Below are 264,100 nucleotides of genomic sequence, written 5' to 3'. Positions count from 1 at the left end.
AGTCTATGCATGGTTTTGAGTATATACAGGTCTCCAGCCCAGCACTTGGCCAAGAAGATGGACGTGTATTGCTGAATGAATACAGTTGCGAGGGAAGATAGGACAGGTTCGGGAATGTATTTGAAATGGGGGCTCTCCTGGAGCTGTCCCGACAGGAGGTCATCATACATAGGCACCTTCCTCACCTGCCAGGCCCTTTACTCCTGAAGACCTTCCCACAGAGCCCCTCAGCCAGGACCCACCTGATCCCAGGGCTCTCCCACGTCACATCTCAGCAGCTGCTCTCACTTCTTTTCTCATTTTGGCCCCTTTGACTGTCCTAATGTGTGGCTCTGCACTCTCAGTCTCAGGGGACACCTCGGATTCCCTCAGGGATCCAAAGTCAGAATATTAGATCCTATGGACCTGAAGTTTCACGATGGGACTGAATTTAGGAATCAGTCACCACATGGAGAAACACCGCTCTGCATGACTGTCATAATGGGGGAGGGGGTTTCCCTTGAATAATCTATGTTAAAATCCATGGCATAAAAGAAGCATGTTTTCCTTGCAATGAGCATCCCTACTAAATTGAGCCATTTCTCTCATGAGGTTCTATAAGGCCTGACGCACAGCATGAGGAACAGAGGGAAGTGATACTGTGCTATAATGCGATATATAATGGTGTGATACTTCTAAACATTGTTATTAGCCAGTTGGGCTAGAATTATTTTTAAAAGAACATTGTTTGAATATGACCCTTTAAATTAGTCGTGTTTCCATGAAATTCAGAAGATGGTGGTGAATTCATCCATTTCCTTCTCGGCATTCATTGAGATGCTCCTGTTTTTTCTCCTCACACTCTTAATGGAATGGAGTACAGTCATGCATTTTTCTAGGGTGAAGCCATCGTGCATTCCAGGAATCTTTCCCACTTGTTCATGGTGGGCAATTCTTCTTACACAGATGGATATGAGTGGCTAGTATATAGGTACATTTCTGCCCTTTCTGCCTCAGCTCAGCCTTCCTGAGCCCTGGTAGGGTGGCCGGTGATGGCCAGGACACAACACTGAACCACAGAGGTTTCTGCCTTCTCATTAGCCATGATCATTGTTCTTACTAACCCCTGATGCTTGATTTACACAGTCATGACTGTCAGACAGACTTGCACTCACCCGTTCCCCACCTCGTGTCTCACTCTCCACTCGTTCCTTCTGGGAGTCATTCACTTCTTCCTTCATTCCACCCGTCCTCACTCTCAGTGACAGCCTGACAGCGGCAAACTGTCTGAGTCTCTTGGATCTGAACACAATGTTATTTTGCTTTTACTCCTCAGTCATGGCTGAGAAGGAAAAATATATGGACATTCCTGTGATGTGTCCCTTCACATCTGAGATGTCTTTCTGAAGTCATGAAGTCAGTGGCAGCCTGGCCTCGCACAAAGGTGGCTCACTTGGACCACTGGGCCCTGGCTGGGCTGAGAAGCATCCGTGCAGATGGGGCACTGCCCTTGGAGGGGCATCAGCAGGGCCCTCGCGGGTCAGGGGGCAGGGGAGGGGAAAAAGTGGCAAGAGCCTCTCCTGTGGTTTCCATGGGGAGCAACAGGGAGGCAGGACTAGCAGGTGGGAGGAATCGGCATCTCTGGGTGGAGGGGCTGCCCCTACTTGTCTGTCCCGGCCCTGGGTGTGCTCACTGGCATCTTCTACTGTCTCTAGGAACTGACTAGCCCTGGGAGGGGCAGCCCCTCCAGGGTCAGTGGACCCAGAAGTCAAAGTGCCAGAAAACACACAATAAAAAACGGCTAGCACTCATGTCCAAACCACAGGCCTCCTCCGTTTCCGCATCCATGGAGTGTGGGATTGGTCTCAGTGGCACTCCAAGGCCCAGCCCTGCACTCTCAGAGTCCAGCCAGCTCCCAGGACCTCCCCAGATTCTGGTCCTAACCGTCTGGGGTCAGCAAGGCAGCCATGCCAATACCCAGCCCTGCAGCTCAGGCATTTCAAGGCCAGCGGGTCACCTGGGGCCTCTGTGGCACATGAGAGCAGGCCGTGGTGGGGCTGCTGGCTCAGCCTCCAGGACGGACTTCACAAAATGGCCAGGGGGCTCTGGGCTGGAATAATGCAGGCTTGTTTGCCAAGGGGAAGGACGGGGGTAACCGAGTCAGAGCACAGACTGCCAGTGCCTGGAGAACCATGCTGAGGCCCAGCGCCGACGGGGTCGGCAACTGGGAGGGCGCATCCTGCCGGGATCCTGTGAGATGGTGGCTGGTGATTAATGCTGAAGCTCACACTGCCCAGAAGGCTTCTGGAAATAAACATGCTCTCATAAACACAGGAACATCCTGAGAAGACAGTCAAACGAGGCTGCGAGACAAACGCGGGGCACGCGGCCCACCGCCCATCAGAAAGCACCCCTCACACCCACTCCCCTTGTCACCACGGCTGCCTGGCCTGTCAGTGGTGACAGCGAGTGGCCTGCTTTCCTGACCGCTTGGCCAGTGGCCAAAAGTCAGGGCTGAGGTTGGCACTTGTTCACCAGTGCTGTCCAGGGGACAGCAGGTGCCACAGAAGGATCTGCGGGGCCTCCTTGTGTCTGGCCAGAGGGACAAGATCTGCAGAGGGGTGTGGGGGTGCTGATCCTGCACCCAGGAAGTACACTGGCTAACTGGCCATCCTTTCCTGGAATCCCTGAGAACCAGCAAGATGGGGACCTTGACATTGGGGGCCGGACTGAGCCACCCCATGTCTCTTCTGAGTCTTGTCTTTCTGCCTGTCCTCCTGACAAGGTGGCGCTCTGAGCATTTTCATCTGGAGACAGGAAGACAGAGGCTCACAGGGGCAAAGTGACCTGCCCAAGGCCACACAGCCACAGCCAGGAGGGGCTCAGACTCCATGTCCAGCCCCTTCCCACTGGGACATGGCCTGTAGCTGCAGAAGGCCCCAGCTGCAGCCCACAGAGGGTTCTCGGGAGTCATTCTGACTCCAGAACCAGGGAGAGCAGGAGAGCCCCAGGCCCCACATCTGCAACTGATAGCTACTGATAAAAAAAAAAAAAAAAAAAAAAAAAAATAGGCATATCCAGAGCGGCCCAGGGCCAGAGTATCGTTCTTGAAGGCAGAAGGTGAGTCAGCTGGCCTCCTTCTTGCCAGGGTGGGTGGGATCCTGGTCCTCAGCCCCTGACACAGCACTGGTGGATTTGGGGGACCCCGCAGCCCTTAAAACAAGCTCCTGGACCCCCTTGCCAGTCACTTGGCATACCTTCTCCCTTCTGGCTGCCAGGATTTCTTCAATATTCCTCTTCCCATCCAGGTCCGAGAACCACCCCAGGTTGTCGAGGGTGGTGTGGTGGGTCTGGCAGCCAGGACAGGTCACAATGACCACACCCTGGTGATAGGCAAGCTTGGAGATATGCTTGGAGTACCTAGTCCCACAGCCAATGCAGGTGAAGACTAGCTGGTAGTGCGCGGGCGCAGGGTCCCTTGTCGGAGCTGGAGGGACGCCAGCCCCAGCCCCAGCCCCAGGCCCGCCTTCTCCCTGCAGCCTCCAGGCAGGCACCGAGCCCCCAGTAGCCACCTCAGGCCAAGCCTCCAGTAGTCGCGCGCCTCTCAACAGTCTCGGCAGGCGGCTCAGCGCTGTCCACAGCAGCCCGCCCGCAGGCCCCACCCGCCACGATCTGCGCAGCGGAGACCGACCCCCGCCCCTGCTCTCCCCGCGCGGCAGAGGCCGCCTCCGGACCAGACTGTCCAGCCGCAGCCGAAATCGCCCCCCGCCCCATGCCCCGGCTCGACGGCGCGGCAGAGAACGACCCCTGACCCGGCTCTCCCCGCCACACCTCTCCCCGCCTGGCTGAGGCCGCCCCGGCCCCGGCTCTCCCCGCCCCAGATCTCCCCGCCCAGCCGAGGCCGCCCCCCGCCCCAGCTCACCCCGCACAGCCGTGACCGCCCCAACCGGGCTCTCTGCTCCTGGCCCAGCCCTTCCCCTGCCCCTGCTCCGCAGATTTCTCCCCTCCTCTTCTGGCCCTCCCCGCAGGGCCCATACCGCCCCTCCCACCCGACCCAAGCTCGAGCTCGGCCCAGGCCACGCCTTCGACCCCTTGGAAGCAGGCTTCCCTAGGCTGTTGCTTTAAAGATGGTTTTGAAGGAAAAAAAAGGAAAAACAGAAAAGAACATAAATACAAAACAGAAACACTCATACAAATAGAAAACAAACTTGTGGTTGCCAACGGGGAGGGGCGTGGGACGGGACAGACTGGGAGTTGGAAATGTGCACACACTGACAGGCAGATGCAGAATAGATGAACAACGTTATACTGTATAGCACAGGGAAATACATACAAGATCTTGTGGTAGCTCACAGCCAAAGGCATTGTTCCAATGAATAGGTGTATGTTCATGTATCACTGAAAAATTGTGCTCTCCACGGGAAATTGACAAAATTATAAAGAAAGATTCATTAATTGCCCAAATACCTGTCTATATAAATCAACCTTTTGAAATAAAATACCAAAAAGTGGAGGGGGAAATAAAAGCTGCGGATTATTTCCATAGCATCCCGGTGTGTTTGACGACGTGGAATGACCCTATTTGTTCCTTCAGCGAGCATTCGTTGAACGCCTCCTATGCGCCTGATACTGTGCCTGGTGCCCAAGAAATCTTCCCTGTCCTGAAAAAGCGTACAGTCGGACATGGAAATGAGCAGCTACAGCAGCGTATGAGCAGTTCTGTCATACTCACCCGGGCCCCGCTAGTTCAGACATGATCACAATTTGGGGAAGGACTGAGATAAGGACTGCATTCGTGGTAGTCTAGAAAGCATGTCGTCTAAGCAAGCTGAAAGACAGAGCATTAAGCATTCCTCCACCTAAAAGTACAAATGGCTTCAAGGGCCCTAAGAGCATCCATTGACATGCTACAGCAGTGAAGGCAGAATCCACTTTAAGGAGCAGAGAACACACAAAACACTCACCTTACAAGGGCAAACCTCTGACTGCCCCGTTGCCATCCCACTTGAGGGAGTGGGACCTATAGGAAGGAAAAGTGACCTGAAAGTAAAAAGGTAAGTGGTAATATGATAAGGCTGAGAAAGGGCCAAATGAGCAGCCGTGGCAATGACACAGTGGCTTCAGTGAATCAGTGTCATGTGAGCTGCCTGAACATGTAAACCGCAATATCTCAGTGGCTTAATACAATCCCGGGCTTTTCTTCACTTGCGTAACGTCCAAAATGGGTTTATCTTCCTTGGTGGGTAGCTCTTCTCCTAGCCAGAGTTCGGGTTCCAGGTTCTTTTTATCCGCTGAATCGATCATCTTCGACATATGGCTTCTCAGCTCTCAAGGACGTGAAGGAGTACGTATGGGAGATCTTTATGGGCTGCGCTGAAGTTCACATGCCACCGTTAGACCTCAACACCTGACCAAGCCCGACTGCGAGGGAGGCCGGGAAATGGAGTCCAGCTGCATCTGTGCCCACGAACAGGAGGCAGTGACCTTGGTAAGCAGCTAGGCCAGAGCGCCACACGGAGCTAGAGGTAGAGGCCAGCTCCCTGTGGGTGGGCACCCTCTCTCGGCCTCACCTTGCTATCTCTGATGCCGAGTTGAGAATCGTGGGCCCCCTGGTCATGAGGTCCCTACTGTCATTTGCTCCATGCCATGCTGCCCGTGGCCTTGCTCTCTCTCACGTCCCCAGTGTATTCCATCAGAGCACTTATTACTTCCTGATTACATCCTTCCTTGTCATTCAGTTTACTCGCTGGCCTTCCTCCTACCTGGACGGAACCTCCATGAAGGCAAGGAAGCAGCCAACGAGATGGTCACGCCACTCTAGTGATGTCAGCCACCATCTGCCCATCTGTCCCTGGGTCACTGCATATCCAGCTGGAGAAGTTCAGCGTGCCAGACTGTGTAATCAGAGAAGTGGACAGTTTTCCTGCTCCCAGGACTGTGCTACTGAGTGTGCACAGTGGACACAGGCTGTCTATAATCCCAGTTCCAGCCCTGCTACCTGCATGGCCTTGACTCATGAGCTCTAAACTTCCAGCAAGGGCCTCAGACTTTCTCATTCGGTTTGCTTTAGAAAACTGAAACCCTCAGACCTCAGGATGCTCTTGCCCATTTCTCCTGTGTGGGGACAGTTTCCTACGGGCGACACAGAGTGTGACCACTGGTTTACACACACACACACACACACACACACACACACACACACAAAGACACACACAAAGACACCCGTGTAAAATGACATTGAATAAGAATTATCACGTCACATCATAAGAGGAACAGCCGTGGAGGAGGAAGTCAGAGGAAGATAACTTGGGTCGCAGGCAACACCTCCAGGTGACATCACTCTCCACTTTTTTAGGCCTTATTCCACTTGCACCTGAGGACGTCCCTAGAAGTACTTGCTAGAATCATTCCCACTGTGCAGCTGGGGAGACACACCGGCCTGGACACACACCAGGACTTCCCCAGGATGGAGAACAGGTAAGAATGAGGAGTGGAGTCTGGAAGCCAGGGCGTCTCCTCAAAGCTGCATGCAGACCCTCCCCGGCAGCTCTAGAGACGGCGGGGCTGCTATAACTGTGCAAGATGCGGGTTTGCGTGGAGGAGGGCGTGAGCAGGCAAGCGGCCCAGAGGGCAGTGTGTGGAGGTGTTGTCTGAGGAGGGGGTTCCAGGAAGTGGACCCCAGGAAGTGACATCACATCCTTCACAGACCCCAACCGAATTGGAACCTGGTTACCAGGCACCCACATTCTAACGACAGCTCCAGAGCCAGCGCACTTGGCTGGAGACAGTTGAAGACACAGGATGTTCTCCTCTTGTTTCCCGGTCTCCCGGGGCTTCTCCGCCAGGAAGCCCTGGACTGCGAGGTTCTTCGGTGGCTGTAGGCGTCTGTGGAACCCTCCACCCAGGCGCCTGTGGCCTATTTTGAGGAGGTCACCTAAGGTAACGCAGGGTGGCCTGGAGAAGGCCAGTCTGGGACCGGCCTCCGTTGGGGGCCCTCCCTGGGCAGGCCCACTTTCCCTCATCTCCATGTCGCTGAAGAGGGACTTGAGAGGAGGTGTCCCCTCTGGGCAGGAATGGCTTGTTGAACACTTGGTAACCTGGTGGTCCTGTCATGGCCGCACCCAAGGACAGGGCTGAGAAGGGGGAAAGAGGACTCCTGAGGGGCATCTTCTCTGTGTCAATGGGAATACAAGGCTCCCACTTTGTCAGCTTTTCTGCCCCTGAAGGAGGTCTGTGCAGACAGTGGTGGATGTGTGTCACGACTGGAGATGACTTATGGGTCGGAGAACCAGACAGGGCTCTGAGGCTCCTGCCTGGCCTCTGGGCACTGTATTTACAGGACTCAACACACGGGACGGGACAGGACCTGGTCCATGGAGATCCCCGCTCCACCTCCCTGCAGGAGGCGCAGGTGCCCCACGACAGCAGCAGAGCCCAGGACGCGCTGAGGGTGAGTGCGAGCGAGGAGACTCCACACCCAGGAAGCCCCGGGCCCCACTGCTGCCCCGCTTCTCCCCTGGGCTGCCTCTTAAGGGAGCTGCTGGCAAAGGGTTCTGATGCCCCGTCTCCACCATCTGCCGTCACAACCCAGGCCCTGCCTTGGCCAGATGCAAAGTCAGTGCCCAAATATGAGTCCGAATCTCAGAAAGAGACTCGGACAGAACTTCAGTATATGTAAAGTCACGGGTGTTTCTGCATTTTTCTTCATGTTGTCCTGTTTCTTCTCCATCCCAACGTGTCCACATTAACCTGAAGATCCTGAGCCCTCCCACCCCAGGCTCAGCCGCTGTGTTCTCATCCCTAGAATGGGATGTTGTGACCCGCAGGCACGGGGATGAAGTGGTGCGTGCAGGGAGGGGCCGGCACTGCGGTGCTGACACAGGGATCTGAGACACTGATGCATTTCACCATCGCCCTTCGCCCCTGGTACTGGTGGTGCTGAGAATCTTGGATCTGCTCAGGGCTCCCCTGTTCCACCTCAGGCACAAGAGCTTGAGGCTTGAGGATTCGGTCTAACCTCCAGCCCCAAGTGCCTGGGGGTCCCCGGTGCTGCCTCTGACTCACGTCTCTCCTCTTTCCACCCCAGGGGGGAGCTGGACCATCAGGGAGCAGGGATGAGGCCTACAGGGCGTGGAGCCTCCAGCGACACAGGCTGGAGAAGCTGGTGGCAAAGCTGGTGCCTGCCGTCCTGGGCGGCCACCCCTCCTATGTGAACACATTTCTGGGCAGTTATCGAACATTTGCCACCGCCCAGCAGGTGCTGGACCATCTGTTCCGAAGGTGAGCACTCTGTCTTCATGGGACATTGGGGACCTGGCCACCTACCAGCAGTGCCATGAGGCATTGTTCCTCTACCTCTTTAAGCCTCAGTTTCCCCTCTGCACACTGGGGTCAAGAGAGGATCAGGCCCTAGGAGGGTAGGAACAGAGGGAGACCTTCATGGAAGGTGCTCTCCGGGGACCTGGCTCACGGAAAGGGCAGCTGGCAGGGCTGTGGTTGTGCGAATTTGTCGTTGTCCTCCTGCCCAAGAGCTAGCGTCTGCCTCCTGTGTCACTGGGACTTTGGCCTTGGGTGGAACTGTTTTCCCATTTCAAAGGGGATCTGTGACGCCATTAGCTGTCCCTGTCCTGGGAGAGTGAGAGCAGGGATCCCTGGGAGGGACAAGTGGGGTCCCAGGCCCACTCAGATGTGCGCTGTGGGGCCGGGTGGGCTCACTCACTCATTCCCCCAATGTATAGGAAGGGCCCCCAGGGACAGGGGCTTTTCTAGGAACAACCATCATTTAATGCATCGAGCAGACATCAGCCCTGCCCTCCAGGGCTTCCATTCTCTCGGGTGTCACACTGTCACACTAGACAGCACATCCAGCTCGTGTGCTCGGGACAGTCCATGTGATGCCTTCCTGCTCTCCTCTAGATACGGATGCATCCTCCCTTTTACTGAGGAGGACGGGGGACCCCTGCACCAGCTGAAACAGTGAGTCTCTTGGATTGAAGCGGGAAGGACTCCTTCCCCAAACAGTGTGTGAAGCTCTGGGCTCTCTGGTTGGGCAGAGGTGGGCGGAATCCTGGATCCCACATATCCTGCGAGTCTGGCTTGAGAGCAGAAGTCCTAGGGCTTCCCCTGGCAAAGAGGAGACGAGACCCAGAGAGCTGTGGGTGGGACTGTGGCACTGTGAGGGGCATCTGGGAGGTCAGAGGACAGAGTCAAAACTGAAGAAAACCCACAACCATCCCCTATCCATCCCATCCCTGCCCTCATGCACTTTGGGAGGCACAGAACACAAGGGGTGGAGAGCATCCTGCCCACCATCAAGTGGAGCCTCAATGATGGGGACTCAGCTGCTGCTCAGGGGACCCAGTGAGCCTCAGGGGACAGCTGAGCCCATCCTGATGATGCTGAGTGGCAGGGGCAGAAGGAGACCCAGGCGGGGTCCCTGGAGGATTCTGCAGCCAGCAGGTGCAGGAGCTAAAGTCTGAGGAGTGTGCAGGCCCGTGGGCAGCCTGGAAGGCCGACACAGCCTGTCTGTTCCCTCCTGGCTCAGGCACTCATAGAGCAGCTCCCGTGTCCCTTAGAGGGCAGTGCCCAGAGCGCACAGCCTGCCTGTCCTCTCAGAGGTGCCATCCAGTGGGGAGGGGCAGGGAGAGGGACATAGCAGTGTGACAGGTGTCCCTGAAGCGGTGGACAGGTGGTCACACCATTGAGCCAGGGCTGTCCCTTCAGAAGGCTGGTAGCAGCGCGTCCTCTGTGTCCAAGCCCGCCTCTGCCCACACTGCCAGCTGAGATGGGACATGGAGCAGAGCCGGCCTCTGGATGGGCAGGAGCCAAAGGCAAAAAGGCCCAGGTCCCCGCAGAGCTACCCTGGGAGCCCAACGTGGTAGGAAAGGCCAAGCCTCTGACTCTGGTGTCCCCCTGACTAACCCCAGGGCCATGGCCTCCATCCTGGGCACCTGGCTGCTCCAATTCCCAGACGATTTCCACCAGCCTCCAGAATTCCCATGCCTTAAGACCATTGTCACTTACATAGAGCTCAGCATGGCTGGCTCAGACCTGGAGCAGCAGGCCCACCTCCTCCTGACACAGCTGGAGCAACTGGAGCTCCCAGAGGCAGACAGTGATGGTGAGGAGGATGCAGGGTGGGGGATCTGTTGGGTGGGCGGGGGGAAGGCACTGGACCACACAGAGCAGAGTCTGGGAAGACTCCCTGGAGGTGGAATCATGGAGTGAGATTTGATTGAGTAGCAGTGAGGGCTCCCCTGGCTTTGGGAGACACGTGGGAAAGCAGTCCTATTGATAAGAGTTTCCCTTCTTGGAGCTACAGCACCAGCTCCAGAACCCGCTGGGGAAACCCCTCTGCATGGAGAGCCAGCTCCAGCTCTCCTGCCTGCGACAGCGCCAGAGCCAGAGTCAGACACAGAGCCAGAGCAGAGGGACGTGCTGTAAGTATCAGTCAGGCTCTGCTGCCTCCCGTCGCCTTCAGGGCCGGGACGCCCACTGTTCTTGAGGTGTCTGTGATTTACAATTCCGGATGATTCTTAGAGGTGATAACATATTCCTTGCGGCCTGTTGTGTCTGTGTTTTATTCTTAATATAAACATCAAAGTGCCCTACATGCCTCTGTTTGGATAGACTCACTCCTCTGCACCAGACACACAGGGCGGGGATGTGGACAAGTGACCCCAGCACGTTCCCACTCTCTCCCTGCAGGTCCTGTGAGGCAGCGGCCTCCTCTCTCTTGTCTGCTGTGGACCCAGGGCCCAGCTCAGGGCCTCCATCAACACTCCCTGAGACCCCACCCTTGGTAAGTGGCCGGTCATGTCATGATCAAGACAAGGACTTAGAAGGCAACCCCAAATTTTGATCTTAGAGGATTGGTTTTTGTCCAGCAGTAAGACTGATGTTGTGTTTGTGTGAATGTTGCCTGTTTGTCCGACATCCATGGAGCCAGCAGCTCACATGCCATTCCCCATACGGCCACCAGAGGGAGGGGTGTCACTGCTTCTGAGAAACACTGTTCCATTCCAAAGTGCTCCTTCCCAATTTAGCCCTCCTCAGAACATGTTTTAGAGAGTGAGGATTTCTTTAAGCTATAGAGGTTTGGTTTTTTTCTTCAATCTCGTTTCAGGTCTAAGCTCAAACAGAAGTTGGCCACTGAGTGGAAGTTGTCCCTTGGGATACACAGACATGTGTTATTCTGTGTCCAGCCCCCATCTGCGTCCACCTCTGTCCCTTCCTCTCTCCCTACAGCCGTCTGTGTTTGTAAATATCTATTTAAATAAAAGACTTTGACAATCAGTGCAATGTAGTAGAGATATTTTAATTCATGTTGCCTTGTGTGCGTGTGATGTAGATTTGGGTAGAAAGAGGTCTGCTCACAGGACACTGGGGTTGTCCCTGAATCCCTAGGAGACAATTAAAGTGGGGCAGCAGGTCTCAGTGGGAGTCACTCACCGGGGAAGATCTCCTGCTCAGCACAGCCAAGGTGGGTCCTCATGGACTTCTATCCCCAGAGCACTGAGTCTGCTTTCGCCTGGGGCGCTTTGCTACAATCCTGTGTATCCTAAAGTGTCAGAAGAAAGAACAGTGATGATAAGAACTGTGGGAGAGGGACAGGTTTTGATTTCAATTACCTGCTCCTCTACCTACAACGGCTTTCCTTGGATTGTATTATAACGAACGCTCAGCCACGTGGGAGCAGAGTCTATGCATGGTTTTGAGTATATTACAGGTCTCCAGCCCAGCACTTGGCCAAGAAGATGGACGTGTATTGCTGAATGAATACAGTTGCGAGGGAAGATAGGACAGGTTCGGGAATGTATTTGAAATGGGGGCTCTCCTGGAGCTGTCCCGACAGGAGGTCATCATACATAGGCACCTTCCTCACCTGCCAGGCCCTTTACTCCTGAAGACCTTCCCACAGAGCCCCTCAGCCAGGACCCACCTGATCCCAGGGCTCTCCCACGTCACATCTCAGCAGCTGCTCTCACTTCTTTTCTCATTTTGGCCCCTTTGACTGTCCTAATGTGTGGCTCTGCACTCTCAGTCTCAGGGGACACCTCGGATTCCCTCAGGGATCCAAAGTCAGAATATTAGATCCTATGGACCTGAAGTTTCACGATGGGACTGAATTTAGGAATCAGTCACCACATGGAGAAACACCGCTCTGCATGACTGTCATAATGGGGGAGGGGGTTTCCCTTGAATAATCTATGTTAAAATCCATGGCATAAAAGAAGCATGTTTTCCTTGCAATGAGCATCCCTACTAAATTGAGCCATTTCTCTCATGAGGTTCTATAAGGCCTGACGCACAGCATGAGGAACAGAGGGAAGTGATACTGTGCTATAATGCGATATATAATGGTGTGATACTTCTAAACATTGTTATTAGCCAGTTGGGCTAGAATTATTTTTAAAAGAACATTGTTTGAATATGACCCTTTAAATTAGTCGTGTTTCCATGAAATTCAGAAGATGGTGGTGAATTCATCCATTTCCTTCTCGGCATTCATTGAGATGCTCCTGTTTTTTCTCCTCACACTCTTAATGGAATGGAGTACAGTCATGCATTTTTCTAGGGTGAAGCCATCGTGCATTCCAGGAATCTTTCCCACTTGTTCATGGTGGGCAATTCTTCTTACACAGATGGATATGAGTGGCTAGTATATAGGTACATTTCTGCCCTTTCTGCCTCAGCTCAGCCTTCCTGAGCCCTGGTAGGGTGGCCGGTGATGGCCAGGACACAACACTGAACCACAGAGGTTTCTGCCTTCTCATTAGCCATGATCATTGTTCTTACTAACCCCTGATGCTTGATTTACACAGTCATGACTGTCAGACAGACTTGCACTCACCCGTTCCCCACCTCGTGTCTCACTCTCCACTCGTTCCTTCTGGGAGTCATTCACTTCTTCCTTCATTCCACCCGTCCTCACTCTCAGTGACAGCCTGACAGCGGCAAACTGTCTGAGTCTCTTGGATCTGAACACAATGTTATTTTGCTTTTACTCCTCAGTCATGGCTGAGAAGGAAAAATATATGGACATTCCTGTGATGTGTCCCTTCACATCTGAGATGTCTTTCTGAAGTCATGAAGTCAGTGGCAGCCTGGCCTCGCACAAAGGTGGCTCACTTGGACCACTGGGCCCTGGCTGGGCTGAGAAGCATCCGTGCAGATGGGGCACTGCCCTTGGAGGGGCATCAGCAGGGCCCTCGCGGGTCAGGGGGCAGGGGAGGGGAAAAAGTGGCAAGAGCCTCTCCTGTGGTTTCCATGGGGAGCAACAGGGAGGCAGGACTAGCAGGTGGGAGGAATCGGCATCTCTGGGTGGAGGGGCTGCCCCTACTTGTCTGTCCCGGCCCTGGGTGTGCTCACTGGCATCTTCTACTGTCTCTAGGAACTGACTAGCCCTGGGAGGGGCAGCCCCTCCAGGGTCAGTGGACCCAGAAGTCAAAGTGCCAGAAAACACACAATAAAAAACGGCTAGCACTCATGTCCAAACCACAGGCCTCCTCCGTTTCCGCATCCATGGAGTGTGGGATTGGTCTCAGTGGCACTCCAAGGCCCAGCCCTGCACTCTCAGAGTCCAGCCAGCTCCCAGGACCTCCCCAGATTCTGGTCCTAACCGTCTGGGGTCAGCAAGGCAGCCATGCCAATACCCAGCCCTGCAGCTCAGGCATTTCAAGGCCAGCGGGTCACCTGGGGCCTCTGTGGCACATGAGAGCAGGCCGTGGTGGGGCTGCTGGCTCAGCCTCCAGGACGGACTTCACAAAATGGCCAGGGGGCTCTGGGCTGGAATAATGCAGGCTTGTTTGCCAAGGGGAAGGACGGGGGTAACCGAGTCAGAGCACAGACTGCCAGTGCCTGGAGAACCATGCTGAGGCCCAGCGCCGACGGGGTCGGCAACTGGGAGGGCGCATCCTGCCGGGATCCTGTGAGATGGTGGCTGGTGATTAATGCTGAAGCTCACACTGCCCAGAAGGCTTCTGGAAATAAACATGCTCTCATAAACACAGGAACATCCTGAGAAGACAGTCAAACGAGGCTGCGAGACAAACGCGGGGCACGCGGCCCACCGCCCATCAGAAAGCACCCCTCACACCCACTCCCCTTGTCACCACGGCTGCCTGGCCTGTCAGTGGTGACAGCGAGTGGCCTGCTTTCCTGACCGCTTGGCCAGTGGCCAAAAGTCAGGGCTGAGGTTGGCACTTGTTCACCAGTGCTGTCCAGGGGACAGCAGGTGCCACAGAAGGATCTGCGGGGCCTCCTTGTGTCTGGCCAGAGGGACAAGATCTGCAGAGGGGTGTGGGGGTGCTGATCCTGCACCCAGGAAGTACACTGGCTAACTGGCCATCCTTTCCTGGAATCCCTGAGAACCAGCAAGATGGGGACCTTGACATTGGGGGCCGGACTGAGCCACCCCATGTCTCTTCTGAGTCTTGTCTTTCTGCCTGTCCTCCTGACAAGGTGGCGCTCTGAGCATTTTCATCTGGAGACAGGAAGACAGAGGCTCACAGGGGCAAAGTGACCTGCCCAAGGCCACACAGCCACAGCCAGGAGGGGCTCAGACTCCATGTCCAGCCCCTTCCCACTGGGACATGGCCTGTAGCTGCAGAAGGCCCCAGCTGCAGCCCACAGAGGGTTCTCGGGAGTCATTCTGACTCCAGAACCAGGGAGAGCAGGAGAGCCCCAGGCCCCACATCTGCAACTGATAGCTACTGATAAAAAAAAAAAAAAAAAAAAAAAATAGGCATATCCAGAGCGGCCCAGGGCCAGAGTATCGTTCTTGAAGGCAGAAGGTGAGTCAGCTGGCCTCCTTCTTGCCAGGGTGGGTGGGATCCTGGTCCTCAGCCCCTGACACAGCACTGGTGGATTTGGGGGACCCCGCAGCCCTTAAAACAAGCTCCTGGACCCCCTTGCCAGTCACTTGGCATACCTTCTCCCTTCTGGCTGCCAGGATTTCTTCAATATTCCTCTTCCCATCCAGGTCCGAGAACCACCCCAGGTTGTCGAGGGTGGTGTGGTGGGTCTGGCAGCCAGGACAGGTCACAATGACCACACCCTGGTGATAGGCAAGCTTGGAGATATGCTTGGAGTACCTAGTCCCACAGCCAATGCAGGTGAAGACTAGCTGGTAGTGCGCGGGCGCGGGTCCCTTGTCGGAGCTGGAGGGACGCCAGCCCCAGCCCCAGCCCCAGGCCCGCCTTCTCCCTGCAGCCTCCAGGCAGGCACCGAGCCCCCAGTAGCCACCTCAGGCCAAGCCTCCAGTAGTCGCGCGCCTCTCAACAGTCTCGGCAGGCGGCTCAGCGCTGTCCACAGCAGCCCGCCCGCAGGCCCCACCCGCCACGATCTGCGCAGCGGAGACCGACCCCCGCCCCTGCTCTCCCCGCGCGGCAGAGGCCGCCTCCGGACCAGACTGTCCAGCCGCAGCCGAAATCGCCCCCCGCCCCATGCCCCGGCTCGACGGCGCGGCCGAGAACGACCCCAGACCCGGCTCTCCCCGCGCCCCGGCTCTCCCCGCGCGGCAGAGGCCGCCTATGGACCACACTGTGCAGACGCAGCCGAGATCGCCCCTCGCCCCACAAGCCCCGGCTTTCCCGGCACGGCCGAGAATGACCCCCGCCCAGGCTCTCCCCGCCCCAGCTCTCACCGCCCGGCCGAGGACGCCCCCCCACCCCGGCTGTCCCGCCGCAGCCGAGATCACCCCCCGCCCCATGCCCCGGCTCGACGGCGCGGCAGAGAACGACCCCTGACCCGGCTCTCCCCGCCACACCTCTCCCCGCCTGGCTGAGGCCGCCCCGGCCCCGGCTCTCCCCGCCCCAGATCTCCCCGCCCAGCCGAGGCCGCCCCCGCCCCAGCTCACCCCGCACAGCCGTGACCGCCCCAACCGGGCTCTCTGCTCCTGGCCCAGCCCTTCCCCTGCCCCTGCTCCGCAGATTTCTCCCCTCCTCTTCTGGCCCTCCCCGCAGGGCCCATACCGCCCCTCCCACCCGACCCAAGCTCCGAGCTCGGCCCAGGCCACGCCTTCGACCCCTTGGAAGCAGGCTTCCCTAGGCTGTTGCTTTAAAGATGGTTTTGAAGGAAAAAAAAGGAAAAACAGAAAAGAACATAAATACAAAACAGAAACAGACTCATACAAATAGAAAACAAACTTGTGGTTGCCAACGGGGAGGGGCGTGGGACGGGACAGACTGGGAGTTGGAAATGTGCACACACTGACAGGCAGATGCAGAATAGATGAACAACGTTATACTGTATAGCACAGGGAAATACATACAAGATCTTGTGGTAGCTCACAGCCAAAGGCATTGTTCCAATGAATAGGTGTATGTTCATGTATCACTGAAAAATTGTGCTCTCCACGGGAAATTGACAAAATTATAAAGAAAGATTCATTAATTGCCCAAATACCTGTCTATATAAATCAACCTTTTGAAATAAAATACCAAAAAGTGGAGGGGGAAATAAAAGCTGCGGATTATTTCCATAGCATCCCGGTGTGTTTGACGACGTGGAATGACCCTATTTGTTCCTTCAGCGAGCATTCGTTGAACGCCTCCTATGCGCCTGATACTGTGCCTGGTGCCCAAGAAATCTTCCCTGTCCTGAAAAAGCGTACAGTCGGACATGGAAATGAGCAGCTACAGCAGCGTATGAGCAGTTCTGTCATACTCACCCGGGCCCCGCTAGTTCAGACATGATCACAATTTGGGGAAGGACTGAGATAAGGACTGCATTCGTGGTAGTCTAGAAAGCATGTCGTCTAAGCAAGCTGAAAGACAGAGCATTAAGCATTCCTCCACCTAAAAGTACAAATGGCTTCAAGGGCCCTAAGAGCATCCATTGACATGCTACAGCAGTGAAGGCAGAATCCACTTTAAGGAGCAGAGAACACACAAAACACTCACCTTACAAGGGCAAACCTCTGACTGCCCCGTTGCCATCCCACTTGAGGGAGTGGGACCTATAGGAAGGAAAAGTGACCTGAAAGTAAAAAGGTAAGTGGTAATATGATAAGGCTGAGAAAGGGCCAAATGAGCAGCCGTGGCAATGACACAGTGGCTTCAGTGAATCAGTGTCATGTGAGCTGCCTGAACATGTAAACCGCAATATCTCAGTGGCTTAATACAATCCCGGGCTTTTCTTCACTTGCGTAACGTCCAAAATGGGTTTATCTTCCTTGGTGGGTAGCTCTTCTCCTAGCCAGAGTTCGGGTTCCAGGTTCTTTTTATCCGCTGAATCGATCATCTTCGACATATGGCTTCTCAGCTCTCAAGGACGTGAAGGAGTACGTATGGGAGATCTTTATGGGCTGCGCTGAAGTTCACATGCCACCGTTAGACCTCAACACCTGACCAAGCCCGACTGCGAGGGAGGCCGGGAAATGGAGTCCAGCTGCATCTGTGCCCACGAACAGGAGGCAGTGACCTTGGTAAGCAGCTAGGCCAGAGCGCCACACGGAGCTAGAGGTAGAGGCCAGCTCCCTGTGGGTGGGCACCCTCTCTCGGCCTCACCTTGCTATCTCTGATGCCGAGTTGAGAATCGTGGGCCCCCTGGTCATGAGGTCCCTACTGTCATTTGCTCCATGCCATGCTGCCCGTGGCCTTGCTCTCTCTCACGTCCCCAGTGTATTCCATCAGAGCACTTATTACTTCCTGATTACATCCTTCCTTGTCATTCAGTTTACTCGCTGGCCTTCCTCCTACCTGGACGGAACCTCCATGAAGGCAAGGAAGCAGCCAACGAGATGGTCACGCCACTCTAGTGATGTCAGCCACCATCTGCCCATCTGTCCCTGGGTCACTGCATATCCAGCTGGAGAAGTTCAGCGTGCCAGACTGTGTAATCAGAGAAGTGGACAGTTTTCCTGCTCCCAGGACTGTGCTACTGAGTGTGCACAGTGGACACAGGCTGTCTATAATCCCAGTTCCAGCCCTGCTACCTGCATGGCCTTGACTCATGAGCTCTAAACTTCCAGCAAGGGCCTCAGACTTTCTCATTCGGTTTGCTTTAGAAAACTGAAACCCTCAGACCTCAGGATGCTCTTGCCCATTTCTCCTGTGTGGGGACAGTTTCCTACGGGCGACACAGAGTGTGACCACTGGTTTACACACACACACACACACACACACACACACACACACACAAAGACACACACAAAGACACCCGTGTAAAATGACATTGAATAAGAATTATCACGTCACATCATAAGAGGAACAGCCGTGGAGGAGGAAGTCAGAGGAAGATAACTTGGGTCGCAGGCAACACCTCCAGGTGACATCACTCTCCACTTTTTTAGGCCTTATTCCACTTGCACCTGAGGACGTCCCTAGAAGTACTTGCTAGAATCATTCCCACTGTGCAGCTGGGGAGACACACCGGCCTGGACACACACCAGGACTTCCCCAGGATGGAGAACAGGTAAGAATGAGGAGTGGAGTCTGGAAGCCAGGGCGTCTCCTCAAAGCTGCATGCAGACCCTCCCCGGCAGCTCTAGAGACGGCGGGGCTGCTATAACTGTGCAAGATGCGGGTTTGCGTGGAGGAGGGCGTGAGCAGGCAAGCGGCCCAGAGGGCAGTGTGTGGAGGTGTTGTCTGAGGAGGGGGTTCCAGGAAGTGGACCCCAGGAAGTGACATCACATCCTTCACAGTCCCCAACCGAAATGGAACCTGGTTACCAGGCACCCACATTCTAACGACAGCTCCAGAGCCAGCGCACTTGGCTGGAGACAGTTGAAGACACAGGATGTTCTCCTCTTGTTTCCCGGTCTCCCGGGGCTTCTCCGCCAGGAAGCCCTGGACTGCGAGGTTCTTCGGTGGCTGTAGGCGTCTGTGGAACCCTCCACCCAGGCGCCTGTGGCCTATTTTGAGGAGGTCACCTAAGGTAACGCAGGGTGGCCTGGAGAAGGCCAGTCTGGGACCGGCCTCCGTTGGGGGCCCTCCCTGGGCAGGCCCACTTTCCCTCATCTCCATGTCGCTGAAGAGGGACTTGAGAGGAGGTGTCCCCTCTGGGCAGGAATGGCTTGTTGAACACTTGGTAACCTGGTGGTCCTGTCATGGCCGCACCCAAGGACAGGGCTGAGAAGGGGGAAAGAGGACTCCTGAGGGGCATCTTCTCTGTGTCAATGGGAATACAAGGCTCCCACTTTGTCAGCTTTTCTGCCCCTGAAGGAGGTCTGTGCAGACAGTGGTGGATGTGTGTCACGACTGGAGATGACTTATGGGTCGGAGAACCAGACAGGGCTCTGAGGCTCCTGCCTGGCCTCTGGGCACTGTATTTACAGGACTCAACACACGGGACGGGACAGGACCTGGTCCATGGAGATCCCCGCTCCACCTCCCTGCAGGAGGCGCAGGTGCCCCACGACAGCAGCAGAGCCCAGGACGCGCTGAGGGTGAGTGCGAGCGAGGAGACTCCACACCCAGGAAGCCCCGGGCCCCACTGCTGCCCCGCTTCTCCCCTGGGCTGCCTCTTAAGGGAGCTGCTGGCAAAGGGTTCTGATGCCCCGTCTCCACCATCTGCCGTCACAACCCAGGCCCTGCCTTGGCCAGATGCAAAGTCAGTGCCCAAATATGAGTCCGAATCTCAGAAAGAGACTCGGACAGAACTTCAGTATATGTAAAGTCACGGGTGTTTCTGCATTTTTCTTCATGTTGTCCTGTTTCTTCTCCATCCCAACGTGTCCACATTAACCTGAAGATCCTGAGCCCTCCCACCCCAGGCTCAGCCGCTGTGTTCTCATCCCTAGAATGGGATGTTGTGACCCGCAGGCACGGGGATGAAGTGGTGCGTGCAGGGAGGGGCCGGCACTGCGGTGCTGACACAGGGATCTGAGACACTGATGCATTTCACCATCGCCCTTCGCCCCTGGTACTGGTGGTGCTGAGAATCTTGGATCTGCTCAGGGCTCCCCTGTTCCACCTCAGGCACAAGAGCTTGAGGCTTGAGGATTCGGTCTAACCTCCAGCCCCAAGTGCCTGGGGGTCCCCGGTGCTGCCTCTGACTCACGTCTCTCCTCTTTCCACCCCAGGGGGGAGCTGGACCATCAGGGAGCAGGGATGAGGCCTACAGGGCGTGGAGCCTCCAGCGACACAGGCTGGAGAAGCTGGTGGCAAAGCTGGTGCCTGCCGTCCTGGGCGGCCACCCCTCCTATGTGAACACATTTCTGGGCAGTTATCGAACATTTGCCACCGCCCAGCAGGTGCTGGACCATCTGTTCCGAAGGTGAGCACTCTGTCTTCATGGGACATTGGGGACCTGGCCACCTACCAGCAGTGCCATGAGGCATTGTTCCTCTACCTCTTTAAGCCTCAGTTTCCCCTCTGCACACTGGGGTCAAGAGAGGATCAGGCCCTAGGAGGGTAGGAACAGAGGGAGACCTTCATGGAAGGTGCTCTCCGGGGACCTGGCTCACGGAAAGGGCAGCTGGCAGGGCTGTGGTTGTGCGAATTTGTCGTTGTCCTCCTGCCCAAGAGCTAGCGTCTGCCTCCTGTGTCACTGGGACTTTGGCCTTGGGTGGAACTGTTTTCCCATTTCAAAGGGGATCTGTGACGCCATTAGCTGTCCCTGTCCTGGGAGAGTGAGAGCAGGGATCCCTGGGAGGGACAAGTGGGGTCCCAGGCCCACTCAGATGTGCGCTGTGGGGCCGGGTGGGCTCACTCACTCATTCCCCCAATGTATAGGAAGGGCCCCCAGGGACAGGGGCTTTTCTAGGAACAACCATCATTTAATGCATCGAGCAGACATCAGCCCTGCCCTCCAGGGCTTCCATTCTCTCGGGTGTCACACTGTCACACTAGACAGCACATCCAGCTCGTGTGCTCGGGACAGTCCATGTGATGCCTTCCTGCTCTCCTCTAGATACGGATGCATCCTCCCTTTTACTGAGGAGGACGGGGGACCCCTGCACCAGCTGAAACAGTGAGTCTCTTGGATTGAAGCGGGAAGGACTCCTTCCCCAAACAGTGTGTGAAGCTCTGGGCTCTCTGGTTGGGCAGAGGTGGGCGGAATCCTGGATCCCACATATCCTGCGAGTCTGGCTTGAGAGCAGAAGTCCTAGGGCTTCCCCTGGCAAAGAGGAGACGAGACCCAGAGAGCTGTGGGTGGGACTGTGGCACTGTGAGGGGCATCTGGGAGGTCAGAGGACAGAGTCAAAACTGAAGAAAACCCACAACCATCCCCTATCCATCCCATCCCTGCCCTCATGCACTTTGGGAGGCACAGAACACAAGGGGTGGAGAGCATCCTGCCCACCATCAAGTGGAGCCTCAATGATGGGGACTCAGCTGCTGCTCAGGGGACCCAGTGAGCCTCAGGGGACAGCTGAGCCCATCCTGATGATGCTGAGTGGCAGGGGCAGAAGGAGACCCAGGCGGGGTCCCTGGAGGATTCTGCAGCCAGCAGGTGCAGGAGCTAAAGTCTGAGGAGTGTGCAGGCCCGTGGGCAGCCTGGAAGGCCGACACAGCCTGTCTGTTCCCTCCTGGCTCAGGCACTCATAGAGCAGCTCCCGTGTCCCTTAGAGGGCAGTGCCCAGAGCGCACAGCCTGCCTGTCCTCTCAGAGGTGCCATCCAGTGGGGAGGGGCAGGGAGAGGGACATAGCAGTGTGACAGGTGTCCCTGAAGCGGTGGACAGGTGGTCACACCATTGAGCCAGGGCTGTCCCTTCAGAAGGCTGGTAGCAGCGCGTCCTCTGTGTCCAAGCCCGCCTCTGCCCACACTGCCAGCTGAGATGGGACATGGAGCAGAGCCGGCCTCTGGATGGGCAGGAGCCAAAGGCAAAAAGGCCCAGGTCCCCGCAGAGCTACCCTGGGAGCCCAACGTGGTAGGAAAGGCCAAGCCTCTGACTCTGGTGTCCCCCTGACTAACCCCAGGGCCATGGCCTCCATCCTGGGCACCTGGCTGCTCCAATTCCCAGACGATTTCCACCAGCCTCCAGAATTCCCATGCCTTAAGACCATTGTCACTTACATAGAGCTCAGCATGGCTGGCTCAGACCTGGAGCAGCAGGCCCACCTCCTCCTGACACAGCTGGAGCAACTGGAGCTCCCAGAGGCAGACAGTGATGGTGAGGAGGATGCAGGGTGGGGGATCTGTTGGGTGGGCGGGGGGAAGGCACTGGACCACACAGAGCAGAGTCTGGGAAGACTCCCTGGGGGTGGAATCATGGAGTGAGATTTGATTGAGTAGCAGTGAGGGCTCCCCTGGCTTTGGGAGACACGTGGGAAAGCAGTCCTATTGATAAGAGTTTCCCTTCTTGGAGCTACAGCACCAGCTCCAGAACCCGCTGGGGAAACCCCTCTGCATGGAGAGCCAGCTCCAGCTCTCCTGCCTGCGACAGCGCCAGAGCCAGAGTCAGACACAGAGCCAGAGCAGAGGGACGTGCTGTAAGTATCAGTCAGGCTCTGCTGCCTCCCGTCGCCTTCAGGGCCGGGACGCCCACTGTTCTTGAGGTGTCTGTGATTTACAATTCCGGATGATTCTTAGAGGTGATAACATATTCCTTGCGGCCTGTTGTGTCTGTGTTTTATTCTTAATATAAACATCAAAGTGCCCTACATGCCTCTGTTTGGATAGACTCACTCCTCTGCACCAGACACACAGGGCGGGGATGTGGACAAGTGACCCCAGCACGTTCCCACTCTCTCCCTGCAGGTCCTGTGAGGCAGCGGCCTCCTCTCTCTTGTCTGCTGTGGACCCAGGGCCCAGCTCAGGGCCTCCATCAACACTCCCTGAGACCCCACCCTTGGTAAGTGGCCGGTCATGTCATGATCAAGACAAGGACTTAGAAGGCAACCCCAAATTTTGATCTTAGAGGATTGGTTTTTGTCCAGCAGTAAGACTGATGTTGTGTTTGTGTGAATGTTGCCTGTTTGTCCGACATCCATGGAGCCAGCAGCTCACATGCCATTCCCCATACGGCCACCAGAGGGAGGGGTGTCACTGCTTCTGAGAAACACTGTTCCATTCCAAAGTGCTCCTTCCCAATTTAGCCCTCCTCAGAACATGTTTTAGAGAGTGAGGATTTCTTTAAGCTATAGAGGTTTGGTTTTTTTCTTCAATCTCGTTTCAGGTCTAAGCTCAAACAGAAGTTGGCCACTGAGTGGAAGTTGTCCCTTGGGATACACAGACATGTGTTATTCTGTGTCCAGCCCCCATCTGCGTCCACCTCTGTCCCTTCCTCTCTCCCTACAGCCGTCTGTGTTTGTAAATATCTATTTAAATAAAAGACTTTGACAATCAGTGCAATGTAGTAGAGATATTTTAATTCATGTTGCCTTGTGTGCGTGTGATGTAGATTTGGGTAGAAAGAGGTCTGCTCACAGGACACTGGGGTTGTCCCTGAATCCCTAGGAGACAATTAAAGTGGGGCAGCAGGTCTCAGTGGGAGTCACTCACCGGGGAAGATCTCCTGCTCAGCACAGCCAAGGTGGGTCCTCATGGACTTCTATCCCCAGAGCACTGAGTCTGCTTTCGCCTGGGGCGCTTTGCTACAATCCTGTGTATCCTAAAGTGTCAGAAGAAAGAACAGTGATGATAAGAACTGTGGGAGAGGGACAGGTTTTGATTTCAATTACCTGCTCCTCTACCTACAACGGCTTTCCTTGGATTGTATTATAACGAACGCTCAGCCACGTGGGAGCAGAGTCTATGCATGGTTTTGAGTATATTACAGGTCTCCAGCCCAGCACTTGGCCAAGAAGATGGACGTGTATTGCTGAATGAATACAGTTGCGAGGGAAGATAGGACAGGTTCGGGAATGTATTTGAAATGGGGGCTCTCCTGGAGCTGTCCCGACAGGAGGTCATCATACATAGGCACCTTCCTCACCTGCCAGGCCCTTTACTCCTGAAGACCTTCCCACAGAGCCCCTCAGCCAGGACCCACCTGATCCCAGGGCTCTCCCACGTCACATCTCAGCAGCTGCTCTCACTTCTTTTCTCATTTTGGCCCCTTTGACTGTCCTAATGTGTGGCTCTGCACTCTCAGGTCTCAGGGGACACCTCGGATTCCCTCAGGGATCCAAAGTCAGAATATTAGATCCTATGGACCTGAAGTTTCACGATGGGACTGAATTTAGGAATCAGTCACCACATGGAGAAACACCGCTCTGCATGACTGTCATAATGGGGGAGGGGGTTTCCCTTGAATAATCTATGTTAAAATCCATGGCATAAAAGAAGCATGTTTTCCTTGCAATGAGCATCCCTACTAAATTGAGCCATTTCTCTCATGAGGTTCTATAAGGCCTGACGCACAGCATGAGGAACAGAGGGAAGTGATACTGTGCTATAATGCGATATATAATGGTGTGATACTTCTAAACATTGTTATTAGCCAGTTGGGCTAGAATTATTTTTAAAAGAACATTGTTTGAATATGACCCTTTAAATTAGTCGTGTTTCCATGAAATTCAGAAGATGGTGGTGAATTCATCCATTTCCTTCTCGGCATTCATTGAGATGCTCCTGTTTTTTCTCCTCACACTCTTAATGGAATGGAGTACAGTCATGCATTTTTCTAGGGTGAAGCCATCGTGCATTCCAGGAATCTTTCCCACTTGTTCATGGTGGGCAATTCTTCTTACACAGATGGATATGAGTGGCTAGTATATAGGTACATTTCTGCCCTTTCTGCCTCAGCTCAGCCTTCCTGAGCCCTGGTAGGGTGGCCGGTGATGGCCAGGACACAACACTGAACCACAGAGGTTTCTGCCTTCTCATTAGCCATGATCATTGTTCTTACTAACCCCTGATGCTTGATTTACACAGTCATGACTGTCAGACAGACTTGCACTCACCCGTTCCCCACCTCGTGTCTCACTCTCCACTCGTTCCTTCTGGGAGTCATTCACTTCTTCCTTCATTCCACCCGTCCTCACTCTCAGTGACAGCCTGACAGCGGCAAACTGTCTGAGTCTCTTGGATCTGAACACAATGTTATTTTGCTTTTACTCCTCAGTCATGGCTTAGAAGGAAAAATATATGGACATTCCTCTGATGTGTCCCTTGGCATCTGAAGATGGCGTTCTGTTATATGTTCTGTCCTGACTTGTTGCTGCTGCCTGGACTTCTGTTTGCTCTCTGTGTCCTCAGCCTTTCCTCCTCTGTGAGAAGGTCTTCAATTATCTTCCCAGTACAGCACAATGCTTCAGTCATACGACATACTTATGTATACTCATTTTATATTCTTTTTCACTGTAAGTTTCTACAAGTTATGGAATATAGTTCCCAGTGCTCTAAAGTGTTAACTTGTTTATTTTACATATAGTAGTTAGTACCTGCAAATCTCAAACTCTCTATTTAACCCTTCCCACCCTCTTTTCCCCTCATACCCATGTTTCTTTTCTATGTCTTTTTCTGTTTTGTAAACATTTTTTTTTTTAGATTAAACATTTAAATTACATCAAACTGTATTTTTTCTTCTCTTTCTGGTTTACTTCACTTAGAATGATAATCTCTACGTCCATCCATGTTGCTTCAAATGGCACTATTTTATTCTTTTATTCCAAGGTAGTATTCCATTGTATAAATATATCATAACTTCTTTATTCTGCATCTGCCAATGGACATTTAGGTTATTTCCGTGTCTTAGCTATTTTAATTATTGCTGCTATGAATATTGAAGTGCAAGTATCTTTTGGAATTAAGATTCTTTCTAGATAGGTACCCAGGAGTGGGATTCCTGGATCATATGGTAAGTCTATTTTTATTCTTTTGGGGAATCTCCATACTGTTTTCCATAATGGCTGCACCAAACTACGTTCCCACCAGCAGTGCAGGAGGGTTCCCTTTTCTCCACACCCTTGTCATTATTTATTGTTTGTGGACTTTTGAGATGGTCTTTCTGACTGGTTTGAGGTGGCACCTCACTGCATTTTTTTTTTATTGCATTTGTCTGATGATTAGCAATACTGAGCATTTTTCATGTGTCTATTGGCCATTGTATGTGTTCATTGCAGAATTGCTTGTCTTGGTCTCCTTCCCATTTTTGGAGTGGGTTATTTGTTTTGTTAAGTTGTGTGCACTATTTATATATTCTGGGAGTTAAACCTTTGTCATCTGCATCATTTGTGAATATATTCTCCCATTGCATAAGTTATCATTTTGTTTGGCTTATGGGTCCCTTTGCTGTGCAAAAGCTTGTAAGTTTAATAGGTCCCATTGGTTAAATTTTGCTTTTATTTCTATTACCTAGTAGACTGCCCTAGGAGAACCTTCCTAAGATTTATGTCAGATAATTGGCCTCTGTTTTCTTCTAAGAGTTTTATCTTGTCTTGTTTTATGTTTAAGTCTTTAAGCCATTTTGAGTTTATTTTTATGCATGGTGTGAGGGAGTGTTCTAACTTCATTGATTTACATGCAGCTGCCCCATTTTCCCAACACCATTTGCCGAAGAGAGTGTCTTTACTCCCTTGTATGTTCTTGCCTCCTTTGTCAAAAATTAATTGACCGAAAGTCTGTGGGTTTATTTCTGGGCTCTCCATTCTGTTCCATTGATCTGTATGTCTGTTTTTGTGCCAATACCAGGCTATTTTGATGTCTGTAGCTCTGTAGTATTGTCTGAAGTCTGGGAGGGTTATTCGTCCAGCTTCATTCTATTTCTTTAGTATTGCTTTGGCAATTCTAGGTCTTTCTGATTCCATATAAATTTTAGGATTATTTGTTCTACTTCTGTGAAAAATGTCCTGGGTTATTTGATAGGGATCACATTAAATCTGTAGATCGCTTTGGGGAGTATAGCCATTTTCACAGTATTAATTCTTCCAGTCCAAGAACATGGGGATATCTTTCCATTTCCTTAAGGTATCTTTAATTTCCTTAGTGAATGTTTTGTAGTTCTCTAAGTCTTTCACTTCCATGGCTAGATTTATTCCTAAGTATTCTAATTTTTTGTATGCAATTTCACATTATCTTCATTAATTTATGGTTCCAATAGGAATTTTAAGGTCTTTAAAAGAAGTTCCTCTAAATTGGTTATACTTTTATCAAATTATTCTGTATCATGAAGGTCTTGGTGTTTGGGACTCTCCCCAGTCATAGTATCTGCTGACCCTTGTTCATGATAGATCAGAGCATGTTTTGGTGATAATGGATCCTTGCTGGTTTAGGGTTTTTTTTTTTTTTTTTTTTTGGTTTTTTTTGTTTTTTGTTTTTTGGGTTTTTTTGGGGTTTTTTTGTTTTTGTTTTTGTTTTTTTTGTTTGTTTTTTTTTTTTTTTTTTTTTGCTTAAGGGCATTGCTACCTATTGCCATTTTGTTAAGTGTTATCTTGGTTTTTAATCAGAAAATGATGCAGAATTTTCTCAAGTGCATTTTTGGACCCTATGGAGATGAATACACAGTGTTCATAAGTATCATTTCCTTCATGTTAAAAGGCTTCAGTTACCACTTCAGTTACAACAAAATGTCCCCAACTCCGCACCTCCACTCCTTCCTCTGTGTACTTATACCCATGGCACTTGTAATCCAGCACTGGCTGCCTGAGTCACAGGCTGTCTTCCTCCATGTGAGCTGCTATAACAAGTACCTTACACTGGGTGGCATATGAACAACAGAAATTTAGTTCTGCCAGTTTTAGATCCTGATATCCAGGATCAAACTGAGTGCAGATTCCGTGTCAGGTGAGGGCGCATGTTCTGGTTCACAGGAGGCCATCTTTTGCTCTGTTCTCACCTGGCAGAAGGGGTAAGGGGGCACTCTCAGGCCTCTGTCACAAGGGCATTCATCCCATTCATGAGGGTCCTGCCTTCTGACCTAATCAGTTCCCAGAGTCCCCCCTCCTAATACCATCACCTTAGAGTTTCGGATGCCAGCATATGAACTTGGGAGGAAATAAACATTCAGTCTTCATAGGGGGAGGCCGGAAAAAAACAAAACATTCAGTCCTCAGCACAGGCTTAGTAATTCTTCCCCTCAGAGGAGTCTCTCTCTTCTCACCCAGAGTCCAGACAGCAAAGCTTCCTCAGTGAGTAAAATGTTTTCTAGCCAACCTTTTATTAGGGACATAATCCACCCACAGACCTGGGTTTATGTGCCTTTGTGTCTGCATCCCTGATCCTGACTTCTCTCCCATCAAAAGGGGAGGAAATCAGACAGAAGCTCACCTGGCTCCATGGACCAATGGCAGGACCCCCTCCCTCACAGCTGACACACTGGATCACAAACTGGAACTCTGTTCTCCCTTCCTCTTCACTCTGAGGCCTCTCCCTTTCTCTCTCCTGAGCTTGGCCAGGCCATCCCACATCTGGGTGTTTGTAGCACAAGGGTGTTTGGACTCTCTAATCTACATCTTGCATGGACCAGGAGCTGTCACATCTTTAGCAGTTGAAATCTACTTTGTTAACAATGAGAAAACACATAGGCATTGAGCAAACAATAGTCTTTTGTGAGGTTTTTTAGTGTATTTTTTTCTAATGCTTTCTGTACTTGAAAAATAATTCTACTTCTCCCATTATTTTCTTTTAAAGATAAAATAAATTTAAGAATTCTAGGAAGATGGCCATGGTCATGAAAGCAGTTTTTGTCTTCCAGAACCTCCACATAAACACAGAGCATAAGATATTAAAACCAAAACCCATTTACCACAAGTCTAGATTACAAGGTATCCCCCCATTAATGCAAAATCCATGTGGGTGAATAACAGCCATGACACCCACCCAATATCTCAAAAGTCTGGGCAAAGTAGACTCAGTAACAGTGCAAGTAAATGCCTGAGGGTCCTGCGCATGCTCAGTACAGTAGCAGATGGAGCCACTTCCCCTACGTCCAAGGAGAGCCCCATGCATGCGCGGTGCTGAGGCCCATTAAGGACCCACAGCAGTGCCTTGAGGTCATTTGATGCAGAAGTCAGGCAAGGACTTGCCGCTGTGTCAAGAAGGAACTTGGTTCACACCACCAGTGATTGAGGCAGAGCTCTAAGGTAAGGTATGAAAGTCCTTGAATTCTCAAACTGAGGACCCTGGGCTACGTTAGGACTGAACCCCACAGTGGATGTCAACTATAAGGAGTGTGTGGAAAAAAACTAGGCAGGATGGGAACCTATAAGAGCAAAGACAGAGAAGCTTCAACTCAGGGCTAGAGCCAGGGGAGGCAAGAGGGCACTGGGCATGGGCACAAAATAGGGGACAACAAACCACTCAGAAATCAAGATAAATGGGGTTTTAATGCAATAATTAGTCTAAAAGGCAGAATCAGTGCCAAAAAGTCCTTCATGAGCAAAATGTCAAACTTTGAAATGAAGATGGGATCATGAAAAGGCTTGTATTGAGCTATATTGGAGCCAGAGACAAAAGTTAAACTCAGTAATACTACCCTTGTCTTCATCACTGAGTGTCAGGAAAGTGCTCCTGGCGCCCTCAGAGTACTCTGCTCAGAACCAGTTTCACAATCAAAGTAACTAGAGACATTGCAGGAAGGATTAGTGTGAGCAGTAAATATACGGGTATTTGTAGAAATAAGATAGTATGAGGTAAAAAGAAGAGATTACCCTATGTGAATGATGCTGTTTCCGGTCCTTGGATCGTTGAATCAATAGAAATTGATAACAAGGTGGAGGAGGCATTCAGGCAAGGCTTTACTGGGACTCATGCTCCAGCACTAGGGAGCGAGAATAAGGATCAGGTACCCTTGCTGCTCTCAGAGTGGGGTGGGTTGGTTCCTTGAATGGGGGAGGGGGACGGCTGACTGGTGGGAGGGGCCAGAGGGCTGGCTTTCGTGCTTGTCGTTGACATAAAAGAACAAAGATGCTTCTCCATGTGTAAAGGTGAGGATGTGCCAGAGGAGCGTAGTGCAAAAACAAAGGTGTATTGGAGCAGATATGCCCATGACAGTGGGTATTTCATTGGGAGAAACCTTGTCTCAGCAGCTCTCTACGCTGAACTCTGAAGAATCTGCCTGCTCTATTAGCGGGTGCAGGAGGTGGAAAACAATGTTGCATGTTCGGTGGGGTTTTATTCACAGGTGGAGGCAGAGGCAGATCTTTCATTACTTCCAAGTAGTCCCAGAGTTAAATCCCAGCCCACACAGTGAAATGTAGTTGTTTATTCTGTCTTTGTCAGTGGTCAGGGGTGCCAAGAAGCTTCCTTGAGGTATGAAAAATTCTGGGCTATAGAAACAGCACTTTTGTCAGCCAGGGACACTGGGAACATGGGATGCATATTCACTCCATTCTGGAACCACGGGTTCTCGAAATGACTTTTCCTTTCCTCTCCTTTCCCCTCAATGCAGAGAAAGCTCTCCATTTCTTGGAAGAGATTAACCGCAAGAGGAGGAAGCCCTGCCCCACCCTGAGGTGACTCTTGTGTGCGTGATTCAGGGGCAGTGGTGACTTGAAGGACCTACTACTGGAACAGAGACAGAGGCACCTTCAGGCAGCCCTGGGGACAGTGCCACCCTAGGGTGAGCAGTTTGGTTGCATGAGCATCACTTCAGGGAACTTGGCTCATGGCAGGTGAGTGAGTCACAAATCCACAGTGCTGACTTTCAGCTTAGTATTGACATGCTACACCCAAACACCATTATAAGAGAAGTGATTTACTGAGGGGCCTGAAGAGCAGAAGGAGAAAGTTCTTGGAGCCTTGATGTAAGAATGAGTGTGCTAAGTTTGGAAAATATCCTCTCCAGTGGGCCAGTCCTGTGAACTACCGTTCACTCCCCATCCTCCTCACATGCCAGCCTGGAGCCATGGAACAGTGCTGTAAATCCTGGATTTATAGTTTATACCATGTTGAGGAATCCCCAGTGTCTCTGGACTCCATTCTCTTCCATAAAATGAACGTGCTAGGTAAATCATCTCTAAGGCCCATGCCATTTCATAGGTCAGAAACTCACCAAAGATATTAACTGAAGGACAGAAAAAATTCGGATAAATTTAACTCTCTTAACGTTGAGATATCCCAACAATGGATTTGTTCCTACCTTAAAATATTGTGTTACAAAATTTGGAAACAGCATGGCCTTTGGATTTGGAGAGGTCTAACAATGTCTCAGCTCTGCATTTCCCAGTTGTGTGACCCACTTGAATTTGTCTCTTCAGGAGAAGGGGTGGGGCAACCTGTTCATTGTTATTGTGGAGAAAAATAGAAATACTAAATTTCAGTGACCAGCATAGTATGAAGTTAGTAAAGTCGTCAACAAATGATGATGATGATGACTTGAACCACAGAATTTGTTCATAATTTAAAAGGAATATGCAAAAGGAATGTTACTATTACTGTTATGTTTATTTATGAACTGATAAAATATTTTATAAATATACAAATGTCAATAACCCTGTCTACTTATCACAGTATACTTAAGAGTATACTAATGACCTGAATGTTACAATTAGACTTTGTGCAATACTTAAGCAGCATTGTGGCGGCGCTCGGCTGGGGTGTCCTGGCCCACAATGAATGGCCGCCGCAGCTGCCGCTACTGCTGATGCAGAGGCCACAGTGGCCGCAGAGGCGGAGGCCCCCGCATAGGGGGGACGCACCCCAGGCCCAGGCCCGGCCCCAGCCGCCACTGCAGAGCCCACTGGGAGCCCCTGGAGCAGCAGCCACAGCTCAGCCGCCACCGCCATGGCCCAGACCGTGCAGATGGAGATCCTGAACTTTTGCATCAGCATCCTGAAGTGCCTCAAGGAACAGCAGCTGCAGGGCCTGTACTGTGACGTGTTGGTGATGGTCAAGGGCCATGTCTTCAAGGCCCACCTGGCCATGCTGGCTGCCAGCAGCTCCTACTTCCGGGATGTGTTCAACAGCAGCCGGAGTGCTGTGGTGGAGCTGCTGGTGGCCGTGCAGCCCCAGTCCTTCCAGGAGATCCTCAGCTTCTGTTACACGGGCCGGCTGAGCATGAACATTGGTGACCAGTTCCTGCTCATGTATACAGCCGGCTTCCTGCAGATCCAGGAGATCATGAAGAAAGGCACAGAGTTCTTCCAGCTGTGACTCCCAGGGCCTGCACGCCGAGGAGGCCCCTGTGTCTGAGCCCCAGAGCCCTGTGGCACAGACATTGAGCTGGCCGGCCTGCGGCACCCCGCTGACCCTTGTGTCGCGTGTCAAGACAGAGCAGCAGCAGTTGGACTCTGTGCAGTGCACACCTGTGGCCAAGCGGCTGTGGGACAGCGGTCAGAAGGAGGCTGGGGGTGGCAGTGGTGGCAACGGCAGCCGAAGATGGCCAAGGTTGCCTTCTTCAGCACACAATCGAGCAGTCGGGGAGCTCTTGCTCCCCTTCTCCTAACCCCGAGTTCTCCACGCCAGACCTGGCCACCAACCAGCAGTCCCAGCAGGCCCCGGTGTGGGGGGGGCCGCACAGCCCACAGTGGTGGCTGCAGGGCCCTGGGGCTGGGCAACTGACTTGGGGGGGCTGTGGCAGTAGCAGCAGGGGGAGTGGTGAGTGGGCCCAGCACATTGGAGCAGACCAGCCCAGGCACCTCCAGCCCTGGCTCCTACCACAACGAGGAGGATGAGGCGGCGGTGGGCAAGGAGGGCACAGACCAGCAGTACTGGCAGATCTGCAACATGTACACCATGTACAGCATGATAAACGTCGGCCAGACTGCCAAGAAGGTGGAGGCCCTCCCTGAGCAGGTGGCCCGAGTCCTGGAATCATATCCATGTGCGGCAAGACCTGGCATCTCTTCCGGCTGAGCTCAACCAGATTGTCAACCGCTACCACCCCAAGATCTACAATGAGGGTGACCCCTCCGAAAAGCTGGAGCTTGTGACAGGCACCAAAGTGTACACCACGAGGGCACAGCTCACAAACTGCCATGTCAGTGCAGGCATGCAGCACAAGGTCCTGCTGTGACACCTCCTGGCCTCCTTCTTTGACCAGAACACCCTGGCCAACAGCTGTAGCACGGGCATCAGCTTTTCCAGTAACAACCCCAGCTGCAAACCGGATAGTCGCGTCCTCCACGCCGTCAAGTACTACTGCCAGAACTTTGCTCCCAACTTCAACGAGAGCGAGATGAACACCATCGTGGCCAACATGTGCACCAACACCCGCCGCGTTGTGCATAAGAGCTGCATCCCCAAGGTCAAGCTGCTCATGGCCGAGGGTGACGCCTACACCACCTTCATCAGCTACACGGGCAAGATAGAGCCGGACATTAAGGGTGTGGAGCACGGCTTCGAGACAGCCAGCCACGATGGCGAGGCTGGCCCCTCAGCAGAGGAGGCCCTCCAGTAACCCCCACCAGACCCTCCCGCGGGGTCATCACACTCCCCCGTCTTGTCATACCCTCCCACCATCTTGGTCACGAGCTACTGTCTGCCCTTCCCCAGGACCCGCAGGGGATGCTGCATGATCCCGGCCCCTCTGCCTCCCCTGTCCCACCCCCTGACCCCAATCCAATCAGGGATCAGGCTGGAAGAGGATGGCAGGTGGTGGAGGTCTGCGTTGCCTTCTCCAGCACACACTTGTGCAGTGGGGGAGCTCTTGCTCCCCATCTAACCCTTAGCAGTTGTCTCCCTACTCACCAGGCCGGGGACAGGGAGGGGCTGGCCTGGGGGTCTTGGGAGGCCCCCTTTCTCAGGCCCTGGGCCACCTAGCAGGAGCATCCCTCAGCCTCCGCCCCCCACCACAGCCCCTTGGGACTTGCGGGGGCCCAGGATTCTCAGGACCCCTACCACCACCACCTCCCAGTGCTTCCACGTTTCCAAAAGCGCCTTTCTGCCTCCCTCACCTGTCCCTGTGCCTGGGGGCTGGGGTAGGCGAGGCTGTGAGGGCTGCCCATTTTACAGCTGAGGAAACTGAGGCTCAGAATTTCCATGACTGACCTAAGATGGTGGGTGGTGGCAGGCCCAGCGCCCGTCTCTTCCTCCACCCTGTGCTTAGCCAGAGGGGCAGGTCCTGAGTGAGGGGGCCCTTGAGGGCAGACGGAGGGTCTCTGAGGATAGATTTCCAGGGCTTGCAGAAGCATGTGGGTGTGCCTGTGTGTGTGTGCATGCGTGCTTGTGTATAAGTTTTGCTTTTAAACAAATGAACATATAAGAGGCAGTAGGACCAGGGGTGGAACCCAGGGGAGCAGGCGGGGGGGGGGCTGCTGCTTTTCCCTCCCTTCCCCACTCCCACTCCGCCCCCATGGCAGGGCTCCCAGCCCCCACCCCTGTGCATACTTTAAAACTTTTTTTAGCTAATGAAATGTTGAAGTACAAGACTCCTCTTATTTTTCAAACCAACGGGACCATACCTGATGTTCCTTTCAGTCCCTGGGGTCTTGGAAAACAAGATGGGGTAGGGGGCCGGGGACAGGCTGAATGTGCGCATGCATATGGAGTGTGGGCTTGAGTTTCCAAGGTGGGGTCCCAACCCCCACTCTGCCTGGGCTCCTGTGGGTCTGGCCAGCTCCCCCTCACCCCTGATGCCTCCCCGATAGAGCTACATTGGAAGGGCATCCCTGGTTTTGGTCAGTTGGCTGAGCCCAGTTCCTGGCAGGGCCAAGCCCACTTCCATTGCTAGTGATTGTTTGCAGAAATTTTTTCTTTTACCATTCTTATCTTCCTAGCCTCTCCCAGCTCCATGAGTGGTGGGGTTTTTGGGCTGTTTTTTTGAGTTCTATTTGTGAACTCGAAGGATTGTTTTTTACCTCCCCGCCTCCTGCCCCACCCCCAACACAGGGTGTCATGTCTTAGAAATTTCACGTTTGAAATTTGAAAAAATTTGAAAAAAAAATTTCAAATTTTTGTCTCTAGCCCTTGTCTTCTGTCTCCTCCCTAGTCTGACCAGCCCATTGCTCCCAGTAGCCTCTCTCTTTCCAGAGATATGAAGGAAAAGTTGGACTGAGCAAACAAGCTAACTCACAAATCTAAGTGTAACAAGTGTCAGATTACTGATCTGAGTTCTGCTGGGCTAACTCGTAAATCGAAGTTAATTAGTGTTGGTTTGCTGATTCCCTGTCCATGTTTTTTTGCTAGCCAGCTGGATTTTCAAAGAGACCTATCTGGCCTTGAAATATTGGTTTGCTGCCTCCCTGCCTCTACTTTTGTGATAATGATGCTGCTAAACCTATTCCATGCCTATTGGCCGAAAACCCCAAGCTTGTACTTAACCCTATAAAACCTCATGCACACGTCTTGGAGGTGCTCAAGAGCTTCGGAGCAGAAGCCCCTCTGAGCCCGCCCGCGTAATAGATCTGAGTACTCCAACCCTACGAGTGGTGCTTGTTTCTTGGCTGGCCTGTCATTTCAGTAACAGAGGCAGGGGGATTATGGGCCAGCTGGACCCTTGGAATCTGACTTGGAGACCTCCCCTCTTACCAAGGAGCCCTTGCCAACCTGCAGGGAGGGGGTCCTTCCTGACATCTACTTGTTGCAGGGGTGGCGAGTGTCACTCTGCTTTCCTGGCCCTGGCACCTAGCCCTCAGCCGGCCCGAGTGTGTGGGCAGAGTGGACACTCCCAGCTAAAGCACAAGCACCTTAGTCACACCTCCCCCTGCCCCTCATCCTGGCCTTGACACCTCCACCCCAGCATCGATCCCAAACCACAATATCCTGGTCACTTGGCAAGCTGCTGGGCCAACCGAGGCCCAGGGGTGGGCTGGGGCACCAGCCAGACCCCAAAAGGAAGCAGGAGTCCCCAGGCATTCCCCTCCTTCCAGGCCTTAGCGGGGGCCAGCTCTCTGGGACTGGGGTCTTCTCCTTCCCCACACCCCCTTGTCCTGGGCAGGCCCCTGCCCAGCCCCTCCCTGCCTTGTCCCCGGGTGGGGCTTGCCCCTATTCCTTCTCCAAGCTCCTGCAGCACTGGGTTGGGTTGGAGCCCTCTCATTTCAGGAACCCCAGGAGGTGCCCTGGCTCCCAGGACTGTGTGTAGAGGGGTCTGGCGGGGTAAGGGGTGGAGGGAGGAGCTGGGTGGGGTGCAGGGGAGAAAACTCACCAGGAGAGCCAAAGACAGGGTTGTGCCTTACCCCAGGAGCCACCCTTGTGCCCCTCCCACCCTGCCCTCCCTGTTCCAGGGCCTCCTGCTGCTTTTCCTTCTCCCTTCCCCGCCCTGCCCAACCCTGAGCCACATGGACCCCCCACCCCGGGCAGCCAGGAAGGAGCACTAGTAGAAGATCACTGACCAACGCAAAAACGACTGTGGGGGGGCCCCTCTGCCTCCCCCGGCCACCCATTCACCCGCACCCCTCATGCAGGACAGATGGCCCACCCTGACCACATGGAGTGCCAATGCCCTCCCTGCCCTGGGCTGAGCCCCACTCCCCGGGCCCGTAAGTGAGATTGCACATTAACTACTGTAAGAGGAGCTGCACTGGGAAATGTGAACTATGAGAATGTCAGTGATACTGATGAGGAGAATAAACTAAACACCTTTGTAACAACAAAAAAAAGCAGCAGCAGCAGCAGCAGCATTGTGTCCCATGCCAAGAGACTTACATTGTTGTGGAAAAATGTGTTACAGCTCGATGTTATTTTTATCTTTTTATCCTTAATGTCAGGACCATGAGGATCTTACATTGTCCCTGTCCATTTCTGTAGACCCAGACCCACGGAGGCAAGGTTTGGGGGATTGTTAGCCAAGAATCAGTATGTGGGAATTGGTCATGGTGCCCTGGGGGCGTGGTGATTATCCAGTGTATGGCCCATCAGCTGACAGGTCTAGTGTACCTTCCGGGGGCCATCCTACTCCAAAGGTGGGCCACTCTGACTCACACAACGTGTGCAATTTTTGTGGAGTCAATTTTAGTTTCCTGAGAAACCCTTTTAGAAAATTTTAATCATTCAGTCCAGAACTGTCGGCTTTGATTTTGAGGATCCCATTACTACTAGTTGACAGATTTTATGGTCTATAGGTGTGGGTCTGCTTCTGGCACTAAGGACTGTGACCCCAGAATCTTTGTCCCATTCCTCAAAACAGTGTTCCCAAAAAGCTGGCTGCCTCACTGGGCCTAACATCTATCTGCTTGGCTGCAAGTGCTGCCAATGAGTTGGGGTTTCCACATTAGGCAGGCAACCCTGAGATTCCCTCCGGCCTGGATGAGCTCTAGGGGTCCCTGTATAGTCTTTTTATAGCCTGAACTGACAAAATATGAGGCCAGGATGGCTCCCTTGTGGCAGAATAAATGAACCAAAATAAGGGGGGCCTCAAAAGAGTTTCAGCCAGTCCTGGGTTGGCGCCCTGACTCAGGTCTTGTGGTCTTAATTTTAGACAGAGTAATGTATTGATGCTGATTAATCTCGACAGGATATTCTGGGGGACTGGTGACAAGTTTGTGTCAACCTCTTTAACAGTCTCATCTTGGTCCCTAAGGGCACAGGGGTCGTTTACTCATAGGCTGTTCTGTGTCGCTTTCCCTCCCTGTATAGCCACCCTGTGCCAGCGTCGCAAACAAGACAAAGGGAGGGTTTTCGCTGCGTCCGCCTGGCCGCTCCCCTCATGGGGACGAAGGTGCCTCAGCTTCGGCCGGTCAGTATAAACCGCTGACTCCAATCGATACCCCGAGGGGCTGATACTGCCATGAGCCGTATGAGGTCACCACGGAACTGCAGGTTGGGACTCACTCTAACTCCATAGCAAAATGCAGTGGAGCTACAAACTCGAGCCTGATCGCATGCTTTTCAGGCCACACACACACACAGATTATTTGCACATTCCCGATCACCGGGGCGTCCCTTATCTAACCTAATCTAACCAGATCTCCCCATCGGAATAGAGTCAGGAGGGGAGCATAACCAGATCTCCCCACCCAGACGGGGAGCATAACCTGATCCCCCCGTCCGGACTACTGTCAGGCGGGGAGCCTGGAGGAGGTGACCAATCTCCTCTTCTGTCCACTTGGACAGAACCTGGTTACCCTAACTTAACTATGGACGCTTCCCAGGACTCCTACCTTATTCAGCCGTGTTGCTGGGTGAGTTCGTCCACCCCTCCACTGAGTCCGGTTGGGGCACAGCCGCCCGGAGGACTGAATCACCTCCGCGAAGAAGGACCCGGAATACTGTCGGGTGGTGTGCCTCCTCGTTCGCTTTCGGAGCTCCTGATCTCCAGGTGGTTGCTCCGCCGTCCCAGCAGCTCAAGGGGCTGGCATGGTTGGAATCTCACTGGGGCCCCTCCAGAAATGTTGCAGAAAAATGTGTTACAGCTTGGTGTTACAGCTCAGTTGTGATGGCAACCTGGATCCAGGCAAGACCAAGCAGCCCTCGGAGAGTTGGAGAACTCGGGTTTATTACACCAGGAGTTAACACTTCAAGCTCTGGACCCTGTCTGTAGGTTTACACAGGCCTTTTATAGGCTGCCAGTTTTACACTTTGCATCATATGCAAATAAACTACAACAAAAGTTGACCAACAAGGAACAAGCTTTGTAGAAATAAACCACTCACGAGTGAGCTCCATGCAAATGAAGTACTACAAATGGACCAATCAGAAGTTAGGGAAGTGGACCAAACAGAAGTGAGTATAATAACCAATCAGGAGTGAGAGTAATAACCAATCAGGAGTAAAGAAAATAGCCAATCAAAAGTGAGCTCAGAGAACGAATAAAATTCTAGGTGTAAGTTAGCCGCTTTAGAGGCAAAAAGTGAGATAGACCCTCTGGGCCAGGGAACCAAACAGTGCTAAGAAGAAAGCAGCGGCCCTGCCTAGGGGTCCTGCTGGTCTTTTTATGGGGCTTCCCACTTCAACATGCTTTTTCCTACTTAATTCTCATAAAAATACGAACAGGTAGATTCTGTCATCTTCCTTTTACATGGAAGTTCACATAAGAATTAACTATTCAAAGATAACCCAGCTCTCTGGGGTTAGAACTCAGTATTGAACTAGTACTCCGTATTGAACTCGGGTCCTTCTAATTTAAGAACAAACTCATTGGATTACATTGCTAACTTCCAGCTGTTTTTCAGGTAATCAGATAGCTTAATTTTGCACTCCCTAAAACCTTCGTGCTTGCTCTAATATTTAGCTTAAGATCCACAGATGCTGCTGCTGTGGAAAGATATTCATGGAAATGGGGAATGGGACAACTGTCCAAGAATTCACTTTGGAGGGACTTCCTGCTGTCCAGCATCTGGGGAAAGTCCTTTTCCTGGTGCATCTGCTGGCATACCTGGCGTCCATTGCAGGGAATGGACGTAGTCATCATCATCTATGCTGATGATCATAGTCATCATCATCTATGCTGAATCCAGACTCCAGACACCTATGTACTGTTTCCTCAGCACTTTCTCCTTCATTGAGTCTTGTTTCACAAGTGCTGTTATTCTGAAGTTCCTGGCCATCTTTGTCTTAGGCAAGCAAAAGATTTCCTTCCCTGCCTATTTCATACAAGCCTTTGTCTTTTTATTTCTGGGAGCAGCAGGTTTCCTTCTCATAGCAGTGATGTCTCTGGATCAGTACTTGGCCATTTGCAAGCCTCTGCATTACCTGACCATCATGAACCTGAGGACTTGCTTCCTCCTGGTCACTGTCTGCTTTGCTTTGGGCTTCACTCTCATCACTGGTCCAGTGAAGGTTTCCCAATTACCCTTCTGTGACCTTGGCCCCCTGACCCATCTCTCCTGTTCTGACACCAGATCTGTTAAAATGTATTTCTCCTTCCTCACTTCATTTGTCATTCTGCTATCCCTCATTATAACCATCACTGCAACATAGTAATCACAGTCATTTGACTCCCATCAGCCAAGGAGCGACAGAAAGCTTTCTCTACCTGCTCCTCTCACTTCATTGTTCTCTCTCTCATCTTTGGTAGCTGTGTCTTTATATACACGAAACCAAAACAAGTGAACAGGCTGGACTCTTAACAGGAAGGGTGCCCTTGTGAACAGTGGTGACCCCGCTGCTGAACCCTGTCATCTACACTTTGCAGAACAAGCAGGTCCACAAGGCTCTGAAGGAGATGATATTCAGAATGAAAATATCAAGATAAAAAAAAAATCACATGGCCATAGAGTGGAAGGCTTCAGTACACTATGCGTTTTCATTCCAGCCAATGTAACAGTCCACAGTGTTCCTGATGGGAGTCTGTGGCAGACCTCACATGACCTATTTACATATCCCCAGCAAAATGGAAATGTTTTCTCAAAGCCACATTTTACCCTGTTATGCATAACTATATTCTCAGTAGATATTCCACATACTGATGACAATTGATTTTATTACTCAATTTTTGTGCTTCTGATAATAAATCATGTGCTTGAAATTTCAAAAATTTAGTAATTTATGCTCTTTATTTCACTTCTGTCTGGTCATAAACATGGTTCAACAGAATTAACAACTATTTACCAGAGGCATTTAAGGAATTAAAATGATGGAAGATTATATAGCATGCCATGGTTATGAAGGAGATGGAAATGGTGCCAGTGCTTAGATTCACAGTGCCTCCATGCCTGGCCTAAGGAAATAATGTCACAGCACTCTTTGCATTGGGATATATGTGGATTACATTAGTGTTCTTGGCTTGCTGCTTATTAACAAAGTCCCTTGTCACAACCATGGACAGTACTGGAAGCTGGGGTCCATGACAGGCTGGAATATACTTTGATGGTTAAAAGCTCAGGCTCTGAATTCATAGCTGCCTTTCAGATCCTACCATCCACACCCACTCATTGCGTGACTTGGCCACGTTACCTAGCCTCTTACAGCATTGCTGGAAAACTAGAGACAATTTGTGGCAGCACTGAGTCCCAGCCCTGACATACAGAAGCTGTCGTGTTAGCTGGAGGCAGTGGCAGAAGTGGCATAGCAACACAAATGCTTCCAAAATGTGACGGTAGCCATCTCCAGTTGGCTGCAGCTTAGTGGTTCTCATCCAGGGATGATTCTGTTCCCTCCTCACTTTGTCCCCTCAAGGAGATTTGGCAAAGTCTGAAGACATTCTTGGTTGTCACAGCTGGGGTCGGTCCTACTGGCCTCTGGTTAATAGAGGCCAAGGATGTTGCTAAATATTCTACAATGTAGAAGTCAACCCCTACTACAGTGATGCAGCCCAAATGTCAACAGTGTTGAGGTTGACAAACCCTGCTGTAGCTGCACCCAAGGATCTATTCCTAAACTGAAGAGTGAAAGCCAATACAGAACAGAAGCATGCAAGTGCCATACTGTCTGGGGCCAAAGGACAGGAATGTCACGAAGTCTGCAGTTCATGAAGCAGCCTCCACAGAGAGGGAGCTGGATGTACCAGAAGCCCGTATCTTATCTCCATCAGTCAATCCCTTCTTCCTGTGGTTGCTGGTGCTGGCAGACCAGTCTGGTTTATTCCACTTGCACGAGCTCTGCTTGAGTCAAGGGGAACAAGACAGTGAGGACTTACAGGTGGAGAATCATTCAAGGGAATGATGCGCGTTCCTTGACTGATACATGTTATCAAAGACACAAAGCAGAGATATGGGAGAAGTGAAAGTTCTACCAGCTCTCTCTGTGGTTCTTCAAAGAATTGATAATGTCAAGTCATAGTCAGTCAGTCATAGAAAGTGCTGCCTGTGGGGTCACGAGTTTGCCTGCATCAAATCACAAGGACTGTTATGAGATAACATTATGGGGAAGCATGAGCTGCTTCTCTGTCTCAGCCAAGGGAGGCAAGTTGGTGTCAGTTTACACACACACATACACACACACACACACACACACACACACACACACACACAACACACACACACACACACACACACACAAAAGCCACAGAAAGAACAAAGTCTCAGTTGCCAGGTTAGTTGAAGGAAAAGAATGCATTTGGGCAGAGAAGGAAAACTCCAAGACAACACTCAGTGGGGGGTGGGGGGCGGTGCTCTATCTGGACCAAGAGGACTACAGAGAGGACCAGCTGGATAGGACGCAGATGGGTGAGATGAACAGAGCAGAGCCCAAAATAGGGGGCTTAACAGGAAAGAGAAGTGATCTGAGAACTTAAATGGACCTGTGTGACTTTGAAGAGCAAGGGAAAAAAATGTAGAGCCTAAAATAAGATAGGCTTTGGGAGCTGGGAGAGATAATCTAGGACTAAGGAAAGGTCCTAGATTGATGGTCCATCTCTGTCAGGAAGCCCCCTTATTTGGCCTCCCCTGAGTAGGGATGGTATCACCCAGGAGCCTGAGGCTTCCTGAGCTAAATAGGATCTGCCTTACATCAGGAACCACTGAATGGTTTCTTATTTTCCCATCCCAGCTGCTTCTCCTCACTAGCTAACTTTTAGAAATTCAAATCCACAGCTGCCCCAGCAGCCCCTTTCTGTGTGGTTGCATGTCAGTTATCACCCACTTACCCTTTCCAGCTCACCACCACGAACATCACTCTGAGCCAGGCAGGGCTGAGGAGCACCGACACCCAAGCTTCCCTGGCTGCTCCTGTCCTCAATGATCACCCACTCACTCAGTACCGCTGTGTTTAGTTCTCTCACTTTATCTTGGCAGCATCGCTAGGTTGATTTATTGTCTTCATACTTGGAAGGAAACTGGGTTCAAATGGGTTGACTGCTCTGAAAGAGTCTGAATATGAACCCATGTCTTCTTCCCCCCCAGGGCAGGGCTCTTCCACACCACACACAACTCTGTGCATCCACAACACCATCACACCACACCCTGCAATGCAGCCCTCTTCATGCCTTTTCTTTTTTGTTCACCATCATGGATACTAGTGTCTTCCGAACTGGATTATCCATTTTCTAAGGATATAAATCAAGTCTTGTATCTACCTTTTGTCAAATGAGTAGTGCTCTCTAACACTCAATACTCCTCTAAGTATTACTTTATTTTTTCAATTCATTACAAAATGTAAAAATATACATATATAAACTACAAGAAAGCAAGATAGATGGTTAACACAATATAAGATCTTCATGGCATGTTGAAAACCTATTAGTAATCATATTAAGTCATTAGTGGTGGTTTTTAAAGCCCTTTTCAGTGCAAAGCCTTTGAGATCACTAAGGCCTTCAACTTGTTACTTGACTGTGAGAATTCTGTTAGAAGAGATTAGACTTGGTCCATACCAACCTATGTGCCAATGCCACAGTCAGCCTATGGCTGGTTCATCAAATTCTGAATCTCATGCTCAAAATCATTGTGCTTCTTATGAAAGACAATGATAATACTGGATGAAGAACCATGGACAGACAACTCATCCCTTCTAAATCAGTATCAAATCAACATCACTTGATTTAATTTTACTCTCAGTTTCCATCTACAATAGCAAACAATGTTTTTATTCAATCCCAAAGATTCAGTTAACCACTTGCAACTTGCCTCTGTCATCTTTAATGGATCATGATTAAGAGAATTTTTCAGTCTAGATAGACACGGAGGATTTGTCCACTCAGTTGTACCCTGAAACAATGAGAGGGCAGCGTTGCTGCCCTCCTGCAGTGCTGTGTAACTTTTAGAGCTAAATCACTGCAGTTGTCCCCAGATCAATGAGGTAGGTCAGATCTTCATGATTTGAAAAAATAAAGGAAGGGTGAGAAATCTCATAGCCCAGGTATCACGTTTTAAAGTTGAAATTTCTACATTCAAAACAAAGGGATTGCATATGTCATATTCATCAAACTGTGTGCCTTACATATGTGCAGTACTTTATATCCCAATTATGTCTCAATAAAGCTCTTAAAACAAACATGATCCTAATAATACATTTTACCTTGAGGATTAGTGGGATGAAAAGAAAAATAAAAGTTTTCATTAGAATCAGGAAGTATTTTTGAAGTCTGATTGGCTCCATAGGAAACATGAGGCAGGATGGCAGGAGTGGATCGTTTCTTAGGGGACCAGTTATCACCTTAAAGAAGTTCTTCAGTCTGGCAATCGTCTGAGTGTTGTAAGGTCCACCCGTACTGCCTACCTCTTTCCAAGCCCACATACCTAAATCCTGGGTGTGATTTCAAGATTTACCATCTGAAAGTTGTACAGCTAAAAGTAAAAGGAAACAGAAAAACACTGCCATCCAGCTGTAAGTCAAAAACACAAGGAATCTTCTCTTCTTCTGGAGAGCTTTGTTTTCCTGCCACCTTAGCACTGACATTACTTCGGGGCCAGACTTTGAGACCCCATCTCTTGGAGGCTCATATCCAACCACAATCCACACATCAGCCAGCCTCAGCAATCAGAGAACAGGATGGATATCTATTACCTGCCACCCTCTGAAAATTCCCTGAACACAACTAGCACTTAACACATAATTGTTGGTTGCGTGACTGATGAGTTAGAGAGTTAAGTGTTGTTTGTTATTCAAAGGCACTTCAAAGAATTCTAATTTTATAAGCAGTATAGTATACTTGGAGCAAGCGCTAAACTAAATAATTCACAAATGGCTTTGAGCTCTATGTTATTTAAGTAGCTGTGACAATTTGTATAAATCTCATAATCTCTCTGAATATCAATTTTTAATTTATTGAATGGGAGTAATAATATCTACCTTGAAGAAGTCTCTTTGGACTTGAAGAGATGAGATATATATGAATCCATTTTAGATACCTTGTCAAGTGTTATTACAGATGGGTCCTCAATAGACACAGTTACACAGGAAAATTCTGCCTTGGCAGCATTCAGTCCAAGTAGGTTATCTTTTTTTCAACAAAATAAAAGATACATAAGCAAAGAATGCCTTTCTTGTGATATTACTGATATGTTACCATGTAAGAATAAATGTATGTAAAACGCTAACCTGCTATAATGAAGAGAATCAAATATGTCGCTGGCTTAATCTTTTCTCATTCACTCAGCAATCTGAAGGGAAGCATGAGTGGTGGGGTAGTTTCCAGATTGATGGGGTAGCCTTGCTCCATTGAGTATTAAGGGACCCAGGTTTCTCCCAAGTCAGTAATTCTTGGTCCCCTAAGCTGTTACTCTCTTCACCACCATGAAAGTTGCCATAAACTCTAAATTTCAGCTTGCAGTAAGGGAAGAGACAGGAAGTCCAGGGAAAGAAATTTATTTTAAGCAAGCAAGGAAGATGTTGCACAGAACTTCTGGCTCACACTCTCCCGGCAAAAATTCAGTAAGATTACCTCATCTGCAAGGGAAGCTGGGAAATGTAGTCAAGATGGGAAGTCATACATACAGGAAAAAGGGAGAATAAATTTCTGTAAAAAATGAACAATTGCCACAGATATGCAAGAAGAAACTAAACATAGTACAAATGAAACAGACTGGTGGTCAGGTTGAATTCTACATTATTCCCTAAAGAGATTCAAAAAAGGGAAAGAGGAGTGATTATTACAGTTATACAGGAAGCAGGGGGAAGGTGAAGGCGACGGGGCAGAAGTAGAGAGGCAAAGGGTCAACTTTGGAAGTCAAAAGATTAAAGTCAGAAAATGAATGCAAGAGTTCGAACATCCTTATGCAGTAACCGGAAGGAGTCCCAGAGATGGGAGTTTGAAGTATTAAGCATAACCCCAAAAAGTTGCCATGTGACAGAGAATGAGTGCCAAGCGGAAGTGTGGCATGTCTGACTGACAGAGAGCAGGATCTGTGAGACTAAGGCTTAGCAGAGAAGGGAGGTCTCCTGACCAAGGAGATGCGTGGAAACACATGCAAACTTAAGGATCTGCAATACAGCAGGGGGAGCCTTGCCTGGACAATACCACTGCCTAACCTCAGAGAGGACCAGCTATCAAAATAATACAATTATTGATTTTTGGTTGATTCCTTATTGCTCAGCTGAAGTCCTTCCTCTTCTACTTTTCCTTCACACGCAACTACTGGCCTTGTCTCATAACTTCCTTTTTTTTTTTTTTTTTTTCATTGAGTTATAGTCAGTTTACAATGTGTCAATTTCTGGTGTATAAGTTTTTCAGTCACACATGAATATACACATATTTGCCCTCATACTCTTCACCATGAGCCACTACAAGATCTTGACTATATTACCCTGTGTTATACAGTATAAACTTATTCATCTATTCCATATATACCTGTCAGTATCTACAAATATCACTCCCAGCCTGCCCCTACCCACCCTACTCCCCCCTGGCAACCACAAGTTTGTATTCTGTGTCTGTGAGTCTGTTTGTTTCATATTTAAGTTCACTTGTCTTTTTTTTTTTTTTTTAGATTCCACATATAAGTGATATCTATGATTTTTTTTTCTTTCCATCCTATACAAGATTCCTCCCAACATCCATCTCTCTACATTTTTATCGTAAGTCTTTGTTGAATCCTTTCCTCTGTGAAACCAGAAGACTCAAGAAAGGCTCATTTTTCCCTAGAACAAAATACTGAACATTGTTATTTAAGGTATCCACAGAATCTAAAAATAATTTCCACAGCAATCATGATTTGCATACCAGACATGCAAAGACGTAGGGACATACATACCTAGTGAGAAAATGAATCAAAACCAGCTCATAAATGACAAAATAGTAGTAGACAAAAATAGTAGACAAGGCCATTAAAACACTAAATTCCGTATGTCCAAAAAGCTAGAGAAAAGCATGCTATATGGTAACAAAGAGGATGTAAAAAGACTTAAATTGAATTTCTAGAGATTTAAACCACAATGCCTGAAGTTAATACACTAAATACAATTAATAGCATATTAGGTCTTGCAGGGAAAAAAAAAGATTAGTGAACTTAAAATAACAGTAGAATCTACCCACATTAAGCACAAATGGAAAAAAAGTAAAAACATAAGGTTAGTGCATCAGTGAGTTGGAAAACATCTTCAAATAACCTAATATATATGTGATTAAACCCCGTAAGTAGATAAGGAGTAGGACAGAACATAAAAGTATTTGAATTAACGGCTAAACTCCATCCAAATTTAATGAAAAATATTGTCCAGACCTAGGAAGTTAAACCCAAAACACAATAAACAATGAGAAAATCACACCAAGACACACCAAAACATGCTTACAACTAGTGATAGAAAATTTTTAAAACAGCCAGAGTAAAAAAGACACATTACATATAGAGGCAAAGATAAGAAATACAGAACACCTTCTATAGAATTAATGCAAGAAAACAGTGGAAAAACACCTTTAAAGTACTGAAAGGAAAAAAATTGTCAGTGTAGAATTTTATATCCAGTAAAAACATCTTTCAAAGATAAAGGTGAAAAATATTTCAGAATAAAGTAAGAGGAATATACCAGCAAATACAAACAGTAAGAAATGTCAAAGAAAATCTTCAGAGAGAGGGAGAATTACCTCAGGTGGTAATTTAGATTCACTGAAAGGAATAAAGATTCCCAGAATTGGTGACTCTAAGAATAAAAATAACATTTTATTTCTTATTTACATCTCTTTAAAAGATACTAAACTAGTCAAAGAAAAATAATAATTTTGTGGGGTTTATAACCTATTGAAAGTAAAATGAATGATGACGACAAAGGCTACTTGGGAAGAAATGAAATAATGTTACTGTAAGGTTCTTATACATTATACATTAGTATCATACTGTCACTTGAGGTATTATGTGATAAATTGCAAAAGAAAGCATAAAATGAGGATAGTGGGCAAAAATTGAGACAAAGCAAATAGAAAATTGTGAGTTTAAATCCAATCATGTAAACCGACTATACTTCAATAAAATATAAATTTTTTTAAAAAATTAAAAGACCATGTGAAAACAGAGATTGAAACCTTGAATCTATACACCAAAGAACAGGGATTGCCAACAGCCACTGGACACTAGGAAGGGGGAAAGAATCCTTCCACAGAGCCTTTGGAGGGACCTTGGCACTGCGGACACCTTGACTCTGATTTTAGACTTTTAGTCTCCAGAACCATGAGGATAAACTTCTGTGGCCTTTAAATAAGTAAATAAAAAAATCCAATCAAAGATAAAAGCTAGAGCACTCTCAAGAACAGTGGATGCTTTGTTGAAAGGCAATTGGGAGTATATTCATGGGTCAAAATAAAGATACAGGTTCACAGGGAAGAACCACAGAGTAAGACAGCTGGGGGGAAGCCTTCTGGGGTGAGACTATGTATCAAACATTGACCTCAGAAGCTGTTCCATCCAGGGAGCCACAATGTTACTAAAATCATCTGTAGAGGCATTTACACCCCAGGGCATTGTTGGAAACAATACAGCCATCAGCTTGCCATTAGTGGAGTTCCACAGTTGGGAATGATAAGGGAAAGAGTGGAAGAGAGACCTTCCAGAGTTGCTGTGGGCATACCCAGTGCTGTGCTTCGGTAAGACTTAACATTGTGGGGAGAAAACAGACATCACTAAAATGATCCAACCAGTCACTATGTTGTGGAAAAATGAGTTACAGCTCCTGTTACAGCTCAGTTGTGACAGCAACCTGGATCCAGGCGAGACCAAGCAGCACTTAAGAGAGTTGAAGAACTCAGGTTTATTACGTCAGCAGGCCCAGAGGAGTTAACACTTCAAGCTCTGGACGCCGTCTGTAGGTTTACACAGGCTTTTTATAGGCTGCCAGTTTTACACTTTGTAACATCATATGCAAATAAAGTGCAACAGAAGTTGACCAACCAGGAACAAGCTTTGTAGAAACAGACCAATCAGGAGTGAGCTCCATGCAAATGAAGTACTACAAATGGACCAATCAAGTTAGGAAAGTAGACCAATCAGAAGCGAGAGTAACAACCAATCAGGAGTGAAGGAAATAACCAATCAGAAGTGAGCTCAGGGAACCAATAGAATTCTAGGTGTAAGTTACAGCCTCTGGGCCAGGGAACCAACGAGTTAAGAGAGCAGCAGCCCTGCCTAGGGGTCCTGCCAGTCTTTTTATGGGGCTTCTCACCTCATTCCCCCTTTTGATGCTCTCTTTAACATCTGTAGTGAGCATCAACCTTAGAGTGGTGTCCCTTACTCATCATCAGGTTCTTCCTGGTCCAGGGGCGTGTACTCAGTAACTAGTAGCTGTAGTCTCAGTGACTATTCGTGAGCTAATGAAACAGGTAATGAGATTAACGATGCAGGGACCAAACAGAAGCGCTAGAAAGATCATAAGGAGGGGGCCTGCTAAGGGGAGGAGCCAGGAAGCCCAACTCCGGACGTTATTCCATTGTGCCCAGGAGTTTGCTAACTCCCTGGTTTCTGCGTTCAGCTCGATCTTGTAGTTTTTGGACCATATTTCTGACAATTTCTAATTGATTTACATAGAAACAGCATTTTTCATTTAGGAAGAGACAGAGTCCCCCACTTTTGGCAGTGAGCAAGTCTAAACCCCTCCTGTTCTGTAGGACTACTGCTGCGAGGGAGTCCAGCTGGTTTTGTAGAGTCATTAAGGACTCAGCCGCTGGTTTTAAACCTTCAATGACATCAGCAGATAACTGCTGGTAACAGTAGGATGATGAGACTATTCCTGCTATGTCCCTTTTCCTTCCTGTATAGCCACCCTGTGCCGGTGTCACAAACAAGACAAAGGGAGGGCTTTCGCTGCATCTGCCTGGCCGCTCCCCTCGCGGGGATGAAGGTGCCTCTTAACTTTGGCAGGTCAGTATAAACCGCTGACTCCGATCAACACCCCGAGGCTGATACTGCCATGAGCCTTATGAGGTCACCACGGAACCGCAGGTTGGGACTCACTCTAACTCCATAGCAGAATGCCGTGGAGCTACAAACTCGAACCTGATCGCATGCTTTTCAGGCCACACACACACACACACACACACACACAGATTATTTGCACATTCCCTCCCTGTCACTGAGGTGTTCCTTATCTAACCAGATCTCCCCGTCGGACTACCGTCAGGCGGGGAGCATAACCAGATCTCCTCACCCAGGCAGGGAGGAGAGCATAACCTGATCCCCCTCGTCCGGACTACTGTCAGGCGGGGAGCCTGAAAGAGATGAGCAGTCTCTTCTGTTCGCTTGGACAGAACCTGCTTACCCTAACTATGGACGCTTACCTGGGGCTTCTACCTTATTCGGCCGTGTTGCTTGGCGAGTTGGTCCATCCCTCCACTGAGTCAGGTTGGGGCACAGCCGCCCAGAGGACTAAATCACCTCCACAAAGGACCTGGAATGCTGTCAGGTGGCACGCCCCCTCATTCATTTTCGGAGCTCCTGATCTCCAGGTAGTTACTATGCCGTCCCAGCAGCTCAAGGAGCCGGTGTGGTTGGAATCTTGCTAAACCCTCCAGGAACGTTGCGGAAAAGTATGCTACAGCTCAGTGTTACAGCTTAGTTGTGACAGCCACCTCGATGCAGGCGAGAGACCAAGCAGCACTCAAGAGTTGGAGAACTCAGATTTAATTGCACCAGCAGACCCAGAAAAGTTATCACATCAAGCTCTGGACTCCGTCTGTAGGTTTACACAGGCCTTTTATAGGCTGTCAGTTTTACACTTTGCAACATCATATGCAAATAAAGTACAACAGAAGTTGACCAACCAGGAACAAGCTTTGTAGAAATAGATCAATCAGGAGTGAGCTCCATGGAAATGAAGTACTACAAATGGACCAATCAGAAGTTAGGGAAGTGGACCAATCAGGAGTGAAAGAAATAACCAATCAGGAGTGAAAGAAATAACCAATCAGAAGTGAGCTCAGGGAACCAATAGAATTCTAGGTGTAAGTTAGCCACTTTAGAGGCAAAAAGTGAGATAGAGCCTCTGGGCCAGGGAACCAAACAGTGCTAAGAAGAGAGCAGGAGCACTGCCGAGGGGTCCTACCAGTCTTTTTATGGGGCTTCCCACCTCAACTAAACAAACAAACAAGCAAAGAATAATAACCCTGGGGCAAGAGGCGCAGTATTCAGAGCTGATAGGCTGTATTACCTAAAATGTTTGGTTTTCAACAAAAAATTACAGATCACACAAAGAAACAGGAAAGTAACGAAAAAGTTAAAAAGGAAATTAGAAAATACCTTGAGACAAATAAAAATAAAAACACAATTTTCCAAAGTCTTGGGGATGCAGCAAAAGCAATTCTAAGAGTAAAGTTTGTAGCGAGACAGGCTTAACTCAGAAATCAAGAAAAATCTCAAATAAACAATCTAACCTAACCATCTAAAGAAATCAGAAAAAGAATAGCAAAGCCCAAAGTCAGTAGAAGGAAGGAAAAAATAAAGATCAGAGAGGAAAAAATGAAAATACAATAAAAAAATAGAAAAGATCAGTGAAACAAGCGCTGATTTTTTTGGAAAAGATACAATTGACAAACCCTCAGCCAGGCACATGAAGAAGAAAAGAGAGGAACCAAATTAAGAAATAAAAGAGGAGAAATAACAACAAATACCACAGAAATACTTTAAAAATCATAAACACCATCCATCAGTGGATGAATGGAGAGACAAAACGTGGTGGGACCGTACAGCGTACTATTAGACAAAATAAGAATGACGTACTGTAATATAGGAGGGCAAATCTGACTCTATGTTGGATCTGTTTCTTTAGTTTTAACCACTGTGCCCTGCTTTCTAGGCTCAGTCTTGCTAGCTCTGCTCCTTTTGTGAAACAATGTTGCCTTTAGCCTGAAATAGACAGGAGAGCCTATTCTCAGGGCTCTGACCTTCAAAGATGTTAGCACTCCTGCACTTACACGGAGATGGCAAGTTGCAAAATAGAGAGAAACCTTTGTTTTCTTAGAAGTTTACAGGGACACCATGGCCTGGCCCATGTGGACGGCTGCAAGAACAAATGCCTGCAGCAAGAAGTTTGCAACAACCAACCACACCCCCTACCTTTTTATTTATTTATTTATTTTATAAAAAGAGCTTGTATTCTGACTGCAGCAGGATGGTTCTCCAAGACATTAGTCTGCCATCCTCTTGATTTGCAAGCTTTCTGAATAAAGTTGCTATTCCTTGCCCCAACACCTCATCTCCCAATTTATTGGCCTGTCTTGCAGCAAGCAGAATGAGTTTGGACTCAGCAACAGTACCATACATGCTACAACATAGATGAACCTTACTAAGTGAAAGAAGTCAGTCACAGAAGACCACATATTATAGGATCCCATTCATATGAAAGTCCAGATTAGGGAGAGCAATAGAGACAGAAAGTAAATAGTGGTTGTTTAGGGCTGAGGGGGTGTGAGGAAGAGAGGGTGATGGAGATATAGGAGAATAATATCTAAAAATACAAAGTTGTTTTATATAATCATGAAAATGTTCTATAATTGACTGTGGTGATTGTTACACACATCTGTGAATATACTACAAACCAGTGAATTGTGTATTTCACATGGGTGAATTGTATGGGGTATGGATTATACCTCAATAAAGCTATCAAAAACATTGAAATGCAACCATATCAATAGCCATCTTAACTATAATGGGTCTAAACATACTATTAAAAGGCAGAGGCTGACTAAATGGGAGAAAGTGAGGACTCAACTGCAAGCTGCCTGCCATAAATGCACTTTAAATACAAAGACAAGTCTAGGTTAAAAGTAAAAGGGGAGAAGAAGATTTATCATGCTGAACTGATCAAAAGAAATCTGGAGTGGCTGTATTGATAGCAAAGCAGCTTTCAGGGCAGAGAATATTGCCAAGGGATAAGATGGTCATTTCACAATATTAAAGCAGTCAGTTAATGAAGAGGCTATAACAATTCCACGTGCTTATGTACATACTGACTAAAAGAGCTTCAAAATACATGAAGCAAAAATTAATAGAACAGCAAAAAAAGAAATAGACAAATCCAAATTATACTCAAGGATTTCAACAACCTTCTTTCAGCAATTGATAAACATATAGACAAAGAGTGAACATCACTGTGACCCAGCTTAATTGGCAAGTTCATAACACTATAAGCAAAAACAGCAAACTACACCTTGTTTTAAAGTGCACATAATGTTTACCAAGACAGTTCATAGTCTAGGCTTCAAAACAAGTCTCAGTTATTTTACAGTCAAGTAATACAAGTAGATTACCTGAGCAAAATGGAATTAAATTAGAAATTGATAATAGATACCTGGAAGATACTCGAATATTTGGAAGTGAAATAACAAATTTTAAAATAACACATGAACAAAATACAGAAAGAACCAAAAAGGAAATTAGGAAGTATTTTTAACTGAATGAATATGAAATAAACTATATCAAATTGTGAAATGCAAATTCAACCAATACTTAAAGAAACATTTATAGCACTAACTGCACATATTATAAAAGAAGAAATGTCACAAATCATTTATCTTAGTATCTTAGTTTCTTAGAACTAACCAAAGGAGCAAATTAAACCCAAAGTAGCAGAAGAAAGGAAATATTCAAGATCAGAGCAAATATCAATAAAATCAAAAACAAAAATAGAGAAAAATCTCTTCAACAAAAAGATTTAATTTGAAAAATCAGTAAAATCAATAATCCTGTAGCCAATTTAATTAGAAAAAATAAGAGAGAAGACACAAATTACTGACATCAGGAATGAAAGAGGATTATCATTATAAAATCTAGAGATTAATAGGATAACAAAGAGATAGTGGGAAAATTTAATCCAATAAATTCAACAACTTAGATGAAAAGAACAAGCTCCTTGAAAGATACAAACTTCCAAAGCTCACTCAAGAAAAAAATAGATAAGCTAAATATCCAATACATATTAAATTGAATTTGGAGATCAAAAACTGCCACAGAAATCCCTAGACCCAGAAGTCTCCACGGGTAAATTCTACCAAACACTTAAGGAAAAAAATAATACCAATTCAATACAGGCTCTTCTAGAAAACTGAAGATGAGAAAATATTTCTTAACTCATGAGACCAGCATTATCCTATAACAAAAATCAGATGAAATCATTACAAGAAAAAAAATTATAGACCCTTATCTTTTATGACCACAGACACAAAAATTCTAAGTAAAACTTATATCGGTCAAAACATAACAACATATAATCAATCTCATTTGCCATATAACCAAATTAAAAAAGAAAAACCCACATGGTCATCTCAATAGATGCAGAAAAAAATTGACAAAATCCAACATACAACATCCATTTATGATGAAAACCCTCAGCAAACCAAGGCTAGAGGAAACATCCTCATTCAGATCAAGGACTTCTTTGAAAATCCGGTATCACATTTTATAGTGAAAGGCTGAATGTTTTCCTCTGAAGACCAGGAAAAAGACAAGGAATGTATGTGCTTTCACAGACAACTTGATGGTGTATGCAAACAACCCTATGGATTCTAAGACAAAATAAACCCCAAAACAAAAGAATAACCATGCAAATTTAATATATATGAAAAGCTGTTCAATCTCTCTAATTAAAGACATAGAATATAAAGCAAGAACATATTTTTCACTTAGCAAAGATGAATACCAAAATAGTATGGGTGTACTTGTGAAAACATTTTCCTGCTTGGCAATTAGACAATATCTATCAAAACCTCTTGTCACAGTAATTTCAGTGCTAAACATTTGTCTTATTTTACTATGTTTATTCTGTCCTGTAGCCATAAAGTCCACAGTTGCTTAGTGATGGTTCTGTATTTAAATAGACATGATGCTTACTATTGGTATTTTTTTAAAACCACAGCTTCTTCATTCTGAGTCCTTTATTTTGATTCATTTCTTAAATGACTGCAATTTGCTGTTGGATAGGGGTTTTATGGTTAAAAATAAATTTTAATAATTGCATTGCAGTATACTTTCCATGTAACAAACTGCATATATTTAAAGTGTACAATATGAAAAGTTTGTGCATACATGAAACCATCACCACTATACACACACACACACATATATATTCCAGGTATATGTATACACACACACACACACACACACACACACACACACACACACACACGAAATACTACTCAACCATAAAAAAGAATGAAATTTTGTCATTTGCAGCAACATGGATGGACTTGGACGGCATTACGCCAAGTGAAATAAATCAGACAGAGGAAGGCAAAATACTGTATGATATCATTTATATGTGGAATCTAAAAAATACAACAAACTAGTGAACATAACAAAAAACAAGCAGACTCACAGATAGAACAAACTGGTGGTTACCGGTGATGAGGGGAGGGGCAATATAGAGGTGGGGGAGTTGGAGGTACAAACTATTGGGTGTAAGATAGGCTTAAGGATGTATTATACAACATGGGGACCATAGCCAATTTTTTATAACTAAGTGGAACATAACTTTTAAAGCTGTACAAAAAAAATTTTTTAAAGAAGTAAAATTGTTATTTCCTTTTCTCCCTCCCCACAAGTCACCACAAATCCTTGTTGTGGGGACCATACGTGTGAAAGTGAACAGGACTGGTAAGATCTTACAGTGCTCAGTCTCTGGTGGGAGACACAGACGATAACTAAGGAAGGACATAAGACAGAGAGGTGTTCACAAGGTGGGAAGGGCGACTGAACAGTCAGTGGCCCTTGCAGACAGGGGTTAGGGAAGGACTTTTTGAGGAGAGGCAGTGATGCTCAGACTTCTTGGAGTGAATTATTTCTCTTATATTTGTTCAATCAAGGCTCGTAGAGATAATCCTTTGTGATTATCTAATCTCGGGATGAAAGATATCAGACGTATTTCAGCCTGAGTGTGAGAATTGTTCTCACTTTTGAAAAACAAAATATACTAATCACAAATGCAGACTATTTGAACTTGTTCTTCATGGATCAGAAAGTATCTCTGTATTTGTCAAGAAGTTCCAAAGGAAAGAATGTTCATTAGCTTTGTCCTTCTAAGTAACATAGAGTAGTTGCATTGAGCCACACAGGTGGTAAACCTACCTGGGTCTGGGTCCCAGGGGACCATAAGCCAAGGTAATGTAGTGTGGGGTGCCCCACCCTACTTCTTATGTAACAGCCTTGAGGGAGGAGAGAGGGACCAATCAGCAAACGTCTGGTCTTGTTCTGAAAAGCACAAAGGTGGAGAAATTGGGGAAGAGGAAGCACTCACCCACAAGTGTCTGAGCCCCGATCACAGACTGAGGAAACTGCAGTAGACATTTCATCATTATCCTTTCAACAGGATCCTTACAAAGACATTCAGGTTTCTTAAGACTTGGTCTTTTTTATTTGTTTTTTATTGAAGTACAGTCAATTACAATGTGTCAATCTCTGGTGTATATTTATACAATGGAATACTACTCTGCCATAAAAAAGAATAAAATAATGCCATTTGCAGCAACATGGACGGACCTAGAGATCATCATTCTAAGTGAAGTAAGCCAGAAAGAGACAGAAAAATACCTTATGATATCACTCATATGTGGAATCTAAAAGAAAAAAAAAAGGACACCATGAACTCATCTACAAAACAGAAAAAGACTTAGTCTTATCCTCTTATTCTTCCTGGGATAGAACAAATGGCAACTAAACAAACAATGGAGCTGGGAGGAGCTGGTAATATCCACCCTGAGGGGAAGTCCATGAGGATTAGGAAGTCATCTGTCTGAGGCCAGGGGTGGGGAGGTGGGGGTCTCTAAATCCCCAATGAATGAGCTTTTTTTTTTTTTTTTAAGTGCTTGGTGGTAGGCAGTGCTTAATTCTGTTTAATGGGCCAGGAAACACTGAAATGAGCTATAAACTTCTGGAGCCAGACAAAAGAAAAGTGTGGTCCTACAAAACACCCTCCAGAGGAAAAGGACTACTTAGCCGGATCTATTCCCAGTCACTGCCGACGGCTAGCCGGGGCACCAGGACCGTGTTGCCCTATGGGAGGGGTACACTGGTCCTGGTGCAGTTAGAAGCAGGGTGGCTGCAGGGCTTCCTGTGAACCTGTGGCAAGTTCCATTCCTTGATTCAGGGCATCATGTGACCAGCCAGAGGGGAAGTTAGAGCTGTTCTCTTGAGCTTAGGCTCATGCTGCCTGTCTGCTTTGCCAACCACGAAAACCATACTTTCCTTGCAAGTTTCAGGCTCTCCAATAACTCGACCTACCTAGAAACTACAGCTTCTCTGTGCCAGGCATTGTGCTGGAGACCAATACATAAATAAGATCTAGCCCCTTCCCTCAAATCCTTCATAATATGTTGGGGGAGATGAAGACAGAAGCAAATACTGATGAAACAGTGGGGCAACATGCCAAAACATGGCATGAGCAAAAGCTGTGTGGGCTCAAAAGAGGTGCAACTAACTCTGCCTGGGGAAGTCAAGGAGGGCTCCATGGAAGAAGCAACATTTGTGTAGATTCTGGGAGGAGGACATTGGGAGACAGAGGAGAGCAGTACTCTGTACCAAAGGAAGGAAATACGCCAGGATTTCAACGGGATGAGAAGAAGCAGAATGTTCAGAAAGATTACAATAGATGAAGCATGGCATGATGGTCAGTTTTATGTGTGTCAACCGAAAAAAAAAGCACAACCTAAAGGTTGACAGTTATGTTTTACTCAGCAGACTTTCTAAGGACTTCAAGCCCAGGAGAGAGCCTCTTGGATAGCTGTAAGGGAAAAGCCAGGATATACAGGAGTTTTATAACAAAAACCAGGTAGTGGGAACATCAAAAGATTACTAAAATTAGAAAACCAGACATCTCAATTTAATGCATTTAGTGCTTTTCTATATATGGAAAGATGCAAACGTCTGGGCTCATTGAAATCATGCTTTGATATGTGCCTCAGCTGCCTGGGCCCAGTATTCTGTGCTTTCCCATCCTAAGTCCCCTCAGGGGGCACCGCTGGGGATGGCTGCAGTGGCTGATGGCTCTATGGCAGGCATCCTTGTTCCATCCCGACTTCCCTCAGGGCTCACTGTAGGATGGCTGCAATGTGGTGGCTTGATGGCTGCAACATTCTTTGTTTACTAATATGGCAGGCAATATTTTCCATTGACATGTGTCAATGTGACCAGGCTACAGCACTCAAGTTATTCAATCAAACACTGATCTAGGTGTCTCTGTGAAGATGTTTGAAGATGTGATTAATATCAACAATTAGTGGACTCTGTGTAAAAGAAATTATCCTCGATTGTCTATGTGGACCTGATACAGTCAGTTGAAAAGCTTTCAGAACAGAAATGAGTTTTCCCTAAGGAAAAAGAGATTCCTCCTGTGGACGTGTTGCTGAAAGATCGGCCCCCATGCCTGAGGAGCCGAATAACTCAGAGACAAGGTCTTAGAAGAAAATAGGCAGCTTTATTATTTTGCCGGGCAAAGGGGACTCACAGCAGGCTAGTGCTTTAAAAACTGTGAACCCGCCTTAGGGTTGGGGCATAGTGATTATATAGTGGACAAATTGGGGCATAAAAGGGGATATTAACTAACAAAAGTCTCTGGTAAATCTTCCTCCGAAATCTTGGCGTGTCTCTCCGGTGTCATGAGGCTGTCTGGTGGTCCAGGGGGGTCATCCGCCCATGACCTTCTCTATCTGATCAGATTCATCAGGTGCCAGGAGGAACTTCAGAGGGTCTGGTCATTCTCCTGAGATTATTGTCCCATGACTCCCTTTCTGGGGGAAGGACTCAAAATCCAAACATGATTGTAAATTTCAATTATCAGAGTAAGGTAAAACAGACAGGGAAATCACTAGCTCTAACTCTAACAATGGGCCTGGGGCTGGGAGCAGTGTCCGGTCAGTCCAGTTTGCTGACCACTCTAAAAGCAAACAGTAGGCATAAGGCTAAGAGTTAGCCTAAGCGTGGCCATTTTATTCAGCAGCAGCATCTGCACCTGCCTGAGAGTTTCCAGCCCACCCATCCTGATAGCCTGACCCACAGCCTTCAGACCTGCTCACCCAGCTCTCATAATCACATAAGCCAGTCTTTGCAGTAAGTCCCTTCATATGAACACACATCCTTCTGATTCAGTTTCTCTGAAGGAATTCCCTCAGACACACATGGAAAAGGTAAAGGAGTGAGTGGATGAGGGCAGGTAGGGCAAGACTGTGAAGGGTGAGTGCCCGAAGTGAGTGCTTTATCCCAAAAGCAAATGATTCTCAAAAAGTGCTCCCACCTGCATCGTTGGCTTGAGGATGGGGACAAGGGGAGGGAACAAGAGAAAAGCCAATCCATCAGCACTTCCACCCCTACCTTACTTCACTTTATGTTCAGCTGGAGTACCTCCACTATATTAAGGAAAACTTTTTTAATGTTTTAAGCACAAAATATGTACTGTAGCATTATTTATGAGGGAAAGCAACCCAAATGCCCAATAACAGTGGACTAATAAAGGAAATGGTGGTATAGCCACAAAAATAGATATTACACTGTCGATGAAATATTTAAAACATGAAATTACATGGGAAAATATATAATATTAAGGAAAATGGAAATATGAGAGGAAATTGCACATACAATGTGTTCTTAGTGATGTAAAAAGTCTAATGTAATTAGTAAATATTTACTAATTGCTTTCTTTGCATGTTGACTCATTTGTATATCAAACTTTATTTTCCATATTTTCTACAATGATAGTTCGCTCCTTTCATTGAAAAAGTATGTGGAGTTTTTTTTTTTTAAATAGCCATTTTATTCTTAGATTTGAAGGGCAGTTCCACAGGCATCCTTCACACCTTCTCCAGATTTCCTGGAGCGCGTATTTTGCCTGGCAGGGGTTGGATCCCACTTTTGCACCATCTTCATCCACCCGATCTCAACTGTGCCCAGGGTCTTTCATGTCCAATTTGATTCCCAGAGAATCCTTCTTTTGATCAATAAAGCCGGTCCCACTGAAATCTGCCCTCATCGCCCACCTGTGGAGAATGGCAGGTACTCACTCTCTGCCCAGAGTGGTGGTCCTGCCCGGCACAGGAGGAAGCAGGATTCCTCACCAGGTGGAGCCTGCCTTTGACCTGTCTCTTTGCCCATCCCCCAAAGTGAGTGTACCAGACAGGTGACTCCATATACCCACTGCCTCAAATGGAATGAACTTATTTTTCTATTTAGTTCAACCCATCACTGAATGTCTACCACAATCAGACCCAGCTGGGTTTAGAGGAGGGCAAGGATTGGCATGAGGGTGTGGGGGAGGGGGAGGCGAATGTGGAAGACTTTTGAGATCAGGTCACAGAAGTTAGGAAGCTCGCCTCTAGTGTGCAAAGCCTTCTACAACCATCTCTTCCAGGCCTCTGCCCACCACCAGTTAGAAAGCCGACCAGTAACTCCACCAGGCCACCAGTTCCCCAGGTACTGGATCTAACTCTAAGTGGAACATCCTTGCTGTGGAGTCCACATCCTAGGAGTGGATTTCCCTAGGACTTCCAGCCATTGGTCCACTTCCATGAGCCATCTCCTAGTCTCCTTTCCCATCACAAGCCCAGCCTACCTAGCCCCAAGTTTCTTCAACCCCTCACCTCCTGAAGCACACCAACCTCTTCCAGACAACCCCCTCCCTGGGTGCCAGATTTGGCTTTTCTTGTCCAGGCCTCTCTCTGCTGGCTGCCCTGCCTCCCACTACACACTGACGTTCTCAAGGCCTGAGCGTGGCTGGCACTTTAGCGCCCAGCTGCACCTGGCTCTGAGTAATAATCAGCAAAACCTGAAATCAATGCTGACGGGAGGGAGGCTGTGCATTTCAGAGTATCAGCTCAGGTGCGGCTAGGTCCAAAAGCTTTCCTGACTCCCTGGGTGGGCTCCTCTTGCCACTGTAGACTCCCAGCGCACCCCTGCTCTATGTAGTCACAGCATGGATAATTGCCCAGCCGTGTGGCCTCCCACTCACACTGGGAACTTGGTGAGAGCAGGGATTCTGGTTTTCTAGGGGTCCCTGGAGCTCAATCCTACTGCCTTACAGGAACTTAGCGCTGAGGGAGGCCAAGGCAGGAAGGAGGGGTGAAGAGTCAAAACAGTGATTGAGAAACTGAGTGAATGAAATGGATGGCGGGAGGGAAGAGGGGATAGAAGCTGCGCTGGCCCCAGTTCCCTGATTGCTAAAACAGACACCAAGCCCTCGAGGTGAGATGCAGGAGTGAGTGACCCCTTCGGTGTCCGAGGCAGTCGGGAACTGTCAGAGCAGCAGGAGGGCGGGACGGGGCGGGGACAGAGGAGCAGGGGCCGGGGGAGGGGGGAGGGAGGAAGCGGCGGCGCAAGGGGCGGGAGAGGTGCGGACTTGCGCGCCGAGGCTCCCTGTGCTTGCTAAGCGCACGACCCGGGCCCCCGCTGCCCTCCATCATGCCCTCCTACACCGTCACCGTGGCCACCGGCAGCCAGTGGTTCGCGGGCACCGACGACTACATCTACCTCAGCCTCGTGGGCTCCGCGGGCTGCAGCGAGAAGCACCTGCTGGACAAGCCCTTCTACAACGACTTCGAGCGCGGCGCGGTGAGGGCGCGCGGCCCCGGCGGGCTGGGGCTGCCGGGACGCGGTGGGGGCGCGCTGCGGACCTGTCTGGGAGGCGGGGGTGGGGGGGCTTCCAGGGTGAGGTCTGTAGGGCGCCGTGCTTCTCCCCTGGGAGCAGGAGAAGGTGCAGGCTTTGCTGTCGGTTTCACCGATCGGTACCTGGAGGCTCTGAGCGGCTCCTTAACTGGGAAAGTGCTGTGACCAGCGTTACTTATGTCCGACTTTGCAGGGCTCCTACCGCAGGTCCTGGGGGTCATGGGGAGTGATCGTGCTCACGGATCCTGCGGGTCCTTGCCCTGCTGTGAAGCACCAGGGATGGCACCTCGGAGCAGTCGCGGGCTGCGAGGAGAAAGAGCAGGTTTGGGGATCCAGAGATTTGCGTTCCATCTTGGCCTGACCACTAGCTCACTTTTGCCCCTCTCTGGGCCTCAGTTTACCCAAATGTAAAATGGAAAGGATTGGCTTCAGATTGCTCTGTGAGCCCCAGCCGTGGCCCTAAGTGGCACCAGTTGATGTCTCCACACCTGCGCAGCTCACAGTCTCAGGATAGGTCCCCAGAAGAATGCAGAGGGCAGGAACTAGAGACCCCAGGCCAGGAGAAGCCTTTTGCAAACCTGGAGGTTGTCACTGCCTCCCAGCAGCGTGTACCCCAGGGAGCACTTCCATCCAGGCTCTGAGGGCTCAGAGGAGGAAGTGGGAGGAGGGCTTCCCTCCTCACTAGAGACCCTGGAGGGAGGGGAGTTCGTGAAGCAAAGGGAGCCCATGCTGACTGCACGTCTAGTTGGTGGTGCCCGGCACTGTGTGAGGTCGCGCACAGGTGGATTCATTCAGAAGTGGGCTCCTGATGGTGACCTGGACAAAAGTCCCAGCTTGTGAGCATGGCAGGTTACAGTACTCATCGAGCGTTTAGTATGACGTGCCCAGACCACTGGGCTTATTAAATGCTCATTGTTGAAGTGCTCATTAAATGACTATTGTGATAGTCCCAACAGAAAAAAATCTGTTCCCTTCTGCTACCTTCAGCTTCTGAACTGGACCAGAAAGATTTAGACTTCACAAAGCTGTCTTTTCACCACTTCATTGATTATTACGTTGAACCATAATGAATTGCTCAGAGTTGACTATTTTTGACAAGCAAAACTGGCAATTTTATGTGGTTCAACCAAATACTTCTTTAGATAAAATTCATGAAGCGTGTTTTAGGTCTGCAGAACCTAAAGTTAGCAAATAATGACTCCTTTTCCAGATTCCAAACCCAAAATGGGCTTGATTCCTACTCAGGAGCCTCAGAACCTTGCTCTCAGCCAACCTGACAGTCAAGTTCAGCATATTAACCTGGCTTGAGCACACGTCTAGAAGAGTTAGGTGTTGAGTATAAGAACAACCTCTAATTGTTTGGTTTCCCCAACCGGGGAACTGGCCCTGAGGATGGCCATGTAGGAGGGCCAATGAATCATCCATTTGGGGTGATGCCCTCGGCCATTTCTGGAGCACCATCATTTATTTCCATTATTTCATGGATTCCCCCAACACTTCTGGGAGAAAGACAGGGTACTAACTGGTTCGTCTTTATAATCAAGTCTTCAGTGGGCTCCATTCTACCCCACACCGCACACATCTGTCTGCTTACACTGTGCAGCAACCCGGGTGTGGCTTCCTGGAGGGGAGACAGCAGTGTGACCATAACAGGGCCATTGGAAGAAAGGTGAAAGCACCCATCTGTTCGTTATTCCCCACCCTGCCTAGAGAATTCATTCAAATGACATTATGGTTAAACACCTTAGTGAGAGTCCCAGAGGCAAATTTCAGGAGAGATTTGCATGTCACATTTCCATTGGGGTGAGAGGGGCAGGTCAGGAGGGGCTGCTGCACTGTGAGCCAATTGACTGGCTCTGAAAGTCTCTTTGAAAAAAAAAAAATAGCTTTTGAGAAAGTTCCTGTTGATGCAAAGTTACTCCACACTTCGTCTTGCATAGCCAAGAGCTGCTTCCTCATTCTCCCGCCAATATCTCTTTAAGGACAGTCGGTCCTTTTTGGGTAAAGGTGAAGAAGAAATCTTAGAGGAAGTACTTGCAGAGAAGACAAGGCTATGCCATTTTACCTGAAAAGTGTGACAATCATTTCAGATAGTAACAGTAACAACAATAAAGACTATTTCTAGGCAGCCAATTCAGTCATTTCCAGCTCAACAGGTCAACTTCGCACTCCCCTTGTGCAAAATTCAGTCCAATAATGGATGGGACTGATTTCTTTTCTCAGTAAATAGAGCCGCAGATCCCTGGTTATTCTCAACAGAGTTCTGCAGAGTGATTCATGACAGGGCTGGGAATCTGCGTCCTTCACACGTGAGATTCTCCTGTCAGTGGTCACGCCTTCATTGGCTGCCCCCATCTGCTGGGAAAGCCCAGGCTGTGGGACCATGTAGCCCAGATACTACCCCAGGTTTAGGCAAATTTAGCAAATTGATTTGTTGCTTCGACTCTCTCGATTTAAAGTAATTCGGGTCAGATGGGATGACTTTCACAGATCGGAGGACTTCTGGGGGAATTTTACCTGACCCTTTTCATTTCACGGTAGCACTTCTCGGAAAGCAAAGGGCAATAGAGTGATGTTTGGTGTATCGTCTTTGAATGTCCTCAGTAAGTGTGAACAAGTCTTACGATTATACATACTTCCTAAGTATTTTCAATGGATAGTCTTATAATATAGTCATAAGGAATATATTCTAGAATACCAGCTTTTCAGAAATAAGAATATATTTCTGAAGAATATTTCCTTCTGATCCGCAATCTCTCTCTATCCTTGCCTTCTCTCTCTGCCCCATTTCTTCTCTACATCCTGCCCCCTCTTCCTCCCTCTTGTCCTTCCTCTGCTCTCTGGCCCTCACAATTCCCCTGAGTCCCTCACTTCTCCCTTCTGCTCTATCTCCTGGATAGCCCCAGCTCCCCCATTCTCTGCTCCCTCAGTCTCCCTAACCACTGGCCCTTTTCTCCCTCTGTCTGCCCTGGTCTCTCCTTTGTCTACCCCTCAGTCATCTCCCTCTCTCTCTCTCCTCCTCAGCCACCTCCTCTCCCCTTCCACTCCTCCCCAGCCTCTCAGCCCCTTCCGAGATGGGCAGTCCAGGTGGGGCCACTTTGTGACTGTCCTCTGTCCTTGCTCCAGCAGGGATCTGGGGCAGAGACAAATGAAACCTTTCTTTAAGTGCTGACATAAAGAGCAAATGAAAACTGGCCAACACTTTGCTGAAATATTCAAAAGCCTTCGAGCCATGTATCCAATACAGTGTTGACAGCAACAGGTGAAATCAGCAAACTGGCCCTTCCCTGAAAGGAGGCTGGTGAATATCTTGTTCCCTGGCTCCACATCTCTCTCCAGCATCTGACCACTCACCACCTCTGCCACAAGTGACTCCATGCTCCAGCCTCCTCCTCCTCCAGTTCCCCACCTCCTGGCTCTCTTGTTCTCTACATCTGAAATGCCATGCACATCTCTTTTCCTCTGTATTCAACTCACCTCTGAAATCTCACCAACTTCCAAGAGCTGCCTCGAATGCTGTCTCGTAGGAAGCTTTTCCATGTCCCCCACCCCACCCCCACGTTGCCTTTTCATACTCCATGGAAGGATTGAACCAGAGCTGGATGCCAGGTCACCTGGCTCCCAGTCCAAGGCTTTTCTCCTAATGTGGCCACAGAGAACAGTGGAGCAACCCAGGCTGGGCCATCGCACAGGTGTGGTTTCTAATTACGGGGCCACCAGTGACTTACTAGCATGGTAGCTGCCTGACCTCTCTGAGCCTCAGTTTCCATCTGTAAAATGGGATAATCAGCCCCTCGGCCATGCACACATACTGTATCTACTGAGGGCCTGTTACATACCATTCGCTGATGATACTGTCCACTGGGCAGAATGGACATGTGATGTCAGTGTGTCAGAGCAAAGAGTCAACAGACACGAGGCCTGGGGAGAGGAGGAAGGAAAGTAGTCACATCCTATAGCTCCTTGTAACTTTCTAAGACCTGACTTTACTGTTTGGCACTCGGGGCCCTGGAGGCCCTTTCTCTGTCCTCTGTGACTCTCCAACAGTGGTCCCCTTGGATGCCAGAGCCATGGTCACCAGACTTTGTCCCTAAGACTTCCTGAGTTAGGTGGGACTGAACTCCTCGGGTCCTGGTTCACCTCCAGTAGCTTTGGGCCTGAAGTCAGGGCCAGCCAGAGACAAGCCAGACTAGCCAGCCTGTCCCTCCCCCTGCCAGAGACCCTGTCAGATGGCATACTGAATCCCCATAAGACTACCCAGTGATTTCCTTCCGGGTGAAACTCTAGGGCCCTCTGCCAGGTACCAGGAGGGGGGGTGGGGAACCTGGAGGGTCCCATTCTCCTGTGACTGTCCCACAAGGGTGCTGAAGGGTGACCCTGCTCAAAGCTGCTCCCTGCCTTCCTTGTAAGCCACCACCCACAGCTGGACATCTGGCCCTCCCTCTGAGAATTGCCCAGTCCTGGGGAGGCTCCCTTAGCTCTATCTCCTTCCTGTTTGTGGTCCAAGGTGCTGGGCTCATCCTTCCCCTGAGAACATCCACCTCAGATGCCCGTGGCACCTGTTACCTGAGAATAGCCGTCCTCTCCTCCTTCACCTCAACCTTCCTGGCATCAAACCTGCCTCCCTCCCCCACCAACCTACATCAACCCCTCCGAGCCACAGAAAAGCCACTTCCCCTAGAGCGGTGGCCCCAGGCGCCGGGCCGGCCCAGGGCTCACCACACGCTGACTTCCCTTTGCACAGCTTGCACTGCCAGCAACAAGGATGCCTCCCATTCTCACTCAGTCTGGAGTGGGGGTGGGCCCTGCAGACATCCAGTCTTGGGCCACCCAGTCCCCACCCTGCTTCTCCACATGGATGTTCGGCCTCTTGTTCCATCAAAACCTTCCTGCCTGGCCCACTGATGCCTCAGCTCTGGGGGAACCCCCACATCCCCCAGAAGCCATTCAATAAGAGCTGTGTCCTTCCATTCCTCTCCCTCCTTCCAGCAAATCAGGTCACCCAGCCCCTCTCTGGGACTCCTCTCCCAACTTTGTACTGGGGGCCTGCTGCGTTCTCCCCAGGGATCGGTACCCTGTGGTACAGACAGGCCTCCCTGCCTGAGGTCCCACCAATCCTGGGGGCCCCTGCCCTCCCGCAAGACACACTGTGGGCCAGGAGGGTTCTTTCGCCTGCCGGACGGGGCATCTGGCAGGACAGATGTGCTTCCACACCTGTCAGGGCCCCAGCACACAGGCTGCCCCTGGGTTCTCAGAAGCTGTTTCTACGTGAGGACCCAGGCCCCGACCACAGGGCACTGGAGGGGGAAGCTTCCGCTTTCTAACCACAGATGTCTGGCATCTGCAGCAACCAGGACACGTCCCTAAGTTGCTATCTGTGCTCAGAGCCAAGGGGTTTGCTGAAACAGTCCAACTTTCCACTTCTCTGTGACGTCCTCCCTGGGGTGTCCTGGCAGCTTGGGGGGAGATGGGTGGAAATGGGGACCCACGGGGTCATGTGCAGATGAACACCCCTCCACTTTTTCTATCACAGCGGAAACTAAGTTTGGCCACCAAGGAAGAAGTTCAAGGATGGGTGAAATCTAGCTTCCAAAGTGGCCTTAGAGGGCATCAAATCCGAGGATTCCCAAACCGGTTGGTCTTTGGAACACCCAATGCAACGCTTGAGCCCTGGTCCTTCCTTTCTGGCTGGCGTCGAGAGCTGCACATGCGCAGATCACCCAGCAGCCGTCGAGGGGCCGCCCAGCCCCGCCTCCGGGGGTCTAGCAGCAGGGCCAGCCTCAACTCAGCACTGCGAGGCGGGAACTGCTCACCTGATTTTCTCAGCATCACTGTGGCTCAGTGAACTGCAGAGGCCCCAGGACACACTTGAATCGGTGCAACTTCACTTGTAGCTGAGCCTTCCCATTGCCTGTCACTCAGGTACTTGCCCCACTGAGAATGAGAGAGATGGAAAGGCCTGGGCTGGAATTCCAGCTCTGCCGGTTAGCAGGGAAGTGGGACTCACGGAGCCTCGCTGTCTTTAGCTGTCTTTATCTGAGACAGGGCCTAAGTCCCCGCCCTTCCCAAAGTTGTGGGATGTACAGCAATGTCAGCAGGCCCTCTGCAAGCTGGCAAGGGCTGTCCCTGTGTGCAAGGGCCAGTTTGCCCCTCCAGCTCTGTCGGGTAGCAAGACCAGCAGGTTTGCTGCCCTCATGAGTGGGGGCAGCTGCGAAGGCCCTCACCGAGCACCAAGCATGTTTTTTTTTTTTTTCAAAAATGCAGTGTATAATTTATTCCTTGGTACCAATAAATTCTCATATTACAAAGGCAATTTAGTGGAAGAATGTTCCTTTTGATATTTGTTATCTGAGATAATGCAAACAGAACTATACATTTAAAAAAATTTTCATTTAGATAGCCAAAAAAAAAAAAGACAACAAAAAAAATTTTCCTTTCTTACAGGTGGACCTGATTGTTTTCTTTATAAAGGCCTCCAAAGCCAAAAACAGCTTAAAACCTCATTAAAATGAATTAAAAATTGTTTTACTAAACTACTGGTTTCCGGCATCATTCCCTGTTTTCTGTTGTTTTGTTCTGTTGTTCTTCTTTGTCTGTTTCTTCTCTTGCTCTTTTTCCTGGTCCAGCTGCACCATTTTCATCATGTTCATCATCACTGTCAAACTGAGTTTTCTTGCCCTGAAACTGTGGTTTTCCCTTAGCAGACCCAGTCTGGACAGTTTGATTTCCCTTTTCCTTTTCTTTTAAAAGAGGAGTCTCCCCCTCCTGCAGCCTGGCCAGGTGCAGACAGCAGAATGTCCCTCTCCGAGCAGCACCATCCATTACTCAGTCGACTTACCCCTCCATAGGGGCAGAGCTGGGGAATCACCCAGGACCCAGCACAGAGCCGTGCCAAGGGCAGGCATCTGGCAGGTGTCTCAGCCAAATGAGCTGAGGGGTGACACAAAGGCTCAGGAGCCCCCAGACAGTCTGATTTGCCTTTTTTTCCTCCCAGGTTGATTCTTATGATGTGACGGTGGACGAAGAACTGGGCGACATCCAGCTGATCAAAATTGAGAAGCGCAAGTACTGGCTCCACGATGACTGGTACCTGAAGTACATCACGCTGAAGACGCCCTGCGGGGATTACATCGAGTTCCCCTGCTACCGCTGGATCTCGGGGGAAGGCGAGATCGTCCTGAGAGATGGACGAGGTGAGTGCTTCAGGCCCATTCCACTCCCTAGGCTTCCCAGGAGCCAAGAGGGCTTACAGGTCCTCCTTCCCCAAAGAACTGTGTTCGTGGAAGTAATGATGCCGGCCGCCGTGGTTGAGCACCTGCTCTGTGCCTCGATGCACCTGCAGGAGGTGTGACCTTCCTCCGGAGAATAACAAGCCCGGGGGCTCAGGGTGGAGTGACCGGCCCCAGGCTACACATCTGGCCATGGCCCCTCTGTGTGCTGCAGTCCTTCAGGGGAAGACTGCTACCCCCTTTCTCTCAGAGGGTGACTGGGGTTCCTAGTAGCAGGTACCCCTGGGATGAGCTCCTGGAAGGGCAGTTCTCCAGCTGAGCTCCCATCTCTCCTCTCTGAGGTCACAGTAGGGCTTGGGCTCCAGGGACCCTAGGCAGGCGGGAGAGGGAAGCGTGCCCAAGTGCCAGCTCAGAAGCGCCCTGGACAGACCTGGAGTTCACAGTCCCCAGTCATTAAATGTGATGTCCCACTTTTTGCTGAAAGAGAACAGAACCTAAAATCTGCCCTCTTAAGAGCAAGACCCTTAAATGGGCAGACCCTATCCTGGCACTTCCTCAGAAGGCCATTCTTCGTAAGAGACACGCAGCTGGCCTGGTGCAGAGGAGGAAATGGACAAGCAGATGGCAGGGGTCAGCTGAGGCCACTCTCCCTCTGAATGACCCCCACCCCCACCCCCACCTTGCACACCAGCCTCTTAGTGTGCATGAGCCGAATGCATGCCTCAGCACAATCCTACCTGACCTTAGTCATGGCCTTTCAGTTCTCTCACACTTGAAACCTGGAATGACAAATCTTAAGATGCTGTGTATCCACCAGAATAACGAGGAAAGTAATACCTGCTGGCACCAGTGGCCCCGTGTAAATTCCTAGGTAACAGGGCATCTCCCATCACTAGTTCATTGGCTCTTCCCAGAACTTCAGAAGAGCAGATAAAACAAGTATGATTATTACCCCTATTTTTTTAGCCAAGAAAACCAAAACCAAAAGGAAAAAACTCTTCTCTGCCTGGTGTTCTTAAACGATCAGGCCACATCCCACTGTCTCTGATATGGAATTTAACTTAAGAAACACAATTCAAAGAATATTTCCAAACTAAATGATTGGGGCTGAAAGGATTTTTATCCCTTGTCCTTCTGGCAGGGAAAAGATGACCAAATGCACCATTGTCTTGCGGTGGCCAGAATGTAAAAGGTGGCAGGCAGGGTATTTCTCTTTTTGTGAAAACACAAGCTCCACATCTTCCTCCTGCCCAGCTCCCAGCCAGGGTCTCTGTTGTGCAGTCCTTCTTCCCCCAGACCCCAAATCTCTCCCTGCCGAAAGCATGCAGCACATTCAAATTGGGATATTCAGAAGATGTAGGTCAGTGTGCAGGGCCGTGAGCATGGCTGGTCCTGGTGGGGTCGGGGCAGAGAAAGAATGCCAGATTAATCCAGAAGGGGAGTGTCCTGGAGCCAGAGCTCCCTCGGGAGGGGCTGTGGCCCGCTGTAGAGATGCAGACAGCCTGGGGGGACACTGCAGAGAGGCCAGGAATAAATATAAATGTCCTTTCCTCACTCTCCGATGCCCTCCACTTGCTAGGCAGGGTTCCTAGTGGCTGAACCCAATGTGAATTGCCTGACGATCAGGGACTTTTAGGAACAGGACAAGGTGAAGGGTGGATCTGGAGGGGCACATGGAAGCCATCCAGCACATTCCACTTGTCGGCTGCTGTGTAACAATCTCAGTGGCTTTAAACAGCCATTTTGTTTTGCTCGTGTTCTTAGGGGTCTGGATTTGGGGAAAGGCTCAGCTGGGCGGTTCCTCTGGGAGCCACGGGGCATCGGCTGAGGGGGAAAGGGCTAGAGTTTTCCCTTCTAAGATGATTCTTCTCTCACGTGGGTAGCACCTCAGGGCTCTGTGGTCTCTGTCAGTCCACATAGTGTGTCGTTTTTAAGGCCTCCCCAGGGAGCCTGGGCTTCTCACAGCTTGGTGGTCCCAGGGGAGCTGCACTTCTTATGTGACGGCTGACTTCCAAGAGGAAGTATTCTGAGAGACAGGAAATGGAAGCTGCCACTTCTTCACGCCTGGCCTGGAAGCTGGCACAGTGTGACTTTCTACCATATTCTGTTGGTCCAAGCAGTCACAGAGCCCACCAGACCCAAGGAGGACAGAGACCACCTCTCAGTGGAAGGATGGCAGGGAATTTGTGGCCATCTTTAGTCCCCCACGTGGACACAATAACCAATCCTCAGACAACCTGGAAATGAGGGGGCCCAGCCCACAGGCAATTTACTCACTCACCACATGGTAACCTCTGAAATCTACTATTTCACCACTGCACTGGGGATGACCATAAAAGTCAGAGGGCCGTCACCCTGATCCCAGGGACCCCAGGCATCTATATAAAGGAACAGCCTCATCAAGGCACTCATATCAGTCTTTTGGAATCTGCCTCCCTGAACCCTGCTGCAGTCAGTCACCTGCCACATTCCAGAAGTTCTATTAGTCACCAGGGTGGAATGTTCCAGCACCATCAGGAAGCTGTCTGCCTTTTGGAACTTGGCAAGTTACAGTTCTACGTGTTCTGAACTATTCATTCAATTCCTCAGGGCAGGGCGCCTGAGAAGTAGGCGGGTTCTTTGAGGTGGGTTAGAGGTGATGAACGTGCCTCCTCCAACCAATGAGATTTCTTGTTACAGTTAAGACTCACCTTGCCTTCAGTGGCCTCAAGCTTCCCCTGCTGGTTGGCTTTCCATCCCCATGGGAGAATGCAGCCGTGTCCCATTAATCTTCCTCTTTGGGTCCCAGTTCCAAGCCTGGGACTGGAGCTGCCTCAGCCAGAGTACAGTGGGGCAGAGAGCCCTAAGTGTGGCTCAGAACCGTTGGGTGCTGGTCTGCGATGAAGTGAGTACAGAGACTGAGCACAGGTTTACAAACTTCTAGTAACTTGCCAGAATACCTCTATGATGGGTACATCTGATGGTCAAAGCAGGGCTTGTATTTTGAAGGACTTTGGCTTGTTTTTTAATTTCATTTCCCTAGTAGTTCACTTCTATTGTATTTTACAAACATGTCAGCCTGTAAAGGAATGAAGATATTAAAAAACCTGGCCCTTCAGGACAGAGAAGTGGAGAAGCACATTTATCGGCCCTCTTTGCAGGAGATGCTCTGGAATCCTGCTAATCAGGGCTCTGTTGACTGTGTTCACTGGCTTTACCTTCAATAATAACATAAAGGGTAATCATGGGTAATCATGATCTGACCTCTCCTGCTCTAAAGGTCCTGAGAAGTGTCACCCTGCCCTTAGCTACCTGCCCCACTCCTGGAATGAGAGATGAGATACCTTTGAAGTCTAGCTTGGAGGGAGGAAGAGAAGGGTCAGGTCCATGAGGAGTATAAGGACCACAGTGATAAACATTATTCCCATTTATTAGGCACTTACTGATTCCAAGCTCTGTGTGGATTTAGTGAGAGATTTACTGCAATCTCTCACTAAATCCCCACCATGGCCCTAGAAAGAGGCATCTTTATCTCCATTTTACATGGGAGGAAGTTTAGGTAACCTACACCAGATCACACAGCTTGAATGAAACAGACCAAGTCCAAACCCAGGAAAGTCTCTTCCTAAGCCCACACTCTAGGACAAGACAGGCTGTTTTAGAATTGAGCTTCATCCTCAAGCCTCTGTGTCGGGACCACAGGAAACTGGACAGTTCCAGCATCTTGAGTCTTGCATCACACGTTTCTCCAGGAAGCAACCAACTGGACTTAGACACACGAGAGTCATGAGCCCCCACTGCTCTCTCGGGCAGCATGAAAACCCACAGTCAGCTGCCAGTTCTGCTCTGCATGAGAATTGCAGGAGTGAACTACTCTGTAGAGGTTTAAAGAAATCCGCCAAAGACCATGACACGCCTTTCCTCTGAGCTGAAAGGCAGCTCTGCACCAGGGTCCCCAGGATTCTTAGCAGAGACAGTGCCCTTGGGGCAGAGTGGAAGGTTAGAGCCTGAAGGTAGAAATCCACAGGGCAGGGCCAGAGATGGGCACACCCTGTGCCTGTCAGGAAGAGGCGGAGGAGAATTGTTGGCCTGCCCCCGGAAAGCGGGATGAGAACCGAGCCTGGCTTATGTCTCTGGATGTGATTCTCAGAGCCCCGAGATGCAGAGCTCCCCCTCCCGCACCCTGGCTTGCTAAGTGAGCAGGCAGGACAAGGAGGAATTGCATTCGGCTTTTATAAAGGGAGTTGGCTAAGAGCATGGGATTTGCATCTTGTGATGAAAATCCACTCATTAGTGCTCGCAGCACATATTACTAAAATTGGAACGATATAGAGATTAGTATGGCCCCAGCGCAAGGATGACATGCAGATTCATGAAGAGTTCATGGTTTGTTTTTTTCTTTTAACTACAATTTAAAAAAAATCCATTAATTAGGTGTGTGACCTTGGGCAAAGTTCAAGGGCTAATCTCTTCCACCTCCCTAAGCTCCCATTTCCTTGCCATAAAATGGGGGAATGTTCTGAGGCTTTGAAGATACATGCAAAGCACTTGGAACAGGCAGGGTGTCGGAGGGACACCTGAATGCTGAATGCTGTGACTGGACTTCTGTAGGCTCTTCTCACACACGTCCTTTCCTCACAGCAAAGCTGGCCTGCGATGACCAAATTCACATCCTCAAGCAGCACAGACGTAAAGAACTGGAAACACGGCAAAAACTGTACCGGTGAGTTATGACATCAGTCCAGTTGGCCATGGGGCCATGGTTTCTTCTGTCTCAGGGGCCTAACCCTGCCCCCATGTTATGACCCATCACCACCAATAAGGGATGACCAAGGCACTAAGTCTGTCCGGTGCTCCTCAGTCCCCAAGCTCTACCTTGACACCACCCCAGGCAGAAATGGTGAAGGAGTTATAAAAAACTTGAGATCAACCATATTGGCATTTCAGAGGAATGGGGCAGCGAAAGCTTGAATTTATCTAGATGTTCCCCCATTTCCCCTTATAGGGATTACCCTTCACTTCTTATGTCTTTTATAATAATTCAATTGTAAATATGATACATACTCTACAACAGAACTGACCCATCTTTAGCTAACAGACTAAGAAAAAAGAGAGGTCTCAAATTGTTAAAATTAGAAATTAGAGGGAACCTCAGTACCAACTTCACAGAAATTAAAATGCGTAAAATGGAATCATATGAACGACTGTATACCAACCAGTTAGATAACTTACATGAAATGGACAAATTCCTTAGAAAGACAGAAACTGCCAAAACTGACTGAAGAAGAAATCATCTGAGTAGACCAATCACAAGCAAAGAGGTTGAATACTAATCGTAAATTAATTTTAAAACTTAAAAGCAGTTTTAAGGTAGTTTTAGAACTTTCTACAAAGAAAAGCCCAAGCCCACATGGCTTCACTGGTAAATTCTACTAAACACTTAAAAAATGAATACCAATCCTGCATAAACTCTTCCAAAAAATAGAAGAGGAGAGAACATGTCTCAATTCATTGTATGAGATGAGTATTATACCAAAACCAAAGACGTTGTAAGAAAACTATACATCAGTGTCTGTTAAGAATATAAATACAAGTATTTTCAACAAAATACTAGCAAACAAAATCCAGCAGCACATAAAAGGCATTATACAATATGACTAGGTGGAATTTATCCCAAGTATGCGAGGTTGGTTTAATATCCAAAAATCAATTAAGGTAATATGCTATATCAACAAACAAATAAAAACCACATGATCATCTCAGCGGACACATGAGAGAGCACTTGACAGAACCCTACCCCCTTTCATGGTAAAAAAACAAAACAAAACACTCAAAAAATAAGAATTGAAAGGGACATCCTCAACCTGATAAAGGACATCTACAAAAAAACTCACAGTTAACATCATACTTAATGGGAAAAGACTGCATGCTTTCCTCCTAAAATCCAGGCATAAGATAAGTATGTTGGCTTTTACCACTTCTACTCAACATTGTACTGGAGGTTCTAGCCAGGGCAATTAGGCAAGAGGGGAAAAAAGACATCCGTATTAGAGAATAAGTAAAACCATTGCTATTCACAGATGACATGATCTTGTATATAGAAAATCCTAAGGAATTTACCAAAAAACTTTGGAAATCATGAACCAGCAAGGTTGCAGCATACAAGATCAATATACAAAATTCACTTGTTTTTCTATATGCTAGCAATCAGTAATCTGAAAATTAAAATAAGAAAACAATTCCAATCACATCAAAGGGAGTAAAATATTTATAAATAAATTTAACAAAATAAGTTTAAGACTTAACCAAAGGAAACTATAAAATATTATTGAAAGTAAAGAAAATCTAGATAAGATGAAAGACATTTCATGTTCATGAACCAAAGGACTTAATATTGTTTAAATGGCATTACTCCCCAAAGTGATGTACAAATTCAGCACAAACTTTATCAAAATCTTAGCTGACTTTTTTGCAGAAATTGACAAGCTGATTGTAAAATTCATATGGAAATGCAAGGAATCCAGAATAGTCAAACAGTCTTGAAAAAAAAAAAAAACAAAGTTGGGTGATTTCACAACTTCTTAAAATCCAAAGTACTACCCCACTGTAGAAATCAAAACAATGTAGTGTTAGCATAAGGATAGATGTATAGACCAATGAGATAGAATTGAGAGTCCAGAAATAAGCCCTTACACTTATGGTCAATTAATTTTCAACAGAGGCAGCAAGACAATTAATTCAGTGGGGAAAAATGTCTTTTCAATAAATGGTATTGGGACAACTGAATAGCCACATGCAAAAGAATGAAGTTGAACCCTTACCTCACACCACATACATAAATTAACTTAAAATGGATCAAATATCTAAATGTAAAAGCTAAAACTATCAAACCTTGAAGAAAAACATGGGTAAACTTTCATGACCCTGAATTTGGGAAAGGATTTTTAGATGTGACCACAAAAGAAAAATAGATAAATGGACAGCATCAAATTGTAAAACTTCTGTGCTTCAAAGATACCATCAAGAAAGTAAAACAACCCACAGAACGGGGTAAATCATATTTGTAAATCATATATCTGATAAGGGACTGGAATCTAGAATATGTAAAGAACTCCTGAAACTCAAAAATAAAAGATAAGTAATCCCATTTAAAAATAAGCAAGGACCTGATAAGGCATCTTTCATCTACTCTGGCCCCTGGAGACATTTGAGATTGAGATTCCTTCCAAGAGAAGGGAACAGAAGGAATCTGCGTAACAGTCAGCTTGGGCTGTGGGGGCAGAGAGGGAGTTTTCGGGGAGTGATGACTGTTACACTTCCCACGTATCCCTCTACAGTTCAGATTCTTACGAGGAATATGAAATATGCCAGGTTTTTTTTCAATCCAGTAAAGCAAGAGAAGGGGAATAATGGGGAAGCAGACATGCTTGTAATCCATCCGTTTTCACTTAATATATTTGGGATTATACTGTATATACAACTTGACAGCCTCCTATTTTCCCCCTTAGACGTATAGCAGAATTGTGTCCCCATATTTTTACAAACAGTATTCCAGTTTTTATGCAATTTTATATAATTTATATAATTTCATTGTATGAATGCAATTGTATGAATACATTCATACAATGTTTACTTAAACATCAGCCTGACTGGACATTTGGGAGGCTTCTAATTTTTTATTCTTATAAACAATGTGAAAACCTTTTTGCAGATTTTTTTATGCATTATTAAGTATTTCCTCAGGATAGATGCCCAGAAATGAAATTACTAAACCAAATAGCATAAGTTATTTATATATATTGACAAATTTCTCTTCAAAAATCTTTAACCAGTCTTCATGATACATGCATGCGCTGGATACCCATTTCGCTAGTACTTGCCATAGACCGGTAGTAGCTTTTATTTTTTTAACTTTTCTGATTTGTAAAAGCATGTCTCATCTCCTAGTTCCTTATCTTTCCCCTCCCCACTCTCAGGGTCCTACTGCTGCCCAGTGGTTGAGAAATCCCCACTGAGACCACTGATTGCAGCCCAGCCTCAAAATTATCTTTAGCTCTGTCCCCCTTTTCTTCCAAAATTTGTATTTCTATAAAACAGAATGAAAAATGGGAAACAGAGCCACACACCTGTGGACACTTGATATATTACGAAGGTGCTGACAGTGAGCAGTGCGGGGCTATTGCACACCAGTACAGAAGTGGGGTGGGGGAGGTGGAGAAGGAAAAAAAAAAGAAGCAATTGGACTCTACCTCATGTCACTGAGAAAACTCATTTTTGGATTGAATAGACTTAAGTGTCTATTCAAAAGGCAAAACCTTATAGAAGATTCTTCATCATGACCTCAAGGAAAAAAAATAGATTTTTCAAACAAGACTCAGAGCACACTAATCATAAAGGAAAAGAGTGAGCTCACCTGTCTCGAAATGAGGAACTTCTCTTTGCTACGAGGCACCACAGAGAGAGTGAGAAGACAGCTCACAGAGTGACGGACAGGAATTATTATTCATGATATATCAAGGACCCCTACAAAAACAAAATCTATGAGGATTGTCAATTCAGTAGGAAAATGGGCACTGCGGTCACCACACAAAATACAAGTAGCAAGTGTATAAAAAGCTGCTTAGCTTCCTTCAGTTTATGTATTTATTTTACTGGCAGTACTGGGGATTGAACCCAGGACCTTGTGCTTGCTAAGCACGTGCTCTACCCCTGAGTTGTGCCCTCCTCCATCAGCCTCATTCATATGAGCTGCTGCTGCTATGCCCCCTCTCCCCCGACACACACCCTAGATGGGCTAAACTGAAACAACATCACAATACCCGAGTGTTATCTATTCTAGTACCTGTGTATAGCACAGGGAAATATATGCAAGATCTTGTGGTAGCTCATGGTGAAAAAGAATGTGACAATGCATATATGTATGCTCATGTATAACTGAAACATTGTGCTCTATATGGGAAATTGACACAGCATTGTAAACTGACTATTACTCAACAAAATAAAATTTAAAAAAATTAAAACAATACCCAAGTGTTAAAGACGGTGTGGAGGGGTGGGAAGGCTCAGGCACTGCTGACAACCTCTGTAGAACACAATTTTGCAACATCTGGTGAAACTGAAGTTACCTTCTAATCAATGGCCCAGAAATTCTCCTCCTGGATCCAAATCCATGTGCCTGTGCACCTGGATACATGTCCAGAGATATTCACGACGGTGTGATTTTATGAGAGCCCAAAAATGGAAGCCACCCAACATCCATCAACAGTAGACCAGATAAATAAATTGTCATAAATCTCCCCTGCAAGGAAGAGCAACGAACTGCTGGGACCCAGGGCAACGCGGATGAACCTCACAAATCCGGTGCTGAAGAACAGAAGTCAGACCCGGGTCTGGCCAGTCCATAAAGTTTGGAATTATATCGTTTAGGCAAACTTGTGTAGCAGTGGGATAATAAACAAAAGAAGGGAAAGTAAGTATCACAAAGGTGAGATAATCAGGGAGGCTGAGTGGGCAAGGGGACTGAGGGTACTGGTGATGTTCTGATTTTTCATCTGGATGCTGATTGTACAGATGTTTTGTGCACTTCTCTGCATATGTGAGTGTGTGCATATATACATATATTGCATACATACATTTACATAGCCTATTTCACAATAAAAATTTTTAGTGAAACTTTTATGTTTTTAGTGGCAGGTATGGGAGATTAATCTGATGCTACTGGGTAATGTTAAGGATCTATGAATTTGCAATTTGTTGTAGAATATTTGTGGGTAAGCTCTCAGCTCAGGCACCATATGATGTGTTTGGAGACTGTAGTACCTGGGTCAGTGCACAAGGTGTTGTTCAAGAGTCCTAAAGGGTTGGTGCTTATATGTCCCCTCCTTGACTTTCCTCCCTACTTCAACCACCCGTGGCAAAGCCCCTCCACTGAGTACCCTGTGTGCTTCTGGCCTTGTGAAAAGAAGGAGTCCTAGACTATGGTGATGTTAGACAGCTACCAGAGAATCAGGCTAGTTTGTGTTCTCCTAAGAGAGTGGACAGCAAGTCTTAATAGTTCCACACTAATTCAGACTAAGATGTGAATGGCTGATAAATTAAAATCAGTCTTAGAGGCATTTTGTCTTAACCCAGTATTTTCCAAAGTGTGTCCTGGAGCATTGGTCTCAAAACTTTCTCCCCAGAAAAAGGGTCCCATGGTAAAACAAGTTTGTGAAACTGTTTATCACATCCCCTTCCTAGAGGCAGGTTCACAATGCATATAAGCAGTAAGGATTCTGAAGTTCTGGGGTAATGGACCCCAGGTAATTTTTTTAACCGAGTGTTTCCCAAGAGAATTTGATATACGATTCTTAAAGTCCTGCAGAATGAGTGCTCTGTGCAGCACACTTTGGGAAACACCCTTTTCCCAGGGAGACGTGGATTCAGTGGTGTGTTTGTTCTACACGGATGGGGCTTTTGGCAGGGTCTAGGGAGATAGGGCAGAGGGTTTTCTGGTGAGATAGTCTGTCCCTTTCTTAGATCTAAGCGTCATTTTTTCCTTCCTCCTTGTACTCATCTGCCCTTTTCAGACCTCCTCCTCTGCTTCCATGCAGGAAACACTAACTTTGCACCGTCTGCATATTCTTAGAGTTCCTCTTTCACAGGAATGCTCAGGCTTCCAGATTAGAGTTTGGATGTAAATTAAGGACTAAGAATAGTCTCCAGTATGTCAGACGTGGGCAAGTCCAGCTGGCCCTCGTCACTCAACCAGCCAGGCAAGGAGATGGAGAAGCCAACACAGGTCATAACCCAGTACCCGTGTTCCCTCACTGTGACTGCGTATACCTGTGCAGTACACACAGACACACACATGCATGCACAGAATGGATAGTCTGGTGGGGTTAATCTACATCATTTAATCTAATCATTCTTTGGCTTACTGTTTTTTTCACTCATCATTCTGTTTTGAAGAGCATCCAGTTGACACAGATAGATGCCGTCCTTTCATTTCAGCTTCTGTATATTGTGTGCATAAACCACCGTGTTCACAGGCTCCCCTGCTGGTGGATGTGTGGGCGGGGCTTTAATTTTTGTCTGTTACATGTGGCACTGCCACAAGCTTCCTCCTACATCTGGTCTCCTGGTGCTCTTGTGAAATACCAGTGACTCTAGGGAACATCCCTAGAAGTAGACACACAATGTTACAGACCACGCGTTGTTTTCTACATAGTGCTAACTGTTTTCCAAAGGAGTCTGCCAATGTCAGCCCTAGAAGCTGTTCCTGAGTTGTTATTTCTCTGCAGCATCATTGACCCACCTTGCACCTCGAAACATATTCTTTCTTGCCAGTCTAATGTGTGTGAAGTAGCCTCTCATGGTTCCCCTCTTTCTTCAGATGCCACGTATTTCTTGCTTTAACATGATAGTACCAGAACTTATTCAACTGTCTTCCTGTTAATAGACATCTAGCTTGTTTTCCATTTGTGTATTTGGTTTTGGTATTAAAAACAGTGCTGCAAGAAAGAACCTTGTACAAACATCTTGATGTACTGGTGCTTTTAAAAAAATTTTTTTTTAATTTTTAAAATCTCTTTGATTCTTGTTTTCTTTGTGGGAGGTGAGGTAATTAGGTTTGTTTGTTTGTTTATTTAAATAGAGGGGCTGGGGAGTGAACCCGGGACCTCGTACATGCTAAGCAGGCACTCTACCACTGAGCTGTACCCTCCCCCTAACTGATGTACTGGTGCTTTCACTCCTGTCAGATTCATTTCCAGAACTCATATTGCTGGGTCAAATCAGCATTTTTTATTTTAAGAAATACTGACAAAATTCCCTTCCCAAAGCTGTATAGCAATTTTTGATCCCACCAATGGCCATACGAAAATATACTTTTGTCCATATCTTCACCAATACCTGAAGACATCGATCTTTTAAATTTTTGACAATCCAGAAATCCTTAAGTGAGACCCTGTGGCTGTCTTAATCTGCATGCCCCTGACCTCTGCTGAGGTAAGCCTCTCTGCATTGCCTCGTCTTTGAATTGCCTATTTACATGCTTTATTTTTCTGTAGACTTATTAATCTAAAGGAACTCTTTATATATTAGGGTAATATCCCTATAATATATTTATAGTGTATATCATTTGTCTTCATCACTTTTGTCACAGATTTTAGGTCTTTATTTCCTTTACTGAATGTTTTCTTCTTCCTTTATAACTTTTGGGTTTCCAGCTTTGCTTAAGAAGGCCCTCTTCACCCCAGTGTTACATAAATACTCATATTTTTGTCTAATATTTGTATAATTTTTAAATTTTAGGCCTTTAATTCATTTGCCATGTATTTTTTAAATTTTCATTTACTTATTTATTTAATTGAAGTATAGTCAGTTACAATGTGTCAGTTTCTGGTATACAGCATAATGCCCCAGTCATGCATATATACATATATTCATTTTCATATTCTTTTTCATTAAAGGTTGTTACAAGATATTGAATATAGTTTCCTGTGCTATACAGAAGGAATTTGTTTTATATCTATTTTCATGCATAGTGGCTAACATTTGCAAATCTCAAAACACCCAATTTATCCCTTCCCACCCTCTTCCCCCGCCCTGTAACCATAAGATTGTTTACTATGTCTGTGAATCTGTTTCTGTTTTGTAGATGAGTTCATTAGTGTCCTCTTTTTTTTTTTTTTTTCTTTTTTACATTCCACATTTGAGTGATACATCCCTGGTATCGTTTATTACATAGTACATTTCTTCCCACTGCTTTAGGATGACACTCAGGGCACACAGAGCTGGTGCTGGGCGGCAGCCACGTGCGTGGGCCCTGAAGCTGGTGCCTGGGCTCAGCTCCCGTGTACTTCCACTTACTCCAAGTCCTGTGAAAGTTGTTTCATCTCTCTGTGCCTCAATTCCCTCATCTGTAAAATGGGGGAAATAATAGTACTATCTCATGGGGCTTCTTGAGAGAATGAAACAGTTTAAACCATGAAAACGCATAGCCTAGTATTTGACAGAAAGGACGCACTGGATAAAAAATTAGCTAGTTTTATATTATATTCACATGTTTTCTTGGGTCTGTTTTTCTACTCCATGGCCCAGTGCCTTCTTTTGGTTATCAGAACTTTCGAGTAAATGCTAATAGTTTCGTTATCTCGCTGTTCTTTTTCAAGTTTTTCATGATGAGAATTGCTATGAGTTACATGTAAATGTGTCCTGTACTAACTGGCATCTTAGAGATATTCCATCTTTCCACCAATTTAGATCTTATGTGATGTCTTTCAGTAAGATTTTTAGTTTTCTTCATGAAGTTCTTTCACCTTTCCAGTGACTTTATACCAAGAGAAACTATAGCTTTTACCATTCTTAAGTGGGATTTTTTTTCCATTTGGAAATAAGTATTGCTGGAATAAAGATAAATTCTTGTTTTTTAATATTTACTTTGTATTGATACCTTAATAAACTATTTGTTGGCTCCAATTATTTTGAGTGAGTGTTTTTAGTTACCTAGTTATTAAATCATATTATGTAAATGATGATGCTTTTGTCTTTTAGGTTACATTATTTACATCCCTGCTAATTTTTTCTTATTCCTCAAACAAGTAACAGTAACAAGGATGAGCATCCTCTCTGGGTCTTGACTTGAGAAAATGCCCTTGATATTTTTGTTTGTTTAATGTATTTGCTGTTGTTTTCTGATGACCACTGTTCACAATATTTAGAAACTTCTTCGTTCATTCTAATGTCATTTTTGTTTTCCTGAACTTGCTAAGTTCCTCAGAAAGCATATGTGGATAATACAATGCCTGAATCCGTACTTGTCTGTGCACCGCCCCCAAAATATTTCTCTTGCCTTCACTTATTCCTTGACTTGATACAAGATGCTTAAATGATGATCTAAAAAAAGAAAAAAAGTCTGTAAACGCTCTTTATCCCTGTGTTCAGTAGGACAAATGAGAAACCTAATAATGGTTTGGTTATTTTTCTTTTCCCGGAAGCTTGTGAGTTTCTGTGAGACTCTCCCCGCCCTTCTCTCTTTCCGTTCCCCCTGCTTCCCTCCCACCCCCACATTCTCCTCTTCGACATTTTATAATTTAACCAGTACAGATCTAGGAGTGCCTTTTTTCTTTTCTTTTTTCCTGCCTAGGATTTAGTCAGAACCTTGAGGTCCCTTCAGCCTAAGGAAGTTTTTTTCTATTTCTTTAATTTTGTTTTCGCGTCTCCCAGGGTTTCATCCGTAGCTTCCATTTCTTTGTGTGTTCGTGTTACATTTTCTTCCATTTTCCCCAGGGCAGTGTCTGGCACATAGCAGGTGCTCAGTAATTAGTTATGAAATGAATAAATTTTGTTCCAAGAGACCAGTCAGATCTCACAGTAACTGTTATGCTCTTTTTCCGTTTTTCTCTGGAATTTTCAGTTCAGAAATCATGTTTTGTGTTTGCAAAGTCTTTTTACATTCCAATTGCATCTCCCTAAGACTTCTCTCTCTCTCTCTTTTTTCTTTTTTTTTAAGAAATTAAATGCCTTTTCTGCTTCCTTCCTGCTACCTGACTGTTCAAATTGGTCTTCCCCAAGGGAGTGTGATTTTTTTCTTTGTTTATTTATCAGTGGGTGTGAAGACCTCTGGCCCCTGTGTAGGTCAGCCTGTCTGGTCTCTCAGGCAACAGTGCCTGCAGGGGAAAGGACATAGGTGTGTGGTTTCAGGTGCCAGTGATAAGCCAGCTGGCAAACTATACTGTCCCCACGCGCTGAGAGGCCACCATCTCCTGAGCACCCGAGGCCAGCCACTTAACGCTCATAGGTGCTACCACCCTCAGGAGGCTGGGGGATTGGCAGGAAGGTGGAAGAAAGGTGCTCCAAGTAAACTCTCCGCTTAAGAAAATGTGCACGCGTTCGCTGGCACAGCTTTCCTCCCTGGGCTCAGGTTTACACACTGAAAAAAATCCAGCTCCGTTCAGCTCTTAAAATTCATTACAGCCCCTGGGCTTCCCAGTGGCAAGGAGAAAATGGTTAGTAATATTTAAATTGATTGAGGGAGGGGTATAGCTCAGTGGTGGAGTGCATGCTTGGCATGCACGAGGTCCTGAGTTCAATCCCCAGTGCCCCAGTGCCTCTGTTAAGGGGGAAAAAAGTACAAAAGAAAAAGATTAAAAAAATTGATTTGACTAATGATAGTTAACTGACAGTTAATACTAGTGGGGCTCGCAGATGACTGCCTTGATTTTAGACATCTGTTGGAGATACCTGGAATTGTTTTCTAAAACAAAGGGAAAACAATCAATAAATAGTTGATATTTGTGCGTCCATCCACATTTTTATCCTTGTTAATGTTCCAGCATTGATGTTAATACAATCAACAAAAATAGAACATTTTCTTAGTGTGTAGGAAAAAAGAGCATCGTAACTAAACCAACAGTGAGGAATGTAAGATGCTATACAATAGAAAACGCTTTTCAGAATGCGTTTGCTCTAAAGGTGATCATATCCAGGTCCTGTTCACCTTTAATGATCCTAAGGAAAGGCTTACTGGGCCAACAGGACACCTCGAAAAACAGTGGGAATTCTTGTGACGGGAAAAGCGCAAGATGGTATTAAAGGTCCTCAAGACTTTTTAATGATCTCAACTCTTCGTGTTTCACTTCCCTCCCATAAGAGATGAAAAAGGACAGAGAACTACGAATACAAATGGAAAAGCTGAAATCCCTGAATGTAAATTTTCATTTTTAAACAAATATAAGATCATTCTCCCTGCCCTAAAGAAACAAACAGGGTTTTGGTTTGGTTGGGTTTGGCAGTAAATAAAAAAAGTGAAAACAAACAAACAAAGCCGTAAATGCCCAGCGAAGCAGGATAAGTTTCCAGGACTCCAGGCTCTAAACATTTTGGCCAGAGAGTGCACTGGCCTGTCTTTGATGGGAGCTATCTTGATTGTAACAACTTCTAAACCGGCAATTGGCAGCGGTCTGTGCCTGGAGTTCCCCGCCCAACTGCCCTGGGGCCTTGCGCGCCCTGTGGGAGCGCATGCGCACTGTACACACCCACCCCACCCCCCACCCCCACCCCCAGTCCACTACACACAATGCAAGGGTGCTGACAGCTGGTGGGAGGTTGCATGTCCCGGTCAGGTGTGGTGGGGCAGCCTCAACCACTTCTATCTCCAGTAATTGGCAAGGCAGATCTGTGCTGGGGAGACATTGCCCTTGCACGACACCTCAAATAAATGGGGTCTTGTGATGCTGTCTGCTCGCACCGGCGCATGCCTACCGTTCACCATCCCCCTGCCAGAAGCCCGGCCTCAAGTTAAGGGGTCTCGGTCTGCCCGCTGCAATGCTCAGGGCACAGCAAAGTGGGGTGCCCCCAGGCTTTGGGAGGCATCCCAGTACCTTGCTGGACACACACTCGGTTACAACGCGGTGACCACACGGGCAACTTTCAGCCTGAGGGGCCAACTCCAGGGCCACGCATTTCACCCAGTTTTCTTCTTTTTCATACTCAGATGGATGGAATGGAACCCTGGTTTCCCGCTGAGTATCGACGCCAAATGCCACAGGGATTTACCCCGAGATATCCAGTTCGATAGTGAGAAAGGAGTGGACTTCGTTCTGAACTACTCCAAAGCGTAAGTGCGAGTGAACTCAGCGCCTGGGGCCGGAGGTGGGACCCTCACTCCTCTCCTCGGGGAGCCTGGGGCTCGGAGGACTAGCTCCACTGGGCAACTCTTCCCAAATCGTTTGTATCTTGGCCGCAGCATGGATCCTAAATGCGCAGCCGCAGGGGAACCTGCATCTAAACAATGTTACAGTCTGGAGGACTCCACGTACCAAACACAGCTATGTTCTCAGCCCAGAGTGGAGGTGTTTACAGGGGATACCCCACCTCCACCCACGGCTCATCCTCCCTCCGGCCAATTCAAGGGAAGGCAGTGTCCAGGCTGTCGCCTAGCTGGCAGGGTGCTGCAGTAGTCATGGCAACAGGCCTGTGCTGGTCGCTCACACTCGTCCCTGTCCATCTGTCACGACAATCTCGGGAGGCAGGCACGGTTTCTGTCCCTATCGGCAGTGGAGGATTCTGGGAAAAAAGGAAGTCAAATACCTTGTCCAGCATCCCCTGCTGAGAAATGGCAGAGACCCGAGCTCTGTACTTCTAATTGGCGGTTAAATTACTGCATGGTTTTCAAAGATGCCCTGGGTGCTTGTTACCAACGTGGAGCCCAGCCACGCCCTGGGGCTGGTGGAGGAGCCTTTGAATCTGTACACTGAACGCTTTAGGGAATTCTCACAATCATGCAAATCTGGCAAACCCTAAATCTGTGGTTCTGCCACATGACCAAGCGTAGACTGCCCCAAGGAGCTTCAGTACCTCGGCGTGTCAGGCCCCCACCCATGGCCAGAGTGAGAGCCCTCCAGGGTGGGCCCTGGCCTTGTGTGGGCGTCACCAGGAGGGAGACAGGTAGATAAGCACTAACCCAGCCAGTTTTTATGGCAGCGTTTGCTCAGGTGCAGAGCTGCTCCCCTCAAGAAGGCAGGGAATCCCTTCACATCGGAAAAACCAGATGCCATTGTCTCCCTGCATTTGCGTCTCAGTGGGAGGCGGGCAGTGGTAAGGCCTGATGCTTATCCAGCTTCTGCTAAGGGCCATTCTGTAAGTGTGGGTGCTTTCTGCAGAGAACCTTCCCAGCAAGGGAAGTAGGGACTGTTCTGGATCATTTCCAGGTGACTAAATTTGGGCGCCTCAGGGTCGAGGTCAAGGAATTTGCCTCAAGTCAGTTAGGCAGAAATGGGCAAAACCAGGATTTGAATCTAGGTCTCTTTGGGTCCAACGCGGGGGATTTTTTTTTCCCCCTATTACAACTGGGATCGCCTGGAGAGAACAATTAAAACCAAACCACTGGATGAGTGATGCAGCAGTACCCAACCTCTGGTCCCTGGAAACATCAGGGCGATTCAGTGTCTCACTTCCCACGCAGGGGTGGGTGTTAACTGAGTCAAAGGCTTGTGGCTTTAGTAGAGCAGAGCCCAGACCAGGATGGAACAAGAAGGCCCTGGTGAAAGGGGCAGTTTGGAGAGAAGACGATAAGGATAGAGAGACAATGAGGAGGAGGTGTTATCTCAGAGGAGACAATAAGACTGCTTTGGGGAGTGATGCCACCTCTGCTTGCTTATGATGGAGGGATGGATGGATGGATGGAGGGATGGGTGGAGAGATGAACGGGTGGATGGAGGGATGGGTGGAGAGATGAACAGGTGGATGGAGGGATGGGTGGAGAGATGAACGGGTGGATGGAGGGATGGGTGGAGAGATGAACGGGTGGTTGGAGGGAGGGATGGAGAGATGAATGGGTGGATGGAGGGATGGGTGGAGAGATGAATGGGTAGATGGAGGGATGGGTGGAGAGATGAATGGATGGATGGATGGACAATGGTGGAGGGATGGGGGTGGGAGGGTGAAGAGATGGTGGAGTGATAACTAGGCTGTGCCTTTCTCATGTCTGCTTCGTGTTTCTTAAGGTCATTGTCATCTTCATATCTCAGGCATCTAGCACAGCAGCCACCACAGAATAGGTGCCCAGTAAACTGTCAGAATGAATAGGGTGCGACCCAACTGGCCTTTCAGGGGCCTCTTTGTTGCCACCTCTCAGGCCCTCTACACACACACACACAAACACACACACACATACACACACACAATTACCTGTTACTTCTCATATATCACCATCATGGCTCACAGCATCCGAGAGCAGTGGTTCTCAATCCTAACTCTACATTTAACGTTAAGATTCCACGCTGCCTCACCCTAGCCAGGCTATTAAGCCACCGTCTGCAGCACAGGCGTGTGTATATTTTAAAAGCTCCCTGGGGGATTCCAATGTCCAACCAGGGTTGAAACCACCGGTGAGATGCCTCCCTTGGCCTCATCCTCCACCCAGGTGCCCGTGGGGTCATGGCCATCCCCTGGGGTCTCAGGTTGCAGATCCTCCTCTCCCAGCTCCGCCATCTCTCCTTGGGACATCCAGGAACATTTTTCTGCCTGCTTCCCCGCGTTCCATCTCACGGCAACTGGAAGGTAATTCTCAAGTGCATGTCTAGTTGGTTGGAGGCTTCTTCCACAAGGCAAATACAATTGTTTGACTCTCCTACCTAAAATCCTTCAGCGATGACCCCAACTACAGGCGGCCGAGTCCAGCTCCCCAGCCTTCCCTCGGGTCCCTGATGCACAGAGACCATGCAGCCGTGTGCATCCAGAACTGGTTTGCAGGTCTTCCTCGTGCCCCCTTGTCTTGGCGTCTCTGTTTCCTCTGCCTCAAATGCCCTTTCTCCCCTTCTTTTCCTAGCCCAGTCCAACCCATGATTTTTCAGGACTTGGGTGAGGTGCTCCTTCTCCCAGAAGCTCCTAGAAGCCCCTGGGTCTGAGTAAGGCCTCCTCCAGGGCTCCCCAGTACTGCGCCACACAAGCCACCATTTCTCCAGTGACACCATAGCCCATCTTTCTCCCCATCTTCCACATCACTTGGCCCCCTGAGCTGCAGACTGTTTGGCAGGAACCGAGCAAAGGAATCCTGAGATGGGCCCTCAGCCCCTCCTGGCAAAGCCCAGCTTGGGTGGTCGGCTGAGCACCAGCTCTGTTGGCACGGGGATCCGAGGACCATGAGGTCCTAAGAAGCAAAGAAGAGATGCAGCCTTTGCATTTGAGGGGGGATGCAGCTTAAGTCAAAGGGACTGGAGCTCAGGAAAGCTGCTCAGAGGGACCCCACCCCCACCTCCCCGCCGGGAGATGAGGGGTGCACAGGAGAGGGCTCTGGGCTAGTGGTGGGTGATCTTAGGGAAGCTGTCTAACTTCTCTGAGCCCTCATGTCTTCATCTGAAAAATGAGACCATACCCCCTACTCAGGTTGTTGTGAGAATATTAAGGGACCACATATGTCAGCCCTGCACAGAGAAGATTCTCCCTAAGGACAGCATTAGTCTTCATCTATTTCTGGTGATGGGGTCAAGCCAGCCGGGAAACTGTCAGAATGAATAGGGTGTGACCCAGCTGGCCACTCAGGGGCGCCTTTGCTTGCTTGCACTTGCTCCTTCATAGGAGTGCAGGCTTACAGAAGGATCCTCACTCTGTCTGGGGTTATCTCTGTATTGGGTCCAGGAAGGCTTCCCAGCAGAAGGGCAACTGACCTTGCAACTGGCCAGACAGACACAAGTAGGGACCTGGAAAAGTGGGGTAAGGATGCTCTGATGGAGAGAGCATCACACACAAAGGTTGGGTGTGGCTGGACCTGCTCGCAGAACCAAGTAGGTTGTGAAATTTTCTGGTGGCATCAGAGGAAGAGCAACTGATTGGTTTACTCATCACTCACCATCTGCAGCCTGGAGCTCTGATGGCAGGAGGTGGCTGGGCTGGTCGGGGAACGTCCTCTTTAAAGGGAATTGAGAAAGTGCTTCCTTCCCAGTAGAGCAGAACAATGCAGAAGTGGGGTGAACTGGGAGAGGTGGCCAGGGTCGGGCTAGACCAGAGTACTCGGGCCCTCACCCACCGCGCGTTTCTCCATCAGATGCGATCGGGTCAGGGCAGCTCTTTGAGGAGGCTTCCTTCTTGCTGGGGTCTGGATTTGCAGTGTTTAGTGAAAAGCGGGGAGAGAGAGGTCAGCCGCATTGCAGAGGCTTGACCTGGCCATTTTTGGGGGTCAGAGGAGAGTGCCCAGGGGTGAGGAAGAGGCTGAACAAAGACAGGGAACGGGATAGGAGGAAGGACTTTGTGACGTGGTGTGGATGGCCCTGGGATCTGGTTGGAATTCGGGTCAAAATAGGGAGAGGCTGAGCGGAGAACCCAGGACATCCTTGCTGTTGTACATCTGGCTTGTAGGGAAACGGGGGTGGCTGTTAACATGGAAAGCTGCACCAGAAGGGGTGGGGGTGGCGGAGATGAGTCCAGTTTGGGGGCACATTGAAGTTGAGAGCCCGATGCAGCCTCTGGTGGCAAAGCGGGAGAGGGACATGCAGGCTCAGGGCTAAGTAGAGGGGCCTCAGGGACCATTGAGAGCCATGCAAGGGACAGGGGAGAGGGAGTCGAGGTTCAGACAGAGGCTTTGTTGGGGGGCTCAGGGAGAGTTGTGTGGTCTGAAGGCAGTAGCACCTCCATGCTCCGCTCCCAGCCCCCCAGACTGGCCACCCACTGCTTGTTTGAGGTCAGACGAAATGACGTACATGGCGGCTCCTAGAAAAAGCTGGCAGTGAACACAAGGGAAGAGCAGGACCCTGAGATGTAGAGCAGGAGGCTGAAGAGAAAAGATGGGCTGATGATGGATGGGGCGGAGTTCCTGTGGAGGAAGAGGGAGGTGGGTGGGACCCTCGGAGGCTGGGAGGGAGCAAGAGATGGGAGATGAAGGCACAGAGAGGAGGGAGCCCGGGGGGAGCTCATTCTCATGACTTTGGAGGCCCAAACCATGAGTTTTGTGTGGGAAGAAGCCCCCATGTCCTCTTGCTGCCACCCCAGCTCAGTAACAGGTTGGCTCCACGTCACCAAAGCACTCGTAGAAGACAGGATTCTCCCCTCTTGACTTTACAAATGCTGTCCAAGCCCTCGGATCTTCTTGGAAATTTTTAAACTCATTTCCTCCTTATTTAAACTGATGCCTGTAATGTCTGTATTTCAATGCTATTTATCTCTATTGAATTCTGCTCTAAAATCAGAGGTGGGTCCCATGGGAAGATAAAATTTCCTGGGGAAAATGTAGAGGTAAATCATTCCCACCTAAAAGTTAGGCAAACCTGGACATTTTTTAAAAATTATATTTGCTAAAGTAGCAGTTTTTTGTTCAAAAGGGGTCATAAAATACAGACGTAAGTTAACAAATCTTAAAGTAGTATTTCCTTTAAAGGGGGTTTCTTTTATTGCCAAATTCATTTGGAAAACATTGCAGCCTCTCCAGCAGTGGTCCTCAGATTATAGCTTGCATCAGAATCCCCTAGATGGCCTGTTAAAATCCAGACTTGTGAACCCACTCCCAGAGTTTCTGATTCAGGGTTGGGGGTCTGAAGTGGCGCCTGAGAATCTGCATTTCTAATAAGGTCCTGGGGGTGTGGGGGTGCTGGTGCCGTCAGTCCGTGGATCACACTCGGAGTAGCCAGGTGATACTTTGCTTTCCTGGGGAAAAAAAATCTACTAATCTATTAAAATTCTAGCAACAGGTATCCACTCATCTCTGAGTACCCTTTGGAAGCAAAAGGTCGCCCTAGGTAGAGCCTGGTCACCTGCGGTTGTTTCAAACTCTGGCTGCACCATCTTGGGAGAGTTATTTAAATTTTCTGACCCAGATTCTTCCTAAAAAATGAGGCTGTTGCTGCCTCACTGCTAGAATTGTTATGAGACTTAAATGAACTAACGTAGGCAGTGCACACCGTGGGTGAGTACCCTCTAGTAACTAACTCCGTGCTGGGTGCTTGAGAGGACTTTCTTCTCATTCCTGAGCCCGAGGAAGGAGACCGGCCAGGGAGATGCCTTCTCAGGCTCAGTCACAGCCTGTTTGTTGGCTCTTTGGGGTGTCCTACCCGCCCCCACCCACCCCCACCCCAGGAATCGGCCCAGAGGAGGCTACCTGCTGCTCATCCTTTGACAAATGCTTATTGAACTCCCAGGAGGTGGGAGCCCAAGATGAATCAAAAGTGGTCCCTTGGTCCCAGCTCCAAGAATTTCACGCCTAGGGGGTACTGAGCTATGGACACTTCATTACATTAGCATTTGGTAGCTATTCCTTGGGAAAGGAGCACTGGGAAAACTTGAGGCAGGGAGGAAGCTCTGAGAAGACAGCATCAGAAAAAAAGCTTTCTAAGAGAGAAGCCCAACTTGGGTCTTGAAGGATGCATAGGAGTTCACCATGCTGAGTGGAGGGGATGGCATTCAGGGCAGTGAGAATGCTGTGATACACAAGGACCAGAGTGGGGACCCAGTGTAGGGAAGTGGGGCTGAGGCTGCCAATGCAGGGAACTGGGAAAGGATCCTAGCCTTTTTTCGGGAGGGGTGGAGGTGCAGGACCATGGGGTTTGAAGCAGGGACAAGGCCCAAGGGGCTTGGCATTTTAGGGTCAAGGAGAAAGGGGTTGTTTGTCAGATGCTTCAGAGAGATCAGGGGAATTTAGAGCTGACCCTTTGGATGCAGCCACTAGGATGTCACCAGTGCCCTAGGTGAGAGCACTTAAGGGGGGCAGAGAGGAGAGGAACTAAAGAGGAACCAGTAGGTAAAGATTCTTTGGTGAATTGAGTGTGAAGGAAGAAAGAGAAGTGAATTAGACAGAAGGACCCCGGGAAGGAGAGGACAAAGTGCTGTGGGGCAGCCTAGATTATGAACTTGTCCACTGGTGCCCCCAGAACACCACGGCCCAAGGCCGCAGACGTCAGTAGGAACAGTAAGTGATCATCGTGTTACTATTCACTGGTATCTGTTGAACTCATCTAATGTGCTGATGCTTTATATATCATGTCAGTCCTGTGAGGCAGGGGCAATCATTGTAGCCCATTTTGTGGATGAAGAAACTGAGGCACAGAAGGTTAGGGATTTGCCTAAGCCCATGAGGCTGGGAAGAGATGGGGCTGGGATCTGAGGCCAGGCCCTTACTACTCTGTGCTGACCTGCATCTGTCTCAGCTGCCCTCTGGCCTTCGCCTGGGCCTGCGTGTGGACTCCCAGATCCATCCAGGATTCTTGGGTCCAGACCCCAGAATAGGAGCTGGGGTCTCTGACACCTCTGGTCCAGCCCCCTAGTGGTCTGATGGGGAAACGACTCCCACTCGGCACCCAACATCCTTTATGCACGGAAGCTCCCTGATAGGGAAAGCCCAGATCCAGGGCCTGGCCTGCGCCCTCCAGGTGCCACTCTGCCCTTAGCTACACCCAGGCTGCCTGTGGGATGCTGAAACTCAGGGCTGAGGCCACCAGAGGCTTTCGCCCTTGAACTCCGCCCCCGGGCAGCTCAGTTTCCGCGCCACTTCTGGGTAACTCTGGTGAGTTCCTCCAAGCCGCGTGCTCTGCCTGGACCGAGGCAGCCCCTGCTCAGTAAGCTTTGCCCCCACCCCAGAGAGCACAACCGTGACATGGGAAATGGAGAAGCTGTTAGAAGAAGGGAGGGGGCCAGGGAAGCAGAGGAAGTGGGAGCTCCTGCTTCTGCCAGCACAGGACCCAGCCGGGGCCTAGCCCAGGCCGGCAGCTCAGTGTGGGCTCCTGCTTGGCTGTGTCTACCTGGCTCTGTTTTTACCTGGCCATGCCTTTACCTGGCCGTGTCGTTTCCTGGCTGTGTGACCTCAAACGAGCCAGGCGCCTTCTCTGGCCGCAGGTTCCTCTCTGGGTGATAACAGATCTTTGAAAGTCCCTAGTGTTCCGCTCATATCTCTAAGTATGTAGCAATGTTTTGCCTCTAGATGACTTGCAAATATTTTCCTCCTAATACCACTTCTTCCTGGATCTGTGGTTTCCTCTGAGGACAGCCACACTCCACCCCGCTTCCAGTGCCAGACCTCTGTTTTGAGGTCAGAGAGACCCATCTGGGGAGATGTTGACCCACGTGGGGCTGTGACTCACTCCTAGTTCCCCACAAGATGCCCCGGGGTCCAGGACCTCTTTACTGGGCATCATTCAGTGCCGGGCCATCCTCAGGGCCGTGACGATTGTACAGGCCTGGGAAGTCTTCTCCTCTCCCAGGAGTAAGTCCTTTTCCATCCCCAGACACTAGAGGTCACAGTGAGGTTTACTCCTCCGCCTTAACAAGGGTTTCTGTCCCAGGACACTCGGCCAACAAGGGAAGTGGAGGGGTGGTAGAGGAGGGCTGGGATGCTGGGTGGATGGTTAGCAGGGGGCATCCTGGGCCACAGCCTGCGAGCAGTAGTGAAGCCGCGAGAAGCATGTGTATCAAGCAAGCATGTGTGTAAAAGCTCTTCCTTCCCCTGAGGGGCTGGGATAAAAGTGATGACGGTAACGCCACAGCCAGGACGACACTGAGCACCTACTGTGTGCGGCCCCTACAGCCCAGGCTGTGCTCCGGCACCTTCCAGGCTTTACAGCATCTCAATAACCTGCTGGCAGCTGGTTCCTCCAATGCACAAGACGTCCCCTGCCTTGTGGCCCCAGCAACCTCCCTTCCAGCAGTGTGGGCTCCCAGGGGTCCGAGCGCAGCCAGTACAAAGGAGAGAAGCATGTGCTAAACTGAGGCAAGACTGGAAGAGGGGTCTTCGGGCAGACGTGTCATTTTCTGCCTCAGGTGACTTTCCCGTCTCCTGCTGTCTGCTAAGTTCCTGCCTGGGGTCACTCGGACTTCCTGCCCTCATGCGTGCTCACAAGTGGCTCCCTTGGGATGCTGGACAGAGCCCCCCTGTCCCCATCAGCCAGGTTGACTCCAGACAAAACACCCTAACCTTAGTCCTTTGATTCTGCTGAGCCAGGGAAGGTGTGAGGGGGCTTTGGGGCTCCCAAACATTCCCGTGACAATGCTCAGACCTCTGCCAGCCTGCTGTCCCAGGAGTGACTGCAAGGAGGGCGCGGGGCCCTCAATATTAGGGCTGCTTCCTCGGGAAGCACCCTTGGAAGGTGGGTGGGCAGCGGGGGCAGCCCACTGGAGGAGCCAGGCCCCAACCACCCTTCTCAGTCATTGGCGATGCTGCCTGAGTCTTCCAGTGTGCGGAGGCCTGGGCCTCGCGGAGCCCTGCAGACCCGCCTTTGCCCTCCTGGTGCTCGGGTAGCGGACAGGGATTCACGTAAATGTGTTTGTATTTAATCTGCCATCAGCACTGCAGAGAAGATATCCCAGGGCCCGGCCTGGTCAGGGGAAGGGGTGGCTTCATGAGATGGAAGGGGGAGTGGGGCTCACTAGCAAGCCCTCCAGAGGCACTCACCCCGTATGCTCAGGTGGAGAAGAAAGAGGGGCACAGGGGGTCCCTGATGGAGGGACGCACAAGTCAGGACATACAAGAGACAGAGGCGGTGGGAGGCCTGAACCCTGGAGGAGTGGGCAGTAGCCATGATGTGGGGAGGAACCAGTAGACCTCTCGCCACTCAGCTGTGTGTGTGCCAGAGAGGGAAGCTGAGGCAGAGGCCGTCCTGGGAAGCACTGGCTGGGATTCCCACACCTCTGTCCTGTGCCTTGCTTGGGTTATGGAGGGAAGCCTGGCAAGCCTCCCCCTCTTCTCCACCTTTTCCAGACCCACCACACTCGCCTCCTCCTGGAAGCCCCCGGGGTTGCTCAGGCCACTCAGATCTCACACCTTATTGCCCTTTGCCCACGTTTTGAATTTACCAAGTTCCTGTCGTGGGTTATTTTGCTTTCCTGTGTAATGAGTGGCACCTGTGTCCTCCTCAGCCCCATGCACAGAGCCAGGGTCAGGCAGAAAGTAAATGAGGGTCAGACGCCAGTGAACGGCTCATCCCCCCAAATCCAGCAGACCCCAGAGGGCAGCTGCCTAGGAGAGACAGCGCTCTATCCCTGGAAGCTTGCACCGAGTGGCGGCAGCAAAAGTTTGAAGACTGAATGAGTGAATGAATGAATGAATGAATGAAGGCATGGACCAGAGCAGGCCTGAATGGGAGCAGAGCACTGCAGACTGCTGTCGAGGGCAGGCGGCTGGTCCCAGTCTTTGGGGAGGTGCAGGAGGAAGAGCATGGGTGTAGGGGCCAGTTTCCATCCTGGTTCCACAAGGCCAGTCAGCTGCCCCCTTGGAGCTGTCCTGGGTCCAGTCTCTGCTGCCCTGGGGGTGTCTAGATGCCCCATGAGAGAGGGGCATGAAGGGGCTTGGCAGGGGGAGGCGAGGCCAGAGCGGGTGCCTGAGGGACTGGCGTGTCTCGGTCCATAGGATGGAGAACCTGTTCATCAACCGCTTCATGCACATGTTCCAGTCCTCCTGGAACGACTTCGCCGACTTTGAGAAGATCTTCGTCAAGATCAGCAACACTATTTCCGGTGAGTGTGCCTGTGGGGGCTCTCGTGGTGCTGGGGACGGGAAAGGGCTGCCCACCTGCTCCAGCGCAGGGCCTCCCCGTCCCTCAGGCCGGCCCCGCCAGCACCCGCGCCGCGCGCTCCACTGGCCGTCACCCTCAAAGCCGGAGGTTTCCCTTCATTGGCCGTTCAAGGCTGAGCACCCTCAGCCTCATTTCACCATTGAAAGTCTCAAAGGTATCAGAACTTTTTCTTTACAAATTAGACATTTATGATGCTTCTGAACAGAGGAAAGGCAAAAGTTAGCTTGTTTTTTGAGCATTTGCATGAAAGCAACAATGGGTTCCTTTGGACTAGGATATGTTTGGTAGGGCAGGGATGTCGTAATTGCCACGGATGGCACGGGAAGGACCAAACAGCAACAGAAAGTTGAAGAGACAGTAAGGAAACAAGCATGGGAGTCTTCGCAAACTCCTCGCCCCTCACCCTGGGCCCCTGCTTCCTGAGCACAAGGACCTGGGTTCTTTTCTTTCTTTATTTTTCTATAGGCACAGAGTTGTACAGCAGATCTCTAGAACTTACTCCTCCTGCTTAACCAAAACTTCATGCTCATGGATTAGTAACTCTTTATTCTCCCTCCCCCCAGCTTCTAGCAACCACCATCCTCTGCTGCTCTTTGATTCTATAAGTTTGACTAATTTAGATTCCACATCTAAGTGGATTCATGGAGTATTTGTCCGTTCTGTGACTGGCTTATTTCACTTACAGTCAGGTCCCCCAACTTCATCCATGTTGTCACTTACTGCATAACGGCCCTCTTTTTCAAGGTTGTATAGTATTCCATCATATGTATGCACCACATTGCCTTTCTTCATCCCTCTATAGATGAGCATTAGGTAGTTTCCACATCTTGGCTGTTACGAATTGTTCTGCAGTGAACACAGGAGTGCAGATATCTCTTCAAGACCCTGATTTCAATTCTTTGGGATAAATATCCAAGAGGATTGCTGGATCATGTGGTAGGTTCTATTTTTAACTTTTTGAGAAACCTACACACGGTTTTGCCTAGTGGCTGCACATCCTGCATTCCCACCAACAAAGCACAAGGGGTCCAACTTCCCCACAGCCTCACCAGTATTTGTTGTCTTTTTTTTTTTTTAAATAATAATAATAGCATCCTGACAGGTGTGAGGTGGCATCTCATTGTGGTTCTGATTTGCATTTCCCTGTTGATGAGTGATGATGAGGATTTTTTCACCTACCTGCTGGCCATTTGTATGTCTTTCAGAGATGTGTCTGTTCAAATCCTTTGCTCATCATTTAGTTGGGTTATTAGTGTTTTTGTTATTGAGTTGTAGGAGTTCCTTATATGTTTTGGAGATTAACCCTTTATCAGGTATTTATTTTGCAAATATTTTCTCCTATTCACTAGGTTGCCTTCTCACTCTGTTGATTGTTTCCTTTGCTGTCCAGAAACTTTTACTAGTTTGATGCAATGCCATCTGTTTCTCCTACTTGAGAAGTAATTGTATTTTTGTTTTTATACTTGAGAAAGGGGTACCCTGGGAACCTTCTGAGCTACTAAGGGCCAGCTCAGGGAGGATGGGGTGGTGACCTAGTGGTCAAGCAGTTGGGCGTGGTGGGCCATCCAGTGAGCACCTGGAAGAGGGACCCACAAGGACTCTGGCCCTTGGCCGGTGTCAGGAGGTCCTCCACGCGGCTCGAACCCCAATGAGCTGCTGTCCTGCCCCCCACAGAGCGGGTCATGAACCACTGGCAGGAAGACGTCATGTTTGGCTACCAGTTCCTGAATGGCTGCAACCCCGTGTTGATCCAGCGCTGCAGGAAGCTGCCTGAGAAGCTACCGGTGACCACGGAGATGGTGGAGTGCAGCCTGGAACGGCAGCTCACCCTGGAGCAGGAGGTCGAGGTAGGACCTGGTTGGCTGGAGACGGTGGCCCGGGCGGGAGGCCCAGCTCCGATGGCCGCGTCACACTCTGTCTGGCAGAAGCCACCTCCTGCTGGCTGGTGCTTGCCAGCCCCCCAGGCAGCTATCTCCAGGCTCAGCTGTCTGGCTGGTGGCACGATCGGCTGCCCTCTCCTATTCTGTGAGTCATCTTTTCACTCTGTTGCTTGTTTCCTTTGCTCTGCAGGAACTTTTTAGTTTGATGTAGTCCCATTTGTTTATTTTTACCGTTGTTGTCCTGAGCTTTTGGTGTCATATTCAGGGTGAACTGAGCAAGCAAGACAGGGGGAATGGAAACAGCAGAAGGTCACGAAGACCCCTGGGGGCAGGTGGCTGGGGGGCCCAGTCATCCTGGCTCTAGTGGGATGGGGACGACTGACAGAGGACTAAGAGACATTCCCCAGGGCCTCTGGCCCCCCATCGTGGAAGGTGCCTGACATCTTCCCACCGGAGGAGGTGGTGTGAACCCTTTCTGTCTCAAGACAAGGTTAGTTCTAGAACTGACCCTGCCCATGAGGGCAGGAGAAGGCTGGGGAGTGGCTGAGGGTAGATACAGGTGACTGACACTTCTAGTTAGAAAGTCCAAAGTTCCATCAGTTTTCTCCCTTTTTTTTTTTTTTGTTCTGATGTAAGACTTGCTTTTTCTCCAATTTCTTAATCTTTGCTGGGTGGGTAACCATTGATGGTCGTTTGTGGAAAGCACCTCTCACAATGCCTGGCCCACAACAGGCCCCTAGTTAGAGGGAGCTCTTTTAATTATGCTATTGATATTGAAAATAACCTGAGCATCATGGAGAAATATCACACTCAATTCCTCCACCGATATGGGACAAGACAGTTTCCGTAAATGCTCAGGGAAAGGAAGAGGCCACTTCACCGAGGGCAGCAGCGCTCTCCTCTGTAGAGTTAATTGCTGGATGTAGTAACACGGATTCAGTGCTACTGGTTTCAGGCTTCAAATCAGAGATTCATAGAACCTTAAAGGCCAAGGAATCCTAGAAGTGGAAGGGACTGAGCAACTGTGCAGCCAGCCATCCTGACAGGGGAGCGGCTTCCACTCAGGACTCCTTGTCACCACAAGTTGTCATCTTTCCATTGAGTGATGGTCTTGATGGTTTTGGTGGTGAAGCAATAATGCAGGAGCCACCACTGACTGGAGTGGTACATACACACGACCCCATCCTTTACGCGTACATCACTCCTCCTACAGAACAGCTCTTAATTCCCACGGTCATTCATGCTACCTCTCTTTGGCAGCGTCTTAATGATTTTGTGGCCTATGAAAACTGCTTTTTAAAATAAAATCTTTACCCAGGCAATTATTTTTCTGCACCATAAATAGAGAAATCCTACCCCTATTGTTGGTTTTGATTCATTGTCACAACTCTTCAAGAGTGTTTTAGTTCTTAGACTTTATATTAGGAGTTTGTGGTTTCAAGTCACAATCATCAGCTCAGTCTAAGAAATGCATTGGTTGAGGCAACAGCAAGAAGCCAAGGGAACTAGCTCAGGCATAGCTGGGCCCAAGGTTCAGATAACCCACTGGCATCGTTCCTCCGTGTCTCAGTTCTCTGCCTCTATTGGATGTTTTCTTAGGAGGGTGTCTTTTATGTGGACATAGAGATGACCGCTGACAGCTTCAGACCTACCTCTCACCATCTGAGCAAACACTGCCCACTCCCAGAAGGAAAGTCTGTGTTCCCCAAAAATTGCAGCAAACGTCATGGGCCCAGCTCGAGCTGTGAGATAATTCCCTGAACCGATCACCATGGCCAGGAGAATAGAGCATGCTGACCAGGAGAGGGCAGGGACACCAGACAAGCAAGACCACCAACATCTTCTACGGAATCCTGGAATATCAGAACTGAGAGATGGGGCTGGCCCTCTCACTTTCCAGAAGGATAAAACTGAGGTCCATAGACAGGAGGTAGCCTGGAATAACAGAGAAATACCCCATAGGCAGGAGCAAGGCCCAGGCCTGGGTTCCCAGAGCATCCCTTGGGCCTGTCATTCATCACATTAACTAATCTAGGTCCTCTCAAGATACGATGGGCAGCCATCCCTTCTGCACAATGGTCACTGATGGTTACTTCTGCTTCCAAAGTCCAGTTGTCCAGCCCATCACGGAAGCGCAACCAGCCCTGTGACCCACCAGCCCGGAGCCTCTGTCTTGTCACGGTGTCCAAAGAGGGCCCTGTCACCCGCTTTCCTGGGACCAACCTCTCCCCATTCTCCCTCTGTGCTGCGTGCATCTCAGGCAGAATGCTCAGAGTTCATCCCTGGGGTCAGGACAACGCCAGGGTCCTCCGCATCTGAAAAGGAGGAAGATGGTGGCCAGGATTTCAGTTTCTCTTTTGTCTTTGGGCCTCTCAAAATCTCGTGAAGCGCATGTGCATTGGCCACAGCACGCCCTCTGTTGGCGGAATCATGGACACGCGACTCACTGGAGCACATGTTGACCGGTTTCTAGTATATTGTAGACCCTGGCCCTCTTCCCCAGCCAGACCTCAACCCCTGCCTCCATTATTCGCTTTAGAATAAAAAGGCTTTAGAAGAAGAGCCGCCTGTCCTCTCCTGAACTCTTCCGGCTCCGGCCTGAGCCGGCCCCCGCCCTGCAAAAGGAGCCCTCGCAGCACTGAGGTCAGGCTCCCTCTGGGACACTCAGGTGTCATCTGCGAAGGACCGCTTTCTGCCTTCCTCAAATCCCAGGCGCAGCCACTTGGTACTGAAGTATAACAACTATGGAAAAGGGCCCGAATCAGGAGTGGCAGCAAGCTCAATGAATTTGCACCAGGTGCCCCTTCTGCGCCACCAGCTTCAGACCAGGACACAGAACGCCCCACCCCCTAGACACCTCCAGTCCCTGCAGACTCCCCCTGCCCTTGTAAACCTCCTCACCTCTGAAGACCCACCTCCTAAAACCTCCCCTCCGCCCTGAAGACCCCCTTGCAACCCTGTGGACGCCTGCCCCGCAGACCCCTCTGCAGAACCTCCCACCCCTCCAGACCTGCCCCCTTTCCGTCTCTCCTCCCAAGGGTGACCCTTGTCCTGACTGACACTGGAGTTCTCCCAGCTTTGAACTCTGTGTAAAGGGAGTCCTGCAGCGTCACTGTTTGGTATTTGAGTTCTCTTATCTATTTCATCCAAACTCTGTCTGCTTCCTTCTTAAACTGTCACTCTGGGTGGCTTTTCAGCATCTTTCATAAGGGTCAGGCAGGCTTCAGGTACCACAGATACAGAAGTGGCCACTGCCATTCCTTCATCGTACCTAAAACCCACCACAACCTGGGAAAACCCTTGATATAAATCTGTTTGAGTTGGAGAACAAAGGACTGTAAGTTCTTTTTTTTTAATTATTATTGAAATAGTCAGTTGCAATGTGTCAGTTTCTGGTGTACAGCACAGTGTTTCAGTCATACACATACGTACACATACTCATTTTCACATTCTTTTTCTATATAGGTTACTATAAGATATTGAATATAGTTCCCTGTGCTATACAGAAGAAAATTTTTAATCTTTTGTATATAGTTGTTAATATTTGCAAACCTTAAACTCCCAATTTTTCCCTTCCCACCTCCTTCCCCACAGTCACCATAAGAACTATAAGTTCTGAATGCCGCTGAGTTGCCAGGTCTCCAGAGTCCACCTCTCCCTCCTTCTGGGCTGGATTCTTGGGTCCATCTCTGGCTGAAACTGACTGGACATACTTCTTGCCTCCTGTAGCAAGGGAACATTTTCATCGTGGATTTTGAGCTTCTGGATGGCATCGATGCGAACAAAACAGACCCGTGCACTCTGCAGTTCCTGGCCGCACCCATCTGCTTGCTGTACAAGAATCTGGCCAACAAGATCGTCCCCATTGCCATCCAGGTAGGCTGCCTGGCCCTGTTTTCTTCCAGGAGGAGGAGGCAGCTCTGCCTCGAGTCTCCTAAGGAGGGTGCTGGAGACTGTGAGGGTGCCGCCATGTGAACAAGAAAAGCAAGGCTTCCTGCCAGCTGGTGGGAGGGCTGACCACAGTGGGCAGAAAGAGCTCCACTCCCTGGGACACACAGGAGAACTTCCTGGCTCTGCGGAGGACCTCCCCTGGGATAGCCTGCTGGGCTCCCCACCCCAGCATCCTGACCAGCCCCAAATCAAAACAGCAGCAGGGGCCAGTCAGGTGTGGCTGTGAGATGAGCTGGAGGCTGGGAGTCAGGAACTGTGCCAGTCCTGGGGTGCTATCTTCAAGTGCCCCCAGGTTCTTGTTTCTACCAAGGACAGTGGAAGAGGTGGGAGCAGTCTAGGGGAGAGGCAGGCTAGGACAGCTCCATTGCTTTCTCAAGGCACCAGGCCACTGCGACACCGTGGGAGCTGCTGTGCGGACACCCCAGCCAGGGCCAGGGGTAGGTCCATGAAGCAGGAGGCTGCACAGAGGCCCCCAAGGGGAAGGCAGACAAGCACACAGCAAGCAGTGCTCGGAGTCAGCCATCACCCAGGCATTGGGTCCTGTGGGCGTAGTAGCAGCTGACTTTGCCAGGCGTTCACCACATCCCAAGGGTTTGCCCGCACAGTCCACAATCCCTTACCCTCTATTCTGAGATCTAAAATATTCTAAAACTGTTAGGTTTTTCCAAAATTTGCAGCAAATTCATTGGCAGCAAAGCTTGTTCTAAACCAGTACGAGAGACTGTTTAAGAGGCTTTCTCCCACTCAATGTGAAATGCATGCATTTCGCTGCAGAAATGCTAATATGTTTGAATGTAAAATATTGTATTGCCCAGACCCAGGGCAGGGGAGAGAGGTGTCACATAATGAAGTGTGCACACTGCTAAAATCCTAAAAATTCTGGATTCTGAAACATTTGGCCATCAGGGTTTCAGACCAGGACCTGCCTTTATTCATGTAATCATCGCTACAAGTCTCTGAGGTAGGTGGGGACCAGATCACGGAGTTTGGGGGCTTTATTTTCTGGCGTTAAGAGGTCACCGAGTGTTTTTAAAGACAGGGATGGACATGACATGATTTGCATGGCCCCAGTGTAGAGTTGAAAATGGAGGGAAAGACAAGCCAGTGTCTACTAAGGGGGCACCTGGCGGCAGGTCAGGCCTTGAGGAACAGTGACCTGGGACAGTGCTTCACGAGGGCCCTAGAGCCCGTCAGCTGGAGGAGCTGACTGAGGGAGAGAAGGGAATTTAGGAGCTCTAAGACAGGGCCTGGGGAACAGCAGAATTTCAGGGATGAGCAGAGGAAGGGAAAGTGTGGGAGACCAGAAGGCTGCAGCAGAGAAGCGTGGGACCAGGAGGGAGGAATGGGGATGGGGAGCAGATGGGAGACCACACAGCACATGCCTCATACACATCGTCGCTCACCCCTGTGATGCCATTTTATTTATTTCCCCTAATAACACCGTGAGTGAACACTGTCCCCTTGGGACGGATGGTGAACGGAGCTCAGAAAGGCTAAGTTGTCCAGGGTCCCACAGGTAGCAAGTGTTCTGGCCCCTGGGTCTATGCTGCTAACCAGCCCTTTTTGAAGGTGAAGGGCCATGAGGATGCTCAGCTGGTCCCAAATCTTCTCTGAAAGCCAAGGGCACCATGTATCTGGCATAAGGGGTGCGTCTGGCAACAGGCGATATGTTATAGCTTCTCTGGCAGCTGGGATGGGAAGTATGAACCCTGGGCCACTGCCCTCCTCCCTGATCCTCTCGTGAGTCAGAAGTTACTGTTGAAGAGATTTGGATTCTCCCGGAGGTGCCTGAGAAGCCAGGCTCTCCTACGGCTACAGTCTGGAGCGAAATACTGCAATGCATTCTCTTTCTCCAATGTATCAGCTCAGCCAGGTCCCAGGAGATGAGAACCCCATTTTTCTCCCTTCGGATGCCAAGTATGACTGGCTTCTGGCCAAAATCTGGGTGCGTTCCAGCGACTTCCACATCCATCAGACCATCACCCACCTTCTGTGCACACATCTGGTGTCTGAGGTTTTTGGCATCGCCATGTACCGCCAGCTGCCTGCTGTGCACCCTATTTTCAAGGTACTGCAAGCTACTACCTCACCTAGAGAGAGAGGGTATTGGATATGGGGGTGGGGGACAGGAGGGAGTGAGGGAGGAGGGGCACTGACACCCCTACAGGTCTGTGTCTGGGAGGGGCCAGAAGAGACCCTTGAGAAATGCCGCACAGGAAGGAAGCAGCTCCGAGGACACAAGTGTGGGCCTGACCAGGGATCAGGCTAGCCTAGTGGGAGGGGGCAGGGTCCAAGGAGGCAAATGAGTTCAGTGTGACCCTGTCTGATCCCACGTGGCAGCCCCCACTATCACAGTCCCTCTCTCTTTGCAAATCCTGGCCGCACTGACTGCGGGGCTGACGGCAGGCTCGGTATACCTCTGTGTCCCTCCGTTTCTCCATGTGTGAAAGAGAGATTGAATTAGCACACCTGCCGTGGAGGATTACTGTCAGGGTTATGAGAGTTAAATTCAGAGGGCTTCAGACAGTGCCAGGCCGCTCTATGTAAGCGTTGACTGTTGGCATTTTTTTCATTATCATTATGTTGAGTATCAGAGCTGCATCCTCCAGCAGCTGCTGAGCAATGAAGGTCACCACGGCAACCTTCACTCCCTCCCCAGGCCCTGGCATCGCGCCTCCCCAAGGGACCGAGGTGCAGGTGCCAAGGGTCCCTGGGGGCACCCGAGGAGGTGCAGACCTGGTCAGGAGGCCCTGGCTGGGCCTTCTCTGAGGTCTTCTCTGCCCCTTCCCCTAGCTCCTGGTGGCCCACGTGCGGTTCACCATCGCCATCAACACCAAGGCCCGGGAGCAGCTCATCTGCGAGTATGGCCTCTTTGACAAGGTGGGTGCCCCCTACCCGCCTCGGTGCCAGGAAGAGCCCGGCTTGGCAGGCACCCACTTCTCAGAACCTCCACGACCTCCACCTTGACCTGAAGTCCAGATTTCCCCTGGGGAGACCAGCCCTCTAGGGACCACGGGGGCGAAGGCCTGCGCAGGGTGGGAGGCCGAGAGCACTCAGAGTGAAGGCTCCCTGGTTCCCTGGCCGGGGTCTGCCCCTTCTGCCCAGCCACTGAACGAGCTCTCCTCCTCCCAGTACTCCCAGTTCTTCCTCTGCACCAGGGTCTCCCTGTCATCTCCTCCTGCCCCTCCCCTCTCCATCCTCTGACATGTGGGTGTAGACCCTGCCTCCTGGCACCCGCTCCGCACCTCTGACACACTGGGGACCTGCATCCCCCACCCACTGCTGCCCATCACTCTGAGCACAGCCTCCCACCCTCTGCCATTCCAGGCCGTCAGCACTCCTGGCCCACTCTCCCCCTCAGCAGGGCCTCGGGTCCCCCTCACGTTCTCTCAGGCTCACCTGCTGGAGCCTTAATGAGCCTGGACCCTCCCTGCAGCCCTCACCCCAGCCTTCCTCCCTTTCCCACCTCCTACTAGTGAGCCGGCCAGGCGATCACTAGGGTTGAGTCCCTAGGTGGAAAATGACAAAACCCAACTCAAACCAGCTGCAGCTGGAAAGGAGCTGTAGCATCTCCTAAACCTAGATGTTTTAGGGTGAGGGAGCCTCAGCTGGGAGCCTGTTCCCATGGGCAGCGCTGGCCTGTGGCCTCCACCTCAGCACCAGCACTAGACCCAGAGCCCCTAAGTGACCCCTGCCCACGGTGTGCCTCCTGGGGACAGCGCAGGGGCCAGGGACCTGAGTAATGTACAAGCCCACTCTTTAAACTGTGTGGGTCTCATTGTCCCAGATGGACTCTGCAAGTTGGCACATCCCAGTGGGAGGAGGGACAGGATGCCATCATGGTGAGCTCCAAGCTCATGTGCCCACACAGGGACCATCTTCCATCCAAACAGGAAGTACCAGGGAGCAACTCTGTTGGTCCTCCTTGGGTCAGACCCCCACTGTGGACCAATGTCTGGCATCCTGCCCCCAAGTCCTCTGAAGGTTCTGTGCCCTGAGTGCTCAGCCACCGTGTGTGTGTGTGTGTGTGTGTGTGTGTGTGTGTCTGTGCGCGCGCAAGCACACGTGCACCTGCTCACAAAGCACATATGTGTGCATCTCTGCAGCCGGGAGGGGGACCAGGACTCCTCCTTGGGCATCTCTCCAGCCCTCACCTAAGCACACGACTGGCCCTCAGAGAGTCGTGTGGGTCCTGGGGACTGGTATCTGCGCCTTGTGCCCAAAGGTCAGGTCACTGAGAGCAGTGCTCGGGCTCCAGGCAGCCTGTGCTCAGAACTAGGGCAGGTCCAAGGGCTGCTCTGGCCCGGGCCCCACCCTGCCAGCTCTCCCCACTGCCCTCCCTCCTGCAGCTGCCCCCGTCTCTGCACACACCCCTGCACTTCAGCCCCTCACAGCAGATCCAGCAGAGGCTCCTCCCTGTAACCGCCTCCTTGGCTGGGCTGCACTTGGCTTTCTCCAAGTTCAGTGTCCCTCCCACGCCACCTCACGGAACACAGGTTTGCCCCTTGCGTGCTGGCCCGCCCACTGCCTTTCCATACTTCTTCATGCTGAGCTTCAGGCCTGGAAGCCTGGAGAGGGGGAGGCGGCCTCGGCTCACTGCATTCTCTCCCCTCCCGCTCCAGGCCAACGCCACAGGGGGCGGTGGGCACGTGCAGATGGTGCAGAAGGCCATGCAGAACCTGACCTACAGCTCCCTTGTGCTTCCCTGAGGCCATCAAGGCCCGGGGCATGGACAGCACGGAAGACATTCCCTACTACTTCTACCGGGACGACGGGCTCCTGGTGTGGGAGGCCATCAAGACGTGAGTGCAGGGCTGTGGGACCCGCCCTGCTCAGGAGCGGAGGTCCGGCAGGAGGAGCAGGCGTGGGCACTGATGGACCCAGCCGGGTGCCCAGACAGCTGATCCAGTGGGCGGGGCCTGGCTCTGTGGTCAGGGGACTGATGGGGGAATGGGTGGGGCGGCAGGGTGTGTGACCTGAGCCTGGACATCAAGGAGTGGGTGACAGGGTCACCTACTCCTTGCTGGGCCTCTCCTCCTGAGCCAGGTTCACGGCCGAGGTGGTGGACATCTACTATGAGAGCGACCAGGTGGTGGAGGAGGACCTGGAGCTGCAGGACTTCGTGAATGACGTTTATGTGTACGGCATGCGGGGCAGGAAGGCCTCAGGTAGGGCTGCCCCCAGCCCTCCTCCCATCCCGCTCTTCTGCTCTTCCCTGCTCCTCTGATTTTCTTTGGGTAAAGCTGGCCTTTGGCCCCCACCTTCAGTACCCGCTGCTGGAGCCAGAGCCCCCTGGGGACCCATGCCCACCAGTGTGTCTCATGGGGACACCTCAGGGATTTTCTGTGGCTCCTGAGAGCCCAGGTTAGAAACAACAGGAACACGGGGCCCAGCAGCTGCCCCCTCCCAGAGTGCCTTGCCCAGGCCTGAGCCCTCGAGTACTGTGGGGGCACCCAGGGACCGGGTCCAGGTTGCAGGGTGGCTGTCTGCTAGTGGGGTGCCCTTCCCTGGGGTCAGGCTTCAGCCAGTCCATGGCTCTGCCTCAGGCTTCCCCAAGTCCATCAAGACCAAGAAGAAGCTGTCCGAGTACCTGACGGTGGTGATCTTCACAGCCTCAGCCCAGCACGCAGCAGTGAACTTTGGCCAGGTGGGCGAGGGCAGGGCCTGGCCGCCTCACCTAGACTGCTTCTGGGGGTGCTCCAGGCGGGCCGCCCCTGGTCCTAGTCTTCCAGACAGATGGCAGGGGCGGAAACCTGGGGAAGCCTCAGGGCCAGGAATCGGGTGTTCCCGGTGCTGATATGGCAGCTAAGCTCAGGGCACCAGCCTTGGAGAGGGGCTGCCCTGGCCCCACTGGAGTGGGAGGAGGGGCCCCAGGGGAGGAGGAGGGGTATGGGGTGAGGCACCCACGTGATTCGGTGGCCATCCCTGCAGTACGACTGGTGCTCCTGGATCCCCAACGCCCCGCCAACCATGCGGGCCCCACCACCCACCACCAAGGGCGTGGTCACCATCGAGCAGATCGTGGATACACTGCCGGACCGCGGCCGCTCCTGCTGGCATCTGGGAGCAGTGTGGGCGCTTAGCCAGTTTCAGGACAATGAGGTGAGGCCGGAAGCCTTTTCGCCCCCTTTGGTGGGACAGTCACTCTGGTTCAACATCAGGGTTTTGTGGTTTAGAGCTCAGGCTGGACCCCTGCTGACCAGGAATTTGACTTTCAAGGCTGGAGGGGCCCAGGAGTCCTCAGGCCCGAGCCTGGATGAAGCTCAGGGTGGCCTTGGCAGGAGAGCAGTGGGACAGTGCTCCACCGTGATGTTCACAGTTCAAGGGCACACCCAGCACCCCCACCACTGACAAAGCTCTCTCATGTCGGTTGTCCCTGACACCCCAGAGGAGAGGGCTAAGGGTTTCCCAGGTCTCCTTCCAGACTCTCCCATGCAAGTACACCTTGTTGAACCTAATCCCAAAGCTGGCTCTTGGTAGACACAACCCCTTGGCTCAGTGCTGCCCAGAACGACCAGAATGACCTGTGGTTCAGCCAGCCCTGGACTTGCGGGCATTCTGATGGATCTCAGTTGCTCTGGGGCCTTTGTTAGTGTGCTGGTCCCTCACTAACATCTTTGTATATGTGTCTTTGCTCCTGTGTACAATAGGACCAAGGAATACATTCCTTATGGAGGAATTTCTTGGTCAAAGAATGTTGAGGCTGAACTGCCCTCCACAGACTAAATCAAAATCCCATCAATAGCTCAGGATGTTTCTCCCACCCTTTCCAGCCCAATTTTTAACAATCTCATAGTTTTGTTATTTTTTAAGATATACCTAGTTTTGTTTGTTTGGGGGGGGGCTGCTTTGTTTGTTGTTTTTATTGCATTGCTCTTTATTGTTTTGGGATTTTTGGGGGGAGGGGCAGAAGTAACTTGGTTTATTTACATTTATTTTTGATGGAGGTACTGGGGATTGAACCCTCGTGCATGCTAAGCATGAGCTCTACCACTGCGCTATAACCTCCCGCCAAGATACACCTAGTTTTATTTTGCAGACATCTGTGTGAGTGTGCAAATGAGCATACCCCACCCCCAACAGATCCTGGCTGTAGCCGTCCTAGGCTGGAGGGAAGGCGGGAGTGCTGGGGAGGACAGGGCGGAGCAGGGCTCCACAGCCACATGCCCACCAGGACCACCAACAGCCCCCACATTCACCTGCACTGTTACCCATCCCATAGTCCCTCTGCAGTGGGGCAGTTTTTTTTTCCCATTTACCTGCAAGGCCCCAGCCCAGCAGCATCCTCAGGGTGCCCTCAGCAGGTGGCAGAGGGTGGAGATGGAGAGATAAAGGATGGTCTCTGGGGGTGGGACAAGGTCTGTCAGTTTACGTCGCCTCATCCTGGGTTCACCTCTGTCTGTGTCTGGGTCCTCAGCTGTTTCTGGGCATGTACCCAGAGGAGCATTTCATCGAGAAGCCAGTGAAGGAGGCCATGGCCCGATTCCGTAAGAACCTGGACGCCATCGTCAGTGTGATCGCTGAGCGCAACAAGAAGAAGAAGCTTCCGTATTACTACTTGTCCCCGGACCGGATTCCCAACAGCGTGGCCATCTGAGTAGCTGGCTGAGCCCATCTCACGCAGGGACGGCCAGCTGCTTGCGGCTGCGCTCAGCACCCAGACTCCAGCCCGCCTGGGCGGCCGCACGGCAGGCCTTCGGATACCTGGGCAATTCGGCCCAGGCCCCAGGCGGACTGGCTTCAAACCAAAGGCTCTCCAGGTTGGACCACGACATTGCTAAGCTTCAGTGCATTTTCCCGTTTGTTCCTCAGTCTTTCCATACTTCAATCAAAGTGTGTAAATGCTGCGGGGACCTTTCCTACACAGAGCAGGACCGTAGCTTCCTGCCCTGCACCCAGCTCCGGGCTCCCACAGCACACACCAAACAGCACAGCGGCGTGACTGGTCGGAAGTGGTTCCTGTTGGAAACATGGGATGATTATCTTTTTGTTCTATTTATGCTTAGTCCAATTTCTTGCATACAGTAGGTGCCCAAATAAATTCTTGTTGGATGAATTAAGAATGAACTGTCATAAAAATAAAGCAGTTCCACCCACTTACATTCCAATCACCCTAAACAGCTCACATCCCTGCTCTGCACAGAAAGGCCATAACCCTTGTGATTGCATCTAGAAGAAAGCCTCCCACCACTCCTAGTCTGGATAAAAGGTGCTTTTCCCCCCTTTTTGGCCCAGAAAGCTCCTGCTCTTTCTTCAAAACACATCCCAAATGTCACCCCCTCTGGGGAGACATCCTTGATTACTCGGAGCTTGTCTCTCCCCCAGGGCTTTGTCCAAACCTCTCTTGCCCTCCCGTGTGGGCTCTGCCCTGGAACTGGAGCCCCTGGAGGACAGGGAACCCACCTCACTCACTCCTGTGCCCTGGTGGTGGCCTCAGGCTGGCATAAGGCACCAGCCCCGCTGCTCCCGCATTTTCCTCCTGGCCGGGTACCTCGCCGACAGATTCCAGTAATTGTCGTGGGAGCTGGGGGCTGTTTTCTCCACTGACAAAGGACCCAACATGACTTTTTTAAAAATGCATTTTCTTTCCTCAGGCCCAAGAAAGCAGAGCCAGCCCTGAGCTTGGGGCTGGTGATCCACTGTGTCCTGAAACACATTCCCAACCCACCAGCTCCAGCCCTTGGCTGCAGCATTGGGCTGGCAGGGTCTGCAGGGTTTCAGGGGGGTGTATACTGATGGGGGAGGCTGGCAGGTCCATACCCATGTAAAAGTCTCCTACCAGGGCCAGCATGGGATGGGCGAGGTGAGTATGCACTCCTGGAACCACAAGTCCCTCTGAGGAAACTTGACCATTGGGATGGGTACCAGTGTGACTGAGGTCCAAGTCTTACTGCCCCAGACTTGCGAATGGCCTTGGTGACATATGGTCATGGTAGATGCACTTACTCAGCTCCCTGTCCCTGCGAGGGACGACATACCAACCTTTTTAGATGCCACCAGGCCATGTGAGTGAGGAGGAGGAAGCAGGAATGAAAAGAAGCAGGCAGGGGAGATGACACGGGTCTGATGCCTGTGGAAAGACTGGGCAGAAAGAGCTTCAGGCTGCAGTGCACCTTCAAGAAAGTCTCACTCCAGCTGATGCAGAGTCCTTAAACAAAAGCTTCCCAGTTACAGAAATCTTGCAACAGGCAGGGATGACAAAAATGGTCCTTGGCATGAACATCACAGCAAATCCAAAGCTGGAGTCAGTGATGTCCTGTGCAGCCGGATATCCAAGTAGCACAGATCTATTGCTGCCACAGGAGAGAGAAAGCACCAATTTTCGACATAAACTCTGGGCCAATGTCAGGCTGAGCCCTAAGCCACACAAGCTCAGGGCCAGCTTGAAACAGCTCAATTGAGGATAAAGCAAACTGAAATTTGATCTTTCAGACAGTTTTTGGTTTACGTTTAACCAAGTTAACTGCTTGCTTTAAAAAAAAAAATCAACACTATTCAGAGGAATACAACTCAGAATCTGCAAGTAACATTCACAACAGCCAGGACATAATTCAAAATTACTCAATGTACAAAACATTAGGAAAATGGGACTTAGTCTCAAGGGAAAAGACAACCAACTAATCACAAGATGACCCAGATGCTGGAATTAGTAGACAATGATTTTAAAGAAGATTTTATACCTGTGCTTAATGAGTTAAAGGAAGGATGCTACCAATTGATAAAAGGAAGGGAAACCTCAGCAGGGAACTATACGTGGAAGGAGGAGGAGGAAGGCCAGCAGCAGCACAAATCACCACCACCACTACCACCACCAAGTGAGAATTCTAGAACCAAAAAATATCTTTGAAAAAGAAAGGAATGGGCCGAATAGTGGAACAGAGATGACAGAGCGAAGAGATACTGAACTTGAAGACAGATCAATAGAAATGAAGTTCCTTTTTATATGAACAGAGCCTCAGAGACCTATGAGACGATACCAAAAGGTTTAGTATACATGTAATTTGAGCCCCAGGAGGAGAGGGGGGCTAAAAGAGAATGGGGCAGAACAAATATTTGAAAAAATGAAGGCCAGAAACTCCCCAAATTTTGGTGAAAGACATAAATTTATAGCTTCAAGAAGCTCAGTCAAATCCAGGCAGAATAAATACAAATAAAGCTATATTTCTAAGTCAAACTCCTCAAAACCAAAGCTAACGAGTTTAAGGATAGGGGTGGTGGGTATGCCAAGACAGCAGAGTAGAAAGACACTCTTAGCTCACCCTCTTCCATGAATACACCAAGAGAGACATTCATGGACCCACCCATTCGCTCAGAACACCTGCTGAACTTTGACAGAACATTGCCTACTTCAAAAGACAAGATTCCTCACAAAATCTGGTAGGAGGAAAAAGGAAGAAAAAGGAAATTAGCACAGGACCTGTCCTATGGGGAGGGAGCGGCAAAGGAGTAATAGCGCTTTTACCCTGGGATGCCCCCCTCCAACGGAGAGGTCAGTGGGGTTGGAGGGGGAACCTCCGAGGCTTGGAGAAGTCCACAGCAGCCACTTGGACAACAGAACTGAGAGAAATTGGCACAAAGGGTTCTTGCAATCCTAGCCCTAGACACAAGCCAGCGGGGGTGGCCAGGACTGGCTAGCCTGGCCAGGTGGAGGGCTGGGGCTGACTGCAGGGGCAGCTTCAGGGGGCTGGAGTGTGCTGTGCACTGTGGCCGGGAGTGTCTACAGAACAGAGTAGTCTGGGTCCCCTATAAATAAAGCAACAGTGCTGGTGCGCAGTTGAGGGGAGGGGTGTGATGCAGCTGGGCTGTAACCTCTGCCTCCGCAGGCCCACGGCACCATTGCTGGCATGTTCTCATGTAAAGAGAGGTGGAGCTCAGTTATAGCCAAAATATTCACAGGTACAGGGCTCCCAGGCACAGGTGGGGCTGAGACCTGAATCTGTGCCCAGGGGATCTGCAACTTCATAGGCAGGACTGAGATTTATTTACAGCCCGAGGCAGAGGGGACTGATTTACTCTGTGGGTGCCTTTGTGGACCCTCACCTCTAAGACAAACAAGCAAGGAGCAGAGTTCTCACACACGGTGGGGCGAGTTGCAGGAGCAGCATTTTCAGAGGACCTGCATACCTCACAAGGCATGGTGCCGGGGATGGTGCTTACCTGGTAGCGCATCGTGGATCCAGGTGTGTCACTGCATGATCAGGACCCTAGTGCCTGATGTCAGCAGATCTGCACTGGTACCTCTGAGGACACAGGACCTGGGGGACACCAGAGCAGGAGTACTGACATTCCCACAGCTGAAGCAAGAACAAGGGCAGTGTCAACAAAGAGTACTTGAAGCACTCTAACCCTGGCTACCACAGACCACTGGCTCAGAAATGGGTCCGGAAGCCTCCACTCCAGAAAAAGGGGAATAGACCTGGCCCCTGGCAGTGCTGTGACAACCACAGAACAAAAAGGAGGCCGCACTCAACAACCAGGGCAGGCCCTGATCACCACAACACCAGCCACACCCTCAAAGGGGTAACAGCCAACACACACAGAAAAAAGATGAGGCAACCATCCATACTAAGAAACAGACCTTGCAATAAAATTACTAGAGGCACACAGGAACACTTCCTCTTTAAATAATTAAAAAAAAAAAACCAGACCTTCAAGACCACAGTAGATGACTGATAATCCTTAATCCATAGAGCCAGAGAGATATAAGTAAAATGAAGAAGCAGAGGAACCACTCCCAATTAAAAGAACAAGAGAAGTCCCCTGAAAGAACAATCAATGAAATAGACCTCGCCAGTCTACTAGATCATGAGTTCAAAAAGGGGATGATAAAAGCACTGAAGGAAATAAGAGAGACTATGAATAAAAATGCAGAATACTATAAAAAGGAAATAGGAACTACGAAGAGGAGCCAATTAAAAACAGAAAACTCAATGGCTGAGATAAGAGCCAAACTAAAGGCAGTCAAAAGCAGACTAGATAATGCAGAGGAACAAATAAGTCACTTAGAAGACAGGATAACAGAAATCACCCAATCAGAACAATAGACAGAAAAGCAGGTGAAAACTAATGAGAGCAATATAAGGGACCTATGGGATAATATAAAGTATGCCAATCTATGCATAATTGGGGTCCTAGAAGGAGAAGAAAGAGCAAAGGAGATTGAAAAGGCATTTGAAGAAATCATGACTGAAAACTTCCCAAACCTAAAGAAGGAATCAGATATCCAAGTACAGAAAGCACAGAGGGTCTCAAACAAGAAGAACCCAAATAGACCTACACCAAGACATATAATTAAGATGACCAAAGTTAAAGATAAATAAATGATTCTAAAGGCAGCAAGAGAAAAACAAAGAGTTAGTTATAAGTGAACTCCCATAAGACTTTCAGCTGATTTCTCAACACAAACATTGGAGGCCAGAAGGGAGTGGCAAGATGTATTGAAAGACATAAATGAGAAAAAACTGCAACCTAGGATACTCTATCCAGCAATCTATCCTTTAGAATAGAAGGAGAGAGAAAGAATTTCACAGACAAGCAAAAACTAAAAGAATTCAGCAATACTAAACTAAACCTACGCTAACAGAAATATTGAAAGGTATACTCTAAATAGAAAAGAAGCAGGACACTCTAGAAAGGAGAAAATCATAATTGGATAATGCAATAATGAGATAAAGATAAGTTGCAATAGAATAAATATGAAGATGTAAAATAGGACATCAAAATCATTAAAGGTGAGAGAGGGGAGCAAGAAAATACAGATTATTTTTCCTTTTTCATTCTTTTTAGGATGTGTTTGAGCTTATACGACTATCAGTTTAAAGACAACAGATATAGTAATGGGTTAATATAATTAAAAATAGGGTAACTACAAATCAAAAGCATACAAAAATCACAAAAAGAAACAAAGCTAATACAAAAGAAAATTATCAAACCACAAAAAGAAAAAGGAACAAAGAGGAAATACCAAATCAACTGGAAAACTAAGCTCAATATGGCAATAAACACACATCTATCAATAATTACCATAAATATCAATGGACTAAATGCTCCAATCAAAAGAGACAGCGTGGCAGATTGGATAATAAAACAAGAACCTACAATATGCTGCATATGAGAGACCCATTTTAGGGTGAAGGATACACATAGATTGGAAGTGAGAAGATGGAAAAAGATATTTCATGCAAATAGAAATGACAAGAAAGTGGGAGCAGCAATCTCATATCAGACAAAATAGACTTTAAGATAAAGGCCATAAAGAAAGATAAAGAAGAACACAGTATACTGATTAAAGGAGCAATATAAGATGAAGATATTACACTCACTAACATATATACATCCCTTATAGGAGTACCTAAACATATAAAGCAAATACTAATAGGTATAAAGGGAGAAATTGATGGGAACACAATCATAGTTGGAGATTTTAACACCCCATTAACATCATCGGGCAGATCTTCCAGACAGAAAATCAGTAAGGCCATAGAGATACTAAATGACACAATAAAACAGTTCAACTTGGTTGATATTTTTAGGACATTACATCCCCCCAAAACAGAATATACATTCTTTTCAAGTGCACATGGAACATTCTCCAGGATAGATCATATACTCAGGCATAAAAGATCATATACTCAGGCATAAACAAATTTAAGATGACAGAAATTATTTTAAGTATCTTTTCTGACTACAATGCCATGAAATGAGAAATCAACCACAGAAAACAAATGAGAAAAAAATGACAGCATGGAGACTAAACAACATGCTACTAAAAGACCAATGTGTCAACAATGAAATCAAAAAAGAAATTAAAAAATACTTTGAGACAAAGGACAATGAAAACACAACTACACAAAATCTACAGGTGCAGCAAAAGCAGTCCTAAGAGGGATGTTCACAGTGATACAGGCCCTCCTCAAATATTAAGAAAAATCTCCAATAAACAACCTAAACCTACCAGCTAAAAGAATTAGAAAAAGAAGAACAAATAAAACCTAAAGTCAGCATAAGGAAGGAAATAATAAAGGTCAGGGAGAAAATAAATGAAATAGAGATTTTAAAAAAGTCAATCAAACCAAGAACTGTTTTTTTTAAAGAGTAAACAAAATTGACAAACTTCTGTCTAGGCTCACCAAGAAGAAAAGAGAGAAAACACAAAGAAAATAAGAAAGGAAAAATAGAGAAATTACAACCAATGCCACAGAAATATTAAAAAAAAATGAGACTACTATGAACAACTGTATGGAAATAATTTGGACAACCTAGAAGAAATGGACACATTTCTGGAAACATACACCAAGACTGAATCAAGAAGAAATAGATCACTTGAATAGACCAATCACTAAAAGTGAAATAGAATCAGCAATAAAAAAATCTCCCTACAAACAAAAGTCCAGGATCAGATGGCATCACTGGGGAATTCTATCAAACATATAAAGAAAAACTTATACCAATCCTTCTCACACTATTCCAAAGATTGAAGAGGAGGAGATACTCTCAAACTAATTCTATGACGCCACCATCACCCTGATACCAAAACCAGACAAAGACACTACCAAAAATGAAAATTACAGGCCAATATCATTGAATGAACATAGATGCAAAAATCCTCAAAATACTAACAAACAGAATCCAACAACACATAAAAAAGACAGTACACTATGATCAAGTTGGTTCATCCCAGGGACACAAGGATGGTTTCGACATACGCAAATTGATCAATGTCATACACCACATCCAGAAAAGAAAGGACAAAAATCGCGTGATCCTCTCAATACATGCAGAAAAAGCATTTGATTAATTAAAATTAAACACCTTTTTATAATAAAAAAAACTCTTACCAAAGTTAGTATAGAAAGAACATATCTCAACATAATAAAAGCTATTTATGACATATCCACAGCCAGCATAATACTCAACAGGGAAAAACTAAAAGCCTTCCCAGGAAAAATCTGGAAAAAGGCAAGGATGCCCACTCTTACCACTTCTATTCAACATAGTCTTGGAAGTCCTAGCCACAGCAATCAGGCAAGAAAGAAATTGAAAGGATTCAAATTGGAAACAGAGAGGTAAAATTTCACTATATGTGGATGACATGATACTATATATAGAAAACTCCACACAAAAACTACTAGAGCTGATAAAAGAATTCAGGTAGCAGGACACAAGATTAACAGATAGAAATCAGTTGCATTTCTTTAAACTAACAATGAAATATCAGAAAAAAAAAAGTAAAGCAACAATCTCTTTTAAAATCACATCTAAAACAATAAAATACTTAGGGATAAATCTGAGCAAGGAGGTGAAAGACTTATATATGGAAAACTACAAAACACTGATTAAGGAAATTAAAGATGAGTTAAAGAAATGGAAAGATATCCAATGCTCTTGGATTGGAGAATCAGTATTGTTAAAATGGCCATACTGCCCAAGGCAATCTACAGATTTAATGTGATCCCTATCAAATTACCTATAGTAGTTTTCTCAGAACTAGAACAAATAATCCTAAAATTTATATGGAATCAAAAAGACCCAGAATTGCCAAAGCAATACTGAAGAAAAGAACAAAGCTAGAGGAATAACCCTCCCAGTCTTCAGACAATACTACAGAGAGCTCACAGTCATCAAAGCAGTATGATATTGGTAGAAAAACAGACATATGGATCCATGGGACAGAATAGAGAGCCCAGAAATAAACCCACAGACATTTAGTCAATTAATCTTTGACAAAGGAGGTAAGAATATACAATGGAGAATTAGTCTCTTCAAAAAGTGGTGTTGGGAAAACTGGACAGCAGCACATAAATCAATGAAGTTAGAACACTCCCTTACACCATGCACAAAAATTAACTCAAAATGGCTTAAAGACTTAAACATAAGACAAGACACGATAAATCTCCTAGAAGAAAATAAAGGCAAAACATTCTCTGACATAAATCTTAGCAATGTTCTCCTAGGGCAGTCTACCCAGGCAATGGAAATAAAAGCAAAAATTAACATATGAGACCTAATTAAACTCACATCCTTTTGCAAAGCAAAGGAAACCATAAACAAAAAGACAACCTACAGAATGGGAGAAAATATTTGCAAATGATGAAACTGACAAAGATTTAATTTCCAGAATATATAAACAGCTCTTACAACTTAGTAACAACAACAAAACCCAATTCAAAAATGGGCAGAAGACCTAAATGACCAATTCTCCAATGAAGACTTAAAAATGACCAATAGGCACATGAAAAATGCTCAGTATTGCTAATTATTAGAGAAATGCAAATCAAAACTACAGTGAGGTATCACCTCACACCATTCAGAATGGACATCATTAAAATGCCCACAAACAATAAATGCTGGAGAGGGGTGTGGAGAAAGGGGAACCCTCCTACATTGTTGGTGAGAATGTAGTTTGGTGCAGCCATTATGGAAAACGGTATGGAGATTCCTCAAAAAAACTAAAAATAGACTTACCGTATGATCCAGCAATCCTACTTCTGGGCATATATCTGCAGGGAATTCTAATTCAAAAAGATATCCGCACCCTAATATTTATAGCAGCACTATATACAATAGCCAAGACATAGAAGCAACCTAAATGTCCACTGACAGATGACTGGATAAAGAAGTTGTGGTATATTTATACAATGGAATGCTACTCAGCCATAAAAAAGAATAAAATAATGCCATTTGCAGCAATATGGATGGACCTGGTGGTTGTCATTCTAAGTGAAGTAAGCCAGAAAGAGAAAGAAAAATGCCGTATTTTATCACTCATATGTGGAATCTAAAAAAAAAAAAAAAAAAAAGAAAGAAAGAATAAAGAGGACACTAATGAACTCATCTACAGAACAGGAACAGACTCGCAGACATAGTAAATAATCTTATGGTTACCAAGGGAAAGGGGGTAGGAAGGGATAAATTTGGGAGTTTGAGATTTGCAAATGTTAACCACTATATATAAAAATAGATAAAAAACAAATTTATTCTGTATATCACAAGGAACTATATTCAGTATCTCATAATACCCTTTAATAAAAAAGGATATGAAAATGAATATATGCATATATATTCATGACTGGGATATTATGCTTTACACCAGAAAGTGACATTGTAACTGACTATACTTCAATAAAAAAAAAAGATGCTTATACTTAAAAAAAAGAGTTTAAGGAGAAAATCTGAAAGCCATGACACACACATACAATGGAATGATTTGAATTACATACGAGTTTTCATCACAAACTGTACATGCCAAAAGACAATGGAACTACATTTTAAAATATTGAAAGAAAACAAGTACCAACACAATTCTGTTACCTGCAACAATATCCTTCAAGTATGAAAACAAAATTAGGAAAATTTTAGGTAAAACGAGACTAAGAAAATCCATCACCAACAGATCTATAGTACAAGAACTGCTAAAGGAAATTCTTCAAGCTGAAGAGAAAGACACTAGATGGAAAGTCAGGTCCCCAGGAAAGATGGAAGAGTATCAGAAACAGTAAATATTTGGTAAGAGATAAATTAAATTTAAATTAATTCCATTAAAATATATATGACTATTTAAAGCAAATATTGTAACATCATCATGTGGCATTTGTAACACATGTAAGCATAATATATATGAAGGTAGCATAAAACACAATGGGTATTAAATGGACTTTTTCAGTCACATGGTTCTTACCTCTTACCTCAAGTGGTACAATATTAATTTAAGTAATTTGTGAAAAATTAAGTACATAGATCATAATCTCTAGAGCAACTACTAAAAATAAAGAAGTATATAGCTAAAACCCAATAGATGACATAAAATGGGATTCTAAAAATATATAAATAACTGAAAAGAAAGCATGAAAAGAGGACAAGAGAAACAAAAAATAGATGGGACAAATAGAAAACAAACAATATACAGGTAGACACAGAATCAACCATATTGATAATTACATTAAATATTACTGAACTAAAAACTCCAATTAAAAGGGAGAGATATCAGAATAGATTTTAAAAAATCAATACCCAACAATATGTTATATACAAGATACAACTTTAAATACACAGCAGGGTCAGCAAATTTTTTCTGTAAAATATTTTAGATCTGGGATGCTACATACAATCTGTTGCATTTTTTAAAAGAATCTTTTAAAATGTAAAACACATTTCTAGCTCAAAGTTCTTACAAAAATAGTCCATGGGCTGGATTTGGCCAGTAGGATGTGTACTGGCCACTGATATAAAGAAATAGAGGATTTGTGAATGGCAAATAAACACATGACCAATGCACATAAAAAGATGCTCAACATCATTAGTCATTAGGAAAATGCAAATTAAAACTACAATGAAAAAAACAGACATCTCTGGGAATGGCTGAAATTCTTGTATTTTATGTTGGTGACTGACAACACCAAATGCTGGCAAGGATTTGAAGTAACTGGAACCCTCACATGTTGTTGGTGGGGATGTAAAATGGTACACCTGCTTTGGAAAAATGTCTGTTTAGTTTCTTAAAAAACTAAACGTATCCCTACTCTATCTGAACCAGTATTTCATTCCTTGGCACCTACCCAAAAGAAATGAAAACATACGTCCACAGAAACATTTGTACAAAAATGTTCTTAGCAGTTCTGGTCATAATGGCTAAACACTGGAAACAGCCTTATCCAGCAATAAGAAAATGGATGAAGACACTGGTATATTCGTACAATGGAATATTACTCAACAATTAAACAATGAGCTAACGGATACAATTAGCATAGATGAAACTCAAAAACACTGTGCTGACTGAAAGACTCCTTATACAAAAGAGTGTATACTGTATGTATGGCTCCCTTAAAATTAAGTTCTAGGACAAGCTAAAACCAAAAAAATCAGAGCAATGTCTGCTTTGGGGAGTATGGAGACAAGCATGGATTGGAAAGAGGCATCAGACTTACAGAATTATGATACTCTACAGTTCTGAAAGGGGTTTGGATTACACTGATGGATACACTTGCCAAAACTCATCACATGGTATACTTAAGATTGATGTGTTTCACGCTGTGTACATTTTACCTAAGAACAAAAAGAACCATAAACAAATACTGAATTCCAGGTTAACACTATGCAGATTGAAGTGGCTGAGGTAAAGTATTCGGCTACAATGTACTCTGAAATTCATGAATAAAAAAATAAGTTGATGGACAGAGTGATGAATAGATGGAGATACATGGTAAAGCAGATGTAGCAACATGGTAATTATAGAATCCAGGGTGTATGTATTCTCCCTATACAGTTAAACTTTTATATTTAAAATTTTCATAATAAAATGTTAAAAAAGCTCATAAACTGCACTTATTTGCCATTTATATAAAACTAGAGAGTTAATGTTTTTACATCATAAAAAGTACCAATGATTCCATCTAAAGATACTAAAAAAAAAAGAGTCCTACAGAAATGGCCAAGACATGGAAATTCACAGAATTCACAGAAATGGGAAGTAAACAAAAGGTTTGATCTCATTTATCTAATAAAAGCACAGTAAAACATCAGTAAGATAAAAGAGAAGGATTCATCCAAGCCTCTGACGCCACGTGGGCTGTGCACAACTCTAGGGGCACCATTTACAGATGGAGGGTTGGCAAACTTTTTCTATAAAGGGCCGTAAATAAAGACGGTAGTCTTTGCAGGCCATACGAGTGGTCCCAGCTTTTCACCTTTGCCATGGTAGCAGGAAACAAGCTGAACACATGTCAGTGAACCGGCAGGGCTGCACGCCCATGAGTGTATTGACAAGACAAAAGACCAGCCCTGACCTGGTGTATTCAGAGTGCCCCCTAGTGGCGGCTCTACTCGTCACTTTGTGGCTGGTGTCAAAAGGCACTTTGAAAGGCCTTGGCGTGGCACTGTCCCAAGCCTACCTGCAAAAAGACCCTACTTGGTGTCCTTTCAGCCAAGCTCATTAAGTTCACCGGGTCCTCAAAGCAAAGAGGCTCCTCTTAGCGCCCCAACTTCACACTCCTACAGAAGAAGTTTCCTCTGTCAGCTCCGCGCCCCTCACCACTCCCCCAATCCACAATTGGACTCAGGTGAGCCCTGGGGCCTCCTGGCTTTCCTCCCACACCTTCCTCCCCTCCCTCCCAAAGCACACACCTTAGCAGATTCAGCTGCTCTGTCGTCACCTCCTCGTCCTCTAGGAGCCTCCACAGCTCCACTCAGTTCCGGGGACCTCTCCTTCCAAGGCAGGCAAGGACACTTGGCAGCGCACCCTCCTGCTCAGGCTCCCCAGCCTCCCAGCAGCCTCCTGCGGTGCCTGAACCGGTGGACGGGTAGACGCATTCTCCTGGCTCCCCCAGTACGTTGGGCCATCTCAACCACCTCCTTTCGCCTCGTGCATGCAGCTAAAGCCAGGGACCCACCATCAGCACTCACAGCCTTGTGAGTGGTTTGCAGTCCTGAAACTGGATCAAGAGCCCTGCCATCACTCAGGGAAGCCCCGCTGGGAGCCGGGAGCCGCAGCCAGGCTCAGCTCTCGCCAGCCATCCTGCCAGCCCTTCCTGGGTCCCTCACTCAGCTGGGCTGTGTTTCAAGAAATGTTTCCACAGATGAGGCTAGTTAAGCAGTGGGCTGCTGCAACGGCCATGCTGCCTGCAGCCGCCCGAACTGGAGTCTGGCTTCTCTCAGGGCAGAGAGCCCAAGTAGAGCCTGGATGTTTCAAACAAGCACACCTGTGGGAACGACTTCAGTTTTCACACCCTCCAGAACCCACGCCTCCCCACTGGCCGCCATGGTCTGGGGATCCATCCTCCGTTACAGGGACAGGCCGGGGCTACAGGCTCTTCTCCCCTGAGGAGCAAGCCAGAGAAACCCGGAAAGGGGATCAGACTGCTGGAGGGCCTGCCAACGTTCCCAGCCTCCTTCCAGGAAAACAACTTTCTTGGCAAAACTCCTTTTTAAAGAAATGCTTTATTGCTGCAGTTAGACACTCCCGTGTACAGATAGCACAAACCACCCCCGAAACAGAATTATTCAAGCAGTAATACTGAGAAACAGTGAACATACACGAAAGGATACAAAACTAGACACTCAGATAACCAGAAATTTTCTAAGTTAAGAAAAACTTCAAGTGTGAAGTGCCTTTTAGAAACTACACCACACATGCCAGTGTAAATTTGGTCTTTATTAACAATCAATGTTCTATAAACATTGCATCTAAATAGGTGATGAGTCACACAATTTAATTACTTCCAGAATAAAGACAAACACTTTTATGTCCCTACCTTTCGGTCTTTGCTTGGGCTAGAGATGTAAGCTGCATATTTCACATCAGATCCAAGAGGGAAAGTATCTTCAAAGTGTATCTGCATTAAGCCAAACCCACAGCATCATGGATCTTTACCCTGCCGTGCCCAGTCCTTCTCCGGCTCTGCAGCGACCGCCAGGCAGCTGAAGCAGCTCCAGCCGATGCAGGCATGACCTCAGGCTCCAAACCGGCCCAGTGCCTGGGGCCCGTATGTCTGTGGCCAGGCAGGGCACATCTGCAGGTTTGGGAACTGGACCCGTGAGATGGAAAAGAGTGACTGAGGCCAAAAAGGAAGAGACATTAGGGGGCCTGGAGTAGGAAGAGACATTTTACAGTTTTCAGGAAAATCTTAAAAATAAACTCAGGCACAAAAGATCTTGAGTGGAACTGCCATTTGGGGGAGAGCAGAGACCAAATCAGCAATGGCTGGTGACACCAGAGGCTGCCTTCCTCTCCCTCTTGCCTGGCCTACAAATACCAGCCCTCCTGGCTCAGAGGCCTGCAAGCTCATCTCATTTCTATACGGTTCAGCAAAATGCCATCTTCGCACTAAAGCCAGGAGCAAAATGAGAAAATGCGGAACAACTAACCCCCCAAAAGAACCTAGAGGGCAAGCTGACCTAGACTGAAGGAATGCCTGGAAGCTCCCACTAGGTGGCAGCACAGCCCAGCCCAGCCCGGGCTTGACACTTGGTCCCTGTAGGGGTAGAGGTTAGCACTGGAACCACGGGGTCAGAGGTGCTCATCAGAAACTGTGAGAAAAGAGAGGCAAGGGGGTAGCTGTGTGCCATCCCAGGAGAGAAAAGGAGGACACGGGACAGACTGTCCACAGGCAGAGGCTTTTAGGAGCTCGGCTGGAGGTGAAGAGATGGTGTTAGGCGCTTCCTGAAAAGAAGTGAGAAGGCTTCACGGAGAATGTGGTTGGGCATGGAAGCAATGCGACAGTCACGGTGATAAAGGCACCTCGGCTTCAGGGGGCGCCAGCCACAACGAGGGGGAGGGCTGCCAGGGGCTATCCCCGCCTGAGCACACTTTCCTCTTTACAGAAGTCTCAGTGCTTTTCAAGTTCAGCATAAGGGGTTCCACCAGGGGGAAGAGGTCTCCCCTTGACCACTCCCCCACCGTTAGAGGGTGGCAGGGACAAGGGGCCTTGCCCTGGCAGTTCCTAAGGGGCACAGGCAGGGCTGACCAGGGATTCAGCTCTCCTGAGTGGGCAGTCTGTAGCTCCTCGGTGTCCCCAGGCTGAGAAGGGGTGTGGGTAATTGCACTTTGGGGCACAGGGAGCACAGGCACGAACTGGATGTGGCCTGGGAGACAGAGGGCGGGCTGACCTACTTCCAAGGGTCGACTGTGGTTGGACCTGCCCGGCCAGAGTCAACCACAGGAGGACAAAGCCTGCTACGAGAGCCATGCCCCAGCGCCTAGAGAGTCTTTAGCCTCCTCCCAGCTTTCACAACAAATGATGGGGCCTCCACTCTGAAAGGCAAAGGAATCATCTTGTGTCTGCTTCATGTCCTAACAGGATGGATGAAACACCTAAAGTTCAGAGGACGGAGGGCAGGGCCCCCAGGCATCTCACCCCAGGCATCTGCAGAGCTGCCAGGAGAGGAAGTACCCAGGCATAGTCATGTTACACTGTAAACCCTCCGGCTTATTTTCCTTCAGTTGACTCTTATTTGCCTGGCATGTTGGTTTTTAAAAACAGAATTTTAAGTTGACTTTTTAAAGGGACAAAGGCCATTTGATGGTAGTGATTTTTGGTTTTATGAAAAATGGTCCAGCAGATAATCCCTGATAACAGAACAGACCGACAGCAAGGCCAGGGACCCCTAAAGGATCCTCTCTGTTCAGTCCAGTTAAGGCGACAAATGGGCAGGGGTGTGGCTGGGGGCAGGGACACAGTGGACCATGGCAGTTTGCTGCTCACTCCTGGCCTTCACCCCAGAGCCAGCCCGTCTGCCTCTCTGCCCTGGGCAGTGAGCCAGAGTCTGCCGGGTGGGGGCTGAACGAGCGGCAGACACCCAGGAGTTCCCACAGCGCGCGCGGCCCAGACTTACTCTCTCAGTGTGAAGCCAGCGCAAACTGGAGCAGTTTGTCTGTAAAGGAATAGTTTTTAAATATTCACTTTTGTTCTAATTACTCACTTCCTTTCCTTTCCTTTCGATCTCGTGAACCCTTCTTCAGGACAGACAAAAAAGAAATGTTCAGGGTAGGCCTATGAAGTGAAGACTTGGCATAAGACATGCTCGAAACCATAGGAATTATGCTCAAATTGACACTGAGCATCCAATCCCATGAAATTATGAAAAAGCCCTCAGACCTGGCTGTCCTGCTTTGGAGTCACAAGTCCCTGTTATGGACACAGAGTGGATGTCACATTTCTTAGAATATATAAGGCAAAAAGGGCTTCAGATCTATTATAACGTGAAGAGATAATCAGGGTTGTGAAGGGGATGTTTCTAAATGAGACATTCTTTTAAATGTCAATCCCATGGGACACACATATTACAAAATAAAGATTCTCTTTTTGTAAAGTGCTGTTTGCTTAGTGAATCACTCGCCACCTCGCACAGAGCACCGCGGCCCGGGCTGCTCAGGAGAACTGGTGCCAGCGGCCTCCTGAGTGAGGGGAGGCCTCTCCTCAGGGCGGGGTGCAGGAGGTGCGCCGGGGCTCAGGCTCCGCCTGCGCCTGCTCTTCCCGCACGTTTGCCATCTTACTCTCTCATCCCACTCAAGACTACAGGCCAGAACCCGGCCAGCTGCCACCACGGTGTCACGGGTCTCCCACCTTCCCTTCCCACAGACGCGCTGGCAGGGGCAGAAGCCCGTCGTGCACAGCCCACGTGAGGGCTTTCCAGGAGAGTCACTAAGGAGGATTTAGAAAAAGAGAAGCCATTAAAAATAGTGACCTGCCCAGTCTCTGCTATTAAAGGACATAAGAAAAGGTACACAATTGGCAGTAAACAATTTCCTTCAGCTGTTCATGGGTGTCCAGGAAAACTACACCCTCCACACAATCAGACGTGAACGATCTCTGCTCCAGTGTCTTCAGGTTCTGTGCAAGAAGAAGAGTTTGTGTCGGAATGACAGGTTCCACGTCCATCTTTATTCTCAAAGTTGGGCTCTGTTAGTGCAGATTTTTCAAAGATATTCTTTTTGCTTGTTTCTGGACAGTTCTGAACATAGATTACTCTGTTATAAGCCTTGAGTCTCTTCCATAATTGTACGTACACTTTGCACTGAACATACATAAAAAGAAGTCCACCAGTAAAGCCGATGGCCACAACCACCAATTTAGTCCAAAAGGGCCACTCTAGGATTCCTGGAAGGAAAAAAGCCCATGAGCCTATGAGAAGATCTTATTTAAGATGTGAAGTAAATAAAACACAATTTCTGAACTTCCCGTAACCCAGAGATTCTTAACTCATCAGATCTTGCTTAGCTGGAGGAGTGGAAGAGAGTGAGTGTCCACTCCCTTTTACCCTGCTCTTCCGGGGGCGGTTTGTAGAGATCCTCTCGCTCCATGACTTGATCTCCCCTGACTAGGTTTTAAGGACTATTACCACAGCACCAAGAAACATCCAAAGAGGATGCATGGTGCCTCATAATTGATGCCTCCCTCCAACAGCCCAGACATTTGAGGTCTGACTTGAAAAGCAATCTGGATTAACACCCCAGTCTGAAAACCCAGTGTGGCAGCCAGGGCCTCTGCGCCGGGCGCACCTTTGCTCTGAGCGCATACCTGTTGCCTGCCCCTGCTTGATCTCCTCGGCGGTGCGGTCGATGAGCACGTACAAGGACCAGACCACACAGGTGATGGCGATGACATGGAATGTGACTGAGCACATGATCTTCCTGCGCTCGCTAGCTGTCATCTGTAACTTCTCCCACTGGAAATAGAATGGGTAGAGCGTGAGGCTCAGGCTCACGGACGTAAAGCACTACGATGGGGTGAGGGCTTTGGTGATGGGTAAGACTGGCTTCTCTCCTCCCTCCCCCTTTCCCAAACTAGATGAATCTCCCCCAAACACCCAGAGTCGCTCTCTTTAAATCACTTGGCTTCAACCAGGTACCAGGCACTGGTATTCTGTCGACAGCCAACTTGCTATGCAATGAAAAGAAGCTGGGATCAAGATGAGCTATGAACCACCACCAGCAATCCCCTTGGCTGCAGAGTCTTGCAAGGAGACTTTAAATGGCTTGATAAAGGAGGCTATGGCTCCAGGCCTGATGAAAACAGCATGTTGGCCCAAGACCCAGGTGGCACGTTTTAGGTTTCCCTGCCTTTGACCGGCATGAGTGAGGGAAGAAGGGGGCTGATGGCACCACAACACACTAGCAGATGGGTCACACTATGTCGTGAAGGTGATGGCGGGAGGCGCTCACTCTTTGGTCCTCTGCTACTTTGGCAGCAACACCGTGAAATCGATGCTAAGAGTTCCTGGTACAAGCAGTCTGTGCCAGTCCCATCTCCTCTAGGAGCTCATTAATTTACTCCAAATAGCCAGATTTTCTTTTTCATTTACCGGTTTCCGAATCAGAAGAAAACACATAAAGGTAGAGAAAAAGAACAAGGGTAAACACTGCACATCCTCTGCCAGCCCCATTCACAGCCTCTGTCCAGCGGGTTCCATGCACGATAAGCTGAAAGCAGAGCCTCACGGATTAGCTATGAACCATGAGTGCCAAGAGACTCACTTGAGAGACCAGCAGAGTGGGTACCCAATAAATTATGGGGCAGAAGATTTTTTAAGTAGCTTGTGCCTGCCTTCTCGAACGACCAGACTAATTTCTGCTGTGTTTTTGTAATTATCTTCATCGGGTTTCCCTCCTAAAATGCTCCCCTGATCTTCTAAGACACACTCAGCTCAAGCCTTTCACACTCCCCTGAAATGCTCGCCCTTCCTTTTTGGTGGGTGCTTTTCTCCAGAGACAATCTGACCTCTCTAAGCTCCTTCACCCCACCCTCCCAAATCCTAATGATCCCTGAAGAACTGCTCCAACACCCCAACATTCTGCGATGCTACCACCACGCTGCTTCCCCGGCACTCCGACCCACCATGAATACTCCCTCCTCTGAACATCTGATATGGCCACGGAAATTAGCATTTAACTGGCACTGCCAAGTGCTGTTACCTGATTCTGTGATGCTCCTTGTGATTTACGTATTACAGTTTTGAGAGGAGAACATGTCTTTTACTCTTTCAAACAAAATCTCTCCATAAGCTGAGCACACAGACGCACTAAGCAGCCAATGTCTGCCCAGGCGGGAGTGCCGGACGAGGGTCCTCTCGGAGGAAGCAAGGACATGAGGCCTGACAAGAGTTGTGTTTCACAGAACACCTGTGGTTCCTTTCTTTCCGCCTCCGCCCTCCCATCTAGCAAATACTTATTATAGCAATATAGAATTAAATTTACTACGTTACACTGGGGAGAGAGGAGACTAAGCTCCGCTGTACAGTCCTAATGAGAGGCAAAGCGTGAACAGTTCATACATATCAAGTTAAAAGTGACAACAATGTCACAGAACAGTCTGTGGTCAGGGGCCAAATGACTGACACAGACAGACAAGCAAGCAGTCTTAGTTTTAAGGAGAAAGAAAACAGTCTGAAGGAATGGTCAGAAAGAGCTTCTTCCTGAGAGGAGGGACCTGGAGATCGCTACCAGCAACGTGAATGTCCACACCAGCTCCTGCTTAAACAAATGGACACAAGTTGACTGGGGCTCCACCCAGCCCAAGGCGCCCAGCCCCGGGCGTGCCTCTCCGCAGGGGGTCCTCACACGTACTTTCCTCAGCGGCTTCAGCTTGGTCTCCATGATGAATTCGTACTTGCACAGCTCACAGCAGCGCGTGTCAGAGCTCTTGATCCACTGCTGCAGGCAGGCCTGGTGCACAAAGTGGAGGCTCCCCGTGCAGTGGCAGGGGGTGATCAAAGGGCTCTCGTCATCCCCTTCACAGTGACAGATCCTACGGTAGAAGGACAGCTGGTCATTTCCAGGGGTGCCGCACCACAGGGAGGACGACGCTCCAGTGGAAGGTCGATCCCCCCCGAGGAAAACTTTCAGAAACAAACATCACAAAATGACTAAGAACACGGAAACATACAAACACAAATGAAAACAATTACTACAAACTAAACATTTCTAGCTTACCGCACCAACACGGAAAGTCTGCATGGCATTTGGCTTCAGAGAGGAAAAACTGATATAAGGAATGACAAAGCAGTCATTTTTCGTAAGACTTAAGAACTTCACTAAAAGACAAATTTAAGGCAACACGGAAGCATGTTTCAGAACTTACGATGTTAAAATAATTAGAGGTAAAACTTCTGTGTAAAACAAAACCAGCACTCTACCTTTCAAAAATACCAGGGACTTGAAAAGCTGATGAAATTTGCTTGATGGTTCCAATCATTGAGCTCACCTTCACACACTACAACTACAGATTTCTGTCCTTTCTCAGAGAGTGAGCAGAGAAACCACAGAACCTCTCCTGGATCTGAAAATCCATTGTAAGGTGCTGCAATTTCATTTCTTTTTTTTTTTTTTTAGGACCACTCATAGCAAAAAGTGAGAATTTTAAATCATTCATTATCCCTAAGGGTACATGCAACAGGATGCAGCTACTAACCTCAAGGAACTGAAAAGATTTTTGAGAAACAGAAAGGTCTTTCCAGTAGCTGGAGAGCGGGAAGGGACACCTGGCCTGAAAGGAGCTGGGCTCTGGCCCAGGCCAGCCGGCCAGCTGTTTGCTTCTGGGAGAGGGGTTTCTGATCCAATTGTTAAAAGAAATGGTAACAGCTGGCCCTGAGGGGGATGGAGGCTCGAGGGAAAGTTAGAATAGGGAAGGCATAAGAGTGGTGACAAAAGTGAATTCTGAAAGATTTTGGAGGCCTGACAAGGACGCTCCACCCAGGAAGAGAGAAGTGGGAAGTAGAGTTAGGACCTGGGTAGAGGTGGCTGCATCCAAGTTTAAAAAAAAAAAAAAAAAAAGGAAGGAAGGAGCTGAAGAACAGCCCTTTCGCAGGCACATCGTGCTGCAGGTGGAGCAAGGGGTAAAAATGCGGCTGGGAGGGGCAGCCAGTGCTTACTATCTAGACCATCAAGCTGGAGGACTGGAGAAACTATTTTCTTTCTTCCAATTTCTTTATGCAAAGGCTACTTATTTTAAGTTGAGAAGAGTCAGCTTGGCCTTTAATATGTGCAGCTTCTTCCTCTTTTATCATCTGTGAAACTATCTTGGGGCCCAGGTCATAAAAATTGGTTTTCCCAACGATATCGACACTCTATTCTTCCGGAGAAAACTATTAATCCATAATTGCCTACAGCTGCCTATTCATTTTCCTGAAACTTCACATATTAAAGCAAGATGAGGCCATGGAGGTGTAGGGAGCAGAGATGGCCAGAACAGTGGTTCTCGGCAAACCAACCTGCAGGCATCCCCTGACGCGGACACGGGAGAAGTAGGGGGGCACTTTTCAGAGAGGGGGGAAGGACAATCCAGGTCGCTGTCCTTCTCCACTGAGCAGAGGGGCGCCCGCAGGACCCTGCTCTTCAGTTTTGGGGAGCCACTGTCCTCAAAGACGTCGTCATCCCCCATGTCGTCGGAGCAGAAGCCGGCGCTCCCCGCCAGCCCGCTGGAGGACTTGGCAGCGTGCCGGGCAGCGGCGCGGCTCTCCAGCTCGTGGAACCGCTGCAGGCTGCCGGCGCTCGAGCTGTGCGCCAGCGAGAACAGGCACCGGAGCAGTCGCCAGCTTCTGGACATGGCCTCGCCATCCGCCTTCTCCTCCACAAGCGGGACGTTTATGTCCCCCTTGCCAGCTCCCACCTCCGAGGCCGCAGAACGACTGGCCGAAAGGGATGAGACGCAAGAATATTTGGAACTGCCCAGAGGTTTGCAATTCAGCGTTCTTCTTTCTTGATGGTGGAACCTGTTAATTCTGACACAGGGGTCCTGGGGGTGCATCAGTTTCCCTTCAGAGCATGTTCTCTCCACATAGTCAGAACTTCCCCAAATGTCCTGGGCCTTCTCACCCACATCATTTAGGGATTTTGAGAACTTTAGTGTTCTTCTGGCTTTGGTATTCTTAGCAGGCTTTGAGGCCTGGACCCAATCTGAGCCATAGGAATTCCTCTTTGACGCCTGTACTGTGTCTTGACAGGTAACTGTCACAGTGAGCCCTTGGGTCTGAGGACTCTGGCACGGAGGAGCTTTCAAGACAACAGCAGACTGCACAGGACTGTGGTGACAACACTCAGAAAACACTGCACTGGAACTGCATGCAGAGAACAGTGGAATAAAAGCACAGAGAGTAAAAACAGTTTTAAAAGAGAACAGACATCAAAGTGAAGAAGTGAGACTCGCGTGGTAACTTGTTGAGCAAACAGCACATAAGACTGGGTCGACTGTTTAGAGCAGAGGCATACGGAGAATCAAGAACCTACAGACATGAAGGCTTATTTCTGGGATGCACATGAGCTGTTGTAGTGTCTGAAGCAGACCGTTACCTGCAGATGTCCTGATTGGAGGGTGTGACAGAAGTGCGAGAGAAGGCGGACACTGGAGCAGACGCCACCGAGGAACCCCCAGCCTGCAACAACACACCTCCAGTCAGTTTTCAGGAAGAGCCAGGGACCGCAAACACCACCTCTTCCTAAACTGCAAGGAGTCTGCCTTTTCCCACTGCTCAGTGAATAGCACGTATTAGGTCCCTAAGAGCTGAGGTAGGAACAAATCAAGGAGCACTCCTCTTTTCTCAGGTGAAGGTAAAAGTGTAGCCAAAAAATATCTGAGATTCTGGAGCAGCACAGACAACCTCCTGTAGACTTAGTGGTCATTTATTTTCTAAGCATCTGAACTTAATTAGCTCACACGTAAGTCAAGACACCAAGCAGCAGAAGGTATACGGAAATGCAGAAGAAACACAAGGCACCATCCCCCTCGACACTGTTTCCCCGACCTGGTACCCTTTGACCTGGTACCTGGGAGATCCCTGGGCAAAGCTGGCAGAATGTGAGAGCCCCTCCTCCCTCGCCACCTGGTGGCTGGTCCACGAGAGCTCACTGCCCTGCAGGAGCTCTCTGTACAAAACGGAGGCCACCTGAGCACAGGGCCACCCATCCACAACTCAACCCGGCCCAGGAGGGGGCTGAGCACAGAATGGCCCAAGAGTTCTCATCTTGGGACTGTGCATTAAGAAAATAATAAAAAAAAAAAATGTGTGAATTCAAAAGGAAGTATAGCAAGAGGTCATGAGACAGAGCAGGCACTCTGAGGGATCGTGAATAAATCAAAATTATAGGAAAGATCGGGGCGGGGAGGAAGTCCCACAGTGGGAAGAGAAGTAGGAGAGAAATAGGAACACGGAGTGCAGCTCAGTGAGGATGCAAAACTCGGCTCCAGCCTCTGTGGGGCCCTCACTGGGCATTGTCCAAACTGAGTCCTGAGTTTCCACGGCCCTCACAGCACCACGTGTGTTCTTCCCTCCTTAGGACACTTGGCCTGAGTATCTGCTCCATGTGACCCGCCATGGCCACGTGAAGACAGTACTGTGAGTCTGTTATCAAGAGCAAGCCAACATCACCTCCCCACCCTGTCCAGGCCCACTCAAGTGGCCCTCAGCCCTGCCCTTGATTCTGGAGAGCCCCACTCTGGTCACCATTCCCCGGCTGAGGCCTAGCCCTGACGCTTGCTAAGTGCCACCCCCAGGGGCGTACCCTCATTCTGGCACTGCAGCTGTGGGACCTCTGCCTTGCATCAGCAACCAGGGCAACTCCCCCAACACCCCTCTCCAGCAAACGCACCAGCCTGGGAAGAGCCAAACAGAACTGGCCCTCTGACTGAGGTGTTCACAACATATGGCTGAAACATCATTTTAAATCCAACTCAACCTAAAGAAGCTTGACCCAAGAAGTGACATGTTATCATGCCACATGGAATGCTCAGGTTATGCAACATTACTCAATGGGCACATCTTCTGAGTCACCAAAGAATCCACATTTATTTTCTAAGTGAATGTGCATGTGAACACTGGGTACATTTCCTGCAAAAGCACTGCTGGTCAAAGTTCTTAAGAATCTAAAGTTTATTTGGAGACACAGAAATGACATCCCCCAAATAACCCTGCACTACTTGGTCACGATTCTAAAACAAAACTGTGTGTGTCTGTTGGGGGGGGGAGTAGGTCTCTACATTATGCTGTTTCATTCCCACTGCACGAGGCCCTCCCCTCTGCTTTCTCCTGTGCCTTCCTCCCGGGCTGTCCTCACAGGCTCCACTCGTCCAGAAAACACGGCTCTTCTGTCTGTTCTCCCAAGATGAGCACACAGGACCTTCCCTATTGTCACTGCAGGGAGGCCGAGGAGGAGAGCCACATTAATGTCCCCAGCTCCTACTATCTGCCTGGTCTCCGATATTCAGTCCTAACCCCATTCTGAGAAGGAAGCCTTCTTGACCGTCTTGCTCCTTTCTTTGATTTGTGAGGGTGACCAGCTCTGTTCGGCATCGGTAGGCAAGGCCAGCAAAGTGTCACGAAGGCCGCGGGCTGGTCATGGTGTCCTGCGGAGAAGTAGGAGTTGTCAGCAACTTTCTCCTGTCACCAACAGGAATGTCTGGCTAGATTCATGCCCTTCTCTTCTTGCTGCTATGAGGTCAGCTCTCCTTCCTCTATGTTGCTGGGTCAAGTTTAGCTGCTCAGACTAAGGGACAGAAGGAAGTCCCCTCCCCACATGAGGAACAAGACAGCTCACCCAGAAGACAGGGGCAATACCTACTTATCTCCCTCCCTGTTATCTTCAAAGGACAGGAGCATCTTGAAACCACGCATTTTTTTTTTCCTGTATTCTGAATGGAAGGCAAACCCTGTGAAAGGAAAGTGGGGTCTTATGTGGAGGGTGAGGCCCTCCCAGGGTCAGTGTCCTGGGAGGAGGCAGGTCTCAGACGGGACACTGAAATCAAGACAAAATGGCCTCGCAGTCTTGTTCTGAACTTCAACTAATTCATGTGAAAGGAGGGAGAGGTCCCGGCTAACAATCACAGAATCATATGCCCACGATGGGGGAAGGGCTCAGTGTAGGAGGGAAGAGCCTCAGAGCAGAACAAAACCTGCATCGAGGAGGCAGCCAGACTCTCCACACACTTGACAGGGCCTGTGATCCCTTCCCCGTGAGGTTCCTGTCTCAGGTGTGTCCGGGAACTCATGCACGTGTCTGTGCTTGCAGCAGACCGGCGGGCCTGCGTGACGGGGGAAGCCCCAAGGCCCTGCTCTCTGTTTATTTGGGAAACAGGAAGAGTCCCAGCATCCTCTGTCTACGTTCCCACCCTCATTTCATCGTCTCCAGTCCCACCAAAAACATCATGAGACACTCTCAGCAGGTAACATCCAAGCCTCGACAAGCCTCCCAAAGCAGAGAACAAGTCTCCCTTCTTACGAGATCATGAAGTTTCAAGGAAATTTTAAAAATCTACTTATGTTGTTTTATATAAATACAAACCAAAAAAATACCTTATCCTGGTTCCTTCTCCATAAGAGTGAGAAAACGGGCAAGATTCATGGGGCCACCACAGCCCCATAGAGGCTCCCTGGCACCAGCTGAACAGGTGCACAATTGATGTCCAGGACCAGCCCACGTGCAGAATGATCACCAAAGCACAGTGTCAGCAATTTTAAAGAGCTTAACTTATTGCTGGTATCAGGCTGAGTGAAATCCATCAACCTACCAATGAGAATTTAAAAGACTGGCCTGATCAATGACAATGATGACAAAATGAAGCCAAGACCTTCAGACACAGCTCCAGGTCCAGCCAGGGAAGTCAAGGGAAGTCAAGGCGCTGGCAGTCCCCTCTCAGGCTCGGAGCCCTGGCAGCTCCCCAGCTCTTCCTGAGAGCAGCGGCAGGGTGACGTGTGGTAGGCAATGGGCAGCACCGGCTCAGGGGAAAAGGAGGCTCTGCCCCCACACAACTTCAGAGAACACTCTCTCCCCTGCCCAGGGGTCAGACTGCACCAGACTCAACAGTTGCTCATAAAAGGTGTAAATGTTCATAAAGAGAAAATTCAAATGCGTGGAGAAAACTTAAGCACTTTGTTCCTGAAGTTCTTTGCTGGTTCTCAAACAAGAGACATTCCGGTCATGAAAGGAATGTAAAGCAATCTCATTACAAAAAAATTTTTGTAAAAATCCCCTCTTCTTAAGATGCTGTAATCAATTATGCCAAACAAACCTCTGGATTCTCTCTAGGCCTACATCCCAGTTGCTTTTATTTCTCAGGAATGACAAATTTGTTTTGCTGTACTCACTTGTTTTCCTAGCAGACTCACTGTTTTAAATTGATTTTATCAAGGCTGCCAAAAACATGTAAGGAATAGAAAACTTTCCATATATCCCTGTAGAAGTTGGCACGCCCCCTTTCTCTGCTTTCTTTTAAGAGGACTTACTGCCATTGGAAAGGCCGTCACAAGAGACTGAGCAAGTCAGGTTCTCAGTGCCCGGCAGGAACTTACCAGTTTTACACCGGAGGGGACTTCCTGCCTGCAGGACCCCAGCTGTAACTTCCCCAACCCCAACCTTCCTCTGCTTGCTGTTTGCTTCATTTCCTTCCCTTGCTCCTTCCACTGAATTACTTCTCAACCTCCCTCTCGGCCACTTCCTCTTCCTCTACTGCAAAACCCCACTGGGCCTTCTTTTCATTCACCGGCAAAGCTACTTTTAAAACATTTTGCTCCCTGACAAAAGTAAATTTGCCCATCTGATTTTCATCAGCAGGTGTAGGGCCACAAGAAATGGTCTGGTTGGGTCTGACTGCTTTTAAGCCAGGAGGAACTTGAGGAAGGCCTGGATAAGAAGGGCAAGATGCAAAGAGGGCTCATGTTTACAAATGCCCTCAAATTACCGTGTATCAAATCAATGACTTAATCAAACATGGACAAGGTGGTACAGATAGATGGATGGCTCTTGAAACATGAGATGTTTCTCTCTCACAATGAGAAATACTACCGTCAACAACAGATAAACAGTTTAAAAAAAGTCAAATACCCATATTGGCAAAAGTGTGGGGTAACGGGCATGCTTACATACGCCAGTGGGGAAGTGACCTGGTAAAACTCCCTCCTAGGATGGCAATTCGGCAATTTCTTTCAGAATTACAAATGAACATACACTTTGGCCTAGCAAGTCTTCTTTCAGGAATTCATCCTCATACATACACAAGAAGAGGTTTATCCAAAATCATCTGTGGGAGCAAAGGGCTGGCATGACCTCAATGCCCACGGGCTTGAAGCTGATTCAGTCAATACAGTATGACAGAAAGGAACGTGGGCAGTCATTAGGAGGAGGGAAAGCTTGTGGACAGTAATGGGTATTCAGAGGGAGCAGGCGGGGGAGAGCCGCACCATGCACTCTGGCGTGTGCAGACTGTCAGTGGCTCCCCAGAGTGGTTTCCTGAAACACAGGAGAGCAGGCACCTGGGCAGGAGGGACACCGACTTTTCATGACACGTCCCCAACCTTACACCACTTTTTACCATGAACAAGTATTTCCTAAACACAAATTCATTTTTGAAAATAACATGTGAAGTTTAAGAAGTAAAATAAAACTGCATGACCAACTGTAATGATTTTCCAATTCTGGGAAAACTGGTAAAGAAACTGATTTTAATGGATCATGACCTACAGTTTAAAACATGAAATAAAATAGAAGATGTCAGAGTATATCTGACATGATGATTAGGTCTTTGGGGGGAATTTTTTCTTTCAGTTGTGTGTATCAATGTAGTGAGTTTTGATGTAAAAACTGTTTCTTACAAAACATCATGGTCACCATAAACTGAAAATCATTGCATTACTGTATTTCTAACCAAAAAAACACCAAAAAACAAAAAAAACCCAGCTCAAAGTATCGAAATAAATAAAAGAAGAAGATGGCTAAATCAAGAAAGCATGTTACACTGTCAGCACAGGGATTTCAGAGGTGAAGGGCTCTGACAGCTCCCAAGAGAAGTCTTTCCTCTACACAGACAGCATTTGCCACCCGTATTAGATTTCTACTACCGGGTAACAAATTACCACAAACTTAGTGGCTCAAAACTACACACATGTGTCATCTGATGAACAGCGTGATGGGACCCTGTGCTCAGGGTCTCCCTTCTTTGTGCAGCTCTGGGGAAAAACACACTTCCATGTTCACTCAGGCTGTTGGCAGGAGGCAGCTCCTAGCAGCTTTAGGACTGAGTCCCCGTTTCCTTGCTGGATGGCAGCCCGGCACTCCTGCACTCCCCATCCATGCCTCCCGTCTTCAAGCCCACTCTCACTTCCAATCTCTGCCACCTGCCAAAGCTCTCTACTTTTAAGAGCTTACGTGACTCCATCATACAATGATCCTGGCAGCAATACCTCATCATAGTCACAGGTTCTGGGCATCAGGATGGGACATTTTGGGGGGCCACTTTAGAAATTCTGCTTACCAGACCACCTTACCTTTATTTCCTGCTTAGGAGGTTACTAAGCGCTACTGCCCTCCCATTCCCAAACCAAGAGATTCCAAGAGATAGTGATCAGCTCCTTACTGCCAGCTCAGCAGGCCTGACCTCATGTAATAAAGCCCACCAGTTGCACTTGGCATTTGGACTCTGCAGTGTACAGGCTGAGGCTGCATTTCAGCAGACTTTCTGCTTAGCACAGAAGTTCCTCTGTGAAAACAAATGCTTCGTTATAAGTCATTCTGATTTCTAAAAATAAATACCCAGTTGTATTCAACCTCAAAAATGATCCACAATTAAAGGAGAGGCCAGTTCTGTAGCTGCTCTGAATGATTCATGTTGGCTCTTGATGAAGGGCTGTGCCAAGAACCAACCTTCACAACAGTGATTAATTAAAACTGACCATTAAAAAGTAAATATAGAATACATACAATACAGAATTCATGAAGGAGAGTAAACAATAAAAACTACTGAATTCTAAAATGATTTCCATTATAAATGATTCTCAGCATTGCCTACTGAGTAGTGCTAACACTGAGTTCTTTTCTTTGGTGGCCTTTGAGAGAGAGTTGGAATTACATGAATAATAACGTCTCCCCAGCATAACGAGGGGCATGTATCATAGCACTGCCAGAGGGAAGGAAACAGCTGAAGGGACTTCTCAGGGCTCATCTTCCAAAGCAGATCTTGAAGTTCCTGTTGGGGATCTTGCAAATATAACTTGTTTTCCATAAATTACGTTGAAGGCAATGATTTCTGAGCAAAGATGGCTTCACATTCCCAGAAACTATAAGTGTAAGTATAAAAAGACCCCAGATTACCAGAAATAACATGGTAAAAGGGCTGGGTTTCTGAGTTATTTACCACCCAAAAGGATCCTTATCACAGGCCTCCTTTAAATACTTAACTTTACAAATATAATCGAAATATCTTTTTATTTCCAATAGTTCCCCTTTGAGAAAATTCTGAGGTGGTAGCAAAAGCACTGACTTTTGACTCCAAAGTCCTCAGTCTTTGTGTGTTCTGGGGCCACTCCACTAAGCACACCACCTCCCGAGAGCATACCTCTGGGAACAGGAATTTAATCATTTAAAAATCAGGTCAATAATCCACAGGGCTGCTGCAAAGACCAAATAAAAGCAGAGATACAAAAATGCGACATACACCATTCCAGGAACACCTCCACCACGAAGAAGGCTTCCAGGTGGACGACTGCTGCTTGGTGATCTGGAAAACCGCAGGCGTCTCTGTGATGAAATGCCCCCATCCCAACAGAGGTTCCCAATGGCCACTCACTTGGGACGAAAGGAGTTTCTGCCCAGGCTACTCACGTGGCGAGTGAACCTACAGCCTGGGAGAATGCTACTGACAGGAACATGGGAGATAAGAAAGATGACTCCAAACTAATGTTAAGGTTCCTCCTCTAAAGCCAAGTGAGTTAGGTGACAAATGACGTCCATAATCTCTTTAAGCACGTGCACCCCCCCCCCAACAATCTAAAAGATCTGCTTGAAACCCCCTATGTAACCCCAATGCGCCAAGCCCGGCCTCCCTCTGCTCTGCCATGCTGCGTTGGTCACCCAGCATTCAGACTCCCCTGCTCCCCCCAGCAATGCTCCCACACCCACCCAGCACCATGGGCCCCTCCTCAGCTTTCTCCTCAAAAAGGGCTACCACCCCTATTATTCACTGTCCTTGCACCCTGTTCACTTCTTCCCGGGCACCTGTCAGGTTTATAAAGAGATGTTACTGGCACAGTATGTTCACCTGGAAGCCGCTGCTGTTTAGCCCAGCGTAGTGCCTGGCACACAGCGGGTGTTCAGTGAACACTTGTTGAATGAATAAAGCTAGTACACTCTGGAGTAACTGTGTCTCTATTAGTAAGTCTAAAACAGAGGTTCTCAAACTTGGCCTTAGGACCCCTTTACACTCTAAAAAAACTTGAGGCCCCCAAAGAGCTTGTGTTTACATGGGTTACATCGACCACACATTAGAAAAATTTTAAAACACAGGCCACCAGCACACATCCCATTCGTGTTAGAGGGAAGATGCCATCCTGGATGCCACTCAGCCTCTGGAAAGTCCGCTCTACACTTGTGAGAGAAGGAGGGAAACAAAGACAAATAATGTCGTGGTATTATCATGAAACTGGTTTTAACCTTGCCCCTCTCCCCACCAAGAGACCTAGAACCAAACTTTGGAAACTACTAGGCTAAAGCTTTAGCCAAAAACTACACTGTAACAAGTCAGAAGAAAAAAATATATGAAAATATGGTCAAACTTTGCAAAAGAGGAGCCAAATGGCAAAACACTGACCATGGAGCTCTATCAGGATGTACACTGGGGCTACATGGTGTTCACTACATGCGTGAAGCAGGCTGTCCACCACTCGATGCCATTCAACTCCTCCAATTCATTCGCCTTGTTTCTGCTGCATGAAAATAAGTTCCTTGTCTCTGGGATAGTTGTTTTGTTCAGTATAAATTAAGAAAGGCCCATTTGCCTTATTCTCTACACCTAAGTCTGAGTAACTAAGTCTGCCACTGGTCAACTTTGTATTCAGAAGCAGAGAGAAGCAAACCCTGGTCTTGACAATCACACCAAGGTGTGTGGCTCGGAAGCCTCCAACCTAAGGCTGCATTTACATCTGACGTTCTGCTGTATCTCATTCCTTCTAATGGCAACTTTACTAGAAAATATTCAAGAGATCTAGGGGAGTCAATGCTCAAATTCATTGGGATTTGCTTGCCAAACAACAGAATAGCAGTAATTTTAAGTGCTCATTAAATATGTCTGATCTGGCTTCTACTGAGGAATATTTGATTTAAGCAGAGCCATATGATGCTCATGCTATCTGAATAAAATTATGCAGAGCTCTAAAATATTCTGCCAAGTACCAAACCAGCCTTCAGCGGTTGCTGGAGCCTACTGCGCTTACCTGGCTGCAGGGAGGAGGACACCTGCTCCAGGCTTTGTGACGATGTCTAGCTTGCCACTGGCATCTCCCTGGGGTAAGTGTGCCAATCATGAACTTGCTCAAGAAGTTGTGTCACCTGGACCAAATCTAACTCCCAGGGTTGAAATGAGAATGCTTTCCTCAGGGTACACTAACACCACGTCTGTGTGCTGCCCCTTCCTGCATGAAGTCTCCTCTGAGAGGCATCGGCAGAGGCTCTAGAGAGCTCAGCCCCTACGGTGAGCCAGGCCTATGCCAATTCCTTGTATCTAAAAAAATCCCAGCTGGACAGAGTGAGGTCAAGCCTTCTCAGGGAATTCCAATCTTCCTCTAACGGGTTTTAAGTCAGAGTACACTGGTTCTTGCTGGAATGGTCCCAGCCAACACAGCCCAGCATTTACAGGCGCCCTGCACTTGGGTGGCCATGACAGCCATCACTCCCAGTGACTAAGGTTGCAAACATCTGCCTTTCATCTCTACCTCAAGTACTGGATTTTCCATCACTACAGTTTAATCTCATCTGGGCCAGCTCCTTTTCACCTTTTATGTCCTGCTTTAAGTGCTCCCTCCTCATCCACAGCTTCCCTGAGCAGCCCTTCTAACTTTGGTCCCTCATAGTTCTGGACCTTAGCCCTTGTCTTTTACCTTCATAATAACGCTGTCTGCAGGGAGTTCCCGGAGGTCTGCTTACTCCTCTAGCACACAGTTAAGCACTGGACACAATACTCATGAACACTGCACTGGGCCTCCTTTTATGTTACAGTTGAGAATACTTCATGCTGAGTGATGAGACAGCCTGCAGGCTGGGGACAGTGGAGGACCAATACTACCAACAAGAAGTCACATCACCTCACCCTCGACACAGAGGGCCTTCCACGAGCAGCCTCCGTGATCACTTGAGTCCACTCTAAGGCCGGGTCAGTACCTCACTGCATACCCGCTACCAGCCCATGCTCCAAGTCAGGGAGTGATGGCCACCTGACAGCCAGAGGCTGCCCATCACTCCTACAGCAGAGACTCCGCCTCCACCCCGTCCCTTCTCTCTACACCACAGACTGTCCCCAGACCCCTTTGTCTGTCAGAGCTCTAGTTCACAAGAGGCAGAATCAGGACCAGTGATGGGCAACAGAAAGAGTTTGGGCGAACATTTTTTAATAGTTTTTTAACAGGCACATAACACAGACTGAGGTGACTGACTAACGTACACACAAACTAGCCTGAAACCCAGCTGGAGGCTGCACTGGCAGGAAAAGCCTCTTGACAGAGACAACAGAGATTTCATGCTGCATAAACATGTCCACGGTCTGACCTTTCTTTATATCTTCTAGCTCAAGGGTATGAAGCACCTGCTCAAGGTATGTTTGCTACACTGAAGATAGAGCTTTACACGTCATAGCCTAAAAGGGCCTCAAACAACAGATTCATTTTATAAATACCACGATAAAGAACTGCGTTCTTAAAAACAAAGTTATCTTTTGCAGCAGTCCTGCCCTCTCACCTTCAACCCTGTTGTAACTGGTCCATGCCTAACATACTTCCAGAGGCTTACATTTTGCAATGAAATTTCATGCTGCTGGGATCTCTGGGAAGTTAAGTTATGTGCGCAAACAGGACTCCTGACCCCTGAGATTTTCCTTTGATCCTAGTTAAGTGTGCAGAACGCCTGCTGTGGAAATGGAAGGAAGAGGCTCAAATCTTCCTGCTCTGTGGCAGAAAGCTTGGAGGCTTTCACAGTCCCCCTGTTCCTAAGAGCATTAAATCGTGGTGCTAAAACTTCCTTTGAAGGAAATCGCAGCCCTGCCTGTAAGAAAGCTCCACGTCAGTGGCCATGTTTGCTTTGCTCATCATTTTATGCCTGCACCTTGCTCAGTGTCTGGCACAGAGAACACTCAATAAAAATGTGTGCAAGAAGGAAAAGAGGAAAAAGCCAGAGTTTTGATTAGACTTCTTAATTTTCACCCTCAGATGATATTTATTTTAAAGCATATACAGGCAGACCTCAGAAATATTGTAGGTTCAGTTCTATACCACTGTGACAAAGCGAATACTGCAATAAAACAAGTCACATGAATTTTTTGGTTTCGCAGTGCATATAAAAGTTATGTTTACACTGCACTGTAGTCTATTAACTGCACAATAACATTATGACTAAAAAAAAGTACCTACTTTGATTAAAAAACTTTATTGCTAAAAAATGGTAATCATCATCTGAGCCTTCAGCAAGTTGTACCAGTAACATCAAAGACCACTGATGACAGAGCACCATAACGAACAGAATACTAATGAAAAAGTTTGAAATGTTGCAAGAATTACTAAAATGCGACACAAAGTGAGCAAATGTTGTTGGAAAAATGGCACCAATAGACTTGCCTGATGCAAGACTGCTGCAAACCTTCAATGTATAAAAAATGCAGTATCTGCAAAGTGCAGTAAAACGAAGTATGCCTGTAGTTCTGTCTTCAGTCAGTAATGAAATAATAACAGCTATCATCAAGGACTGTCCTGGCACAATCAACCTAAGATCTCCAGGGTCTGACTAAGTCTGACAAGAGTCAGTGCACTGACTCACTGCAGGGAGGGAGCTGCCCCACGACTCCTTGCAAACATTATCTCTAAGACTCACAAGCCTGAAGGTTGTATTATTACCCTAATTTTACTTATTAAGAAATTAAAGCTCAGAGAAATGTCCTTCCTCAAAGTCACATGGCTAGTAAATCCTTGTCCATATAATCCCCAAACCATCACAGAAGCAACTAAGAAGGCCACATCCCAGACCTGCGCCAAGCCCAGAAAATGTTCCTTCAGACATTGTGAGCCAGTGGTTTACAGACTTTTTTAACTATAGGAGGAAACTTTTCTTCAAACAAAATCTTACTAAAACTGTAGACAAACAGACATACATTTGAAGCATAGGATGACGACATCCTTCAGAACCATTCCTAGCCACGAGGGCAAATGAGTGCTACTCCATGTGTTTAAAATGTTTAATTCAACCTAACCAGACAGGCCATCTGGATCTACACCTTCTCAGTTTTCTCTATGCTTAAAAGTTGGACAGCTCCTTCAAAAAGGAGAGCAAGGTGGGGCAAAACTGGTCATTTTACTTAGACGATAATGATCTACCACTACGCAGTTCTATGGCTAGAGCATTCCTGGACGAGGGAACAGCAAAAGAAAAGAAAAGGAGGTTGGAACAGGATAGAGTATTCAGTGAAAGGTGTTTATATGAGGTGGGCAAAGCCCTTGGCTTGTATGACTAGTCTGGGGGAAGGTCATGTCAGCTGTGAACCAAGAAGCACTCTGTAAATGGACTTCAGGCACACTGAACACCATGGACTTTGCAAAATTCAGTAGTAGACATGACATGACTGGATCACAAGTATGCCTAAGAACAGATTGATTAATGTCTTAAAGGATTTTCTAGATTCTACTTTAATTCAAAAATAAAATACAGAGTGATAGGAATAAAACATCTGTGTAGTTTGTAAATTAAAATGGCATACAAAGTAACAGTCTATTTTAGAGGAATCAGGAGGCCTGAGACAGTAGGACAAGTTTTGTCACATTGTTCAGATCTTGCTGTCAGGATCTGACACAGACATGGGGAGAAGGTTCATCCCTGCAAGGAACCTTCACAGACATACCTTCGTGGACCAGGGGTTGGCCAGAGCCTGTGTCTGGGCTGAGAGGTGAGCAGTGCCTGGGAGCAAGCTCACGGCATGGGAGACACCATCTCTGGCTCTTGTCACCCCTGGCGACTGCCACGCTCCTGGCAGGCTACGCAAATAAATGACTACACCACAGGTGTATCATGTGCTACGGGTTGACTGATTCACCCCCGGCCTCCTTTTCCTAGCCACCTTCCAGCAGGCGGTGGCTTTGTGATCCAGTTGCGGCCAGTGAGATGTAAGCAGAGGTCAGGCAGCTGGGTGGGGCTTCTGGGAACGCTTTTGCCTTCGTACTGAAAACGGTCACTCTCAGCTGACAGACGCCTCCATCCTTCATCATTCTTCTTATTCCTCCCAAGGCCATGGCCATGGTGCTTGGAGGTCTAAGCTCCCCACCTTAAGACCACAAGTGCCAAACACGAAGATGACAATGTGCTAAGGAAGGTGGCACAAAGAAGACAGAGAGAGCATGGGTCCCCCCAACGCTGTGAACAACTGCATCAGCCCTGAATCATCTACCACCAGACCTCCTGTCACCACAAAAACATAAATCCCTAATTATTTAAGTCACCAGAGCTGGCGTTTTGTTACTGCTCTAACTTAGGTGACAGATGCTCTGGTGACTCTCCGAGATTTCCTTAACCTGAAAGTAAATTATTTCTATTGGAAAGAATGGGGTTTTCTCCTATTAGTCACTCCCCACAACACACACTCGGAATTGCCTCACTAGAAAAATATAACTGCCATATACCTTGCTGTATGGTCCCAGAGCAGGTTAAAGAAATGTACTAAGAACTTTATGTCTTTAAAAGAAAAGAGTGTAAAACACATTTCAGGTATAAGAATACAAAAACCCCAAGCTACAAAAATAGCATATTTCAATGGCACTCTACCTTAGAAATATTACTTGAATGACTCATGGAATGTCCCAAAGTCTTCTCATTCTGCAAGAAAACCAAAAAGGTGTTAAGTATCAAGCTTTGATTATATTAAGCAAACAAGTAATTGATCATAACAATCCTACTAACAAATCATTCCCCCAAAGAGAACTTGCTGAGCACAAACTATTATGTACAGAGCCAGGGCCAGCTATTAGATACTGGAGACTCTGGCAGGGATGAGTAAAACAACAGTCCTCGCCCTAAAGGAACTTATTAACAAGAAAAGAACAGGGATTTGGAATTAACTATAAAAATAAGAGGGTAATGAGTGTCTTAAGAAAAATTCAAGTGGTGGCTCAGAGGCGAGAAGCTGCGTGTTCAGTTACATGTGATGTAGTCAGTACATGCTGTAAGGAGACGCTGTGGGATGGGGAAGTAGGAAATGGGACCATTGACTCCACCCAGGTCGTTTGGCTGCAAAGTGGTATGTACTCAGCAGAGGACCCACACCTACTCCCTCAAGCCTGTTCCTCCTTCTCACACTCAAATCATAAAGTCTTGCATGAAATTCGTCCTCTCTAATGTCTCCCAATCTCAAATTCCATCTCCATTTCTACTGACAATGCCTTAGGTTAGGTTCTCTTCATTTCTTACTTGGAATTCTTGAGTAAGTTCCTACCTGGTCTTTTTGCTTTTAAGTTAACCTTCCATGATACATAACTGTTATGGTCTGAATGTGTTCCCCCACCTCCAATTCATATGTTGAAGCCCTAACTCCCATTACTCAGAATGTGACTATATTTAGAGATGGGAGTCCCAAAAGAGGTAATTATGTTAAAATGAGGCCAGCAGACTGGGCCCTAATCCAATACAAAGTGCCTTTATGAGAAGACGAAATTAGGACACAGATATAACACAGAGAAATGATACAGGGAGAAGATGGCCATCTACACATTAAGGAGAGGGGCCCTCAGGAAAAACCAAACCTGCTGACACCCTGAATCCACTCAACCTTGTTCTAAATCAAATGAGTAAAAAAACTATTACAAATGGAAGAGTTGGTCTTATTTGTATTTTTTAAATTATCTAGTCTCTATTCAGTTCCCATGTCATGCAATAACCATGGGGAAAGATCAGAGAAAGCTGAGATGTAATTAGCAGGTAAAATTCTTCGGTCAATCGGAAGGAAGTATGAAGGAGCTGGTGGATCATTTAAAAACTCCTTTGAGTAAGAGTTGATTCCATTCCATCAAGGCTCTCCTTAAAGAAAGGTGGCCATCAAGAAAGTTTTAACTTTTTTCCTTCCCCTCAATCCACCAAATCACAGACTGCCTTGACCTCTGTACACCTGGTTTTGAACACTCAGTATCACTAAAATGATGATGACAAAATGTTTCCAGATCTCCCAAGTGGCCTGTCAGTCAGCACTTGTTTTGGCAATGTTATCTTCTTTGTCCTTATAGCAATGTACTTGTATAATTTGGAGGATAATTTTATTACTTACTCCCTTACTTTCTAAATCGGAGTAGAAACAGAAGTTCAAGTCTATTAAACGTAATACAATACATTGTTATTAAGTGTTTAGTCTCATGGAATGTTTCTTGACTTAAACTCGCCAATTAGATAGTTGTAAAAGAAAATAATAAAATTATAAATTATGCTCAAAGTGCTAGCAATACATCAGCAAAGGCAGTTTCTAAAAGATCAGATTTATTTAGGAAGTGCATTCAATCATATTCTTCACTCACTGGGAAATGAGAGTCCCTTTGTCCACAGGAAAGGTAAATCTACAATCATTCAAGTTTCATTCATGAGTCAGGAACACACTAGGGACAAACACTAGGCACTGCTGTGAATCCAGCCTTAAAGGCTCATCTGCTGACGATTTACTACTAAATTTTAATTTAGCCTACTAAATTAAAACAAAGATACCATATGCTCTGGATTATTTGTACAGAAAACCAATTATAACCACTATCAAATCACTACTACTACCTCATAAGAAATGGCCAGCCTAACACCATCTGGAAATCTACAAGGAAGTTCTGAGGTACTACGAGAGGCAATAATTCATACCCCTAGACTCTCTGACATTCATTATTCCATAGAGAATGGATGCTGGGGTGGGTAGAGGCCTAGCTGTTAAACTAGTTACATTATAAATCCAGACTGAGATCTAAAAGTTGCTTTTTACCTTATGAACTTTTGAAATAAATGTAATGATGTAAGCCTTTATTCTGTTTTCCTTGTTAGAACAATTCAGTATTTCACATGGTAAAATCAAATAACCAGCCCTAGAAGATACAGATGTTTTACGGCCTGAAACCTGTCGATAGTTAGGCTTCTCTCCTACTTGGGAGGAAACTAACAATTCAGTTCTGACAGACCATGTTTCCGTTTTTGTTTTTTTCTTAAACTTTGCTACATTTTTTGGGACTTACTGAAAGGAAGCAAATCCCACGATTCATTCAAATCAGTTACTCGCTCATTCCATGCTTATTTACTATGCAATACCATATGCAAACAACTAAATTAGACACAGAGTACAGACAAAAATAAATCTAACTCCTAGACCTGTGCCAATGATAATGTTAAAACAGAACTGTTTGAAATAGTGTTTCGACGAGGAACATACAACGAGAAAAAAGTTGAAGAATAACATAAAAAAAAACATATATATAAACTGCATCTGGGTAGGCAGATGACACCATTCTCTCTAGAGTCAGAATGTCATGTTTCTGAATAAGGAGGAGGAAAAGTTTACCAAACATCAAAGTCAAGAACTGGAATGAAAAAATAAAAAAATAAAAAAAATAGATGTTTCTAGGAGAAATGTGAAAAAAAAAAGAACTGGAATGAGGCATAACAAAGAGAAAACGAGTTCCATTCCAGTTCAAGCTGGAACTAAGCTTCAATGCCCAAGTGAGAAAAACCCTGACAGACTGTTTCCATGCAGTCTCGAATACGTTCAATCACTGCTTGGTGGGTCCCACCACCTTCTAACCCTGGGAGAGGTGAGCGCGTCACTGCACCTCCTCCTCAGAGAGGGCAGCAGGAGAGGTCACACGGTTACACCACATGCCTCCGTGGCTGACTCTCATCTCTCTGTCTCTTTGTGGGCTATTCTGGTCTACACTGAACATGAGAGTGTCTCAGAACACAGCTCCATGCCCCCTTCTCATTTGTGTCTCCCTTAGACCAGTGCTTCTGAAACTTGATGCACTTGAATCATTTAGGGATCTTGCTAAAATGCAGGCTGAGGTGGGTTGAGATTCTGCGTTTCTAATAAGCTCCAGGTGACTCTCACACTGCTGGTCCCAAGGCCACATCTGATGCAAAGATGCAAGTCTGATTCCAAATCCTGAGTCAGAATAATCCATAAAGGCTATGAATCATTTTTTAAAAAGCAAATCATCACTATTGAAAAAGTAAATTTCTGTACAAAAGATGGCAGTGAGCTCACAATTGAGTAAATACAAATAAATTAGTCAGGAAACTGATAAGTAGATTGGGAAAAACTGAGTCTGAGGGTGTGAGAAAGGAAGTCATGTTAATGTAAGAAGTTACCAAATCACAAAGGTAACAAGAAGCTAATTTGAAAAACATGGGCCATTTCACAATTTAGTCAGTCCTGTCAATGATGTTTTGCAAGTCTACATGTGGCTCCAATAGAATGTACCTTAGGGGTAGAGTCTACCGAGACGAAACATGTCCTGGAAGAAGTCAAGAATTAACAAGAAGACAATGAAGTGAGATGTCTAAGCAAGTTTCTGGGATACTGTATAAAGGAGTCAAACAACAGAACTTCACGTGGGAGATTTCCTGAAACTCTAACCACGACCAGTCATCAAACAAACAAAACAAACAAAACCTATATGTAACAGACATTGCTAACTGTCTACCCAATATTCATCCCCACTGACTCCAACTTTGTTCTAAGCAGCAGTGCACCCAACTATAAGTTCTCACAACTACTTTGCAGTTAAGGGTAAATATAAAAGAAAGTTCTCTCTAAAAATATTAAGCTTGACTTTTTCTGGGAAAACATTTTCCTTCCCTGATTTAGCTGCTGCTCCTTTCTCCAGCAATTCCTCCTGCCCTCATTCACCCTGGAATACAGATGCCATGCCAGGAGGTATGGCAGTCACCTTGGGACTGTGAGGAGAAAAAGTATACAGCAGAAGTCTCGAACTTTTTGGTCTCAGGACTCCTTTACGATGTAAAGAATTACTGAGGGCTCCCAACACCTTTTGTTTATATGGGTTGTATATATTGATATTTATCATATTAGAAATTAAAATGGATAATTTAAGAAATATGAATCTTTTAATTCATTTAGAATTATGAACCCAGTTAAAATAAATGTTTTTATAAAAAACAACTATTTTTCCAACCACAAAAAAAGTGAGCAGAGTAGCCTGGTTTTACATTTTTGTAAATCTTGTTATTGTCTAATTAATAGAAGACAGCTGGATTCTCACATATGCTTATGCATTCAACCTCTGATATGTTGTTTTGATTGAAGTGAAAAAAGATTTGGCTTTAAACAGTTATACAGTTAGAAAAAGGAATTTGTAAGTTAATAATTCATGATACTTGTAGATTTTTTTTTGTACTACACAGAAACTACAATTACCTGGGATTTAGACTCTGAAATGATATTAATGAACTTTTAATACTCCATTAAAATCAACTGCCCCATCTTTCTTTGAAACAATCTCTTCACCATGCATGACTTTATAACATCACATCTTGGCCATTTAGAAATTACTGGCTCACTGAATTATGCAAATCTGCAAGATTGATACATTTCATTATGCAATCTCAAAGAAAAAAACAAACCCCAAAACCTCACACTCATTAATATGACCATCAATTGCATCAGAAGAGTTTTAATTACTAAAAATATGCATAAATGTTTTCTAAAATCTGAATTTCTACTTAGAAACCTCAAATTTTATCACTGGCAACAAAAACTGTTACTTGCTTTCCTTGAAGTGAAAGACCGGCTCATTCATTCAATTTAGAGAAAATGTCTGCATACTCAGGTCAGATTAACTGTCGTCTGACTGTCAGTCATTCTACTAAGTAAAAGCTATTATTCCATTTTTGAAAAAGTGATAGTTCAGATAGCAATTCAATCATACAAGTGTTTTGCTCTGAGACAAGCACTGCACTTTGGTATGCAGTAGGAAAGACTTACACCAGAGATACAAAGAAGGAATAACATACAACCTATAATGAGAATAGTCAATTAAAACTAGCACATGTTAGAATCAGCAGAAAAGGACATCAAAATACTACTATAACTGTTTTCCAACTGTTCAAAAGTTAGACATATAAGATATAAAAACTATGAAACGATGAAAACTTCCAAAGATACGCAAGCACTAAAAAAGCTATACAAAAAGACACAGTCATTAACACTGGAGATAAAACAAAAAGGAATTCTTAAAGTGTTTTATGGCAGGAGAAAGAGAAGAAAGAGAGGGTGGCGTGTGTGGGTGGGAGAGGAAAAAACAGAAAACAAATAGCAAAATGGCACATTTAATTCCTAAGATATCAAAAAGTGCCCTAAGGGCATACAGCAAGTGGAGAAACATTTATTCAAGAGTATCTACTAAATCTAGGGAAGACTAGTCAGAATCTGTGGCATCTGATCCACAATCCAATCCCTCCCCAGGTTGACAGAAGCCCTCTAAGCCATGCAGCCATGAGAAAATGGCTCCCTTTCCCCCCTAGCTCCCAGAAGAACAGAACAGCATCTCACAGAGAGGGGCAGGTCTCAAGCATTATACATCCCACTGTCTCAGCCCTATTTTAGAAGCCATGTTCCAGGCAGAAGTGACTTAGAGGTAGGTCTGGGCTTTCTTCTTCTGCACAGTGCCCACCAGCAGGGTAGAAGCTCTGCAACACGCATGGCAGATTGAGCATAAGGGGGCTCCAACTGCACACAACCTAACATGCTGATAAGGTGGAGGTCCCACACTGAGACCACAAGCCGAGAAAACCACAGACCACTGCCCTTAAAGCAGGTATTTTACTTCAAAAGATGCGGGCTACTGTACCTGCCTCAGTGCTGGAGCACAGGCATAGAGTTAGCAAAGGTGGACAGGCAGGCCAAAAGATCAAAGCTCCCAAGCTATCTCCAAAGAAACTGAGATGATTTGGAGCAGAGGATGGAGAAGTTCAAGTGTACAGATACTGTCAAGAACAATGGTGTCTTACTGGTAAGAAATCAGGAGGCTGGTAGCTCCAGGAGAGCAACAGGCTAAGCCATACAACAGCCACAGAAAGTGTACCACAGAAAACCGGGCATAGAGACAGCTAAGTAGGTGCTCCTGAGGTCAGAAGAAACCTCAAGTACTGGCTTCAAAGACTCCTACAGCAACGGGATCTGAATTTCCCTGGATCAGACAGTGGAGCATTTTACTCTTCACAAAATTATCCAAAATAGCACAGCAATCAGCCAGCAGTTAATAAACACTAAAAACTGAGCGTGGAATCAACAGAGACAAGAAGGCTTAATGAATTGAAAAGGGAAAGAGGCAGTCAAAAAGAGCACTGCCGGAAAAGTCATCCCAGCTTTAGAGTGTGCACACCAAAGGCTTCCCCCGAGAAGCAACATCAGAGGCTGCACATTGTGCGGAAAACAGATTTTACGATATAGTTCAGCTAAGTCACTAAACAAATAAACAAAACCCATCACCCCCAAGGGGGTGAGGTGGGGCAAAAGAATTACACTTCAGAGTTGCTAAAAAGCACTATCTAAAATGCACACTATTGAACAGAAAATTAAAAGATATGCAGAGAAACAGAAAAGTATGACCTGTACGCAGGAAAAAAAGGCAGGTAATAGAAACTGCCCTTGAGAGGGCCCAGATATCATACTCAGTACACACAGGCTTCAAAAGTAGCTATTATAAATATGCTCATAGAACTAAAAGAAGCCATACTTAAAGAGGCAAAGGAAGATATGATGACAGTATCTTATCCAATAGAAAACAGCAATAAAGAGATTAAAAATTGTAAAAACTGAGCATTGAGAATGTGGAACTGAAAAGTACAATAACTGGAATGAAAAATTCATTACAGGGACTCAGAGTAGATTTGAGCTGGCAGAGGAAAGAGTCAATAAACTAGGAGATAGATCATAAGAAACTATGCAATCTGAAGAATAAACACCAAAAAGAATTAAAACCCTAAATGGAGCCTTACAGAAATGTGGAATGTGATTAAGTGGGCCACAATAGGAGTATGAGAGGGAAAGGAGAGAAAGACAGAGAAAAAAATATTCAGAAAAATAATGGCTGAAAACGTCCAAATTTTATAGAAATGTTAATCTATACACCCAGGAAGCTAAATTAAATTGTAGTAGGAAAAAAGCACAGGGATCCACACCCAGACTCATCAAATTAACATGATGAAAAAGAGAAATACTAAAAGCAACAAGAGAAAAATAACACATCATGTACAAAGGAAACCCCAAAAGATTAACAGCTGACTTCTTGTCAGAAACAACGGAGGCCAAAACACTGAGGGAGGACATATTTAGAGAACTGAAAGAAAAAGAATGTCAACCAAGAATATTATATCCAGCAAACCTATCTTGACGAATAAAGGTAAAATGAAGATATTCTCCAAAAAACAAAAACTCAAAGAATTCACTCCTAGCAGATAACTTTAAAAGACATATTAAAGAAAAGTTCTTCAGGTTGAAAGCAATTAATACCAAAAAATAATTAGAAACCACATAAAAAAAACAAAAAATACCCTTACAACTAATTATAAAACTATAAAAGACTGTATTTGCATATGTATTTCTTCTCCTTCCTTCTCTTAATGATTTTAAAATGAATTATATAAAAACATACACACACACACACACACATATACATACAGATATACATAATTGCATGTTGGACCATAACATGGAGAAATGAAATATATTTGACAATAACAAACAAAAGAGGTGGGTGGGGACAAAGCTGTACTGGCAAAAGGAACTGATATCAGATGGCAACTCAAATCCACAGAAACAAATAAAGGGAACAATAAATAGTAAATAACTTTAAAATAACAAACAATAAATATGTACATGCTCTCCTTTCTTTCACTTCTGTAAAAGACAAAAAGTAATAACTGCAGCAATGTACTGTTTGGTTTGTAACATATACAGACGTAATATGTAGAACAATATTAGCAAAGAAAGGGAAGTGGGAATAGAGGGACACAGGAAGAATAATTTTATATCTTACTGGAATTAATATGAACTTGAAGTAGATTCTGCTAAGGAAAAAAACAGTATATTGCAAACCAGATCAAACAATAAGAAAGTAATTTTTAAAAATTCACTTACTGAAAAACAAAACAGTAAAAGAAACAGAAAAAAAAGGCATAAGATATACAGAAAACAAAAACTGAAGTGGCAGACAAATCAAACCATTTAATGGCATTAAATATTAACAATACAATCAAAAGGAAGAGTTGTCACACTGCATAAAAACACAAAAAGCAACTGTACACCATCTAGAGGAAACACTTTAGATTCAAAATGACAAATAGGATTAGTTAGAAGGAGAGAAAAGACGAACTGCAAAAACAGCAACCATAAGGAAGCTGGAATGATTATACCAATATGAGATAAAATAGACTTAAGAAAATGATACTAGAGATAAGGAGGGATGTTTATTATATACATCATGAAGATATAACAGTTATAAATAGATATGCATCTCATAAGAGAGCCAAAAATTACATAAAGCAAAAACTGACAGAACTGAGTGAAAAACCAGAGAATTAAACAATATCAGCAGACTTCAATATTCATATTCAATAATGAACAGAACAACTCAGTAGAAGACCAGCAAAAGACTTGAACAACACTATAAACCAATCTGACATAGTAGACCTCTGTAGGACACTAAGCCCAACAACGACAGAATATACACACTCCTCAAGCCCACATGGACTCCCTCCAGGACAGCCTGCAAGGTAGAGACCATAAAACAAGCTTCAATAAATTTGAAAGGACTGAAATCATACAAAGTATAATTTCAAACAATAATAAAGTTAAATTAGATATCAATAACAAAGTAGAGAAATTCACACATTTGTGGAAATTAAACAATAAAATCTAAAAATAACCAATGGGTTAAAGAACTCACAAGGAAAATTAGAAAATTTACTTGAAATGAATAAAAATGAAGACTCAAAACACCAAACTTATACAATGCAGTTAAAACAGTGTTTAGAGAAATATTTACAGCTGTAAATGCTGATAAAAATAAGGAAGAAAAATAATCTCAAATAAATTACTTTCACAACAAATCACTGGTAAGAGAAGAGCGAACTACAACTAAAGCAAACAAAGGGAAAGATTACAGGGAATGTTAATGAAATAAGAAATAAAAGTTGATAGAGAATAATCAACAAAACCAAAAGTTGGTTCTTTAAAAAGTTTTTTTAAAAAATCAACAAACCTTTAACCAGTTTTACCAAGTAAAAAAAGAAAAACAACTCAAATTACTAAAATTAGGAATAAAAGAATGAGTACTACCAACCTTACAGAAATATAAAGAATTATAAGGGAATATTAGGAAGAATTTTATGCCAAGAAATTAGATAACTAAAATAAAAGAGGAAGATTCCTACAGAAACACAAACTACCAAAAATGACTATAAAGAAATAGAAAATCTGAATAAACTAGACTGAGTTAGACATTTTAAAACCTCCCACAAAGAGAAGCCCAGGCCCAGACGGCATCACTGGTTAATTCCACCAAACATTTAAATAAGAAAAACTACTAATTCTTCATAAGTTCTTCCCCAACTCATTCTATGAGGCTAGCATTATTCTAGGGGGAAAAAAGACAAAGATATCACAAGAATAGAAAACTACATACCAATATTCTTTATGAAAACAGACTCAAGAATTCTCAACAAAATACTAGCAAACAAAATCCACCAACTGAATAAAAATGATATTCACCATGACTGAGTGGGATTTATTCCAGGAAAGCAAGGTTGGACTAACAGCTGAAACTCAACAAGATCAACAGAATTCAAACATGACAAAGAACAAGTATTTGACAAAATCTAACACCTTTGCTGATTAAAAAAAAACACTCAAAAACTACAAATAGAAGAGTCTTTCCTCAGCCTGATGAAGTGCATCTACAAAAAACCTATAACTAACATCACTTCTACTGATAAAAGAATCAATGGTTTCATAGTAAGGTTAGAAACAAGACAAGATGTCCCATCTTCTAACTTCTACTCAATATTGTAGTGAAGGTTCTAGGCAGGGCAATTAGGTAACAAAAAGAAAAAGAAAAGACATTCATCTTGGAAAGGAAGAAATAAAACTATCTCTATTCACAGATGACATGACCTTGTATACAGAAAATCCTAAGAACAAGAACAATATACAAAAATCAACTGCATTTTTCTACACTGTAAATGAACATTCCAAAAACAAAATTTAGAAAACTCATTTACAATATGACAAAATAGGCAAAATACTTAGGAATAAATTCAACAAAATAAATGCAAAATTTATACTGAGGCTACAAAGTGTTTTTTAAAGAAATCAAAGACCTAAATAATTGGAACAACATCCTGTGTTCATGAACCAGAAGATTTAAAATTGTTAGCATATCAATACTCTCCATTTGATCTACAGACTTAAGGCAATCCCTACTAAAATCCCAGTTGACTTTTTGGACCAACTACAAACTGACCCTAACGTACATTACATGGGACATAGGATACCCAGAATAATCTCCAAAAGGAAGAACAAAGTTATACTGTTTATCAAAACTTAGTACAAAGCTATAGTAATCAAACAATGTGATAATGGCATAAGAACAGGCCAGTCAATGGAATAAAACAGAAAACCCAGAAATACACCTTTACATTTATAGTTAGCTAATTTTCAAGAGTGTAAGACAGGTGACTGGAAAAATAATAGTTTTTCCAACAAATAAGGCTGGGACAACTGGAAATTCACATACAAAAAAATGAAGCAGGACCTCTCCTCACAGCATACACAAAAAATTAACTCAAAATGGATCACAGACCAAATATAATAACTAAAACTATATAAGTAATAATAAAATACAGGAGTAAATCTTCATGACTTTGGATTAAGCAAAGCCTTGTAAGAGATGACAACAAAACAATTAGTGACAAAACAAAAAAATAGGTTGATGTGCTTTCATCAAAATTAAAAACTTTTGTGCTTCAAAGCATACTATCAAAAAAGAATAGCTACAGAATGGGAGGAAACATTTGCAAATTGTATATTTCATGAGACATATCTAGAACACATAAAAATGCTTATAAAAATAGTAAAAAAATTGTAAAATGAGCAAAGGATCTGAATAGACATTACTCCAAAGAAGATACACCAATGGCCAATAAACACATGAAAATAATAGAAGGGAACTTCCTCAACATGATAAACAACATACAAAAAAAAAAAAAAAACAAACCAAAAAACTACAGGCCAACATTATACTTAATAATGAAAGACTGAAGGCTTCCTCCCTAAGATTACAAACAAGACAATAATGTTGGCTCTCAACATTCTTTTATTTCTCAAATTTTAATTGGGGTAAAATACATATAACATAAAATTCACCACCTTAACTATTTTTAAGTGTTTAGTTCAGTAATGTTAATATCTATGTTGTCATGCAACCAATCTCCAGAACTTTCTCACCTTGCAAAGATGCAATTCTATACACATTAAACAATAACTCCCCATTTCTCTGTCTCTCCAGTGCCTAGCAACCACCATTCTATTTTTTCCCTATGAATTTGACTACTCTAGATACTGCAATATTAAGTGGAATCAAACAGAATTTTTCTCCCTATTACTGGTTTATTTCACTTAGCATAATGTCTTCAAGGTTCACCCATGTTCTAGCACGTGTCAGAATTTCATTCCTTTTTAAGCAGACTGAATAAAATTCTACTGTATGTATATACCCTATTTTATCCATTTATCTGTCAATGGTCAATTGCGTTGCCTCCACTTTTTAGCCACCATGTTATGAATACAGGTGTCCAAATATCTCTTCAAGACCTTGCTTTCAATTCTTTCAAATTATATGCTCAGAAATTGAGTTGCTGGATTTTATGGTAATTACATCTTTAATTTTCTGAGGAAATGTCATACTGTTTTCTATAGAGGCTGCACCACTTTACATCTCCACCAAAAGTGCACAAGGGTTCCAATTTCTCCATATCCATGCCAGAGCCTTTTTTCAGTAGCTATCCTGATGTGTGTGAGGTGATGTTTCATTATAGATCTGAGTTGCATTTCCCTAATTAGTAATGTTGCGTATCTTTTCATACGCTTATTAGCCATTTATATATCTTCTTCAGAGAAACATCTATTCAAGTCCTTTGCCCATTCTAATAAGATTATTTGTCTGTTGATGTTGATGAGTTATAGGAGTTCTTTGTATATTCTGAATATTAATCCCTTATCAGATATGTGATTTGCAAATGTTTTCTCCCATTCCACAGGGGTTGCCTTTACACTCTGTCGACTGTGTCCTTTGATGCAGTGTTTAATTTTGATGTAGTTCAGTTTATCTATTTTTAGTTTTGTTGCCTGTGCTTTTGGTGTCATTTTCAAGAATAATTGCCAAAACCAATGTCATGAAGCTTTTCCTCCTACGTTTTCTTCTTAACTGTTTTATAGCTTATGTTTAGATAGGTCTTTAAGTTAACTTTTGTATATGGTGTAAGTTAAGGGTCTAACTTCTTCTGTATGTAGATACCCCAATTTACCAACCCTGGTTTTTGAAAAGATTGTCCTTTCCCCATTGAACGGTCTTGCACTCTCGTCAAAAATCACTTGACCATATATGCGAGGGTTTATTTCTGGGTTCTCTATTACAATTGATTGGTCCAAACATTTGTCTTTATGTTGTTACCACACTGCTTCCTTTGTGAATTATTCATTGTTAGTGTATAGAAATGCAGCTGATTTTTGAGTATTGATTTTGTATCCTGTACCTTTGCTGAATTTATTATTTCAAATAAGTTTTTCTGGTAGGATCTCCAAGGTATTCTACATATAAAATCATGTCATCTGTGAATACACATAATTTTACTTCTTTCCAATTTGGATGTCTTTTCTTTTTCTCTCTTGTTGAACAGTAGTGGCAAAAGCAGGCATCCTTGTCTCATTCCTGATCGTAGAGGAAAAGTTTTTAGTCTTTTAACATTGAGTATGATGTTAACCATGGGCTTTTCATATGTGGCTTTTATTAGGTTGAAGCAGTTTCCTTCTATTTCTAGTTTGTTCAGTGTTTTTCACCACTTCTATCATAGTGCTGAAAGTTTTAGCCAGCACAATAAAGAAAACAAAGGGCACACATATCAGAATGGAGAAATAAAACTGTCTCTATTTGCAAATGACATGATTACCTATGTAGAAGGTCTCAAGGAATCGACAACAAAAATACCCAGAACAAGTGAGTTAATAAGCAAGGTCACAGGATCCAAGATAAACACAGAAAAATTAATTGTATTTCTACATACAGAAACAAAAGGACACTAGAATTATTACATACATTCATTGTGAAAAAAAAACATATTTAGTGCACTCTCAGATCTAGGAATGGGTGCCAATTGGCCTAAAATAATCACTGTGACGAGAGACTTGCCTAAATATCACCCCTTAAATCCATTTGGTCAATTCCCACATTAGGGTCTGTTACGTGCAACTCTCCAGTTCCTGGTGCCAAATTCTGTTACAGTTAAGTTGCTATTCATTTACTTGTTTCTAGTCTGTGACATAGGCTGGTAACTAATGCCAGACATCTGGTCTAGCCACTGTCTGAGCTGGGGAACTTCTGTTTCCTAGTAACATTCCGCACCTACACCTTGCCACAGTGAATGGTTGAAGGCGTTAACATTAATTGCTTTAGGCCAGTCAGAGCCATCCATCTCTCAGAGCTATTCTATTCAAACCATATTGCTCTATCCCATTCAAAAATCCTGGATGGAAAACTTGGAATCTGCTGGGAAGGAAAAGAACTTTAGCTCTTTACTAAATTTGTCTTGATATGTTTATCTCTGATGAATTACTCTCCATTGGGAATTTGGTTTTACGGTCTCACCATCTTTAAAATCTCTGTATTTTCTGTAAATGGGTTAATGGGTGGGACCACAGATAACCCGGTTTCTTAGTCTTTTCTGTCTGTCTCTTGATCTCTTCTGAGCTCAAATCAAGAACTCATACCTACAAGGAAGAGAACAGCTCTTTAATATAGAGCAAGGAGTTTTGTAATTCTGTTTACTCTTGACCCATGGCTGAAATTTCAGAATAGAAGCTATAAATTCTGTCTGCATTTCTACACACCTGTAATTCAGAAAGGCCTTTACCTTTCATTGTGTGAAGGTATAATAATTTTCTACTTTGGGATGGTATTAAACTAGATTATAAAAAGTCTTGAATTAAGGGAATCTATTCTGGTTGACTTAAAGAGACAGGTAAGTACCTGTATAAACAGAAATTTCTAAAATTCCTATGTAAAGAAGGCAAAATTCTAATTCTTTCAGTGTGCTAGATTATAAAAGCATCCATACAGAAGCCAATTCAGAAACATCTTTAGAAATCAGATTAAGATAATTCAGGCAAATCTTTGGCAAGTAAGATTGGTTTAATATTTTTATATTAACTTTATTATGTCCTTGATTTAATAAAAATAGCTGTCTTTTCTGATTTATCAGTGTTGAGTATAGTATAAGCATAGATTTTGATTTTATCTGGATATGTCTTTCTTAAACTTACAAATTCTCTGATTGAAAAAATTACTGTTACCTCTACCTAATGTTTAAGATTGTAAAATGAAAAATGTAAATTTGTGTTTAACTAAATCCAATCATTCTGATGAACTAATATTTCAACAGTAAATATTTCTTGTGATATGTCAGCTTGAAGATAAATTTTCAAGATCTTTAGGTAACTTAAAAACTGGACTAATAAAACAGATTCACTGGATGCCTAGATCATTATTAAGTAACAGACTACTGAAACATCTACTAGTAAGCATAATTTTATACACTTTTGTTTCATATTTCTGTGTGCTACAAAGAGGCTGTGTCTTTGGATCTGTTAATCTATTAAACATGTTCTTTTTTTGCTTCTGTAAGACTTGTGTAAGAATATGTGTAGCTATAAAGAGCTGTGTTATCTCTGGACATTAGCCTCGCCGGTCTGCTTAAATGGTGGTGTGTGACAGACAGCTCATCATTATCCACTCTCTAGTTTTCTCTGTGTAAGAGAAGTCACTTTGGTTAAAAGTCATAATGACATGTGAATGAGACTCCTAAAAGTAATGGTGAACAAGAGGTCCAACTTTATGTATACAGTAATGAGATGGGTTTTGGTTTATGAAGGGGAAAAAATAATTTTATCCTAAAATTTCATCCTAAAAATAATTTTATCCTAAAAATAATTTTATCCTGGCTGGTTTTTCCAGAATGAGAAAGAAGCTTGTGAAGGACAAAACAAGAAAGCTGCAGAAGGTTCAGGAGAGAGAATTTCATCTGTCTTGGCCCAAGCTGGCTCAGTTTTGATGGGTTAATTAATGAGATTTTATATAAAAAAAAAAAGCCTGTAGTTCCTTTAGTGTCAAATATTATACTGATATAAAACTAGAACTTTGTTTTCTCTGTTAAAAATACAACTTTTCTTGATAATTGGTCTGCTCTCAGTCATAGGGTTATTCTTAACCTTCTCTACAACCTCCCTAAGTAACACAGATTCTGTTTTTTATCAGATTAATTTTCTGTGCTTTTTATATTAACTTTATTATGTCCTTGATTTAAGTAGAAAACAAAAGTCCCTCACGTATGAAAGAGTTAAATTCTTTCCAAAAATGTTATCTTCTATGCTTATGTGTGTTGTCACTTTAAAATGAGTAGTCATTGTTTCTCAGGCACCTATGATCCAATTTCTCTTTTAAATGTTCAAATCTCCTAAAACTTTTGGGTTTTGTCTTCACAAAATTAAATCCTAAATGTAAAATAAAAGGAAAATTTCATGGTATCTTTTGCACCTAAAAGTGTCTTTGAGATTTCCCAGAGGCCCCTGAAAAATCACAAGGATTTATCTTTTCAACTATAAAGGGAGAGGTACTGAAAACAACCAAGTTTACTTGATTTGTTACTCCTGACAAACTGCGTGGGAAGAGCTATGAAATGAGAAGAGATTTGTCAATGCTGTCATGATACTTTTCTGTTTATCAGAGTTCTGATGCTGCTCTGTTCTCTACAGTCATTATCAGGCATGATATGTTACTTTTCAAAATGTTAACTTGGTCACTACTTGCTTTTAATATTTGAATCTAGCATCTTCTAGGCCAGTGGTTTTCAACTGGGGGTTCACATCACATACTATGGAGCTGCAGTAATACACAGAGGTTTATGACCCATTCTTGACTTACTGAATCTCTTTACTTGACAGACATGATATATTTTTGTTGTACTCATGGTATACTAATGTCTCAGGATTATTATATCTCAAGATTTTTTCCTCTGTAAAGTTTATTCTCATTCATTTTTATAAATCAGATGTTACGTTCATTGTATTCTCTGAATAGAGAGTTTATTATGTTTATAATTATTTTGTCTAAAACTTTTTTGGACTGACTTTATCTTGTTTTTGCATATCACAGAAACAACCAAATTTCTCTGTCACATTTTTCTTGAAATAAATTCTCTCATCAGATCTTTCATTTTTAAAATTATCACTAAGAAAGTAAGTACAGCCATTTTATACCTTTTTGTCAACCTACAAATATTATCTTTTTGTCTATTTTAGTCATTTATTTTTGATATTTCCCTGAAAGCTCTTGCAATCAGCTACAGGCTAGAGGGCTGTGTCAGAGGCCCATGGAAGAGGATTGTGCCAGGTACTTTTGGGTATAGGCTTTTGATGGTATCATTTAAACAGAACTTTGAGACCATATCAGTGGACTAAGTCATGATTTCCAGGACTCTTACCAAGAGCCACTGGAATAAGAATCAAAGAAGGTTAAATGAACTGATGAGGGAATATTGTAGGTTTTGTTCTGAACACTCTTGATATTGCTTGAATGTTCTATTTTCTAAATATACAAAGAAGACTTTTCTCTTTCCTTTAACTCCCAGTAATTTAGTAGACTCTGCTTTTATAAACTGAAATGAAACTCTTGTCAAAGCCCTCCAGAATTCAGAAACTCTTATTGCACATTCTTATTTTCATAGCAATAAAGCTATCTGAATAGGTTAAATAAGAATCTGTCTTCTTTCTCACTGGGACATAATCGGAAACACCAGTTTTGCAACCAAGCTAACATTTTGAAGATGGTGCTCATTCAATCAAATATGACCAGACATATTTAAGGAACTTAGGCTGACTTTTCAGAGCCATGCATGCAAAACCTTCTTAGAAAAACTGGCTTGCAAGGTTTCCAGTCCTTACAGACACATAAGGAAAGTCACTTCCTGGTAGGCCCAGGAAACTTAAAAATTTTATTTGGGAGACCTCAAAAAATTAGGAGTTCTTATAGGTGCAACAGGGTAAAATCTGATAGCAAGTTCTTGGCTTGGCTTCCCAACGTTGGGACTACAAATACTGAGGTTTTTTAAAAAATCCAATGATATTCCTTATAAAAACTTCCAGCAAAGCAAACAAGAGAAATTAACACTCTTGTTGTGCCTATGTAAAGAATCAAGCCAAATCTAACAGGATCTTGTTTTTGACTAAAAGAGGAGAGGCTATAGGGGGAAAATGTTGGGTTTCAATGGAAAACCATGAGCTATGTGCAATTCTTTGTAAACTGTAGGTACTTTATAGATATGTAAATGATGTCCTGCCTGAGAGTGACTTTAACTGACTTCTACACACACACACACACACCCCATGGAAAAGCCAGTCTTGTCTCCATTTGTAATTGTCCCAACATTTACTTGACTACATAAATCATGCTGTTTTGACTCTTCCTTTGAACTGGTTAAACATCCACCTAGTTCTTTCATGTCACATGAGTATAATAAATTCCTTAATGTGTATTCATGAGAATCGTGATTTTACCTTTTCCTGAAAATTATTATTTTTTTTTTCTGGTTGTAGGCTCATCTTTTTTGTGTCTTCCTGTGGTAAAATACATAAAATAAAACTTACCATTTCAGCCATTTTAAAATGCACAATTCAGTGACATTTAGTACACTTATAACGTTGGGCAACCACCAGCACTGCCCAGTTCCAAAAACATTTTCCTCAGCTTAAAATGAAATCTTGTTCCCCTCTTCCAAGCCCCTGAAAGTCACTCATCTGCTTTCTATCTCTACATTTCATATAAATGGAGTCAGACAAAATACGGCCTTTTGTGTCTGGCTTCTCTCATTTAGCATAACTTTTTCAAGGTACACTGATATTGCAGCATGTATTACTACTCCATTCCTTTTTTATGACTAAATAACACTCTATTATATGAATTTACCACATTTTGCTTATCCATTCATCAACAAACATTTGGGATGTTTGCACCTTCTGGCTTTAGTGAATAGTGGTGTGATGAACATTCATGTACAAGTTTTGGCTTGAACACCTGTGTTTAGTACTCTGGGGTATACACTTTGAGGTGTAGTGGCTGAGTCATATGGTAGTTCTGTGTTTAACTTATTGAGGATCTGCCAAACTGTTTTCCACAGCAACTGCACTATTTTACATCCCACCAGCAATGTATGCGGGTCCAAATTTCTCCATATCCTCACCAACACTTGTTATTTTCTGTTATTTCCATTACGGTCATCTTAGTGGGAATTAATTAGTACCTCACTGCAACTTTCTGATTTGCATTTCCCCCATGACTAATGATGTTAAACATCTTTTCATGTGTTTGTTGGCTATGAAAATTATATTTCAACACATGAGTGTTGGAAAGCTAACCAGCCATTTCCCTTGAGGAAGTGTAATCTACATCAGAAAAATTCAGTAAGTTCCCAACATTCCCCAGCTTCGTAAATGACAGAGGTGAAATTTAAACACAGCTCTATAGGTTTCAAGTCTATGCTTCCCTTGAGACAACTCTAATTGGACCCTACCTGTAACCACTGATGCTGGGGAGTGCAGCCCGAACACCTCCTATAATCCTGGCTTGAGAAGTGGGGTAGGGAGAAGATGGAATAGGAAGGAGCAGGGCAGTCTCTCAAGTTTAAAAAATATATATATAAATATTAGTATATATATATAACACAGGAGGCTGAAAACTAGGATTATTCCATTTACATATGCTTTCTATAGCTTGAAGCTTCACATTAGAATTATTTAAAACTTTAGTTGACCGAAAAAAAAAAAACAAACAAAAAACTTATTAGAAACTTCACTTTAAAACAACACTTCCTTGGTCAGTGTTATGGACTGAATTGCGTCCCAAAATTCATATACTGAAGCCCTAACCCCCAAAGTAACTGTATTTGGAGATGGGACTTTAGGAGGTAATTAAGGTTAAATGAGGTTACAAGAGCAGAGTCCTTATCTAAAAGCACTGGTGGCCTTATGAGAACAGAAAGAGAGAGAGATCGTTCTCTGTCTCCACGCACATGGAATGTTTTGTTAAGGCAGCCCAAGCAGACCAACGTAGTCGATAAAACAGGATTCAGAAAAATTATGAAACAATCTACATTTATCTCAAAAATAAAACCAAAACCCAGGTGGTTTTAAGGAATAACAAAATTGGCACAAAATATCATTTTGTAGGAAGTTTAAATTGGAATTAAAATTTAGGGCACATTTAGTCATGACAGTTTTAACTCAGGAAAAAAAATTACATCACAAAAGGGTGAGAAGCCTACAATTTATAAAAAACTGTATTTCAACAAATGGACTAAGGCAATTTATTTAAAGTGGTGCAAAAATGCATCAACAATTGTCTTCAGTAAAATAACACAGTCCAAATTGATAATAAATGTGATTATCTGCTTCATTTTTTTGCAGCTTTAACGTGGCAATAACAAAGTAACAAGCAACTAGAAAATTTGAGGTGGTCAAGAATAAAACCTCAACAGCTAACCATTTGTTCTTGGGCCAGTCACCTATGCTCTCTGGATTTCAGTTTTGTCCTTTATAAAAGGGCTTGTGTGGGAGGGGAGAGGAGAGGGAAGAGAAGCTAACAGAGATGACCCCCTTCGGTTCCTCTGAGCTGTCATGTATGATGTTATCTATGCGGAATATGTTGCTCTTCTTAATTCCACTCAGCACCATATATACTGCAGTTTCAAACTTATCCCAGAAGTTATGAATAAATGGGTTTAGAGTTTCAAAAAGCCTTCTGACATAGAATGATAAATCAAATGCTTTTTAAAATGTTACACGGAACATGGCATGATTAGAATGATAATCTTCCTAGCAATGTATTGATGAATACAATCTTTTTCATTAATTTTCATTTTCATTTCTGAATATGAAATAGTTATGCTGAAGAAAAATTAAAGGTTTTGTATTCATTGTTGATTTTTTTTAAACCCTTAATTATACAAACAGCAAAATGAACAGATTTTTATGTATCCAACAGATACATAAATCCTTGAAGTTAGCTGAAAAATCTTTATCAATACAATTCAGAATACATTTGTTATAAAAGTTACTATAGAAATTGTAACACTATAAATAATCCCTATAACCTTTGTGAGAAGATTATTCAATTTCTTTAGTATAGAATATACTAATTCAGGGAACACATTTATAAACTACCTACTAAGTGCCAGGGACTGTTCTAGGCCCTTGGGAATGATGAGTGAACAAAGACCCCCTTCTCTTGTGGAGCTTTAAGAAAATGGTGCAGAAGGAGAGTGCTGGTCTTCTCTGGTTGTCTCAGAGCTCAGAGTGTACATGTTCCGTGGATGTTTGCTTACTTAATAGTTCCAAAACTATAAATGATATTTCATGATGAAATGCATATATCCAATTTGGCCCAGTCCCCTTGAGGCTGATTCTTTTCATCTTTACCATTTTTGTCCCCCCTCCAGTTCAAAAGCATCTCATAGCCTCAGCAAAGTTAACAGAGAGCATCCATATAAAATAAGACAGACATGCAAACGGCAACATTAGAATGTCCCTGCCAAATGAAATTACATGTCTGGCTTACTGAGAGAGAGAGAGACAGCACATGTACACGCGCGCACACGCACAGAGTAAATACTAACAAGCAGAACAAAGACCCTTTGTTACCATTACATCTTTTATGCATTTTCCATCTTATGAGAAGCTAAAAGATCTTCCCAAAACGAATTCTCCAGCACAGAGAACCAAGGTGCCTTTTGAAAACAATACTCCCTCCAGAAAACACAATGGAGCCTGCAGCTGTGCTCATTCAAATGATAAACTAAGTTGTCTTTCTCATGATTTTCCAAAGCCATAAATCCCTGACTTTAAATTACACGGCAATATTATGTCAATAAAAAATACATTTTTTACACCAATAGGAGATATCATGAAAAATATATTACTATCATTTATATACTTAAATGTTTATTTGGCTTAAGAATACTTTCACAATTCCACAGAACAGTTCTGTTAGAAACAAAGTACACCCTTGAAAATGGAATCAAACTACTAAGCTTCTCTGGTTGAGAACCTCACTAGTGGGGCACCCTTGAGCTATTCCAGTCCTATACAGGTTTGTTTCATAAGGCCCAATGGCCTCACTAAGATCAATGAGAAATCTGGCCACTCCTCCCTAAGATCAGTAAGAAATCTGGTCACTGCTAACAGGGCACTTCTCCTACCTGAAGCTTCATTTTCCAGCAAGAAGCATGAGGGAGTCCCCAGTGCAGCTCTCCTGGGCAGCATGTCCCTGGATTCCGCCAGTAACACAGCAGCGTGGCCGACAGCAGCCAGCAGAAGCACACTGTCGCCGCCGGACGTGTAAGGGCTTGCTGGAGCCCTTCGCATACCACTCCTGTGATCAAACTGGACTAACTACTTCCTCCAGCTGATTTCCTAGGAACTAGGTAGTGAATGAATAATTCATGACAAGTCCATTCCAGCAACTAATTTTTCCTCTATGGTCTACTCGCCATAGCAATTTACCATGTAAAGATACCAAACCATACCTGCTGACATGCAAGGAATGAAAGTTCAGCTTTCTAGTCAACAAAAGTAAATGTTAGTGGATCTGTTTGTTCTTCTTTCATGCTAACCTATCACCCGGACTTACTTGAGAGATTTAAAAAAAATGTAGAAAATGTCAATGATTAACCACAGATGTCTGACAGAACAAAAAAAATTTTTCTTTTCTCCATAGAATCTGTCCTACAAAGTGGGTTTTGGCTGTAGGAAAAGCAGCTTGCCCTGAGATCAGCAGCTCAGTATTTACATTTAGCAAAGACCAGTTTCTGCAAAGCACAGAAAATCACGAGGTGGGGGAGGGGTACTTTCAGTATCACTGCCAGGAAACAAATTGCTTCAAAGGGGAATTTTCCTGGTGTCTCAGGCTATAAATAAATCTTTCATCTCATTGGTATTCTTCTAAGAAGAACATGAACATTCATTTTCACCATTTGTCAATGCTTACATATTTCCAAATGAGTGCTATCTACCATGGTCAATTCTCTGCAACCAAGAAACTTAATTCCAAGAGGAACTTGAACAAAAAAACAGAAGCTCAGTTCCGCTTCCAGGAGATCCAACACCACACCTATCCTTTTCACCTATCTCAATCATTGTTTCTTTTTCTTCTGCACTCACTGCGAGTATCTCAAGACTGTGCTCCATCAGCTAAGTCAATTTTTCAGCCATTACTACTCTGTTCCTAGCTGCTTCTAATTTATTTGTTCTGCAGACTGGTTCTCTCTGTCTCCTTGGTCTCGTATTTTCCCCTTTCCATCTCATTCTCTTATTTTATTATGATCATCATTTCTGAGCCCATGTTCTATGAAACTCTGGTTCCTAACAATTTACTGAGGAATGCTCTTCTATTTTAAAGGGAAATTATTATTTCCTCTAGAACAGACTGCGTCTTTCTCCGGCAGGCACGGTGCCTTTCTCTCCACCTTGCTGTGTGTGCAGAGGCCTGGCCGCGTCTCTCGCTGGCTCAGGATGGTCTTCACAAGATGTTCTGTGGCGCACCTCTGTGTGTTACTGTGGAGTCCAGAGGAAGCCTCCCATCCCAGCCACATCCTAAGCTGTGCTGCATTCTAGCAGCTTTGTGCAGGTGTGTTGAGGGGTGGGAGGCTCACGGAGTGTGAAAAAGGGAAAAGGGATCCAGCTCAGCCGGGACCAGGGCTACAGGCAGCCTGACCCTGCTCTCTCCTCTCCCAGGGATGGAGCCTCTTCCTCTCTAACATTCTGTAATTCCCACAATCCTTGTGAGATTTCACTTCCATCAGAAAGAGTCGGCCCAGGTGACTCCTCTGTAATCATTCCCTTTCCTCCAGATCCTGACTACCCACCACACACCCCATCCAGCCCATGAGTGAGGAGGAAGGGAGCCCAGTCACAGGGGCTCCCGACGAGCCCCTTCCTCTACTTACTATTCTCCAGACACTGGCTTTATGAAGGTTCCCCTTCTGTCAGGTGTCCTGCTAAACTCCCAGTTTACTGACGAAGATAATCAGCTCCAGGGTTTACTGGCATTCTGCCTTCCTTCTCTACTTCTTTCCCAACTGGACATACCAAATAAAGATCTCCAGTACACTTTCCTTTGTCACATGACAGAAACATCCGGGGAAGGGTTTCCAGTCACCTAGAATTCCCCATGCTCCCACAGCACAGCACTGCCTGTACCCACTCACTCTCCTGCCACAGCCGCTGGGGATTTGGAGAGAGCAAAACTCATTATCCTTTTCTCTCAGAGAGCCTCTGCACAGCGAGGGGTTAAGAACTCTGAGTCAAACCCTCTGAATTCTTGGAAACTTTCATTTCTCTCACTGACCATCAGTGCATTCTTTGAATTTCCTGCTGGTGTATTTCTGCTAGTTTTTACCCACTTGCTGTTCATATCTTTTAGTCTAAAAGGATGGATATTTTGAAATTTGGCTTCACTCTGCCATCTTACAACAGAAATCACACTACTCAGGAGAAAAAAGAAAGACATCTGATATGGTTACATAAAAGATAGTTTTAACTCAAAAGACTTATGGCATAACAGACCTCAAAAGAGTAGCATTATAACAAAATGACTAGAGGGGATATTGTTGGTTGCCATCCCCTCTTCCTCCTCACCAGAGCCCCAGTCTCTTCAGTATCCCTCTCCCCGGAGTTACCATGCATCTCAGGATGCTGACCTCACCCTCTGTTCCTGGAGCAGGTTGACCGGCAAGAGCACAATTCTGGCTCATGAGGTGAGATCTGTTGGAGGCACCTCGGAAATACCTTCTCACCCTGAGAGACAGCGACAAGCTTCTCTCCCTCCCTTCCTCCCATGCACAAGGTCAGGTACAGCCATGAATGCTGGCAACTACCTACAACATCAGGGGAAATCTGCCTTGAAATGACATAAACCCCATTAATGGTAGAGAAGACGGGCAGAAAGAACCTGGGTCTTTGAGTGTGCCTGACACGACGGCTCACCCACCCCGGGAGCCCATCCTCCCCTTGTACATAGACCTCCTGTTACATGACCTAGTCAACTTTTTCACTGTTGAAGCCAGGTTGAGTTGGTTGTTCTGTTACTTGCAGCTGAAAGCATTCTAACAGATGGCATTTGGACTATCTATTTACAATATTAAACGCTCATGTTAGAATATGTATTTTTAAAATTAACACAGAATTTCAAACTGATTATTAGGAATAAAGTGTGACTAAACACGCTCAAGGAAACAAAAAAATCAGTGATTCTCAGAATTAACAGAAATCAAGTCCAACCCAACCCAGGGCCTGATGTTGCAGCTCCAGCTGCTTCTCCTTCCCTCCCACCAGTAAGAGAGCTGTTCCGACACCTCTCTCAGCAGCCAATTCTATTCATTCTGCTGAAAAATGTATCCTGAATACTGTAAGCCTCATCATTTGGCCTGAGGAGTCTACGGGAATACAGGACTTTAAGAGCAAAGTAGAGGGAGGGCAAGCAGTTTTGCACTATGGTGGCAGTGGCAGTAGAGTGATGGCATCAACAAGGAACACCAAGGACACCAGTTTTCCCTAAAGTGTCAGTTAGCAGGCAGCAGAATTGTGAATCCATTAGCATTTAACCAGGTTATTAAAACTCCTTCTTATGGACTATATACATGTACAATTCCACCCTGTGTTTTAGGGCCTCCTTCCACTCCTCCTCCAAGAATGATAATAGGAATATAGTCACCCCTCAGTTATCGATGGGGTGTTGGTTCCAGGACCCCCACGGATACCAAAATCCGCAGATGCTCAAGTTCCTTATATAAAATGCTGTAGTTTTAGCGTATAATCTATGCACATCCTCCCGCATACTTTAAATCATCTCTAGATAGCTTATCATACCTAATACAATGTAATTCCTATGTAAATAGCTGCAGCAAATTCAGGTTTTGCTTTTTGGAAATTTCTGGAATTTTTCCCCCAAATATTTTCCATTTGAAGTTGAATATGCAGATGTGGAACCCATGGATATAGAGGACTGACTGTATGTTGTAAAAGGAGAACTTCTATAAGAAGGGCTTACAGCTATTGTAAAAACTGAAACTTTACAAGGGGAGATTTTGGAACACAGTGCCACTTGACATTTTCCTGTATTTTCCAGGTCCTCCTTCGTAGACTAAAGCTTGGGTGAACACATCTTAAATACATAACACAGGAAAAGTTTTTGGTTTTTTTTTTTAACATTTTCCCCATGACAAACTATCAGACAAACATAAGGGATTGTTGGGTAATACATTAATTCTACATGATAAACTAACTCTCCAATTTTAAGAAAATCATCACCTTAGTCATCAACCTACTGTTTCTATGATTTTAAACTATAACTTAAAATTTCTGAGTTATCATTTTGCTTCTTTTTATTGTCATCTATCCCTTGACTCACATTCTCTTTTCAAATATCTCTGTGTTCTAGTTTTAAAATTCCAACTAAGAGAAAGCTCTCTGGAAGACCTAAAACTTATATGTGCATAGGTGAAAATATTTCTTCAAAGAGTAGCGTCCCTGGCAGTTAATACAACAGATGATGGACTCACATATTCCAAGTGTTTCATAAAGAATTCTGATTCCTTTCGGGTGTCTGAGGTGAAAGGCCTGATTATGGAGGGCCAAGTTTTCTTAAGAATTCTGAAATAGGGCAAAGCAATGGTTATCAAGCAAGCCTTTCCAACTTCCATAAAAACTCTGCATCAAAGTTGGGACTGAAAAAACATATAAAAAACAAATATATGTATGTATATGCAGGAGTGGGACATTGTGCTGTATACCAGAAATTGACACACTGTAATTGCCCGTACCTCAATAAAAATAAACAAAACAAAACAAAACAAAGTTGGACTGCCTCAGAGTACTTTTAATTCTATGATCACAGTGCCACGTGACATGCAGAAAAGGCAGTCCCAAGTGAGACAGACTGCAGAGTCTGTGCTTGATTACATGTCTATTCTCCCCACTACTGACATTCCAACCAACACCTTCAGACTCTTAAGATAGCTGCCATGACATGTCCCTGAAGCAGCAGGAATTATAAAGGGAAAGTATTAAAAACGCTGCCTGCCTAAAGTTAACACCCATTCATGGATGGGTGAATTCTCTGCCACTGCTCTGAAAACCCTTGACCTGACGAACTCTTGCTCTACATAATCTTAAAATCTGCTCCCTCAAATGTTGACCAATACTCTGGATTAGATATCCAGTTTGCTCTGACCTTTACTATAAGCTTGTTTGATCCTTTCAGGAGGACCAGACTTCCTCAGCTACTAACAGGTTGCCCAAGGGAGCACCCTGCAGGAATCTATCAAATCTTTCCACATTATCTCTATAATGTCAGTCCTGTCCTGTCCTGTCCTGCTGATACCAGCTCAGCCACAAACCATGCCCTCAGACACTGGTATAGTCTTCCACCTAGAGCCCTCTTCTTATTTACATGTCACACCCAGGAGCACTCTTGAAGCTATCATTGCTCTAGACCACAATGCTTCTAATAAACCATGCATCATACACTAATTTAAAAGACTCAGCTTTCAAACCACTGTACTTGTGGTATGCCGGGGACTATGCCAGTTTTACAACAGAAGCATTGTGAATCTCACAGCTATGAAAGTGCTAACAGATATGTGGGCAGGAAACTTGCGAAAGAAAATCTTGGCCAGATTTTTCCAACTACCATCTTATGGCCTGCTCTTTAAATGAAAATATAAATATTTGGGTAAGAATTACAATTACCATTCACAAAAGTATGTCTTCATTCAAACATGGATAGTACCATCCTATATGCTACAAGGGACTTCTGTTGACGAAGAAGGTTTCATCCCTCCCAAGGAATTCATACTCTATTATGGGATACAAACAGGTAAACAACTAACAGGTAACAACGATGTGGTAGAATTTTTTAAATGCCACATCAGAAATAGAGACACTAGCTTCTCTTTCTCTCTTTCATGTATCCACCCACTACCACCCATCCAAGGAGAAAGAGAATGGAGAATGAAAAGAATGGAGTCCCTAATGGGTATATATATTACAGAGATGGTTTATAAATACCTTATGTGGACCTACTTAAATTTAGGAAATACACAGTTTCACAATGTTCTTAAATGTTCTTAAACATTTAAGCAATCCTTGAATATTTGACACAGTAAACTGTATATTTAAATTAAAGCAGATTAAGTTCTCTCAGTGCTGGAAAAATCGATGAAGTAGTGTTGGCCAGGATAAAAAGTATCAATGAAGATATGTGTGGTCTGGACAAAGCAAAATCAGACTTAAGATTCAGAATGTTACTACAGTCTAAATTAGGTGTCAAGTAGGACTCAGGCCTGGGTCAGTCACCAGGTTTCCAGGGGAATTCCATCATGTGCTTTTGTTATGATCTAAAAACTTACGTAGGCTATGAATTTCATGCTACCACACAAGAGAGGGTGTGGAGCAAACACCAAGATGAGATTACTAAAAACCTACTGTAGTTACTATACTGCTAAAAACAAATCAATCTGGCAGCAAGAATATAAATTCAATTTTATTAACAGGAGGCAGAAATAGTCCAAGAAAATATTCCAGTTATTGGCTTCACTAACATGTAGTGCTTCAGCTATTCAAATGTGCACTAAAAAGCCATTTTTGTCATTTGAAATGTACTTTGCTTTGCTCTCAAAGGTTTCTCCCTCAGAAGCTCTTCCTTAGAGAACAGCATTTGACTATGGAGGAAATGAAGTCACCTTTGTCAATCTGTATCTACATTCAGAACATGCAATCATAGGTCAACATACCCTAGTTCTGGAGCCTTAGGAATATGGTTTGTATAAGACAGGAAAATATCCCCTAACTAAGCAGGTATACAGTGATTTGATTATTCATTAAAAGAAGATTTCCCAAAACCACTCATTCCAGTTGTCCCTTTGCTTGATGGCCTGAGATTTTTATTTCCCAGGATGATGCTGTAGAATAAAATTAGGGGTATGACTTTCTTCTTCAGAGTAGGAAAAGAGGTGCTGTGAGTGGAAAGCTTGTAGAAGCAGTTTTATTTTTTTAAATATTGAAGTATAGTCAGTGACAATGTGTCAATTTCTGGTGTACAGCACAATGTCCCAGTCATGCATACACATACATATATTCATTTTCATATTCTTTTTCATTAAAGGTTATTACAAGATAATGACTATAGCTCCCTGGGCTATACAGAAGAAACTTGTCTTTTAAATTTGTTTTTATATATAGCAGTTAATTTTGCAAATCTCAAACTCCCAAATTTATCCCTTCCCATCCTCTGTCTCCTGGTAACCGTAAGATTGTTTACTATGTCTGCAAGTCTGTTTCTGTTTTGTAGATGACTTCATGAGTGTTCTCTTTTTTCTTTCTTTTTTTTAGATTCCACATACGAGTGATATGATATGGTATTCTCCTTTCTCTTTCTGGCTTACTTCACTTAGAAAAATGACTTCTAGGTCCTTCCATGTTGCTGCAAATGGCATTACTTTATTCTTTTTTATGGCTGAGTAGCATTCCATTGTATAAACATACCAAAACTTCTTTGTCCCATCATCTGTCAGTGGACATTTAGGTTGCTTCCATGTCTTGGCTATTGTAATATAGTGCTGCTATGAACATTGGGGTGCATGTATCTTTTTGAATTAGAGTTCCCTCCAGGTATATACCCAGAAGTGGGATTGCTGGATCATATGGTAGATCTATTTTAGTTTTCTGACGAATCTCCATACTGTTTTCCATAATGGCTGCACCAAACTACATTCCCACCAGCAGTGTAGGAGGGTTCCCTTTTCTCCACATCCTCTCCGGCATTTACCATTCATGGGCTTTTTAATGATGGCCATTCTGACTGGTGTCAGGTGATACCTCATTGTAGTTTTGAAGATTAACATACAGAAATCAGTTGCATTTCTTGACGCTAACAATGAAATAGCAGGAAAAGAAAGTAAAGAAACAATCTCTTTTAAAAATCGTATCCAGAACAATAAAATACTTAGGAATAAATCTCAGCAAGGAGGTGAACGACTTATACATGGAGAACTACAAAACACTGATTAAGGAAATTAAAGATGACTTAAAGAAATGGAAAGATATCCCATGCTCTGGATTGGAAGAATCAATATTGTTAAAATGGCCATACTGCCCAAGGCAATCTACAGATTTAATATGATCCCTATTAAATTACCTATGACATTTTTGACAGAACTAGAACAAATAATCCTAAAATTTACATGGAATCATAAAAGATCCAGGATTGCCAAAGCAATAGTGAAGAAAAAGAACAAAGTTGGAGGAATAACTCTCCCAGACTTCAGACAATACTACAGAGCTACAGTCATCAAAACAGCATGGTATTGGCACAAAAACAGACATATGGATCAATGGAACAGAATAGAGAGCCCAGACATAAACCTACAGACCTACAGTCAATTAATCTTTGACAAAGGAGGCAAGAATATACAATGGAGAAAAGAGTCTCTTAAGCAAGTGGTGCTGGGAAAACTGGACAGCTGCACGTAAATCAATGAAGTTAGAATACTCCTTCACACCATACACAAAAATAAACTCAAAATGGCTTAAAGATTTAAACATAAGACACAATAAACCTCCTAGAAGAAAACACAGGCAAAACATTCTCTGACATAAATCTTAGCAATGTTTTCCTAGGGTAGTCTACCCAGGCAATAGAAACAAAAGCAAAAATTAACAAATTAAACTTACAAGCTTTTGCACAGCAAAGGAAACTGTAAGAAAAACAAAATGACAACCTACAGAATGGGAGAAAATATTTGCAAATGATGTGACTGACAAAGGTTTATTACCTTCCAGAATACACAAACAGTTCATACAACTCAAAAACAAAAAAACAAACAACCCAATCCAAAAATGGGCAGAAGACCTAAATAAGCAATTCTCCAGTGAAAACACACAAAGGCCAATAGGCACATGAAAAAATGCCCAATATCACTAATTATTAGAAGCAGTTTTAAGTTTCAAGTGTATGTGGAAAGGGAGGATCTGAAAACAGATCCCCTTCAGCCCAGCCCTGCTTGTGCGCACTTTGGAAAGTCTGCACACGCTTCCCAGCCACGGGTACGACAGTTTGAAGACTGTTATTTAATACATCAGAGAAGAAAGATCAACAAGAAACAGAGTGAGCCACACATCTGAGAACACCTAAAGTGCAGATATTTGACAGCACAAAAACCTAAACAAAGGAAGTAAATCTCCTAAAATACAACATAGAGAAAACCTAATCTAGTCACATCTTTCAATCTGAATATTCTGCTAACGTGATGGGTGAGATACATCAGTGATCAGCAATAGCCACATTTTAAAAACAGACCTCTTTACTTCAGCAACTGAGCATAAATGTGAGCCAACAAACACATAATCCTAAAATAGCATAAAAAATTTGAAATCAGATTTTAAAATATCTGAATACCTATGAAGCATCTCATGAGATAATTCACCCATTGGCCCTTTGTTTATCGTTGTTTATGGTTTTTCATTGTTTACTGCCACCTTGGCTTTATCTCACATTTGACAATGGCATATTCTTTTATTTCCCAAAGCTTTTCATTTTGAAAATATAAAAATCTACAGAAAAGTTGAAAGAACAGTACAGTGAATACCTTATACCCTCAACAAGATGCATCAACTATTATAAAATTTGCCACATTTGCTTTCTCCCTCTCTTTCTCTGATACAAACACACATACACACTTATTTTTTCTTTGCCTTGTTATTTTTCTTTTTCTGGCTGAACCACTTGAAGTAAGTTGCAGACATTATGCATGTTACCCTACATATTTCTGGATGCATGCTCTAACTACAAGAACATTCTCCTGCATAACCACAGTGCCATTTTCACATCTAAGAAAATGAGCCATAATTCTGTAATTATCATCTAATATATAGACAATATTCAGCTTTATCAGCTGTCTCAGGAAACACAGTTTATAGCTGCTTATTTTTCCTAGCAGGTTCCATCAAGGTTTACACATTATATTTGGCTGTTATGCCTCTTTAGACTCTTTACATCTAAAGTAAACCCCCCACATTTTTTCTGTTTTTCACAATAAATAATTTTTTAAATAAGGGGCTCAAAGTTCACTTTTTCCTTGAAAAACTCTCAGTATTACCTTGAGTTTGGCAGGATAATTTTTTCAAAGGCAGTTCCAAAGTTCACTTGGTAAAAGATTCTAGTCTCTATGCCTGTGAGTTAGATTTGATATGACAACGGCTCTCAGTGGGTTGGTATGGGAGGGCCACCATGGCCCAGAAAGGAGGACACTGACACTCACTGGGTGGCCACAAGACCTGCGCTGGAAGGCAGAGGCTCACCCAAGTCCAGCAGAATCCTAGGTCCCACAGCTGATTTGAAGCGATGACCTCTGCTCTCTGGGAGCAGATGCTGATGAACCTTCGGGTACAGTATGAATAATGAGCCTGTCTTTCACAACTGGGGTGTGTGACCCTGCTTACAGTATAAGTTTAATTACACAGCTAATAATACACAAGCATTATGCATTAATTAGCCTAAGCCGAATTCAAAAAACAAAGCCCTGAGGCAAAAGATATTAAGATTTTCTTGTAACTGCATCCATTACGAGTTATTCACATATAACCCAAATACCATGAATCCAAAGGAGTCCCCGATGTTTAAAAAATATAGGCTTCTGAAATATATACAAGATCTTATGGTAGCTTACAGAGAAAAAATGTAACAATGAATATACACATGTTCATGTATAACTGAAAAATTGTGCTCTACACTGGAATTTGACACAACATTGTAAAATGATTATAAATCAATAAAAATTGTTTAAAAAATACAGGCTTCTGAAATGCAGTAAACTGAGTTAATAAGCAAACAAAAAATGCACAAACACAGCAAAAGGACGACTGAATGAAAGGGGTGGTATTTTATTGCCTATGCAAAGGCAGCATGGAAGAAAGATATAAAATATTTCGAAATACAGCAAGCACCAAAAGTACCTATCAGCACGGAGTGTCTGTGAGACAGTGACTCGACGTGGTGACTCCTTTTCCTCGGTGTCCTGTCACATACCCTTATTTCAGGCTATTCGTTCTAACTAAAAATTTCATCTCTTCCTAGGGCAACCTTTACCATCTATATGTCACCAACTCTAAAATTTCTATCTTTCTATCTCTAGCCTAGATAGACTTTTCTCTAGAGATTCAGACACAACTGAATTCTGGGTATCTCCAGCTGGGACCCCAACAAGCACCTCACACTTGCACATCCACCACCAAATTCACCACTTTCCCGCTAACCTGCCACGTCTCTTCTGTCGGAGTGAATGATGGCAGCCCTTTGTCTAGGCCAGACCTCAGCTACCTGACCACCACCCTCCACCAGCCACCAGCACTGTCGTCATTCCTACCTCCTGTTCATCTCTCTGCGATCTGCTCACTGCTGTCACCGCCAGTACCACCTCACTGGTTCAGGCCATCACCACCCAGACTGTTCCCACAGCCTTATAAGTGATCTCCTCCCCAACCCCCTCACCAAACTGCTCAGTCACCTAACTACATAGAGCTTCGACTTCAACTCCCTGTGCTCTGCATGCACTGACATCTCAGTGCCCTCAGCACCAACGTGGCCACTCCTGACTCGTCTCACTGCTCCCACCGCACACTTCAAGTTCCAGCACAGTGAGGTTTTTCCCAGTACCTCAAACATACCGTATGTTCTTCTCTTCCCTAGGAAGGCTGGCCTTACCTTTCTCTTTGCCCTGAACACTCTTCTCCTCTATCTACAACTAACTCTTGCTACTTAAGGACTTGTCTTTGACATCTCTTCCTTCAGAAAACCTTCCCTGTCACCACGAGATAATCAGGGGTGCCTCTCAGGATGATGGCACCTACTACATGGACTGTGTAATGGGCTCTTGTCCCTGCCAGCAGCATGCAGAGTAGGAAGAGAGGCTGAAGCAAGGAGGCCTGTGTGTAGGCTGCTGCAGCAGTCAAATCAATGTGAAGTCTGGGACTACAGCTGTGGCGTGGGGACCTACAGAAGCACATGGTTTGGGAGAGATTTAGGCAGCACAGAGGGTGTCTCTGTGTTAATACCACACTTATGCTCGATGCCTGACACAGCACCCACCATGTAATGAGTGCTTAATACAAATCTGTTCAAAGAATGAATAAATTAATGAAGACACAAGATATAGACATAGGAAGTAAATAGAAGAGCATCTGACTCGATCTCAGTATAGACTTAAGTATTGTGCGGATGTAGCACAGAGGGAGTGGGGCTGGGCGAGGTTCATCACGAGGGACATGTGGCTTGCAAAGATAACAGCTGGCTGAGCAGCGTGCAAAAAGCAAATGAGGGAAGGGCATGGGTGTGGAGGCTGGGAGGCTGGGTGTGGAGGATACCAATTCTACCACGGTCCAACCGCCAACCAGGGAACTGTGGGCAACTCATCCAGTTTTTCTGGGCCTCACCCATAAGAGTAGGATGACAATGACTATACCTATCTCATGGTCCTCAAATGAGGATCAAATGAGTTGAGTTAGTATTTGTAAAGCCCTGAGAAGAACACTGCCTTGGTACAGAATAATCCTGATATAACTATATGCTATATTAAATGAAATAAAACAAATCCTTAGTGGTAGCTTCACCTATTTAGATGCTATAAAAATGGCCACATGTGAAATGAATAATTAATTAATGGATGACTGCATACCTCCACTTATTAAAGGATGATGCATCAAACATATTTACTGGAAACTATGAAGAATTTTCATAGCTAGAGTTTCAGGTAATATTTACAACCAAATTGTTTTTATACATAAACACAATTCATAGTACACAGTGGAAACTAAAGGAATGAAGTTTGAATTGTTGTTGATGGAGATAAAGGAAAAATTAAAAAAAGTAATGCAAAGACAGGAAATTATGAAAAATAAATATGAAATAAAAACATGTTGACATTAAAATCTCAATGGCAGGTCTAAACCTGGCCAAGGAGAGGGCTAGTGAATAGAAAAGAGAACACTGAAGAAACCACCCAGAGTACAGTACACAGAGACAGACAGAACAGTTTTATTCCCAGAAAGGGAGAAAGAAGTGAAAGGGGGAGAGGCAGTATTTGAGGAAATAATGGGTGAAAAAATTTTCAAAAATGAAGAAAGGCCTGGATCCTTAAATTCAAAAACTGAAAAAGCACACCTAAATCCCAAGCAGAAATGAGATAAACAAAAACAAAAACATAACTAGTCACATCAAAGATCAAAAAAGCTCCCGCTGCAATACACCAGGGAGGCTGTCCCCCGAGCACCCACTGCACTCTGTGGCATGGCTCCTTCCTGTCTCCCTGCTGGATTACAGACTCCATGAGGGCAGGATTCTTTCCAGCATATAATATATTGTTCATACCTGCTTGATGTATAAATGAATGAAAGAACAGATGTGTGGAGTATATTTATATTCATGTGAAAGCATTTTTAAAGAGAAAACAAAATAACACGGGAAAAAAAATCATACAAATTCAAGTGACCATGGGCAAGGGATTTCTCTTCGGATCTGTTTCTTCATTTGTATAAAATAAAGGGGTCATCTCGATGAAGTCAAACATAAAAGTCACTAACAACTATTATAGGATGCTATGGCTCTAAGATTATTTTTTGAAATCTCTGCATTTAAAAACAAATGTAGGCAGTTTTCTTATTCTCAATACAGTTACTGACAAAAAATCTGTAAGAGAATAGTGACAACCAACAAACCATAATAACTGGGTCCTGCAGTGGCACCAAGACACATATTCGTGAAACACTTTCACTCAATATATACGCAACACATTGAACTAGACTGTTAGTTTTACCTACATGATGTGGACTCTTACCAAGCAAACTCCCACCAGACCAACATCACAAAGGTCTGCTATAGTCATTCTGCACATCCTTCTATATAAATACCCTAAAGTAAACAGCAAACTGTTACTAGTTCAAGACTTTTGTGAGAATTATTTGGGAAAGGTAAGCTTATAATATATAAAACAGCCAGAACAAATACTTATGGCTTTTGACTAAGAATATTTAAAGTGGCAGGATCTCATAAATTTATCTGCATTTAAGCCTCAAAGTCAATGTGTGCACCAGAAAATATAACAGTTCAACTGATCAACTTGTATCTAATGTCTGATAACAACTCACTCTTTTTTTTATCACTAGAAAAACATCCAATCTTATTTTTTCATTCTCAAAGAAAACAAGGCTTACAAGGAAGAAAACAAGAATTTAGAGAAGAATTACTCATATTTGGTTCTTAAACAGCAAGTGTGCTACAACTTCGTGTGTGCTTGAGCAAACAAGAGTAGTTCCCAGCATATTAGAGTGACAGATAAGATTACCAGACAGAAGAAACATACTTGGAAACAGTTTTAAAAAAAAAACCAATCCAGGGACCAAGGAAAGGTAAACAGACGACAGAAGACATCCTGGTTTCTAGGTATGAGAATATTCATCTCTTGGGGCTCCCGCAGGGAAAACAGACAGATGACTCAAGAAGCCAAACAAATGATCTCACAGAAGATGATGCCCAACCAAAGGCAGTAATTTGGGACGGACATATTTTAAAGATGTACATTCATCTCTTCATCTAAACATATTTCTAGGAAGAAACTAGGTATGGTCTAAAAGAGAACAACCAGAATCAGAGACTCATGTTTGTAATACATGAAACAAGGGATTTTTATGCTGCAAAATAAGACTGATGGTTCCTAGAAGAAAAAAAGGGCTGTCAATAAAAGACAGCTACAGACACTTACTTCTTATACTGGATATCAAACCTGGTAACTACAAAAAGGACAGACCGCCTTTGGAAGTAGTGGGGCAGCACCATGAGAGATGCCCTAACGGGACCAAGAACAACTTAGTTATGATGACACAGAGCATGACTGAGCATTAAACTGGGGCTTGAGCTACACGGCTCTGGAGATTTCGGCATGTTAAAACACAGATTGTTTTTTCCTTATATTAGGTTTTTATGATTTAAAAGGGAAGGACTTACCTAATAGAGAAAAAAGAATAATTTTAAGAGGTGAAAGTGTGATGGTTATGCCTCAAAATAGTTATCACTTGAACAACTGTGAGGCCATCTTTTGAGATGTCAGGTTAAGATGAGTACAGTGTAAGCTGCCAACATTTATATCTTTTCATAGCAAATATAAATGTGTTTAGATGAACATTATCCTGATGCTACACGGTAAAATCCATCTGTTGACCTCAGAAGCAAGATGGTGAGGCCAATAGGGCCAGAAACAGGACTGTTTATAAATATATAAAAGAAAACACCACTTTCATTTCCTATGGAGTGTGCTGTTTAAATGTAAGATAATCATTGAACTACCTTTTTGTTCATCCTCTTCAAGAGATACTGTGATGTGGACCATTTTTTTTCAGTATCTATACCAATTCCACTTTAAAGCGCAGGAAGTTAAAAAGTGTGTTTTACGGACAATCTTGCAATTTGGGTTCCAGACATAATTAGGCTGCACTAATCCAATTAATTCATAATTATGTTGCATTCACACGGAAAGTTCTGTTTGTAGATGAGACACAGGAAGAAAAGCAGAAGACAAAGTATCCACTTTGCTTGTCCAGATCATGGCAAAATGGTGTGGTTCTAGAGCCAGTAGCTTCTTCCTAATTCAGCAAATTCGTAGGAGCAGTGGCAGCTTTTCAAACCATGGTAAAAAATTTTTCCATTATCACCAATCATTATAGTGATTTTTTTCATCAGAAGTTTCAGCAGCAACTTTCTGATTTGTCAGCTCCTGATCTCAGCAGAGTAGTTCAGGGATGCTGGGAGTTAACTGTTTCCGGAAACCCAGAAGAGGCCTACTCCTCCAGTCCTGCAATTATTTTGTAAGCATCTACTTCCCTGTAGTAAACCCCTCTGATGCTGTTGCTTACAGTAGACCCTGGGACCCTGTTAATAACAGAATAAAACAGACATTGTTCTGAGATGGAAAGTAATTCACAAATACTGTCAAATGAAATGTGTATTTCATCAAATATTGATCTGATGGCCAAATACAAAACTGTCTTTTAGACTTTTAAAAATACATGTTAATAGAATACAAACTTGTGGTTGCCAACGAGGTGGAGGGTAGGAAGGGACCGATTGGGATTTCAAAATGTAGAACAGATAAACAAGATTATAATGTACAGCACAGGGAAATATATACAAGATCTTATGGTAGCTCACAGACAAAAAAAGTGACAATGAATATATATATGTTCATGTATAACTGAAAAATTGTGCTCTTCACTAGAATTTGACAAAACATTGTAAAATAGTTATAACTCAATAAAAAATGTTTAAAAAATGCATGTTAATAATCCTACACTGGTGCATGGAAGGACGTTTCAAATAGTCCTAGGGATAAGCAAAGATATGAGATAACAGGGTAAGGGGACAGAAGAGTAAGAAAAATACAGATTTTTAAAATGGTGAAATTATTTGCATAAAAAAGAAAAGAGAACTGGGAAAGAAATGAAGAAAACCTCAAAATAATCTAACAGAAATGTATTCAAGATACCACAACTATGCTGAAAATTTTTTAAATTAAATTACAATATTACAAAGATACCCATCACTTGGCATCTTAAGTCAGTTTTATTTTTAAATCAATTTTTAGAAGTCCAGTTTGGATCTTATGATCAAAAAGTTCAATACAGACATGGAAGATATAAAAAAAGATCCAAACTGAACTTCTAGAGATGGAAACTATACCACATCTATGATGAAAAATACACTAGATGGAATCAATGAGAGATTAGACGTCGAAAAATAAAAGATTAGTGAACTTATAAACATATCAATTAGAATTATCCAAAATAAAGCACAGTAAAAATATTTTTAATTAAAAACACAATACCAGACAACTTCAAGCCAGTTAATGTGTGTAACAGAGTCCCCAAAGAAGGGAGGGGACAGAAAAAATATTTGAAAAATATTTCAAGTTCAACAAAAACTGTAAACCCATAGATCCACAAAGCTCAACAAACCCCAGACATAAGAAATGAAGAAAACAAAAAAGAAAGTTAAAAGAAGTCATTACCAGCCAACTCACAATAGAAGAAGTGTTAAAGGAAGTCCTTCACACAGAAGGAAAATGACAAATGGAAATACAGCTCTACTCAAAGAGATGAAGAACACCAGAAACGGCAGTACGTTACATAAGGGTAAATAGATATTTTTTCTTCTTATTTTAATCTCCTTAAAGAGAAAAGTGTTTAAAAAATTGTAACATTGTATTCTGGGGTTTATAATGTATATATAATAAAAATGTATGATAACAGCAGCTTAAAGACGAGGAGGGGAGAAATAAAAGTACACTATACTAAAGTATAGGATTCTTATAGTACTCTTGAACTACCGTAGTACCAATTGAAGGTAGATTGTGACAAGCTAAACATGTATACTATAACCCTAAAAAAATAAAATTAATAAAATTGAAAACCACCGAAATAAGGAGTTATAGCTTACAAGCCAAAAAGGATGAAAAAAATTAACTCTTACATACTCAGTTTTTTAAAAGGCAGAAAAGGAATGAAAAGGGAGGCAAAGAACAGACAGGACAAGCAGAAAGCAAATAGGAAGGCTTAATCTAACCATATCAATGATCTCATTAGATATAAATGGTCTAAACACCCAAATAAAGAGAGAGATTGTCGGACTGGATAAAAAGACCCAATCATATTTTGCTGACATGAAAAGCACTTTAAATATAAAGGCACAGGTGAAAAGTAAAAAGATGGAAAAGATGATACCATACCAACACTAATCAAAAGAAAGCTGTAGTGCCTGTACTATCATCAAAGTAGACTTCAGAGCAAAGAATATAATCACCAGGGATAATAATAAGGGGGTTAATTTATAAAGACCAAACAATTCTAAATGTTTATGCACCTAATAAAAGAGCATCAAATACACATAGGAAAATTGGTATAACTATAAGGAGAAACAGAAAAATCCACAATTATAGTCAGCAGTTTAATGACCACTCTTTCTACTAACAGAACAAGTAGACTGCAAGGCTACAGCAGACTTGAAAACACTATCAATCAACTTGACATGACTGACATTTATAGAACACTTCATTCAACAACAGTGGGATACACATTTTTCTTAAACATACACAGAACATTTATCAAAAGAGACAATATTCTGCACGATGAAGCAAGTTTGGATAAATTTAAAAGGACTTAAGTTATTTAAAATATGTTTTCAGATCAAAATGGAATTAAATAGATCTCTGGAAAGTCCAGAAACTTTGGAAATTAGATAATGCACTTAAAATAACCCATGAATGAAAGAAGAAATCAAAAAGGAGATTAGAAAGTATTTTTTGAACTGAATGAAAATGAAACAATATAGAGAATTTGTGGGATGCCATGAAAGCAGAATTTGGGAAATTTATAATTACTAAATACCTATAACAGAAAATAAGAAAAGTCTCAAATAACCTTGGCCTCTACCTTAAAAAGTTAGGAAAAGAAGAGCAAATTAAACTCAAAGGAAACAGAGGAAAGAAGATAATAAATATCTAAGAAGGAATGAAAGAAATAGAAAGCAGACAGACAAAAGAAAATCTCTGAACCAAAAGAATTCTTTGAGAAGATCAATAAAACTGATAAACCTCTGGCCAGATCAAAAAATATAAGCGAAGACACAAATTACCAGCATCAAGAATGAAAGCGATGTCACAACAGATTCTAAAGATATTAAAATGCTAAGCTCTATAGGCTGAAAGCCTGTGTCCCCCCAAACCATTGGTAGACTTAAGGAAAAAAGAATAATACCAATTCCATTTAAACTCTTCTAAAATATTAAAGAGGAGTAAATAATTCCCTAATCATTGAATGAGGCCAACATTATCCTTATAACAAAATCAGACAAAAGCATTGTAATCAAAGAAAACTATGAACCAATACTCCTTTTGAACACAGATGCAAAAATTCAAGACAAAATTTTAGCAATTCAAATCCAGTCATACATAAAAAGGATAATACATCATAACCAAGTGTGGTTTATACTAGAAATATAAGGTTGGTACATTAAAAAAAAAAATCAACCTTTGTTGTGTTAGCAAACTGTGACAGTTAATTTTATGTGTCAACTTGAATGGGCTAAGGGATGCCCAGATAGCTGGTTAAAGTATTTTGGGGCAGGTTTGTGAGAATTCTCCCAGAAGATATTAGCATTTGAATGAAAAGAAGGTAGCCCTCACTGATGCGGGTGGGCATCACACAATCCACTGAGGGTCTGAATAGAACAAAAATGTGGAGGAAGGGTGAATTTCTGTTTGTTTGAGTTGGAACATCCATCTTGTACTGCCCTTGGATATTAGTGCTCCTGGTTCTCAGCCCTTCAGACTCTGGCCTTTGGAATCACATCAAGATTCCATCCTCTGCCTCCCTGGTTTTTGGACTTACACCAGCCTCCCTGGTTCTTCAGCTTGCAGATAGCAGGTGGTGGGATTTCTCAGCCTCCACAACCATGTGAGCCAACTCCTATAATAAATCTCCTCTTATACATATATACAATACCTATATACTTATATGCACATGTAAGATACAGAATGATACATAGGGAGGTATTCTTTTGGTTCTGTTTCTCTGAAGATCCCTGACTAACAGTCAGAATAAAAAATAAAAGCCATATGATCATTGCAGTAAGACTGAGAACCGCAAAAACTCTTGGCACATAATGACTCCTCCTAAACTCTTGCACTAATACTAGCATAGCTTCTAACTTCTCATGGCCGTGTCTTTAGGATGATGACTCCAACCTAAGATATTAAGTGAGAAAACTCAACACTGCCAAAAGCATTTACTGTTTGTTCCAGTAAACACCTGAAGATACAGCCTCTGTCTCCCAATCTCTGTGGGAGGGTAGGAGCCCAACTATAATACATACCAGTTAGCAAACCCAGATGGCTTAATCACAATGACCAAATGCCTTTCCTAGGTTTTTATAAATTTCTATATCCCTGACTCTGCTCAAGCTCCCACTTTTTTCCCCATTCATTTCTCCTTCCTACTCTCTCATTCTCCTTTCAAACATCCTAGACACTGCCAGACAAGAATAAGATGAATTCAGTTCACACTGGACTCTCCTTCCTATTGCAATAGTTATTACTAAATAAACTCCATCCTTCCCACTTTAACTAGTATACAGCTTTGTTTATCGGTGACAAGACACAAAACAAACATTTGACAAAACTCATGACCCCTTCCTGAGCAAAACTCTCAGCAAACTAGAAACAGATAGGAACTCCTTCAACATGATGAAAAGTATATACAAAAAACGTAAAGTTAACATCCTACTTAATGTTGAAGAATGAATGCTTTCCCCCTAATACCACATGCACCTCAACGTTCACGGCAGCACTATTTAAAATAGCCAAGACATGAAAACAACCTAAAGGTCTCTCAACAGATGGCTGGATAAAGAAGTTGTGGTATATTTAAATAATGGAGTACTATTCAGCTATGAAAAAGAATAAAACAATGCCATTTGCAGCAACATAGATGGACCTAGAGATCATCATCCTAAGTGAAGTAAGCCAGAAAGAGAAAGAAAAATACCATATCATATGATATCACTTATATATGGAATCTTAAAAAAAAAAGACACAAGTGAACTTATTTACAGAACAGAAACAGATACACAGACATAGAAAACAAACTTATGGTTAAAATAGACGCCCAAACCAAATGTTGCTGGAGATACAGAAAAACTGGAACTTTCATACTCCTGGTAGGAATGTAAAAGAGTGTAATCACTTTGGCAAAGTTTGGCAGTTTGGCAGTTTGTATCTTAAAAAGTTAAACATACATGTACCATATAGTCCCATTCCTAGGAATATACCCAAGGGAAAGGAAATATATGTCTAGGTAAGGGCTTGTACGAATGTTCACAGCAGCCTTATTTGTAATAGCCAAAAACTGGTAACAATCCAAATGTCCATCAACAGGAGAATGAATAACTAAATTGTGGTAGGTCCATACAATGGATACTACTCAGCAAAAAAAAGGAGCAAACTACTGATAAACATAAATTCGATGAATCTCAAAAGAATTAAAAGCTAGACAAAAAAGAGTATATAATGTATGATACCATCTACATAAAATTTTAGAAAATGCAAACTAATCTGTAGTGAAAGAAAACAGATCAATTACTTGAGGGAAAGGCTGGAGAGGGGTGGGAGTGAGGGATTACCAAGGGGCATGAGGAAACTTCTGGGAGTGATGGATGTGTTCACAATCTTGATTGCGGAAACAGTTTCACGTGTGTGTATATATATGTCACAACTTACCAAACTGTATGCTTTAAATATATATTGTTTATTGTATGTCAATTATACCTTAACAAAACTATTTCAAAACAAAACAAAACATAACAAAAATAATTTCAAAAAACATAAAGAGGTATGTCAAACCACAAGATAGAGAGTAACTCTAAACAAGAAATCAATCAAAAAGCAATCAGATGGTAACAAATCAATTAAGAACCTCACTGGACAGAGGAAGAAGCAAAAATCAGCAGTAATGAGTCAGCAAAATAGGGCAGTTTGGAAAAGGTCAATTCCAAAGGGCTACAGTATACAACTAAGGGGAACGAATCTGAGAAAATACTATAGTCAAGAGAATATGGAAATTTAACCACTAGCAGCAATGCCTTAGAGGACCAGAGTTTAAAGTTCATCATGAAAGGTAGAAGAAAAGGTTTTGGAATTGAAAAAGGACTGAAAGGCTCAAAAATCCCCAAGAACCAAAGAAAGCCAAGAACAGTAAGACATTAACCAGTAACTCCTCACACTGTAAGAAGAAAGCATTCTCCAAAAAAAACTATAAAGAATATGTTTCTTTTGAAAGACTGCAAATAACCACCACATTAGGTTTCTAAACGCATACCAGAGTCTAATGGCAGTGGATCAACACTTACAAAACACCAAGAAAAAAATACTCAAGAAACACCCAGTTTATAAGTAACAGCAGCAGAAATCCTTTTACAGACTGCAAAACACTCCTCTTACCCCATAGTAGCCCCCATATCATTAAAACTGAATTCATTCATTTGTTCATCAACTGTGTTGACTACTGTGTTAAGTCATTAACTCTCAGAATTGCAGATAAGGGCTCATGCAGTGGGTACTAGAGAGAATCGTGTCATGCGGCTGACAAGCCTAGGTAAAACCGTGTCAAGGTTAACAGTTACATTATTTGATTCTGCATAAACTGCAATGTTCTTCTTTTCTCACAAGATTCAAAAGGAATACAATTGTTACTGATGTAATAATCTGTCCCACGTTATCACCTTTCCAGTTCTGAGAACAGTGGATGATGGGATGGAAAGAAGGGGTGCCTCTGTGTAGCTTCTCCTGCCCTGCTCTTTTCCACTCCTAAGCACAGGAGGATCAAAAATGGTACCAAAGGATTTTGTTTTGAACTCATTATGCCAGGGGAACTGGATAAAGGGGAAAAGGCTCCACTGGACAAAAACTTACCTTCCAAACTACTCCTAGTATCACATTTCAGGGTTGAGAAACCTACAACAATCATTTTCATTCAGCACTGTGCCAGCTGCTGCCAAAACTCTCATGTGGCTCTTCAAGCTCCTGCCTCAGCTCTTCTTCCACTACCTGCCACCTCACTCTGGCACCCTGATTTCCAGAACTGCCATCAGGTATTCAAACTATTACCCACACTAAGGTGGGGCAGGGTGGTTCTTCTTCCCAATGCCAATCAAAATTCCAATTCCACAAAATAGCTGGTTAATGCTACTTATTTAAACCATAAAAACTTCATCAAACAGATCAATTCAGTACATATTTATTGAATACCCATCTACAACATATCTACAATGCAGTTTTATACAAATGGGACCTCTCTTCCTGGACTAAAATGTTGGACATCCTCCTTTCTCTATTCCAAACAAATACATATACAGTCCCTCATACACATACATACCAAGAAATTCCCACCATCTGCTGTCCGAATTCAACACTACAATGAATAGGGAACTAACAGCCTCAGCTTGGTATAGACAAGCACCCTAAACTAAGGAAATGTTCTGCTTAGTGATATTTAAAAGTCAATTTAGGTTAAGAAGGATTTTAAGAAAAGACTGTTAATTTAACTGAATCTTTAAAAAAGACTATTAACTTAAATGAAAATTGACAGAATATGGGAAAGATATTTTAGGGTATTCTCTTATCTCTCTGAAGTTGAAAAAAATAAAATACCGAAAATACGACGTCCAGAAACCATCTCCCCTACCACTGCCCCTAGTTAGCACTTCAACCGATACTGGATGCATTCCTAAGAGCTCAGAATAGAAAGGGTGCAGTTGACAGTACAACCGATGGGAAAAAAGAAAAATACGAATTAAGAATTTGGGGTCCTTTTCAATTTACAAGACACATTTTCATTTTCAACAGTCTATGTACTTTAAGAAATACGATAGTTTTTTTATTCTTTATGTAATAATGGAAAGAATAGTGTCCCATCAACTATAATAAATCATCTTCAAATAAGACATCAATTCTTGATTTAACAAGGATTCTTCAGAGTCTTGGGCAAAGATTTTCACTTTAAAATAGGAATGCTATAAGAACTAATGAGTAAATGTCTGTAAAGCACATTGTACAGGCAAAAAGGCAGCAGGGGTAATCTCTGATTCCTCCCCGTCCCTCCCACATGCAATCATCAGTGCACTGGATTAATAATCGAAGTATCTTCCCTAACCCCACTACACCTATCCTAGACGGAGTCACCATCAACTTTTCCCTAGGCCAGAGATCAGCAAACTACAGCCTACAGGCCAAATCTGACTTGTCACTTGTTTCTGTAAAAACAGTTTTATTAGAACATAGTCATGTTCATTCATTTATATACTGTCTTTGGTTGTTTTCATGCTACAACGGCAGAGCTGATCCACAAGGTCTAAAATATTCATTATCTGGCCTTTTACAGAAAGTTTGTCAAACCTCGCCTAAGTAGACTATTAAATAATCCTCTAACTAGTCTCCTGGCACTCATTCAATTCACTCTCTAAACAGCAGGCTGGATGAAAATTTTAAGAACACAAATGTGATCATTCATTCTTCTGCAAAAATAAATCCAAACTCCTTACGGTAACTCCTCTAACTTTTGCAGTCTCCTATTTTGCCACTACCCATTCGACCTTTATGTTCCAGTTATTCTATTTTAATATCTTCAAATTCACCTTGCTGTAAACTTTGGCCTTTCAGCATGTCCCAGGAACACTCTATCTTTCTCCGTTAACCAACTCCAGGTCACTGTTTGGGTTCTCAATATAAATGTTATTTTCTCAAGGAAGCCATTACTGACTCCTTGGGCTGGGATTAAATCGTCTTGAACTTCCACCATCACTGACTTTATACTGACCTCTTACGCATATTTAATTGTCCAGGCCAGATCAAAAGCCATATGAGGGCAGAGACAGGCTCTGTGATATTAAAGATGACATTCCAGCAGTAGGCAGAGACCGGTATATACAAGGCATACATTTTTGTTCAAATAATTTTATCCTTTGCATCATGTTCTGAGAATCCAAAGAAATTTTCCTCAGTGATTTACCAGAAATAATCAGGTAGATTTAACCAATGAAGATAAATAAGCCATGTATAACCATGGCAGAATAAGGTGACTGCAAAATCTGAAAACCTAGAAATCTATACAAAGATGACTTCTTCTGAGCAAAACTGTTTAAATCATATGCTTTTTTTAGTATATTCGGAAAAGACCTTGATCGTCAGAGCTTATTCTAGACTCTATTTAATGAAAGAACAAAAAATAATGAAACTAAAAAGGGTATTCCCCCAATACCTGCTCTTCCCTCTCCTTGTCTTTGGTCTTACTTCTGTAGACTCTAGCAGAGGTGGCATCCTGGGATGGAATGGCAGAGATCTGATGCAGTGGCATGCTCATCCCAACCTCCTGTCTGGTCTTCCTCTTTACGGAAGAAGGTCTCCAGTGGTAGAGTCATTTTGGGCCATGGACGTCAGGCTGAGAGAGAAGGGAAGACAGGACATAAGTGAGCTATAACACTTTTCAAATTTCCAACAGTGAGATTAGCATTTTATATTTATATTCATATTTATACTTAAATAAATTACAATGTCTAACATAAATACCTGGTCTTCAAAAATGATAGAAGATGAATGTCTATGGGGGAAGCTGTAACATTTTTCTCATGTGATAAGATGTGAGTATCTGAAAGAAGCTGGTGGATCAAGTACTTGTATAATCAGATATTAATTTTTCAGTAGCTACTTTTTAAACACAACAGTGTCATCCTTTTTTTTACATATTTCTGAAGTTACACATTTTTTCTTTTTTTCCAGATATCCAGATTTATTTTTCTACACTATACATTACTTCATTGCATCCTACCTGAAAGAAAACATTTTTGCAAAGAAAGTCAAATGAGTCAAAACCAAATAGATGATGACTTTTACAATCTAAGGTCACTGTTAATAAAGAATGGGCCACACCCATTTATAATACCAAATAACAGTTCTTTTCATTTTCTTCTGTAAAATACACCTGGCAATATTGCTTCATTACACTGATATTTCTTTTCATTTTTGAGAAATGGGTTGTTTCCAGATTGAATACAATTCTGTACCGCTTCTTGATGCACTGAGACATATTCATGTAAAGTACATAAAAGTCTCTAATACACATTTTTTTTCTTAAACAAGCATTCATCCTGATATAAGTAGGGATCCTTCCTTAAAATCACTGCCCTTGAGTCCACATAATGGTAAGATTAAAAGTTAAAAAGTCTAAAATATATTTAAGGTATCTATGATCCATGCTTACATTCTAAAAGTCTAGACTCTCTAGACCAATTACGGGCAAACTTTTCCTGTAAAGCACCAGATATTTTAAGCATTGTTATAACTACTCAATTCTGCCAACATAGTGTCAGAGCAGCCGCAGTGAGTGTGTAAATGAATGAGAATGGTTATGTTCCAATGAAAGTTTACTTACAAAAATAGGTGGCAGACTAGATCTGGTCCATGGGCCTCTAGTTTGCTAACCCTGCTCTTAAAGAAAATTCCAGGGAAGATGAGGGCTCTCGTGGACATTCCTGGAACCATGAAAAGGCTGCCCTTAGGTTAAAATAACACTGTCTGAATAAGCTTTATTCATGATTCCAGGCACCTCCTGCCTTTTTTCCTCTGGTTTTCTAAGACATTCCTCCAAAGTGCCCAGTAACTGAATTGTGTGCTCTCTCTCTCTCCCTCTGCACTCACTGAGATCTAGCAAATTCTGTACACAAAAACAATTAAAAATAAATTATCAATAAAGTATAATATGATAATGTTTCATGCTGTTTGAATTTTAACAAAGGATGGAAGTCTTAACCCAAAAGAATGAATCTCTGATATGGGGATTTTCATTTATTAACCGTGTATTGGAGGTGAGGTGGTAGGCAGGGAGGGCAAACGACAGGGCCTGACAACCCTAAGTTCACATCTGACGACCGGCCATTTATCCCATCTCTCCCACAACTATGCTCTGGACCAATGGTAGGTGTTTCTGTGGCTGGTCCCACCTCTGACAGTGTTACTAACCAAGCTGAATAAGGAGCAACAGGACTCACAAAATTGATTTCTTTTACAGGACTCTCTGATCAACAAGCTACAGGAAGGAAAAGGAAACCAGAAGGGATCAACACACATAGAAAATAAGCTAAAAAAAATTCTGGTTTTAAAAAGTCTAGTTTTGTAATAGCTGGATGATCACTGATAAGCAGTAAAACAGGAGAACAGAGTAAGCAATGTTAGTGTCTGGCTATTATAATCAATAATAAATAAAATGTTAGTGTCTAGATACCACACATCCCCTCCTCTATCTCAGGCTTCTGATGATGAGCCTGACACAAGATGGAGCACTGTGCCCAAATGGTCTAAATATATGTGTCCATATTACACAAGGCACAAGGCACTCACTCACTGCCGTGCTGTCTTACAATTCTCTGGAAGATCACAACAGTCAGCAGTGAGCAGTTTTTCATCACTAATGCATTAAAGTCCTCTGTTAGAGATGACAAACTCCATGTGGCTTACTGGAATACTTAGTCAAACTAACCATTCGTAGAGGCCCCCCCAGATGGTACACCAATAGCTGTCTTTGGTGCTTCTGGTATAATCATCATTATTACATCATTGATACATGACCATGACAAGCCTGAGGAAGACTATTTAGGCTACAGACACACAAATATGAGAGGGTTTTAAATTTTTCTGCGAAGTTTTAAAGGACCTCCTTCCTTACAGCCATATAAGCTACTCTTCCGATATGCACCCCTATCTCCAGGTAAGAGACCTGAAAGTTTGCCTAAAGCAATCCCTCTCCTATGTCAGACATACTCAGGATAAAAATGATAATTTTTAAAACGAAACTACAAAACAAATCACGCCACTTTTTAAGCAGGTATTACTTACATAAGGCAGATATTACTCATAATATTTTGGCATAATTTCCAAATATTATTTTGTATCAATTCAAGTCATGTTTAATTAAGAGCAACAGTTAAGCCCCAGGCATGAGGACTTCAATCCTACTAATGCTAACTTGCAAGATACAACATACCTAATATGAACATCCACATCTAGAAGAACTGGACTGTCAAAACTGGTTGGTTAAGAGTATGGAAATGAATATACACCATGTTCATGGGTCAGAAGCCTTACTATTGTTAAGACGGCAATTCTCCCACCATTGATCTATAGATAAAGCAACCCCTATCAAAAACCCAGCTGACTTCTCTACAGAAACTAGACAAGCTGATGCTAAAATTCGTATCGACCCAGAAAACCCAAAACAATCTTGAAAAAGAACAAAGTTGGAGAATTCATACTGCCCAACTTCAAAACTTACTATAAAGAAAGGGCAAGCAAACCAAGTGTGGAACTGGGTTAAGATGGTGACATAGAAAAATCCTAAACTTACCTCCTCCCACAGACCCAACAAATACGTGTAACAAATCCCTCTGAAAAGAACCTGAGAACTGCCTGAACTACCTGCTTCACAATAAAGGATAAAAGGGCCACATCAAGAAGGCTAGGAAAGGCATGTTCTCACCAAAAACTCCAACCGTGATGCGGTGATCCACAATGGAGAGGAAGCTCAATAAATCAATCAACAAATCAATCAGCTGACAAATAAATAAATGGAGATTCTCCCTGAGGACCAAGGGGTTTGTACCCACACCAGGCACCACAAACCCTTGGGTCCTGCATCAGCAAGAAGAACCCCCAAAACATCTGGCTTTGAAAACCAACAGGGCTTATGTTGAGAGAAACACAGGACTGCAAGGAATGAAGACTCTGCTCTTAAACGGCTTGTGCAAAGAGCCACTCATCCCAGGACCCAGAGCAAAGAGCAGCAGCGTGTAAAGAGCTAAGACCGTACGTGAAGGAAATTTACTTAACTAATCTTAAAACGTCTGTCAGAGGGGGCAGACTTCTGCTGGGACTCTCTGAGGATGGAATGCTGGCAGATGCCATGTTTACAGGCTCCCTCTACCTTGCCAGCACAGGCAGTCACCATTTTTGCACTCTCATTCTAACCTGCTAACAGTGACATGTGAGCAGCCCTGCCCCACAGAGGGACACTGCTCAAGCCACAGCACTAATAGATGCAGCAGAGGAGCAGCCACACCCAATTCCACTCACACAGCCACACCGGAGCCAAAAGGCATGCACAACCCCACACAGGGGAACCCCCTGAGCACAGGCTCAGGCTCAAGGGAGGACTGTGTTTCTGGATCCCATAGACTGAAACAAGTGGAGAGAGAATTCGAAAGACAATCAAGACCTAGGGCAAGGTTAATCACTACAGTTCATCTCCCACACTGGGCCACCCCTTCAAAACAGGGAGAGATAACTGCTTCACATGATATGCAGAAAACACACACAGAGAGTCCAACAAAATGAGGAAATGGAGGAACATGTCTCAGATGGAAAAACAAGATAAAACTGCAGGAAAATATCTTACTGGAATGAAGATAAGTAATTTATCTGATAGGATTCGGAGTAATGATAATAAAATGCTCAGTGAACCTGGGAGAACAAAGGAGAGGCACAGTGAGAAATTTCACAAAGAGACAGAAAATATAAGAAAGTTACAAACAGAACACAAAGCTGAAGAATACAGTAGCTGCACTGAAAAACACACCAGTGGGAATCAGTAGGAGAGTAAGTGATACAGAAGAACAGATCAGCGACCTGGAAGACAGGGTAGTGGAAATCCCCAAACAGAACAGCAAAAAGAACGAAAGAATTTCTAAAAATGAAGATAGTTTAAGGGACCCATGGGACATCAAGCACACTAACATCTGCATTATAAGGGTCCCAGAATGAGAAGAGAGACAGAGGCAGAAAACATATTTGAAGAAATAATGGCTGAAAATCTCCCTAACCTGGAGAAGGAAACAGACATCCAGGCCCAGAAAGTACAGAGAGCCCCAAACAAGACGAACCCAAAGAGGTCCACACCAAGACAAATTATAATTAAAATGGCAAAAGTTAAAGAGAGAATCTTAAAAGTAGCAAGAGAAAAAGAACTAGTTACATACAGGGGAACTCACATAAGACTATCAGATGATTTTTCAGCAGAAACTTTGCTGGCCAGAAGGGAGCAGCATGAGATTTTCCAAGTGCTCAAAGGAAAAAATTTCCAACGGACAATACTCTATTTGGCAAAGTTGTCATTCAGAAAGGAAAGTGAGATAAAGAGTTTCCAAGAGAAACAACAGCTAAAGGAGTTCACTACCAAAACAGCCTTATAAGAAATGTTAAAAAGATTCCTTTAAGCTAAAAAGAAAAAGCCACAACTAGAAATGAACTATATGAAAGAAAAAACCTCACTGGTAAAGGCAAATATATAGTAAATATAGCAGACTAACCACTTATAAAAGCTAGTAGGATGGCCAAAGGACACTTTAACTACAATATACAGTTAAGGGACACACAAAATAAAAAGATATAAAATAAGATGTCAAAAAATAAAACATGGGGGACGGGAGTAAAAACATAGTGCTTTTAAAATACATTTGAACTTAAGTGACTATCAACTTAAAACAGACTGTTTTGAATGTATAGGTTGCTATATATGAAACTCACAGTAAACACAAACCAAAAACCTACCACAAAAATAGTGAGAATAGAATCTAAACATAACATTAAAGAAATTAAGCAAACCACAATGGGAAGAGAGCAAGAGAAGAAAAAGGGAACAGAAAAGAACTACAAAATCAATGGGAAAACAATTAACAAAATGGCAGAATGTAAAGATCTATCAATAACTACTTTAAATGTAAACAGACTAAATCCTCCAATCAGAAGATGCAGGGTGGCAGAATGGATTAAAAGAAAAAAAAAAGATCCATCTATATGCTGCCTATCAGTGACTCACTTCAGATCTAAAGACAAAGACTAAAAGTGAAGGGATGGACAAAGCTATTCCATGTAAATGAAAATGAAATGAAAGCTGGGGTAGCAATATTTCTATCAGACAAAATAGACACTAAAACAAAGACAAAAGGGCATTACATAATGACAAAGGGGCCAATCCAACAAGAAGATATAACAATTACCTATCTATCTATCTATCTGCACCCAACATAGGAGCACCTAAATACATGAAGCAAATATTAACAGATATAAAGGGAGAAATTGACAGTTACATAGTAATAGTAGCAGACTTTAATACCCCACTTACTTCAATGGACAGATTATCCAGACAAAATCAGCAAGGAAACACTGGCCTTAAACAACATAGTAGATCAGATGGCCTTAATAGATATATATAACATTCCAACCAAAAGCAGTGGAACATACATTTCTTCCAAGTGTACAAGGGACATTCTCCAGAATAGAGCACATGCAAGGCTACAAAATAAAGCTCAGTAAATTTAAGACTCAAACTGAATCAAGCATTTTCCCTGACCACAACACTATGAGACTAGGAAGCAACTACAAGAAAATACTGTAAAAGACACAAACACATGGAGGTTAAACAATACATTACAAACAACCAACGGCTAAATGAAGAAATCAAAGGGGCAATCAAAAAATACCTTAAGACAAATCAAAATGGAAACACAATCCAAAATCTATTTGATGCAGCAAAAGCAGTTCTAAGAGGGAAGTTCATATAGATACATGCCTACCTCAGAAAAACAAACCAAAAAAATCTCAAATAAACAATCTAACCTTACCCTAAAGGAAATAGAAAGAGGGAAATAATAAAGATCTGACCAAAAACAAATGAAAAAGAGACTTAAAAAACAACAGAAAAGATCAAAGAAACTAAGAGCTGGTTCTCTGAAAAGATAAAGTAGACTCAGCAAGAAAAGAGAGAGGGCTCAAATAAATAAATTCAGAAATGAAAGAGCAGTTACAACTGATACCACAGAAACACAGAGGATCATAAGAAACTACTATGACCAGTCATATGCCAACAAATTAGACAACCTAAAAGAAATGGATAAATTCCTAGAAACACACAGTCTTCCAAAACTGAATGACGAATAAATAGAAAAATTGAATAGACCAATTACTAGTAATGAAATTGAACCTGTAATCAAAAAACTCCCAACAAACAAAAGTCCAGAACCAGACAGCCTCACTGACTATTTAAGGAAGAGTTAACATCATTCTTCTCAAACTATTCCAAAAATTAAAGAGGAGGGAAAACTTTCAAACTCATTTTACAAGACCAGCATTAACCCTGATACTAAGACCACACAGACACTACAAGAAAAGCAAGATATAGGACAATATCTTTGATGAATCATAAATGCAAAAATCCTGAACAGAATAAAAGGAAACCAAATTCAACAATACATTAAAATAATCATACACCATGATCAAGCAGGATTTGTTCCAGAGATGCACAGCTGAACATCCACAAATCAATGTGATACATCACATTAATAAAATGAAGAAATAAAATCATATGATTATCTCCACAGATGCAGAAAAAGCATCTGACAAAATTCAACACTCATTTATATTAAAAGTTCTGGACAAAACGAGTATAGAGGGAACATACCTCAACAGAATAGAGGCCATATGTGACAAACCCACAGTTAACATACTCAGTAGCAAAAAGCGGAAAGCTTTTCTTCTAAGATCAGAAACAAGATAAGGATGCACACTCTCATCACAGTATTGGAAATCCTAGCCATAAGATTTAGGCAACAAAAAGAAATAAAAAGCATCCAAATTGGAAAGAAAGAAGTAAAACTGGTCTATTTGCAGATATCACGATACTACATGTAGAAAACCTTAAAGACTCCACCAAAAAACTGTTAGAACCATAAATTAAGTTGCAGAATACAAAATGAGTACACACAAATCTGTCATGTTTCTATATACTAATAATGAACTCTCAGAAAAAAAAATTAAGAAAACAATCCCATTTACAATTACATCAACAGAATAAAATACCTAGGAATAAATTTAACCAAGGAGGTGAAAAACCTGTACTTTGAAAACTATAAGACATTGATGAAGATAAACAAGATTATACTGTATAGCACAGGGAAATTATACAAGATCTTGTGGTAGCTCACTGTGAAAAAGAATGTGACAATGAATATATGTATGTTCATGTATAACTGAAAAATTGTGCTCTACACTGGAAGTCTACACAACACTGTAAACTGACTATAACTCAATAAAAAATGTTAAATTAAAAAAAAAGACATTGATGAAAGAAACTAAAGATGCTATAATTAAAAAAAAATACTGTGCTCATGGATTGAAAAAAGTAATACTGTTAAAATGTCCATACTACCCAAGGCAATCTACAGATTCAATGCAATCCCTATCAAAACACCAATGATATTTTCCACAGAACTAGAACAAATAATCCTAAAATTTGTATGGGACCACAAAAGACCAATATAGCCAAAGTAATCTGAAGAAAGACCAAAGTTGGATGAATCATGATCCTTGACTTCAAACTATACTACAAAGGAATCTAAACAGCATGGTACTGGCACAAAAACAGGCACAAAGGTCAATGGAACAGAATAGAGAGCCCAGAAATAAACCCACACATGGATGGTCAATTAATCTACAACAAAGAAAGCAAGAATATACAATGGGAAAAAGACAGTCTCTTTAGCAAATGGTATTGCAAAAACCGAAAAAGCTTCATACATAAAAATTAACTCAAAATGGATTAAATATTTGAATTAAGACCTGAAACTACAAAAATCCTAGGAAAAAATTAGGCCTCAACAATGGTCTTAGTGGTATTTTTCTGGATCTGACTCTATAAGCAAGGGCAACAAAAGCAAAAATAAATTAAACTAAAAAGTTTTTGCAGAATGAAGGAAAACATTAACAGAATGAAGGAAAACATTAACAGAACAAAAAAGCAACTTCTTCTGCGTGGGAGAAGATACTTGCAAATAATATATTCAATAAGGGATTAATATCCAAAATATATAAAGAACTCAGGCAACACAACATAAAAATAAAACCCAAATAGTTCAATTAAAAATGTGCAAGAGAGCTGAACATTTTTCCAAAAACATACAGATGGCCAAAGGGCACAGAAAAAAAATGCTCAATATCACCATTTATCAGAAAAATGTAAATCAAAATCAGAATGAGATATCACCATCACCTCCCACCTGTCAGAATGGCTATTATCAAAAAGACAACATAAAACAACCACTGTGGAGAAAAGGGAAACTTTGTGCACTGCTGGTGGAATGTAAACTGATGTGGCCACTATGAAAAACAATACGTAGGTTCCTCAAAAAATTAAAAACAGAAATATAATACAATCCAGCAATTCTACTTCTGGCTATTCATCAAAAGAAAACAAAAACAGTAATTCAACAAGATATATGGACCCCTATGTTCACTGCAGCATTATTTAAAATAGCCAAGATATGGAAGTAGCTTAAGTGTCCATTGATACATGAATGGATAAAGAAGATGTAATAAACACACACACACACACACACACACACACACACACACACACACACACACACAGTGGAATATTGCTCAGCCATGAAAAAGAATGGAAAGAAAAAAGAACTTATTTAAAAAACAGAAACAGACTCACAGACATAGAAAATAAACTTACAGTTACTGGGGGTGGGAAGGGAAAATTGGAAGTTTGAGATTTGCAGATACTAACTAATATATAAAAAACAGATAAACAAGTTTATACTATATAGCACAGGGAACTATATTCAATATCTTGTAGTAACTTATAGTGAAAGAAAATACGAAAATGAATATATGTATGTTCCTATATGACTGAACTATTGTGCTGTACACCAGAAATTGACACAACATTGTAAACTGACTGTACCTCAATAAAAATACATATATTAAAAAAAGAATGAAACTTTGTCATTTGTAACAACATGGATGGACCTTCAGTGTATTATGCTAAGTGAAATAAATCAGAGGAAGACAAACACCATGATTTCACTTATATGTAGAATCTAAGAAACAAAATAAACACACAAATTAAACAAAACTAGACTCACAGATCAGAGAACAGATGGTGATGGCCAGAGTGGAATGGGGTGGGAAGTGTGGGAAAAATGGATGGTGGGGAGGTGGGTCAGGAGGTACAAAAATGTCCAGTTATAACGTGAAAGGTCATTGGGATTTAAAGCATACCATGGGGAATATAGTCAATAATATTGTAGTAACTTTGTGTGATGACAGGTAGTTACTAGATTTTTTGTGGTGATCATTTTGCAAGTGTACATAGATACCAAATCACTGTTGTACACCTGAAACTAATATACTATTGTATGCCAATTATACTTCAATTTTTTAAAAAAAAAAGCATGGAAATGGAATAAGGATAAATATATAGATCAATAGAATAGAATTTAGAGTCAAGAAATAAATCCATGTATCTATGGCCAACTGATTTTTCAACAACATTACCAAGACCACTCAATGAGGAAAGAATAATCTTTTCAACACATAGTGCTGGGATAACTAGATAGCCACATGCAAAAAAAAATGAATTAGACCCCTAAATCACATAAATAAATGAAAAAACTAAACATCATAAAAATAAAAACTTTTGGGCTTCAACAGGTACCATCAAGAAAGTGAAAAGACAAGCATAGAACAGAGTCAATTTTTTTGCAAATCACATAACAAGGGACTTGTTTCTAAAATATGTAAAGGACCTATCAACGGATGAATGGATAAAGAAGACGGAATTTTGCCATTTGCAACACGGATGGACCTGGAGGGTACTATGCTTAGTAAAGCAAGTTAGACACAGAAAGACAAATACTGTATGTTATTACTTACATATGGAATCTAAAAAATAAAACAAATGAATGAATATAACAAAACAGAAACACACTCACAGATATAGGGAATAATCTGTTACCAAAGGAGGTGGGTAAGGTAGGTATAGGGGAATAGAGGCATAAACTACTATGTATAAAATACATAAGACAAAAAGATATACTGCACAGAACAGGGAGTATACCCACTACTTTGTAACAACTTTAAATGGAGTATAACCTATCAAAATTTTGAATCACCGTGTTGTACATTTGAAACTAATATTGTAAATCAATTATACCTCAATTTTCAAAAAACTTAGTATAAAAAAATGTAAAATAGCCTGTTAATAATTCTTTTATATTGATTACATGGTAAAACATTAATTCTGTGGATACATATGGTTTAATAAAATAAGGTTGAAAATAAAATAAAAATATGTAAAGGACTGATGCAATTCAATAGTAAAAGAAAAATAATAACCCAATGAAAAATGGGTTGTTCTACATCGTTAGCCAACAGGAAAATTCAAACCAAAATCCATGAGATAGCACTTTATAATTATGGCTATAATTAAAAACAGACAAAGGTTGGCAAGTATGTTAGAGAAAATGTAACCCTCATACACTGCTGGTGGAAATGTATCCAGCTGCTTTGGAAAATAGTCTGGCTCTTCCTCAAAACATGGAAATAACTCAAATGTTTATATACTGATGGATGTATAAAGAAGATGTTATCTATGTAACAGAATATTATTTAGCAATAAAGAGAAATGAATTATGGGTACATACTACAACATGGATGAACCTTGAAAACAGTATACTAAGTGAAAGCAGGATTACGTATTATATGATTACATTTGTATACAATGTCCAGAGTAGGTAAATCTACAGATAGAATGTTGATTAGTAATTCCCAATGGCTGGGGCAGGGGCTGGGGGGGCAGGGGTGGTGATGGCTAAAAGCATTTCTTTTTAGGGTAATGACGTTCTAAAATTTATTACGGTTGATGGTTGCATAACTCTTAAGTATACTAAAAGCCACAGAATTGTACACTTAATGAGTGGATTATAGTGGATGTGAATTACATCTCAATAAAACTGTTTTAAAATATGGGAAAATTAATATGCATTAAGACAGATAAAATTTTATTTTTCCTTTGTGGTAGCTTAATGTAATTTATCCAGATGATATGGAGATGGCCACTGCTATCCTGTCACTCTCCCAGTTTTAAGAAAGGTAACAGGAAGAGCATAAAATCAGTGATCAGAAACATAAGTTCAAGTCCTGACTATTATATACTAACGTGATGTTGGGCAAACTGATGAATTTCAAAGGCTCTGTGTCTTCATCTGTGAAACAGGAAAGGTAATAATCTCTACTCAGTTCACAGGGTTACTGTGAAGACCAAATAAGATTATGCCCATGAATACAAATATAAGGGTAATTCTTAGCATCAGCACATTTTCCAGCCTGCTTTTTCAAGCATCTTCAATGATGCCTCTCACTGCCTCACAAAGGCCAGCTTGTTGGCTTTGTCTTTTCAGTACCATTTTCTGTCCTTCTACACCTCAGTCTGTCACAAGATGCACACAACTGGGACCTCAAGTTCTTTCTGACATTTACTTAGGACTTCTAGCAGCATGACTCTGAGGGGATGCAGGCAGACAATGCTATCCCTATAAGGGGAGAGGTAGAAGGTCCAATCCAGAGGATGGCCAGCATGGCTTAACAATCAAGCTGTTCTATGTGCCTTCCAGATGGTCAAGATAAACGAAGGATTCTGCCCATTTCAACAATGCTGGGGACAAATACAAATGACAAAGAGGCAGCCAGGAGAAGACACAAGATGCCAGTGGCACCCTTCCTGAGAGACGGTCACCCCAGGTCTGCATGACTCCCTGCACCCTTCTTCACAGGGTACCAGGCTCCAGCAGCACCCTGCTCCTCCCCATTGTGAGTTGTTGAATCACAGTATCCTGACTGGGATTCTAAATAAACAACTTTAAGCTAAGCCTGTTTTTATCAGAAGCACATTTCATATAAGAAATGAGAAGCCTGTGAACAGCAGCTAGCAGACACAGAAGGAAAAAAAAGCAGTAGGAATGAGGAGACCAGTTGTAACACACAGCACTGAATGATCATGGCCAGAACTAGAACAGAGAACGTGAAGGGAGGAGAGAGACCATGAAAAGGAGGACTGACATAATCTGGTGAGGGGTCTAAACCACCCTCTGGTTTCTAGCTGTGTGGTCACAAGACCCAAATGCACAGAGGACTGGAGGATACAGAATGAGTTGGCCATTGGCACACTAAGCTTGACACGCCTGTGGCAAACCCAAGATATGCACACAGCGCACACTGGGAGTCATCAGCATACTGTGACACCTGAATACACAGGAATAGAATCTGGTTTCCAAGGGAAATCTGAAAGATCAATCATTTATGTCATTAGATGCTATAAGCAAATGATAAAACCCAATACCAATCTAGGATTTTAAAACCTTACAGGAAACAGCAATGGAAAATTCATAACTATAGGAAAAAACACCTATCTCAGTCAAAAGTTAACATTACACTCACACAGCAACTCTCAGAGGCATTCTTATTAAACTAAAAAGCAAAATAAGCATATTATCGGTTATTATTTAACATATAGTTAGAATTCTTCTGCTAATGTGATAAGACTTAATGTAACTGGAAGGGAAAAGAATATTTAGACTCAAAATTCATTCACATATCAATTTGATGGATAAAAAGTTAAATGTAAAAAAAATAAATATAATAAAATACAACTTAATATAGTAAAGAACTAAAGGAAGGCTGACTTTCTAAGCCTACAGTTAATAGGGGAAAAAAACACAAAAGAAAAAGGGTTGTAGGTATGTCTATAAAATTAAAGGCAAAAATACACAAATAGGCAGAAAAAAAAAAAAGACCAGAAAATATTTGTAGTAAATAGAACTGAAAGTTAGTATCTTTTAATAAGAAGTTAATACAAATAGCTTTTAAAAAACATTGACTTCCCTATAGATCAATGGGCAGGACCTGGGAACAGCTGCTTCACAAGTAAGGACACAGCATGGGTCCTCACTTAACATTTTAATAATTAAAGAAAGGCAAAAGCTCAGGGAATCACTTTTTTCCTTTACAAAATTCTGTAAAGATATGAAAAACTTATCATTGACCAGAATGTGCTGAGCCCGTGTTCTCATGATCCTCCCAGAAGTATCATAATTTCAGAATGCCCAACAGGAAAATTGCCGAGCAACAGGGCTCAAAAATCGTGGAAAGAGCTTACCTTTGGGAAGCTAAGCATGAGAAAATATGCAAAAATCTTCAAGCCCCAAGATTTTCAACATCACATTATGTACAACAAAGAAAAAATTAAAAGTACCCTTAATTTCCCCAAATTGGGGAAAAGCTAAGCAAACTGTGGTACTGGTACAATCAAAGGAATATTATCTGAGCATCAGAAGTAAGAGAAATACAGTGTCATAAAAAGCAGGTGATAAAAACTATACATACATTATAATTAAAACTGTGTTAATAGATATGCAAGCAAATAAATATTAGGAGAGAAACTCATTAAAAATGCCAACAGCAGTTTAATGATGTGATATAAACGACTTTTCATTTTTCTATTTTCTAAACCTCTAGTAACAATATAATACTTTAAATATGTATTTTTAAAGAGTTAAAATTAAAAGCTCAATTCATTCCACACAGGTTGCTAACAGCCATAATTTTATATTATTGATGAATTTATTCAACCATAAAAGGGCTCATTTTCTGTGAGGAAATACATTTCTGAAGGCCTCGCAGAAATTAAGCTTAATTTTCTTACAGGAATAAAGTAGGAGGATGAATGCTCAGGACACTGATGTTTTCAATCACTGTGGTGGTGTTTTATGCTCCTTTTAAATTTTTTCAGCAACTCCTCTAATAGTTTTGCAGGGTGCTTTCCCTTAAAAAAACAGCACAGTATATCATGGGAATAGCTGGCCTTTCTTCATGGTGTTTTACTACATCTGACTTTCATTCCTAAGTTACTGATTTTGCAGATTGCCATCATTTCATACTTTACACACAGTAAGATTTTATTAATATTTCCATGTCACACTATTTTCAGTCTGCATACTTCCTACAAAAAGCAACTGCAATGGAATGGCCTTTACACACCCACAGAAATGGAGCCTCAGAACATGAAGTGCCAGCGAGCGGGAACACAGAATTATAACATGGCAGACAGGGGAGGGTAGTGCTTGTCCACCATCAATAAATCTGAGCCATCTGTCCAGCGCTTAGGAGGTTATCTGTTGCTGACGCTGCTTTTTTTTCAGTATGTTTGTCCCTGTTGCTATGGCAAAAACCTATCTGAGGCAGGAACCATTATCTTTTACAGAAAAGGATTAACAAACATGGGCTATTGCTAATTTTTTTTTTCTTTTAATCATGGTTATAAAGGAAACTTCTTGTTCCAAAATAGTGAAAGCCTTCTTTCCACCAGAGGAGAAAAGATTGTTCTCTCTTAACAACAACAGATTTCCTTGTGAAAAGGGAGCCCACATGGATCTGACCATGAGATCAGGCATTTTTACTGCTTAAATACTTATTGTAAAAGTTCCTCAATTTTCTGTCACCAATCATATAAACTTGTCCACGGCCCCAGCCCTTTCATAAATTATGTAAATTTTTTTGTGCAGTTCAAAGGAAGAGGCAATCCCAGCACTAGGGATGTACCTCGGCTCTTTGCAGCTTCCTCACCTGGCTATTCCAGGTCCCCACTCTATCAGCCACCCTCCTACCCCATTCATCCTCTCCTTCCTAAAGGCTCCTTGATATCGACAAAGCAATAGAACCCGTTTTCCAAGAAAAATGCATACAATAAGTAGTTATGTCACTAGATGCTATTAAAATTTTGTAAAATTCCACATTGATACAGAATTTCCAAGTGCTTTAGGGGTCTCTCATCTTTAAAAACAAAAGTAAAAATGCTTTCAATGCTCCTATCCTCTTTCTCTCTATAACCAAACTTTCTGAGTTATCTACAATGTTCTTTACTTTCTTGCCTTCCACAACTCAGTTCAATGCAAGCCAATCTCTGCTCCCCATTTCACAGAAACTGTTCTTGGCCTTTCTCATTTACTGACCAAACTTAGGAGAAGAGCTCCAAATGAAAGGAACCAAAATAATACATACCAAAACAACAACAACCGCGACAACAACAACAAACAATTCAAACCTAGGGGAAATAAAGATAACTCAAAAGTTTTAGAAATCTTTTTAAATAAGTCAATCAAAATCGTCTTAAATGTTCAGCCAGGAAATAAATTTCCCATGCACCTTTTTAAGGGAAACTCTTGGAAGATGTACTCTTTCAAAATAAAGGACTAAATCAAGGAAAAGAAAAACAGAGAATGAACGACACAGTCATCGTAACTTGGAAGATGCACAAAATGGAAGTTCTGGACTCGTAGCTGCAAAGCAGGCTTAGAGACTATTAGTCCAGAGTGTAGTAGACATACAGAACACTTCTAGGGGCAGGTCTCCAGAATAAAGCAAGTCTCAACAGGGAAGATGGTATGACAGATAATGTCATGGACATCTTGGAAGACCTAAGGATAAGCATAATAATAACCATACAAGTGAAAATACCAAGTAAAAACAATAACAACAAAACTAGAAAAGAAGGAAAATGTCATCACTTGGCTCTAAAATGAATAGCATTTTCATACTGATAATGGTATAAGCATGATAATGATATAAACAACATTGTGAATAACTAAATCAGGAGGCTGGGGGGGAAAGAGGTGGGGTGTAATAAGGAAGTCAATAGATAAAATCTAATATTTGTAAGTCAAGAAACAGCATAAGCATGTCATTTGAAAACACGAAGGCAACAATCAGAAGACACAACCATGGCATATGTGGAGCTGCTTCTGTGGAGCAGGACAAGGGTTGTGGAGGAGTAGGGCAAAGGACTACTGCTTTCCATTACAGGACTTCATTATAACCATCTCCTATCCACAGTTTTAAAACTCAGAAAACTATCAAAATAATACAAAACCCTAGCTCTTCTTTACTAGGAAGAAAAAGGAAGCTATTTATAATCTCTACTTATGCAACTTAGTGTAAATATTATACCTCAGTGCAGAATTATTCATGTGTTTTAGGGGTGTTACCCCAACAAGAGTATTCAACTAATACATACCATGTATGGTTACCTTTCTAAAATCTGAACATTTCTAAAAATTTCTAAATTCTAACTTCTAAATTCTAAAATATTTCTAACCTAAGAGCTTTGAATAAGAGAGTCTGGGCCCGCACTTCATTTTTCAAAAAGCTGTGTGCATTTATTACTTTTTTTAATTTTGAAAATATTTTGAAGAAACAAATGGGGAGAAAGTATAAGGAGAATAACAGGCAGGAGACTCATGCGACCTTTAATAGATCCAATACCTACACCACATAATATTTCCAAAAGTGGCATTATACCTGGATCACAATTTAGGTGTTGAATAAAGAAATTCCCTGTCTCATCAAAAATTCAAAATAGAACAAGAGCAAAAAAAAAGAAAAGGAGATGACTCCTCATTCATCTCCTACGATTGTCCCACCTCTCCCACTCCGCTAGAGCAAAACAGAGCTCTTCTACACCTATGGCTCTTCTACCTCTCCTTGGACATTTTTTCACCTCCCACCCACGTTTCATCTCATCACAATCTGGCTTCAGTTCAGTAAGGTTAACAGCACTGTCCGTGCTGTTCAGCCTAAAGGACGTTTTCTGGGCCCATGTTATTTGACTTACCACATTTATTCCTTCCTAGTCTCCAAATATCTTACTTACATGACCCATCGTTCTCCTGATCTTCCTCCTACTTCTCCTTTACCTTTGCCCATCTGTCACCTCCAGCACGACACTAAATATTAGGATCCCTCAAAGCTCCATTTTACCTTCTCCCCTTCTCATTCTGTGTTCCCTTTTCCTGAGTTATCCAATCCATAACTTTGGCTTTAGTGACCAACTTTGTGCATTTTACTCAAAAAGAAAATACAGATAAATCACATTTGATCAAATTTAAGACTTTTGTGCTTTAAAAGATACTATTAAGAAAACTGAAAAAACTGGGGAAAAAATGTGACAGTATCTGATAAAAGACTTGTATCCAGAATATATAAAGAACTCCTACAATTCAAGAAGACAATCCTTTTTAAAAATGGACAAAAAAGATTTTAGTAGACATTTCCCAACAGAGATAACTTAATAGCTAGTAAGCTTTTGAAATGATCTGCAAATTAAAACCACAATAAGATAATACTATATCCCTACTAGAATAGCTATAATCAGAAAGAAGTTAATCTCAACTGCAGGTTCTAGAGAAACTGGAGTCCTCACATATTGCTGGTAAAGTGATATATAAACCTTGGAAAACAGTTTGGCAGTTTCTTCATAAGTCAAACATAAACTTATCATATGACCCAGCAATACCACTTCTGGGAATTTACCTAAGAGAAACAAAGACATATGCCCTGTGTGGACAGACATGAATGTTCACAGCAGCATTATTCATTAACAGCCCCAAACTGGAAACATTCCAAATGCCCATCAACTGATACACAGACAAAAGTGGCATATTCACACAATGGAACACTATTCAGCAATAAAAGGAACAAACCAATGATACATGCTACAAAATGGATGAACCTCAAAGACAATATGCAAAGTTAAAGAAGTCAGACACAAAAGACAACAAATTGTATGATTCTACTTTTGTGATGTTTCTTGAAAAGGCAGATTCATAGGGACAGAAAGCAGGTCAGTGGCTGCATAGTGTTAGGGTAGGAGTAGGCATTAACTGCAAATGTGCATGAGGGGACTTTTGGGGGCAAATGAAAATGCCTCAAAATGGATGCACAACTCTAAATTTACTATCCCCACTGAAGTGCACACTTAAAATAAGTGAATTTTACAGTCTCTAAATCATATCTCAAGATGCTCATTTTACATAGCCTACAAGGCCCTATGTAGTGTGACCCCTATTTATCTGTCCAATCTCATTTTGTACCACCCTCTCCCTCTACACTCCAGCAACAGTGGCTTTCTTTCAGTCCCCTAAGGCTTTTCCTATCCAAGGGACTTCAAATATGCTGTTCCTTGCCTACAATGCTCTTCCTGCCCCTCAGGATCTAATTACCACCTGACTAACCTCAGGAAATCCCACATTTACAGGTCTTCAGAAAAACTTCTACTTCATTAACAATTTTCACAGTTAGAATTTCAAATTTATTGAATTCTTTAAGTAAGGACTTTCTCCTTTACTGGGCTGTAAGCTCCCAAAAGGCATAGATCCTATATCATTTTGCCCATCTTTGTATCTCTGCTCTCTAGCCCAATGCCTACTACATAAAACCCATTTAATAAATACTGATTAAATCAATTATTCTCAAACAGGAGCCAGAATTAGGTGGGAATCTCATTTGTAACTCAAACTATAACCAACACTGTTCACTACTGTTCACTGTCTCAAATATTGATCAAGTAGCACAGTGAGAATCTAGAAAACACAAACAAAAATTCAGTATTTTTCATCCTGGTACAGTTCATATTAATTGGGAAGAAACAATGATCTTTAAAGATTTGCAGCAGATTGACCACATCAGACTAAGTCCTAAACTATAATGGAAGTCAAATATAATGAAATGTGATCCAAGTATTTTTTTAAATAATTCTAAAAGGACACAATTAAAAGTTGTTAAGAATGACTGATAAAAGCTCTTTTAAGACAGAGGAAAACTAAAGTTTCATAAGTTACAGATGAGCAATTTCAATCTTTGAGTCAAAAATCCAATGACAAACAGGTAGCAAGTTACTGAAGACTTCCCTGCCGAGCCAAAGAAGAGCATAAAACATGCTATCACACTAACAGCATCACCTCAAAGCCTATTTCCTTCACTCAACTAGGGAAAAAAGCTCTTACAAGCAACTCACATCTGGCCACTGTCTTGCCCTCAGCTAGACCAACAGGTAGCAAGGTAGAAACCTAAGGTATCAAGATTACCTCACTCCTACTTTTTACTGAAATTAAGACCAAAATTAAACTTGAAAGTTCTAAGAATTTTAGGGAAGATGGTAAAGTAATACCACAAGGTCTCCACATGCCACCCACTAAAAAAAAAATCTGAGACAAAGGTTTGTTTGACTTGGTCTATTAACATTATGAGCCTCAAGAACAATGAGCTTATTAAAAAATACAAAAATGAATTAAAAACATTTAAATGTAACAGAGTAAAGCAGTGACTACCAGAAAATATATATGTAATCACCAAAAGTGAAGGAAAAAATCATAAGGCACACAAATGTATCCCACAGACTAAATAAAGTGTACTCAAAAACACAAATAGAAGACTATGGTTTGTTAGTTTTAAAATTCCCTAGAATATATAAAACAGATTTTAAAAAACAAGTTTATACTGTATAGCACAGGGAACCATATTCAACGTTTTATAGTAATTTATGATTTATGGTGAAAAATATGAAAATGAATATATGTATGTTCCTATATGACTGAAGCATTGTGCTATACACCAGAAGTTGACACAACATTGTAAACTGACTATACTTCAATAAAAAAAATTTAAAAAATAAAAAATAAAATCCCCTAGAATAATTCAGAGCATGTCTAGAGGTAATAGAGTAATATCAATGTTACATTAAAAAATAACAAATAAGCAATGCTGAAGGTAACTAGGAAATGAAATTCAAATTATAAACAGTTTAAACATGATAAAGCCAAGAGGACAAACTGGAAAGCATAGAAATACCATCTTTGAATAGTAATGCTGGGGGAAAAAAAACATAACAGATGACAGTGCCTGCAAGTCCTAAGTGTTTCGCATGCATTATCTCCTTTGATTTGCACAGCAGTGCCAGGAGGTAGAGAAATGGCTTTATCTCCACTTCACACATGGCTCAGAGAAGTTAAGCAACTTGCCCAAGGTTTCTTAGCCATATTTCACTAAATGTGGTAGCCTGTGGTGACTTACACAGTGAACCTAAAATATGTAGGCCTTTTCTTTTCCATCTCACTGTGGCACAGCTATGGGGAAAAAAAAAAAAGAGAGAGAGAGAGAGAAATCTTGGCATGTCGCTGGCTTTGTTATGGTCAAAAAGAGTTATGATCACCATGGATACAGACAATAACACAGAATCCATATTTTAAGTATTAAAAGTAATATGCTTTTTGCTGCAATTCTGCCTATATGGAGGGACATTTGACCAAACTAATGGGTATACTTGGTAAAAATTTGACAAAATAATTATCTAGATATTTCAAGACAGATGTGCCTGAAATAGATGGGTCCAATTTATCACAAATATTTAACTTTATCATTTTGAGTTCTCTTGCAAATTTATATCACAAACCACAGAAAAATCTTGCATTTTAAAATTCTAGTCCACATCCTTAATTATTATAACTATATGTTATACATATACTACATATATAATAACATAACCCTGAACTCTTATAACTACAGAAAATTAAAGCCCTTTCTTTAAACTATTCCAGTAGGTTATTCAAGGTAATTTTCCAACATGCAGCCTCAAAGGTTGGAGCCAAGAAGGGCAGAGTGATCTCCAAGTAAGCCCAACAAGGCCGCCCAGGGGCAGGACAACGGGCCCCTAAGGAAAACTGAGAGAGCCTCGTGCTGGAAGTCCTTAGCCAAATGCAAGTGCCTGGCCAGGAGAGAGAAGAATGCTGCGGACTGAAGCCCTCTATATGCAGTTCAGAATCTCAAGGAGCAGGGTACGAGAGAGGGGCAGGACAAGGCAGATGGCAAGGGTGAGAGAAGATAACACGGAGCAGGCGGGACTCAGCTCAAGACACTGTGTGCCATCCATGACTTCTCCAGTGACTCAGGGAGGCCTCAGTAGAATCACTTCACTATGGTTGTGAATTAAATGAACCAGGGATGATTCACTAGGAAAAGGGCCAGACTATAATGTCTGAATTTTCCAGAAGATTCTGAACCTGAGGAAAGGTAAGGAAGAATATGGCGTTCCCTTGCTAACAAGACAAATACAAGAATACTGAAAACACTAGGAATTAACAAAAGGAAAAGAGATTTGTTGGGATTCTTTCAGCATTTCACTTGTGAGAAAGGAAAGTGCAAGTCTGACTGACTTATGAGATGGAAAACACCTTCACTGAAGTCTCCTTCCTCTAGTTCTTCCAATGCTCTTCCATGCCTGTCCTGCAGAGAACAGTATCTGATCCTTAGAGATGAGGAAAGGGGGACAGAGGAAAAAGCAAGGCTGTAGCAGCCCAGAGCCCTTCCTGGGCATTCACCACACTGGAATGAAGTGACCTGCTGACATTCTGCCTCCCTCACTGGACTGTGGGCTCCTGGAGGGCTCAGTAATGAAGCCCTGATTAGAATTACAGGGGCAGATTCCAGCCGTTCATCACAGAATGTTTCTGTTTGTCACTGCTGGGTAACAAACCACCCCAAGCTTAGTTGCTTAAACAGCAGAGATTTCCTATTCCTCACAATTCCATGGGTTTGCTGGGCATCTCTTCTGCTGCTCTCACCTGACCTACTCATACTGCCGCATTGGGCCCAGGGCAGCTGGGGACTGGGCTTAGTGGGAAAAGCTGGGCCTCCCTTTCCATGTGGTCTTCCTCACAGCTTTCTGCACGTGATGGCAGCAGCATCCTGAGAGGGCTGGCCCACCACACATGGTGCCTCTGCCTGCATGATGTCTGCTGATGCTTCGTTGGCCAGATCAAGTCACATGGCAAATCCCAGCACCAAGGGTGGGGAAACAGACTGAATCACTTGGTGGGAACAAACAAGCAGACTCACACTGCAAAGGGACAGAGACATTGGGAGGCAATTCATTTGGGCCTATTTTGGACCAATTTAACCATGCATTGTTTTTGCTATTTTTCTCTCTGATAGTATTTTTACTGGTAGAAGCTTTTTATTATAAAGTGTTCTTACACCTATTACATATAAAAAACTAATTATGTTCTTTAATTTGTAATGATGGGGGGAGGGGAGTTCCTGGGCTCTATTTCTACTTCACAGTAATGAACCCAAAAATATTTCACAGCTTAAAGACTAGAATTACTACTGGCAGAAATTCACATCATTGGAGGAGCTCATCTTTCTTCACAAACATAGGCCTTTTGAAGCACCTGCATTAAGTTGACAGAAGAAATCATTCTGGCCAGTTTTTGTAACAGAAAAATCGAAGGCAGCTATATTTCATTTGAAAGGCTTTCTGCAAATGGAATTCTTGTCACATCACAGGATATAATGTAGCATATGATGCTAGTGGTACAGACAGCCCTGCACCAGCCAGCTGTCATCTCACACTGGGGCAAGCACTTTCTCTACCTAACGCAGTAAAGTAAACAGACCAGAGCAGAGTTTGCCTCACGTGCTCACTCTTAACCTCCCTTACCATCCAAAAAATATCTGTTCAGCCAGGAAAAATCTTCCCAACAACTCCTGTACATGCCACAGTCAATTCTACCGTTGTTCATTCCGATCCACCCTCTTGGAATACTCTCCACACTCTGCACATCAGGACAAAAAATCCCTGGCTTTCAGAGAACATCTCAAAGCTTATCTCCTCAATGAGTAAAGAAACAGCAAAACAAGCTCCCCTACCCCTTTCTTACCACCCTTAACACGTACCCAATATTCTTTACAGTTTGATATTTAATTATATACAAAACAGTCCTTCAATGTATGTGTTGGCTAATTTTATGTATCAACTGACTCAACACAGTACCCAGAAATTTGGTCAAATATTATTCTAGGTGTTTCTGTGAAGGTGCATTTTTAGATGTGATAACCATTTAAATCAGCAGACTTTGTGTAAAGGAGATTACCCTCTATAATGTGGGTAGGTTTCATCTAATCATTTGAGGTCTTAATCTAAAAATAAATATTTTTAAACTGACCTCCCTGGAAGAAGAGAATTCTGCCAGAAGACTGCCTTTGGTCTTAAATTCCAGATTCAACTCTTCTCTTTGTCCCCAGTCCGTCAACCTATCCTGCAGGTTTTGGACTTGACAGCCTCTACAATTGTATGAGCCAGTTTCTTAAAATCAGTCAATCAAAATCTCGCTCTCTCTCTCTCTTGCTCTCTATCTCCTATTGGTTCTTTTTCTTTGGAGAACTCTTAACACAATATACTGTCTAGTTTTAGATTATTCCCTACAGTGTAGAAAGCTTGGTCTACTTAAAAGGGTGAATTCTCTCTAGACCATTACATTTTCTTCAGCATTCCCTACAGTGTTCTAGATCAGCATATATTTCTTTGGTATTCCCCACAGTGTTCTATATAGAGCAGAGGTGAAAAATCTGTAGAACATCAACTAGTGTTTCCTTATAACTAAACCTTAAATCCTTCATTTTCCTAATCTTTCTGCCCCATTAATTGTTCATGCATGCTAATACATAACAAAGCATAAGCTAAAAGAAAGAAAAGCAACATTGGCCCCACTTTCCTACACATAAATTCCCAAAGTAGTTAAAGTCTATTAAGAATTAAGACTTTTAACATTATTTTAATTTGTACACAGTTGGTAGAACACAAAAAAGTTAGGTTTACTGTTTGCTCTATGATCCTAGAACCCACTCTTTTTTAGTTTTCTCACCTTTAGATAGTACTTTCTATTAAAAAAAACTATAGGAAAAAAAAACCACATTAGTTAATCACCAAAAAGTAACCCAAGACCTAATTTAAAAGATGGCAGAATAGAAGGATATGGAGCTCACCATCTCCCACAAATGTATCAAAAATACATCCAGATAAATAAATTAAAACAAAATGAAAGCAACGTAAGGGAAAAAAATATAATATAAAGCAAGCCAATCAACACATATATAATAAGGGTCCCAAGAGAAGAAAAAGAAAATCAAAAACATACTGTAAGAAATTATGGCTGAAATTTCCTCAAACCTAAAGAAAGAAACAGATATCCAAGTACAGGATCCACAAAGGGTCCCAAGCAAGATGGACCAGAATAAACCTACACCAAGAAATATGATGACTAAAATGGCCAAAGCTGGAGGAAAGACATGGCAGCCATCCACACCAAAAAAAAAACCCTAGCAACAAATATGTTAGACAAACATAGTCTACACAGAGACTCTCCTACATAAAAACAGCCCCTCAAGACCACAGTACCTAACTGTTACTCCTAAATTTATAAAATTAGAGGAATATAAGGTGAAGAGGCTAAGGAACCACTCCCAATTAAAAGAACAAGAGAATCCCCCTGAAAGAAAAAACAATAAAATAGACATCTACAGTCTACCAGATAATGTCCTCAAAAAGGACATGATAAAAGCACTGAAGTAATTAAGAGAAGTTATTGACAGAAATGCAGATTACTATAAAAAGGAACTAGAAACTATAAAAAGCCAACTAAAATCAGAAAATTCAACTGCTGAAATGAGAGCCAAGCTAAAAGCAATAAATAGCAGAATAAATCATGCAGAAGAAAGAATAAATAATTTAGAAAATATAAGGATGGAAACTATCCAATAAAAAAGTCAGACAGATAAATAAATTTAAAAAAATGAAAGCAACATAAGGGAACTAAAATATAATATCAAGTAATCCAATCAACACGTATATAATAAGGGTCCCAAGAGAAGAAAGAGAAAAGAAAATCAAAAACATATTTTAAGAAAGTATGGCTGAAATTTTCTCAAACCTAAAGAAAGAAACAGCTATCTAAGTACAAAGAGTCCCAAACAAGATGAATCAAAATAAACCTACACCAAGAAATATGATGATCAGAATGGCCAAAGTTAAAGACAGAGAAAATATTCAAAAGGCAGAAAGAGAAAAACAAATAGTTACAAAACAATGCCCATAAAGCTATCACACCTGATTTCTCTACATAAACACCGCTGGCCAGAAGGGAGTGGCAAGATATAGTCAGTCCTGAAAGAGAAAAACCTACAACCTAGGATATTCTACCCAGCAAGACTATCATTTAGAATAGGAGAGCGAAAAAATTTCTCAGACAAGCAAAAACTAAAAGAACACAGCAATACTAAACCTATCTGAAAAGAAATATTGAAAGATATTCTCTAAATAGAAAAGAAGCAGGCATTTAATAGAAAGTAAAAAAAAAAAAAATCACAACTGGAAATGTGATAACTACAATGAACAGCAAGAGAATAAAGATGAAGATGTGAAAGAGGACATAAAAATCATAAAACGTGAGGGAGGGGAGCAAGAAAATGTAGATTGTTTCTGAACTGTTTAGGATGTGTTTAAGTCTATATGATTATCAATGTAAAGCAGATTCAGTAATGGGTTAACATATTTGAAAAACAGGGTACCGACAAATCAAAAACATACAATAGACTCACAAACATCAAAAAGAAAAGAAATCAAGCATAATACAAAAGAAAATCATCAAGCCACAGAAGGAAAAACAAAAAGAAAAAGAAAGGAATAAGGAGGAAACACAAAATCTGCTGGAAAACACTGTTTAAAATGGCAATAAATACACATCTATCAATAATTACCATGAATGTCAATGGACTAAATACTCCAATCAAAAGACATAGTGTTCAACAAGTAGAGTTGGGAAAACTGGACAGCCACATGTAAATCAATGAAATTAAAACACTCCCTCACACCATACACAAAAATAAACTTAAAATGGCTTGAAGACTTAAAACTTAAGACAAAACACTATAAATGTCCTAGAAGAAATGAGAGGCAAAACATTTTCTGACATAAATCTTAGCAATGTTCTCTTATATCAATCTACCCAGAATAGAAATGTAAGCAAAAATAAATAAATGGAACCTAATTAAGCTTATAAGTTTTTGCACAGCAAAGGAAACCATAAGCAAAACAAAAAGGCAACCTATGATATGGGAAAAAATATTTGCAAATGATACAACCGACAAAAAAAAAAAAAACTGATCCAAAAACGGGCAGAAGACCTAAACAACCAAATCTCCAATGAAGACATACAAATAGCCAAGAGGCACATGAAAAAATGCTCAGTGTCACTAATTATCAGAGAAATGCAAATCAAAAATACAATGAGGTATCACCTCACACCATGGTCAGAATAGCCATCACTAAAATGTCCATATAAGATAAAGGCTGGAGAGGATGTGGAGAAAAGGGAACCCTCCTATACTGCTGGTGGAAATGTAGTTTGATGCAGCCATTATGGAAAACAGTATGGAGATTCCTTAAAAAACTAAAAATAGACTTACCATATGATCCAGCAATCCCGCTCCTGGGCATATATTCAGAAGGAACCCTACTTCAGGATGACACTTGCACCCCAATGTTCATAGCAGCATTATTTACAATAGCCAAGACATGGAAACAGCCTAAATGTCCATCAACAGATGACTGGATAAAGAAGATGTGGTATATTTATACAATGGAATACTATTCAGCCATAAAACCAACAACATAACATCATTTGCAGCAGCATGGATGCTACTGGAGAATGTCATTCTAAGTGAAGTAAGCCAGAAAGAGAAAGAAAAATACCATATGAGATCGCTCATATGTGGAATCAAAAAAAAAACCAAAACAAAACAAAACAAACAAAACATAAATACAAAACAGAAACTGACTCATAGACACAGAATAGAAACTTGTGGTTGTTAAGGGGGCGGGGAGTGGGAAGGGACAGACTGGGATTTCAAAATGTAGAATAGATAAACAAGATTATACTATATAGCACAGGGAAATATATATAAGATCTTATGGTAGCTCACAGAGAAAAAAATGTGACAATGAATATATATATGTTCATGTATAATTGAAAAATTGGGCCCTACACTGGAATTTGACACAACATTGTAAAATTATTATAAATCAATAAAAAATGTTAAAAAAAAAAAAGAAATCAAAGAGGCAATTTAAAGACACCTTGAGACAAATGATAATGAAAACACAACCACACAAAATCTATGGGATGTAGCAAAAGGAGTCCTAATAGGGAAGTTCACAGCAATACAGGCCTTCCTCAAAAAGCAAGAATAATCTCAAATAAACAACCTAATCTACCACCTAAAAGAATTACAAATAGAAGAACAAACAAAACCTAAAGTTACTGGAAGAAAATAATAAAGATCAGGGAGGAAATAAATAAAAGATTTTTAAAAATAGAAAAATACAATCAAACAAAGAGCTGGTTTTTAGAAAGAGTAAACAAAATCAACAAACCTCTGGCCTGCCTCACCAAGAAGAAAACAGAGAGGACGTAAATAAAAATGAGAAATGAAAGAGAAGAAATTACAATCAACACCGCAGAAATACAAAAAACCATAAGAGATTATTATGAATAAGTATATAGCAACAAATTAGACAACACAGAAGAAATGGGTAAGTTTCTAGGAGCATACAGTCCACCACAACTGAATCAAGAAGAAATAGATAATTTGAACAGACCGATCACTAGAAGTGAAGTAGAATCAGTAATAAAAAAACAAACAAAAAACTTCCTGCTAATGAAAGTCCAGGACCAGATAGCTTCACCGGGAAATTCTACCAAACATGCAAAAAAGAACTTATCCTTCTCAAACTCTGCTAAGAGACTAAAGAGGAGGGAACCCTCCCAAACTCTTTCTATGAAGCTGTCATCAACCTGATACCAAAACCAAAGATACTACTAAAAAACAAACAAATAACTTCAGGCCAATGTCTCTGATGAATATAAAATTCTCAACAAAATATTAGCAAACCAAATCCAACAACATATTAAAAAAAATCACCCTACATCAAGTCAGTTTCATCCCAGAGTCACAAGGATAGTTCAACATATGCAAATCAATCAATGTGATATACCATCTCAACAAAAGGACAAAAAACTGCATGATCAACTCAACAAAGTAAGAGCATTTGAAAAAATTCAATATGCATTCACAATAAAAATCTTACCAAAATGGGCATAGAAGGAACATATCTCAACATTATAAAAGTTATTTATGACAAATCCACAGCCAACATAATACTCAAAAGTGAAAAGTTGAAAGCCTTCTCACTAAAAATCTGGAACAAGATAAGGATGCCCACTCTCATCACTTCTATTCAACACAGTATTAGAAATTTTAGCCAGAGCAATCAGACAAGTAAAGGAAAAAAGAGGGGGATCCAAATTGGAAGAGAAAAGGTAAAATCATCACTATATGTAGATGACATGATACTATATATATAGAAAACCCTAAAAACTCCACACAAAAACTACTAGAGCTGACAAATTCAGCAAGGTAGCAGGATACAAGATTAACATACAGAGATCTGCTGCATTTCTTTATACTAAAAGTGAAGTATCAGAAAAGGAAACTAAAAAAAAATCCCTTTTAAAATCACATTAAAAAATAAAATACTTCGGAATAAACCTGACCAAAGAGGTGAAAGACTTATATGCAGAGAAAAATAAAACACTGACTAAGGAAATGATAATGTAAAGAAATGAAAAGGTATTCCGTGCTCTTGAATTGGAAGAATTAACATTGTTAAAATGGACATACTACCCAATCTACAAATTTAATGTGATCCCTATCAAATTATCTAGGACACTTTTCAAAGAAATAGAACAAATAATCCTAAAATTTATACGAAAAAGAATATATATACGTATAAATGAATCACTATGCTGTACACCAGAAACTAACAGAACTTTGGTAAATCAACTATACTTCTAAGAAAACAGAATTAAAATAAATAAATGTTAAAAATACAACGTTATTTCCTAGCTCTGTCCACTGAAAAAGCCTAGAAGCAACAACCAAAGTATGGTAGCCGGACTGCGGTCTCTAAATACAACTTCCCACTAAAAGGAATCAAGGCTTGTTGAACAAAGGGTTGATTCCAGATCTACAGCTAGAAGTATACAAGCTGAGCATGCACATTTTGTCAAACCAGAAAGCAGGAAGCCATCAAAGGTATTCATGTCACAGGGACCCAGGAACCAACCTAAGGGTGCTCTCACTGGCCAATGAAAGGACAATTTGATTATTAATTTTTAAAAAAAACTTGGTTATTACTAAAAAATAATCAAATATGTAAAATTCAGGTGTTCATAATGATACTCTCAGAAATAAAGCAAAAATGATTGGCCATTTCTGGAGATATGAGCAATCCTCCAAGAGTTTTAAATAAAGGAAAAGAATCACTCACTTAACCTGTTTTCCCAGTAAGGACTGTAGTTCTAGGTAATGAAATTATTGATAAAGATAAACTTCTCTATAGAAGTATCACAGCTAATAAATGAAGAGGGAATAATGAAATTAGAATAGCAACACCCTGCAAAACCTCAAGTAAATAACAGATCTAAGCAAATTGTAAGTGGCTACTAATATCACAAAGTGGAAAAAACAGACATTACGTGCTGTTGAAAACCATTCTCTATGAAACATTCTGCAAAAAAACTTAACCTAAATTGAGTCAAACCTCTAAAATTAATGGTGAGATGGAAGGAAGAACATGTTAAACGACATCACTGGGAAGCATTGAGCAAAATTCACAGTATGGGCAGCTCCACAAGACAAATGACAGGGTGTCTTCAGCAAATACATTTCAAGAACAAAGAAAATAAGTAAGAAGGGGAAGCTACGGATTAAAAGATTTTTTAAAAAAACACATCAACTGAATGTAATGTATGGATGGACCATGTTTAGATTCTGATTCAAACAAATAAACTGCAAGAAAAAAAGTACAAAATAACATTGAGGTGATAGCAGTTTTGTTGTCAATTTTAAGAAAACAGCCCTTATCTTTCAGTGAAAGTACTGATATGTTTAGATAAAATTACATAATTACTAGTGCTTGCTTCAAATATGCAGTGAGAGAGGGAGCATAAGGAAACAAAAGAGGCCCGGAGTGGAAGCCACCTAGGTGATGGATACAAAGCAGTTTGTTATACTACTCCTCTACTTTGTATACATTTTTAACTTTCCATCATTAGATTTTGAAAATTTAATGAATGACTGTACATCAATATGCTTTAAGTTAATAATAAAATATTCTCGGTATACACTGCTTTTCCCGTCTACAGTTCTTTCAGCATAAATTGCAATACTGTACTCTTCTGTCTTTCCTCTGGGGCAGATGCCCCTTGTTTCTTAAAATGATAAACTAAAAGCACAGAGCCTGCTACACAGGAGGTGCTCAATAAATGTTAAATGAATAAATTCTGTTTGCTATACAGCTCCTCTGCTCTGGTAAACTCTCTGATAATTTGAATCTGTTGATTCAATTTGTGGTAAAGGATGAGTAAATAGAACCAAGTACCAAAAAATAAGGTAAAAAATCGAAAACCCTGCACTTAACCTTTTAAATCTATATACTACAAAAGATGCATGTTCTTTTTTATTGTAGTAAAAAAATTTAACAAAATTTATCAAATAATCCATTTTTAGGTGTACAGTTCAGTAGGGTTAAATATACTCACACCGTTGTGAAAAGATTTGCAAACCTTTTTCGATTTGCAAAACAAACTCTATACCCAGTAAATAAAAGATGCAGTAAGTTCACTAAACCTACTGTAGTAGCCATTTCATGATGTATGTAAATCAAATCATTTTGCTGTATACCTCAAACTCATACAGTGCTATATGTTGATTATATCTCAATAAAGCTGGAAGAAAAAAATAAATAGCGAAAAAAAAAAAGATGCTTATTCTTAATACTTCCTAGCCATTGTCTACTCTATCCTATACATGTTTCTAGCTACCACAACAGCTTTTAAGTTTAATTCTTCAGACAATAAGCTTTAAGGATCACTAGCACAGTAAGAGCAGATGAAAAAAAAAGTCCTGAAGTGAAATGGGACAGTTCAGAGGTATGAGTATGAACAAAAGATCCACATGAACCCTTGTGTGGAGGACAGGGCTGAAGTGTGGTTTCATGGTCACTCTGAATGGGAGTGAGGAGCCAGAAGAGGCAGGCCCACCCACAGCTAGAGCAAGTGTAGAGACATGGCACCGAGTGCAGACGGAGTAGTCTTTTCGAGGCTGCATCAATGGAGGCTCACCACTCCTCTGGCTGAGCCATAGCAATGATAGCAAGACTGCTGCTCAGTACACAGTGCCAATCTCACAGGTGCCTTAGATCAGGTAGTTAGGCAAGCACCATGCTAAGCCTCATTCAAATGCACTTTTAGTTAAATATGCCTATTCAGGACTACAAAATAATAATAGTAACAGTAGTAGTGATGGCTTAACTATAAATCTGGTAACAATAACCCGCCATAATATAAATATTTAACAAATAAGAAAATGAATTACTGATAATTTTCTGCCTGTTACTATAGTTTTAATTAACTTTGATATTTCTGTTTTAGAAAGATGAACTCTGAGTAAATCACTACCTTTGAAAATCATTTACATACAACACTCTTCTTCCGAAGCCTGACTCCCAGCTGAGCCTGCACTGGGCCCACTCCAGGAAAGATAAGAGAGATTTTGCACATGACTGAGGATATTGGCAGAGTCAGATCTGGGAAAGACCTGTATACAAAAAAGACACAGAACTCTCAGGGAGGTGGCAGTGGGGGGCACGATTCGTTCTAAAGCTGAATCTGAGTTTAATCCAAAGAAAGTCACAGAGCATGAGATCAAAGTGTGGATTGGAGGACAACATGGTGTCCATCATTCACACTACACTGCAGAAAACAAGGGAGCTGTAAATAGAGTTAAAGACAGACTCTGAAGAACAATGAAAGTTCAAGGAATTGGCAGCATAGGAAGCAGCAGCTGTTTGTCACAAAACTGAGAGCAGTATGGGTGATATTGACATTGTGGCACTCCTGAAAAAGGCTGAGGAACTGACAACTCTGGGTTGCCCCAGAAGGACTGGGGGGTTAAGGTAAAGTTAGAATCAGGAGGATAATAGATAAGTCAACAAGAAGTTGTTAGAACCCCTTTCTGCTCACAAGGCCAGGTGGATAAAATGTACCTGTAATGAGTACAGAGCACTGGTACTCTGAAAAGTGGATCTAATGTTATCCGGGATAAAAGTGCACCCTACTTCCTGGTACAATTCATACTCAAATGGTTTCTTGAAAATATCTTCAACTGAGGTCCTTTGGACTCCCACAGATTAAATCTGAAAAAAAATTGGCTCATGATCAAAATTGTGAAACACATCTCTATATTATAATTAGGTTTAACTAGAAAAGTCTCACCAGTAAGAACAAAAGCCAGAAGACAGTAGATTATTTTCAAAGTACAAAGAAAATTTAACTTTCATCTACCATTGTATGCCCAGCAAGACTATACCTCAAGAATGAAGATGAAATAAATGTATTTCCAAATAAGCAATAACAGAGTTTATTACCAGTGGACCTTCAATAAACTTTGAAGGGCTATACCACAGAAAAGTTTAGAAATATCTCAGAAAGGAGATCTGAGATGCCAGAAGGAAAAATAAAAAAGTTTTGGTAAACATGCAAGTAAATAAATGTAAACAAACATTTCCCATGCTAAAAATAATAATAGTTTGGAATTTGTGGGTTTAAATAAAAGAGAAAATAGAAATCTGAAAAACCAAGCTGTTTCAGTGAGGGAGGGAGGAGAGGTTGCTAGAGTTAAAATATTTTAAAGTCTTTGTATTTCTTGTAGAGGAATTAAGATATTGGGAACTTTCAGTTTTGTTAACTTAAAAGTCTATGGTAATATCTCAAGAATAAACCATGAAAAACCTCCAAAACCAACACAAAGGGAAAACATCATAAGAAAAAAATTACTGCAAAAACTTTGTTTTTTAAAGGAGAACAAACAAGAAATAAAGAGGGCACAGAAAAGTGCAAATGGAAACCACAAAGTAAAAGGACAGATATCACTGCAAATACATTAATCATAATATGTATAAATCAAAGTTACCAATTAAAAGTCATATTATAAGATTATTTTATAAAATATAAACAGCTCCACATATATACTTACACAAGACATACACAATGAATAATAACAAAAAAGTTGAAAATTAAATTAAAAATATTACATTAAGTAACTATTAATCAAAGAAAATAGGAATAACTATAATAATTTACAAAACAGGCCTATTCCATCTGTCGCCCACTGTTAAGTGAGAGAAAGTTGAGAAAAACATGGTCTCAATGAATGAAAATCTCAACTGAGAAATTAAAATTATGGAAAAGAACCAAATGGAAATCCTAGAACTGAAAAGAATGAAAACTCAGTGGATGATCTCAACAGTAGGCTGGCGATGATGGAAGAGTTAATGAACTGGAAAACAGACCCATATAAATTATCCGAACTGAAAAAGGGAGAAAAAAAGACTGCAGAAAAATAAATACACACACAAACCTGTGAGACAATATCAAGCAGTGTGTGTGTATGTGTTTATATATATATATATATATATATATATATAATTGGAAACACAGGGAAGACGGTGAAACTGGAACAAAAAAATTATTTGAAGATATGACACCCAGCAACTTTCCAAATCTGATGAAAAACACTGATTTATAAATTAAAAAAACTCAGTGAACACATAAGTAGGATGAATATAAACACAACTACCCCTGAGCATCATTAACTGCTGAAAACCAAAAATAAAGAGAAAAATCTTGAAAGCACCTAGAAAGAAATAATAACAATGACAACAATAACAGTAACAACAATATGCAAGTCAGCTTTTTATCAGAAAACAAAGCCAGAAAACAATGAATGACATCTATAATGCTAAAAGAATTCCATATGCAGCAAAAATATCCTTCAAAAATTAAGCAAAATAAAGATGTTCAGACAAAAAGTACGGAAACTCATCCCCAGCAAATGACAAGTGACAAAAACAAGGGTCTACAAAAAAGAATGAAGGGTACCAGAAATGCTAAATATGTGGGTAAGAAAAAAAAAAAAAAACCTCTTTCATGTTCTCCTCAATTTATTTAGAATACACTGGCTGTTTAATGCAGAAAGTATAACATTGAGGCTTATAATGCAGACGTATATAAAATGTATGACAACAATAGCACAATGAATGTAGCAAGAATGGAATTATACTGTTGCAAGGTACTCATATTTTACAAGAATTGGTAAAATATTAACTCTAAAAATAGGATAGACTGGGATAAGTTACGGCTGCATGTTCCAACTGCAAATCCAACCACTAAAAAACAGTCAGTAGAGTACAGAAGGAAAAGAGTAAAGAAAAGGAAAAAAAGATCTAAATCCAACTACAGTCAATTCTCATTATGCAGTTATACTCCATAAAGTTGCCATGAACACTGAATTAGTGAATACGGAACAGTTGTTCCTAGGAGAAACACAGGGATAGGTTCCTGCAACGCTCTGATCACAACACTTTAGTCAACCATCAATACATAACCTTGTTTTATGTTTCTGTTTAAAGACACCTTATTTAGCAAATATATTTTGTTCATTCATTAACATTGAACTTGTGACCAATAGCACTTTAAACTCATGCCTGAAGGAAGTGTATCTAACATGACTATTTTCTCTGTAAGGCACATTACAGCCTCCTTTACTCAGTAACACTAGACATAACCTCAGCACTATGCTTAGGGGCAATTTTAAATAATGAAATCATCAACAAAAAAGCACAAAAATGGGGAAAACCTGTCAATAAACAGATCACAAAAAGGACACATTTACAGTATGAGAAATAAAACAAGAAGGCAGAGTATGACTTGTTCAACGTCAGCTGGGAGCCTGCATACCAGATGATGCAAAAATTTCACTGCTCTGACATGTTCATGAACCCTGAGAACACTGTGAGCACTGATTTTGGGATTACAAACACATTTTAGTGAGCAGGCAAATTTGCAGATATGGAATCCATGAATAATGAGGATCAACTGTGCTATCAGTAAGTATATTAAATACAAAGGGACTAAATATTCTAATTGGCCTACAACACTATGTTGGCTCCTGGTACACAACATGGTGATTCAATATTTTTATACATTTCAAAATTATCACTATAATAAGCCTAGTTGTCATCTGTCACCATACAAAGGTGTTACATAATTACTGATTGCATCCCCTGCACTATACATTTCACACCTGTGACTCACCTATTTTGTAACTGAAAGTTTATACCTCTTAATTTTAACCTAAAAGCCGAAACTATAGAACTCCTAGAAAGAAACACAGGAGAATATCTTTACACCCTGTGTGTAAGCAAGATGCAAAAACATATGACAAAATTCAGCATAAGGAGGGACATTAGAATGTTCCCCCATGGTGTTGGATTAACATTGGTAGTATCAATATAAAATCACAGCTTTGAATACATGAGTAAAAAAATACAGATATGTGTGCATGTGTGTCTACACACGCGCACACACACACACACAAACATATCCTATCTCTGTCCACTAAAAGGAAACAGAAATAATGACATACTAGTTGCACCCTGATCTTGTTCCCCACTACTAGGAACAAGGCTCCCTGAAGAAAAGCTGATTTGAGAGCTGAGGCACACAAAATGAGCCGAGAGTACATTTTTACACAAGAAAGCAAAAAAAATGCTCAAATAGGAGAGACATATAAAATGGAGACAGGAGCCAGCTTGAAAGGGTGCACACTGACCAAATCTGCGACAATCCAAGTATCAAAATAACTAGAGGAGAGGGAGGGTATAGCTCAGTGGTAGAGCGCATGCTCAACACGCATGAGGCCCTGAGTTCAATTCCCAGTACCTCCTCCAAAAATAAATAAATAAATAAACCTTACTACTGCTCCCCAAAATAAATAAATAAAAATAAATCGTACAAAAAAATAACTAGAGTAATAAATCACAGGCTTAAAAAAGAATAGATCTATGAATCTAAAAAAGAATAGATCTATGAATAATTCAAATAAAGAAATAAATGGGGTGGGGTGGAGGGAGGAAGGAAAGCTCTTGTTTACAATAGAACACCAATTAATAAATACAGATGAAAGTATGGAGTTGGAAAATCATCATTGATGCTAAACCCTGTGGGTGAAAGTTTGATAAGGAACAGGATATTTATACAGTGTTAATACTTACTACCTTCAAAGGGAAAATGTGTATCTTGGCAGTAAAGAAAGCTCGCAAATAGCAACTTAACCAAGTGTCCAATGTTATCACCAACATTGGAACAAACTAACATCAGGTGGCTCTAAATGTCTTGCACCGAGAACAATAAAAATCACTTTTGTGTTATTCAATCTACAATGTATAACCTGAATCTAACCATGAGGAAACTTCAGACAAACACAAATTGAGGGATAGTCTAGGAAACAAAACAAAACAAAACTTGTCAGTAGTCTTCAAAAATGTCAATTTCAAGAATGACAAAGGTTGAGGAACTATTCCAAATTAAGAGACTAAAGACATATGACAACTAAATTCAGCGTTAACTCTGGATTGGACACTGGACAGGGAAAACAAAAGAGCAATAAAGGAGATTATAGGGACAACTGCTGAAAATGCAATGTGAACTGTGAATTAGAAAACAATACTGTATCAATTATTAAATTTCCCGACAGATAATTTTACTATGGTTCTATAAGAGAATGCCCCAGGTTTTTAGGAAATACACAACGTAAACCCAAATAAATCAGAAAAATATGCATTTATATATATGCACAGAGAGACAGTAATAAAGCTAATGGGGTAAATTTATAACAATTGGTGAATCTTAGTAAAAGATATGTGGTAATTGCTCGAACTTAAAAGTTTTTCTCTTAAGTTTGAAATCATATCAAAATAAAAAGTCACACATAAAGCAAAAGACATAATTGAAAAACTGGGAAAGTGTTTTTGACAAACACAACAAACAAAAGGTCACTTCCTTCAATATATAAATAAACTGTATAAAGGAATCAGAAAAAAAAAGCAGTAACACTACAAAAGATTAATGGGAAAAAAACATGTACAGTCAATTCACGAAAGAAACTAACATACTTTTAAAGGAAAAAAAACAACAACAAAAATCAACTTTACTAACAATTTAAACAGGCAAAGAAACATAACAATGAGATGTTTTCCACCTGTTAAATCAGTTATTTATTTTAAAAACACCCAATGTTGGCAAGAATGCCCTAAAATGGCCACTCAACACCCTCCCTGCCAGCTAGAGTGTTAATTAGAAACTTTCAGAAACACAGTTCAGCAACAGGAGCCAAGAGCCTTAAAAATATCCACACCACCTCACTCAGTGACTCCAGTTCATGACAGAATCCTTAAAGAAGTCATCTATCTGAACTGTGGATTAAAATGCATGCCCAAAATTATTCACCAAAGGATATTTCCAGTAACAAAGTTCTTTAAAATAAACTATATGTTACACTTAGGTAAATTAGGATATAACCATAAAATGCAATATGCAGTCCTTGAGAAACATTAAAAATGGGAAAGGCTATGCAATGAAAATTCAGAGAATAAAGCTTATTAAAAAATGGGCATTCAGGATAACTTTGATTAGATTAAAAAACAATAAATAAAGCCCAGAATAAAATACTAATAATGAACAGTAATTGTTTGAAAATGAATAAAACAAGGACTGGGAACAGCTGTTTCAGTTTCGAATTTATCTGTGAGATCTCTCCTTGCCCACCCTTCACCACCTGCCCCCACCCAAGACAGAGCTACCACTCCTCACATGGCAGTACCCTCTGCAATGGCCTGTCTCGCTCCCTCAGCCCTCTGAGCACTTTCAAAGGGCAAGGCACCATGCCCAGCTGCACTCATTAAACATTTGCTGCTTCACATTTATAAATTCTCCCACCTCATTTCATCCATTAAAAATGATTAACTCTATCTGAAGTCACCTACTAAAGTCACCTCAAAACTGAAATCTAAATTGAATATGGACGTTCACCAAGATGCAGTTTTTATTATCTTTGCTTCTTTCAAATAAAAACATCAAGGACGAAAGCGCTTTCCTTCAAAACTCCAGACTCCCGAGGCAGGCTTCAGACAACAGGACACCACATACCTGATTAGTGCTGTGTGCTAGGACCACCAGTGTCATTGTCAGCTTGCTTTCATGTCAAAGAGCATTTGTTTTTAAGTCTTATCATTTGCTGCCACCAGAAGACACACCCATCTGCATGTTGCAGTGCTCAGCCACTACCCAGGGCCACACCTGACTCCAGTTCTGCCTTATTCCCCACTGATTCCACCTTCCACTTGGCAACCTTCCACCTAATTAGCTGAGCAGAGCACTGTCAGAGGAAGGAGGCTGTGAGCAAGGCTGACAACGTGGAGAAAACAAATGGGTGTAAGATGACCATAACTGTAGCACAGGGCTGGCTGAGAGGCATCCGTAAGTCAGTGGTTCTCAAAGGTGGTTATTTGGCCACCCAGGGAATTTTTTGGCAATGCCTTGGAGGAATTCTTGGTTGCCGTAAGGTCAAGGTGCTACTGGTACCTTGTGGGAAGAGGTCAAGGATGCCACTAAACATCCTAAAATGCACTGGACAGCCCCCATAACAATCACACAGACCCAAGTGTCAATAGTGCTAAGGTTGAGAAACTTGTCATAAATTGATTTATCCAGCAACACAGCAGAGTTTAATCCCAATGCAGCGGGAACAGGATACACAGTGGGTAAAGATCTGAGGTAGTCTAGGAAATGTAAACACACCCACCCACACACACGCACAACTTCCTCAACCAGATGCTAAGGCAGGATGAGAGAACTGTCCTTTGGACCAAAATTCTAGCTCAGGAGCTGGGAACAAGAACATTATAATTTAATAAAAGTAATAAAAATACCTTTTTTCCCCCAAGGGCTTGCTCCACCACATATCATCTATCTCTTCAGAGACTGCCTCACAGCAGAAACTGTAAGAAGATAATATTATCAAAATTGCCCAGACTGGTAAACATCTCCAGAGAAGTTGGCAATGCACCCACACAGTCGATGACAAATTTAGCTACATATCTCAAGGACCTAAGAACCCCAACTCACAGTTCCCAGCTTAGCTTAAAAGAAAAGTGGCAAGCATTCAAAGATCATTGAAAAAGAATAACAGTGCTGCTTTTCCCAGATGAATCATCAAAAACTATGCAAGACTAAAAGGAGCAACATTCTCAAAACTGAGACCGAAAAGAACTCGCAGATAAAAGGGAATTCAGTATATGAATTGTCATAATTATAATTCAGTTACCAAGTTAGTGACCACTGTGCCACACCACAATCTATTTTTTTCTTGATTATTTTAACAACTTTATCATGCCATGATTTCCACCCATGGGAGGCCAGGAAGTTAGAGACATCATTCAGCACCATCCCTGAATGAGACTTCAATAACTTCAACCTGACTCTGATGCATCATCTGCCCGTTTGACCTTGATCTTTGTCCTTTCAGTGTTAGGAAGAACCTAGCAGCTAAGGCAGCACATTTCAATGTTGGACAAGGAATAATTTTTGGAAACGTGTCCATTAAGCTGAGTCAAGATCGCCCCTCTTCCATCAAAAGGCATTAGTTTTGCCCTCGATTAGAAATATGTGAAACAAACCTAATTATTCTCAATGCATCAGCCCTTAGAAGTTTCTATAAATCTATCTTGCCCTCCATCCCCAAGCCTTCTTCTTCTCTGGGTTTCCTCCTCATGATGTCTTATAACTCAATTATGATTCAGTGGGAGACAAAAAAACAGAATGGAAGAAGTAGATGGAATCTCAGAGATCAACCAGTTCAAACCTAACCTACTTTTTACATATGAGTAAAACAAGGCAGAAAGAGATGAAGAAAGGCTGTGCTCCAGAGGTCCAGCAGCCACTCAGGAAAGTTGAGAGTGGAATTCAGGCTTCCTAACTCTTAAGTCCAGTTTCCTCAGAACTATATCAAGTTGTATTAGTTGTTAGTAACAGAACTGACTCTTTTTTAAGTTTTATGATAAAACAGAAAAATATTTTCAGTTTTAACAAGTTAAAAAGAAAACTCACATCATCACAGTCACCTTATGAAGTAGTGCAATTGTGATCAGCCAAACCATACAGATGAAGAAACCAGGTGCGGTGGATACCCTTAACCATTATGCTACCTTGGTAAGTTCTAGAACATTCCTAACATTTTCACAACTGAGTTAATAAACTTAAGACTTTCAGTGATTCTTTAAAATTTTAATGCTTTGATATAATCTAATATAAAAGACGTCCCTCTTGAGAATATTTTTAAATTAGTCTTTAACAAATCAAGATAAACTTAAAGGTTTACAGTATGTAGCCTCCTAGCACAAAATAAAAGGCCATTTTATAACATTCTTTTTAAAGTTTAAGTGAAAGTTCAATCATTTCAATACATATGAAAGATATATAGTGCATGTGTGTATATACACATACTGACATATTGTAAAAATTTTTCACTAAAAATGTTTAAAAGTTAAAGAAAAGGACATTTTAGCTTAAAAATTAGGTTACAGTATTAAAGAAACATCTTCCAAATCAACTACCCTAAAGGAACTTACCAAAAAGCAAACTAATTTTTCTGGGAGTAACACAGAAGGAACTCATTTACGGCACAGAGATTTTTGAGAAACCTTAGCCAAGCAAAGCTTCATGCTCTCAGTTATTCCCCAAAGGCTCTTCCACATAAATCTTGTGTGCCATGAACAATACAAGCACTAACCAAATAAAATATTCAATCTGTCTAATTCATACAAACGTATAAAACATTAAGAAGTAAGAAAGATGCGGATTGAATACTTAGGTTTAGTTTCTCTTCCACCAAGACTCTATTAAAATGACAGTAAAAGGATTTTTAAAAAGAAGCAGCTTACACTTCTGGGAAGATAGAGTAAATGTACTTTTCCCTACTTGTGCCAGTAAGCACAAGTAAAAACTCTGGACATTAACATATAAAACAAATATAAGACTCTGAAAGGCAGAAAGAAGAAGGTAGACCAGCTAGGGACCTCAAGATTCAAGGAACAACATGGTGTCCAGTTCCCTGGGTTTTCTTTTTGTCTCATATACCCCAAACTTGGAGCTGAAGTATTGGCAAATCCAGAAACACCAATAGGTGTAGACCCCCCAAAAAATCCAAGAAAAGCCAGCATTTTCTAACCAAAGAAGTAGGCAAGAGTCAGCCTAGGAAGACAAAAATATTTTAGACAACCACCACCCTACTCCAACCAAATACCCCAGAAAAAAACTGGCCACACCCCCAACCATGCGAGCGAAGATCTCTCATCAAGATGTTAACAAAGCATTCCAACATCCCCATCAGGACGGTATCAGAGGGCTGAGTAAGTAGCTGGGACTTTCCCCCCACCAACTGCTGTGTCTTGTATTTTAAAAAAAAAAAAAAAAAAAAAAAAGAAGCAAAGATACAAAGAAGAACCAAAGGGAAATTTCAGAACTGAAAAATACAACTGCCAAAATACAAAAACCAAAAGATTGGCTCAGTACAATGGCAGGGACAGAAATAAAGCAGTGGACCAACACACAGACCAATAGAAACTACCCATTCTGAATGACAGAGAGGAAAACAGACTGAAAAAGAAAAATGCACAGAGCCTCAGGGACCTGTGGGATTGTAACTGAATATTTAACATTCATGTCATAGGAGAGACAGGGGCTGAAAAAGTATTTGAAATAATAGCTGAAAATTCCCAAATCTAGCAAAAGATACATACATGTACAGACTCAAAATTCTGAGAAAATCCCAAACAGGACAACTCAAGCAAATCCTCACCAAGACATATCATAGTCAAACTTCTGAACACTAAAGACAAAGAAAACATCTTGAAAGCAGTGAGAAAGAAACAACACCTTACCTATAAGAGGAAAATCATTTAAATGACAGAAAATATTTCATTAGGAGCCAGGGAGGCCAGAAGGAAGAGACAGAAAACCTTTCATGGACTGAAAGAAAAGAACTGTCAACTTGGAACCCTATATCCAATAAAAAGAAAAGAACTGTCAACTTGGAACCCTATATCCAATAAAAATATCCTTCAGAGAGGAAGGAGAAATCAAGACATTTGTGACAAAAGTAAAGTAAGAGGCTGTGTCATTAGCAAATGTACCCCAAAAGGATGGAATGGCTATAGAAAGATCTCCAAGCAGAAAAAAGAACCCTTAAAGCATTAGGAAATTGAATTCTGCAAACAGAAAAAGAATTATAAACCATGATCACATGAGGCTTATTCTAATGATGTAAGGTTTTGATTTCCAGTCAAGATGGTGGAGTAGCAGGACCATGAGCTCACCTCTTCTCACGACTATAACAAAACCACAACGGACTGCTAAACAACCACCAAAAAAAAAAAAAAAAAAGACTGGAACCTAGCAAAAAAGATCCTCTTCAATGGAAACATAAAGAGGGAACCTCAGCAGGATAGTAGGAGGGGTGTGTTCGAGATATAATTAGGCCCCATGAACCCCAGGGCGAGCAACCCACAAGCTGAAGAATAATTAAATTGCAAAAGCCATCCCACAGGAGTGGGAGTTCTGAACCCCAAGTCAGGCTCCCCAGCCTGGAGTTACGCCCTGGGAGGAGGAGACTCCAGGACATCTGGTTTTGAAGGCCCGTGGGGCTTAACTCCAGGAGCCCCACAGGACTCGGGGAAAGAGAGACTTCACTCTCTTAGGAAGTGCACACAGAATTTCCCATATGCCAGGTCCAAGCGCATAAGCAGTGACTTCATAGGAACCTAGGCCAGACCTGCCTGCTGGTTTTAGAAGGTCTCCTGAGGAGGTAGGGGACAGCTGTGGCTCATCCTGGGGACATAAAAGCTGGTGGCGACATTCAGGGAGTGTTCATCTACACAAGCTTTCCTGAAGTCAAACATCTTTCTTGGATCATTAGCACCAAGACCTACCTCCACCCAACAGCTTGCAGGCTTAAGTGCTGGGAAGCCTCAGGCCAAACAACATACTTGGTGGGAATGCAGCCCCACCCATCACCAGATTTGCTGAGCCCTCTAGACACGCCCCTAGATACAGCCATTCCCACCAGAGGGCCAGGATCAAGCTGCACCAAGCAGTGGGAAGGCACCAACTCCTCCTGCCAGGAAACCTGCATAAGTCTCTAGTTCAGCCTCATCCACCAGGGGGCAGATACCAGAAATAAGAAAAATACAATCCCAAAGCTTGTGGAAGGAATTCGCAAATGCAGGCCAGTCTCTACCCTGGGACCGGCTAGACCCTGGCCCTTGGGTGACAAGAGAGGAGTGTACTGCTGGGACGCACAGGAGGTCTCCCACAGAGGGCCACTTCTCCAAGGTTGAGAAACGTAACTAACCTACCTAAAAATACAAAGTTAAGCAATATGAGGTGGCAGACAAATACCTTCCAGGCCAAAGCACAAGATAAAATCCCAGAAGAAGAAATAAGTGATGAGGAGATAGGCAATTTATCCGAGGAAGAGTTTAGAATAATCATGGTGAAGATGTTCAGAGAACTCAGGAGGAGTATAGATGCACAGAAAGAACTTTTCAGCCAAGCCTTAGAAAATATAAAGAAAACCCAAATAGAGTTGAAGAATACAATTACTAAAATGAATAACATGCTAGAAAGAACTAAGAATAGACTAAATGAGGCAGAAGAACAGATCAGTGAGCTAGAAGATAGAGCAGTGGAAATCACTACCACAGAATAGAAAAAAGAATGAAAAGAAATGAGGATAGTTTAAGAGAATTGTGGGACAACATTAAGTGCACTAATATTCACATTATAGGGGTCCCTGTAAGAGGAGAGAGAGAGAAAGGACCTGAGAAAATATTCAAAGAGATAATAGCCAAAAACTTCCCTAACTTGGGAAAGGAAACAGTCACCCAAGTCCAGGAAGTGCAGAGACATCCACAAAGGATTAATCCAAAGAGGAATACACCAAGGCACATAGTAATCAAACTGACAAAAATTAAGAATAAAGAGAAAATATTAAAATCAGCAAGAGAAAAGCAACAAATAACATACAAGGGAACTCCCATAAGGTCATCAGCTCATTTTTCAACAGAAACTCTACAGACCAGAAGAGAGTGGCATGAAATGTTTAAAATATTTAAAGGGGAAAACTTACAACCAAGAATACTCTATCTAGCAAGACTCTTGTTCAGATTTGATGAAGAAATCAAAAGCTTCACAGATAAACAAAAGATAAAAGAATTCAGCACCACCAGCTTTACAATATTAAAGGAACTTCTCTAGTCATCAAACCACAAGAGAACCAAAAGAAAAAAAAAAGAGAGAGAGAGAAGAAAAAGACCAACAAAACAAACCCAAAACAATGAACAAAATGGCAATAAGAACATACATATCAATAATTACCTAAATGTAAATGGATTAAATGCTCCAACCAAAAGATACAGACTGGCTGAATGGATACAAAAACAAGACCCATATATATGCTGTCTACAAGAGACCACTTCAGTGCTAGAGACACATGGAGGCTGAAAGTGAGGGGATGGAAAAGAATATTCCATGCAAACAGAAACCAAAAGAAAGCTAGAGTAGCAATACTTATATCAGACAAAATAGATTTTAAAATTAAGACTCTCCCAAGGATGTAAGTTTTTTCAGTTTTTGAAAATCAATGTAATCTACAATGTTAAGAGGCTAATGAATAAAATCATATGATGATACAAAAGAACACAGAAAAAGCATTTGATAAAATTCAACACCCATTCACAATTTAAAAAAAAAAAACCTTTCAGAAAGATAGAAATAAAAAATTTCCTTAAATTGAAAAAGAGCACCTACAAAAAAAAAAACAAAAAACAAACTCTATACCTAACATTATACTTAATGATGAGAAACGAGTTGCCTTCAACCCTAAGATTGGGAAAAGGGCAACTCTTATTTAACATAGTGCGGGAAGTTCTGGCCAATGCAATAAGGCAAGAAAAGAAATACAAGGAATGCAGATTGGAAAGAAAAAAAATTGTACCTATTTTCAGATGACATGATTGTCTATATAGAAAGTCCCAAGAAATCTACCAAAAAACCCCCAAAACTCCCAGAATAAGTAAATTCAGCAAAGTTGCAGGATACAAGATAAACACATTAAAATTAGTTGTACTTCTATATACTTATATAGCATTGAAAACAAGAATACGGAAAGTAAAAATACAACACCATTTATAATCATGTAAAAATGACATTCTTTGGTGTAAATCTAACAAATATCTTTTATGCTTTAAAGTGCTGGTGAAAGAAATCAGAGAATAAATTAATAAATTAGGATGCATACTGTGTTCATGGACTAGAAGACTCAACAAAGTAAACATGTCTATTATTCCCTAATTAATATACAAGTTTAACAAGATTCCTGTCAAAACCTTCTAAAGATTTTTGTAGATATAGATAAGACTATTTTTAAATGTATATGAAAAGACAAAAGTGAAACACTTTTTAAAGAGAACAGAATGAGAAGAATCAGTCTACTGATTTCAAGTTTTAGTACAGAGTTACCCTAATCAAGACTGTGTGGTACAGGTGGAGAGAGAGACATATAAATCAATGGAAAAGAACAGAGAATCCCTAAGTAGACCCACACAAATATGCCGAAATGATTTTTGATAAAGCAATTCAATAGAGGAAAGATTACTTTTCAACAAATAATGCCAGAGCAATACGGAAAAAATAAATGAACCTTGAATGAAATTTCAACACCTTATACAAAAGTTAACTCAAAGCAGTTCATGAACTTAAATGTATAAGCTTAAATGATAAACCATTTGGGGGTGGGGGGAAGCATAAAACTCAATCTTTAGGATTTAGGACTTAAGAGTCCCTAGACTTGATACCAAAGGCATGATCCCCAACTGGAAAAATTTACAAATTGGACTTCATAAATATACAATATAATAAATATAAAAGCTTTTTTTCTTCAAACAACAAAAAGGAAAGCTACAGAGTGGGAGAAAATATTTGCAAACCACATATCTGACAAAGGACTAGTATCTAGGATATATAAGGAACTCTCACCAGCAATAAAAAAAGAAAAATCCAATTAGGAAATGGGCAAAAGACATGAAGAGACTTTCACTGAGAGAATATACAAGTGGCAAATAAACACATGAAAATATGTTCAACCTTATTAGCCATTAGGGAAATGCAAATTAACGTTACAATGAAGTATCACTACATACCAACAGAATGACTAAAATAAAAACTGGTGCCAACACCAACATGTGGGCAAGGATGAGGAGAAACTGAATCACACTTATATTATTGGTAAGAATGTAAAATGGTACATCCACCCTGGAAAACACTTGGGCAATTTCTTCAAAACATGCAAATATCATACCACCCAGCAATTGCACTCCAGTTCTTTTATACCAGGGAAATAAACTCATACAGTTACACAAAAACCTGCACACAAATGTTTTAACAGCCTTATTCAACTAGATGTTCTTTGGTAAGTGAATGACTGAACAAATTATGGTACATTCGTATCATAGAAAACTACTCAGCAATTGAAAAAAAAAACGGAATAAAAAAAGACTATTTGGGCATGTAACAATCAGGATGAATCTTCAGAGAATCATGCCGAGTGGAAAAAACTAAACCAGAAAGGTCACATATGATTCCATTTATATAATATACTGGAAAAGACAAAATTATAGAAATGACAGAACAGATTAGTGCCAGGGGTTAAGAAGGCAGTGGGAGCAGGGAGAAGTGGGTGTAGCTATAAAAGAGCAGCATGAGGAAATCCTTGTGGTGACAGACATATTTTGCATCTTGACTATAAAGATGTCAATATCCTAGTTGTAATATTGTACTAAAATTTTGCAAGGTGTTAACTTCTGGGAGAAATTGGACAAAGATTAAATGAGATCCCTCTACGTAAGTTCTTATAATTGCATAAGAACCTACAGTTACCTCAAACAGAAAAATTAAATTTTGAAAAAATGAAAAAAAAAAAAGATATAAATCACAAGGCCACAAACGAAGAGAGGGTACTCAAGCAGACAAAACAGATTTCAACTGTTTTCTAAAGACAGAAAAAAATGGCAATAGCAATGAGTTTAGCAATGTGGAGAAAGCCACAATAAAAAGTATGTGAAATAATGGATAAAGATACAAAATGAGCTAATTTTCCTATAGGATGCCCAGGGGCTCAGGCCTCAGGTTACAGTGGTAGTAAACTGCTGGCTAAAAAACAGAGATAAAAGTCTACAAATAAAACAACTGGTCCCTTGGCCACCTCCCCAACAGAAAGTGCTACCAGAAGTGGGTAAACATGAACATAAACATGAACAAGTCACATTTTCTCAGTAACCACTCTACAAGCAATGAGGAATTTCATATCAGAGAATGAAAAGATGATGATCCACCATATGCAGTAGAAAAACATTTCCAAAATCTGTTGATGGCTCCAACTTAGAAGACAAGCCATGCACGTGATGACTTTAAAATTCTATGGGGAAAACTGATAAATGAAACTTCATATTGTGTGGTTACTGCTGGCTGTGTCTAGAAAAGATAAAAAAATAAGTTTGGTTATTGGTACGCTGAATTGACTGGAAGCAAGTGGATAAGGAGTCTGCTAAGTTTCTGTAGGAAATGTATTGGCAGAAAAACCACAAGCTCAGATTTAGAACATCTGACCATTTAGGATCTAAAAACAATCTCTGGGAGTCCAACTTTCTACAAACAGGCCAACTTCACGATGTCCAAGAAAGCATGCTCCCAGTATCAATTTTGGATGTGGGATGGTGCCAAGTAAAATAATGGAAAAAGAAGAACTCTGAAGGATGATCTCTGGAGCCAAGGAGAAAAAAGGATGTTAAGTGTTTCTCCCAGGGAACAAAATCAGAGTCTAATCAACAAACATCCTTCCCTTTCACAGAAGAGAAACTTCCTTTATAGTATCTGTCCATAAACATTAAAGAACTGCTACACAAGAGTAACTACTGTGTCTCTATGCTTCACCTTCCAAACGGAATCGTTTACTAACCATGTTGTGCTCTTGTTTAACACTTTCAGAGGTGGGGGTAATAAATAATATGTCTTCTTAATTCACTTGATCAAAAAAGGCTAATATGGAGCTGGTAAGACAGCCAGGCCTCACTTAGAGGTCCTGTACAGGCACACCGCATTTTGCTCTTCACTTCATTGCACTTTGGAGAAACTGCATCTTTCACAAACTGAAGGTGTGTTGCACCCTGCGTCGAGCAAGTCTATTGGTACCATTTCTCCAACAGCATTTGCTCCCTTTGTGTCTCTGTGTTACATTTTGGTAATTCTTACAATATTTCAAACTTTTTCACTATTCTTACATTTGTTATGGTGATCTGAAATCAGTATGATCTTTGATGTTACTATTTTAATTGTTTTAGGACACTGTGAATCATGCCCATATGGGATGGCAAACTTAATCAATAAAAGTTGTGTGTGTTCTGACTGCTCCACCGACCAGCAGTTCCCATCCCTCTCCCTTTCCTCAGGCCACCCTATTCCCTAAGACACAACAATACTGAAATTAAGAAAATTAATAACCCTCAAGTGAAAAAAAATTTCTAGTGAAAGTAAGACTCTGACTTTAGATGAAAAGCTACAAAAGATTAAGCTTAGTGAGGAAGGCATCTTGAAAGCCAAGACAGGCTGAAAGCTAGGCCTCTTGCGCCAAACAGTGAGCTAAGTTATGAATGCAAAGGAAAAGCTCTTGTAGGAAATGAAAAGTGCTACTCCAGTGAACACATGAAAGGTAAGGTAGCAAAACATCCTTATTGCTGATATGGGGAAAGTCCTAGTGGTCTGGATAGAAGATCAAACCAGCCACAACATGTCCTTAAGCCAAAGCCTAATCAACATTTCTAACAAGCACCCAGATGATACCCATGCAGATGATCCATGGAATACACCTTGAGGAGCAAAACTACCAAGTTTAGTCTTAAACCACCAAGATTAATACACAGTGGGAGAACAAATGATTCTCTGAAGAAACTCAACAGCCCATAGAAAAGGTCCCCCACACTGACTGAGCAACAAATCTAGAGAATTCAGACTCACATTAAAGAGGATGATGGAAGGCTTTGGGAGGAAAACCATCCTTAAAAGTACAGCCTGACAGAAAATATGATACTGTACACAATATGATAGAACATCTGGCAAAAATTAAGAATTTGTATATAAAAGGTATATAGGGGAAAAAATGAGATAATATAACTTTTAAAAGATACATAAAGGAAACGTTATCACAGACTACAACTTGACTCTAGAGTTGAACAATAGTTAAATAGTCACTGACTAAACACTGACTATAGATTTCAATTAAAATAGGGCTATAGCCATAGTTGGAGTGGAGAAATGGTAAGTGAGGAATTCAAGATGCCTAAATCCTCAAAACAGGGAGGCAACACATAATACTTAAGGTTGATAAATCAATAACAGTTAAGCATTAAGTTTAGAACTATGGAGGTAACCACAATAAGAGACAAGAAAACATAAGTTGCCTCTATTTTTCATTGTAAGCCTTTATGTTCACTACTTTTAAACAGTATCCAAGTATTATTCTGATAAAAATTTAAACATTAACTTTAAAATATGGAAAAAGAAAAAAGATTGGTAATATATAATATGGGCAAGGAAATGGGCAAACGGTAAACATTATCAGGGGAAATGCAGATTGAAATAAAAATTGGGACGACCATTGCCACTATCCAATTTAAATCCCCTTTGACCAGACAATTCCACTCTTAGGACTCTTTACAAGTATGCCCACAAATGTTCAAAGATATATACATAAGAATGGTCACTGCAACACTGTTAAAAGGGAGAAAAATCAAAGCATACTATATATCTACTAATAGGCAAGGAGTTGAATAAATTATGAATAAATGTACCCAACTTGATTTCAGCCCTGTAAGACCCAGAGTAGATAATCCAGGCAAGCCTACCTCAACTCTAACCTATAAAATTATGAGAGAAAAATGTAAGTTATTTTAAGCCTCTAAGTTTGTGGTGGTTTGTTACAGGTCAATAAAAAACAAATACTTTTAGAAAAGTTGAAGAAATGGATTACCCTACAACCTAGCATCTATGTTTAGGAGTAACCACGTACCCAGAGAAAGTCCTGCCTATGTGCACCAGGAAACACAGACAAAATGATAACATCACCACTGCTCATTAAAAAAAAAACAATTATTCATCAAGAGTTCAAAGGTACAATGGTTGAATATTCGTATTACACAACTATGCAACATCAATGAACTAGAGTCGTGTATAAAAATATGGCTGAGTCTCAAGACTCATAATATGTAGGTTAAGAAAGCAAGTGACAAAAGCGTACACTCAGTAAAATTCTAGTTATTAAATTCAACAGTACATGGATAGAAACAAGGCAGCTTAGAGATGCAAATGTGGTAAAAAAAAAACTTAAAAAAAAGAAATAAACACAAATCTTAGGGTAGCAGTTATGTTTGTGGGGAGGTAAGAGAATGGGATGAGAGAGGGGACACCAAGTAGCATCAAAGGTTATGCAAGGTTTTGTTCTTAACTGGCAGTGACTACAGAGTAACAGTATCTAAATTCTAAACATATTTTATAATTATTGCAATGTTTATTCAGTATTTAGAATATGAAAAAATCTAGGAATAAATCATCTACATGACAAAAAAATCTTTCTTCCCCCCTTTTCTTTTGTCAAGACATGTCCATTGGAAAAAAATAATTCAAATAATAAATAAAACTTCAATCATTTTTTAATCACCTAAAATCCCACTATCTACACAAAATCATTAACAATTTGCTGAACATCCTTCTGGACATTTCATATACATGTGTTTATACATTTAACTATTTTACATAAAATCACTACATACACACACACACATAAATGCTTATTCCGTAAACACTGTTTAGATTCCTGTTTTAAAAAATCAGCTGTACTGAGTTACAATTTACATAAAATGTACCCACGTTAAGTGTAATGTTGGAAAAGTTTTGACAAGTCTATGTAGTATAACAACTACCCAATCAAAATTCAGACAGAACATTTTCATCACCACAAGAAGTTTCCACCTGCACCCCTACAGCCAATTTCCTCACTTCTGACCACAAGCAATCACTAATCTGCTTTATTTCAGATTAGTTTTGCTGGCTTAGGATCAATGTAAATGGAATTATACAGTATGTATTCTTCTGTGTCAGCCTTTTGGTCAGCACTGAGTTTACAGTATCAGTAGTTCCCTTTATACTGTCACGTAACACTCCACTGTATACGCAATAGACATCTGGGCTATTTGCAGTTTGGATCTCTGAACACTGATATGTTAAGCCATTTGTTATATAAGTTTTTATTTTATGACCAGGAGTAGAATTACTGGGCCATACATTATGCGTTATGTTTAAGTAAACATACATTATGTGTATGTTTAAGTACATTATGTTTATGTTTAAGTAAAACTGTCAAAGTGTTTTCCAAAGTGTCTGTATCGCTATGCATTCCTACTAGTAATTTATGTAAGTTCCAGTTGCTCTATATCCTCACCAACACTTACTGTCAGTGTTGTCAACTTTAACCATTCTTGTAGGCAAATAGTTGTTTATGATTTTGGTTTGCATTTCCATATACTGAGATACTCAAATATATTGAGAATTTTTAATGTACCTATCAGAAATTCAAGTATCTTCCTTTGTGAAGTATCTATGCAAATATTTTACCAATTTTGTAATTTGGGGATTGTCTGCCATCTTATTACTGAGTACAGAGGTCCTTTATACACACTGGATAAAGGTCCTTAGTCAGATATATGAATTACAAATGTCTGCTCCCAATCTGTAGTGTATGTCTTCTTTTTCTTAGGTGTTTTTTTAAAGTACATTAGTTTTTAATTTTTATTAAGTCTAATTTAACATTTAAAAATTTTTATTTTTATTTTATTTTATTTGGTATCATGTATAGGAGTCAATGTTTTCCCCCTCAGTCTGGGAACAAAATATGAATGTCTGACTACCATTTCTATCATCATTTTGGACTTGAGGTCCTAACCAGTGCAATTAGGAAAAAAGGGAAAGAGAGAAAAGGAGGGAAGAAGGGAAGGCAAGGAACACTGACTGGAAATGAATTGCTAAAATTGTCTTTATTCAATTATTGTATGTGTAGAAAATCCTAAAAAACTAACCAAAAGATTATTAAAAGTATTAAGTGAATTTAGAAATGCTACAAGATGCAAAGGCAATAAACAAAACTAACTGCGTTTCTACATATTAGCAATGAACAAGTGGAAATTACTTTTTAAGTAGTCAGTTACAATGTGTCAATTTGTGGTGTTCAGCACACTGTTCCAGTCATGCACATACATACATATACTCGTAGAAATTACCTTTTTTATTCCACTTTTAACATCAAAACCCATAAAATATGGATATAAATGTGAAAAAAATACATGAGACCTGTACACCAAAAACTAAAAAAAATGTTGCAAGAAATTTAAAAATTAAACAAAATGGAAGTCACTGAATACAGTTCCCTGTGCTGTATAGTAGGACCTTGCTGTTTATCTATTTTGTACATAGTAGTTTGTATCTGCCAATCCCAAACTCCCAATTTATCCCTCCCTCCCCTCCCTGTACCCTGTAACCATAAGTTTGTTTTCTATGTCTGTGAGTCTCTATTTTGCAAATAAGTTTGTGTTATTTTTTAGACTTCATATGTAAGTGATATCATATGATATCTGTCTTTCTCTGACTTCCTTCATTTAGTATGATAATCTCTAGATCCAACCATGTTACTGCCAAAGACATTATTTCATTCCACTTTATGGCTGAGTAGTATTCCATTGTAAATACATATACCACAACTTCTTTATCCAGTCATCTGTCAATGGATATTCAGGTTGCTTCCATGTCTTGGCTATTGTAAATACTGCTGCTGTGAACACTGAGGTGCATGTATCTTTTCAAATTAGAGTTCCTTCTGGATATGTGCCCAGGAGTGGGACTGCTGGAACATATGGTAAGTCTATTTTTAGTTTCTTGAGGAATCTTCATACTGTTTTCCATAATGGCTGCACCAAACTACATTCCTACCAGCAATGTAGGATGGTTCCTTTCCTCCACATCCTCTCCAACATTATTTGTAGACTTTTTGATGATGGCCATTCTGACTGGTGTGAGGTGACATCTCATTGTAATTCTAATTCAGATTTCACAAATAATTAGTGATGTTGAGTATCTTTTCTTGTGCCTGTTGGCCATCTGGATGTCTTCTTTGAAGAAGTATCTATTTAGATCTTCTGCCCATTTTCTGATTGGGTTGCTTGTTTTTTTGATACTGCACTGTTCAAGATGTTTGTATATTTTGGAAATTAATCCCTTGTCAGTCACATTGTCTGCAAATATTGTCTCCCATTCTCCAGGCTGTCTTTTCATTTTGTTTATGGTTTCCTTTGCTGTGCAAAATCTTTTGCTTAATTAGGTCCCATTTGTTTATTTTTGTTTTTATTTCCACTACTCTAGGAAATGGATCCAAAAAACTATTGCTGCAATTTATGTCAAAGAGCGTTCTGCCTATGTTTTCCTCTAGGAGTTTTACATAGCCAATCTTACATTTAGGTCTTTAATCCAATTTGCGTTTATTTTTGTATATGGTGTTAGAGAATATTCTAATTTCAGTCTTTTACATGTAGCTGTACAGTTTCCCAGCACCACTTATCGAAGAGACTCTCTTTTCCCCATTATATATTCTTGCCTCCTTTGTCATAGATTAATTGACCATAAGTGTGTGGGTTTATTTCTGGACTTTCTAACCTGTTTCATTGATCTATATGTTTGTTTTTGTGCCAGAACCATACAGTACCATACTGTAACTTTGTAGTGTAGTTTGAAGTCTTGATTCCTCCAGCTCCATTTCTCTTTCTCAAGATTGTTTTGACTATTTGGGGTCTTTTGTATTTCCATACAAATTAAAAAAATTTCTGTTCCAGTTCTGTGAAAAATTCCGTTGGTAATTTAATAGGGATTGCACTCAATCTGTAGACTGCCTTGGCTAGTATGGCCATTTTAACAGTATCATTCTTCCCATTCAAGAACACAGAATATCTTTCAATCTGCTTGTGTCATCTTCAATTTCTTTCATCAGTGTCTTATAGTTTTCAGAGTATAGGTCCTTTGCCTTCTTAGGTAGATTTATTCCTAAGTATTTCATTCTTCTTTGATGTGATGGTAAATGGGATTACTTCCTTAACTTCTTTTTCTGATATTTCATTATTAGTGTATAGGAACAACTGATTTTAAAATATTAATGAAAATACCAAAAAAACCTAAAGCATCTGAAACAGTTTTGAAAATAAAGAACAAAGTTGGAGAATTTATACTAACCAATTTCAAACCATACATAAAGCCACAGCAGGACACAGTATGGTGTTGACATAAGGACAGACATACAAATCAAAAGGAGACAGAGTCCAGATACAGACAACACATACAATCATCAGGTGATTTCCAAAAAAATGCCATTGCAATTCAATGGGCAAAGGACAGAGGAATTCAATGAGAATAAGGTAATCTTTCCAACGAATAATACCAAAACAACTGTGTATCCATAAAGGAAAATAATGAACCTAAACCCATACCTCGCACCACACATGGCATCAACCCTCAAAAATAGATCACAGATCTACATGTTTGAACTAAAAGTATAAAACTTTTAAGAGAAAACTTCTATGGTCTACATTTCTCACGTAATATCTCAGATATCTTTGTATGTTAATAAATATACATCTTTTACATTTTTTAAAAAGTAACAAAAACAAAGGACAGAGAAAAACCTTAAAAACTTTGGAAATGTATTCATTTCTCAAAATAAACTTTTAAAACTCAATTTGAGTTCTTTATCATACAATCATATAACCTTTCTTCAATTAAAATACAGAAAATTCAAAGGAAAAGAACAAAAATCTTCTTAAACTTCCTTTCATATGATGCCAGTAAGAGGCTGCCTTCTAGGAAACTCCAGTTTTGCCTCAATAATTATTTTTTGAGTGCCTTTACTAAAGCCATAAGTAATAAAATAAATCTACCTAAGATATATTAATATCATCCATAACTTTCAAATATAAAACAGTTACCAAAAGATCATGACAATACGATAAACATTCTGTACTGCTCTACTTGTCTGGAAGTGGCCTGTCCTTGTTGATAACAATTCATAATGCATCACACAGAGATTACACATTTTTATATTGTAATAAGACAAATTTAAACTATTCTAAACATAACCCCCACCCCAATAATTTAGAGGATAGTTCAAGAAATGCATTACTACCTACTAGTCGCAAGTTGTATTTACAAGAGGATTTAAAAAGTCAATTATAGTTTATGAATTTAACCATTGTGGCTTTCACACTACCAAAATTAAAGGCAACACAAAATGCAATGTTACTACCCATGTATTAGCTACTTATTGTACATAACAAATTACCCCAGAACTCAGTGAGCTATAACAACAGTGTTTTAAATCTCACAGTTACTATGGGTCAGGAATCTAGGCACAGCTTAGCTAGGTACCTCTGACTCATGATTTATCATAAGGTTGCAATCAAGCTGTAGGATCACCTGAAGGCTTGGCTCTGTGTACAGGATGGGGAAGCAGGATTTGCTTCCAAGCTCACTCATGTGGCTGTGAGCAAGTCTTGGATCCTCAGCACGTGGGCTTCTCCAAAGGGCTGTTCACAACATGGCCTCTTGTTTGTTTGTTTTTTCATTTCCTTCCTTCCACCAATGGCTTTTTTTAGGTGTACAATTCAACGGCTTTTGGCATAGTCACAAAGTTATGCAACCATCACCACAATCAATTTTAGAATATTTCATCATCCTAAAAAGAAATCCACTACTACTTATTAGATAAATGATTTGCTCATACCGAACACTGGGGAGCATGTAGACAGGATACCAAAAGAAACCCATATGCTGCTGGTAGAAGAGTAAAATAGCACAACAACATGGGAAAGTAATTTGGCAATATTTAGTAAAATTACATATACACACATCTGACAAGGAGAAACCAATCCTAGGTGTTTACCTCAGGAAAATGGAAACTCTTACACTTGGAAAAAACCAACATGGATGGAACCTTCGGAAAAAATCAACATGAATGAAACACGTAACCTAATTATAAGTAGAAAAAAGTCACAGAAAAAATCTACATAGCATGATACCATTTACCTAAAGTTTAAAAATATGCAAAACTAAACAATGTTTTGGAACGGTGTATAAACATAAAGTAAAATTATCAAGAAAAGCAAAGAAATGGTAGGCACAGAATTCAGTATGGTTGTTACTTTTGATGGGAAGGAAGAGGGAGTACAATCAGGCAGGGGCACACAAGCTTCAGTGCTATAGTAAAAGTCTATTTTTTGAGTTTTATGTATGCAAATTACACATTTTTGTATGTATGACATATGACATAAACATCTTTCCAAGAGCTATACTGACACCTGAAGGTCCTTCTAATATAGATATACAGTGAAGCAGTTCCACAGCAATAAACTTAATTTGATATGATACTGAGGAGTATCATAGTGAATCAAAAATTGCACGTAAACAATATTATCAATTATTTTCAATCCAACAAAGTGTATGCTTTGTGGAACTGAGAAGATGGACTCACCTGCCCTTTCCTGCTTCTTCCCATCTTTCTGCAAGCCTATCTTCCTGGCCCCACCTAAACCACCATGCCCTGGATTAAACACCACCTCCTCCAGGAAGTTCTGCTATTCCATGTCTCAACCTGAAAGGGACTGATCCTTTTTTTAATTTCCACAGCAGTTCTATCACTGCAAGGCCTTCATCACATTATCCCTGGATTGCATGTGACTTAACTCCTCTATCAGAAGAAGCACCTGAAGAACTAGAATACTGATCACATCATCCTCGCTCACAGAAGGCACTCAGGTTTTTTGCTGATTTGTTAAATGAATAAATGAATTCGAAAGTTCAGGAATTGCAGAGTGAGCTGAGCAAAAAAAACTAGATCGGGCCTACTTAAAAAAAGAAAAAGAAAAAGAAAAGAAAAGAAAACCTCAAAACTGAAGAATTAAAAATTACACTCCTTGAGAAAGAATTTCAACATTGAAAATCTTCAAAATATAACAAAGACAGGATTGACAAATGTTTATACTGTATATACTGGTCATTTCTATATTCACAGGTGGCCAAAGCAAAAGGCCTAAGAAATTCCTGAAGGATTATTTACCATCAGAACAGTCCACTCCTTTAGAAAATGTCTTGAAGTCAATCATATAACTGAAGAACAAGGAGGGTTGTAAAGTATCTTTTATAGAAAAAAAAATAGTATATGCCATTTCATGACCCAAATTTTCTACTTTTATAAAGTTTGGCAATTTTTTTCTTTCAATTATTAAATGTGTAACCACCAAAAGTATAAACCTAAATATTGTATGATTATAGCAAAAAAGGAACTGCTATTTGTGGGCTGGGGAGGGGGGAGATCACAAATGAAGGCTATGCTTCAAGAACTAGACACTGCTACTGATAACAAACAAGGGGTCTTGACTGGGTGAATCAATTCATCCCATCTATGCATCTGTAATATCTTCCTGGAGCTATTTTAAAGAAGACAAAAATGCTGGAGCTAGGGTTGCCAGATTTAGCAAATAAAAACACAGTAGGCCTGGAGAAGGGTATAGCTCAGTGGTAGAGTACTTGCTTAGCATAAATGAGGTCCTGGGTTCAATCCCCAGTGCCTCTGTTAAAAAACAAGTAAGTAAACCTAATTACCCCGCCCTAAACAATAACTTAAATTTTTTTTTAAAAAGTAGGCCCAGTTAAACTTAAATTTCAGATAAAGCAGTAAAGCATGACCTATACAATATTTATACTAAAACCTTTTTCACTGTTTGCTAAAGTTCAAATTTAACCGAGTGTCCTGTATTTTATCTGGCAACCCCAAGGGAAGCCAAAATCAATCCAGTGTCCTCAATCTGTAGCAGAAACTGAGATCTGAAGAAGGGAAGTGACTTGCCCGAACCTAAACCAAAGATCAAGGAAGTGAGTTTGCTTTGAAAAGAGAAAACACTCTGCTACAGTCACCCTGGGTTCCACTCAGTCTATTAGACCTCGGATTTTCACTCACCTCACAGGAGAACCAAGCATACAAAGCTGTCAAGGGGTAGGGCTTTCCTATTTTAATATCAAACTGTGAATTTTAGTAAACTTATTAACTCTAGTCTTCAAAACCAACAATTAGGAATCTATGCATTTCTCTAAAAAAGAAAAAAATCCTCCTGATAATCTTTTTGCCTGTACACCACCAACTTCAAATTCTGTTTATGTTCACTCATTACAGAAAACAGGACCTCCTTTTCTCCCAAACCTAGTTCTCTCACAATCCAAAACTCTCCTGCTCCAGTTTCAATATTTGCACATTATTTTCATATTATTCCATGGTTCTATAAGTATTTTAGATCATACACTCTCCCATCTTTCCTAGTTTTCAGAGGAAATGCCCTAATGCATTCACTTGGCCTCAAATAAAAGTCTTGCAAAAAGCCTTCCACTCCCATTCTGTGCCTGAACAGCTAAACCAGCAATGAGGCACGAAGTCTCACTATTACAAACACATTTACTTCCCCGGGACTGGGATGCAAGAAAAGATGGAAAAATAAAGGTCTTTCTAGGAAATTTGGGGGCCTACTTCCTTATGGCATATACTGTCTCTCTAACTACACGATATACAGTCGGACATAATCAAAGGAAAAATCATAGAAAACTTCACATATGCAAAAGATTCATCTTCCGGATCCTATCAAATTAACAAATACACGAAACACTCTCTAACAGCACTTCTCAACCTGCGATCTCTGGAGGCCCTTAGAGGCAGTGGGGGGGAGGGGGAGGAAGATCATGAGGCAGGGAAAGGTTTTCGGTTTTTGTTTTTGTTTTTGACAAATTGGGCTTCCAAATAAGGTTTTAAGTATGAAGGCTCCGTTGCATTTTTTAAAGCTCAAAAAAAAAAAAAACTAGTAACATAAAACATCATGACTTTCTCTAATGAGTTTCTACAAAAAACTTTCACCCCAGTGAACAACTGAATCGTGTCAGATGGAAAAATCAAAGACACACGGAAAGTCAGCAATTAAAGGATTAAATATCTACCTGTGATTTCTTCCCTCTGGCAGCTTCCAGTGTATGCAGATCTCTCTCGCGATCACACACGTCAGAAGGGGAAGGTCCTCACAAACCGCCTAGTCCAGACTTTCATTTTACAGCTGTGGAAACTCGGGCCAAGGGGAGGGCTGACTTGCCCAAGGTCTCACAGCCCGTCGTGGGCAGGACTTCAACTAGGACTCCACGCTGGCAGCCCGGGGCCCTCAGCGCCCGGCGGCGCCTGCGGCCCCCGCTCGGCCCAGCTCCAAGGGCAGCCTCGAGCACCGGGGCGGAAGAGCCCACGGCCCCGGGGCGCTGCCGCCTTTCCGCCGGCTCCGCGGCGGGGCGGTGCGGAGCCCGGGCCTGGGCGGCCACCTCCGTCCAGCCCACCTGTCGCGGACCGCACAGCCAACAGCCACACCCCCTGCCGGGGCCGGGGGCTCGGCCGGCCTCGTCGGCGGCCGGCAGCGACGGCCGCGCGCGGCACGGGCTGCGCCGGACCCGAGGCCGCCGGAGTTGTCTCAGGTGGGCGCCGAGCTCGCGGCGGGGCCGCCTCCGCCCGCCTGCAGCATGCCGGAGACGCGGACGCAGCAGGGCAGCAGCTCGGCCGCCGCGGCGCCTGTTTACACCCCTCCGCGGGAGGACGCCGACCGGCCCGTCACGTGACGCATGCGTCACGTGCTCGCCCGGGTTGGGGCGGAGGCGTTGCTCGGCGACGACAGAGTGCTCAGGCTGGTGTTGGCGGTGGTGGTGGCGGCGGTGGCGGCGGCGGCGGCGGCGGCGGCGGTGGCGGCGGTGGCGGCGGTGGCGGCGGCGGCGGCGAGGTCCTTCCGCGCTTCCACCTCACGGGTGGCGGTGCGGAGGCGAGAGCCGACGCGCCCACACCAACCCGGGCGAGGAAGAGCACAGACTTCCACTACCGCGACGCCGTCCTTTAGTGACCCCCGGGCCTGATCGCATATATTCGTGTTTTGGAAGGGAGACGGAGTTCGGTCCGGCATTATGATAACTGAACTTGGAGGGGGTAAAAACAAAAACAAAACAACGAAAATACTTCCTTACCCAAAGCTAGCAAACGAAGGGAGAGCAGGAGGAATAAGAAATAACGGTTTTGTTTGCATTAACACACACTTTTGTTTGCTTTTGCTCGCTAATGTGGAGTGAAGGTTTATGCCCACAGCCTACCCTCCACCCTCAAAGAAGGGGTGTGAGGAAGGCTCATGGGACTTCCAATTTTTATTTTAAATTATATTATAATTTTCTTGGTTAGGCTTTGTATGTATAAATACAAATATGTCTAAGTAAATATTTCATTTGGAATTCAGCTTTTTGTCCGCCTCAAACTTTCCTGATTATAACTCTGTCACTTTTTTTGTAGTGACTGTTTCTGCCAAGTCTAGTTTTCCTAGATCAAACTTTGCAGAAGTAAAGTTTTAGCCTCTAACAACTTCTCCCATAATATTCATTATACACTGCATCAAAGACTAATAGTTTGCATTATTTCTCACTAAATTCATAAAAGAATTCTAAGCAAATACCCTTGAACATTCCAGAATTGCCCTGTTGTCCAGGTGTTATATATTGGATAATCATGTTCCTCCGTACAATTCCAATCACTCTGCACACTTGTATGTCTATGAGCAAATTGACAGGGTCAAAACAGGGGACTCAAAGTATCTTTCAGGTCATTAAGACAAGGTCAAATATCCTCTTCATGTGTATAACACACCTAGAATGCATCTCTACAAAGAATACAAAATATAGTGATGAATTTTCTCCACACGTCATCTTTTGCTACGGAAAATAGGTTACAAGGCCAGTTAACACAACCTGGTTGACCTTTTCAGATGTTCCATGAAGGCAGGAAAACTTACCTCCCATTAATATACCTTATGCCTAGACCACGTCTGGGAAGCAAAAACAGCTGGATGATCTATGTTTGGATGTGGAATCCTGCCATCCTTCCATAGGAAGTGGAAGAGACCCTTCCTAGATCCAGAGGGATCTGTGAATTAGATGGTACTCACGGAGGCAATGCTAGGCTGAGTCCTGGCTCACCCATCACTATCTAGGCAATTTACTTAATATTTCTGAGCCTCTTTCTCCATCTAAGTAAGATAATATCTACTGAACAGAATAGTTATGATGATGAAATGAAATAATGCTGGCGTAACACTTTACAGGGCCCAACACATAGAGTACTCAATAAATGTTAACCATACAGGTCTTTGGCAAGAGGGTAGTAGGACAGGTCAGAGTCCCAAGGGGTTGGGAGCTGACACCTTGAATGTGTCCAGGGCCTGGGCCTGGATGCTTGCTGCCTGGACTGGAGGTGAAGATAAGCTTGCTAGCAAGGAAACTAAACACAACTGGAAAAAAGTCTTTGCATTTAGAATGAAAGGCTGCTGGTAAGGGAATTGCTCATAGGTGATCCGGTGCTCACTCCAAGGTGGGGTACCGGCCTTGAGGCACAGGTTAATCCCAAATCCTGTTTGTGGTGCTGGAGACTCCTAATAGACTACCTTTTCATTGCCTCAGCCCACACAGGGAAATCAGCCACCCTCTTGTAGATTTTGTGGGGAAGATTGTCAGGCCTGAACCAAATGGCCAGTGTTCCCCTCAAGAGCCAGTCAAATCTGACGGTCCAGCAAAAGGTTTAACATATCTAACCATTTCTAGTTTAGTGTCTCACTGCAAATAAAATGTATGATAAGATACACTGCAATTGTATAGAACTCTATAATGGCATTCCATCTAATGACAACCCGGTGGATATACTAGAGTCCCACCAGAATAATGAATGTAAAGGAATAATGGGGGACTTGCAAACAGAGAAAGTGGTGAACTATAACCCACTAAGGTGCTGCAAAGCTATGATGTGGTAACGCCAGCCTTGAATTTATGTGTCCTGATTCCAAGTCTAAGTCCCTTTTCCTTTTAATTAATAATCAAAAAGTTGTGGCTTACCTATACCATTTGCTTATTCTTTCTTGATTTTGGCCTTCTTGTGCTACACTGGCGACTATTTTCTTTCATATGGTGTTTGGTGTAGTTCAAAAGTAGAGTCAGCAAGATTTGCAGACAGGCTAAAGGTGGATGTGAAGGACAGAGTGAAGGTTTGGGTCCTGTACAACCAAAAGTACAGAATTGACATTCAGATGGAGAAGGGACATGTGCTCTTTGCAGAAAAATCAATCATTTGATTTTGAACATTTAACCTTTACATACCAAACAGATATCCAAATGGACCTGCACAATTAGCAACTAGAGAGAAGACACTGGAATGCCGAGGAGACACACAGAGATATAAATTGGTCAGTGGATTCAATGAGATCACACAGAGCAGTAACTTTTATACCTTTTGACCTCAACCCAGGGTACAAAATACATTTTCCATACTGACAAATAAATGCATACAACTTAAAAGTTTCAAGAAGCAAATTTACCCTCCCTTTCTCTTCTACTTTATTCTGGTCCATTTTTTAAAAACTTCTGCTTCCAACTCAATTGATTTCTTAACTGAGTAATGGTTGTGGCGTAGAGTTTGAAAATCACTGAAAGTTGCTGACCTAGGACATTAATTGCATAATTGCTGGAGAGAGAGAGAGAGAATGAGAGACAGATCCAAAGGCCAGTCATGTGGGGCTTTAGAGATTAGAAGACCAGCAAAGAAAATTTAGGAGCAGCCAGAGGTAAGAGGGAAAACAAAACAGGAGTCCAGAAGGCTAAGGGATGAAGAGGTTTCAGGGAGACGGAAGTGCCTGATTGTGTCATTGGTACTGAGAAGCTGAGTGAAATGGAAACTGACCTTTGGGCTTGGTGGTTTGGAGATCACCTAGAGCTGGAGAACAGAGCAATGAAGACAAAGTGAGAGGGATACAAGTGTGATTTTAGGGCTAATGAGCTGAGACAACAAGTAGATGTGTTGCTTTTTGCTGTGAGCAGCAGCAGGGGATGGGACAACAGCAGGCAAGAGATGTGGGCGGAAAGGTTTTCTGTTTAAATATTTATATGCTAAGAGAAATGGTTCAGTGATGAGGAAAGATCGATGCAGAAGAGAGGGACAACTGTAGAGAGTTCTTGAGAAGGCTGGAGGGATCGTCTGCAGACAGGTCAACAAGGGGCATGGGCAGTTCTGAAACAGATAGCTTGGTAGGCTTGGTAGATGCATGTGGAATTTCTTTTCCAAGTGCTCACAGTTGAATAAAATAAGCTGAGAGTGAGGAGAGGGAGAGAAAGACGCTGCTGGTGGTTTGGGGAGAGAGGGAGTGAAAATCATCCAGGAGACAGCTCATTCCAGCCCCAGCCCCAGCCCCAGCCCAGCCCCCTGATTTTCCACATGGAAGATTGCTGTACCTTTCTGCCTCCTGACTTCCATCCTTGCCTCCTACCATCTTTTTTCTACACAATCACCAGAGTGATTTTTCAATCAAGTCCAACTATGTCAGCCCTCAATATTTTCCCAGTGCAGAATAAAGTCCAAAGTTCTTGCCTGTAAAGTCTTCCTTAATGTAGCCCTTCATTTCCTCCCATCCCTCCTCACTCGCTTTGCTCGAGCCACCAGGCTTCCCTGCTATTTCTTCATTTTCTCAGGCATAGAGCGTTTGCCCCCATTTCCTCACTTCCTTTGTGACTTTACTTAGATGTAACTTTCTCACAGTGGTGGGGTTTGAACACCCTTTCTAAAACAGCACTCATATCTGTCACCCTTCTCTGCTTGGTTTTTGTTCTTAGCACGTATTACCATCTGTGGCAGAGACATTTACAGCTCATTGAATATCCATTCCCCACCCCCATAATGCTTGCAATTAGGTAGGGCCACATGCCTAGCTCTGACCAATGGGCTGTGAGCAGACAGGCGTACCTACACTTCCGGGGAAAGGTTTCTGAGAGCCAGCAGGCAACCCTCCAGCTCTTTCTCCCCCGCTGCAGCATCTTAGAGACCACAGGTTGCACTGGCAAAGCCACACAACAGAAAACAGCCTGCATCACTGAGTCACCTCATCAGGCAGCTGCCCTGGGAAGTTGTCTGGCTTACTCAATTTTGCAAGAGTGAGGGATAAACTTGTGTTAAACCACTGAGCTCTTGGGGGTTAATGTGTTACCAGAGCAGAACAGAGCATCCGTTATGGTCTGAATTATGTTTCTTTAAAATGTCTAAGTCCTAAATTCCAGTACCTCAAAATGTGACTGTATTGAAGACAGGCCCTTTAAAAAGGTAATTAAGGTGAAAGGAGGCCATTCAGGTGGGCTCTAATCCATTATGACTGGTGTCCTCATAAGAAGAGATTAGGACACCGATACACACAGAGGGAAGACCATGTGAAGACAAAGGGAGAAGGAAGCCATCTGCAAGCCAAGAAGAGAGAAAAGTGACCCTGCCAGCTCCTTGATGTTAGACTTCTAGCTTCCGGAACTGTGAGAAAATGAATTTCTTGTTTAAGCCACCCAGTTTATGGTCCTTCGTTATGGCAGCGCTGGTAAACGAATACATCCTAACACCAACACTCCATCTGGCACACTTTTTATTGTTCCCTCCTCTAGAATATAAGCGTGCACTGGAAGCAGAGATGATGTTTAGTTCGACACTATAGCCACAGCATCTGGAGTAGCGCCTGACACCTGACAGATACTCGATTAGTATTGAATGACTGAACGCTGTATTTAAGTGAAATTTTTTCAAAGAAAAACCTTTCTGGGGTTCCACTTTTTTTGCTAACTTTCCCTAATATTTTTAAAAATTCTTCTGAATTAAACTTCCCTTTATATTTCTAATTTTACTGACTTAATTTTCTTTCTTAAGGTCATGTTGATATAAATTTGGCTGAAATATTGCAGGATAAGTGCAATTTTATTCAGTCTCCAGTATTCACTTTCTTCTTTTCCTGATTTCCATTTTCTCTTTTTCTTTGGTTCTCTGAGTTCTTTTCCCCAGTTTCAGATTATAGTTTGTGTTTTTCTCTTTCTTGGTAACAAACATGTCTACCTTATTTCTAGAATAAAGAATATAGCACTATTTTCTAGTAAATTACAATTTTGACTGTGTTGTGTAAATTTTAATAAGTACTATTTATAAATGTTGGTGTATAATATATTCTAGGATTTTTTGAACATGTGTGAATAATTTTTTAGTCTTCAATTATTGTTACACATTTTAATGACATCATTTTACAACCCATTAGTTCTAAGAATGTAGTGTTTAAAGTTTCTACTTTTTTATATTTTACATGGATTTTCCTGCCCCCAAAGTGAACTTTTTATAAAGGAATCAAATACTTGAGAAAACATGTTTTCCGTATTATTTGTCCCATTTTATTGTCTATAAAAATATTAAATCCATCTTGCTTTTCACTGTTGACTTGTCCTGCTATGTCTACAGTGGATATTAATGCACGTACTAGCTAGTCTGTTCCACTTCATTTTGCACATCTTTTTTTTTTTTTAGTTTTTAAAAATAAACTTTTTAGAATAGTTTGATTTACATAAAATTTGTAAATAGTTTTGATATAGCCCACACCAAATTTCCTCTATTAACACTTTATGTTAGTGTGGTGTATTAAAGTTTATGCTTTTTCAGATTTCCTTAGTTTTTACCTAATATCTCTTTTCTGTTCCAGCACCCCATCCTGGACACCATGTTTAGTCATCACATCTCCGTAGGCTTCTCTTGGCTGTGACAGTTTCTCAGACTTTGATTTTGATGACCTTGACAGTTTTGTGGAGTACAAGTCAGGTGTTTTCTAGAATGTCCCTCAACGGGGAATTGTTTCATGTTTTTCTTATGGTTAGACTGGGACTGTGGGTTTCAGACAGGAAGATCACAGAGGTAAAGTGCCATTCTCACTACACCTTATCAAAGGTACATTCTATCAACATATCATTGTCAATGTCGACCTTGAGCACCTGGCTGAGGTAGTGTTTGTCAGGTTTCTCTTTCACTCTTTTACCCCCTTTCCATACTATACTCTTAGAAGGAAGTCACTAAGGAGAGTCCACAGTTAGGGTCTGGGGAGTTAAGACCTTGAGGGAGGACTATCTACAGAATTCTTCTACATGGGAAATATATCTCTTCTCCATCGTTTTAAAATTTATTCAATAGTTTGCTTATATAAGTGTAGACTTGTGAGTATTTGTCTTGTACTTTGAGTTTATAACTCAATACTACTTTAGTTTATTGCTCAATTGTTCCAGATTTGGCCTCTGGGAGCTCATTTATGGTATCAGAAACCAAGACCTGGGTGCTGGATGTGTTCATTGTGTTAGGCAGTTCAGATAGAAATGAGCACTGGGCAGGGGGAGAGGAAGCGGAAAGGAACAATTCAGAACACAACGAACCTGAGCAGTCAATCAACCAGAGCGCAGGGAACCTGAGTTGTCAGTCAATCTATCAATCAATCACGAAACCAGGATATAAAAACAAGATAAACAAAGGAATGGCGCCATTTTTCCTCTCTTGGATTGGCCCGCTCCCAATTCTCAGGAGTGTATATCTTTCACTATTTTTTTTTTTTTACTTCACTAATAAAATCTTGCTCGTTAAAAATTCTTTTTTTCGGGTTACTAAGAACTGAGGTAATTCTTATTTTCCTTTTCCCAGTAACAATTGTTACTAGGATGTTATTGCTACTAGGCCCTATCTGTTGACACGGCAATGAAATACATCCATACAATTAAATGTTAGTAAGCAATAAAAAGAAATGAGCTAAAAGTTAAAAAGCGGCCTAAAATTTGTATCTTTCTACTTCAGGTATTTCCTATACGGCGAGGTGTTGGACTTTATTTTTTTATCCTACCTGTAACTTTTCCTTTTCATGACTTAAGTCTATTAGCATTCATTCCATCCTTTGTCAACTTTTCTCCCCTTAATGTCTTTGTTTTAAATGTCCACTTTAAGTATTTCTATTGCTAAACATTGGTTTTGGTAAAATAAGGCTGAATATATTTAAATATTAAGGACGTGATCATAAAAAAAATTATGTGGACTAAAATCTTAACCTTATCCTTTTTTCTCCTTATTCTTTGTATAAAATAAAATGCTGGACTCTCTTCTTGAGCAAATTGGATTTTAGTTTTTGGGCTGATCTAGTGTCCCTGAATTCTCTTCATTAGGATTTTATTTGAATATATATATATATACATACACACATATATATAAAATACATATTTTTACATGTATATGTATGTGTGTGTGTATATATATACGTATACACACACACACACACACACACATATATATATATAGGAGGCACTGGGGATTGAACCCAGGACCTCATGCATGCTAAGCATCCACTCTACCACTGAGTTATACCCACCCACCTCAACCTTTATATTTTGCTGCTACCCCAACAAACCTTAAAATCTCATCCCTTTTGGAATCTAATCATTGTTTTGGAGCAGAAACTACAGGTAGCTGACCCAATCTCCATTTCCAACCTATGTCTTCCTTGCTTGAAACTGCTATAATGGAAAAGCCAAACTCTTGATCTCCCAGCTACTCTTATAATAGGGCTCTGGTCAATTAAATAAAGGCTAAAGTCTCTGAGCAGGGCATACCTTCCTGAATGAAGAAGTAGAGCCCAACTAGGAAGGAAATCTTTATGAGAATGTATATATTATTTTCTTTTATCCTAGGCCTCTCCCCCATCATTTCCCCCTTTTCCTAGGTAATTATCACTTGTTATTCTTCGAGAGGTTTCAATTTAAAGAGTACTGACTTAGATCAGGTGCTTCTGTTGCATACTTACATAGCTTCACATATTTTTCCTTTATATTTTAAAAATTATAATTAAATAGTGACATAGTTGTTCAAAGTCTGTCTGCATTGCAATGTAAACTCCCATCTGTTAAGTTCATACTCCAAACAATTAATTATAATTCCTTGCACAGGGGAGGCATTCAATAAGTGTTTGAATGAATGAGTTTGCAGAAGAGGATTGCCTGATAAATCACATTCACCAAGTACACAGAAATAAAGCAAAAAATACTTCAACTTTTAGCTTTGGCCCCTACCCACACTTGTCAGTCACATTCTGACTTCACAGCCATGGACAAAATCATCAAATATTTGAAAAAAAACTCAATAGCACAAAAGAGTGAGGTGGACACTGACAAATAAGCCAAGAAAATAAATTGAAAAAATTCAACTAAAACCAAAAATTTCCGTTTCCAGAAATAAATCTGACTAGGTTCTGTGAGCCACTCCGCAAGCTGAAGCTGCTGGGCAAAAAAATTTTACAGTATATCAAATACTGTAAAGAATCAAAGAAGTGGTCTGATTCCCAAGAATCACTGGGCTAAAATCTCAGTGAAAGCATGCCTCCAAAGAGATAAGCAGAGAGTCAAAATCCCGTCTATATTATCTGCACGTGCCAAACCAGGCCCTGCAAAGCCAGGGAGACAGAAGTCAAAGCTCAGTACCATCCAAGGGTGACCCTTTCCCTTCCAGTGCTGGGATCCTACTCCGCCCCTCCACCCCTGAACCTGCAAAGAAAGGTACCTTGGAGTTGGAGCTGGTGGGGAGGGAGGCTGAGAGGGGCAGGAACGTGTCCTGTGGGAGAAGTAAAAAAAGCCAATCACTGGAATGAGTAAAGGAGAGGTAGTAAGTACTGGTAAGGATGTGAAACACAGGGGAACTCTCAAACTGTTATGAGTAGAGATAAGTTGGTAAAATCCACTTTGGAAAATTCATTAGTATCATCTAATAGGTTGAACACACACAATAATCACCCATGATCCAGCAATTCTACTCTTAGGTATAGACTCAAAAGCCAATGTGTATACACATGCTCCAAGAGACATGAGCACAAGTGTTCATAGCAGCGTTGCATGTAATACTCAAAGCTAGGAACAACCCAAATGTCCATCAACAGTGGCTCAGTCATATAAAATAATACAACACCACGATAAAAATTAAGTGCAACTACATGGAACACAAATAAGTCTTGAAAATCAACACTGAATGAAAAAAGCCACAAAAAGAATACATGCCACACAATTCCACAAGTTAGTTTTTAATTTTGTAAAGCAAAACTGCAGGGATACATGCTTAGGTGGTAAACGATTTTAAAATGCAAGAAAATGACTATCACAGCAAGGAAGAATGGCAGCTACCTTTACAGAAGAGAGAGTAGTGACTGGGGAAGGGTCAGAGGCAGGAATGGGTTCTGGGATGCTGGCAATGTTTCATACTTCTTTTTTGCGGGTGGAAGAGGTAATTAGGTATATTTATTTATTTTTGGAGGAGGTACTGGGGATTGAACCCAGGACTCTCTTTATGCTAAGCATCTACTCTACTGTTTGAAATATACTGCTCTCCCTGTTTCATATTTCTTAACCACAGCAATAGTTCCATAGAGATTTGCTTTGTGATAGGTTACTGAGCTGTACATATTCTGTGTATAATCATTTTTTCTGTATGTGTTTTAAAAATTTTTAATGGTTGAAAATGGGGAAAAAATCCCAAATGAAGGATCTGTCTAGGGGATCAAACATCTAACAGAATTTTCATTAAAGAGAATAGAGGCAATGGAGAGGAGATATCCATTTTTTTAAATAAAAAAAATCCCTGAGCTATAGAAAATGTTGAGACTTCAGAACAAATAGACACACCAAATATCAAGAGAAATGAAAAATGAATGAAATTTCAGATGTCTAAAAACTAAGACAAAAACTTTTAAAGTCTCTAGAAACAACCAAACAAAAAACAAACCACCTTATTATCAAAGACCTAAGTATCAGACTGGCATTAGGGGTCCACCAGCAACAGTGCATACAGAAGTCAGTGGTTCAGTGCCTTCAAACTTTTGAGGGAAAAGACTTCTAGACACAGCCAAACCACCAATCAAGTGTGAGGGCATATAAATGACAACTTTATTTATGCCAGGAAGAACTCAAAGTTTCTATCTCCTAGGCCCTCTGTGAAATTTTGCTTAAGGATCCCGAACTGGTTAAAAAAGAAACATTGTTGTAGAAGTTGGTGAAGTTTGACTGGGATTTGTAAGACTGGAAGCTTGTATTCTAGCAGTCAGTATTGATTTCCATTGTCAGAGGGTTGGATGGAAGTTGTACAGGAGAGTGTCCTTATTCAGAGGAAACACACGCTGGAATATGTACAGATGGATGGGCACCATGTCTGCATGTTACTCTCAAATGGTTCAGGAAAAGCCTACTGACAGTGGTTACATACACTCAGAGAGAGTATGAATATGATGAAAGGCAAAGGAATCTGAGTGAAAGGTCTATGGGTGTTTCTCTTCCTGTGCTTGTAACTTTTCTGTAAATTTTAAAGTATTTCAAAATAAATTAAAAGGTAGTTAAAACAGACTAAATTAGAACAGAAGGTAAATGATTATGTGAAGAATGTCTTCAAGAAGAATAATTCCCAACAAACTATATAATTAAGAACCTGAACATTCTAAGAACCTGAACATTAATCTGATGATAAAAGCAAGTGCATTTTCTTTATTACATTAAAAAAGAAAAGCAACTGGAAAGAAAACAAAACAAAAACTCCATGAGCTGTACAGAAGGAATAAAAATAAAATGCAGCATAATTTTGAGCAAAAGAAAAGAATTACGGGAAAATCCATTTTATCTGTATTTAGTGCCATTGGATTATGGAAAAGAAAATACACTATCATACTATTTGGATCTTCAATGAATAATATTTCTATAAATGTAGTATTTTAACTTACTTATTGCCTTCAATTTTTAAATCAACCTAAAAACAAGGCAGAAAAGGCTATAAGAGCAGTTTAAATTGACAGATCCCTAAAAAGAGTAATTCTTAAAGGTTTTTCATTCAGTGAGCAGTCAGTTTAATGAGGGTTTACATGCAATGCTTGGGAACAAGGAAGGACAGATGGACGGAAGGGCAATTCCTGCTGTCATGGACTTGCCATCTTGTACAATTCAAAGTCTCACACAAATGTCAGAACAATACTATGGTAGATTCCATCAAGCAAAAGTGTAAGAGGAAGGATGCTAACTTAGACAGGGAAACATCTGGGAAGGCTTCCTTCAAGAAGGAATGATGGAGCTGGCATCTGAAAAAAGACTGAGTATTAACAAAGGAAAACAGGCTGGCAAAACTGAAAGTAAGTAAGTGGGCAAACCCCAGAAAACATGGCTCAGCAGTGCACTATGAGGCTTGAGAAGTAGATGGGGGCCAGACCACAGGGGCCTTACTAGGAAGAAGAGTGAAGGATTTGGGTCTTTGTTCAAAGAACACAAGAAATCACTGATATATTTCAAGCGTTGACTGATGTGCTCAGTTTTTTGGCTCTGCAAGCTCACTATAGCTGAAGTGTAGAGAATGGCTTATGAAAGGCATAGAACTAATCTGAGGAGCCCAGTTAGGAAGCTGTTGCAATAGCTCAGGTGGAAATTCTGGTAACACAGACTAGGTAACTGCGGAGGAGTTAGTGAATTTGAAATAACTACTATAACTAAAAATAACGGACCATTATGGACTGAATGTATTTATCTACTTCAAACCCTAACCCCCAGTGGGGCTGTATTTTAAGTAAGGAAGTAATTAAGATTAAGTGAGGTCATAAAAGAGAGACCCTGATCCCATGGTATCAGTGTCCTTATGAGAAGAAACAGCAGAGTTCCGTATATGCACACTGAGGAAAGGCCACAAGAGGACACAGTGAAAAAGCAGCTTTCTAAAAGCCAGAGAGAGATCTCGCCAGAAACACACCCTGCTGGACCTTGATCTGGGACTTCTAGCCTCCAGAACTGTGAGAAAATTAATTTCTGTTGTTTGAGCCACTCAGTCTGGTATTTTGTGTTACGGCAGCATGTGCAGACTAATGCACTAAAAAATTGGGAAGTAAAGTATGGAGGTGATGTGTTATCATGCTAAGTTCCTCAGCTATAATAAGGGGGTATCAAAAAATAATGTTTATTTACATTGGCTAGTGTTCTGATGGTAGCTACCAGAAAAATGAAAATAGAAATTAAAAGAGATTGGGGGAGGGCCTATGGTGAAAGCAGTACTTTCATTTTTTATCCTTATATAGTTCTTCTAAAACTATGTAATTTACTTTCATCAATCACTCAAAAAGTTTAACATATTTTTCAAAGAAAAATGAGATCCTGCCTTCTTTCCTAAATTTCAGTCATTCACATCTACTTTTATGATTTCTGTTATATGTACCCTTGCTTGTCAATTTTCAATCAACTTTTTAAACCTGTATCAATTTATTTTCAGCTTAATATACCTGAGTTGTATTTTTTTGTTACATATTAAAAATACATAATTATTAAAAAATGTTCATCCATGTACCATTTAAAATCATCTCATGTTCCAGGAGTAGTATAGGGGTCATTATCTGAGAAACACTGCTAGATAATAAGACTGAATTATCTATCATGATGGCTTAAAACCATATTAAACATACATCAGAAAAATAATTTGTCTTCTTTTTTATAATTAGATACCTCCACAAGTTACAATACTGATACAATTTTAAAACACCTGAGTATTTAAAATTCCCATATTAGAATGATTAATATTCACTCAACTTGAGAATGTTTCATATAGCTAGAAGTTAAAATTTTTCAGACCTTTAATGTTGCTAAAACCAAATGCTTACTGTTTTTAAAAAGACCCAGAAACTGGATTTTATCTTTTAAAATTAGTTGAGTTATGTAAACCAATCTAAATGGCTTTGTTTTTAATCATGATTAAGCTGTCTATACAATTAATTTATTTAACTAATAAACAATGTTTAACATGTCCCTACATGCAAGGCATTCTGCCAATTACTAGCAATGCAAAGACAGATCTGAGA

At 43.1% G+C, this 264,100-nt stretch overlaps 5 protein-coding genes, 2 long non-coding RNA genes and 2 pseudogenes across 19 annotated transcripts; 6 read left to right on the top strand and 3 right to left on the bottom strand.

The window, feature by feature from the left end:
* Window positions 1-5,963: 5,963 nt before the first annotated feature.
* Window positions 5,964-11,274, top strand: LOC116667240 (ral guanine nucleotide dissociation stimulator-like). 4 transcript variants are annotated; one of them, XM_032491724.1, is made up of 8 exons: window positions 5,964-6,456; window positions 6,686-6,918; window positions 7,319-7,429; window positions 8,066-8,259; window positions 8,896-8,955; window positions 9,906-10,099; window positions 10,301-10,418; window positions 10,687-11,081. In XM_032491724.1, exons 2-8 carry the CDS (start codon window positions 6,781-6,783, stop codon window positions 10,838-10,840), a joined length of 969 nt encoding a protein of 322 aa, XP_032347615.1. In that variant the 5' UTR covers window positions 5,964-6,456; window positions 6,686-6,780; the 3' UTR covers window positions 10,841-11,081. The 4 variants fall into 4 exon arrangements, with proteins under 4 accessions (XP_032347615.1, XP_032347616.1, XP_032347614.1 ...); XM_032491725.1 differs by lacking the exon at window positions 5,964-6,456 and having other exon boundaries at window positions 6,476-6,918; XM_032491723.1 differs by lacking the exons at window positions 5,964-6,456; window positions 6,686-6,918 and adding an exon at window positions 11,105-11,274 and having other exon boundaries at window positions 6,969-7,429; window positions 10,687-10,780.
* A 7,141-nt stretch (window positions 11,275-18,415) lies between these two features.
* Window positions 18,416-23,214, top strand: LOC116667239 (ral guanine nucleotide dissociation stimulator-like). Of its 3 annotated transcripts, none has more exons than XM_032491721.1 (7): window positions 18,416-18,858; window positions 19,259-19,369; window positions 20,006-20,199; window positions 20,836-20,895; window positions 21,846-22,039; window positions 22,241-22,358; window positions 22,627-23,021. In XM_032491721.1, exons 1-7 carry the CDS (start codon window positions 18,721-18,723, stop codon window positions 22,778-22,780), a joined length of 969 nt encoding a protein of 322 aa, XP_032347612.1. In that variant the 5' UTR covers window positions 18,416-18,720; the 3' UTR covers window positions 22,781-23,021. The 3 variants fall into 3 exon arrangements, with proteins under 3 accessions (XP_032347612.1, XP_032347611.1, XP_032347610.1); XM_032491720.1 differs by lacking the exon at window positions 18,416-18,858 and adding an exon at window positions 23,045-23,214 and having other exon boundaries at window positions 18,909-19,369; window positions 22,627-22,720; XM_032491719.1 differs by lacking the exon at window positions 18,416-18,858 and having other exon boundaries at window positions 18,909-19,369.
* A 1-nt stretch (window position 23,215) lies between these two features.
* Window positions 23,216-25,042, bottom strand: LOC116667243. Its single transcript, XR_004324057.1, has 2 exons — window positions 24,774-25,042; window positions 23,216-23,479 (listed from the first exon to the last, which is right to left on the bottom strand). It is a non-coding gene; the product is annotated as an uncharacterized LOC116667243 (long non-coding RNA).
* Window positions 25,043-31,179: 6,137 nt separating this feature from the next.
* LOC102519386 (nucleus accumbens-associated protein 1-like) lies at window positions 31,180-33,150 on the top strand. Its single transcript, XM_032491733.1, is given in 2 exon segments — window positions 31,180-31,892; window positions 31,894-33,150. Coding segments are annotated over 2 exon segments (660 nt in total). The 5' UTR covers window positions 31,180-31,533; the 3' UTR covers window positions 32,195-33,150.
* On the top strand, window positions 32,311-33,182 carry LOC116656641 (annotated as a pseudogene).
* Window positions 33,183-58,411: 25,229 nt separating this feature from the next.
* Window positions 58,412-77,071, bottom strand: LOC116667237. The gene is made up of 3 exons (XR_004324053.1): window positions 76,587-77,071; window positions 72,011-72,016; window positions 58,412-58,421 (listed from the first exon to the last, which is right to left on the bottom strand). It is a non-coding gene; the product is annotated as an uncharacterized LOC116667237 (long non-coding RNA).
* On the top strand, window positions 60,722-109,330 carry ALOX5 (arachidonate 5-lipoxygenase). The gene is given in 15 exon segments (XM_032491707.1): window positions 60,722-60,950; window positions 67,999-68,197; window positions 72,854-72,935; window positions 84,690-84,812; window positions 95,019-95,125; window positions 96,859-97,031; window positions 100,794-100,940; window positions 102,880-103,083; window positions 103,809-103,895; window positions 105,638-105,709; window positions 105,711-105,817; window positions 106,062-106,183; window positions 106,562-106,662; window positions 106,947-107,117; window positions 108,433-109,330. Coding segments are annotated over 15 exon segments (2,025 nt in total). The 5' UTR covers window positions 60,722-60,800; the 3' UTR covers window positions 108,613-109,330.
* LOC116667414 lies at window positions 72,506-72,604 on the top strand (annotated as a pseudogene).
* Window positions 109,331-121,927: 12,597 nt separating the features above from the next.
* MARCHF8 (membrane associated ring-CH-type finger 8) lies at window positions 121,928-250,947 on the bottom strand. Of its 8 annotated transcripts, XM_032491708.1 has the most exons (10): window positions 250,311-250,941; window positions 190,766-190,945; window positions 144,274-144,324; window positions 133,057-133,144; window positions 132,711-132,841; window positions 130,792-130,874; window positions 129,714-130,559; window positions 128,071-128,251; window positions 126,026-126,173; window positions 121,928-125,605 (listed from the first exon to the last, which is right to left on the bottom strand). In XM_032491708.1, the coding sequence occupies exons 2-10, from the start codon at window positions 190,865-190,867 to the stop codon at window positions 125,301-125,303; spliced, it is 1,935 nt and encodes a 644-aa protein (XP_032347599.1). In that variant the 5' UTR covers window positions 190,868-190,945; window positions 250,311-250,941; the 3' UTR covers window positions 121,928-125,300. The 8 variants fall into 8 exon arrangements, with proteins under 8 accessions (XP_032347599.1, XP_032347600.1, XP_032347601.1 ...); XM_032491709.1 differs by lacking the exon at window positions 250,311-250,941 and having other exon boundaries at window positions 190,798-190,945; XM_032491710.1 differs by lacking the exons at window positions 190,766-190,945; window positions 250,311-250,941 and adding an exon at window positions 166,060-166,259.
* Between the last annotated feature and the right edge of the window lie 13,153 nt (window positions 250,948-264,100).

Source organism: Camelus ferus, chromosome 11, assembly GCF_009834535.1.
Source record: "Camelus ferus isolate YT-003-E chromosome 11, BCGSAC_Cfer_1.0, whole genome shotgun sequence".
Taxonomy (NCBI): domain Eukaryota; kingdom Metazoa; phylum Chordata; class Mammalia; order Artiodactyla; family Camelidae; genus Camelus; species Camelus ferus.
The sequence above is the reverse complement of the archived record's forward strand: the minus strand, read 5'-3'. Positions and strand labels throughout refer to the sequence as shown.

Excerpts from the sequence above, each read along its gene's own strand:
- MARCHF8 (XM_032491708.1), bottom strand. The coding sequence starts at position 190,867 with ATGAGCATGCCACTGCATCAGATCTCTGCCATTCCATCCCAGGATGCC. Across the intron at positions 128,252-129,713 it reads GCGTCAGGGGATGCCTGCAG|GATCTGTCACTGTGAAGGGG; the intron begins GTTGGTTTGCCG and ends CTTCTACCGTAG. Across the intron at positions 126,174-128,070 it reads AGCTGAAGCCGCTGAGGAAA|TGGGAGAAGTTACAGATGAC; the intron begins GTACGTGTGAGG and ends TTCTATTTCCAG.
- LOC116667239 (XM_032491719.1), top strand. The coding sequence starts at position 19,031 with ATGGCCGCACCCAAGGACAGGGCTGAGAAGGGGGAAAGAGGACTCCTG. Across the intron at positions 20,896-21,845 it reads CCCCTGCACCAGCTGAAACA|GGCCATGGCCTCCATCCTGG; the intron begins GTGAGTCTCTTG and ends GACTAACCCCAG. Across the intron at positions 22,359-22,626 it reads CCAGAGCAGAGGGACGTGCT|GTCCTGTGAGGCAGCGGCCT; the intron begins GTAAGTATCAGT and ends CTCTCCCTGCAG.
- LOC116667240 (XM_032491722.1), top strand. The coding sequence starts at position 7,091 with ATGGCCGCACCCAAGGACAGGGCTGAGAAGGGGGAAAGAGGACTCCTG. Across the intron at positions 7,430-8,065 it reads GAGCCCAGGACGCGCTGAGG|GGGGGAGCTGGACCATCAGG; the intron begins GTGAGTGCGAGC and ends TTTCCACCCCAG. Across the intron at positions 10,419-10,686 it reads CCAGAGCAGAGGGACGTGCT|GTCCTGTGAGGCAGCGGCCT; the intron begins GTAAGTATCAGT and ends CTCTCCCTGCAG.